Source organism: Ictalurus furcatus, chromosome 18 (assembly GCF_023375685.1).
Source record: "Ictalurus furcatus strain D&B chromosome 18, Billie_1.0, whole genome shotgun sequence".
In the NCBI taxonomy this organism is placed as follows: domain Eukaryota; kingdom Metazoa; phylum Chordata; class Actinopteri; order Siluriformes; family Ictaluridae; genus Ictalurus; species Ictalurus furcatus.
The window spans coordinates 15,055,938-15,344,295 of NC_071272.1; the positions used below are offsets into that span (position 1 = coordinate 15,055,938).

The 288,358-nt window shown below is 38.4% G+C and overlaps 16 protein-coding genes, 2 long non-coding RNA genes and 7 other non-coding genes across 40 annotated transcripts in view; 9 read left to right on the forward strand and 16 right to left on the reverse strand.

The window, feature by feature from the left end:
* LOC128621975 (uncharacterized) overlaps positions 1 to 2,811 on the reverse strand; it is a 7,213-nt gene extending 4,402 nt beyond the window's left edge. The window contains exons 1-2 of the mRNA XM_053648057.1: positions 1,796 to 2,811; positions 1,014 to 1,107 (exon numbers count right to left, since the gene is read on the reverse strand). Of these exons, the coding sequence (XP_053504032.1) occupies positions 1,014 to 1,107; positions 1,796 to 1,798 (97 nt within the window). The 5' untranslated portion in view covers positions 1,799 to 2,811. The remainder of the gene's footprint in view (positions 1 to 1,013; positions 1,108 to 1,795) is intronic.
* A 1,350-nt stretch (positions 2,812 to 4,161) lies between these two features.
* Positions 4,162 to 6,980, reverse strand: LOC128621976 (uncharacterized). Its single transcript, XR_008388342.1, has 5 exons — positions 6,874 to 6,980; positions 6,561 to 6,752; positions 6,007 to 6,142; positions 5,718 to 5,785; positions 4,162 to 5,025 (listed from the first exon to the last, which is right to left on the reverse strand). It is a non-coding gene; the product is annotated as an uncharacterized LOC128621976 (long non-coding RNA).
* A 21-nt stretch (positions 6,981 to 7,001) lies between these two features.
* st6gal1 (ST6 beta-galactosamide alpha-2,6-sialyltranferase 1) lies at positions 7,002 to 32,916 on the forward strand. Of its 7 annotated transcripts, none has more exons than XR_008388341.1 (10): positions 14,058 to 14,521; positions 23,443 to 23,649; positions 23,801 to 24,169; positions 25,601 to 25,865; positions 27,275 to 27,372; positions 27,456 to 27,557; positions 28,091 to 28,265; positions 28,757 to 28,993; positions 30,924 to 31,313; positions 31,473 to 32,916. XR_008388341.1 is itself a non-coding variant. In XM_053648052.1 (10 exons), exons 1-9 carry the CDS (start codon positions 14,510 to 14,512, stop codon positions 31,022 to 31,024), a joined length of 1,566 nt encoding a protein of 521 aa, XP_053504027.1. In that variant the 5' UTR covers positions 14,058 to 14,509; the 3' UTR covers positions 31,025 to 31,045; positions 31,196 to 32,916. The 7 variants fall into 7 exon arrangements, 6 of the variants coding, with proteins under 6 accessions (XP_053504029.1, XP_053504028.1, XP_053504027.1 ...); XM_053648052.1 differs by having other exon boundaries at positions 30,924 to 31,045; positions 31,196 to 32,916; XM_053648054.1 differs by lacking the exon at positions 14,058 to 14,521 and adding an exon at positions 7,002 to 7,063 and having other exon boundaries at positions 30,924 to 32,916.
* On the forward strand, positions 8,051 to 8,122 carry trnaa-cgc (transfer RNA alanine (anticodon CGC)). Its single transcript has one exon. It is a non-coding gene; the product is annotated as a tRNA-Ala (tRNA).
* Positions 8,591 to 8,663, reverse strand: trnav-uac (transfer RNA valine (anticodon UAC)). Its single transcript has one exon. It is a non-coding gene; the product is annotated as a tRNA-Val (tRNA).
* A 3,790-nt stretch (positions 32,917 to 36,706) lies between the features above and the next one.
* Positions 36,707 to 43,289, reverse strand: LOC128622701 (uncharacterized). Its single transcript, XM_053649402.1, has 15 exons — positions 43,281 to 43,289; positions 41,106 to 41,232; positions 39,994 to 40,043; positions 39,424 to 39,522; positions 39,273 to 39,320; positions 39,112 to 39,189; positions 38,937 to 38,990; positions 38,859 to 38,888; positions 38,694 to 38,743; positions 38,549 to 38,618; positions 38,375 to 38,461; positions 37,831 to 37,929; positions 37,625 to 37,705; positions 37,416 to 37,514; positions 36,707 to 37,302 (listed from the first exon to the last, which is right to left on the reverse strand). The coding sequence occupies exons 1-15, from the start codon at positions 43,287 to 43,289 to the stop codon at positions 37,168 to 37,170; spliced, it is 1,116 nt and encodes a 371-aa protein (XP_053505377.1). The 3' UTR covers positions 36,707 to 37,167.
* Positions 43,290 to 47,606: 4,317 nt separating this feature from the next.
* Positions 47,607 to 71,006, reverse strand: zgc:152891 (uncharacterized protein LOC767741 homolog). 3 transcript variants are annotated; one of them, XM_053649208.1, is made up of 15 exons: positions 70,855 to 71,006; positions 64,870 to 65,040; positions 64,540 to 64,753; positions 64,158 to 64,239; positions 63,950 to 64,039; positions 63,581 to 63,696; positions 63,270 to 63,442; positions 55,317 to 55,460; positions 54,317 to 54,520; positions 53,934 to 54,020; positions 53,539 to 53,708; positions 52,865 to 52,986; positions 52,062 to 52,162; positions 51,320 to 51,490; positions 47,607 to 49,608 (listed from the first exon to the last, which is right to left on the reverse strand). In XM_053649208.1, the coding sequence occupies exons 2-15, from the start codon at positions 65,014 to 65,016 to the stop codon at positions 49,429 to 49,431; spliced, it is 2,001 nt and encodes a 666-aa protein (XP_053505183.1). In that variant the 5' UTR covers positions 65,017 to 65,040; positions 70,855 to 71,006; the 3' UTR covers positions 47,607 to 49,428. The 3 variants fall into 3 exon arrangements, with proteins under 3 accessions (XP_053505183.1, XP_053505182.1, XP_053505184.1); XM_053649207.1 differs by lacking the exon at positions 70,855 to 71,006 and adding an exon at positions 69,884 to 70,707; XM_053649209.1 differs by lacking the exon at positions 70,855 to 71,006 and adding an exon at positions 66,285 to 66,340.
* trnae-cuc (transfer RNA glutamic acid (anticodon CUC)) lies at positions 70,052 to 70,123 on the reverse strand. The gene has a single exon. It is a non-coding gene; the product is annotated as a tRNA-Glu (tRNA).
* An 820-nt stretch (positions 71,007 to 71,826) lies between the features above and the next one.
* trnaw-cca (transfer RNA tryptophan (anticodon CCA)) lies at positions 71,827 to 71,898 on the forward strand. Its single transcript has one exon. It is a non-coding gene; the product is annotated as a tRNA-Trp (tRNA).
* Positions 71,899 to 72,703: 805 nt separating this feature from the next.
* trnae-cuc (transfer RNA glutamic acid (anticodon CUC)) lies at positions 72,704 to 72,775 on the reverse strand. The gene has a single exon. It is a non-coding gene; the product is annotated as a tRNA-Glu (tRNA).
* A 91-nt stretch (positions 72,776 to 72,866) lies between these two features.
* Positions 72,867 to 72,938, forward strand: trnaw-cca (transfer RNA tryptophan (anticodon CCA)). Its single transcript has one exon. It is a non-coding gene; the product is annotated as a tRNA-Trp (tRNA).
* An 83-nt stretch (positions 72,939 to 73,021) lies between these two features.
* Positions 73,022 to 82,891, reverse strand: tpst1l (tyrosylprotein sulfotransferase 1, like). Of its 2 annotated transcripts, none has more exons than XM_053648592.1 (5): positions 81,484 to 82,891; positions 77,575 to 77,632; positions 76,505 to 77,359; positions 75,345 to 75,543; positions 73,022 to 73,582 (listed from the first exon to the last, which is right to left on the reverse strand). In XM_053648592.1, the coding sequence occupies exons 3-5, from the start codon at positions 77,341 to 77,343 to the stop codon at positions 73,538 to 73,540; spliced, it is 1,083 nt and encodes a 360-aa protein (XP_053504567.1). In that variant the 5' UTR covers positions 77,344 to 77,359; positions 77,575 to 77,632; positions 81,484 to 82,891; the 3' UTR covers positions 73,022 to 73,537. The 2 variants fall into 2 exon arrangements, with proteins under 2 accessions (XP_053504567.1, XP_053504566.1); XM_053648591.1 differs by having other exon boundaries at positions 73,023 to 73,582; positions 77,551 to 77,632.
* A 126-nt stretch (positions 82,892 to 83,017) lies between these two features.
* Positions 83,018 to 95,023, reverse strand: crcp (calcitonin gene-related peptide-receptor component protein). Its single transcript, XM_053648593.1, has 6 exons — positions 94,964 to 95,023; positions 94,250 to 94,286; positions 93,995 to 94,093; positions 91,559 to 91,653; positions 86,653 to 86,710; positions 83,018 to 83,898 (listed from the first exon to the last, which is right to left on the reverse strand). Exons 1-6 carry the CDS (start codon positions 94,969 to 94,971, stop codon positions 83,755 to 83,757), a joined length of 441 nt encoding a protein of 146 aa, XP_053504568.1. The 5' UTR covers positions 94,972 to 95,023; the 3' UTR covers positions 83,018 to 83,754.
* Positions 95,024 to 95,437: 414 nt separating this feature from the next.
* Positions 95,438 to 108,986, forward strand: asl (argininosuccinate lyase). The gene is made up of 16 exons (XM_053648590.1): positions 95,438 to 95,709; positions 96,815 to 97,009; positions 98,121 to 98,204; positions 98,888 to 98,944; positions 99,578 to 99,675; positions 99,810 to 99,887; positions 100,539 to 100,616; positions 101,259 to 101,311; positions 101,564 to 101,626; positions 102,541 to 102,655; positions 102,990 to 103,074; positions 103,251 to 103,310; positions 103,412 to 103,495; positions 105,136 to 105,216; positions 105,297 to 105,403; positions 106,604 to 108,986. Exons 1-16 carry the CDS (start codon positions 95,695 to 95,697, stop codon positions 106,746 to 106,748), a joined length of 1,398 nt encoding a protein of 465 aa, XP_053504565.1. The 5' UTR covers positions 95,438 to 95,694; the 3' UTR covers positions 106,749 to 108,986.
* Positions 108,987 to 109,138: 152 nt separating this feature from the next.
* LOC128622555 (argininosuccinate lyase-like) lies at positions 109,139 to 119,374 on the forward strand. The gene is made up of 15 exons (XM_053649166.1): positions 109,139 to 109,401; positions 110,512 to 110,595; positions 111,279 to 111,335; positions 111,970 to 112,067; positions 112,206 to 112,283; positions 112,935 to 113,012; positions 113,655 to 113,707; positions 113,959 to 114,021; positions 114,936 to 115,050; positions 115,385 to 115,469; positions 115,646 to 115,705; positions 115,807 to 115,890; positions 117,531 to 117,611; positions 117,692 to 117,798; positions 118,999 to 119,374. Exons 1-15 carry the CDS (start codon positions 109,255 to 109,257, stop codon positions 119,141 to 119,143), a joined length of 1,335 nt encoding a protein of 444 aa, XP_053505141.1. The 5' UTR covers positions 109,139 to 109,254; the 3' UTR covers positions 119,144 to 119,374.
* Positions 119,375 to 119,934: 560 nt separating this feature from the next.
* ca4c (carbonic anhydrase IV c) lies at positions 119,935 to 124,564 on the reverse strand (the record flags this gene model as incomplete). The annotated part of the gene is made up of 7 exons (XM_053649404.1): positions 119,935 to 120,148; positions 121,976 to 122,139; positions 123,076 to 123,142; positions 123,255 to 123,347; positions 123,487 to 123,632; positions 123,896 to 124,060; positions 124,489 to 124,564. Coding segments are annotated over 7 exons (903 nt in total), but the record flags the coding sequence as incomplete, so codon positions are not given.
* An 8,543-nt stretch (positions 124,565 to 133,107) lies between these two features.
* tlcd1 (TLC domain containing 1) lies at positions 133,108 to 138,943 on the forward strand. The gene is made up of 4 exons (XM_053648325.1): positions 133,108 to 133,556; positions 134,940 to 135,022; positions 136,940 to 137,022; positions 137,664 to 138,943. Exons 1-4 carry the CDS (start codon positions 133,351 to 133,353, stop codon positions 138,045 to 138,047), a joined length of 756 nt encoding a protein of 251 aa, XP_053504300.1. The 5' UTR covers positions 133,108 to 133,350; the 3' UTR covers positions 138,048 to 138,943.
* Positions 138,944 to 139,877: 934 nt separating this feature from the next.
* On the reverse strand, positions 139,878 to 143,310 carry rpl23a (ribosomal protein L23a). The gene is made up of 5 exons (XM_053648326.1): positions 143,216 to 143,310; positions 141,967 to 142,147; positions 140,842 to 141,018; positions 140,589 to 140,658; positions 139,878 to 139,950 (listed from the first exon to the last, which is right to left on the reverse strand). Exons 1-5 carry the CDS (start codon positions 143,238 to 143,240, stop codon positions 139,936 to 139,938), a joined length of 468 nt encoding a protein of 155 aa, XP_053504301.1. The 5' UTR covers positions 143,241 to 143,310; the 3' UTR covers positions 139,878 to 139,935.
* LOC128622911 (small nucleolar RNA Z17) lies at positions 141,115 to 141,185 on the reverse strand. The gene has a single exon (XR_008388470.1). It is a non-coding gene; the product is annotated as a small nucleolar RNA Z17 (small nucleolar RNA).
* A 12-nt stretch (positions 143,311 to 143,322) lies between the features above and the next one.
* Positions 143,323 to 154,997, forward strand: rab34b (RAB34, member RAS oncogene family b). 2 transcript variants are annotated; one of them, XM_053648324.1, is made up of 11 exons: positions 143,323 to 143,588; positions 145,394 to 145,457; positions 146,271 to 146,356; positions 147,062 to 147,127; positions 147,348 to 147,449; positions 148,820 to 148,884; positions 148,981 to 149,032; positions 149,123 to 149,204; positions 149,318 to 149,408; positions 149,521 to 149,628; positions 153,644 to 154,997. In XM_053648324.1, exons 2-11 carry the CDS (start codon positions 145,404 to 145,406, stop codon positions 153,703 to 153,705), a joined length of 768 nt encoding a protein of 255 aa, XP_053504299.1. In that variant the 5' UTR covers positions 143,323 to 143,588; positions 145,394 to 145,403; the 3' UTR covers positions 153,706 to 154,997. The 2 variants fall into 2 exon arrangements, with proteins under 2 accessions (XP_053504299.1, XP_053504298.1); XM_053648323.1 differs by lacking the exon at positions 143,323 to 143,588 and having other exon boundaries at positions 144,969 to 145,457.
* A 1,314-nt stretch (positions 154,998 to 156,311) lies between these two features.
* Positions 156,312 to 177,487, reverse strand: supt6h (SPT6 homolog, histone chaperone and transcription elongation factor). 5 transcript variants are annotated; one of them, XM_053648319.1, is made up of 38 exons: positions 177,456 to 177,487; positions 176,604 to 176,638; positions 175,731 to 175,847; positions 175,294 to 175,458; positions 174,494 to 174,564; positions 173,599 to 173,776; positions 173,427 to 173,508; positions 173,005 to 173,260; positions 172,012 to 172,113; positions 171,814 to 171,927; positions 171,343 to 171,432; positions 171,028 to 171,170; positions 170,772 to 170,920; positions 170,571 to 170,684; positions 170,196 to 170,325; positions 169,920 to 170,070; positions 168,745 to 168,899; positions 168,373 to 168,568; positions 167,657 to 167,796; positions 167,377 to 167,494; positions 167,212 to 167,288; positions 166,913 to 167,048; positions 165,959 to 166,096; positions 164,260 to 164,427; positions 164,029 to 164,156; positions 163,723 to 163,930; positions 163,184 to 163,331; positions 162,900 to 163,042; positions 161,987 to 162,127; positions 161,574 to 161,769; positions 161,214 to 161,452; positions 160,966 to 161,079; positions 160,444 to 160,568; positions 160,233 to 160,345; positions 160,000 to 160,077; positions 158,604 to 158,785; positions 158,263 to 158,465; positions 156,312 to 157,935 (listed from the first exon to the last, which is right to left on the reverse strand). In XM_053648319.1, exons 3-38 carry the CDS (start codon positions 175,834 to 175,836, stop codon positions 157,746 to 157,748), a joined length of 5,187 nt encoding a protein of 1,728 aa, XP_053504294.1. In that variant the 5' UTR covers positions 175,837 to 175,847; positions 176,604 to 176,638; positions 177,456 to 177,487; the 3' UTR covers positions 156,312 to 157,745. The 5 variants fall into 5 exon arrangements, with proteins under 5 accessions (XP_053504294.1, XP_053504296.1, XP_053504293.1 ...); XM_053648321.1 differs by lacking the exon at positions 177,456 to 177,487 and having other exon boundaries at positions 175,294 to 175,455; positions 176,604 to 176,729; XM_053648318.1 differs by lacking the exon at positions 177,456 to 177,487 and having other exon boundaries at positions 176,604 to 176,729.
* Positions 177,488 to 179,663: 2,176 nt separating this feature from the next.
* On the forward strand, positions 179,664 to 186,139 carry sdf2 (stromal cell-derived factor 2). The gene is made up of 3 exons (XM_053649121.1): positions 179,664 to 180,165; positions 181,687 to 181,883; positions 182,782 to 186,139. Exons 1-3 carry the CDS (start codon positions 179,940 to 179,942, stop codon positions 183,076 to 183,078), a joined length of 720 nt encoding a protein of 239 aa, XP_053505096.1. The 5' UTR covers positions 179,664 to 179,939; the 3' UTR covers positions 183,079 to 186,139.
* A 407-nt stretch (positions 186,140 to 186,546) lies between these two features.
* On the reverse strand, positions 186,547 to 193,725 carry LOC128622533 (legumain). Of its 2 annotated transcripts, XM_053649123.1 has the most exons (6): positions 193,619 to 193,725; positions 192,377 to 192,467; positions 192,123 to 192,255; positions 190,290 to 190,460; positions 190,129 to 190,196; positions 186,547 to 187,317 (listed from the first exon to the last, which is right to left on the reverse strand). In XM_053649123.1, exons 3-6 carry the CDS (start codon positions 192,246 to 192,248, stop codon positions 187,248 to 187,250), a joined length of 435 nt encoding a protein of 144 aa, XP_053505098.1. In that variant the 5' UTR covers positions 192,249 to 192,255; positions 192,377 to 192,467; positions 193,619 to 193,725; the 3' UTR covers positions 186,547 to 187,247. The 2 variants fall into 2 exon arrangements, with proteins under 2 accessions (XP_053505098.1, XP_053505097.1); XM_053649122.1 differs by lacking the exon at positions 192,377 to 192,467 and having other exon boundaries at positions 193,619 to 193,685.
* Positions 193,726 to 195,213: 1,488 nt separating this feature from the next.
* On the reverse strand, positions 195,214 to 202,607 carry LOC128622569 (uncharacterized). Its single transcript, XR_008388421.1, has 2 exons — positions 202,517 to 202,607; positions 195,214 to 199,521 (listed from the first exon to the last, which is right to left on the reverse strand). It is a non-coding gene; the product is annotated as an uncharacterized LOC128622569 (long non-coding RNA).
* Positions 202,608 to 227,097: 24,490 nt separating this feature from the next.
* caln2 (calneuron 2) lies at positions 227,098 to 240,043 on the reverse strand. Its single transcript, XM_053649405.1, has 5 exons — positions 240,000 to 240,043; positions 238,078 to 238,199; positions 234,627 to 234,770; positions 227,630 to 227,742; positions 227,098 to 227,133 (listed from the first exon to the last, which is right to left on the reverse strand). The coding sequence occupies exons 1-5, from the start codon at positions 240,041 to 240,043 to the stop codon at positions 227,098 to 227,100; spliced, it is 459 nt and encodes a 152-aa protein (XP_053505380.1).
* Between the last annotated feature and the right edge of the window lie 48,315 nt (positions 240,044 to 288,358).

A 288,358-nucleotide genomic window follows, 5' to 3' on the forward strand; every position in this document is an offset into this window, starting at 1 on the left:
TTATAAAGTAAATTATAAAGTGAATCGGTTAACTGTGGAGATTTCTCTTTTACTGTTTGAATAAAATATTTTGACACATCCATCCATTTTCTGAACCGCTTATCCTACACAGTGTCGCGGGGAGCCTGGAGCCTCTACAAGATGTAATTCAAACATATTCTCTATGCTCGGACTCACCTCCAATTTATCCAAAGGTCCCAAAAAAAAAGCTTTAAAAAAAGCTTTATAAAATAAATGAAGCGCTAAAAAGCACACTGTGAGCTCTCCGGTTGTCAGGATAGTGAACAAATGGCCCCTCTGTCTTTTAAAAATTTTAATCACATGCTCTTTCACGTGACTAGGTTTCAACCAATGGCTATTTTGCCCCGTTATGTTTTGCCCCATGAGTGTTAGGATTGTTAGGACTTTGTTAGGACTTATTTAGAATGTGTTAGGAACAGTTTGCCAGTCCTGAAAACAGGGCAATAGGCTGAAGGAGCTTTAATCTAATCTAATCATCATTTTAGCAGGTTACCTAACCATCGCCTTAGCTTCCCTGTACCCTCTGCCAACTTAAAACATGCACAATTACACAGTTTTTACTTGTGAAAACCAATATTCTGTCGTTTTGAGTTTACATCCCCATAAGACTCACGAAGGGGATATTCCTGAGAAGAGATAACTCAAGTATTGTAGCGAACAGTATCAGCTAAATCTGTTCCTACGGTTTATTAAACCATGCACTGTACCATAAAACACAGTGTTTACACGTTTTAAAAGGGAAAAATAATGTTTTACTGATTTACTTTAAATATCCTTGCGTATGTGGAGCAATATTCAGATGAATTGCCATTGATAAATCGTCTGTCCAGAGCACATTATTCCAGAAGGCCTGGTCTTTGCCTGTATGCTCATTGGTAAACTATTGTCCTGAAAAGACTTTTCCTGGCATGTCTCCCATGCAAGTCAAATCTGTCCAATCTCTTTCTGATTGTAGAAGCATGAACTTTGACACCAACAGTTGGAAGACTTACTAGCAGATCCTGTGATGAAATTGTGGGGTTCTTGGAAAATACTTTTTGCATCAGATGGTCTGCTCTGGGAATGAATTTGCTGGGACGGCCAGTCCTGGACAAATTAGGAGTCGTTTGAAATCTGCGCCAGTTGTAGATGATTTTCCTTACAGTGGAATGATGTGTTTCAAAAAATTTTGAGATCTTTTAAAATCCCTTCCCAGTCTCATAGGCATCCACAAACTTTTTTCTGAAGACATTACAGAACTCTTTAGATCTTGCCATGATGACACCCCACACCTCAATAACAAAGGGAACACCAGACACTAGATATGAGGGGAGTATAAATAAGACAGGTTCCACCTGCACTCCCTAAACAGGTCCTCATCACTGGCACCCAATCTTCCAACACCTAATTCTAATTTTATGGATTTTTCAGGGTGTGATAAATGTAGGGGTGCACTTACTTTTTCCTTGTGACAGGGTTTTTTAAAAAATTATTTAAATTGTGAAAATTACTACAAAATGTCACCGTTGTGTCATTTGATAGTGTATCGCCTTTATTAATAGGCACTGTTTCAAATAGGATAAAATGTTTGCTTGTCCAAATATGTTTTAAAAATAAATAAATAAATAAATTCTATGGGGTGTGTAAATCAATGACATTTAATTTTCTGGCAGTTGTCAGTAAGCAGCAGATGATTCTCTTAATCATTACCAATTTCACATATTGCGCTGAATTGACATTTATATCCAAGAATGTTCTCATAGGTAAATGTTAATAATGGGAATGTGTAAACGACCATTTTAGTGTGTGTCTGTCAGGGGCGTTAACTGGACTGTTCATCATCCGGGTCTGAGCACAGATTCTTCCCAATAAATAAATAAAAAAATTAATAACTTTTAAAAACGTACAAATAGACTGTTTCCGGGGGGAGTGTGAAAACTGGACAAAAAGTTAGATAAAAAGATATTATATTATATTATATTAAAAGTTAGATAAAAATAATTTATCATAAAACTTGCTTATGGTGTTATCAAGCTTAGTTGTTCCTGGCTAGCAACACCAAACTAGCCTAGTCTCGTGTTAGATAGTCAAAAAGTTTTAGATTTTATCGGTCGTCCTACATACAGTGTGAGCTAGCGTTTGGTGGTATTAAAACCTGAAATAAGACACGAGTATTTCCAGGTATTTGCCTGTAAACCCTGTCTGACTGGTCTTACCTCCGTTCACTGGGGATACAAAATGACAGCACTACCGTCTTCTTCAACCGACATTCAGTTATGTAGTGACAAACAGCTCCACGTGGAGAATCATTATTTAACGCTAAATGTTCGTGTATAAAGCAGTCTCAGGGCGCCCCCTTGTGGTGTGAGAAGAATATGAACTGCTATTTCTACTGGCTTGCTCCAGTAGATTCTTCTCCATCAAAAAAAAGACTTCTTCTAACGTACTTCTAAATAGACTGTTTGAAAGCATTTTTTCTTGCATGTAATGGCTGCTTGATTAAAGATTGCCCAACACATTGTTGGAACACAGCTGACCAACATTACGGACATTTAAAAAAAGCGTTGCTTGTGGAGAGCGAGAAGTATTATCAAGGTCCACCATGGACTGTTTGTACATCTCTCATCAGGACAACGCTACAGAAGTCTGTGTTGTCGCCCAAAAAAATTAATGAACAGCTTCCCCCCCCTTCAGCTGTATTAATCCTGAAATCAGTTTCTAAGCATTAACTACCAGCCTCCACCTAAAAACTAAACATCAGCATTAAACACCATAATATACTGTACCATACATTATACCATTACACTATGATCTGCAATTATTACTGGAATAAAGTTGGTGTGACGTTGGACGTTCGATATTCGCGGAAATGCGGAAATTAAGGGACCGTCTCTAAAGTTACATACGACATTGTTAAACACGTTTCTAACTTCAATAGCATTTGAAGGGAATGACTTACAGTCGTATAACCAACTGTAAAGTGTTCATCTAGGTGTCAGGTATGAGAAACACCTTTTAGATTTTTGATATTTATCAAAGTAAGCTATTAAATCACATTTAAATTAGACATGAATTTCACTGCAGAATGGGCCCATACACAAAATATATCATTATTTAAAGCTCAATAGCATTTGAAGGGAATGACTTACAGTCATATAACCAACTGGCAAGTGTTCATCTAGGTGTCAGGTATGAGACACACCTTTTAGATTTTTAATACTTAACCCTACAATGCATGGACCAAAAAAAAATGCTTCTTGGATGAGTTTATAGTCAAATGGCAAGGGATATTTGGAAACGCACCAATAACTTCTTTTGCCATCCACATAAGACAAGATAAGGTAACGTTTTTTGTTGTTGTTGTTGCCCGTGGGAGATTGTTTCACCACAGCAGCCATACAAACAAACAAACAAAACACATACATCTAAATCCATTAATAATATTCAGTACACTATTTGCATAATCTACATTGAACAAACATTGAAGAGCCTGGGCCTCCCCATAAAGTACAGTTTGCTCTGACCCTTCCTCTGTGTAGCCTCAATTTACCCACTCCATTCTGGTTTGTTGTCTAGGTGCACTCCAGGGTTCTTACAAGACTGAAGTAAATCAACATTCTGCTCCACAAATTCATAAGAACTGTGTCAGAGTTTATTATAAGATAAACTCTTTGTTTTTGAGGAAATCCAACCTGCATGACAAACACTCCACAGCTGTACCAGTCCTGAGGTGTGGAATGGTTCATTTGTCCTCCATTCCATTTTATGTCCACCCAGTCACATTTACTGAGACAGTTTCTCCTCATCTTGAAGTACTCTCTAGGCAGTGTAAATAAAGAAAAGAATGAACATTCTTCATGTAAAAACCTATTTATTTGTTAAATCTTTGTTAAGTCTAAATGTAGAGAAAGGTGACAAATCAATTGCTTCTCTCCTACCATGAAGGGTTCATTTACCAGCTCATAGGGTATTTTCCCGATCACACCCCGACTCTTCTATCCTATATTGCCTTGTCGATTCTCTACTATGCCTACCCCAATAAAACCAATAAAACCCATTTTTGTGATTTAAACTACTTTAAGGTTCATCTTTTTAACCATATTTTTAACAAATGTTAGTACAAAATCCAAACAATAAATGTTGTTGTGAATCTTTTTTTATTTAAGAGACCCACTTTGTTAGTCAATTTAAACGAATGTTCTGCATTGTGCTCTCCGTTCTCTTTACAGGCCATATAAATATAACGATATTATTAGAAAGGCAACATTATCCATTTTCCTTTAGTACTTAAAACACAAAGTGTTTGGAAAAAAAAATGTGTTAAGCGAATCAAAATGATTGATAAGATAACATTAAGCATTAAAACATTATTACTATTACTACTAATTTCCTATATATGTAGTATATGGTAATTATTGTCTTTACATATCTCACTCACTTTACACTTAACAATTATTGTGAATTGCTTGCTACTTATAGTAAAAGTTAATAAGTAAAATTATTGTAAGGATTTTACAGCATTTAAAAAAAACAAACACCTTATGAGAAGACTAGCATACTTACACAATGTAAAAGACTCGAAGCCTGTCATTTTATTCTTACGAAAATAATTGTTAAAGATCCAGAGATCTGCAAGAGCTATGCCAAGTCTCTGGAACACCAACAGGAGGGATAGAACATAACTTTTTCAAAATATATTTCAAAATTTTTACATTTTCAAGATGATACTGGAGAGCACTGACAGTTTGGTCCAAAATCAAATTTTTTGTTTAATTTAGTAAAGATCCGGTGATAGATAAGGACACAAGGACACAGCATATCATTCACCATTCAATACCCTGTGACAAGAAAACACATCAAAAAGAAGTGGGCCTCTTCACACAGTCATGCTTTTTTTCTAATTTGTAACCCATCTTTGTAAGTACAGTATATAACAAGCTAAAAATATTACTGAAATCTAGTGGCTGCATGCATGGATTTTGCTTCTTCATCATGAAACACCTGGCTGGATGCTGCATGGAGATACTGTGAAAAATAAATAAAAAAAATAGATGAAACTAGAATGAAACTACAAAACAATGTTTTGTAGAAAAACTTTGAGGTTGGTTTGAAAAAGTCTGGCGTGAAAGTTAAAATTATGGATGGATGGATGGATGGATGGATGGATTAATGAATACATACATTCATTCATTCATTCATTCATTCATTCATACATACATTCAACTATTCCAGACTCTTGTGTGTGGTGTAGACACAGTGAAAATCATATCGCCTTGTACGGGTTAGTCCATCCATTCATCCATCTTCTATACCGCTTTATCCTTTTCAGGGTCACGGGGAAACCTGGAGCCTATCCCAGGGAGCATCGGGCACAAGGCAGGGTACACCCTGGACAGGGTGCCAATCCATCGCAGGGCACACTCACATACACACTCACACACCCATTCATACACTACAGACACTTTGGACATGCCAATCAGCCTACCACGCATGTCTTTGGACTGGGGGAGGAAACCGGAGTACCCGGAGGAAACCCCTGCAGCTACGGGTTAGTTTATATTTGAATATTGATGGTTGGTGTTTGAAGAGTCTTGGCTCATCTGAACATTTATTCAATGTGATTTTTCAAGCCAACCTAATTATGAAGATCCACTATAGAATAGAGTAATATAACAGTGTCTCATGTATATTAAAAAAGGACTACAAAATGTGTTCACCAAAAATATCCAATGATTCCCGTTGACATTCAGGAAACTTATCATTCCCTCTAGTCATCAAAGTCCACCTGAAATTTAAATTTTTTAATAAAATAAAACACTTATGACATTTCATTGTTATGTAACTGTCTTAAACTATTATGGATAAATTCACACACTTAAAATCTGTATGTTGTGTTTGTTTCTGTAAAGCTGCTTTGAGACAATGTCCATTGTTAAAAGTGCTATACACATAAAATTGAATTGAATTCAATTATTAAAGATAATTAAAGATAAATATAATCTTTACCTTTGAGAGACTGTTTCTCCGTACTTCATCTCGTTCTCCATGAAGTATAACACTTGCTGTGTAGTGATCTAGTATAAATAATCTTGTGTCCCTGGTCTCTGTTATTCACCACCACTTGAAAATAGCATTGGATTGTCTAAGAACAAAAGATAAAAAAGAAATTATAGTTACCGCATCCAGTGTTTCAGTAACATTTATTCAATATACTTAACAATGGCTTAACATTGTCATTTTGATGTAAGTTAATATATTCCTCTATGTTCAGAGATTATTTTTCAATTTTCATAAGAGCAATACATTTCCCAAAGGTATGAATAATTTTTTCTTTCCTCCCCCACCAGCCATTTATGTGGCTGGAGTGTTTTCAGCTCTGAATGATGCAGGATATAAGACCTTTTTTTTGTCATTTGACTGTGTGACGGCAATGACTATCTCACATGCTTTCTTAGACCACAGAGCTTGGATCTGCAATGGGATATTTGAATATAATATAAAAGGTGGTATGAATTAATGTGAACAAAAGCTTTATGACATGATTGAGAACTGTATAATACCTGGGCTGATGTGTCCTCTGAATGATCCTCAGATGTTTGCTTTGTCTTGTGTCTTTTGGTTGGGGCACTACTTCTGGTGGATCAAAATACTTTGAATGATGCTTTGCTGGTCTTTGAGTTTGTGATCTCTTCGCCCAGGGCTCTTCTTGTTGGTTTTGTGACTGTACGTCATTCCCTTCAAATGCTATTGAGCTTTAAATAATGTTATATTTTGTGTATAGGCCCATGCAGTAATAAAATACATGACAATATTTATATATGATTTAATAGCTTATTTGATAAATGTCAAAAATCTAAAAGGTGTATCTCATACCTGACACCTAGATGAACACTTTCCAGTTGGTCTTGTGACTCTAAGTCATTCCCTTCAAATGCTATTGAAGTTAGAAACGTGTTTAACAATGTCGTATGTAATTTTAGAGACGGCCCCTTAATTTACGCATATCCGCGAATATCGAACGTCCAACCAACTTTATTCCAGTCACTATTATCTGCAACGATTTGTAAGTACTTACACATTTCACACATCTTTGTCATACTACAGTTATTTATCTCAGACTGGTATTTGAACATTATTGTTATTTGCACATCTACATTTACTGTATGTACCTACTGTATTATATTTGTTTATCACATTATCTCAACCTATTGCACAATTCAGTTCCTCAATTCGTATTTATTGCGCTTAACCTAATTGCCATTTGCTTCACTGGTATGCATCATTCTGTTTACCTTTACCTGAACACTGTTATCTTAACTTATCACATCATAGCCTTATTGGTTTCATCTAATTTATTTACTATTTGCACACCTGGTTGGATGCTAACTGCATTTCATTGCCTCTGTACTTGTACCCTGACAATGAGTTGAGTACAAGTTGAACCCAACCTAAAAAAAATGTGAAAATTGGACAAAAAGTTGGATTTTTTTCCCGTAAAACTTGCCTCAGGTGGTATCACTGTTTGCAGGACTAGAAGACCGATCAAATTAAAATGTAAAACGTTTTGGTTATCTAACACGAGACTATGCTATAGTTTGGTGTCTCTAGTCAAAGAGAGGCACAACTAAGCTATCATTGTATGGGTTTCGCTGCTACAGTGCCATGCAAAGTACATTATCTTTCCTTATTCTCTGCTCATATCGTGTTCACTTAACTTATACATATTCACGAACTCATATAGACATTTACACGCCTTGTTTTCCTGCTCAGTATGAGAGAATGTTTCAGTTTTAACAGATTTACTGGTGAAAGGAGATTCAGTAAATAATATTTTGACTGTTTGTGAAAAGATCTGAAGGGTTAGGAAGCAAGTGGAAGCAAGAAAGCAAACTAATGGACTGAATCCAGTTAATTCGCAGTAACTGCTTACTGGTGTTTTGGGTCCATCCCTCGTCTTCTGCGTGTATAACGGCCGCGCTTAAAGTTAATTGTACGGCCTTAATACAGTCAGCTTTTAAAAGTCGTCTCAGTGAGACTGCGCTTGTCACGTGGGGATGTAGCTCAGTGGTAGAGCGCATGCTTCGCATGTATGAGGTCCCGGGTTCAATCCCCGGCATCTCCACATTTTTCTCTCTACAGGCTCTCATAAAACCTTCGGGAAATCCATGCTGTGGGAATCTTGGGGACACAAATTTGATGACAGAATAAGTTACACAAATTAAACTGGTTATTTGTATTCCAGCTAGCCAGTCCTTTTTTCATTTTCAGTGTCTTCGTCCTCGGCTAACTGGACTGGCTGCTCAGTGACACAATTTCTCTATACAATTGAACTATATATTTGCCTTTGAAGAATTTCTAATCCACTAGGTTTATTTGCAAAAGCCACAAACGAGTGAACTAAATGCTATAACGTGGTGTACGATGGAACTTACTAAGAATTTGTAGGCTGTGTTCAGTTCATTTTAACTGCAGATACAGAGATATTTACTGGAACAGCGGGTGCAAATAGAAATTCCGTATAGTACACTGTCGAACTGCATCGATAACCTTTCCCAAAATACTATTATATATTTTCAAATCAAAACGCATTTGGTTCCACTGGGGCTCGAACCCAGGACCTTCTGCGTGTAAAGCAGACGTGATAACCGCTACACTATGGAACCAGTTGTTAAGGAAGTCCAGACAGAGTGCTTAAATACGGTCAGGATTAGAACATAAACACCAGATAACGTGACCGTGTTTTTCTATGGATAGATCTTGACTGTCTGAATAGGCATACTATTCCCTGGGCCAATAAAATTAATCTGGATCAAAATGATTTGGTAATCCCAAGTTTTGCTATACAGGATCAGGTAAACCATATTACTTTTGTGTTGGTTTTTCGAAGCAACATTGGCTTGGATCACCATACAAACTTTCTGGCCCAGTTGTTCAGAAGTACTCTGATTGGATTTCGGCTATCGGATTGGATCTAATCTTGAAAATTGGTTGTTAAAAAGAAAAAAAGAATTCTGAAAACAGAATAGATCATGTAATCCAATCCTGGTTTTGAACTGGTTCAAACCTACAGTATATGTTGTTCAAAACTTTTTAGTAGGATTAGGATACACGTGATCAGGGACGTCGCTAGGCCTATTTTATATTCAGAATATTCATTACCCCCGCCACCTCTTACTTTGTTTTTTTTTTAAATTAATTATACAGAGCATTATCACGGTTACAGTTCCACTGCTCACTCACACACTTGTTGCAGACTCACACACAGGCAGCGAGCGCGTAGAATGACGCGGTCACGCGCCCCTACTGGTCTTAAAGGGAATTGCTCCCTCACAAGGGATCGCACCAAACCGTATCAATCTTTCGATTACGCATGGTGTCATGTATACTCGGACATACAAATAAGTCTGTAGCTCGACAACACAGTAGCTCGATTATAACTGCCCAGTAAACGTAGTTGATGTAATTAACAAATACAGTATGCAGTAGTGTAGTGTTGATTGCCTTTTCATTCACTCACTCTCTCTCTAAATCAGGGGTGTCAAACAGGGGCCACATACTGCTTATTTAGATGTCAAGTTGGCCGGGCCAGTAAAATCATAGCATAATTACTTATAAATAACAATAAGTCCATGTTTTCCCCTTTGTTTTCGTGCAAAGAAGTACAAGTACGTTAGGAAAATCTTCATATTTAATGAAATATCCTTTTACAAAACATATCATGAACAACCTCAGATTTCTTAACACAAACATGTGCAATTTGCTTCTGATTATCATTTACATGTGTGTATTACAACTGGTCACAGTGTTTGTAAAAAAAAAAAAAGCAAAAAACTTTAAGTCACATGTATTTGGAACTGAAAAATATAGTATTGCACTTTAAAATGTATGGCATTGCATGAACAGTAGGATTCCACCAAACCAAACTCTTTTGTAGTGAAGCTGTTGACTAACATTACACTGCACATTTTTAAACTACTACTACCGCAAGGATTCATTTTCACAGAACTGTGTTCTTTAAGTACATTCAGTGTCTGAAGCAGCATTTTAAAGGAGTTAGTCATGTCTAGACTACTTTGTTTTTGCTCCTGAAACTTGGCATCTTTTGGTCTGCACAAGTGCATCAATATCAGGCATCATGATCTGAGTAGCAGCCAATGTTCATTCGGGACACACGAGTTCCGCAGCCTTCATCATGCAGAATTTTAACGATCTCACCGTCGGAATACGGATTTGATGCTAATGCTATTTCATTAGCAATTAGGTAGCTGGCTTTTACAGCTGCTTCACTGACCTCTCGGCTCCGAGTCAAAATGGACTGTTGTTTCCTCAGACCCACCAGCAATTAATTTATCTTCTCAGTTTCCTTGCAAGCTGTCGTATTTTTCGCCATGATGAGTCTCATAGTGGCGCCGAATATCATATTCCTTGAGCACCGAAACTTGTTGCATACACACGAATCACACAGGTGCATTACTACCATCTGCTGTCTGAGTCCCAGAATGGTGCCGCGTCTTGTACTCTGTATTTGTATCAAGTATTTTGGCTGCATAGTTCAACCATTTTTGCTTTTGGATGGATGGGGACAAAGTGGACTTTAATTTCTTTATTTTGATATTAGATCAGTCTCTAACACAAATTATTAGAGCAAAAATAACCGTGTTTCTAATGATAATGGGTCTTTATTGGTCACATATACATTAGACCACAGTGAAATTCATTTCTTCGCATAACCTAGCATGCCAGGAAGCTGCGGTCAGAGCTGCTACAGCACCCCTGGAGCAGAAAGGGTTAAAGGCTTGAACCCCCACCCTTCCGATCAGTAACCCAGAGCCTTAACCACCACTGCCCCGCTGTTCCTATAGATTTTACACCCATTGCTATTCTAAAATAAAATAAATCTCTAGTGACATCCCTGCCTGTGATCCAAAAAAAATCAGGATTATCCTGATCACAGCAGATGGGTGGATTCAGCAAGGATTTCAGGAACAAAATGTAATAAAACTTTAAATCTGGTCAAATAATACAATGTTTCTATGATGTAGTATATATATTTATTTATATTTTGCACTTGATTTCTTTAACCATTACTGTGATAAAGTAGATAAAGTATACATCAGGCTACCTTTCAGTACAGTAAAGTAAAAAAAGAAAAGATTTTGTCCCCATAAATAATCCCCCAAAGAGCTGTCAATGTAATGTATGTGTGCACATATATATATATATATATATATATATATATATATATATATATATATATATATATATATATATATATAAACTGTCATTTGTCACTGTATATTAATTACAATGACACAATCATCAGAGATGAACCAGTAAAAAGTATGAGAATGTCAGAGGTTAGTCTGGGTCTTCAGTTGGCTCAGGTGCATCATAAACATCATCACAGAGAGGGACATTGTGCCTTGTAGCAATGTTGTGCAGGATAATACAGGCAAGGATTATACTGCACGCTCCCTGTGGTTGTACTCGCAAGCAGTTTAGGTATGCAAAGCGCCTCTACAGAACTCCATTAAAGTGCTCATTTGCACATCTTGTTTTGCAATGAGGTGTGTTGAAGTGTGCCTGCACAAGTGTGTTTGCTGCAAGAAAAGGGGTGATCAGCCATGGTAGGAGTGGATAGGTACTGTCTCCTAATATTATGCCATCTGGTCGGTTGGTTTGGAGCTCTCTGTATAGAGCACCTTACCTCAGGATGCGTGCATCATGGACAGACCCAGGCCACCTCACGACGCAGTTTGTGATGATGAGGCCAGCGTCACCCAGAAGCTGGATGTTGATGCTGTGCCTCCCCATTCGACTGATGTACTCCCACTCCCTCTCATGAGCTGTTTGTATATGCACATGAGTACAGTCAATAACCCCAATAGTATTGGGCATGTTTCCTAAAAGAAAAAAACTTGTGCTTGGTCTGGGCAATCTGGTCATCTTTTGGAAATGAAACAAACTGACTGACAAGGCTGGCCAATGCGATTGACACAGCTTTCACCGCATCACTCACAATTGATTTGTCCACTCCTATGTTGTCACCAACAATTTGGTAGAAAGTCCCAGATGCATAGAAGCGCAGAACCATGAAGACATGTTCTTCTACAGACAGAGCGTGACTCCTTCGGGTTCTGTGTTGAAGTTTTGGCCTGACAAGTTCTGCAATGTACTTAATATCAGCATTCCCAAAGCGAAACCAAGCATACAGTTCCTCAGTTGTGTATTGCGCTAGTGGTTTTGTACACTCAACGTACACTTTGACAAAATCCTCTCCTACCAAACTGGTGGTGGAAGTGATGGACAATACTTGTCAAGTCAGTGCCTCTCTGTAAGTTCTCTCAGAAATACTGAATAAGATGGCTGTGTGATTAGTCTTTTCAAACACACACCCAGTAAACATCAATTAGCAGATGTGCTTTGGCTTGTGTTCAGTTAACTCAATCATGCCAAAGGCCTATGAATTGTACATTCACTATACTAAAGAGGTGGAACTATGGACTCAAAAGGACCTAATTTTACCATTGCAGAAACGCACACACTGCTGGAAGGTGTTAGGTGCCATTATGACTCAATAGCAGGAAGTTTTAATTCTGCTAAGGGTGGAGGTTGGAAATTGACTAACAAAAAGAAAAAAGCCATTTGGGATGAAATCACCCAAAATGTGAATGCCATGGGGTGTGGCCAGAAGAGGACTACAGAGCAAGTGAAATTTAGATGGAAAAATCTAAAGACCAGGGCAACAAAGGACCACGCTGAAGCAAAAAACACCCAAACAGGCAACAAGCCCTTTAGGAGAGGTGATTTCACAGATGTGGTTCTTGACATTATTGGAGATGGAAACTCGCAAGCTCTGCATGGGATTCAAGGTGTTGTAGGGGATGGTGAGTCCATGATTGTAGTGGAAAGCGAGTCAGTTCCTTCTAATGCAAAAGAAGCATTTTTTTCTGCATCCCAGCCCTGTTATTGAGTTAGAATGTGGATCTTAACTGGCTGAGCCAGTAATCATTGCCACAGGAGCTCAGAAAAGAGGCCAGAAGTGTTCTTTGCCAAACAAAGGTGATGATGCCTATAAGTCACTTGTTAAACAAGAAGATGAGTCAGATGAGTACCCAGTTGTTCAGAAGTAATCTGAATTCGGCTATCGGATTGGATCTAATCTTGAAAATGGGTTGTTCAAAAGAAAAGGTTTTCTGTCGGCTATTCCACAAGACGTGTTACTTCCGCATTCTCTGAATACAACAGAAGTGTGGCAGTGACGCAATTCTCTTTATATTACGTCACTGACAATTGGCTATTCCTTGTGCCCAAGAAACTGATCTGTTATGTAGTACCACAGTTTATTTTTTTTATTTACTGTATAAACAATTTTTGCTATTCAGTTATATTTTTTGACACCACAGAAAATGTCTTATGTCATATTCCCCTCTCGCGATTCCATACACCGGTATTTTTTGTTTTAAACACTCAGAGTTTTATTATACGAGACGTAGGCTATTAGACACCCAGAGTTGCAAAACATGCAAACTTGCAAAACATGCAAAACATCTGCATCCCTCTTGGTTTCTGGCTGGTTTTCTTTTGAAAACCTTGTCGAAAACACATGTATAAAATTCCCCTCCTCCTTTACATCTGCCACAATCTCAAACAAAAAGTCCTTTGATTCCTTTTTATTTTTATTTGGTAGTTTGGCTACAAAACAAAATGTTTATTTTCCCATTTTTATTTTCATGGGTTACGACGTGGTCTGGAAATTACAGCAACTCAACATAACTCAACATACTTAACTCAACATACTTAACTCAACATACATACTTAGTAGTATGTATGGCCAACATAGTAGTATGTATGGTCAGAAAGCTTAACAGTTTTGACATTCATATTTTCATTCCAACGTAATGTGTATAACGGTTAATGAAACTGTCAACACGTTTGAGTTCGTGAGTCTCTTTTAAGGAACACACATGCGTGCACACACGCACGCACGCGCACACGCACGTACGCGCACATTCATAATAGTATAATTTCTTGGTTAGTTTGGTATTTGTATATAGGCTTATAATACTATTTGGCATCCAAGCTGATAGTCATCTAAAATGATAGTCTATATGTTTTACAGTTCCAGAATTTTGTACAGCATAAACCCCTAAAATCACTGCTTCCTGCAACCGCAAATGCAGAAAGGCAGACTTCACACCAGGATGCGCAGCGCGCTGGGAATAAATAAACATGGCGGATCTGTACCATGCAGCACAGTAAAGGGGTTTAACCGACGAGATAACAACATCAGAGAAGACAGAAAGCAAAATCATGATGTTTGTTTGCTTTTTTCTCCCGTGCGTGAGCATTCCGAGATGGAGCATGTTCTCTCCTTAGGCTATAAATGGATCTCTGTTCCAATATCACACCGTTTGGACTGCTCGATTCCGTTTTAAAACACTATTTATAAACAGGCTTATATTGGACGAAAATAGCTATTTAACAAAGAAAACGGCTTAAGAAGACTATGGGATTCAAGGTAAGAACGCATTTTGTTTTTCTTACGTGCATCAGCGCCCTAGACTAAATTAAACCGAGTCACGCGCTTCTGAGCGTTTCACTTCCTTTTAATAAATAATGAAATCCAGTGGTGCATATTTAGCGTTCCAATCAATAAATGCTGGCTTTCAGTGAAAACCGGACACGCACCTGACCACCTCAGTGGTGCCAATTCTGAAGATGGTTCACGGACAAATATTATAATCCCAGTAAAATGGTGTTAATACGCATGAAAGACTGAGCCGTTTATCTTCATGTGTCTGATTACCCTGCTGGGGAAAAACACAATAGAAACCATAAAATGAATTCTAATGGCTTCCACTACAAATACCGTTACAAACCATCAGTAACTATTAAAACCTTTGCCATTATTGGTCTTTAATGGTATGCACTAGACATAACATGACACCAATAGAAGGCAACAAATTACCAATATAGACCTACAGGGACCATTACAGTTTCCATTAAAAACCAATACGATTCCCATTATAACCATTAACACCATTATAGAAAAGTGCTATATAAATCTAAGGAATTATTATGATTACTACTACTACTACAAACCATTGGTAACCATTACTATTTTTGATCCTTAAGGGTATCCACTAGACATAACATGCCACCAATAGAAGGCAACAAATTACCAGTAGAGACCCACATGGACCATTGCAATTTCCATTAAAACCAATACAATTCCTATTATAACCATTAAAACCCTTACAAATTCTATGAGGTTTTCTAAACTGGCTGTCATTTATTTGGAATCACTTGCAAGGGTGTTCTTGTGAATGATTATCTGCTTAACCTTCATGTTATGTTCATTACTTAGTAATGGTTATTCTATTGAATATCAAATCATATATAATCTTCAAATCCTAGTTAAATCTCCATTATACTGTGTATGAACAATGCTTATGTGGATAGACTGTGAAAAATACTGTTACATGCTTAGGGATCCACCTACTAACCTTTGTGCAAGTGTGCACACAGCTGAATGTGCTATTATTAGTGGTGGTTTCACATGACATTTCAGTAAATTTTATTCCATCTTGTTACTCCCAAATGAGCTGAACATCTTATGAGTAATATCAATGTGCTTTTATAAAAATACTTTTCAGGTTTGTTTGAGAACTTGGCAAAGAACTCCTATAACTCAATGAAACAAATTCATTCATTATTTTACTTTCTTTTTTACTGGTGAGGGTTACAGCGGCAACAAGGCTGAGGAGGTCAGTCGAGACTTGTCTATCGCTGACTTCAGTTTCTAGGTCTTTTTGGAAGTTTCTGTCCCTAGCTTTGTTTCTCTAGCAAAACAGATGTACCAATTTGTCTATTTTAGGTTAAAAACTGATGCTGTTTTATGCCTGAACTGAAACCCAACACTCATCTGATGCTGACATCTTTACAGGAACCAAGCTTTAGTGTTTGTTCATGAACCATGTTATGGTACCCAACATTTACATAACCAGAATTTCAGGTCGGTGCATTCAGTTATTTTTTCTCCCAGTAGTCTTTCACCCTTAAGATGTCACATGGGTCATACTTGGCACAAGTGACTTGTGCTGTGTGTTTACTGGCATGAAGAACCCTACATGATTGCAATGCAAAACGGAGAATGTTGATAGCAAAAGAGCTGTGTTTCTAGTGACCACTTCACATACATTATTTCATGCAGGCTACATCCTGCAGATTTAGATGGGATAACGCACAGTGAGTTGCAAAATATTTTCATTTGATTACACCTGAATGTGGGACAGCAGTGGGTTGGACTATGTAACCATTTTGGAGGGTTGAAGCAAACAGAAGACAGAAAAGAGTCAGTATGTAAGTTTGCACCTATATGTACGCATGTATGAACATGTATGCTTACTGAACTTAGAAAATGAGGGCACAACTGAAAATGCTCATATTTTTTCTAGTTATTGTTCACGTACAATTATATTTACAATTACGTTAATTTTGCAGCTAGAATAACCAAAGAAATTATAACAAAAATCTGGCTTGTCTAACATGATCACAACATTATAATGAGAACAGTAAGATCAGAATTACATGCACAGGACAAAAAAAACCTCTTTAAAAACAGCTTCTTTTGAAAACAGGTCTGCATGCATACTTCCTTTTTTACTGGCAAACTGCAGCTGCAAATAATAGTTGAAAGCTTGTGCTGCTAGTTTATTGTGCATGTTATTGTTATTGCCATGCAGGATCATTTCACAAATGACATTTTTTATTGTGCATCATGACACATATGGCGCATATGTGTGTAGGTTGTTTTAGGGATATGCACAGGAAGGCTTAATGTTGTAAATGTTGTTTTTAACATTTAACATGAGGCATTGTTGTTTTTAACATATTAAGGAAATTAGTTTACTTCTCATCACAGTATAATCAACAGAAGTGAGACTCATGAAATCAATAACAATAACATCCAATATATACGGTATAATTTATGAAAGTATAACTTTTATAAGAGTTTTCTGAAGCAATAATTGTTTTTTTTATAGCATCAAAGCAAGGAAGATAAAGCAAAAGATAAAAGCAGAACTACACATCCACAAACCCAGATGGAGAGAGCTGATACAGTTTTAAACAGAAGTTCAGTGAATTATGCTTATTCCATCATCATGGAAACCCCAGCTAAACGTGTCTGGTTTAGTTTTGTTATGACCCAGTGCTGTTTACTTGCCAGTAACGACAAGGGATCATTTAGATTTGTGAAATTTATTAAGGACTTGATGCAAACAAAGGAGTGTGATGAAGTGGGGCGTAACACATGATGTGCATCATCTGGTTGAATGAATATATGAAGCACTGTTGCATTTTGGATGATTAATCTGCTCAAGACATATAATGCCATTCAGACATTTTTTTGGAAATAATTCCAGTGACAAAGTGCTGAGTATTTGGATATTCTCAGCTTTAATTTATTTAAGATATTGAGCCCAATTTTTGTGCAGGTGTAAGAGAGAAATTAAATGGTATAAGGCTAATGGGTGTAAATAAAAATTTTTTAGGGTTAAAGTGGGTGGAGTGGTGCAACGGAGGATGTATGATATATTAAAGTACTTTATCTAAAGCATTTGTTAAAGCAACCTTGTTGACTTCACACAATGGTTAAATTATTTTTTCACAATTTTTTATGACCCAAGTTTGTGGATATAAATATAATGATCACGTTTACAGTACTTGTAAATTGAAGGCACAATTGACATTTTTCAGTTTTCCTAATTGTTCAGTTTTTTCTACACGGACATTTACAGTTGTGTTCATTTGGCAAAAACAACAAAGTGTACCCAAAAACTCTCTTGTCTAGCACCGATCACAACATGCAGGATAATGTATACCTAAAATTACAGTGCCCTCCACTAATATTGGCACCCTTGTAAATATGAGCAAAGAACGCTGTGAAAAATTAATTTTTTGTTTTTTTATTTAGTCAAATTTATTTACTTTATTGTTTAACCTTTTGACCTTTTTGTTTAAAACTTTCACATTCAAAATTCACAAAAATACTCTGCTCTTATGGAACAGGCGGCAAATGATTTTTAAAGTCTCACATAAGAATGAACTTGGATTTTAAATTTTTGAAACGCATACTTTCAGTCATCCTGTCGTGTGTATGTCTGGCCTCCTTTTACATCGTCAGCATTTTCATCCAAGCTCATTTAAAATGAGAATTGTACGTCTCTTCCAACTTGAGAACTACAGTCACATAATTCTTTTTTACACAGAATCTGAGCCAGTGTCACAGGCCATTATTATTTCAGCTTCACTTGGACATTGAGTGTAGTTTGGCCTCCTCTGTTTTGCAGAAAGCCTGCATTTGACACATGGTTCAGGATCACAAAACATTTTCTGTGTGTGATGAACATACCTGAGCCATGCAAATTCTTGAATCCAAGAAGTCTTGAAATGCCTTTCTGCACTTTTACTTGGATATTCATTGATTGACACGGAAAGATGATCCTCTGTGTCTCTGTCGTTTTCTATCTCTCTCGTGCTGGCACAACTGGAGCCTGCTTTTTTTATTAGGTGTGTTGGTGCTCAACAGAGATGAGGATTGTTCTGATATTTTTCATTTTAACATGTCTTTCTGACATGGAAAGCTGATCCTCACTTTCCCCATGCGTTTTTTTTTGGCGTTCTGCATGAATTAGATTTTTTTTTTAAAAATTATTTATTTAAAAATATAAAAATTTTCATGCACAGCGTTTCATTTTATTATGTCAACACAACAAATTTGATAGGCTACTCCTCACAGAACACGCAATTAAAAAGACATTCCGTACACATTTTAAAGTCCTAATGTTTAAATTTATATTGTCGCCAGCGGCGACCTCAGCAAAAAAATATAATTCGCAAATAAATTTTTTTGGTTTAATTAATTTGCGACAGTTTTAGGCATAGTCTGGAACCCTGCAAAAGTTTAATTCCTTTGGTTTTAAATGAAAAAAATTGTAATCCTGATAGGATTCCCTTTTTTTATTATTTATTTATTTATTTTGACCTGTAATCTGATTACTTTGTCTTTTTGACGTAACTGCAATGGATTACTTGTAATGGTAACTATCTTTTTTTTTGTATCCTGATTACATCACTCTGTTACATGTATTCCATTACTCCTCAAGCCTGTTAACGATCCATCGATTATGGATCAATGTATCGATCAAATAACCAACGTGCCGATGTATCGATACAATGCGTAAACATCAATGCTTGTATAATTTTTAAGAAGGACCATAGCCAGAGTGGCGCGTACCCAGGTCCTTACCATGGAGATATAAACAAACCATGCCACATGCTGTGGCATGAGGTAGCTGCCAAAAAAGCATATTTCTTACTGAAATGCTTCATATTTGTTTAAAAGCAAACCAACATTTTTGTTCATGTTATAGTTGGACTTTTTGTACCAGAAAACAATACTCGGTATGTAATTTGTTATTTATCTTTATATTCTTGTTGAAACATATCAGTAATAACTAGAACGGGATAGTAAAAACTGAACTGAACTTATCCAAGTTCTTCCACCATGAAAAAATGGGCTGGTCTTGGGCATTAAACTCCTTATTCTACATTGTTTGTATATTTGGTATATGGTGAATGGTCTGCACTTACATAGCACTTTTTATCCAAAGTGCTTTATACTGTGTCTCATTCACCCATTCACACACACACACCCGCACACCAATGGTAGAAGAGCTGCCATGCAAGGTGTTAACTTGCCATCGGGAGCAATGTGGGGTTCAGTGTCTTGCCCAAGGACACTTTAGCACATGGAGTCATGTGGGCCGGGAATCAAACCGCCAACCCTACAATCAGTGGACAACCCGCTCTACCACCTGAACCACACCCGTCTTTATTTAGATGCAAATTTGGGGGGATTTTTTTCCTGGTAGTTTAGATAAGCATCTGAAAAGTGTGATTCTTTTTCCATGTGAGTCCTATGCTTTGTCCAATCAGCAGCGAGCATATGGTGTTCAATACAGGCCTACCCTTTCTGTTTTGATTTAAATGTTAATGTGTTTCTGATTTTGCTGTTGTGTTTTCACATTTATTGATGTGTTGCTGAATTTGCTGTCATGTTAATCTTTTGTTAATGTTTTTTGTCTACCCAGGCTTTTGTCACCATTTTCTCCCCTCCTTTGCCTGTTTACAGTACCTGTATCTATTTGCATTGACTGTATGCACACTCACCATCCACTTTATTAGAAACACCTGCACATTCATGCAACTATCTAATCAGCCAATCATGTGGCAGTAGTGTGGTGCAAAAAAAATCATGCTGATACAGGTCAAGAGCTTAAGTTAAAGTTCACATCAATCATCAGAATGAGGGGAAAATGTGATCTCAGTGATTTTGATTGTGGCAAGATTGTTGGTGCCAGACTGGGGCTGGTTAGATTTTATTATTATTTTTTTTTATATAATTGCTGATGTCCTGGGATTTTTGAGCACAACTGTAAGAAAAAGTTTGGATTTCTGCTGAGGCACACAGACGGTAGAGTCTTAATTTGGCACCAGTAGAATGAATCTCTGGACCAACCTGTCTTGTGTCAACAATCCATGCTGGTGGAGGTTGAGGCACACTTTGGGCCTGTTAATACCAATCAATCATCGCTTGAATGCCACAGTTTATTTGAGTATTGTTTCTGATCATGTGCATCCCTTCCTGGCCACAATTTACCATATTCTAATGGCTTCATGCAACATGTCACAAAGCAAAAGTCATATCAAACAGGTTTCATGAACATCACAATGAGTTGAGTCTTCTTCAGAGGTCTTCCCAGTGAATGAATCTGAATCAAACAGAGCACCTTTGGGATGTGGTAGAATGGGAGATTCAAAGCTGAAAGTTTGAAAAAAAAAAAAAATCTGCAAGTATTGCGTGGTGCAATCTAGTCAAACTGGAGCAGAAACTAAAAGGAATGTTTCCAACATTCTTGTGGAGTCCATGCCATGAAGGGGTTCACTGAAGTTAAATAAAAGTATGGCTTGATGGGGCTCAAGTACAAAACTGTCTTGCCAACAAAGTAGTAAGTGATGGGAAGTTTTGAACGAATCTTTAATATGACTCTGAAACAATGCGTTGTGTCAGAGATTGATTCGTTCGTTTTGTGTTGACCACGCATGCGCTGCAACATCCTCATAGGTTCTGTACAGGAAACAGAAATTATTAGTTCACCTCTCGAGTCTTTGGGTTCGAGTCGTTCATTCATCACGTCACAGCCCCACTGCATTCAGCCTATGAATGACTCGGAGGTGAGGTGAACTAACAGACTGCATAGCCTGAAGACCCAGCTAAGCAATTATTTAATCATTTCTGTTTCTCATAATTTGGCCTTGGCTGCATTAGCCTATAGTTTATTTTTTATTCCAAATGTCATCAACATTTGCATAAGTACTAGATGTGTTGGGGAATTTAACATGTAACATTTTAATTATATTCTGCTGAAATGAACGAAATTACTTGAAAAAAGATACGTTTATTTTGCTGAACGAGATTCAAAGATCCGAGTCAGTAAAATGATCCGGACTTCCCATCACTAGTGTGAACGGCTGAAAGACTTAAATACTGGCTCTCTTCTTCTCAGTGATGAGTGGGTGTCAGAAAGTTGTGCAGTGCCACCTTGTGCACCGGGGTATTTCTGTTTTTCAGTAAGCATCATCTACTGCCAGGGAGTGAATCTGCACTTTCATTCAGCGCGATGCTCGCATTTAACGCCTGGGTGTGAATACAAAAAAAACGTGTTGAAAAACGGACTGTTTAACACACTGCGAAAAATGTCCCGGTGTGAACAGGCCCTTACTGTGAACCATATACTCAAGTACTGTAACAAGAGTACATGTAGTTTGTTACTTTCCAACCCTAGTCATATCTTACAAAGAACAGGCCTAGAAAATTATGGAGGGCCATATGTTCTACATGTTATACCATAATCTTACAGCTCAGTGTTCTAAGTACTACTCGTCTAACTTTCTCTGACTCTCTTCAGAGTGTATGTCTGTGTCTAGCTGCCAAGATCCTGTAATGCAAATTCTCCCACTCTTTCCAGCTCCAAATGCTTCGAAGTTCATGTTAAATAAATATTTATAGACTTAACCTTGCTGTTCTCATGGCAACCGAGTGTTGCCATCTGTTGATCATTCTTTCTGATTCATGCATCATGATTAGAGTCTTAGTTTCACTGTAATGCTGTATTGTCGTTTTCTGCTCCTCACCCAACCACATGATTCAAGTCTTTGTCTGCATGCTTAAACGTGATACTCACACAATTTATACAAAAACATTCTCCTGTAGTAGAGGCAGTAACACTACCCTTTGCACTTGCACTTAGATTTCTTTTCTGCTGTCACATCTGTCTCCTGTTGGTTACTTATGGTTAGAGTTCCCCTCTGTGAATTCTTAACCATGTCATCTTATTTGCTGTAAAGTTATTAGGAAATGATTCTTTCTTAAAAAATAAATAAATGATTAGAGTGAATATAGCGTACCTTTTAAAACCCGTTTAGGAAAAAGTTTTTCAACTTCAGTCCAGGGAGCCCTCTTGCACTGAGTGGTTTGAAGTTTCCTTAAAACATGACTGAACAGCTTGATAATTACATAATCAGTTAGAGCAAATACAGTTTATTTACTTTCACAGGTAAGGCATGCATATTTTTTGGTACAAAATATATATCCTTGAGAGCACAACTCTCTGACCAATGGGATCAATTTATAAAGTTTAGTATCCCCCCCCCCCCCTCAGACTGAAGACACCTGCTCCAGGGTGTCAGTCTACATGAATGGTCAGAGCAGTTCAATTGGTTTAAGGCACAAACTGAATTATCTGAAAAGATATATCTGTGTTAAATCTGCACCTGATCTCATCTTACAAATAATCAAACATGTAAGTCAAGCATGTTCTAGCTTGTAGCACATTTCTCGCTGCTTGCAGCTTTGTGGAATGAGAATGCACTGAATGTCTTTTTAAACAGTGGCTCTAAAATGTCATTATAGGATGTACAGTTTGATATTCTCAGAATATTTTGAACAAAATTTGAATGAAGAAAACTGAAGTGACTGAGTCATAGATAATGCAAAATAATGTGCATTTTTGTCTGTATAAAAAAAGTAAAAAACAAACAGAGGTTATAAACAGAGGTTACAAACAGAGGTTTAATATTATAACAAAAGGCATTACAGGTTCATCATATCTTAAAAATGAATAAGTTAATGGACCTAATTTCACACTGGGCAAGTCACAACGGTGTCTTAAAATAAGTCTTTTTTTAATATCCACCTTTTTTTTCTTTTTCTTTTGATGGTTCACTCCCTCCTTCATGCTGTCCTAAAATGTAACACCCAAAACGTTTGTCCTAGATATAAATTCACTTGATGATTATCTGTGTCTTTCCTAGGTCCCAGGTGCTGCAATGGATCGAGTTAGCCTGCTTTGGCGGTTGAGGCGTCGAGCCCGTCGTGGAGTTTTTTGCATGGCCCTATTTTGCATGACCATGGCTGTACTGTATACACTGTGTGCTGAAAACAGTGTACCTGTCACTGATGCCATCTTTGGGGTGAGGGCAAGGACTAGGGCACAGCCAAGGGCGCACACTATTGTAAAGGTGTGTATTTACTCACCTTTTATCACCAGGGGAAGTATTTACTTCCCTTGTATGTTCCAAAGTACACACTCACAGTTTAAATTTAAGAGCCGCTACACAAAATAACAGCAAAACGCAACTTAAATAAGTTTTATTCATCCATTAATTACAGGTGCTTCGGGGAGCGGGTGGATCAAAACCGATGTATGTGGACCCTCAAAAGCTCCCGGGTGTTATTCCTGGAGATCCTCAAAAGCCTATCCCTGTCCTCTCATCCTTAAACTACTCAATGGAGGCAAGTCAAAAGGAGCAGCACCCTGTGAGCAAAGAAAGGGAACGACATGGGCTTCTTGCTTGGCTATTGGGCAGACCACTGAGTCGTGCACTTGAGACCGTTATAGGGGGCCGAAGAAAAGACACAGCCGGCCATAAAGTGGAAGATTTCTTTGTCGCCAAGGGGAAGGGTGGAATGATATGGAATGATGAGATGTCCAGTAGCATGCTGGACAAAAGGCTGAAGAAGGTGGTGCAGAACTATCAGGTGAGAGGTTAATGAGTTTTTGCTGGAATATCTCCAACTTTAGGCCAATATGAAGAACAATTTCATGAGAATTTTATCTGGCAAGAGAATTATTTGAAAGAAAACTCGCATGCATGATTCAGATGAGGGAATTGCCATAGATAATTTAAAAAGGAGTGCCAGAAGTTACTGGAAATCAGTTGCTGAACAGAATCAGCAGGCATTCAGTTTCGTTATTATACTGTATATATTGCATTGTAAGTACTTTAATCACTGACGTCAGAATGATTTGTCGTTTTTGTCAAGAACTATTTGACTAAGAATTACAGTGTCAGATGAGGTTCTACTCTGGTAAAATGGATTTTGAAGAAAAGAGCTTTTATCTTTGGTTTTGAATGGTGCCCCTATGTTAACACCATCATTAATTAATGATAATTCAAGTTGAATATTAACTGGTATCAAAAACCTTTTAAAAAATTTAACCTGGGTGCTTGATTGGTAATCATTTCCAGCAGACCACACACTTCTGGGAGGAATTATCACAATAATACCTGTATGATGATACCCATCTGTTAGACTGTGAGAGAATGTTTCACAAAATCCTCATGACTTCTCCAGTTAATCTGAGCATAGCACATGTGTGTATATTATGACTGGACATCACCCTTTAAAGGAAAAGCAATACTACTGAAAAAACTATTTTATTCAGTGAATTCAGAATTGCACTTAGAAAATCAGTCTGTCTGTTTACAAATAAATCGGACTAAGAAATGTTTGGTTAACATGCATAAATCTTGCATACAGTACATTGCAGACCACAGATACGCCTTCATGGCAAAGGTATTCCCTCATGGCAGTGGCCTCTTTTAGCAGGATAATGCACCCAAATTCCTCAGATCTCAATCCAAAAGAGCATCTTTGGGATGTGCTGGACAAAGTAGTATGATCCATGGAGGCCGAACCTCGCAATTTACAGGACTTAAAGGATCTGCTGCCAACGTCTTGGTATCAGATACCACAGTACACCTACAGAGGTCTTGTGGAGGCCATGCCTCGATGGGTCAGAGTTGATTTGGCAGCACAAGTGGTTTTAAAGTTATGGCTGATTGGTGTAATTATACATGTATAGATGGTGGGCAAAAGTTTGCAGACTTTTTATTAATAAAAAACATACACTTTAATGTGTACTGGTACAAAATAATGAAAATTATCATTATAACAATAATTTCCCTGAAACATGTATTATGATTAAGATTATCCTCAATAATCCATTCATCCATTCAACTGTTTAATCAAGAGATTACACAGTTGCATAACGTGTACCACTGACTTGATTTCACTCTTTGGATGAAGTGAATGTTACCTAAACACAAGACCTAAATTCATTTGAACCATTATCTTTGTGCCTGAGCTTTCACTTTATTTTTGTAATAATTGCCTTCTCTCTTTTAGGCAATGAATAAATATGGCGTGAATCTCTCCAGATCAGAAGGCGGAAAAAGACGGGTAAAACTGAGTGGCCCAGAGCTCTTGTGCCAACTCAAAGAGATGGTGAAAATCACCACATTAACACCAGAGATGGAGCCATTTACTAAATTTCCCTGGGCCTCCCAGCTGCCTGCACGACCCCTGACCTCTGCACTTGGTCCATTTAAAACATGCGCTGTTGTGTCGTCTGCAGGTTCTCTGCGGAACTCTGGACTAGGGAAAGAGATTGGTGTGTATGATTTTCATCTTAATTAAGAGAACAGTTTCCTTTAAAAAAATTATTTACACTTAAAATGAAACTTTCCACTTAACTCAAACATAATCGATCATGTTGAAATTCATGACATGTTCAAGACATGTTTGGTGTCTGAATTTTTTTTTACAGGAGCTATGTAGCTAATTAATTACTATTTCTGTTACATTTTTAAAAAATAAAAGAACAATATGTTATCCATTTATAGTCCACAAATCATGTCAGTTCCTGTTGTTATAAGCAGCTGTAAACAGTCGTTCTTTCACCAGCCTCTCTTAACCTAACATTATTATATATTTAAATGTTTAGACGATTTAAAGAATTGTTAAATATTTTTAGGGGACCAAGCACCGAAGGTTAGTAGACACTATTTGAATTATCTTCGTCTTCTTCATCTTCTTCTTATTATTATTTTGTACTGGTGTCTGTGGCAGTTGATAAAATGCTGTGTACAGTGGTAAAGGACGGTATAAGCTAGCTACACAGCAGTTTTGTTGTACATCACTCAAGCACTCTAGTGCCACCAATCGGGCAATTTGGACATACTCTTACAATAATAACTCCACAAAGCAACTTTGTAGAAACGTGATTCCACATTCATCTGATTCTTTAAGTCATGCCATATTCATGATGCCATGATGCTAATTTCTTCCATAATTATTATTATTTTTTTGCCTCTTCTACAAATTTTGTCCAATCATCATGAAGATTGGATTGTAGCATTGTAAGACAATCCGAAACAAAACTTGATTCTCTGACTTTTGATATGTGGGACGTTTCGTCCATAACGTGTAAATGAAGTCGCAGAACATGAAATGAGGGCATATCTTAGCAACACTTTTACATACTGACATCAAACTTGTCACGTATGTTTATCAACATCTATTTCTAACACACAAGCTTTGACTTTGGTTTGATTTTTTTACATTCAAATTTTGGACATCTCTTTGAGAACAAGTGATGGTACAAATGACTTTGGATCTTCCTCCATCAATAAGGGCTGGGGACAGATAGTGCTTGGTCTTGTTAATCGCTGCTTGCAGCTATGTTTTTTTTAATTATTATTATTATTTCCATAACCACAAATGTGTGTTGTCTGTCTAAATATTAAAGGAACTGTGTTGATGATTTAAAAAAAAATAAAACAAACAACAACAAAAAACTACAGCACAGTAACTCCAGAATTGGATGAAATCCAAAGTAGCATTTAATCATGCATAAAGTAAAAAAAATTGTGAAACAATTTCATTCAATTAGACGTCTTCCCACATCTTCAATATTAAGATATCAGCACATTATTTCATTTAGCTTAATTTGTGACAAACAGGACAATAAACATCACCACAGGTTTAATCCATCTTATTTAATGCTTTGTTTGTTTCCAGATGCCCATGATGCAGTAGTACGATTCAATGCTGCACCCACTGTGGGCTTTGAGAAAGATGTGGGCTCTAAAACTACAGTGCGCCTGATCAATTCACAGGTATTTTTAAAGTTTCAATCGGGGAAAAATATCCAATGATTGTGTAACATAGGACAAATCTAATGACAAGTATTCACTTTAAGGTGATGGCATCAGAAGATCACCACTTCCTGTCCAGTTCTTTATACAGCAGTGGAACATTAGTGGCCTGGGATCCTGCCCCTTTCTCCTCAGACCTAATTGAGGTAAGCATGTTCATTCCATCTCATCTGTCCGCCATTAATGGCCTGGCAGAGCATCACTGGGGGAGAAACCCAGCATCTGGTGATATCGGTCCAGTCATTGACTGCAATGTATTTGCAACCAGGAATTAAAGATTGCATTTCATATATGATTGTTAGTTTGCCTGAGCTTGTGCTTCCTGAGAAACAGCTATTTAAACTTAACTATTCCACAGTTTGGGGGAAAAAAAAGAGCAGTTCAGTGATTGATGGTAGGATCTCTGTTGGGTTAAGGGAAAAAATTGGAATTAATCAGTAATGTTTGTAATGTAAACATCACAGAAAATTCAGCGCTAGAAATTTATCTGAAATAACCCTAGATTTATTCTACAAGCCATGGATAACGACTATACAGAAATTACAACCATATAATTACAGCTGCTCACAGAGAGAACAGCAATTTCTAAGGTGAAAAAATGAATGCTGTTGTGACAACCTGTATGAATACTAGGAGGAGTAATGTAGGTGACTTAAGTTTCCTCTCTTTGTTTTTTAAGTGGTACAACAATACAGATTATCCAATATTTAAACAATATCAGCGGTACAGACGGCTGCACCCACAACAGCTGTTTTATATCCTACATCCCAGCATGGAATGGCAGCTATGGAAGCAGCTACAAGATAACATGGCTGAGCCTATTCAGAAGAACCCACCTTCCTCAGGCCTACTAGGTATGCAGTGTTCAGTGTTACACTTACAGTACTGACGACACGAGAGAAAAAAAAAAACTTGTTTACTGGTTATTCTTTAGGTACATTCCTTAAAATAACAAGTGTTAAAGCCCTTAATTACATACTTGTTTTAGACACAGAAAAATCATACATTTTTGTTACAAGTTTGAAAAGTATAGTCAAACCTACAGACTTTTACAGTATGCCAATACTACCATTATAACCTCCAGATTTATATTGTAAAATGTCGATCTGGGTATTAATTCACACAAGTCCCTACTTTTTTCTATAATTCAGAAAAATTAATTACATTAATGTAATGTTACTGAAGTACATTTAAATTAATTGAAAATTTATTACATTTATTACATTTAATACATGGGCATAAATGTTTGCTCATCCAAAACATTAACAAAACACAATACAGTACAATTATATTCACTTTTATACACTATCACCATTTCTGTAAAAACGTCCCCTTTTCCCCTCAGGGACAGTACTGATGATGTCACTATGCGACGTGGTCCATGTCTATGAGTTCTTGCCGTCACGGCGCAAAACCGAGCTCTGCCACTACTATCAGAACTTCAGAGACACAGCCTGCACCATGGGTGCCTACCACCCTCTGCTTTATGAGAAGAACCTGGTGAAGAGGATGAACCAGGGTTTTGACAAAGACATCTATAATCGTGGCAGGGTGACGCTGCCTGGATTTAACACCTATGACTGTACACAGATTTCCAACTCTTCAACTTCTTCAAAGGCATACATGAAAGACTTAAAGGTTTAAGTAATAAATTAAATGCATAAATAAAATGTAATTATTATTATTATTATTATTATTATTATTATTATCATAACTTAGCATTCAGAATGTGACTGTATTATTTATTGCATGACAATGTATGATTACTGCAGTTTATTTGGAAAAACAAAGATGGTGTGCAGGAAGCTGGCTCCCACCCCATAAGCTGTACATGTATTTATTTATAGGCTATTTGTTAATGAGTGCTTGAACACCTAAAGAACATTTATTTGCCATCATCAGTCGAGAGAAGGGGAATTTTGAGGGACACATATAACACATGGATAACATGTACTCTGCTTTTTAGCTGAATAGTTAGGACTGGCCAGATTATTAGTTAAATCTACCAATTACAGGAGATGCATTTTGTACCTATATTACAGACTGTAGCTCATTTGATGCTATGCATAATTTGTCAGCCCCAATCGCTCAATGAATAGAGATCACCAAAAGGACAGCACTGACCTGATGTTATTTTGGGTGGTTGGCCATTGTTTTTTTTAGCACAACATTGACACTGACAAATCATTCTGTCTGGTGTAGGTATGAGTGTGTAATTTATTTTATTTTATTTTTTACACCCTTTAAAGTGATCCTATAGTGATGCCTTTCACATGTCGTAAAGTAAGATATCATGAAATACACAAAATAGTAGCAAGACGGAACATATAAACTTATTTATTTATTACTCCAATTGGTGTCCACTTTGGTGCAGGTGTTCAAAGGGAATTATGTTGGTCAAAAAGGGAATAATTAAGCTTATACTCAAAGATTTCCACAAAATGGGTGAACAATTTGGTTTTCAATCAAATTGCCATTCAGTATATCATTTTTAATTATTTGATTGCAAACAATAATGATGAGAAAATGTACAGTACATTAATTCCATTTTCAGTCAGTCAGCCATGCAGTATTTCCTCTATATGGCCAAAGGTTTGTGGGCACCTGACCATCATACCCATACCCATGGTTCTCTCCCTGTATAGAATGTCTTTGTACACAGTAATAGTACAATTTCCCTTCACTGGAACTAAGGCGCCCAAACATGTTCCAGCATGACAGTGTATACAATGGTCCATGGAGACATTCCTTGTGAAGGTTGGAGAGTCCTGATCTCAATCTCACTGAACACCTTTGGGATTAACTGAAACCTGGATGTTCAAAAAACATATAAGTGTGATGGGCAGGTCTCCAAAAACAAACATTTGGCCATATGGTGTATTTATGCAGGTTAATACTGAAGTTCAATATTACAAATAAAATGTTGATGTTCTGTGTGATTTTCTGTTAAATAATTTTTCCCCACCATTATTGTTATTTTTCAAAAATCACACAAAGGTCATCATTATTGTTTGCCACCAAATAACTAATAGTAAGTACTTAACTGCCATTTGAATGAAAAAAGGGTGGTCTCTGACTTTTGTACAGTATGTAATTTGACTGCAAATAAGAATGTGCAAGTCATTACAAATTCAGAGAGCATTGATGTCCACTTTCGATAAGAGCCTGTTAATCTAAACAGAGCTACTTTTAAAAATCATTATTATTTCTTAATATGCATGCAGTCTTCTATGATGTCTCTTTAAAAGGCCCAAGTCAATGCAAGGTTTCAATGTATATATGCATTTGTTTATTGCACTGTGAGGCTTTATACCAACAGAAATACTGTTCAACCTCATTCTTTACAGAATGTTCCTGCATGTGTAGCTTAAATTGCACTGCACCCTAACTTTGATAAACTTGTTTCATTCTTTATGTCATTCTTGCAAAAAGATGTTTACTGACAGTGCATGAAAGTTTGGAGTTTGGTTTTGTTGCCACAAAAAAGACTTGTTCTCATTTGTGATTCACAGTAAGCCTGATTTCTGGGTATTGGCTTATTCATGAGATCACATTGAGCATCATCTGCATTCTCTTGAACCATCTCCAGATGTGCCGGAGGAGTCTAGCATGAAAACTACACTGCAAGATCAATGTAAAAGAGACCTATGCACATTTCATTCCCACTTAAGAAAATTACAACCATATATTTATGTGTATTAAGTATATTTTCTTATGTATTTTTAGAATTAGACCTGTTATTTTTCTCTCTGTACAATGCTAAGTTATTTAAATATCCTCTCAGCAGACACAGTAGACATTCAAATGCCAAAGCTGTTATGCATGTGACTCAGTTCCTATGGGCCCTTGGTTGTGATGTTGAGAAGAAAAAAAAAACCAGCATGTACACCAGAAGTAAAACTGTAAATGAGTTTTATAGATGTTTTGTTGTTTTTTCATGTCACTTTTTATTCCTTTTGTTAACTTACAATTGTGATTGTGTGAAGAAGTATCTAGACAAAATAAGCTGCATTGTACTTGTCCACTGATTACACAATCTTCTCTTTGTCCTCTGAACTCAGATGATCAAAAGAAAACAAGATTCTTTGAGAAGAAGTTAAAGAACAAACTATGACTACATTATATAAATATTCTATACATCTTGATTGTATTGCTAATTCTGCTTGCATTTTCAGATGCAGTACATGTAGTAGTGCATGACAGCAGTTTACATTTGTGTTTAAAAAATGGCAAAACTGACACAGTAGCGTATGAAGATATTCTTAACCACCTACTAAAAGCACACATTGATTCTGTGCACATTTTCATTTGATCTAAATCACAGTAATATAATCACTGTATAGACCAGTGTTAAAAAACACTGACACTTCCGTCTCTGCCACTAAGGCCATTTTAGGCATCCATCCATCTATTTTAATCTCACTGTCTCATCTAGACAAACTTGCCGTTAGTATCTGTTTCACAATCAGCTTGTGAAATGGTTTGTTTTTCACCTTCGTTGCGATAACCAAGAAAAGTACAATTAAACCTCTTAACATTCCAAGCTTTCTGTACTCTCGTAGTGCAATTATTTATTTATTTATTTATTTATTTATTTATTTATTTATTTATGGCCACAGTTGCCATTAAGCATGACAATTTGCCACGTGTCACTGTAGTACTACTGTGTATGTATGAATTAAATATAAAATATGTGTGCTTCAGTGTTTGCGGGCTTTGAAATGTTATCTTTAAGAAAGTCAACTGTATGCATGGACTTCAATGTTTATCATCTGAATTTTTTGGGGAGGGTTTTTTTTTTTTAACACAACATGAATTCCATCACTATTACCATATGGAATTTTCAAGCACTGAGCTCATCAGCCATTGAATTAAAAGGTTTAAACACTGACTTCCACAAACAAATTTAACATCATCATCCTAAAGGAGACATGGTGCAAAACTGACAGTCACTCAGTGTCCCCAAAGCTATAAGGAAATTCTAGTACACTTTCAAAAGCTGAGCACAGTGGGCCAAGGCTCAGGGGGTCTGATACAAATCACACCTGCACAGAGTAATAGACGCTTTTAAAACAGGAAAATAACACATTTGTCTAAAAATGAGAAAAAATAAATACTGTCTTCACAGGAGGATGTATTCTTTAGTACCATATACATCCCTGTTCCATACAGTCTCTGTACTGCTCTGAGGACATGTTTGTAGCGTTAGGGACAGAAAACATCAGGACAAAATGATAAAACACACCAGTTCTAAATTTAAATTGGTCATTTTACAACTATTCCATTTGGTTCTGAGTGTAGGTTTCTACCATCTAATCTGGATCAAACTCTGTTAACCCCAATCTATAAAACGAGATAATGTGTAGCATCATAAACTCAAGATTTTTTAAATCCCTTATTGAGCACAATGTCTTGACTAATAGTCAGATTGGATCTGACTGGAAATTACAAACTGTTATTAAATATGCACTTGTTTTATTGCCTATTAAAAAGGCTTTTGACTCCATTTGGCATCAAGGATTGTTTAACAGAATTTAGGCAAGTCAGTCCCTCCAGGATTTAGCTTTTTTGTAATCGCAGAAATTAACACAAAATGAAGCAAAATCCGCAATATTCGGAGGCGCTTGCTATTTTTCCGAATTACCGCAGATTTGTGCCAAGACGTATCATGTGACGTAATCACAACACACATTCAGCCAAAATCCTCTTTGATTCACGTGCGTCGATCATGAGTACAGCTAAAAGGTATCATTTACCAACAAACATCACTACAAAAGACAGTGCAAAATAATTACATGAAATTGCAATTTTGCCAATTCAAGTAGTTTTACACAAAAAAAGCAAAATACTTTTGGAAAATTTTGAAAAAAATAAACAATAAACAAACACATTTCATCTCTCGGAAGCATGGAGTGACACAGGGCTGCTGATAATTCCTTTATATATGTATATAAAAGAATTGGCAACCTTATTAGAGAGGTCTGCAGCTACTGGTCTCACTCTACAAGACTCAGAGATTAAACTCCTGCTGTATGTGCTCAGGCTCTACAGCAGAACCTGGCCCAGCTGGAAGAGTACTGTCACACCTTGGCCCTGACATTCAAACTCCAAAAAGACAAAAAAAAGATCCAGCTTGCAGGGAACAAAACAGATATTTAGGTTAGGTACATATGAAATTGAGGATTCCAAAAATTATAGTTACCTAGGACTAAAATAACTTCAACCTGACAGTGAGTAGACTGAGAGAAAAGCTTTCTGTCATAAAATGACAAACGTTTATGGAAATTCAAGTTAAAATTTAGCTCAGAATATTGGAATCTGTGATTGAACCAATAGCTCTGTATGGCAGTGAAGTGTGAGGTAGACTTAAAAATCACAAACTGGACAAATGGGACAAATATCCAGAGGAGAGACTGTGCCAGCATTGCAGTGTAAATAAAAAAAAGAGACAGAGCTACACTTCCTCACTGAATGCACAAAATATAACCACATCATAACAGAAATCTTCACCAAAATTAGCAAAATCATTTAATAGCCTCTCTGACCCTGAGAAAACCCAGGAGAGCTGCACCATGAGTGACCATGTCATCTAACGTTTAATCTTTTTTACCGTGTTTTTGAATATATGTATATTTGTATCTATTCATTATTTCTGGGTTTTTTTTGTTTGTTTGTTTTTTTTTACATGTTCTCAAAGACTTGTCATGCCAATAAAGCAACTTTTAAATTTGAGAGAGAGAGAGAGAGAGAGAGGAAGAGAGATAGAGAGAGAGAGAGAGAGAGAGAGAACAGCACCATGTAGCCAAGAAGTGTGAACTGTGATACCTAGTGTGAGAGTTCTTATGCAAATATACTGATTTGCATGTAGGTCAGCTGTGCCAGGTTTGCCAGGGAAAGTCTCTCTCACACACACACACACACACACACACACACACAGAGATCAGGAGCTGCATTAGTGATTTATAATTTGTTTAAACATTTCAAGCCTGTAATGCTCATCTGAGTTCATCCTTACTTTCCTCTGCATAGCAAGCACAGTAAACAGAAAAGCTGTACAAATAAACACTAAATTTATGGTTCTGTCTGTCTTTTGTGTCATTTGTTCTTTGATTAGACAGTGTGTGCTCAATCTATCAATTTTAAATTTCTCCTCCAAACACATTTTAGGAGAAAAATGATGATAGAGTAAATAATCCACTTCGTTCACTTTCATTACACACCCCGACTGAGTCCCTTAAGCTGCTGCTGTTGTATTACTAAAGCACAACTGAAACGGGCTAAAATACACTATGGCCAAAAGTATGTGGACACCTGACCATTACATCCATATGTGCCCAGGCCAAAACCATGGGCATTAACACAAAGTTTGCTGTTATAATAACTTCCACCATTGTGGGAAGGCTTTCAATGTTGCCAATAGTGCATTTTGTTCTAAGTGTGGGCCTCTCATTGACATGTGTCCCCTTTAGGCCCTAGCACTATGGCATGTATGCAGCTCTTTCTACATTGACTATTTACAGGCAATGATGCATTCCCTTAACGGAACGTTGGTCTTACCCAACAGTCTGTATCACCCATATAGCATCCTACCTCAACAAGCTCTGAATGCTTTCTTGCTTATGGAAAACCAAAATTTGCCTAAAATTTGCATACTCTGTGCTAGACTGGTTTCCACCACCCAGGAATCAAACATCTGGACACTGTATATAAAGCAGCCATAAACTTAACATCCCACTGGCAAGGACAGACCATTTCAATAGCTTTCGAATCCCCTAATTCCTAAGATCCATTAACAAATAAATATCATAGTCTGTGTTGAATTTATAATAGCGATATCTGTATATTACAGCAATCAGTATCAGTGAAAAAATGTCAGCCTTATTATATAAAGGTGGCAGTTTTAATTTAAAAAAACAAATTCTACACTAGGGTTAGGATAATAATGTAGGGACTAAAATATAAAATTATATTATCTTAGTCCGCTGCTCTCCTATGAGAGCCTTAAAAAAAAAAACGTGCGGCTGAAGGTTAGATGCGTGTTTTAAAATTATGACTTAAATATCTGACTCCAATACATTTAATTAAAGGTCTGACTCCAATTTATTATAACGGTTAACTTAAATTGTTACTATCATGTAGTTCCACTGCAGTGGCTTAGTAGGTGACTTTGTAGTCAACATATTTGCATTAAAGGAATTAGACATCATTTTAGTATTAACAATATTTTACCCCTTCACATATTGAAGCCTTGGATTTCTAATAATCTGACAATTCTATGATTGTAAGATATTGACCCATAGAGTAGATACAAGTAAAAAGCAGATGTCACCTTTACTCATTTATTTACATATCATCAGTAACTACTTCATCCTGCTCAGGGTCAAGGAGGATCCAGAGTCTATACCAGGATTAATGGGAAAGAGGCAAGAATATATCTTACATCACAGGATACATTTCCATCACAGGAGACCACACACACAGACACCGAATCACAGACTCACAGACCCCACAGACACCCTGGGGAAAGATAGCATAGGCGATCCACCAACCAGTAGATCTATGTGTGATGGGAGAAAACCCAGAGGAATCCTGCACAGATACAGGGAGAAAATGAAGTTCTACATAAACAATATCCTGAGGATCGAATCAAGAATCTTGGAGCTGTGAGGTAAACTGGTCTAAATGAACCATACATATACACAATACATGGTAAATCCACTTGGAGGAAGGAGTAGGGATTATGATTCCCAATTAATTTATTTTTTATTTCTACAAGGGCCAAATTAAAGTGCATGAAGCTACTTTCTGCAGACTTTTTAATCTCAATATGTTTATTAGGAAATAGTGATGGACATTAAGTATTGACTTGCTTTCTATTTTAAAGCCACTCTAGTGTTTCACTAGATGACTAATGACTGAAAGACAATATGCATGCATTTTTGGAAAAAGCACTGTTTTGGAAAACACTTCAAAAATATTACTTCTTAAAACATGACCTTGAGAGTTCAGAGTGATGGCCTAATATAAATGATGTACTACAGAGGTGTAGTGTGTAAAATGGTGCTGTCACCACGTTACAGACTTTTCTACGGTTTGGGGCCATCAACAAATTTTTCAGGGCTATAAATATCTTAATTTTTTTATTTGTCATTTTTCACATTTTATTTACCTATTCAAAGTTTCAGAAGTTCTTTAAAAAAAGGATTTGTATATATGTGAGAAATTCATTTTGTGTTGCTTTTTAAACGATTATTATATAAATTGATGATTAAAAATAACCACAATTAGTCAGAAATAGGAGCAGATGAAAACTTTTATCAATTAAGCAAACTATATAAACAAAAATATATATATACACAATATATAACAACTATTTACAAACTATTTTATTTACAGCAGTCATCTATACAAGATCCTTAGGCTACTAAAAGGAATAGAGTGATGGTATAGGGATAGAGCGCTGAGGGATAGAGTGCTGAGGGATAGAGTGCCGAGGGATGATACACTGGTCTTCAGTCCTGGGTTCTCTGTGCAGACCTGTTAATGAAGAAGAGATTTTTTTTTTAAATATTGAGTTAATCAAAAAGAACAAAATTAATTTATACTTACTGGTGGAGAGCTTGAGCAATGAAGGGAAAAGCAGTGATGGAAAAGAACAAATATGAAGTGCAACAGAGGAAGAAAAGATTAATTCTAGAGGTCTAATTATAGCAAGAAAGTGTTTGATCAGGTAGAGGGTAGACAGAAGGACATTGCTCAGAGCTTCTCCAATGTGTCCATCATCAGTGGGACATGCTGCCAGAGGAGCTGCGAAACGGCTAATGCTGCTGGGTCGCTGTAGAGCTCCAGGGGCTGAGAAAACAATACTTCACAATGCACTGTCAGCTGATCCTATTGACAAATTACACACACAGACACACACAGAAATCCAACAGTGTCACTGAGTTAGAGGTACAATACTGAGAAATTGTGTATCATGGTATCTGAAGATATTGAACACTTACAATAAGCATTGTGAAGTACAGCTCTGCCGCAGGCTCCCACACGTCCGGATTCCACATGCTGATAAACGCATACAGGCTCTCCAAGAATCCTCCCTCACACTTTAGGAATATCATGGTTAAAAATATGGGAAAACAAAATGGCATAAAATAGACCATGTTCTGAAACTACATTCAAGTATCGCCTTTAAATCTCCTGATAAGACACTTACTGCCTCAGGAGCTGAGTCGTTCATGACGTAGCCGAAGAGAAGCAGCTCATAAAACACGTCCACGAAGTTGTAATGGTGGAGCTGCACAGAGGAGAAAAGTTACAAAAAGAAATTTGCTATACATATTGTAGTCTTGTTTTCTATATAATCAAAATTTATCATCATTAAAAAAATCTGTCATTTTACACAGGCATCTGCAAGCTTACCTGGGCCTCAAAGAGCTCCGTCACAATTGATTCCTGATTAGATGGACTTTTCAGGAATTGAATCAGTGACGCATAGGCCAGCTGCCCACCAACCACATCCTGTTACAACAGACAAAAAATCTCTGTAACTCACTTTGGCTATGGTATTCAATGTGGCTACTCATTTTAAACCCTAAAAAGAAGCAGTATGTAAGCCTAAGTATGTCCAGTAGTCCACTAAAGATACACAGATCATGTACTACATGGGACAAAATTTCCAAGTATTGTATATCCCAGTGCCATCTTCATCACATACATTTTATTTTCAAATGTGTCCTTAATTCTTAGCAGGCTGTGATTATTATAAAACGGAATAATAGCTATTAACGCTAGTTATTCCAATAGTTACTGTATGTACATTGTAATTGTGTTTTAAAATGTATGCTAATGCAGTTTTCTTCACTGCCTAGTTGCCTGTTGTTGTTTTTATATTTAACCACTAAAACATTAGCTGAAAGTAAATTGGGCGCAAAAATAAAACAGTCTATCATCATTCTGAGGTCACCTGCTTGTTAGCTGCTGCCAGACGCATCACGATCTTCTTTCCCACCACAAACAGGAAGTTCAGGTTTTGGATGCTGGCGAGCAGAGTCTGAACATAAGACAGCACACAATATAAGTTCAAGCAGAGTGTAATTTACCTGCACAATAACAGCAGCTAAACAACGGTTTTACTCACAGAGAACGCCTCACGGAGAGCACACAGCTTCAGGCCGATATCAGTAACCCCTCTCTCTAAAAGATGGGAGCTAAAAACAAGAGGTGTAAAAACTTAGTGTGCCTTAAACATACATTACACCATTAAACAGTGAAGAGGCTCATACCTAATAAAGGGCACCTCCAACTCCAAAAAGTTAGGGCTCTCCTCTTTCTCCTGCAAGCCATATTAGCAATGAGTCATTAAATCTCCCACAGTACATTTTACAGCCTCACATTCAGAGGCATAGCAGCATATGTAGATACACATCAGGTCTGAAACACAGAAGTACCTCAGAGTCCGATTCACTCTCTGCATCACTCTAGGGAGAATTATCATCATGATCCTGAACCCAAGTGGAGGTGTTCACCTGACCATCTGCTCCCACAAACAGGTATGTGCAGGTCACCTTTTTCAAGGGTTGCTGTTAATTAAAAAAAAGACAAAAACAAATATCGACACTGCAGACAAATAAATGTACAACTTGACAAAATTCCATAAGTTACTATCTCCATATACATATCGTGACAGCGTAATAAATTTACCACATAGTCCTCAAGTGGCAAGGTGACAGTCTCCATGCGGTGACAGGAAATGAATTCTGTAACCCTCCCAGATACACACTTAAGAGAACAATTTAAAGTGAACACAATTAGCCACTGCAATTAACAAAAGTATTGTGACGCTACAACTAATAATCCCTTACCTGTATGCCAGTGAAACAATCCTCGGTGTTGACATGATAAGAGAATCCCTGCAAATAACAATTACAAAAACTCAAGATCTATTTCACAAAAATCTTCATATAATAATCAGTAATGTCAATTCTCTTAATCAGAGTAATAAACACTGATTACCTCCTGATCCAAGTAGCAGGTTTGGGTGGTTTTAAACCAGCAGAACCAATGCTCTGGACCCCTTATCATGTCGAGGAAGTATCTCCTAATGTCCACTGACTAGAAATAGAAAAAACAAAACCAAACATTAGAGCTTGTAACGAAGAGGGTGTGTGTGTGTATTTCAGCTGCCGGACTGTAAAATACCTCAGACTGGGAGATGAAATCTGAAGAGAAGAACTGAATATTATGCCAGGCGCTGCTCAGCTCAGCTCACCAGCACTGAGAGGCTGTGAAAAGTAGAGCATGTAGATCATAAGTGCTTCTTATCGCAGTAGTTTCATACTAACACATCTAACATTCGGTCGCTTTCCTTACAGTAAAAACAACTTCGATGATCGACTTTAGTAAATAAATGAAATGTTTGGTTACCAGAACGACAACTGAAGGTTTATTGTGGGTTCGGTGGGCAGCAGCTGGAGGTTTCGCGCAACGACCTTAACACGTGCACACACACACACATACACTTAGACAGAAGCAGTCTACAGGTATCAAATGGAGTTAAAATATAACTTTATAACTAACACGTACCTGGAGGACAGAGGGAGTATCTTCAGTGTCTCCCAGCACATTCTCGGGCTCTGCAATAAATTAGTTTTATGTGACATTCATTTGTATATTTAAAACTAATTTGACCAAGTTTATTAATTAGTAAAATTACGATCAATACTGTATTGTGTTGAACTATTAAAATGGGTAGCTATGTTTTCCAGTGCACAAGCATTCAGCTAACTATTAAATTCTACAATTCATATCCAAGCATTCATATGAAAGGAAAATATTTTACCAGCTACTCATTTTAATGTTTAACCATGCGCAATATCATATTTATCTTAATCTTAGCTGCCAAGCTAAGTAGCCAAGTTTGTTAGCAGTGTAGCTAATGTTAGACCAGAGTTTCCCCCAAACACACAGATGATACTCTGGTGTTAGCAAGTAGAGTTTTTTCTAATTAAAAACAAATTTTATTTACTAATGTTAAATGAAAACACGTCTGAACGAGAAAGAGAGAAAGAGGAAGAAATAGAGAAAGAAAGAGAGAGAGAGAGAGAGAGAGAGAGAGACTGTACAGGTGACATGATTAAACTCTCTAAAACTTCTTGTCCATCACCCAAATCTATATAAATATTATACTGTGGAATTATTAAAACCAAGCTAACTACCTTTATACTCACTATGAAATTGTGCAAATGAAATAATTAGCTAAGTTCTCCAGGGAGATAACATACAACTGTAACAGAGTTCGTTAGCGCGCTAGCTGGCTAATCACTAGGCTAATCATGATTTAGTGTAAAACCAGTAGCCAGGGTTGTTAAAATGACCTTATAATAGGATAAATATTATACTGTGGAAATAAACTAAATTATTAAACCAAGCTAATCAACTCGGTGAAGGACTTTAGAGTGTAAATGAAAGCAGTAGCCAGATCCGCTAGCACGGTAACTAGCATTAGGCTAATTCACAGCAACAGACGATGTGGTGTGTAAGCGAGACATGAGACTGTAACACATTCACATTTATTCATTTAGCAGACACTTTTATCCAAAGCGACTTACAAATGAGAACACAGTGACTTGAACATGATTTGTTATTGTAAAAGCAGTGAGGCGGTAAAGTCACATGAAGCATGAAGCTTCTCCTACCTTGAGGAGGCTGAGTGTGTTCAGGAGGAACGCTTCCTCTCCGTAAGCGGCGGTAAACGCAGTAACCCGCACCAGCAGAGAGCACGAGCAGCCCCGCAGCACAGGCGATCTCCCGCAGAGTCCAGTTCTACATATCCGGGACAAATCTTCCGAAATCCATCGCGGTCTTAGTCCCAACTTTCTTCGTTCACTTCGTGTAGAGTGATAAAGATTGAAGTCCTCGTTCACTTCGTGTAGAGTTGATAAAGATGACGTTGATCCGTAGCGACGCAGAAACTCGATGCTGTGTTTTGGTTTAAAATAATTCGCCAGAACGCATTTATCACCATGGAAACATTTTAAACACACACAATTTTAAGACAAACATCAAACACGCAGATGACGTAAAGGCTTGCGACCCCACGTGGGATTCACCTGAGATGTGGATTTTTTTTTATAGAAACCTGTGGAATATTTAATAATAATAATGAAAGCTACCAGATAATAATAATAATAATAATAATAATAATAATAATAATAATAATAATAATTATTATTATTATTATAAAAATGTCATTAGCCCTCATTTAAACTATAGTTCCTCTTAAACCCATTATACACCAGAATGCAGTCCAACCTGCTGTCATATTAATCAGACATTACACTGGACACTGAGCACACAGAGCAGCTATTTAAAATAAAATAAGTGTATTTATTATGATTATGATTATGATTATTACTGTGGTATGGTCATAGTTTCTAACTTCTAACTAAACACTACAAACTACAATATCCATGCTATATTATTTCAGTGCATGCCCACAATCTAAACAGCACACAGGCAATATTTCAGTCTGTAGCCACCGCAGCACTGCACACTGTGCTATCAGTTATAATCCAAACTTTGTGAAAGTCTAAACTGCCACAAAGCATAAAAATGAAAATCTCAGTCGATTAACAAACTTTATGTGATCATATACAGTGGTAATGCATTCTTGGAATATTTAGTTATTTACTAATCCAGTGCCCCCATTAAAAAAACAAAACAAAACAAAAAAAAAAAAAACAGAAATGAAAGCTCCATGCTTTTTTATGTAAAACTGGCTTTACACTCATGAAAATGTTGCATGAAATGCAATACGTGACTCTAAGTAAACCAACAATCCGAACCATTTGCTAGCACTTATTTATGGGAGGCAGAATTCAGTGCCCGTATGTGCATCAAATCAAACTAGTGATCTAGATTGGACGTAAAAGCTGAAATTAGATGCATGCTTTTAACTATGTCTTTTGACTTGGATAAGCTGCAGTGTAACGCACAAGCCCAGTCCTATCATTAGTTGTGGGCTCTTCCCAAAAAAGGTCCTGATTTAATATGTTCATATAGTTTATAATGATCCATCCATCCATCTTCAACCGCTTACTCCTTTTCAGGGTCACAGGGAACCTGGAGCCTATCCCAGGGAGCATCGGGCACAAGGCGGGGTACACCCTGGACAGGGTGCCAATCCCCTGTTAGATATGTCCTCTTAATTATTACCAGGAGTAAAAGGTAGCAGACTACATGTGCTCTCATTACAATACTTGAGTAGGCCTACATAATAACTCTAACTGTACTTTTTAAAATATGCTTTTAACATACAGCGGCCTCCTGAGATGAAAAGGACACAAACCACACACACACACACACACTTCAATTTTATTTGTGTAGCACTTTTAACAATTGTCACAAAGCAGCTTTACAGAAATATATAAATTCAGGTTATACATTTTAAATTTATAAATGAATCCCTAATGAGCAAGCCAGAGGTGACGATGGCAAGGAAAAACTCCCTGAGACGATATGAGGAAGAAACCTTGAGAAGAACCAGACTCAAAAGGGAGCCAGGGATGGTTTGTTCAGCGATGGTTTTTGATGTCCCACTGCCACTCCCATGCTATAACTGTGTGAATGTCACTTTAGGTGGTATTATACACATATTGCTGAGACTCAGATAAATTGTTCCATTGATAGTTCTGCCTTTTTGGGGAACAAGTTTATCCTAACACAATTTGGGGTGAAATCTGCTGAAAGGCAGGCTGTAAGTTCTTACGATGTTTCATAAAAACACAAACATGCATAATTTAACCATGCAGCCATTATATCCTTTTACTTTCCCTCTCTCCACTTATTGTATTTTATGACTGACAATTAACCTGAGCCATGCTGTCTAGAATGATCAAACCTTCTGGTAATTTCCAAACCAAACTAATGTTATGCCTCTTTTGTTACAGTAGCACACCTTACACCAGTACAGTAGTTTACACCAGTAATTACACCAGTACAGTAGCTTGTACTGATATTATAACTAGAAAAGCAAGGAGTGAATTACTATTAACTTTATGAACTTAGCTTTTGAAAAATTAAAATAACATTAGATTGATCAGAAATATAGCCGAGACATCATTAATGCTGTAAATGACTATTATAGCTAGATTTTTAATGGAATAGCTACATAGGCATGGCCCATTTTCAGCGACCAGCAATTCCTGTGTTCCAGTGGCACATTGTGTTAGCTAATCTTACATTATCATGTTAAAAGGTTAATTCACCATTAGAAACCCCTTGTGCAATTATGTTAGCATAACTGAAAATCGTTGTCCTTCTTTGGGCTACTTGAGTACCTGGAGCATCAGCATTTGTGGGGTTGAGTACAGTCTCAAAATGGCCAGAAAGAAAGAGCTTTCTTCAGAAATTCATCAATCTGTTGTTGCTTTGAGAACTGAAGGCTGTTCCATGTGAGAAACTGACAAGAAATTAAATATATCTTACAAAGGTGTGTACTAATCCCTTCACAGAACATGACATGAATTATTGTAACTGATTCCAAAGAGTAATCTTTTAGTTAGTGCTTGAAGTGTAACAGCTCAGTGTTCAAATTACTTTTAATCTATAAACGGCTTCATAATAAGCTTTCATTAAAAAGTGATGTTTCTACGTCAGAGGCTTTTATATAAATTATCCCCTTTCGCCCCGACACTAGCGTTCATTCTGCCGGCGGAATGGAAAACGACTTATCGGACATTTTCAATTAGTATAAACAAATGAATTATTGTATCACCGCAGTTCTGGTACAAGATTAGTCAGGTCACTTTTGGCTTTCTGTGTGTACAGTTTTATGTCTGTGTGCTTAACTCCTGGTGAGCAGGGGGATGGGAAAGGGGCGGAGTTTAAGCTCCCTGCTGGGCAAACAATTCACTCCTCTCCACGAAAACATGAGACAGAGATAAATCGGTGAGCACGACTAAAGCTTTTTTGATAGTAAAACACCGTATACAATTGCCACAATAAAATTATAACATTTAAACCAAAGATCAGACTTGTAGAAACGTATACTACCTTATAATACCTACATAGACGAAAATCCAGTTCGCTCGCGGTTTTATAAATCATGCACATTTCCATCGGTATAAAGTCCATCAGCTTTATTGAAGAAAACAAATGCAAAGTTCCATATTTAGTCACAAATGTCCTCTTCAAAATGCATTAAGTGTTTTGGTATCCGACCCCTCTGGAATTTAGTAATTAGCCATAAACTGAACTGAGACACTATTAAAAAAAAAAAAAAGCTAATCTGTTTTGGCTATGCTGAACAACCCGCCTCCTAAATTATAATCGGGCAGTCTAACTTGATTGACACCCACTTGGACCAATTGCAGATACTTCTATCTTTCAAACAAGCCCAAACTCGACATGATTGACCACTCAGAGGCTGAGAAAATCAAAGGCGTAATCAGCACAACCAGACCTTTTACGCGTGCGTTTTGAGTTGTGTGTCAGCGGGTACAGGCCAATCAGCACAGCGCTACAGGACCGTGCAGAGAAACTATTAGGACATGGAAGCTCCGCTCTAGCGGTCTTCCTGCAAAACTTTATACAGCCGGTTTTTGCATGTTTGGTAGTTTTTTCTGATCGCTAGTTTTCTACTGGTTTTCGCTCAGCGTGCGATTTATCGGCGTCTTATAACGGCGGCGTGCTCCCGAAAAAGCCTGAATGCGTCACAGCTTCTGGAGCAGTTATGTCCGAGTGGCCCTTTTTTTTTTTTTTTGGAGAAAGATTATGTGGATTGAGTTGAGGAGCTCTATCTACCCCCCCCCCCCAAAGAAGTCAGAGGAGAGGGGCTCTGGCACTATTTTTAATAAACATTATATTTTATAAGTATGTTTCAGACTTTTTTTGTGTGTGAAATTACACATTGTGTAACAGAGTTCATGCTACTGCCATTTGTTTTCATTTTGTGCCATTTGGAGAGGTTATTTTGTGCCTTTAAAAAAATGTTTGCTATTTCTAGAAGTCTGCAATATTTGAAGGCTTTGTGCCATGTAGATAGGTTTTATGTCATTTAGAGACGTTTGGTGCCATTTGGAGAGGTGTTTTTTTTTTTTTTGTACCTGTGTTTGGATAAACTTACACACAATTTTAGCGGTTAGAGATAACTTCCTCATATTTTGGTGTTCATGGACAAGTACTTGGGGCATCTTTGAGACCAGGAATGGGGTTGATATCAACATTTGGTGTGAAGATATAACATTTGTGTTAAAAGTAAATATATATATATATATATATATATATATATATATATATATATATATATTAAAAAAATTCTGAATATATTGCCCCAGGTAGGCTAGGTCAAAGAAGAAGAATACTTGAAATGACTGCTAATTCTTAAAGGTCTTAAGTGTCTACTTTCATATGAGCCATTAACCACTACTGTGGTGTGTGAGATCACAAAACAACTCAATGCTGAACATAGGTACCCCCAAAACAGACAAAAATGACATTTTTTGGCTACCGGTAAAAGAGGTTAAATATTAATTCTGTTTGCTCAGAAGTTTCTATCAATGTGCAAGTCTAGGCATTTCCTATTTACTTGTCAGAGATTTTTATTTAAAAATTGCATTAATCTTTTATATTAGCTTGTCAGAGGTCGCATTCAAATGTACTAAAACTTTAGCTAGAAAACTATTTCTAGTAAACATTCAAATCAGATAAATCATGCACTCTTAATACACCATACTTTCTTGTATAAGATAACTACTGAGTATTTAGAGATAAAGTAATAAGAGGGTTTATTATACAGAACGCAAATGCATTATTTATTATATTTATTTGTATTTATTTATTATACAGTACAAAATGGGAGAGACACAATGTATTTTATGGCAGGGTAAGGTGTTGTATGTTAATTCAGTTCCTGAGATTAAGGGGCCGTTTACACGACAACGTTTTCAACTATAAACGGAAAACTTTTTATGCGGTTGGCTGTTCGTTTACATGACACCAGCGTTTTGGGGCCTGAAAACGCAAACTTTTGAAAACAGGTTTCAAAGTGCAAGTTTTTGAAAACGATGCCGTTATCTTCTCCGTGTAAAAGTACAAAAATGAGAATTTGTGAAAATGATGACGTCATACGCACACGTATTATGTTTCCAGTTTATAGGCATGCGTGCGAGTACTTCAAAACAACACACGAGACATTCAAAACTACAATGGCAGAGTACAGGACTGTGTTTGTGCATCTCCAGCAAAGTGTAGATTTACTGCATCACTACTATGAACAGCAGAGAAGCATTTGTTACATACCCCAAATTATTAACCCACATCTACGCCGATGAAGGGTATTAAAATCTTACAATTATCATTGTAATTGTCTGTTTTGGAGTTAATCTGTATACTTTTATAGCTAATAAAATATAGAAAGCAGACTGAATGCCAGTATCTCACTATTTGATCTGTGTTTGCTAATTTTGTTCCATTTTGGTACAATGATGGACAATTTTTTAGTACTTAAAGATGCACTATTTGGATTTTTTTCAGTATTTAAAAATGAACAAACTTTGGTAACAGAATTCTGACCTGGAGCACAAGAAAAGCTAAAAGATTGGGCTGAAGACAGAAAAATCCATTTCCACAATGAAAAAACGTTATGCACATTTCAATTATAAAATTATATTACATTAGAAAGAATTTTTTTTTTGGTGAAACTGTTGTTTGCAATTGTTTGACATCCATGAGAACCTAGTATTTTTGTAAATTGTTTTAACAAAACATCAAAAGTTTAAACAATAAAGACAATTTTTCACAGCCTTCTTTGCTCATATTTACCAAGGGTGCCAATATTACTGGAGGACACTGTGTGTATGTGTGTGTGAACAATCACACATTGCAAAATATCAAACCATATACTGTAAATGTTATTTTGTAAACTTGTATGATATGACTTATGTCAACACATTGCTCACCATGAAATATGGATTAAATTGATTTCAAACAAGCCCTGAGGAATATTTTAAACTTAATTTAGATGACAAGATTAATTCCATGTGGTCTCTCTGACCCACATCCCTGATCATTTTAATCTGAATAGTCCAGCATCATCTTTCTGACACAATTTATAAATCTAGTGCAATAATAATCATATAATTTCATATCTTAGATATATTTAAAAACTGATCTGGTGTCACATTGCAGGTACCGACTCAAGTTTAATGTTTTATTAAAAGTAACAAACAACACAGAGACTAATCCAAAGGCAGAGCCAAGGTTCAGGCAAGGGTCAGTGATGAACAAACACTATGAACCAGGGCAGGCAAAAACAAAGAAGAAAACCTGAAACTAAGCACATATGCTCCACAGTCTGTGCATGGAGTAAGAGTCCTTTTATACTGTGAGTGTAGCTGTGATGGTAATTAAGTCCAGGGGTGTGTGATCAGTAATCAGGTGAATGTGACTGTGAGAGAGGCTGGGTCCGAATATCCATACTGCCCTGCTACACAGTAGATGAAAAGCAGTGACAAAGCTGTGACAAAGCTGTGACAGTATGCGATTTCGGACACAGCCAGTCTGTGGTTGTTGGGTGGTGTTGTCCTTGGCGGCCATGTTTGTAAGCTGTGCTGTATTCTGGGAATTGTAGTTGGGCGCTGATTCCAGTGTAGACATGACATCCAGATATTATCATTAAATTTCAGGATATTTTTTAGATTTCTCCAGCCTAGAATTTAGATCTCATAGGTCATAAGGCATGCGTAATTTCAAAAGAGGTGGTGGAGTAGATTTCAATGAATAATTTGATGATAACCTCTCGACTTCTTTTTTGATGATACCTTGTGTCTTACAGTGACATCCACAAAACACTGAGCACATCTACCTGTTATGTGTTCTCTTGTGTGTTATATTGAAACAATAAATATATGCTACAAATATATATAATGTTATTTTGTTTTGTTTTTTCACTACCAATCAATGTAGATACATACACTGATCAGCCATAACATTAAAACCACCTGCCTAATATTGTGTAGGTCCCTCTTGTGCCACCAAAACAGCCCTGACCCTTCAAGGCATGGACTTCACAGGACCTCTGAAGGTGTGCTGTGATATCTGTTATATCTATATGTTAGCAGCAGAACCTTTAAGTTGCGGTGGGGCCTCTATGGTTCGGACTTGTTTGTCCAGAACATCCCACAGATGCTCGATCGGATTGAGATCTGGGGAATTTGGATGCCAACATCTTGAACTATTTGTCATGTCCCTCAAACCATTCCTGAACATTTTTTGCAGTGTAGCAGGGCTCATTATCCTGGTGAAAGAGGCCACTGCCATTAGGGAATACCGTTGCCATGAAAGGGGTGTACTTCATCTGCAACAATGTTTAGGTAGGTGGTATGGGTCAAAGTAACATCCACATGAATGCCAGGACCCAAGATTTCCCAGAAGAACATTGCCCAGACCATCACACTGCCTCCGCCAGCTTGCCTTCTTCCCATAGTACATCCTGGTGCCATCTTTTCCCCAGGAAAGCGACACACATGTCCCCTATTGCCGGTTCACCGATTGTCCTTCCTTCAACCACTTTTGGTATGTACTAATCACTGCATACCGGGAACACCCCACAAGACCTGCCGTTTTGGAGATGTTCTGACCCAGTCGTCTAACCATTGAAAGTCGCTCAGATCCTTATGCTTGCCCATTTCTCCTGCTTCCAACACATCAACTTTGAGAACTGACTGCTCATTTACTGCCTAATAAATCCCACCCCTTGACAGCTGCCACTGTAATGAGATAATCGGTGTCATTCACTTCACCTGTGGTTTTAATGTTATGGCTGTTTGGTGTATCTATGTGAATTGAAACAGAATTAACAAGACTCATGCAGCTGTGGAAAAACTTTAATTAGTTTTCAAACTATATACTAAACCTTCAAAAGATCTATTGTAAGAAATTTAAAACAGCAGCATAATCTAATTATGCTGTTTGTGTGATTCAATTTGTTTAGGTACTGAATGATGGTGATTGAATCTTTTAGATAGCCACATTGTTTTCAATATTATCTGGGCAGAGGTAGGGGTAAGCTAGCTCCAGTTTGCTGTTCCTCTTGAGGATGTCATGAGCGATGGCCCTCAGGTCTTGCTGTACCATTTCGACAAGCTTGTGAGGGGCACCGCTGCTGAAGTACCACTCACGGTACTGGCACAAGGGCACCTACAGTACAACCACAAACATTACATACAATCATGTAGTACTTCAATTCATGGATACAGGATCAAGGGTTAGTTCATTAGCTTAACTTGCCACTCTCTAGTGCAGTGGTCACCAACCCTGTTCCTGGAGATCTACCTTCCTGAAGACTTTAGCTCCAACCATAACCATGCCCACTCGATCATCTAATCACTTCCTAACGAAATTCTTGATGAACTAAAACAGGTGTATTAGATTTCGGTTGCAGATCTCAAGGATGAGGGTTGGTGACCACTGCTCTAGTGGTCAGTACAGCAGCATCTCACACACCCTGAGCTAGCCATACAAACAACAGAGTGATAACCAATTTATGAAGATAAGCCTGATTGCCATGATGCAAAGAAAATGACTGCTACTAAAATCGGCCTACCAAACCACTAAGGAACAAAATAACGGCATTGGTATGACGAATGAATGCAACCACGAGTTAGAACTCTACAACAAGAGACACAACCACAGAAGTAGCCATAGCCCCATGAGGACCAAAGCCTCAGACTGGTCAAGAAGCCCCTAAGTGAGCAGAAGCCCCTGGATGAGCAGAAATGTACACAAAATTTTGAATACTGGAAGAAGAAGGGACTGAAAAGATTAATTAGCGTTTAATAAATTAGATGTTAATTAGATGCTAATTTGTTAATATCTAAAAATTAGATGTTAATTTGTTAATTAGAGCTATACCACAGCTGTTAAATTCTCAAATCTAACTGATCGGAAGCCGTTCATTAATTTTCTATAACAGCAGCTCTCCCAACAGTGCTGATATTAAAGCGCTCTTAATCTTCTAATACATTATTGGTTCTGTAGCAACAGCTCATTCAGCACTTTGTAATAGTCAGTAAGTTTTCTGCCATAGGAAAGTTTCCAGGACAAAGGAGTATGCGCATTCTGGTTTCACAATAGTTGCATTATTTTTGTCTTATTAACTTCAACAGAGTGTGGGAACAACTGTTTACAACTGCTACAGCATAAGTAATAACAGGATTTAGCTTAACTTGCAGATGTTAAATAACATTAATTTAACTATAAACGATTAAAAGCTTTGATGTATAGTTCATTAATAAATAAAAATTTGTAATGGTTGACAAATTGCTGTGGTATAAGATGAAAGCAGCTACAAAAAACAGCTGCTTATGTCTCTGTATCACCTTTATCCATTAGCTTAACAGTGCAAATCAGGATTTGCGATGATGACATGTTTTCCAGCTAGACACAGTCAATTAGGCAGGCCTTGATGCTCTCCGGGCCGCACAGAGAAACCTTTGTGTTACTACAAAGGTTATGTAGTCGTATGTGTCCCAGACTACCACCATAGGTGCTTTGAGTGATAAGACCACAATGTGTCTCCAAGACACACTGGACCCTGTTCACATCTGTACTTGCTTGTACACGCTGTCCACTTGCAATTGGATCACCCAGGATGCATGTTAATGCATGAACAAGTGTGAACGAGGCCTGTGATATTTCATAGGAGGTGCTTATGTTTGCTGAGTGATACAATACTTTTTCTTTGTTTTGAAAGAGCATTTTAGTTCCAGGACTGACAACAGGAATTTCATTTAAAAACAGACATTTATTTCTGACCAAGCTGGGACTTTGGCAAAACAGGGACTTTTATCTGGACTAGGTTTTTTATTGTTGTTAGTCTTGTTTTGATGTTAGTGATGACTATACTCACATAGTCAAGAGCAGGCTTTGACAGCAGGGACAGCACAATGAGCACACTGCAAGTGCTGTTAACATCAGGGAGGAACGACAAAAGATCTTCTTCTGTCACTGAGCCTTTCACCTGAGGAGGGGGCCGTGACATGGAAGCCGGGGAGTTCGGCAGCCATAAATTGAAGTCTACCTGGAATTAAATTGAACAGGTTTGCAATGAAAGTTAGACTGTTGGTATTAAGTAGACTATGACAGAATAGTGTATAAGTATATTACTATCCCCCCCGCTTTTTTTTCCCCCAACTGCCTCCGAATTTATTTAAGAACTGGACAGACTAACTAGTGCAATTTTCTGGTTTCCTCTTCATAGACAGAATTCTATGGATGAGAGTGTCAACATTCGGATGGAAATGTATCATGTAAGGATGATACAGCAAAACCTTATATATTTGGGAGTGAATCATCTGTGTGTCACCAAGCGAAAAGTCTAACCTCAGGGAACGGTGCACACCGTGGTAAACAAACTAAGTGTGAAACAAGGTTCAGCTCATTAGCTGTTTGCTAGGTTGTTAGTTTAAGTGTTTTTCCAAAATGACAATCCTCAGCATGGTTTGCCCTGTTTTTAACAATTACCAACTACGATGTAGCCATGTTGTGATTAACTTGCATGACAAGCTAAAGCATGATACACACTGTCAAATCTATATTTCATATTTCAAAAGAATAGTTGGTATATAATCATTGATCAGGAGTAAACTCACCTGAGAAAAGTTGACAGCTGAATGTAGTGCTGAACATGTGAAGATCACCATGGTGATGTACTTGCTCAGTTCTGCTGTGGTCTGAAATGACTGTGGAAAACCTGATGGAAATAATGAGAAAGTTATACTGACAGAATATACCCAAATACCCATAAATACGGTGACAATTAATTGATTAGGGTTGCATCACATCACAAGGTCTCATCAATCAATGGCATGTCTGTCCAGTTGTGTAATTTGAATTTTGACCAGACAATATGTGATTCATCTATCTACTCTGTTTTTTCCTTCACAGGCATTTTGGGGAAAAATGGATGATAGAGTAAATAATCCACGCATTTGTGTCTGGTTCACCCGCCGATGTATTTCACGTGCACCTTCACAGTCACTGCCGATGATTTGTTACAGATGTGTTAGTAAAGCGGGCTGGAGATCAGATGCTGATCAAATCTAGGAGGTGTTTCGCTCTGTGTAATCATCTGGCATGACTGTCTCTGAATGAATCTGCATGAATCTACAGTCTGGGCTAGAAAGAAATCAGATTCTGTGCATGTTTCTTATGATTAATGGGGCTGTTGCACGTGGTTCTATAAAAAATCCAAAATAATTCACTTTAAAACATTTGTTAGCAGCAATAATAATAATAATAATAATAATAATAATAATAATAATAATAATCTGAAAGTGGTGCCAAAACAGTACATTGATGTCTTTTTATCACTGAAAGGCATTTATACAAGTCATTCCTGATAATTATTTGCTCAGACTGTCGCAAATGACTGTTGTCAAATTGAGAGTTTCACCTGTATGTGTAAGACCAAGAAATCCCTCAATGTGAATCTCTTGGATCCAGCTCTGGAGTTCTGAGTCGAACTGGACCTCCTGGTCATCATGGTAATACAATTCCACCCAGCCTGCCACAAACCTACAACCAACATTTATCAACAACATGCTGTCAAACATTGATTAATCCTAACATGCACCACATGCAAGACTTTAAAAAATGCACATGCTCCTAATATAGAGAGTGATCAAAATTCAGTAAAAGATACATGTTGACATTATAACACTTTAAACCCAGAGAACCAAAAATCTATCTTGTGACTTACAGGGCCCATGACATCAAAATTGGTGTTTCAGAGCTTTTTGTCTATATCCCTTAGTGTACTGGACACCAATATGGCAGTATATGTAAAAAGAAAATACCAGAAAGAGTTTTGGAGATATACTCTGTTAAATTTTGTAGTGTGTCACTTCTGGGAAAATTATGATTTTTTTTGATGATAATTATGATGATTTTCATAATTTCCTGTAACAGTACACTCTGTCTTACATATAATATAACTGTATAATCATTATCTAATCATCTTTTTTGTTCAATGTTGACAATTAAATGAACTATTAACTATGACCTATGACAATGAGTAAAATGAACTATGAAATGTGACCCAGAGTAACAGTATGTCTTTCAAAGCACCTCTGAAGTACGTTCCACACCCTCAGAGCATCCTGTGCATAGTAACAGTTGGGCAGCTTGTCCAGTCCTCGTTCTTTCAGGTCATCTGGGACACACAGTGAAGTGTAGCGTAGTCGGTCAGTGCCTCGAGCAAGCATAAGAGGCAATGCCTTAATGCCACAGCCTATAGCCTGGTGGGAAGAGGGTAAACAGAATAACTTCTTTCTGGTAAATGAATGATCACAAATTTGGCATCCAAACACGTAATCTTTTTTTTTTTTGTACTTTTTTTTTTTTTTTTACAAAATAAAATCAGAATTAGCAGTGTCAGAATAGTTGTGTTTGACTGCCATCATGCAAAATCAGTAACACAGCTCACACACATTTAAATTGTAATCGAAGATAATGATACCAACCTTATCAAAAACACCATTAGGACCTAGAAGAGAAGCTCGAGCCTGGATATTGATCTGAAGAGAATTCTTTAAATGGGGCATCAGAAGCTGTAAAAATCAATTCGTGTCTTTTTAGTCAACATCAAATTATTTGCAAAAAAGAGATCATCTTCAAGATAACTCTTCATGAGCATATTTAATTAAATAGAACTAAATAATAAATCACTTTTGCCTACAAAGCATTCAAATGTTGTCTTTATCAGGCTTTTCCTCATAATACCAGAGCACTATCCACTTTTTAGATGCCCTGAACTTAATAAAATCCCAAACATCAGTTATAGTAGCTTTAAGGTGTATGTTTTGTAGTGTAATGGGCCTTCGTTTCCGTATTTATTCCTATATACCTGATGCAGAGGGTGTATCTCTGGCAGTTTCCGAAGCGTGGCGATGCAGCACACCTCTCCTATCAAGTGAGTGCAAAGGAAGTGGGAGAGGAGCTGGTGAACCTGGAAATCTGCGTTACGGACCCATATCTTTGCTAACAGCCAGTCAGGTGCGGAGTCAGATGGCAGGAAGACAGGATTTTGAGGACCAGCGGTTTTCTGAAGCTAGTATCAAATATTCAGAAAGCTGCATTATTCCTGTGCATCAAATTAATGATTCTTAGAAAATGTATCTGCCCTACATAAAACAGATCAAAAACAGATCAAGGCACATGATGACAGGCACTTTTCTTTAGTAGTAATGTGTCAGTAATACCTACAGTGCCCTCCACTAATATTGGCACCCTTGGTAAAAATGAGCAAAGAAGGCTGTGAAAATTGCCTTTCTTGTTTAACCTTTTGATCTTTTGTTAAAAAAAAAATCACAAAAAAACTCTCATGCTCTCATGGATCTCAAGCAATTGTGAACAAAACACAGGTTTATCCAAAAAATCTTTGTTAAATATAGGTGTGCAACAATTATTGGCACCCCTATGAATTCACATGAGAAAAAATATATGAAGTATATTCCCATTGATATTTTACTTTTTTTTTTAACACATGAGTGACTAGGAACAGGAAATTGTTCAACCATGACTTCCTGTTTCACAGGGGTATAAATATGAGGTAACACATAGGCCAAATTCCATTAGTCATTCATAACAATGGGTAAGACCAAGGTATATACATCTGTGATGTGCGGCAAAAGGGTGTTGAGCTTCACAAAATGGGAAGTGGCTATAAGAAAATAGCACAAGCATTGAAAATGCCCATTTCCACCATCAGTGCAATAATTAAGAAGTTCCAGTCAACTGGAAAGTTTATGAATCAACCTGGACTTGGACATGTGTCTATACTACAGGTTGATTCATAACATTTCCAGTATGTATATAGACTCAAGGGCTAGTAACATTAAACACACCTGGATAGCAATAGGTTTCAGCTCTCCATGTTGGTTGTAATGCAGGAGGCACAGTGGAGCAGCCAGGTATGTTTGCCTGCCATTGATAACATTAGCAGGTAGCTGATCAAGTACCTCATAGTCCAGGAGAAATATAGTTCCTCTCTATGGTGCATAAAAAAATACATTTATTCAAAGTAACATGCATTATGTAAGAAATAAAACATGGTAATGAATGCTGTTGTAGTGATATCACCAAAGTGTTTAATTCCTCTTTTCCCAGCATAATTTGCCATTGATTATATGGCACATAAAAAAATTAAATAAATTTTTAGCTACATGTGATGTGGAACAGTCATAAACAAATTAGTTCCTCTTATTAATAAGACAAACAATACAATTTGTAATTAATGAGCGATACAAAGGGCTGTCTTCTTACAGAAAGCTTCACAATATCAACAATTATGCATCTTTCTTAATTAAATGCTTTTTTCAATCTATGCATTATTTGTGTATGTGTGTGTGTGTGTGTGTGTGTGTCCAAGGAAAGCTGTGATTTGCCTTGCAGCCAGTAATAATGGTATCATGCTCGACTGGTTCCACAGTGTAGTGGTTATCATAAAATCGTTAAGTATAAACTTTTTTTTTTGCTAGGGAGTAATTCTTGTTGATGTGATAGCAACATCACACTAGCAATAGCAGAGATAACATAGCAAAAGATATAACTAATGTTATAATACAACTAAAGAAATTGCTAAACTAGCTAATTTACATATATATTCACAACGCTATTGACGTTAGGTAAAGATACCTCGACTGAACTAATTTTAGTATCTAACATGGCTTGGTAGATAAACAAAGTTAGGCTGTGTTCACATGCAATATTTTTTCTGATGAAAACCGCTGCTCAAAGTGTTTTTTCATATTTAAAAAAATGGTGTTCCAAAATGCAGATGAGAGCATCCAAAAAGAAACTCAGGGTGTTTTTCAAAACACTGAATACTCCATAGGATATTTCTGTAAAACAGGTGCTGACCGTTTAAAAAAAGATGTTCTGTGTGAACACAGCCACATCAAACACTTGTGGGTTGTGCGGCATTTCACACAACTGTTAGTAGTAATAACATACACTTTCGGTCAAAATGTCAGATTGATTTATGACTCCTCTGTAATTTATGAGGCCCCCATGTATCCCTGGCTGACAGTTCTGTAGGTCCTGTAAATTTATGACCTCTGGTAATCCTATTGATCTGAACGTGTGACCTCCTATCTCAAGTCTAGTTTTTTTCCCCCACTGGAGTCAAGCTGTAAAGCATTTTTTAGAATATTTTTGTCTGCATCAACTCTTATTTCGCTTGCTGTGAGTGAAGTACAGTGTGAGATATCCTTCCCTTTGGCCCATGCTCAGGTCATTAAAAAGACAGTGCCCTCTGCTGGTAGAAGTTATGTAGGTTGAGCTAGTTGCTAAGTGTCTTCTGCTCTGGGTTCAGGGTCGTGGATATGGCCATCTCTTTATAATGGATTAACTGGCTCATTAGACAAAGCTCTTGTACAGCAGAGACAGATCTTGTGGTTTGCATCAGGTCTTGCTATTTGCATGATTCTGTTGGCCTTATTGCATTTTGTCTCTCTAATCTTGTCAGGGTTTTTTATTTGCAGGATTTTACATTCTTCCAGAGAGACCTACCCCACCCTCACATCCTGAATGGAGAACAGTGAATAAAAAGAGAAAGTATCACATTGCAGGCAGAGGGGAAATAATTTACCGTATATAAAATTTTGGATGACGCGATACGTTTGAACACCCTGATGTACAAACATTGAGGAAGACAACAGTATAATAGAAATTTCAGAAGTTTGTCGAGTAGTAACCCCCGATCACCCAATTGTACAGCTGCTGTTGGCAAATCCAGATTTCGATTTACTGCTAACTAGGCTTCCAGCAGATGGGTTGTGGGTCACGAGGTACAGTTTGAGGAAATTACCAAATCAATACAACTTAGTGATTAAGCACATAATAAGTCATTTAGGGGCTATAGGAGAATAAACTGGGAATAAGGAACCACTGATAGAAGTAGTGGTGAGGAAACATAGAGAAGATGAAAAATACATATGGCAGTGCTGCAAAAAGTGGCATGACAGGACAGCTGGAGAGTTGCAATGGCCTAAGGAGGGAACTTTTAATGAACAATTATGCCAGAAAATGAAAGAGGTTAGCCTGCTAGAGTGAAAAAGAGGAAGAAAAAGCCCCCCAAAAAAGCTGAAATAGCTGATTGGTTTAAACAAGAAGGAAGAGAGTATAGGGAGAAGAAAGAACAGGAAGAGAAACACCAGGCAACTGAGGGAGAATGCAGAAATGAGGGGCACAGTAAGAAATAAAAGGAAAGTGAAGAAGGGAGTGAGAAATTAGAAATAGATAGAGAGAAAGGGACAGCGCCACCATAACGGATGCAGCAGGGACCCAGCCTCCCACCACCCTACAACATATAGCACACTCCACAATGTTCCCCAGGCACAGTAGGAATATATCCAAGTGTGACTAGTTGTGAGGAGTAGAGAGATGAAGGATGGATGCATGGGGTGTTAGATGGGGTGTACAATTAAATACACGTAAGAAGGGTGTACAAGCAAATACACGTAAGAAGAGTGTACAAGCAAATACATGTAAGAAGAGTGGAGACCAACTGAAAATCCATACCTACACAGATCACTGGATGAGCACTTTATACACATATCCATAACAGCAATAGACCCCATGATAGCAACTTGTGTTGTTATACACGCTAGGGCAGGGAGTAAGACAGAGGGAAGCCAGATGGCAATGGTAGAGGCAGAAAAAGATCAAGATGAGGAAGTGTTGTTGGAAAAAGTGCCAGATACATTGTGGACAAAACACCCAACAGATGTAGTATTAGTCAAATCAGGCAGGGCTAGAAAAAATAAAAGTTAAGAGTAACGTCCGCTTACCCCGCCAAAAGCAATATCCATTGTCATTACAGGCTAGAGAAGGCATAAGACCAAGCATACAAGGTTTACTTATGGCAGGGGTATTAATTCCTACCAGGAGCCCTTGCAACACTCCAATTTTTCCTGTAAAGAAACCAACTCTGATGACTGGAGATTGGTGCATGACCTAAGAGCAATAAACCAAGTAATGATACCTGAAACTCCTGTTGTACCGGACCCACAAAATGGTACACGGTAATCGATTTGTATTCTGCATTTTTTAGTGTACCACTCCATCCAGATTCATAGCATCTATTTGCCTTTACTTATGCAGGGCAGCAATATATGTACACAAGAGTCCCGCAGGGATATTGCAAGAGTCCTTCAATATTCAATCAGCTCGTGGCCTTGTAGCCCTGGACTGCCACAGAACCCTGTTACAGTACGTGGACTATCTACTACACTGCAGTCCCACCAAGGAACAATGCCAGCAAGATTTGATAAAAGTGCTGACAATGCTCGGTGAAAATGGTCACAAAGTAAGCAGAGAAAAGCTTCAATTTTATCGATAACAGGTAGAGTACTTAGGACGTGTCTTAGAAGGAACAAGCCAAAAAAAAATTCTCCAAAACATGTAGAGGCAATTATGAGAGCACCTCGACCACAAACAGTGCTCAAATGCTGCCATTTCTAGGAATGGCGCAGTTTAGCAGGCCATGGGTGTGTGATTTTGCATTAGTAGTACAACCACTACGAGATCTGTTAAAAGCAGTGGATCAGACGCAGGTAAATGCTCCCCTCATATGGACCCCTGAAGTCTTAGCAGCTTTTGAATCAATTAAAGTCACACTGGGGTCTGTACTTGCTCTGGCAAGTCCATACTACGGTAAACCTTCTCATCAGTACATGTCCGAGGCAGATTTGCATCAGCAGTATTGACACAGGGAGCGGGTAAACAGCCTATAGCATATTATAGCACAGCATTAGATAACGTTGAGAAGGGGATGCCACCATGTGGTAGACCCTGGTGGCAGCTGCATTTGCATATAAAAAAGGATCCATAATCACTATGAGAGATCCGGCCACATTGTATACAACGCATGCTTTACATGCACTATAGACCAGTCAATCGTTTGTCAACACTAATTCACGACAAACAGGGTATGATGTTATTTTGTCGGCTCCAGCGTTAACAATAGAAAGATGCAACACAGTCAATCCCACCGATAAAATGGTTACTCCGCTAGACACCACATGAATGTGTGGAGGAATCAAGAATATTTCTGAAAGCTAGTGCAGACTTAGAAAATCGACCATTGCTGGATGCCCAACGTATATTCTTTGTAGATGGGTCGTGTTTTCGAGCAGATGTGGGGAATAAAGCTGAATATGTTGTAGCAGAGGACAGGAATGATCTGATTTCATTTAACATAGTGATAGAGGTCTCCCTTCCCCAACCCTGCTTGGCCCTGAAATTAGAGCAGAAATTAGAGCCCTGACCGCTGCATGTAAACTAGGAAATGGTAAAAACTGTACAATTTACACAGATTCTGCATATGCCTATGGAGTATGCCACATGTTTGGGCCAATATGGGCACAAAGGGGATTTCAGAGGGCAGATGGCTCTACAATTACACATGGGGCGGCCATCTCAGATCTCTTACATGCTATGACATTACCAGCCAAACAAGCCACAGTAAAATATCAAGCTCATAAAACTGATGGTTCTTTTGTCACTAGGGGAAATACAGCAGCAGACGAAGGGACAAAGAAGGCTGCACTGGGATCCACGCAAATGATGGCCCTATTGAATTCAGGAGAGGAATCTCCTCAAGAAGAGAACCTGGACTATGTTGTGAGCTTGCAGTATGCTGCACCGAGGCTGAGATAGCTAACTGGATAGCCAGAGGAGCTAAAAAAGAATGAGGGACGGGGTTATGGTGGAGTATAGATGGGGTGTGTGTAGCCCCACTTAGTCTCCTCCCATTGCTCATAAAGGATGCACATGGACTATATCATACTGCCAGAGTAGAAATCTTAAAGAAAATTAGACAAGACTGGTGGTCCCCATATCTGGCTAGCTCAGTAGAGCATGCGTTAAAGCAGTGCAATGTCTGCACATGATACAACATCCGTAAAACCTTTACTGCCCCCTTATGTCATATTCCAGAGCCCAGAGGTCCTTTTAGACCTGCTGCTATAAACGCCCACTGCCACCAGTCAAGCACAGACTCAGACAGCGGCAGTGAGCTAGGAGAACCACAGGCAGGACCGTCTCAAGCCACGCGTACGAAAGTCAGGAAAAGGGAAGAATGCTGAGCATGACAGAAAACACCCAGTCACAGTTATACTTCTGAGAACACACCATTTATGACTCCAGATGAAGAGTCCTCTCTGTAACCGGCGCATGTGACTGAGACACCACACAGTTAGGCAGAAGAACCACCGGCAGCAGAATATACCTTTATTGTTCCACCATTAAACAAACCACTCAACAAGAACTTCAGAGATAGTGTATTACAAGTGGTCAATGACCCTGTAGTGGAGGGCCAGGGCCAACACCTCCTACCTTACAGCACTATAAACAAAGGACACCTATTGGATCTCGATCTTGCTCCAGTTATTGACCACAGATGAATAAATGAATGAATGAATGAATGAATGAATAAATAAATAAATAAATGTGTGTATATATATATATATATATATATATATATATATATATATATACACACACACACACATATATATACATACAGTATCTCACAAAAGTGAGTACACCCCTCACATTTTTGTAAATATTTAATTATATCTTTTCATGTGACAAGACTGAAGAAATGACACTTTGCTACAATGTAAAGTAGTGAGTATACAGCTTGTATAACAGTGTAAATTTGCTGTGCCCTCAAAATAACTCAACACACAGCTCATTAATGTCTAAACCGCTGGCAACAAAAGTGAGTACACCCCTAAGAGAAAATGTCCAAATTGGGCCCAAAGTGTCAATATTTTGTGTGGCCACCATTATTTTCCAGCACTGCCTTAACCCTCTTGGGCATGGAGTTCACCAGAGCTTCACAGGTTGCCACTGGAGTCCTCTTCCTCTCCTCCATGATGACATCACGGAGCTGGTGGATGTTAGAGACCTTGTGCTTCTCCACCTTCCGTTTGAGGATGCCCCACAGATGCTCAATAGGGTTTAGGTCTGGAGACATGCTTGGCCAATCCATCACCTTCACCCTCAGCTTCTTTAGCAAGGCAGTGGTCGTCATGGAGGTGTGTTTGGGGTCGTTATCATGCTGGAATACTGCCCTGCGGCTCAGTCTCCGAAGGGAGGGGATCATGCTCTGCTTCAGTATGTCACAGTACATGTTGGCATTCATGGTTCCCTCAATGAACTGTAGCTCCCCAGTGCCAGCAGCACTCATGCAGCCCCAGACCATGACACTCCCACCACCATGCTTGACTGTAGGCAAGACACAATTGTCTTTGTACTCCTCACCTGGTTGCTGCCACACACGCTTGACACCATCTGAACCAAATAAGTTTACCTTGGTCTCATCAGACCACAGGACATGGTTCCAGTAATCCATGTCCTTAATCTGCCTGCCTTCAGCAAACTGTTTGCGGGCTTTCTTGTGCATCATCTTTAGAAGAGGCTTCCTTCTGGGACGACAGCCATGCAGACCAATTTGATGCAGTGTGCGGCGTATGGTCTGAGCACTGACAGGCTGACCCCCCCACCCCTTCAGCCTCTACAGCAATGCTGGCAGCACTCATACGTCTATTTCCCAAAGACAACCTCTGGATATGATGCTGAGGACGTGCAACTTCTGTGGTCGACCATGACCAATTGGCAATCTTCTTACTGCCTAGGCCATCTTTATGTAGCGCAACAATTCTTTTTTTCAGATCCTCAGAGAGTTCTTTGCCTCGAGGTGCCATATTGAACTTCCAGTGACCAGTATGAGGGAGTGTGAGAGCAATGACACCAAATTTAACACACCTGCTCCCCATTCACACCTGAAACCTTGTAACACTAACAAGTCACATGACACCGGGGAGGGAAAATGGCCAATTGGACCCAATTTGGACATTTTCACTTAAGGGTGTACTCACGTTTGTTGCCAGCGGTTTAGACATCAATGGCTATGTGTTGAGTTATTTTGAGGGGACAGCAAATTTACACTGTTATACAAGCTGTACACTCACTACTTTACAATGTAGCAAAGTGTCATTTCTTCAGTGTTGTCACAAAGATATAATCAAATATTTACAAAAATGTGAGGGGTGTACTCACTTTTGTGAGATACTATATATATGGTATATATACTATATATATAATTTGGTTGAAACATTATTTAAAGGTGATTCCTATTTAAATCTCAAACATGTTGCTTGGTGAAATGAATAGATTTTTGAGTATAAGTACAATAAGTATCACCAGCTTCTTTCCTTCACAAATATGGTAAGGATAAGAAAATAACTTAAAAAAAATTAAAATTTCCTATGAATAATTTCTAACCCCCCCAACCACACTCCCAGAACCCAGACAGCACATAAGCTCTGTGAAAACCTAGGGGAAAACTTGGTATCATGGTTGACCCTGTGCTCTGACCCCAACTTCTTAACAAACTGGGATGTGCAAAGAAAATAATTTCACTTTACTGTAATACACAGTATATGTGATAAATAAAAGCAGTTTTTTTAACTGCCCTGATTTTGGCAGTTATCAGATTGTCCAACTTCGTCATGTAAACAGCATACTATGATCGCATTTAGGCTGTTATCAGACTATACACACTCTCAACTAATTATTTACCAGTAAAGTGACCCATATTTTAAGAAGAAAAATACAAAAACATTTACATTATGTTTGTCTTTGGTAGGTTGTAAAGCAATGATATTTTGAAAGACACTTGATTAAATACTGACTTTTGTAGACCAAGCGTTTCCCAATTTTCAGTTATCATATTATTTTGTACATGTGCATGTACTCATTAATGTCTCTTATACACATACACAAACCTCTAACTCCTGCTCTAGAGAAGACCGCTCTGGCAGGAAATCCTTGAGCATCTCAGATGTGACAGCTAGATTAGGTGGGAGGCAGTGGATCTGTCTGATGATTAGAGGATTACATCCATTCAGACACTGATAACCAAAAAATGTATCTTCTTTCCAATGAGCCTGAACATACTCTAAAAAAAAAACAAGGGAAAAAAAAGAAAGGCAAACAAATAAGCCCACTGTTGACATTACATTAGAGATATTATTGAATGACATATAGTGCCACATTATTTGCATTATTTATCAGGTTAAAAAAATCTCTGACATACTGGCAACTGTGTTATCTTTTCCATTGTGGATGAATAGCATCTCCAGTTCCTTCATGCTATTCCATGGTTCAGCTCTATCAGTAAAACCCCTAAGGTAGTGCACATTGACACCTTGGCTGAGAGACAGAGATATAAAAAGTAGGTTTATTGATTTCCACATAGCACTACAACCCTTTTGTTGGAAAAGAAAATTGGAAATGATACGTGATATGTGATCCCAATCAGATTATCATTAATAAATTCCTATCCCAGATTACAACAAAAAATTCTTGTCACTATATTTCAAGTTTATTGGAAACATGCTGAATAATCTGTTCATATAACCCTTATCTGAAAAACATGATACATTTGATGTGGGTGATGGTATACCTTTGTCGGGTGAAACCCAAGTTGGGACCCAGGGCCTGATCACTGGACATGTCAATGCAACGAAGGCCACCTTCAACAAAAGTCCTCCATCTACAAGAAAAATAAATTTGCTGCCTTCTTTCAAAGTGACACCAGTGATTTGAGGAGTATGATTGATTGAAGCTCATAAGTTTAAATGTGAGAGATAATTACTGGACTAATGTAATACCTGATATGTTTTTGCTTATTCTGGAGTTCCCTGGCCCTGTGCTCTCGAAGTATCTGCAGTGACTCGCATTTCAGCAGGCACACTAATGATAAAAGAAGCACAAATAAAAATGTTGTTGTTGAGTTCATGTTTACCCACTACTTCCTGTTTTTAATATCACGTCCACATTATACACCATGGATTTCATTTAGCTTGCAAAATACACTTCCTTCATCAATGCAATGCACATTTAAGGGATAGTCGTTGTTCGTTTTTCTCCTCAGATCTAGAATCCAAAGTCTTTTCTTGGTGAGCTCAGCACAATGAACCTGAGTGCATGACATCATTTAAAAATTGTACCAAGAGCTCAGGCATGGAAGGAGCAACACGGTCCACAGCTTGCCTCTATTGCTGCGGAGCTCCACATCACCATCTGCAGTTTTGATCCACCTGTTGCAGGGGAAGCACTCTACTTCTGTAGCATCAGAGCTCCGTTTCAGCTGCACGTCTAGACAGTGCCAGTCGAGATTGGGGAAGCCGGACCGAGCTTCAAGCCGCAAACGCACCAGAACCACGGTGCCTATTTCCTCATCAGGCTTGACCAGAACAGTGCAATTCTATCTCAAAAAAAAAGAAGTGCAATACCACATGCTCAGATGACTACTGATCTTGAATTAGTCAAATGGAAGGTTTAAAAAAATACAATTTTAAACAAACAAAATGAAGACCTTACCGAGCCAGGAAGGAGACACTGTGCGTCTGTAAAAGGCCTAACTGGTGGACACTCACATTGAGAACCGATCAGAGAGACCCACAGAATGTTGTATGATCCCGAGAGAGGGGCTAATGATGTTCGGATTGTCACATAAATGCCCTCCATTTGCCTGACTTCACATGGAGTGTACTGATCACATAAATTGTAAAAGTAAAAAAAAACATTTTTAAGTATGTACATATTATCATTCAAAGTGAATCCTCACATAACTTTAACTATGTACTGTATCTGACCTTTTGGGACCAATGAAGATAATAATAATAATAATAATAATAATAATAATAATAATAATAATAAAAGTTTGACATTTTTCAGACAGATTCCAGCTAAACAATTCCTGGTGCCACCATTTACATATAGCACCAACAAGCTACAACTACATTTGAATTGCAAATAATGCAAGCATCATTTCATCAAAATCAGATGTAAAATGCAAATGTAAATAAAAGGCAAAGGTAGTAAATGTATCACTAAAAAAATACTTTAAAAGTTTAAAAGTTAGTTTTATATTGGACATTTGCTGCACATTTCTCAAGACATAAACAAAAAGGACAAAATGTGTGTTTTCTTACTCTGGAGTGGACAGAGAACCAATACAACTAAATATATATTTTTATTTGCTCCAGTTAAAGCCCGCGGAAGCCAATATTTGGGAAACGCAGGTCAGTGATGCAGTCAGTAAGGGACCGTGTAAAAAGTGCATGACCTGGGCAATTTTATAAGATTCTACCAAGATTATAGTCATCTACTTTGCAGGTTATCTAACATATTGTAGTTAATTACAAATCCTCATTTTCATAACTGTACATTAAAATCACCTACCAGTCTAAGTTACCAGTTTGATCATTGCTAGCCCTCCTCTGACCTGAAGTAACTGAGCTAGCTAATCGATTTCAATCTGCTAAATGTTAACACGCTGAACACTGACAGCTGTATCCTCCTTCTGCACATTAGCTAAACATCTGTATACTGTAATTTACATACTGCATGGTATATGCGTGTATTACTTGCACAGATATAAGCGTAAGGATTGTTATGCCAAAGTGCAAACAAATCTCTCTAATCTGATTAACTGGTAGTGTAATGTAGCATAGGAATATTGCATGGTTATATTTGGTAATACAGAGAGTAGCGTATATTCTGTTAGTGATATGCATGGAGATACAGAGAGGAAGCTGTGGGAGCACAGACGTTGTTGAAGGCTGTTGGATGTTGTTTAATAAAAGGAACTAAACAGAGCCATGCCTGTATCACCTCATTTATATGTGCCGTCCTAACATTACAGGTAACCTATTGGAACCTTATTAACTCACACATCATCTCAAAAAAATGTATTCAGCAAACAAACCTGATGGTAAACCTTAAAAACTTACTTCAAATATGATGTTTTCTTGTTCTACGTTATCCTGCAACCATATTCTCTTGTCCTTGGCTCGTCCTTGATTTGAAAACTGCACACGTTGCTTGTGAACATAAAAAAAAAACCCTCTTCTTTTGACAAGAGGTGAAATGATGTGTCAATCAGCATCAGCAACTGCCAGTAATGAATAAAATTTTGGGGACACCTGAACACCCCTCTGGCTCCGCCACTGGATACATTATGGAGTGGGATGTAAGACGCACTACAAGTGCAATATTACACAAAAGTCTTACAGAAGTTCTGTATATAACATATCTATATCTATCTATCTATCCATATATATATATATATATATATATATATATATATATATATATATATATATATATATATATATATATATATATATATAGATAGATAGATAGATAGATAGACAGATATAAATTTTTACTTTTTTAGGTTTAATATTATTTAATATGAAATATATACATTTTTGTTGTTTTTTTAAACAGATAAATAAAAATTCAATAATGTTTTGACTGTATGAGTTACACATGTACAACCAAATTAAATAAGATATTGCTCATTATTGCTACTAACTACAGCAAACAAATTTTTAAAAACTCAGTTTTTCATTTTTTAAGAAAAATAATAAAAAGTGTAGCTTCTGTTGCATGTAGTAGAAATGTGGTGACCTGTAAAAATGGGATTTTTGTGTAGTCTAAGGGTTTGGAATTAAGGAAAAAGGAAAAATTGCAACACAACAATGTTTTTATAATTCTAAATCATATACTAACTTCTAATATGGGAATGTCTTACTGCAAATGTTCTTGCATCTTTAGGCTCTTTAGGTTATGGTTAAATACTATCAAACTTTAGTAATAAAAACATAATCATTTTTTATTTATTTATTAATATAATAGCACGTTTGCCTCAGTCCTTCAGGGTTGACGGTTCGATTCCTGCCCTGTGTGTGCAGAGTTTGCATATTCTCCCCGTGTTTCGCGGGTTTCCTCCAGTTTCCTCCCCAAGTCCAAAGACATGCATTGTAGGCTGATTAGCATGTCCAAAAGTGTCATTGTGCCCTGCGATGGACTGGCACCCCGTCCAGGATGTCCCCCACTTTTTAACATCAATTTCCTGTAGTTGGTAGCAATAATAGACTGCATCATAAAGCATTTGGTTTTACATGTGTAACTCCTACAGTTAAAATGTTATTGAATTTTGATTGATCTTTTTTTTATCATATTTTTATATTAAATATAACAAATTTAAATAATATATCCATCCATCCATCCATCCATCCTCAACCGCTTATCCGTAATCGGGTCGCGGGGGCAGCAGCTCCAGCAGGGGACCCCAAACTTCCCTCTCCCGAGCCACATTAACCAGCTCTGACTGGTGATCCCGAGGCGTTTCCAGGCCAGTGTGGAGATATAATCTCTCCGCCTTGTCCTGGGTCTTCCCCGAGGTCTCCTCCCAGCTGGACATGCCTGGAACACCTTCCTAGGGAGGCGCCCAGGGAGCATCCTTACCAGGTGCCCAAACCACCTCAACTGGCTCCTTTCAACGCAAAGGAGCAGCGGCTCTACTCTGAGTTCCTCTTGGATAACCAAGCTTCTCACCCTATCTCTAAGGGAGAGGCCAGATACCCTCCTGAGAAAACCCATTTCGGCCGCTTGTACTCACGATCTAGTTCTTTTGGTCACTACCCAGCCTTCATGACCATAGGTGAGGGTAGGAACGAAGATTGCCCGGTAGATCGAGAGCTTTGCCTTCCCGCTCAGCTCTCTTAACGTCACAACGGTGCGGTAAAGCGATTGCAATACCGCTCCCACTGCTCCGATTCTCTGGCCAATCTCCCGCTCCAATGTCCCCTCACTCGTGAACAAGACCCTGAGGTACTTGAACTCCTTCACTTGGGTTAAGTACTCATTCTCTACCCGGAATAGGCACTCCATCAGTTTTCTGCTGAGAACCATGGCCTCAGATTTAGAGGTGCTAATCCTCATCCGCCGATTCACACTCAGCTGCGAACCAATCCAGTGAGTACTAGAGGTCATGGAACGATGATGCCATCAGGACCACATCATCTGCAAAAAGCAGCGATGAGATCATCAGGTCACCAAACCGCAACCCCTCCCCACCATGACTACGCCTCGAAATCCTGTCCATGAATATCACAAACAGGATTGGTGACAAAGCGCAGCCCTGGCGGAGACCAACCCCCACCTGGAACGAGTCTGACTTTTTGCAGAGCATCCAGACACAGCTCTCGCTTTGGGCGTACAGCGATTGGATAGCCCTAAGAAGTTAACCCCTCACCCCATACTCCCTCAGCACCTCCCACAGTAAACCCCTCGGACCCGGTCAAACACCTTCTCCAAATCCACAAAACACATGTAGACCGGATGGGCATACTCCCAGGCCCCCTCCAAGATCCTTGCGAGAGTAAAGAGCTGGTCCATTGTTCCACGACCAGGACAGAATCCGCATTGTTCCTCTTCAATCCGAGGTTCGACTATTGTCCGAACCCTCCGTTCCAGCACCCTGGAGTAGACTTTACCAGGGAGGCTGAGAAGTGTGATACCCCTATAATTGGCGCACACTCTCTGGTCCCCCTTTTTGAACAGGGGAAACACCACCCCGGTCTGCCACTCCTTGGGCACTATCCCCGACTTCCACGCAATGTTAAAGAGGCGTGTCATCCAAGACATCCCCTCCACACCCAGAGCTTTAAGCATTTCTGGATGGATCTCATCAATCCCCGGGGCTTTGCCACTGTGTAGTTGTTTGACTACCTCAGTGACTTCCACCAGGGAGGTAAATAATATATATAGTTCTTTATATATATATATATATATATATATATATATATATATATATATATATATATATATATATATATATATATATATATATATATATATATATAGCGAGAGAGAGAGAGACAGAGAGACAGAGAGAGTAGTCTTACATACTACAATACGTTAGATAACCTGCGAAGTAGACGACTATAACTGACTCCATTACTACAAAGCTCTGATGATCTGCGTTTCCCAAAGACTGGCTTCCGCGGGCTTTAACTGGAAAATCATATATATATATATATATAATATGTGTGTGTGTGTGTGTGTGTGTGTGTTCAGTTGTAGTTGGTTCTCTGTCCACTCCAGAGTAAGAAAATACACATTTTGTCCGTTTTGTGTATAATTTCTTGAGAAATGGAAGCGCGAATCTCGGAAATGCAGCGAATGAAATGTCCAATATAAAACCTTAATACTTAAATATATATATATATATATATATATATATATATATATATATATATATATATATATATATATATATATTGCGGTCAAAACCTTACTGAAAAAGCTTTGTTGCTTGCACGTATCATGCTGTTCTTTGGTTGTTGCTGTTGTTTTTGTTTTTTTCAGGAGTAATATCATACTATCAATATTAGCCCTATTTTATAGTAATTTTTAACACACATAATGTATATCATTATCCTTTCAGTTTTAGCATCTTGTGGTACATTACTTTAAAAAAGTTATGTTTGTATTATTTAATTTACACATGTGATAAAAGACAAAAAGTTTGTTAGCCTACCTTGTCTGTGTGCACAGGGAAACAGTGCCGATATTCAGTGCGTTGTGTGATGTTCAGTTACGCAGAATGCGTGGGTTGTTATACTTCCTTATGGAAATTGTTACAGCGTCCCACCAGGAATATTCAAAAACGTAACTGATATCCAGCACGAAGATGGAAAAATGTTTGTTCCCTGACCGGGAATCGAACCCGGGCCGCGGCGGTGAGAGCGCCGAATCCTAACCACTAGACCACCAGGGAAGATATGTGAGAGCGCTAACAGTTTGTATATGTAGGTGATGTCACGGGATGAACGAATGACGAACTCGAATCTAATCTTTTCTGTTAACGGGGAACAGATGTGACAAATGTGAGGTGACAAAAGAAAGAACGACTCTGATCATGAGGTGAGGTGAACTAACAGACTGCATAGCCTGAAGACCCAGTTAAGCAATTAATTATTCAGTTCTCTTTCTTATAATTTGGCTTTGGTTCCATTAGCCTATAGTTTATTTTTTAGTCCAAATGTGATCAATGTTTGCGTAAGTACTAGATGTGTTGGGGAATTTAACGTAATATTTTAATTATATTCTGCTGAACTGAACGAAATGACGCGAAAAAGATCCATTCATTTTGCTGACCGAGATTCAAAGATCCGAGTCAGTAAAATCATCCGGACATCCCATCACTAGCACACACTCTGAATATACCCTATGCATAATAGACCCTTTTCACAATTATGTCAGAAAGCTTCCGCTTTAATTTTAGTGTAAGTGTATAGTACGTCATTTGAGACACAACTTTAGTATTTACTCTCCGAAGCGTGTTTTCGTAACAGAAGTAGCGTAATGATTAAATGTCCGCACGCAGATCAACTAATCAAATAATGAGATTCGTTGACACAGATTTTCATAATCGGTTATTATTGAATTAATCGATTAGTTGTTGCAACTCTAGTTTAAAACAAAATAATAATAATGAAACACACTAACTTTTTGCTGCAATTGAGCAAAATCCCAGTGTAGCTCCTATTTCAGCGTCACCATCAGGGTGTCATTCACTATATGTTCCATGGTGACCGGGAGCCGGACTGCAGATCTTTGGCTGTGGCCCCTTTGTTTCCTGGGTGACGTGTCCGGCTTGGTGCTGCTCGCTTCCGTGCGCCGAAGCAGCCTCAAGCCGGACACCTCAACCAAGATAAGAACTACACTGGGATTTTGCTCGACTGCAACAAAAAGTGAGCGTTTCATTATTATTTATTTATTTATTTACTTTTTCAACCCGCTAAGATTCTAAACTAAGCAAAGGTAATACATTACTGACTTTTATCTAACAATACACAATCTATAGCTAACATCAGTAATATGGAGACATGATTGCAATAAGAGTTTGCGGTCTGTATTACAGTAAATTAATCAAGAATAAGGACTTAAAGACTTTCTATTTGCAGGTAGGCTACTGCTCAACGAAGAACCTGTATCCTTTATCAAGTTTGGAATGTGTCCTAAGTGAAAATTACAAGTTGCTGAACATCATCTAGACTAATTTCTGGCAGTAAACGCCATAGTTCCACTATGCTGGCGGAAGTAACCATACACTGCTTTGAGTCAGAACGGAAGTTGCGTGAGGTCATGTGAAAAGGGTCTATAGACTCAAATTCTTACCAGCGTGTTGTGTTTGTTTTGTTTATGCACAAATGCAGATATATGTGTATTCTTTGTATAACGTTTAGTTCAATCTACCTGCCCTATCTGCTTTGGCAATAATGTGATATATAACATATATAATAAAGCACTGCCGAAGTCTTTGTGTGTGTGTGTGTATTACGCCTGAATTACGCGATTTCTGTTTCTGATAGTTATAACGGATCGTGATACTGCTAACAATACATGACGCAAATTAAACAAAAAGCAATTGTTTTTATTATCACATTGATATAGGGACGTGAAAGCGAAACTGGGGAAGACCTCGTGGCGCAACGGTAGCGCGTCTGACTCCAGATCAGAAGGTTGCGTGTTCAAATCACGTCGTGGTCAAATTATTTATATTTTACTGTTTATTCTGTCCACAAAAGCAGTGACTGTATATAATTGCTTAGCTGGGTCTTCAGGCTATGTAATCTGTTAGTTCACCTCACTTCTCTTGTCACATTTATCATGTCTGTTCCCCAGAAACAGAAATTATTACTTCACTTCTCGACTCTTCGAATTCGAGTCGTTCGTTCCACACGTCACAGCCCCATAGGCTGAATGTAGTGGGGCTGTGATATGATGAGTGATCGACTCGAACCCAAAGACTTACGAGGTGAACTAATCATTTCTGCTTCTTGTACAGAACCTATGGGGATGTTGCAGCGCATGTGCAGTCAAAAATGAACAAATAATTCTCTGAACAACTTGTTGTTCCTGACCCATATTAAAGATTCTTTCATTTTGAACGAATCGTTCATGAGCTGTACCAGCTTTGGACAACTCTACCGATTGAGTTATTTTATTCAAAATATTGAATCACTAGATGGCACTGTAATTTCAAGAAAAATATTTTTTAAAAAGAAAAAAAAATTAGCCAGCATTCGATCTGCAAATCTGCTACTGCAAGATATCTCCTGCCAAATGGGATCATCTTGCAGAAACTTTCAAAGGTTAGTTGGCATGGCAGACCTTTTTGTCTGACTGAGAGAGAAAGTGTGTGTGTGTGTGTTCAGTCATAAGTGTCACATCACCAAAGCACTTGCACTGTGTAATGCTTTGGTGATGTGACACTTATGACTGAACACACACACACACAATTAGATTTTAATTAGTTATAATATATCGAATAAGAGAAAAGAAAAACTGCTACTTCCCTGACCGGGAATCGAACCCGGGCCGCGGCGGTGAGAGCGCCGAATCCTAACCACTAGACCACCAGGGAAGATGCAAGGAAAACTGTAATTAGGCGCTTATATGGCATTGAATCACTGAGGGAGCCGTTAAATACGAATCTGCTGTAGACAAGCTCTAACGACCTCGTGGCGCAACGGTAGCGCGTCTGACTCCAGATCAGAAGGTTGCGTGTTCAAATCACGTCGGGGTCAACTCTTTTTGATAATAAATATTTCGATTTCACTCTCAGCTCAGAATGTTGCTGTGGACGTCACAGACGATAAACATGGTTAAAGCTAGTGATTAAAGTCTTGAGGATTACAGCATAAGTATTGGTAGAAAAATAAAACGGTTAAATCAAATTAATAAAATGAAAAAGCAAGCACTCTTCTATTAAGTTCTTTTAATTTAATTTTCTTGATCATTGACATGTTATGAATATAACTAAAGAAGTTCTGCATTTGTGTCACCATGAACAAAATAATTGGTGTAAATATAATTTCAATTTATTTATTTTGTCCTAAGGATATACAAACTGTTGCACTCAAATGTATGTTAGCATGAAGTGTGTGTGGTGCTGGGGAGACTGACAATGTTGGTGAAAGTCAGTGAAAGCAGCTCACAGGTTATTTTTAAAATAAATATTTATTTTCTTTGACAGACACTTTAACAAATGAACAGTGATGCTCAGCAGTCAAAAAAGTCCAACCTAATGCTATGTTCAAGTGTCCTGCAAATTTCATCAACATTTAAACCTTGAAGGTGGAATTCATCAGTTTGTGAAACATGAATCAAGATGCTCCATCATGGATTAACTAGGATGATAAACATCTGTCTTTTCTTTAGGTCCTCTATGCTGTGGAAATGAGAAAAGAGGGTTTGATTATGCACTGAGAATCATATCACACAGCACTACTGAGACCACTATTACTTTTGGTTACTACTACATAACCTGAATACAACTGGTGAGATCAAAATAGGCAAGTTTGTTTCACAATCAAACATTTATTTTCATATGTGGCTTGTATGTTCAACATGTATATACATTTTTGTTTTAGAAAACTCTTCTGATTATCCCCTTTCAGAAGTATACAGAATACTTTCACACTTGGCTTTTTTTCCCAGAAAAAGTGCTGACCAGAGCGCCTTCTGTCCTCAACTGACATATACCCATAACAACGCTCTTACCAGTCCTAGACACTAGATACCTAGATAACAAATTAGCCACTCTGGATATCTAGGTTATATTTACCATTTTCACCAATTATACAGGTAGATGTTGTCCTGCTATGGCATTACTGTCTGCCACACCTCCTTGGGTGCCCATAGGATTACTGCTCTTCCTTCAGCCTTCCCAGCATAATGCAACCAAAATCATATAGGCCTCCCCAGTGACTGAGGCTGGAACGAGCCTCACTGGCACCGTTAATGCATGCTCAGTGCCACTGGTTCCATATGGTTTCTCCATTACCCGTAATACCACTCAGGCATGTTTGCCTAACACAACCAGAACCATACAGACCTTCCCAGTGACTAAAGCTGTGACAAGCCCCATTGTCACCATTAATGCATGCTAAGTGCCACTGGTTCCATATGGCATAGGTCAGCTGCAGGATTATCAGCCGGGTAGCACCGCTCAACAACGTTTCAGCCCTTTATACCCGGGAATGTCTCCTGGTGGTAGGGCAGTGACAGGGATCCCCTTCAACTAGACCTCGGGTTAGGCTTTACTACCCCAACACTACTTCTTGCTCCTCACCCAGAACCAAAAGTTGTTCTTATCTGCCTCTTCAGTCAGGTCTTTCAGGACCTTCTGCTGCATTGCTCCAATTACTCCCATACTACTTTCACACTTGTTTGCCTTTACTGTGGCTTTGGAGGCAGAAAGCTCAGAGAAGAGTAGCAGTGATTGTTACCAAGTTGTTATTTTAGTTATATTGAAACATTGGAACACTAGCAGGGACTCACTAAGCGTTCAAATGAGAACGTTCATTTTCCCCCAGTGACTCTGAGCTTGTTAAAGAGCTACACATTGGCAGAAGACTACCTTACCTAAGGCAACTGGCTTCTTGCTTGATTTTCTCCTCACAAACTCAACAACCAAATGGTTAATCACCTAGCCTACTGAAACACTCATAATGGATGTGCAATGTAGTAATGTATGCATTTTATTTTGCATGCGTTGGATTGTGGGGCATTTCATATAGCAGGATTGGGAAGGGGGCCCTCTTCGTCATCCTAATGACATTGATCTCACTTGTTTTTCTCCCCCTTTTCAGAGGAATGGTACATTACAAATCAGAAATGCGCCCACACCATAGTGAAAAGTTTCCAAAGCAAAGACTAAGAAAAAAAAGGGAAAAATCGTCTCCCATTTCCAATGCCTGAACCTGGACTAGTTTCAGATCTTTACATGCAGTATGAGAGATATAGTTAGGCTGCAAAATTTTACTGAGACCTCACAACCACTTTGCGATACTCTTTGTGGCCACTTGCCATAGAATTAGACAAAATGTGTGCTGGCTGTTAAAAAAAAAATAATAAAAAAAAAATAAAAAAAAATAAATAAAAATTGAAAGCACCCTTTGTCCCTTGTTTTAAATAGTAATTCTTCTTACCTGATGCGTGCTGTGCGGGGGTAAGAGCCTAGGCTTGCCGTAGTCCGGAGGGTTAGCCTGAGGGTCGTAACCCAGACGCTTCAGCATGGGAGCTATGCTATCCATGTCCTTCACTACATCATCAGGAATGTGTCCCACCCACTTAGACAGGGCTTTTGTGTTCACCGGGTTAAATACTTGGTCAGTTGACCGTTCCAATCTGTAGCAGAAAAGTGGAGATATTTACACATCACAAATTCCAGACCCAGATCATAGTGATCATGATTTACAGCTGAGAGCTGTCTAGAGATGTATTTTCAGCAAAACTGTGAACGTGTTTTTTAATTTTTTTCCTGAATACAAGGAAATGTATTGAAATTATTATTGGTGAAAATCAGATCTATGCTACAGATATCATGGATTAAAAAATAGTTTAAAAACACAAGTTTTTTTTCTTTAAAACAACAAAACTGAAAAAGTTTGCATTGTTTTGCAAGTTCATTAAAATTCTGTTCAATATAATAGTGTTTCTGTAAATGATTGTCTTAAAAAAAGGTAGCTTACTGAGCGGTTGAATAATTTTGCATGTTTGTTCTATTTCCATGTGCACATGTAAACTAATACTTTATGTGTTTAAGGTATACCAGAAGCCAGGTACATTCTGGACTAAAATCATACACACCAGATTGCAAACCCATGATTAAAGGCTGTGTCCTATTAAGCATAATCAAAAGTATTAATTTCTGAGGAATAATCATAAGTCCCCCTGTGGTGGAAATCATAACCCGCATAATCAAAGTTATTATATTTAGGGGTCCAAGCACCAAACTCTAGTGTCTTCTTTCAGAGGAAAGTTCAAGAACAGAAATGGCTCCAAAAAATATTTGCTGAAAAATCTAAATAATGTTCATGAAATAAATCCATGCTGAGGGGGTCTGTGGAATATATTTACGGTTAAAGGGGTACCTGTGAGAACCACTGCTCTAGTGAGTCTTTAACATGCCTCCTCTAACAGAATGGTTCACACGGATCATAGCTTGCCGTTTTACTGACCTGGCACGTGCGTGTTAGAGCCAGCAAAACTGATTCTGTGTTATTGGTGTTACCACAGAGCAGGGAATATAAATAAAATACTCTATAGAATTGTAACTTTTGCGTTAAAATCAGAGGACATCACTCACTTAGACAGAGACACTCCTCCAGCTTTCCCAATCAGCTGCTCGTGGTGCAGTACGGCCTGGTCCCAGGGCAGCTCCAGGAACTGAAGCAGTTTTCGCATCACTTCCTCTGGATTTAACACCAGCTGTTCGTAGTGCACAGCCAGACAGGTCCCCTCTGCCGCAGCCTGGCATTGTTCATACATGACCTCCACTGCTCGGTTCCATTTCACCAGACAGTCCCGGTAACTCGTCAGGTCAAATCCTGTGATGGTCACCTTACGCGATATCATGGAATGAACCGTGGCCCGGCCATCACGCAGCATCAGCACAAATTTGGCACGTGGAAAGAGTTTGGAGAGGTACCCGAGAGACTTCAGAGCAAAAGGGTCCTTGTTACAGAGGCGTGGGGCCGGTTCACCATGACCCACAATGATCTCCAGGAGGAAGGACCGGACAGCGGAGTCCAGGACCTCGTCTGTGACACCAGCCTCGATCAAGCGACTCCTTTCACGAGATGAGCGGCTCCAGCTAGCCTGCATGGCTAACAAACGGGGGATGACGCGTGTCTCTTCTCCACAGCGCACCTCAGGGTGCGCATCCAGCATGGCCCGCATTAGAGTAGTACCACTACGAGGGACACCACCAATAAAAATCAAAGGAGTGTCTTCACTGTATTCTATAGGCATAGGCAGAGCGTAACTGAGATTCTTGCCCAGACGCTGGCTAGCTGCCCATGCAGCCCAAGCACTGGTCCTAGATTGGGAGTTTGGGCATTCCATGGCACTAAGGCTGAGATAGAACACTGTGATAGTGCTGAAGACCACGCAGGCCAGCAAGACGTGGCGAGTCTGTTTCCTCATGGTGTAAATCTAGAAACTGAAATAGGTTTGTGTGAGGTGTGGAGAAAGAAGAAAAAAAAACGTCATATAGAGTAAAGTAGCATGTGGCAAAGTATAATAAGCATCAATGAAATGAAGATGAATAAGAGACAAAAAATTCAAGGATACAAATGGGATAAAGAGAAGAACGTAGGGTAGCGGTAAAGCAGAGGGGGAGGGAAACGCAACCTGGAGATGAAAGCCTCTTATAACCTTGCTTAAGGGTTGACTGCTGAATCAAGCCTCTGGTTGTTGATTTGCTCCACTGTCTCTGGAAAATGGGAACAAAGAAGGAAAACAGTTAGAAAAATAGGCAAAATGTAAAGTTTTGGAATTATTTATGATCCGTTAACGTGACTTGACTGCAACTACAAATGAACAACATTCCATCCTCTGATTAACACTGATGTCCAGGGCAAATTAACACAAAACCAGGACCGATTAAACCAGGTGAGATACAGATTTTGGGTTGTTTAACAAAACTACTGAAGCGACGATCATTTTGAAGCACACTTATTTTTTTTATAACTATCATATTTACCATTCACAATAACACACCTACTGTATCTTCTTTAGATCTATTCTGTGTATATTACTATACCCTGAGAAAAAAAATTCTTAGATGAAAGATGCCAAATTCCTTTTTACCATTTGCAAATTTAAACAAAAACACTCATGTCACTCATCTCGTTGTCTCTATGTTCAATAAAGCGACCATGCATTAAAGAAAGGTTTCGTTTCCAGACTTTGTACGCTTTTGTAAACCTTATTTATATCAGTTTATTTATCAGCTGAGCTGTATGCAGCCATTGAATATGCTGAAATTTGTTTGCGAGCACATACTGTATACAAATATACCTGGAAAGGGTGAATTTGCATTGAATATTGATATATCTATAGTATTTGCATATAAATTTGCCTATAGGTGTCAAAAATGAATATATATTTTACTTTCTGGACTTGCCAAGTGACAGACGAAAACAAATATTTCACAAATTAGCTGGGTCAATTCAAGCCTGGTTTCATGCATATGATTTACGCATTATTTGTGTGTGGTCAACTTTTTAAAGTTACACTTTTGGTTTCTTAAATGGATGTAACTTACACACACTTCCTGGAAAGCATGGAAATTTATAGACTAGATTTTCCTTTATAAATAAAGATATATATAGAATGCGCTGAATCTTGTTTGTAAACGAGACCTGGTGAAGTGACTAGCATAACTGAATATTTTAGATGATTTTCAGCTTTGGGGTATATAGAATATATTGATGAAGCATAATCAATATGTATAACTAACATTTAGAATCAATACTTAGAGGCATAATCTAAAAGAATAATCTAATGATCAATGTGAGTTAACAAGCATAATCAATATGTATAATCAGTATTTATAAGCAGAATCTAAAAATGTAAAATACATACTAATCAAACTATATTCTAATTGTGCACTGAGTTAAAAGGATCCTGTGTTTTTCTGTAAATCAGCATTTAGACATCGTGGAGAATCCTGTGTTTATCTGCACAATGACTGTTTTTCTAAGTGAACAACCTTGAGGCCCGATACCAAGTGTCGAGTTAGGACAAGGCCGCAGGAAAGGAGGACAGATATCAAGGAAAGGAGTTTTGGTCAGAGGGGGAAAAAAGGAAAACTCTGAGTGTATCTTTTTTTTTTTTTTTTAAACAACAAACTGGACCTACACCACAATTATAAAACAGCTATGAGCAGAAGTAATTAATAGTTGCAAAGGGGCTGAATTGTTTTTTTTTTTAAAAAAAAACAAAACAAGAAAAACGGTAAAACCATGCCTAAGATGAGCTCATTAGCTCAGAAAGTTATAAAAAGGCCTGTGTGTGTTTGCATAATCCAGACTGCCTGCAGAGGTCTCACTTTATTTGTCTTGAATAAAGTTTCATTTCTTTTGAAATCCATAAATCCTGGTGTCTGGAAGTTTTTTGACGCTGGTTGGAGAGAATTTGCCACAACAGGTTCAATGGTCCTATTCTACCTAGTATTTGCTGGTAGGTTTGATTCATTTCAATTTAATTATCGAATGTTTCCTTCCACCTCAATAAAACATGCCGGTAGGGCGTGTTGGGTATATTACTCAACAAAATAAATTCACTACAGATTACTAATTTCTACTTTAAAATTGTAATCTGATTACTGCATGTAAAAAGTAATCAGATTACTAATTACTTTACTTTCACGTTACTTTCAAAACCTATCAAACCTACAAAAATACACTACAAAGTGAAACTCGTGGTTATTTCAGTCATTTAGGCATGCGTCACTGTATGACATGATCCGAAAAGGTTGGATTTATCATAAAATTTGCCTCGGGTGTTGTCACAGTTTGCAGGACTACCAGACCAATAAAATATAAAACTTTTCTAACTAGGCTAGTTTGGTTGTCACTAGTCAAGATGAGGCACTGCTAAGCTATCATTGTATGTGTTTAGCTGCTACAGTGCCCTGCAAAGTACATTATCTTTCCTTATTCTCTGCTCATATCATGTTCACATAAACTGGAACTCACATAGACATTTACACACCTTGTTTTCCTGCTCAGCATCAGACAATGTTAGCGTTTCCATATCAACCCATTTACTGGTTAAATAAAAATCAGCGTATATCCATTTTTCCTCACACTGACTGTGTGATCTAGCGTTTGGCAGAATTGAAACCCATCAGCCAATGAGACACGAGTATTTCCACATATTTTCCTGTAAACACTGTCTGATTGGTCCCGCCTCCATTCACTGAAGGTATAAAATCACAACACCGCCGTCTTCTTTTACTGATGTTCAGTTACGTAGTGACAAACCACTCCAAGTAGAGAATTATTTGGGGCTAAAGGAAAACTCTGCCCAGGCCAGGTAACGCCCCTGGAAACAGCACAAAACGTGATTTATTTTAAAATGCATTCTACTTAATATTGTTTTTCTTAACAATAAATTTGTAATGCAAGTAACGTAATTTTACTGACATCAGTAACTGTAATCAAATTACATAAATTTGAAATGTAATGCGTCATACCCAACTCTGCCGCTAGGTGGGGTTGTTATGCTAAATTGCCCCTAGGTGTGAACAAGTGTGTGAATGTGTGTTTGCATGGTGCCCAATGATGGACTGGTACCCCAACCAAAGATGTGTTCCCAGGATAGGTTATGATTCCACCGCAACCCAGACCAGGACAGGTTAATGAACATGTTTATTTAGTCAGAATTTATTTATTTAACTTGACTGACAAATGTTTTTAAGATCTTAATGGGGACCAAATGTCCCAACAAGGATAGGAATATTGAGTAGCATTGACCGTGTGGGAATTTTTGGCTGTTTTTTTTTTATTCATTGTTCGATTATTTAAATGAAAAAAGTAAGTGTGTGTGTGTGAGAGAGAGAGTGAGACAGAGAGAGAGATTAAGGGGGCGTTAGGGGGTTAATTATTGGCAGATGTGAGACATTCTGAGGAAAAATACCATGTGTGTAAGCCACTTATTTCATAAACTAACAGTGCGAACCATCTATACATTATTGCACATACATTAATTTATGGTCGGCAGAGTTCATGGCGAACAGCGCATCCCTTTAACGCAGAACACATTGTGTAATCTGACAACTTATTCCACTTAACCTTGGTCACGCGCTGCAAGAAAACCGCAAACTGGAGTACAGAGCATTGAAACCGCCATAAAGTTCACTACATTCACACAGTTCGTATTAAAATAACCAAGAAAAGAGGCCTGGGTGCTAAACCATTCTGCATACAAATTATCCTTTAACTATACGTGTTAGTGCCAATGTCATTTAAAAAAAGAAAGAAAAAAAAGAAAAGAAACCTCAACATACCTACATACTGCACACAAGCTACTGGTGCAAAGCTAAAATATTAGCTTAGCTGTGTGAGCTTCAAACAGTGTCCGAGGAAGCCTAGCCTAAGCTAAAGCTTCCATGGCAACTAACCTTCATGACAATGATATGGTGAGGTTTAACCACAGCGATATGTGCAGGAGAAAAACAGAAAAAAAACCCCTGCTAACCTACAACGTCAGGACTCGTAGAGAAAACAGCCAGCGCTGGTTGTTTAATAAAAACATCAGTAATTCATTTCGTCTTACCACAGAAAAACGGCTCCATTCTCTCCTCTTTCATATCCATGCTGTATATTTTTGTTTTTTTGAGAGAGACGACTGTAATCCAAAGTGCTCGTGTGGACATGAGGACAGTACCTCACAGCAAAATGAAAAAAATAACCAATCATGCTTTATTAAAAAGAACACTAACATTAATATTAACAACAACAAAAAACCCAACCCACTAACGCATTAAAACACACTTGAAGAGTTGATACCGGAGCTCTGAGGAGTCCAACACAGTATGAGCAGATTTGCCTTTCCTTCCTACTCTTACTCTCTCATACACACCCACTCTTTCTCACACTCTTTTTCTCCCACACTCACTCTCTTTCTCATTCCGTCTCACTCTCACACTCACTCTTTCTCTCCCTCACACCCGCTCACGCTCTCTCTCATTTGATATAAAATAAGATATAAACGCACACTCCTTGGTATCAGAAAAACAAAGACGGTCAAATATACAGTACAACAGAGTTGCAGTCATGTACCGGTGCATACATTGATAAATTTACATAAATTATCCCTTACACAAGATGCAAGTATACCATATTTACTTACTGCATTTGCATTTATTATATTTCATTATTCCTAAACTTTCACACAGTGCAGTAAAACTCCAACAATCTGTATTGGAATACTCCCCAATTTTACTAAACCTGTGGTTTTTGTTTAAGCTTATTTTTACTTTATGATGCCTTTAAAAAAAAGTGAGAAGGAGGGAAAAAAGAGCAATAAGGAACATATTACCAGACAGGCCTAATTTAACTGCTTTCAAATCAAATAAGCTATAATCACTATAATAGTAGATGATAGTTAATAATGACCTTCATTACACCATTAAAATATTACAATTATGGATCCACTATTGGATTACGTCATTTGCAAGGCACATGTCTTGTTTGTGATAGCTTAATATTTAATGCTTGAGCTAGGGATTAGGACTCTCCGAATCACAGCCGCGCTAGGAAAAAAACTCTCAATTCTCATGTGTTCAAACGTAAATCTAAAGGTCAATCTTGTAAAACTAGGAAGAAACTGTTGAAAGGGTGTTTAAAAGAATATACAAGCAGGTAGTGAAACATCAAGTTTAGCAGTTAAAGCAAGATTAGTTCTACAGGCTTGCACAAAAATAGCTTCCTGTGTGAAAGGCTGTTTATAGAAAGATGAGTCAAGCACTACAAAAAAAAACAAAAAAAATATCATGAACTCAAGCCAAGCAGTAAAGTCTTTCTGCTTACAACAGCTACTAAACATAATGAATAAAACTACAAAGGTTTAGATACTTTGCATATACACACACATCAACATAATGCAAGAAATGCAACATGATGCAAGGAGAGGAAGTACACCTTTGTAGCTCTAACTGAGAACATCCTCTTTTTTTTTTTTTTGCCCCGGCCTGTTTTAACCAGAGTGCTGCTGAAAATGTTTTGACAAAACCACAGTAGAAAAAAACACTCATAACCAACAAATATATGCCTCAGAAACACTTCTAATGAAAGGAAGCATAGAAACATTTCTCAGCATGTAACGATCCAACTTTAATTAATCACAATGCATAAAACTACTAGCTTTCATTAATGTAATGAAACTCAAAATGCTTCAGTAATACACACTTTACACAATTTTCCTCATTGAATCATGTTTGGTGTGCAAAGTTCCTTCTTTCATTTTGCACTGGATCTAAGAAAGGGAAGCGAACATCCAACACTTTGCATAGCTTGTGCAAACTGCATACTTGTCTCAAACCATGCCCATTTGTTGGATAATCTCATATACACTGACTTATGTGGTTTAACAATGAAGTACATTGTTTAACTAAGAAGTACAAAAATGGAATTTTCCCCTTTTCAGTTCATCATGATAATAATATCAAAGTTCTGTATCTTGGTCAATGCTGATCTGATGCCAACGTGTTCCTAGTAAACATGCAAACATGTTGCAAGCTTCAGTTGCAAAATGTTACGCAAAGACTGAATGTAAAATGTTGCAGGCTTGAAGGCAATATGCATTAACAAGTTCACATGGAAGATCTGTGTTGTTTCATTTACAATAGGTTCATGTACAAATGTTATTATTAAGTCAAACGATGACTTTGGCAGTTTTCAGAACTTCTCCTTATTTGTTTACTCCAGTGCAAAACTACAGAAGCAAAACTTCAGACACCTGATAACTAATATTGTGTGCATGTCATTTTGGCTAAACAGTTGTTTTAAGCATCCAGATGATGATGATTCCTGGATTTATTTTTAATCATTGATCTGTGCTTGCGTCCATTTCAGCACCTTCTGCAGCACCGCCTTCTTGCTGAGGATCTGCAGGAAGGATGTCTGTGACAGTCTGAATAAGCTCATCTATTTGTTCTTCTGTCAGCCGTTCTTCACTCTCTTCTACTATCTGAGCAGAAAAAACACATTTACCTCAAAACAGAATATCCCAGAAAACTAATTCCAAAGTATCTGCCAAATGTTCCCCCAGAAAACAAGTTGCATTACAGGTAAAGACACACTAGATACTGCCTGAATAAAAAGTATTTACCTGTCGATTTTATGTAAGTCATGTAAGGCATAAAACACGTCTGTTATAGGAAAATAATAAACGAGGGGGTGGTGTGATGCGGCCCGTTGCAAAAGCAGAGTTACTTATACAACCCCAAAGTTAATTACTTTCCAATAACAGCAAGTCTTGAAGTTACGTTTACTGCTGTCTGTGAAACATGTTAGTTCCAGTTATCACTTATAGTACCCTACACTATTATTGCCACCCTTAGTAAATATGAGCAAAGAAGGCTGTGAAAAATTGTCCATTGTTTAATCTTTTGATCTTTAAAAAATTCACAAAATACTAGTTTCTCATGGATGTCAAACAATTGCAAACAAAGCTTAGGTTTATCCAAAAACAAATCTTTGTTCAATATAGGTGTGCAACAATTATTGGCACCCCTATGAATTCATGTGAGAAAAATATATTTGAAGTATATTCCCATTGATATTTAATTTTTTTTAGTACACCTGGGTGAATAGGAACAGGAAATTGTTCAACCATGACTTCCTGTTTCACAGGGGTATAAATATGAAGTAACACATAAGCCAAATTCCCTTAGTCATTCATAACAATGGGAAAGACAAAGTAATATAGCTGTGATGAGCGGCAATAGGTTGTTGAGCTTGACAAAATGGGAAGTGGCTATAAGAAAATAGCACAAGCATTGAAAATCCCATTTCCACAATCTGGGCAATAATTAAAAGTTCCAGTCAACTGGAAATGTTATGAATCAACCTGGAAGAGGTGGTGTGTCTATATCGTCACAATGCACTGTGAAGAGGATAGTTCGAGTGGCCAAAAAATCTCCAAGGATCACAGTTGGAGAACTGCAGAAGTTAGTTGCGTCTTGGGGTCAGAAAGTCTCCAAGACTACAATCCAAAGTCACCTAAATCAGTTGAAAGTTTCCAAAGTTGTTTGGAAGGGTTTCAAGAAAAAAGCCTCTATTCTCTTTCAAAAACAAACTCAAGCGTCTTCAGTTTGCCAGACACTACTGGAACTTCAAATTGGATCGGGTTCTATGGTCAGATGAAACCAAAATAGAGCTTTTTGGCAATAAACATCAGAGGTGGTTTTGGCGCACACAGAGATGTAGCCATATGGAAAAGTGCCCATGGTTAAATATGGTGGTGGCTCTTTTTCTACCAGAGGACCTGGACATTTTGTTAGGATACATGGCATCATGGACTATCAAATATCAACAGATATTCAATGAAAACCTGACTGCCTCTGCCAGAAAGCTTAAAATGGGCTGTGGTTGGATCTTCCAGTAGGACAATGATCCAAAACATACATCAAAATCAACATAAAAATGGTTTACTGACAACAAAATCAAAATCCTGCCATGGACATACCAGTCCCCTGCCTTGAAAGCCATAGAAAACCTGTGAGGTGAACTGAAGAGGAGAGTCCACCAGCGTGGACCTCGAAATTTGAAGGATCTAGAGAGATTCTGTATGGAGGAGTGGTCTCAGATCCCTTGCCATGTATACTCCAACCTCATCAAGCATTATAGGAGATGACTCCGAGCTGTTATCATGGCAAAGGGAGGTAGCACAAAGTATTGACTAAAAGGGTGACAAATTGTTGCACACATATATTTAACAAAGTTTTTTTTAAATATATAAACCTGTGTTAGCAATTGTTTGATATCCATGAGAGCATAGTATTTTTGTGAATTTTTTAAAAGATCAAAAGGCTAAACAATAAAGACAATTTTTCACAGCCTTCTTTGCTCATATTTACCAAAAGTGCCAATATTAGTGGAGGGCACTGTATGTTATAAACCAGGGGTGTCCAATCTTATACAGAAAGGGCTGTGTAGGTGCAGGTTTTCATTCCAACCAAGCAGAAGCCACACCTGAGTCTATTGAAAGCCAAGATCAACTGATTAAACAGGTGGAATTAGGTGTGGCTCCTGCTTGATTGGAATGAAAACCTGCACCTACACAGCCCTTTTGAGGATAAGATTGGACACTGAAGACTCTCCAGTGTCAGAAAACTCAGTTAAATCTTGCAGCTTTACCACTGACCAAGTGCTGCTGACACCAGAGACTCTGTCCAAATACATGTTTTTTAAACTGTTCAAACATAGAAGTCCCTATAAAAGTTGAAGTTCCTACTATAACTATAGAAACAAGAAAATGTCTAATTAATTAATAAAAACCTGTTATTTGCCTTCCAGCTCAAACTATTGTCAAAGTTGCTGTTGTACAAAATTAATCAGCACCTTCTGACCAATCAAAATCAAGCATTTGACAGAGCTGTGGTAAAAATCAACGGACCAACCATTCTGCCACGTGATTCCCTTTCAAGCTGAACAACCTAATCTACAGAGTAACTCCTAAGATGACATGTTCATGTAGCAGTTGGTTTTCATGTTTCTAGTCACGTTATAAAAAATAACCAGACAATTTTGTTAGTCTGTTGCAAAAATCATCACTTCGTTGTACACGTTGCAGCATGTGCTAGAAGGCAAAAAAATTAAAATAACCTGTTTTATAGTCTAGAAAATACAACACATGAAACATGACTTCCTGTCTTTATGAGAGACAGGCTGAGTCAGAAAAGGCACAAATTACAAGGCAGAGAATAAATCAAAGCCTGACCAGTTGGATCTCAACAGCAGTCTGTGGTCTGTGGTTCAGCAGCTGCAGTTTCTCTGCTCTGCAAAGAAAGAGAGAAAATGTGGGACAAGGCAGTGCAGCTTGTGTTTGGGGCAAAAAAAATATCTGAATCTCAGGTCAAAAACAAAAAGAAGCTGCACGGTCATGTGTCGTACAGTTAGTTAGTTGTTTCATTTTTAACGCCATGCCACATAAATACACGAGCAGATGCACACAAAGGACTAAATAGACCTTAGATAAATAAACAATAGACAATAGATAAAATTAAGTAGAAGACATTTTAAATACCAAAAAAGGATTCATGTGTTACACAGTACAACAGCAGTATTGCCAACATTTACTAAACAGAAAACGCTAGAAGGAAAAACCCAAACAGAATTTTTCCACAAAAACCTTGCTTGTGTGTGTATGTGGATGAGATGTGTCTTTTCTATGGGCCCTCAAGCCCGAGGTTAGTCATTTCTCAATTCAAGATTTGCCAGATAAAGTCATATAAAATCAGTTAAGGTCAGAATGAAGTAAAAGTAACTGCTACACAAATGTACACATTTTACATCCCACATCTCTTTCGAGCAAATTTTACTCATACCATTTGACTGCAGAAAAAGCAAGCGGAAAAGTGGAGTCTTCAGGTGTCCTGAGACAATTTTCCACTGCATGGTATGGCTCGACTCAACTCAGCTCGTTTTACTTTCTGAGCTTGCTTTTCCACTGCGGTTTAGTGCCGCCTCAACGTAGGCGCCATCTTCCACTCGCCTTCATGCAGGAATAATGTTGTATTATGGAAGCCCGGTACAAATACACTGTCAGGCGGTATTCCAAACACCTTTCCTGTTCACTGAATATAAACACTATTAAGGATGTAAATTAATGGCGTTCTAGAATCTATGTAATGCTCGATGTGACTAAGTTAGATTCAGCCGCGACAGGAGTGACTTCGATAAACGCCTGTTTGGAAATCTGTAACAAGCGAGATGTAAAAATCTAAGACAGAAACCTTTGTTGTAATTTTATCTGTAATGAGAAACAATTTTCAATTAATAGTATATTACCATATGCAAAGTATGTTTTAAATGACACATTTATTCAGACACAATACAGAACCACTCGTTAAGGAGAATTCCTATTCCCTCAGTGCGTGGCTCACATTTAGTATCGGCTTGGCTCGCTTGGAACCTCGACTGAGGTGGTACTAAAAAAGTACCAGGTATCAGGTACTATCCACAGTGGAAAGCCCCCAAAAAGGGAGCAGAGTCCAGTTGTACCGTGCAGTGGAAAAGTGCCACTGTATCACCGTAGCAAGGGGTCAAAAATGCTACAACTAAACCTAAACTAAACCATAAATGTTAGCACATCTGTAAAAGCAATGAAACTTAAAACATATAGTTATTAAATATAGCAAAACAAATATAGAGATTTCAAAATATCATAGTATAAATAGTTATATTAAATATATACAGTGCTGTGAAAAAGTATTTGATTCCTTCTGTTTTTGTGTACATCTCATACTAAATTGTCTCAGAAATTAAAACAAAATCTAAGATAAAACAAAAGCAACCTGAGTAAACATAAAATACAGTTTTTAAATGACAATTTTTTTTTATTGAAGCAAAAAAGTTATCCAATACCAACTGGGCCTGTGTGTACATGTATTTGCCCCCATAGTAACTAATTCCCCAAATCAATGAAACTGCACTCATAATGGAGTTCAGCTGGACTAGATGCAACCAGGACAAATTACTGCCAGCCCTGTTCAATCAAATCAACACTTAAATAGAACTTTTTCAACAGCATGAAGTTGGTTAAAAAGGTCTTAGGCAATAATACATTATGCTAAAACTGAAAGAAATTCCAGAAATGATAATGAAGAAGGGGATTGAAATACATCAGTCTGGGAAGGGTTACAAAGCTACTTCAAAGGGTCTGGGACTCCAAAGGACCACAGTGAGAGCCATTATCTCAAAATGGAAAAACTCAGCACAGCAGCGAACCTTCCCAGAAGTGGCTGGCCTTCCAAAATTCCTCCAAGAGCACAACAACTACTCATCCAGGAAGTCACAAAAGAGCCAAGGACAACATCAAAGGACCTACAGGCCTTTCTTGCATCAATAAAGGTCACTGTTCACGACTCCACTATCAGAAAAACACTGGGCAAAAATGGCATCCATGGAAGAGTGGCGAGGCGAAAACCACCCAGAGGAACATTAAGGCTTGTCTGAATTTTGCCTAAACTCACCTTGATGATCCTCAAACCTTATGGGAGAATGTTCTGTGGACTGATGAGTCAAAAGTGGAATTGTTTGGAAGACAGGGGTCCTGTTACAGCTGGTGTAAACCAAACACAGAATTCCACAAAAAGAACATCAAGTCAAGCATGGTGGTAGAAGTGTGATGGTATGGGGATGCTTTGCTGCTTCAGGGCCTGAACAACTTGCAATAATTGAGGGAAACATGAATTCTACTCTCTAACAGAAAATCCTAAAGGAGAATGTCTGGTCTTCAGTCTGTAAGTTGAAACTCAAGCGCCACTGGATTATGCACCAAGACAATAATCCAAAGCATAGGAGTAAGTCCTAGTCCTAGAAGTAAGTGAAAGACTGATCTCCAGTTTTTAGAAGCATTTAGTTGCAGTTATTGCTGCAAAAGGTTGCACAACCAGATTTTAAGTTTAAGGGGGCAATTAGTTTTTCACATGGGTGACAGGTGTTGGATAACTTTTTTTTGCTTCAGTAAAAAAAAAACAAACAAACAAAAAAAACCAACTTATGTTTACTCAGGTTGCCTTTACACGAAAACAGAAGAAATCAAGATACAAATACTTTTTCACAGCACTGTACCTTTTTTGTATAATTCTTGTAAAAACTAGTATACCTTATGATTGTGTATACCTTATTCCTCACATGTATATCTTAGTATACCTCACATACTGAAGGACAACACTATGAGAAATTTCTACTTATATAAAAGAATTGCATTCATAGAAAATAAAAGAATACAGTTACATACAGCAATATAAGAAACATCCCAATGTCTACTACCATGAAGCTGTGCATTTTTGTATTTTAAAATCCCTTTTGCCTTTGAAGCCTATAATAATACTAATTAATACTCATGTGACACACACAGAGCATGAGCTGGAACATGTATTGTGCACCACTAGATCACATGACACCTGTGCTATAACAGGAAGTGCAAATTACACAGGTCATCAGCAGAGGGCAAACAAACCCCTCAGCAATTAGTGAAGACATGCAGATACAGTGCATCCGGAAAGTATTCACAGCGCTTCACTTTTTCCACATTTTGTTATGTTACAGCCTTATTCCAGTATGGATTAAATTAATTATTTTCCTCAAAATTCTACAAACAATACCCCATAATGACAATGTGAAAGAAGTTTGTTTAAAATCTTTGCAAATTTATTTAAAAAAAAAAAAAAAAAAAAAAAAGCACATGTACATAAGTATTCACAGTCTTTGAAATGACACTCAAAATTGAGCTCAGGTGCATCCTGTTTTCACTGATCAGCCTTGAGATGTTTCTACAACTTGATTGGAGTCCACCTGTGGTAAATTCAGTTGATTGGACATGATTTGGAAAGGCACACACCTGTCTATATAAGGTCCCACAATTAACAATGCATGTCAGAACACAAACCAAGCTATGAAGTCCAAGGAATTGTCTGTAGACCTCCAAGACAGGATTGTATCAAGGCACATATCTGGGGAAGGGTATAGAAACATTTCTGCAGCATTGAAGGTCCCAATGAGCACAGTGGGCTCCATCATCCGTAAATGGAAGAAGTTTGGAACCACCAGGACTCTTCCTAGAGCTGGCCGCCAGGCCAAACTGAGCGATTGGGGGAGAAGGGCCTTAGTCAGGGAGGTGACCAAAAACCCGATGGTCACTCTGACAGAGCTCCAGCCACTCCTCAGTAAAAGGCACATGACCGCCCACCTGGAGTTTGCCAAAAGGCACCTGAAGGACTCTCAGACCATGATGAAACAAAGATTGAATTCTTTGGCCTGAATGGCAAGCGTCATGTCTGGAGGAAACCAGGCACCACTCATCACCTGGCCAATACATCCCTACAGTGAAGCATGGTGGTGGAAGCATCATGCTGTGGGGATGTGTTTCAGCAGCAGGAACTGGGAGACTAGTCAGGATCGAGGGAAAGATGAATGCAGCAATGTACAGAGACATCCTTTATGAAAACCTACTCCAGAGCGCTCTGGATCTCAGACTGGGGTGAAGGTTTATCTTCCAACAGGGCGACGACAATAAGCATAAAGCCAAAATAACGAAGGAGTGGCTACAGGACAACTCTGTGAATGTTCTTGAGTGGCCCAATCAGAGCCCAGACTTGAACCCAATTGAACATCTCTGGAGAGATCTGAAAATGGCTGTGCACTGACGCTCCCCATCCAACCTGATGGAGCTTGAGAGGTCCTGCAAAGAAGAATGGGAGAAACTGCCCCAAAATAGGTGTGCCAAGCTTGTAGCATCATACTCAAAAAGACTTGAGGCTGTAATTGGTGCCAAAGGTGCTTCAAAAAAGTATTGAGCAAAGGCTGTGAATACTTATGTACATGTGATTTTGTTTGCTTTTTATTTTTAATAAATTTGCAAAGATTTCAAACAAACTTCTTTCATGATGTCATTATGGGGTATTGTTTGTAGAATTTTGAGGAAAATAATTAATTTAATCCATACTAGAATAAGGCTGTAACATAAGGAAATGTGGAAAAAGTGAAGTGCTGTGAATACTTTCCAGATGCACTGTGGAGCAGTTTCGAAACTACAAATTCCAATTCAAAACCAAGCAGCCCGCAAAATATCGTGAGGCGATATGACATGAGGTGTAAACAACATGAGCCGCTGTACTCACTTGGTGAGTTTGTGTGGAAGCATCGCACTAAGGAAGTCTTTCATTATCTCAGGACTCTGCTGAGCACATGGTGTCTTGGAGAGATACTTAAGTGTCTGTTTTGAAATAGACAAATGCAAAGCAAAATCAAAATTAACAAAGAAGCTGAACAAGTTTCTTTTATATTAAGTATATACATACTCCATTACAGGCATTGTCATTTTGGTTTGCTCAGTTCAAAACACTGAAGATAAATAATATTAGAGGAAAAACAATAAATCAGAAACCTCTCATTACTATCCATTTCCACTGACAGCATTTTATGAGTTGCTCTTAGGAAGAATGACTTGCAAATGAGCTTTATAGTCACCATTAAACCTTAAATCAAGTACACAGCAAGAAAAACACTAAAATCAAGGGATTTTAAAAAAATAGGATTAGCCCCAATTTAAGTGTTCAGTGAAGAAGCATTTCTTGAGTGTTTGTTTGTGACTTTGACCGTGGAATGGTTGTTGGTGCCAGACAGGCTGGTTTGAGTATTTCTGAAACTGCTGATCACCTGGATTTTCCCGTGCAACAGTCTCTATGGCGCGAATGGTGTGAAAAACAAAAAAAACTGAGTGAGTGACAGTTCTGTGGGTGGAAACATCTTGTTGATGAGAGAGGTCAGAGGATGGCCAGCCTGGTTTGGGCTGACTGGAAGACTATAGTAACTCAACTCACCACTCTTTACAGCCAGAGTGAACAGAAAAGCATCTCAGAACACACAAAATGTCCAACCTTGAGGCGGCTGGACTACAACAGCAGATCACACTGGGTTTCACTTCTGTCAGTCAAGCACAGGAATCTGAGGCTACAGTGAGCACAGGCTCATCCAAACTCAACAGTTAAGGATTAGATAATGCTGTCTTTTCTGTTGAATCTTGATTTCTGCTGCAACATGTAGATGGTAGGGCCACAACCTGGCACCTACAACATGACTCCATGGATGCAACCTGTCTTGTGTCAACAATTCAGGCTGGTGGTGTAATGTTGTGGGGAATGTTTTCTTGGCACACACTGGGCTGCTTAATACCAATCAAACACTCAGTATGTTTACATGGACAGCAATATTCCGATATTAACCTGATTAAGACAATACTCTGATTAAGAAACTACCATGTAAACAGTCATTTCTGATTACCTTAATCCAGCTAAAGTCATACTCGAAGGAAACACAAATTAAGACATTTTGGTTGTATTATCGATGTGCATTACAGATATGTATATGCCTTTATCACACTATTAATGGCATGTCTGAGTTTTTGCCACATTTTGTGACAGGACAGGTGCACACAAGGCAGTGCTCAACCGTTGGCAAACAAGAGAGCATGACTGCGTCTGAAACTATGTACTTACCTACTATATAGTAGGTGAAATACATGTATACATGGTAAGTACGCAGTTTCGGATGCAGCCCATGGCTTCAAGCAGTCGTCTATTTGCACGTATAGCATGACAAATAATTAACAACACTTGAGGCTTTCGTAAAATTAAAAAAGAAAAACCCAAAACTGTATACGGTACCATTACGAAGACGGACTGTATGTTGATACGTGAAATTCTGGAGGGAACATCGGACGGTGTGGCGTGGGGACATAATGACGTGTGCCATTAATCGATCTATGTTCTATAACACGTAAAATAGGAGCACGAAAGGAATATTCTAAAAGCAACTCATGTAAACACCTTAATCAGAATACTGTCTTATTCAGAATAAGGTCAATAATTAGATTACTCCCATCCATGTAAACGTAGTCAGCGTTTGTATGTCACAGCTTATCTGATGCTGACCACGTGCAACTCATCTTATGGATACTTCCAGAATGATACTGCACCATGTCACAAGCACAATTTGCCTCAAACTGGTTTCATGAACATTACAATGAATTCATTGTACTTCAGCAGCCTTCCCAGTCACCGCATCTGAATCCAATAGAACACCTTTGGGATGTGGTAGAACATGGATGTGCAGCTGACAAATCTTCAGAAATTACACGATGCGATCAGGTCAACATGGAGCACAACCTCAAATTAATATTTCAAATATCTTGTGGAATCTGTGCCATGAAGCAATAAGGCTGCGCTGAGTATTGCTATGGTGTTCCAAATAAAGTGACTGGTTAGTATATGCCTCGAAGCTCATCCAGTTTTAAAGTGATGTCACATAGACTTGCATGAGGACAATAACCAGGATCATAATTTCTAAATTCAAACCACACCTTTTTTTTTTTTAAGTAATCAGGTATTTCACAATGGTATTATATAATGTAAGGATGTCAAAAAAGCAAAAATAAAAACACAAAGGTTTATCAACCTTAACTGGGTAAGTTGGAAACACTGAACTATTCATTAAACTGCTGAGGTATAAATGGGAATAATGAAAAAAGGGAATTTACCAGTAGTTACATAACTAACCTCATACATTATAGTGTTAAGGTTCTGCTGCCCAGTGCTGTGCTTGTTTTTAACACTCTCTTTCCTCTTCTCTTTCAACTCTGTCAGCAGCTGATATACCTAGTATGATCAAAACACACAAAATCACAAACACACAGTTGGCCGACATGCCCAAATAACATTCTTTCATGTATGTTTAAAGACAATCACATATATTTAGTGTCACATTTGACAGAATATAGTTGTGCAAATATGGTTCAATGAATCTTTACTGACCTCATAATTGCTGAGCATCGCAGCATTAGCATCCCTCCTGCAATGCAGCCATGACAGATTATTACATTTATTCTGCAAAGGAATTACTACTTATGAAGCAAGAACAGCTCAAGTCACTCCTCTGCATGAATTTAGTCCAAATATAAAGTTTTTTTAATCTGAAAGTTGGGCAATATAAATTTCACCAACATTTCCACAGTTATAAACAGCTGAATGTTGTATCAGATGAGCTATATTAAATGTACTGCAGACTAAAAGCATGTATCTGCTACAAACCTGAACTTTAACTAAAAGAGGTCTGACAGCTAAACACTTGGATATGTAAGATTTCAAGGCAACATGAGGTAACTAAATAGGCCAAATAATGGGTGCCCACTATCGAGGTCCAGTGTCAACATGTGAGACAGAGGAAGACCTTACAGGATAGCTGCTAAATACACAAACATTACAAAATTCACTGAGCAAAAACAGCTAAAAACTTAGTTAGACAAAGCTGTGGTTCAGGGCAAAGCTGCCATTCGGAAACATTTGGTGTTTTCTTAGATATTGTTACCTAGCATGTGTAGCTAAATTATGAAATGATCTTTTCCACTACTTTAACATATTGCCAACACACCAGTGTACTCAACCAGCTAAATAACATTAACAAAAAAGCAATAACAAACGTCTTAGTTTAAATCGTTAATTTATAGTTATACAAAAATCGTTTCTCACACTTCCATCCTTGCAATCTTCACAGGTCCACTACTGTAAAGTAGTCTGGCGGAAACATTACTTTAAAGCTGTACGTTCCTACAGCAAATAGTGTAATCAGCACCAATGTTGGTGAACTTTACTTTTTTTAAATGGTTCATTTGAAAATATTTTTATTTCAAGACAAAATTCACAATGTTACTTATTTTCGTTAATAATAAAAACATGTATTAATAAAATTCAAAAAGAAGTCCCAATAAACCAGTAGATCTCTGGTACACTGAATGTTGCACTGAATGAAATATGTAATAATTTTTCATATATAATCGTGTCACATTTTAGTGATTTTATTAAGGGAAATGCATTGCTAGAGAAATTTTGGAGTCGACTCCAATTCTGATTCCACGTTTTGGAGTCGATTCCACAAAAATAAATAATTGTACAGGAAAAGAGACACACAGTGCGGCAGCAACAACAGTACTACTACCTCTCTGGCAAACGTGTTGCTTTTCTTCGCGTGTGTGATGGTTTTGCTTCCGTGAGACTGTTTGTGCTCTCGCGAGATTATTGAGAGATTTGCCTCTAATTTCTGCATATCCTAGTGGAAGGAATATTTTAGCAAGCTGTATTTGTTATGTTGTAGCTAACTGTAACAGAACCACACTTTAACCAGGTGACCTGCAGAGACTGAAGGCTTGAACGCTGCGTCAGCCTCCTCAATTCAGAAGAAGAACGAGACTGAAGAAGTAACCATGGCGGCTTCCGAGGTAAAGCTTTCTCGTCTTGGGGCGAATTTAAAGGAGTATTGGTAGTTGTAGTAAATTACATGAGTAATGTATCTAACATGGAGAGTTCTGTCACCCAACACATTTTTCTATATCTGTTAGCTGACATGATTATTGACAGGTTTCTTGCTACTTGTATCTTTTTTTTTTAATTAATGTGTTTTGCTAATGTATGAGGGACTGTAAAATTAAAAAATGATTCATATTTACTTATACCACATGGCTGTTGAATTCTGGTTTCTGATTTGTAAAAAGGCGTTGATTAATTTTCTATAACAGCACCTCACACAGGCTGTAATTCAAATAATGGTTTATATTAATATCTTTATATTAATGCTCTCATTTTAATAAGTCATTGTCTCTATAGTAGCTAGTCATTGTCTGGGACTTGACTTGGACATGGTTTATATTAATGTGCTCTTTCTAAGTTATTGTTTCTATAGTAACATCTCATTGACATGGACTTGTGTCATTGATCTGATGAAGATGTTCATTTAACAGTAACATTACATTTTGCATAATGGGAAAGTCTTAAGGATTTTTCACTTTCTGTTTTTCCAACATGCCAAGCTGTGTTCTTTTGTCTTATTAACTTTGAGAGAGAGAGAGAGAGAGAGAGAGAGAAAGAGAAAGAAAGAAAAAAAACATAGTTACAGATTAAGACTTTAATCAGATTGCGGTGGTACAAAGTGGAGAAACCACCTTGGGATGTGCTGTTAGAAAAAAAATAATCAGCTTTGGCATGGGAACAGTGATTTTGCTTTGTGTTGGGCTACATTACACCACCTCTTTGTGGATTATTTTCCTATAACAGCATGCCCAGTTGTGTTTTATTTCTTACTTATGACCAGTTGTATTGATTTAATGGTTTGGGTGCATTATAGAATTATGAATTTTGTTTTATTTGGCAATAGTAGTATCATGACATACTTTACATTTATGGTTATGGGTGCAAAAGACTTTAGTATTTAGCTTCAAGTGTAGGTAGTAGTTGACTTTATGATACATTTCTTGGAAGTTGTAAATATTAGCCACACTAATCCTTTAATTTGTCATTTATTCCTGTAATTTGTTTCCTGCCGTGCAGGGAAACAAGTTGTGGGGCGGTAGATTTGTAGGGAGCACTGATCCCATCATGGAGAAGTTCAACGCATCAATCTCATATGATCAACGCATGTGGGATGCAGACATCAGGGGCAGTAAAGCCTACGTAAAGGCATTGCACAAAGCCAAGCTGGTCACTCAGGAGGAATTGGTGCATATTCAGGGCGGCCTTGATCAGGTTAGCTGGCTTGAATGTTTGCTTCCTTCTGTGAATCCTTTTCAATATTTGTGGCCTAACAAGAATGGTGAGTTTTTTTGTGTGGGACTGATTCAGCGTTCGGGGAAATGAAAACTGTTTTACTGAAAGAGTAGCCTGTAATTGTGATGTTTAAAAACACTAACAATTCTCCTGTTCCTGATACATTTGTACCGGCACTGCACACACTACCCTGTCAGTGTCACTGTAATTTCCAGCAGATGGGCTACAGTCTGTAATTGTATACCCACAATGTCATACACCAGCAATCGTCAACTGGCGAACCGTGTCTGGATGCGGACCCAAGAAAGAATTTCGTAGCACCTTGAAAATATATAGTAGCAGAAAAATTATATCTTAAACATACCTGTAGTTTCATGATTCTAGTTTTTTTAAACATTAACCAGGATGGTTTTTGTCACAGATCCTCTGTTATAGCTTATCCAGTCACATGCATTTAGTAAATTATTTAGCTGAAGCAGCTCATCAGGCCAGAGACTAGCTACAGGGCTAGAGACATTAGGTCAGAAAGAGTTTTCACAAACTTTACTTTCATAGACTTTACTTACCATCTCTGGTCTGATTATCAAACTGATGACAGATTTTAAAAAAAGAAAAGTCGACTGTGAAAATAGAATGTTTAAAGACTGTTTGGGGCGAAGAGGTGTGTGTTTATTCTCCTCACGTCAAATTAAAAACAGATGTGTTTCATCTGTTCAGAGTCTGTGGCACAAGTCAAAAGTGGTAATGGAAAGTACCATTATAAAACATTACATAGACAGAAATTCCTCATTAAGCATAATAGTTAAGCGTAACATGTAACGGATGTTGCCATTCAGTCATATTTTTGCTTATTTGGACCATCATAGACATGTTTTGTGATACTCTGGTATGGTGGGTGGACATGATAAACTCACAGCTGTATGTTCATTTGTACACAACAACAGTAGCCCAGAGTCACATGACACCATTGATGGAGGTCATTGTGTACAAACTAAGCCAAAAAAGTACCTGTACTTATTCATTGTTGTGTTGCTTCACAAAACCTGTTTCCCACAGTGTGGAACTGTCTACCTCTGTTGTGCTAAATCAGGTTTTGGGTGAATGGTCCAGTGGTACATTCCAGATCAAGCCAGGAGATGAGGATATTCACACAGCCAATGAGCGTAGACTAAAGGTGAGCTTCACTGTATTGTCAAACCACAGTTTGCCTTGATTAATTTGGCAGATTTTTTTATCCAAAGCAGAGTCTTGGGCAGAATTTGATACAAGCATAGTTGAGGGTTTTCACCAGAGCAGGAGATCTGAACTCGCAGCCTTCCTTTCATCAGAACTTTAATCATGGAGCTCCAATTGGTGCTGAAATAATATACTTGCTTATGTGGTTTTATGACACTGCATGATACACTTGTGTATAAAATGGACAAAATGAGATGCCTAGATAGTTCAAGTGCAAGTTCATTATTTATTTATTTTTAAAAAAAATACATCATTGCATGACACACAAGTGCATGAAGTGGGATGTATGGTACATTTAGTAGAGACACCTAGCAAAACTAGTAGTCTAAAATGTTATTTTATATAACTATCAGGGAATTTAATGCAATATATACAATAAAAATAAACATACATGTCATATTAGTGTAAGAACAAGCAAAATATCAAGAAAAAATCACTGATTGCTGATGTCTTCCTGTGTGATTCAATTGTTGTACAAATTGCCTACTGTTCTGTGAGAAGTAGTCACAGTTCAATTAGATGAACCCCAAACTACATGCTTCAGGCAGAATATGGAACTGCACAGTGGTGTCATGAATCAGTGGTGCTTTGAATTATTACCGGTGTGTGTCTGTTTTATAGGAACTGATCGGAGAGGCAGCTGGAAAGCTTCATACTGGCAGGAGCAGGAATGATCAAGTGGGTCTCAGTTTGTACACGATCTAGGCGTTTTACAAATATGTAGACCAAAGCAATGTTGAATACTTGAATCTGATTGGTCGGAAAGTGTTGATTTTTCTTTAACAGCGTCGAGATTTCTTTAAGAGTAGCTCTGACAGTAGTGCTGGCTGTAATTCAAATCACAGGTTTATATTAATGTTCTCATTATATGTTATTATATATCTGAAGTAACGGCTCATACACATGGTGGACATGCTACATAATCAAAGGCTAATAATAAACTAATTAGAAACATGCAGTTATTCAGTAAATAAAAACGTATAATAGTTGATAGGATGAAGCTTTCTGTAAGGAGATGTTTATTTAACATTTATTGATCCCGTCTCAGGACAAAATGTAACAGTCAGTAAGTTTCTACCATGGGAGACATTTTGTGACATGCTGTTTTTGGAAAATAATCAAGTTCAGGGTCATAACACTAACAGTAGTTTTGTAATCAGACCTCATCACACCACCCCGTTGTTGATCATTTTCCTCTAACAGCACACCCCATCATGTTTTATTACATACTTATTAATTACCATTTGTGTACATTTAGTAATTTTATTTAGTAAAGTTATTTCTTCTTATTATTGTATGTTGCTTGAATAGGTTGTGACAGATATGAGGCTGTGGTTGCGGGATGCTATCACCACTCTGAAGGGAAACACCATCCAACTTATAACTACCATGGTGGAAAGGGCAGCCATGTAAGAACATAAAAATAATGTGAATTCATATAAGATCTTCATATATATATATATATATATATATATATATATATAATATGTACATACACACGTGGTCATCTCGTCATCATTCCATGATTTTCTCTGCTCTGTAGAGAAATCAACATCCTTTTTCCTGGATACACTCACATGCAGAGAGCGCAGCCAATCAGATGGAGCCACTGGATTCTCAGGTACACTTTCACACAGCGAATATGCACAATGTACATGATGAAGATGACTTAGTATTTGCATTTAGTTAGTTTTTTTTTTGAGGCTAGTGACAGAAAAACTTTCACCATGACTGATACCAAAGCACTTTTCATTTGTATTTGACAAAACAACAAATAGCAATAAATACATACACTAATCAGCCATAAAATTAAAACCACTGACAGGGGACATGAATAGCATTGATTCTCATTACAGTGGCACCTGTCGGGGGGTGGGATACATTTTTCAGCAAGTGAACAGTCAGTTCTCGAAGTTTATGTGTTGGAAGCAGGGAAATTTGTGGAATATTTGAGCTGTGTTCATGCAGGATCAGAAATAAAACATCACACAAATTTTGCAGTAAGGCACAAATCCAGCAGAGTGTTGCAGGTGTCCGGATTAGTCTAAAAGCAGATTATGGCACGAGCACATTTCTGGAGGCTGTTTCTCACATTTTGCATCTTCCAGATTTTCATAGTATCTGGTAGAGTGAGTAGACTCAGAGTAGACTCGTTGGCAATGGAGGCAGCACTGCTGACGCTGTTTGAGTCAAGTTCTACTTTAAATAATAATCCAAATAAGCCAAATAATCAATATGTGCATGAAGCATATTCATGGTGCTGTTGTTTCAGTCACGCAGTGGCACTGAGCAGAGACGTGGAGCAGCTGGAGGAAATCAGGAAGCGGGTCAACGTTCTGCCTTTAGGAAGGTCTGTCCTAATTCTGACCGTGCATACTTTCAAGTCTATACGATGCACTGTACTTGCATATTCATCACTTCACTTGAAGCTTCAATATCTTCACATATGGGGCAGTGGTGGCTCAGTGGTTAAAGGCTCTGGGTTATTGATCAAAATGTCAGGAGTTCAAGCCCCAGCGCTGCCAAGCTACCACTGTTGGGCCCTTGGGCCCTTAACCCTCAATTGCTCAGTTGTATAAATGAGAGAAATGTAATTTGCTCTCGATAAGGGCATCTGCCAAATGCCATAAATGTAATGTAATGTAATATATTTATTAGCAAGCCCACCATGCAAGTAAAAGCTCCAGAGTTCTGCCTCGTACAATGTTTTGGCTGCCTGAAAAGTGAACGTGACCTTGTTAAATGTAGTAGCTAATGTAATGTACTAAAGTATGGTAAGCTATTTAATACATAACATTAATACAGCCTAAGGGAAATGCCAAAAGTAAACATATAAGCAGACAATGTAAGCATATAATCATTGTTCTCTTCTTCAAAGCGTCAAAGGCACAGGATGTTTGCACTTTGGCAAAAAATAGTCTACACAATATGGTTATCTATTGATTTCAGTCTGAATGAATTATGTCTAATTATTGTAAATGTTGTTTTATAGTGGAGCCATTGCTGGGAACCCCTTCAACATTGATAGGGAACTTCTTCGGAAAGGTTTGGGCTTTTTTGGGGTTTTTTAAAAATGTTTTTTTTTTTTTTTGGGGGGGGGGGGGGGTGTTAGTGGTGTATTATGTAGATTAAACTCAAATGATTTATTCAACAACCATTACATTAATTTCTGTGTTTGTCATATGTATTGTACATAATCAAAGTGAGTTCTTAGGTAGTTCAAATTCATGTTCTGTTCTTTATATTCTCTGCTGCATATTCTGTTCATTTTTCTCCATGGTTTTAAATTCTCTGCAGAACTCAACTTTGACGGGATCAGCATCAACAGTATGGATGCAACCGGACAGAGAGATTTCGTCGGTATGTTTCTTGCTTAAAGTCTCTTAGGAATGCAAATTCAGCATTAGCTCCACACAATGATGGCTGGTCACGATATTTAATAAGAGGGCTAAAAATAATTCTACCACCTACCAGTAGATTGGTGTTGCCTTTATTGGTGAAACTATTATAGTTGAGCCTTATCACGCGTTCACAGAGGAACATTAAATTGAAAGATCGATAAGGAACATTCTTTTTTTTTTCAGTTAGAAAGCACTATAAACAGGTATGTTGTGTTCAAACCACACAAAACATATGATTTTGTTGTCTGTCGCTGTGTGTAATTTGTATATTGATTGGGACATTTTTAAAGCAAGTAATCTGGAACCTTGTTCATGTTGATTGTACCCATTATAGTCTTTCACATGCACCTTCTCGCTGACTGTTGATGAAGTATTATGGAGTCAGAAAAGCAGGCTTAAATAAATCAGCCCTGTTGCACACAATTTTCAATCACCAGCAAAAAACACTTGGATACCCCTAGCTTAGGGATACTATCCATTTAGACCAGTCGGCCCTGGCTCCTCCAACTTTACATTGAAAGTGGAAAGTTAGATTCAGACATTAACCCTTGTGCGTCAATTAAAAAAAGTTACACATAGGTCCACAGAGGACATAAAGGTCCATAAAGACACACAAGGGCTAAAAACGTAACTAATAATAATAATAATCATCATAATTCCATAGATTTATATAGAGCTTTTTTAGGCACTCAAAGCGCTTTACATTGTATTGGAGGAAATCTCCAACCACCACCAATCTGTAGCATTGTGACACACCAGCTATTGGTGGAGAGGAGAGTGATGTAGACAAATCAGGGATGGAGATTATCTTTATTGAGATATATTCAGTTTGTGTGATTTAAAAAAAAAATTAAAAAATTATTTTTATGGCAGCTGAGTTCCTCTTCTGGGGATCAATGTGTCTCATGCACCTCAGTAAGATGGCAGAGGATCTGATCCTGTACAGCACCAAAGAATTCTCCTTTATCAAGTCATCCGATTTATACAGGTGAGTATATCGGCTTACAAAAACATTAATCGATGTATATTCATTCTTCATTCATTACATAAAGTGATGTTTATTTAAAAATACCACAGTGTACTTTATAATGTACACTAATAAAATAGCAATATGTTGTAGTCCTTGTTTTCCCTCGTTTGTAAATTTCTGATTCTCATTCCCCAGAGATGTTTCTCTCTCTTAATTACAGTAACAGAATTTGTATCTATTTTGTTAAATTGTGAACTTTAACATGCTTTTGTCTGCTGCACACATTCTGTTAGTAGTGTGTGTAGAAGTGCCATGTTAGTTAGATCTCTGCTTGTGTGTTTGGCGTGAGCAGCACAGGAAGCAGTCTGATGCCGCAGAAGAAGAATGCTGACAGTCTGGAGCTCATCCGCAGCAAAGCAGGACGAGTGTTCGGCAGAGTAAGGCCTAGCAATGAAGAGATTCACTGAAGAGAAATCAGTCCCTAATGACTTAATAATTGACAGTTAATTTTTTTTTACTCTCAAGCAGTTTATACAGCTAAGAGTTGTATACATTATGTTAACATTTTTGTTACATACATTTTTACCATTATTAATCTGTAACTATTGGTTAGTGTGCAGGTTTTATGATGGTACTCAAAGGCCTCCCCAGCACATACAACAAAGATCTACAGGTAAACTGACATTTAGTTTTATAGAGAGAACAGCTTAATATTGTGTACTAGCGTTTGAAGTTCTCTTAGGCACTACTCACCCGTGCGTGTGTGTTTTGTAGGAGGATAAAGAGGCCATGTTTGACACCTATGATTCATTGCATGCTGTACTGCAGGTGGCTACAGGTGTCATGTCTACACTGGAGGTGAGAGTTCTTACAACTACTTGAGTTTATTTCCAGTTCAACCACATTGGGCACTGAAAAATGGCACCAAGTGTATATACATCAGCTGCTATCTTCTTATATCAGAACCTAATAACAGCCAAGCTTGCCTGTTTGTTACACACCTACTAGAGACAACCTGTAAGATTAGAGCACCTTGTTACCTGCTAATGTATATGCAGGGTTAGCAGAAGCATTTCATCTGCTGACTTTGAAACGCTCTTGGACAATTACTCTGAGACAAGCTAACAAAAAAGTGGGGTTGCCCAAAAGTGGCATGTAACTAATCAGTGAATACCAGTCATTCATTCATTAAGGTGTACAATCAAATTGGTTTTGCTGAGGAGGCTGTACTGGGCAGAGACTTCTCTGTTCTCTTCCTCAGAAGGTTCAGGAACCCTATAGCTGATCATGGGAATGAACTATTTCTTAGCACGTCTGCCTCGCACCTCCAGGTTTGGGTGTTCGTGTCCCGCCTTCCCCGTGTGTGTGTAGAGTTTGCATGTTCTGCCTGTGCTTCGGGGGTTCCTCGGGGTACTCCGCTTTCCTCCCCAGTCAAAAGACATGCGTTGTAGGCTGATTGGCATTTCCAAATTGTCCGCTGTGTGTGTGTGTGTGTGTGTGTGCGCGCGCATGATTGTGTCCTGTTATGGGCTGGCACTCTTTCCAGGGTGTCCCCACGCTCGTGCCCCGAGTCCCCTGGGATAGGCTTCTGGTGACCCTGTGTAGGATAAGCGGTACAGAAAATCAATGGATATGGATAAAAAGATACTTAAAGTACCCCTGAAACCAAAATTGGTCTTTCAGAGTGTGTAGTATCCTCTCCCTTAGTGTTCTGGACATCAGTATGTCACTTTGTCACCAATACTGTACATCACAGTTTGTCACTTTTGAGACAATGCTTACATTTTTTTAATGATTCATTCTGGATTAGTTTTCATCCAGTTAAATGCTATCTAGAACATATATGTCCCACCCCCAGGCACGTGTCTCACTCTATAGTAGCAGCCCATTAGCAGCAAATATGGTCATCAGCATTCACTGGTTGAGTTAAAAAACATTTGGAGTTTATTCATTTGGAAGAGGGTGGAATTTGGGGCTGCTCAGTGTCAGTGTTTTGCTACCTCAGAGTGATCAAGACCATTTCTGTCTTTATACACTGTCTAGGCTTCTTCATCAGTAAGAGTATGTAGTATTATTTTATTTACCATTCAGATGCATCAGATCCTTTCCGGTAATAACCTAGTAGCTCTCTGTCACCATCAGTGGCACTGACCTACAAACAAAACTCAAATATGTATGGCATAAGTCCAACAACACATGGCATCTCATTGTCTAGGGTATGATCCTCATTAAAGTTGACAGGCCTGGGAGAAGGTGGCAGTGAGTAATTCTCCACAATTGAAACAAGGCTGTTATTAAAGTCTTTATTGTTCATATTTGGCCAGTTCACAAAGCTCAATTCAAGTTTGTTTCGATACAGTGGGGGTTGTGGTGTATTACGAATGCTATTGGCTGCTAGGTAAATTAGTCAAGCACGCACTGTCACTTTTAACAGGTTTCAATGGAAATACTTTGATTTGCTCTGAAAGTGCTTAATAACATTTTGGAATCTAATGCAGGTCAATCAGAAAGCTATGGAGGCAGCACTCAGTCCGGACATGCTGGCCACTGATCTGGCCTATTACCTTGTCAGGAAAGGAGTGAGTAATTTATCTTCTCACAGTTGCGCATTTGTAATATCGAGCTATTAATTAAATAATCATCCATGTGTTTGTTGTAGATGCCTTTTAGGGAAGCTCATAGCTGCTCCGGAAAAGCTGTCTATCAAGCTGAGTCTAAAGGTGTCCCACTAAACAAGCTTACTGTGGAAGACCTCCATACTGCCAGGTCAGTGCACACACACTCACACACACACACACACACAACACACACACACACACACACACACAGGTGGACTTTTACATTCCATACATGCATGCTCACATTATTTAGTTACAATATCCCTCCTGTTGTATTCTCTTTATGTCACTAGCTTTTCACAGTAATTAGCGTACAATTAGTAGCTGATAGAAACTAGCAAACAATAGAGTGCTTTCAAAGAATGTTTTCACAAGTATATTGTTTTTTTTCTTATGAACAAGTAGCATAACAAAATGACCTCTCATCCACTGCACACCCTCTCTTTCTCTCAACTACTTGTATGCTTAAGAGATCCTTAAGAAGTTTGGCTATTTGGTATTCTACTTAGCTTCATCAGGGTAGTCAAGTAGAAGGTAGAAGTAGAAGGCTACAAACTGACTAATGCTACTTTTCTTGGGAAATAAAGACATAATAGTCCAAATTACAGACTCCTATTTTTTGTTTGTAGTCTAAAAGTATTAGCAAAGAATTTTTGTGCTAAATGCAGATAATAAACCAGTCTCAAAGAACCGCTTTAATAACCCATGCCCACCTCTGTACAGATTTATTTTATGAAAATAATAACAGGGAAATGGACTGTTGCTGAAGATGAATAAATTAATTTAAATTGAGTTATGATTTCCATCACTGCAATGAAATATAAAATACAAATCAGACTCCCTGGCTATTCTTCACAGATCCCCAGATCCCACTTTGAGAACCATGGGTCTGAAAGACTCTGTAGATGTTTAAAGCCAGCATGCTGTCAGCAATCGATTTTAATATTAAAAATATAACAAACTGACAAAGTCATCATCTGTCAGCACCATCTCAATATTCCTCTGATTCCTGGTTTTCTTTTAGTAATGCTATTGTTATTAAGAAATGCTTACAACTCTTTGTAGTAAGATAATGTGTACATATTTTTGTCATTATGGTCCCTGGTCACTAGGTTAGCTGTAGGAACCCAAAGTTGTTTATTTTCATATAACAGCACATGTGCTTTATTCCTCTTATACCACAGCAGTTTGCCAACACTAACAGTTTTTTATTTAGCAGAGAACAACATTGCATACTTTTTTTTTATCCATTAATGGACATGGAATCATGGGCAGTGGAATGGGGGAGGATGCACAATTGTGTATTAGAAAAGCAGACACTGACACTCTCCCCTCTTCTTTTATCTAGTCCTCTGTTTGACAGTGACGTGTCCTCAGTGTGGGACTACACAAGCAGTGTGGAGCAGTACAGCGCCCCGGGTGGCACAGCACGGAGTAGTGTCACGGCACAGATAGAACACATGAGAGCCTGGCTGAAGGTGCACAGTGTATAACTGTAATGGTAACCCTCACAAAGTTAGAACCACAAACATTAGCACATTTTCTAAACCATGTTGTTTTCAAGCTTTATCACATCCAACAGATTCATTGTCAAAATACTTTCTGTTTAAAATTTACTGTAGGGAAACATACAGTACAACATACCTGGGAGAGTGACTGCTATTATTATTATTATTATTATTATTATTATTATTATTATCAGCAATAATAGATGAACAAGGAAATAAACAAACTCTAAAATTTAGTATTTTGAGTAGTTTTTGAGTTTGAATGTTGAGGACTTTTAGTTTTGTTTTTTTAAATAAACATTAACATATATCATGTATCACATAATTGGCATTAAAAATAATCAACATAGATTTTTTTCAAGAGCCTCATCAAACTGAAAGACATACTCTACCGAAGATATAATGTCACAGCACACGACATGTATATGACTTAAAATTCCAGCAGCCCAATATAAAACTCCTTCCCACATCCCTACTGTTGTTAACACATGACTTTGCATCTCCTTTCTTTATACATTCATCTTAAATCAGAACATTTTGTTTATTTCTAGCTATAATTCTGGTGGTTTGGGGGAATTTTGGGCTTTCTTTAATGTGGAATTTTGGTACAAGTTTTTAATCATAGTGGGGTACAAAAATATTCTGTTGTCTTGCACAGCATTGTTTTGCATATTGCCAACAAATGAATAAACAGTTTTTTTTTTTTTTAAATGTGCTCAAGAGTACTAGAGTATTTACTGTATTCTCTGAAAATGTGTGTGTTTATCCTGAAATTATAAAGACAATACAAATACATTATGTGAATATACCCTCTATGAGCTCAAATATACAGAGGAGAAACAGACACAGAATTACTGGTTCTGATGATGTACAGGAACATGCCATGGATTTGTACACTATGCGCCCATTTAGCTTCTGCACTGGGCGGAAGTTGTCAATCATGGGCTTTCCCTTCTTGAACCACATCTGCTTTGTTACGTTCACCAACTGTGGAACACAGACAAACAAAAATGGTGGTGAGGACTGGAGGTATCCTTGTGGTGGTGAGGTATTTTCCTATGCTAATGATGCTTTCTGGTAAAACACTTGTCATATGCCTAATCATATATGAAATTTGCCATTCAATATCCATGAGAGCATGCTCAAAACTACGATCCCCAAGGGTTATAAATGGCTGTGGTCCATTTTGAAGTGATGACTTCATGAGTAAGCTGTCCTGCCTCCTAAGGCTACACCCTACACCATGAGAAAATATAGGCACAATAATGTAATTTTAGGGCTGTTCAGTGGGTAGCATGGCCGCATCAAAGCTCCAGGGTCCCTGGTTCAATTCTGAGCATGGGTTGCTGTCTGTGTGGAGCTTCACATGTTGTCAATGTCTGTGTGGGTTTCATCAGACATCTCTGGTTTTCACACATGCCGGAGTTGCTTATGCTAAATTGTTCATGTGTGCATGGTCCACTGTGATGGACTAATGTCACATCTAGCTTGTATTCCTGCCTTACGCTATCCCAGCGTTACTGGGATAAGCCACCACTATCTTGACCAGGATAAAGTGGTCACTGAAGGTGAATGAACATAACAGAATTTTTCCATGGTGGAGATGTTTTCTTATCTCTGACACATACTTAAATAAGAACAAATCTCTCAGTTTAATAATGAATGAATGGACTAAGCAGCAAAAACTTCACTATGCTGTTGCTGGTCACATTTAGTATGCCACTTGCCACAAGGTGCACTTGCCTTAACTTTGTAAATTTACAAATAGCATAAATGACAAATGGGCGGCTGTGGCTCAGGTGGTAGAGTGGGTTGTCCACTAATTGTAGGGTTGGCAGTTCGATTTCTGACCCACATGACTCCGCATGCCGAAGTGTCCTTGGGCAAGGCACTGAACCCCAAGTTGCTCCTGATGGCAAGCTAACGCCTTGCATGGCAACTCTGCTACCATTGGTGTGTGTGAATGGGTGAATGCGAAACAGTGTAAAGTGCTTTGTAGAACCGCTAAGGTTACAAAAAGTGCTATATAAGTGCAGACATTTACCATTACCATTTACAAATGCACAAGATACAAGGTACACCTACAGTACATCAAAGAGCTTATTTGCTGCAGTGCTTTCTTCTGTTCTATTCACTGTAGTTGTAATGTGCTATTACAAAATGACTATAAGTAATGTTTTCTACTTGAACTGACCAGCATTTAAAGATAAGCTTGTTTGTTGTCACGGCCATTTTGTAATTCACTGCAATTTTGTTTTATTTGGCAATAGTAGTATCATGACATACTTTACATTTATGGTTATGGGTGCAAAAGACTTTAGTATTTAGCTTCAAGTGTAGGTAGTAGTTGACTTTATGATACATTTCTTGGAAGTTGTAAATATTAGCCACACTAATCCTTTAATTTGTCATTTATTCCTGTAATTTGTTTCCTGCCGTGCAGGGAAACAAGTTGTGGGGCGGTAGATTTGTAGGGAGCACTGATCCCATCATGGAGAAGTTCAACGCATCAATCTCATATGATCAACGCATGTGGGATGCAGACATCAGGGGCAGTAAAGCCTACGTAAAGGCATTGCACAAAGCCAAGCTGGTCACTCAGGAGGAATTGGTGCATATTCAGGGCGGCCTTGATCAGGTTAGCTGGCTTGAATGTTTGCTTCCTTCTGTGAATCCTTTTCAATATTTGTGGCCTAACAAGAATGGTGAGTTTTTTTGTGTGGGACTGATTCAGCGTTCGGGGAAATGAAAACTGTTTTACTGAAAGAGTAGCCTGTAATTGTGATGTTTAAAAACACTAACAATTCTCCTGTTCCTGATACATTTGTACCGGCACTGCACACACTACCCTGTCAGTGTCACTGTAATTTCCAGCAGATGGGCTACAGTCTGTAATTGTATACCCACAATGTCATACACCAGCAATCGTCAACTGGCGAACCGTGTCTGGATGCGGACCCAAGAAAGAATTTCGTAGCACCTTGAAAATATATAGTAGCAGAAAAATTATATCTTAAACATACCTGTAGTTTCATGATTCTAGTTTTTTTAAACATTAACCAGGATGGTTTTTGTCACAGATCCTCTGTTATAGCTTATCCAGTCACATGCATTTAGTAAATTATTTAGCTGAAGCAGCTCATCAGGCCAGAGACTAGCTACAGGGCTAGAGACATTAGGTCAGAAAGAGTTTTCACAAACTTTACTTTCATAGACTTTACTTACCATCTCTGGTCTGATTATCAAACTGATGACAGATTTTAAAAAAAGAAAAGTCGACTGTGAAAATAGAATGTTTAAAGACTGTTTGGGGCGAAGAGGTGTGTGTTTATTCTCCTCACGTCAAATTAAAACAGATGTGTTTCATCTGTTCAGAGTCTGTGGCACAAGTCAAAAGTGGTAATGGAAAGTACCATTATAAAACATTACATAGACAGAAATTCCTCATTAAGCATAATAGTTAAGCGTAACATGTAACGGATGTTGCCATTCAGTCATATTTTTGCTTATTTGGACCATCATAGACATGTTTTGTGATACTCTGGTATGGTGGGTGGACATGATAAACTCACAGCTGTATGTTCATTTGTACACAACAACAGTAGCCCAGAGTCACATGACACCATTGATGGAGGTCATTGTGTACAAACTAAGCCAAAAAAGTACCTGTACTTATTCATTGTTGTGTTGCTTCACAAAACCTGTTTCCCACAGTGTGGAACTGTCTACCTCTGTTGTGCTAAATCAGGTTTTGGGTGAATGGTCCAGTGGTACATTCCAGATCAAGCCAGGAGATGAGGATATTCACACAGCCAATGAGCGTAGACTAAAGGTGAGCTTCACTGTATTGTCAAACCACAGTTTGCCTTGATTAATTTGGCAGATTTTTTTATCCAAAGCAGAGTCTTGGGCAGAATTTGATACAAGCATAGTTGAGGGTTTTCACCAGAGCAGGAGATCTGAACTCGCAGCCTTCCTTTCATCAGAACTTTAATCATGGAGCTCCAATTGGTGCTGAAATAATATACTTGCTTATGTGGTTTTATGACACTGCATGATACACTTGTGTATAAAATGGACAAAATGAGATGCCTAGATAGTTCAAGTGCAAGTTCATTATTTATTTATTTTTAAAAAAAATACATCATTGCATGACACACAAGTACATGAAGTGGGATGTATGGTACATTTAGTAGAGACACCTAGCAAAACTAGTAGTCTAAAATGTTATTTTATATAACTATCAGGGAATTTAATGCAATATATACAATAAAAATAAACATACATGTCATATTAGTGTAAGAACAAGCAAAATATCAAGAAAAAATCACTGATTGCTGATGTCTTCCTGTGTGATTCAATTGTTGTACAAATTGCCTACTGTTCTGTGAGAAGTAGTCACAGTTCAATTAGATGAACCCCAAACTACATGCTTCAGGCAGGATATGGAACTGCACAGTGGTGTCATGAATCAGTGGTGCTTTGAATTATTACCGGTGTGTGTCTGTTTTATAGGAACTGATCGGAGAGGCAGCTGGAAAGCTTCATACTGGCAGGAGCAGGAATGATCAAGTGGGTCTCAGTTTGTACACGATCTAGGCGTTTTACAAATATGTAGACCAAAGCAATGTTGAATACTTGAATCTGATTGGTCGGAAAGTGTTGATTTTTCTTTAACAGCGTCGAGATTTCTTTAAGAGTAGCTCTGACAGTAGTGCTGGCTGTAATTCAAATCACAGGTTTATATTAATGTTCTCATTATATGTTATTATATATCTGAAGTAACGGCTCATACACATGGTGGACATGCTACATAATCAAAGGCTAATAATAAACTAATTAGAAACATGCAGTTATTCAGTAAATAAAAACGTATAATAGTTGATAGGATGAAGCTTTCTGTAAGGAGATGTTTATTTAACATTTATTGATCCCGTCTCAGGACAAAATGTAACAGTCAGTAAGTTTCTACCATGGGAGACATTTTGTGACATGCTGTGTTTTGGAAAATAATCAAGTTCAGGGTCATAACACTAACAGTAGTTTTGTAATCAGACCTCATCACACCACCCCGTTGTTGATCATTTTCCTCTAACAGCACACCCCATCATGTTTTATTACATACTTATTAATTACCATTTGTGTACATTTAGTAATTTTATTTAGTAAAGTTATTTCTTCTTATTATTGTATGTTGCTTGAATAGGTTGTGACAGATATGAGGCTGTGGTTGCGGGATGCTATCACCACTCTGAAGGGAAACACCATCCAACTTATAACTACCATGGTGGAAAGGGCAGCCATGTAAGAACATAAAAATAATGTGAATTCATATAAGATCTTCATATATATATATATATATATATATATATATATATATATAATATGTACATACACACGTGGTCATCTCGTCATCATTCCATGATTTTCTCTGCTCTGTAGAGAAATCAACATCCTTTTTCCTGGATACACTCACATGCAGAGAGCGCAGCCAATCAGATGGAGCCACTGGATTCTCAGGTACACTTTCACACAGCGAATATGCACAATGTACATGATGAAGATGACTTAGTATTTGCATTTAGTTAGTTTTTTTTTTGAGGCTAGTGACAGAAAAACTTTCACCATGACTGATACCAAAGCACTTTTCATTTGTATTTGACAAAACAACAAATAGCAATAAATACATACACTAATCAGCCATAAAATTAAAACCACTGACAGGGGACATGAATAGCATTGATTCTCATTACAGTGGCACCTGTCGGGGGGTGGGATACATTTTTCAGCAAGTGAACAGTCAGTTCTCGAAGTTTATGTGTTGGAAGCAGGGAAATTTGTGGAATATTTGAGCTGTGTTCATGCAGGATCAGAAATAAAACATCACACAAATTTTGCAGTAAGGCACAAATCCAGCAGAGTGTTGCAGGTGTCCGGATTAGTCTAAAAGCAGATTATGGCACGAGCACATTTCTGGAGGCTGTTTCTCACATTTTGCATCTTCCAGATTTTCATAGTATCTGGTAGAGTGAGTAGACTCAGAGTAGACTCGTTGGCAATGGAGGCAGCACTGCTGACGCTGTTTGAGTCAAGTTCTACTTTAAATAATAATCCAAATAAGCCAAATAATCAATATGTGCATGAAGCATATTCATGGTGCTGTTGTTTCAGTCACGCAGTGGCACTGAGCAGAGACGTGGAGCAGCTGGAGGAAATCAGGAAGCGGGTCAACGTTCTGCCTTTAGGAAGGTCTGTCCTAATTCTGACCGTGCATACTTTCAAGTCTATACGATGCACTGTACTTGCATATTCATCACTTCACTTGAAGCTTCAATATCTTCACATATGGGGCAGTGGTGGCTCAGTGGTTAAAGGCTCTGGGTTATTGATCAAAATGTCAGGAGTTCAAGCCCCAGCGCTGCCAAGCTACCACTGTTGGGCCCTTGGGCCCTTAACCCTCAATTGCTCAGTTGTATAAATGAGAGAAATGTAATTTGCTCTCGATAAGGGCATCTGCCAAATGCCATAAATGTAATGTAATGTAATATATTTATTAGCAAGCCCACCATGCAAGTAAAAGCTCCAGAGTTCTGCCTCGTACAATGTTTTGGCTGCCTGAAAAGTGAACGTGACCTTGTTAAATGTAGTAGCTAATGTAATGTACTAAAGTATGGTAAGCTATTTAATACATAACATTAATACAGCCTAAGGGAAATGCCAAAAGTAAACATATAAGCAGACAATGTAAGCATATAATCATTGTTCTCTTCTTCAAAGCGTCAAAGGCACAGGATGTTTGCACTTTGGCAAAAAATAGTCTACACAATATGGTTATCTATTGATTTCAGTCTGAATGAATTATGTCTAATTATTGTAAATGTTGTTTTATAGTGGAGCCATTGCTGGGAACCCCTTCAACATTGATAGGGAACTTCTTCGGAAAGGTTTGGGCTTTTTTGGGGTTTTTTAAAAATGTTTTTTTTTTTTTTTGGGGGGGGGGGGGGGGTTAGTGGTGTATTATGTAGATTAAACTCAAATGATTTATTCAACAACCATTACATTAATTTCTGTGTTTGTCATATGTATTGTACATAATCAAAGTGAGTTCTTAGGTAGTTCAAATTCATGTTCTGTTCTTTATATTCTCTGCTGCATATTCTGTTCATTTTTCTCCATGGTTTTAAATTCTCTGCAGAACTCAACTTTGACGGGATCAGCATCAACAGTATGGATGCAACCGGACAGAGAGATTTCGTCGGTATGTTTCTTGCTTAAAGTCTCTTAGGAATGCAAATTCAGCATTAGCTCCACACAATGATGGCTGGTCACGATATTTAATAAGAGGGCTAAAAATAATTCTACCACCTACCAGTAGATTGGTGTTGCCTTTATTGGTGAAACTATTATAGTTGAGCCTTATCACGCGTTCACAGAGGAACATTAAATTGAAAGATCGATAAGGAACATTCTTTTTTTTTTCAGTTAGAAAGCACTATAAACAGGTATGTTGTGTTCAAACCACACAAAACATATGATTTTGTTGTCTGTCGCTGTGTGTAATTTGTATATTGATTGGGACATTTTTAAAGCAAGTAATCTGGAACCTTGTTCATGTTGATTGTACCCATTATAGTCTTTCACATGCACCTTCTCGCTGACTGTTGATGAAGTATTATGGAGTCAGAAAAGCAGGCTTAAATAAATCAGCCCTGTTGCACACAATTTTCAATCACCAGCAAAAAACACTTGGATACCCCTAGCTTAGGGATACTATCCATTTAGACCAGTCGGCCCTGGCTCCTCCAACTTTACATTGAAAGTGGAAAGTTAGATTCAGACATTAACCCTTGTGCGTCAATTAAAAAAAGTTACACATAGGTCCACAGAGGACATAAAGGTCCATAAAGACACACAAGGGCTAAAAACGTAACTAATAATAATAATAATCATCATAATTCCATAGATTTATATAGAGCTTTTTTAGGCACTCAAAGCGCTTTACATTGTATTGGAGGAAATCTCCAACCACCACCAATCTGTAGCATTGTGACACACCAGCTATTGGTGGAGAGGAGAGTGATGTAGACAAATCAGGGATGGAGATTATCTTTATTGAGATATATTCAGTTTGTGTGATTTAAAAAAAAAATTAAAAAATTATTTTTATGGCAGCTGAGTTCCTCTTCTGGGGATCAATGTGTCTCATGCACCTCAGTAAGATGGCAGAGGATCTGATCCTGTACAGCACCAAAGAATTCTCCTTTATCAAGTCATCCGATTTATACAGGTGAGTATATCGGCTTACAAAAACATTAATCGATGTATATTCATTCTTCATTCATTACATAAAGTGATGTTTATTTAAAAATACCACAGTGTACTTTATAATGTACACTAATAAAATAGCAATATGTTGTAGTCCTTGTTTTCCCTCGTTTGTAAATTTCTGATTCTCATTCCCCAGAGATGTTTCTCTCTCTTAATTACAGTAACAGAATTTGTATCTATTTTGTTAAATTGTGAACTTTAACATGCTTTTGTCTGCTGCACACATTCTGTTAGTAGTGTGTGTAGAAGTGCCATGTTAGTTAGATCTCTGCTTGTGTGTTTGGCGTGAGCAGCACAGGAAGCAGTCTGATGCCGCAGAAGAAGAATGCTGACAGTCTGGAGCTCATCCGCAGCAAAGCAGGACGAGTGTTCGGCAGAGTAAGGCCTAGCAATGAAGAGATTCACTGAAGAGAAATCAGTCCCTAATGACTTAATAATTGACAGTTAATTTTTTTTTACTCTCAAGCAGTTTATACAGCTAAGAGTTGTATACATTATGTTAACATTTTTGTTACATACATTTTTACCATTATTAATCTGTAACTATTGGTTAGTGTGCAGGTTTTATGATGGTACTCAAAGGCCTCCCCAGCACATACAACAAAGATCTACAGGTAAACTGACATTTAGTTTTATAGAGAGAACAGCTTAATATTGTGTACTAGCGTTTGAAGTTCTCTTAGGCACTACTCACCCGTGCGTGTGTGTTTTGTAGGAGGATAAAGAGGCCATGTTTGACACCTATGATTCATTGCATGCTGTACTGCAGGTGGCTACAGGTGTCATGTCTACACTGGAGGTGAGAGTTCTTACAACTACTTGAGTTTATTTCCAGTTCAACCACATTGGGCACTGAAAAATGGCACCAAGTGTATATACATCAGCTGCTATCTTCTTATATCAGAACCTAATAACAGCCAAGCTTGCCTGTTTGTTACACACCTACTAGAGACAACCTGTAAGATTAGAGCACCTTGTTACCTGCTAATGTATATGCAGGGTTAGCAGAAGCATTTCATCTGCTGACTTTGAAACGCTCTTGGACAATTACTCTGAGACAAGCTAACAAAAAAGTGGGGTTGCCCAAAAGTGGCATGTAACTAATCAGTGAATACCAGTCATTCATTCATTAAGGTGTACAATCAAATTGGTTTTGCTGAGGAGGCTGTACTGGGCAGAGACTTCTCTGTTCTCTTCCTCAGAAGGTTCAGGAACCCTATAGCTGATCATGGGAATGAACTATTTCTTAGCACGTCTGCCTCGCACCTCCAGGTTTGGGTGTTCGTGTCCCGCCTTCCCCGTGTGTGTGTAGAGTTTGCATGTTCTGCCTGTGCTTCGGGGGTTCCTCGGGGTACTCCGCTTTCCTCCCCAGTCAAAAGACATGCGTTGTAGGCTGATTGGCATTTCCAAATTGTCCGCTGTGTGTGTGTGTGTGTGTGTGTGCGCGCGCATGATTGTGTCCTGTTATGGGCTGGCACTCTTTCCAGGGTGTCCCCACGCTCGTGCCCCGAGTCCCCTGGGATAGGCTTCTGGTGACCCTGTGTAGGATAAGCGGTACAGAAAATCAATGGATATGGATAAAAAGATACTTAAAGTACCCCTGAAACCAAAATTGGTCTTTCAGAGTGTGTAGTATCCTCTCCCTTAGTGTTCTGGACATCAGTATGTCACTTTGTCACCAATACTGTACATCACAGTTTGTCACTTTTGAGACAATGCTTACATTTTTTTAATGATTCATTCTGGATTAGTTTTCATCCAGTTAAATGCTATCTAGAACATATATGTCCCACCCCCAGGCACGTGTCTCACTCTATAGTAGCAGCCCATTAGCAGCAAATATGGTCATCAGCATTCACTGGTTGAGTTAAAAAACATTTGGAGTTTATTCATTTGGAAGAGGGTGGAATTTGGGGCTGCTCAGTGTCAGTGTTTTGCTACCTCAGAGTGATCAAGACCATTTCTGTCTTTATACACTGTCTAGGCTTCTTCATCAGTAAGAGTATGTAGTATTATTTTATTTACCATTCAGATGCATCAGATCCTTTCCGGTAATAACCTAGTAGCTCTCTGTCACCATCAGTGGCACTGACCTACAAACAAAACTCAAATATGTATGGCATAAGTCCAACAACACATGGCATCTCATTGTCTAGGGTATGATCCTCATTAAAGTTGACAGGCCTGGGAGAAGGTGGCAGTGAGTAATTCTCCACAATTGAAACAAGGCTGTTATTAAAGTCTTTATTGTTCATATTTGGCCAGTTCACAAAGCTCAATTCAAGTTTGTTTCGATACAGTGGGGGTTGTGGTGTATTACGAATGCTATTGGCTGCTAGGTAAATTAGTCAAGCACGCACTGTCACTTTTAACAGGTTTCAATGGAAATACTTTGATTTGCTCTGAAAGTGCTTAATAACATTTTGGAATCTAATGCAGGTCAATCAGAAAGCTATGGAGGCAGCACTCAGTCCGGACATGCTGGCCACTGATCTGGCCTATTACCTTGTCAGGAAAGGAGTGAGTAATTTATCTTCTCACAGTTGCGCATTTGTAATATCGAGCTATTAATTAAATAATCATCCATGTGTTTGTTGTAGATGCCTTTTAGGGAAGCTCATAGCTGCTCCGGAAAAGCTGTCTATCAAGCTGAGTCTAAAGGTGTCCCACTAAACAAGCTTACTGTGGAAGACCTCCATACTGCCAGGTCAGTGCACACACACTCACACACACACACACACACAACACACACACACACACACACACACAGGTGGACTTTTACATTCCATACATGCATGCTCACATTATTTAGTTACAATATCCCTCCTGTTGTATTCTCTTTATGTCACTAGCTTTTCACAGTAATTAGCGTACAATTAGTAGCTGATAGAAACTAGCAAACAATAGAGTGCTTTCAAAGAATGTTTTCACAAGTATATTGTTTTTTTTCTTATGAACAAGTAGCATAACAAAATGACCTCTCATCCACTGCACACCCTCTCTTTCTCTCAACTACTTGTATGCTTAAGAGATCCTTAAGAAGTTTGGCTATTTGGTATTCTACTTAGCTTCATCAGGGTAGTCAAGTAGAAGGTAGAAGTAGAAGGCTACAAACTGACTAATGCTACTTTTCTTGGGAAATAAAGACATAATAGTCCAAATTACAGACTCCTATTTTTTGTTTGTAGTCTAAAAGTATTAGCAAAGAATTTTTGTGCTAAATGCAGATAATAAACCAGTCTCAAAGAACCGCTTTAATAACCCATGCCCACCTCTGTACAGATTTATTTTATGAAAATAATAACAGGGAAATGGACTGTTGCTGAAGATGAATAAATTAATTTAAATTGAGTTATGATTTCCATCACTGCAATGAAATATAAAATACAAATCAGACTCCCTGGCTATTCTTCACAGATCCCCAGATCCCACTTTGAGAACCATGGGTCTGAAAGACTCTGTAGATGTTTAAAGCCAGCATGCTGTCAGCAATCGATTTTAATATTAAAAATATAACAAACTGACAAAGTCATCATCTGTCAGCACCATCTCAATATTCCTCTGATTCCTGGTTTTCTTTTAGTAATGCTATTGTTATTAAGAAATGCTTACAACTCTTTGTAGTAAGATAATGTGTACATATTTTTGTCATTATGGTCCCTGGTCACTAGGTTAGCTGTAGGAACCCAAAGTTGTTTATTTTCATATAACAGCACATGTGCTTTATTCCTCTTATACCACAGCAGTTTGCCAACACTAACAGTTTTTTATTTAGCAGAGAACAACATTGCATACTTTTTTTTTATCCATTAATGGACATGGAATCATGGGCAGTGGAATGGGGGAGGATGCACAATTGTGTATTAGAAAAGCAGACACTGACACTCTCCCCTCTTCTTTTATCTAGTCCTCTGTTTGACAGTGACGTGTCCTCAGTGTGGGACTACACAAGCAGTGTGGAGCAGTACAGCGCCCCGGGTGGCACAGCACGGAGTAGTGTCACGGCACAGATAGAACACATGAGAGCCTGGCTGAAGGTGCACAGTGTATAACTGTAATGGTAACCCTCACAAAGTTAGAACCACAAACATTAGCACATTTTCTAAACCATGTTGTTTTCAAGCTTTATCACATCCAACAGATTCATTGTCAAAATACTTTCTGTTTAAAATTTACTGTAGGGAAACATACAGTACAACATACCTGGGAGAGTGACTGCTATTATTATTATTATTATTATTATTATTATTATTATTATTATCAGCAATAATAGATGAACAAGGAAATAAACAAACTCTAAAATTTAGTATTTTGAGTAGTTTTTGAGTTTGAATGTTGAGGACTTTTAGTTTTGTTTTTTTAAATAAACATTAACATATATCATGTATCACATAATTGGCATTAAAAATAATCAACATAGATTTTTTTCAAGAGCCTCATCAAACTGAAAGACATACTCTACCGAAGATATAATGTCACAGCACACGACATGTATATGACTTAAAATTCCAGCAGCCCAATATAAAACTCCTTCCCACATCCCTACTGTTGTTAACACATGACTTTGCATCTCCTTTCTTTATACATTCATCTTAAATCAGAACATTTTGTTTATTTCTAGCTATAATTCTGGTGGTTTGGGGGAATTTTGGGCTTTCTTTAATGTGGAATTTTGGTACAAGTTTTTAATCATAGTGGGGTACAAAAATATTCTGTTGTCTTGCACAGCATTGTTTTGCATATTGCCAACAAATGAATAAACAGTTTTTTTTTTTTTTAAATGTGCTCAAGAGTACTAGAGTATTTACTGTATTCTCTGAAAATGTGTGTGTTTATCCTGAAATTATAAAGACAATACAAATACATTATGTGAATATACCCTCTATGAGCTCAAATATACAGAGGAGAAACAGACACAGAATTACTGGTTCTGATGATGTACAGGAACATGCCATGGATTTGTACACTATGCGCCCATTTAGCTTCTGCACTGGGCGGAAGTTGTCAATCATGGGCTTTCCCTTCTTGAACCACATCTGCTTTGTTACGTTCACCAACTGTGGAACACAGACAAACAAAAATGGTGGTGAGGACTGGAGGTATCCTTGTGGTGGTGAGGTATTTTCCTATGCTAATGATGCTTTCTGGTAAAACACTTGTCATATGCCTAATCATATATGAAATTTGCCATTCAATATCCATGAGAGCATGCTCAAAACTACGATCCCCAAGGGTTATAAATGGCTGTGGTCCATTTTGAAGTGATGACTTCATGAGTAAGCTGTCCTGCCTCCTAAGGCTACACCCTACACCATGAGAAAATATAGGCACAATAATGTAATTTTAGGGCTGTTCAGTGGGTAGCATGGCCGCATCAAAGCTCCAGGGAACCTGGTTCAATTCTGAGCATGGGTTGCTGTCTGTGTGGAGCTTCACATGTTGTCAATGTCTGTGTGGGTTTCATCAGACATCTCTGGTTTTCACACATGCCGGAGTTGCTTATGCTAAATTGTTCATGTGTGCATGGTCCACTGTGATGGACTAATGTCACATCTAGCTTGTATTCCTGCCTTACGCTATCCCAGCGTTACTGGGATAAGCCACCACTATCTTGACCAGGATAAAGTGGTCACTGAAGGTGAATGAACATAACAGAATTTTTCCATGGTGGAGATGTTTTCTTATCTCTGACACATACTTAAATAAGAACAAATCTCTCAGTTTAATAATGAATGAATGGACTAAGCAGCAAAAACTTCACTATGCTGTTGCTGGTCACATTTAGTATGCCACTTGCCACAAGGTGCACTTGCCTTAACTTTGTAAATTTACAAATAGCATAAATGACAAATGGGCGGCTGTGGCTCAGGTGGTAGAGTGGGTTGTCCACTAATTGTAGGGTTGGCAGTTCGATTTCTGACCCACATGACTCCGCATGCCGAAGTGTCCTTGGGCAAGGCACTGAACCCCAAGTTGCTCCTGATGGCAAGCTAACGCCTTGCATGGCAACTCTGCTACCATTGGTGTGTGTGAATGGGTGAATACGAAACAGTGTAAAGTGCTTTGTAGAACCGCTAAGGTTACAAAAAGTGCTATATAAGTGCAGACATTTACCATTACCATTTACAAATGCACAAGATACAAGGTACACCTACAGTACATCAAAGAGCTTATTTGCTGCAGTGCTTTCTTCTGTTCTATTCACTGTAGTTGTAATGTGCTATTACAAAATGACTATAAGTAATGTTTTCTACTTGAACTGACCAGCATTTAAAGATAAGCTTGTTTGTTGTCACGGCCATTTTGTAATTCACTGCAAAGTATCTCAGGAGCAAAGTGTCCATTGGTTGTTCTTTCAGAAAAGACCATTTTGAAGGGCCCACTAAAGGAAATGTTCTATATCATATCATTTTGGAAAGAACCTATAAATAGTTGCTGTGGATGGTCCCCATTCGAAGTGCCCTGGTTAGAGTTCATCACTTTAGAATGAACTGCAATTAATGTCACTCACCTCATACAGTAGGTTGCCAGATTTAATTGACTTTTTTCTAAGGGGGTGCTGGGTTGCATTGTATTCATCTCCAAAGCCAATCAAGAATTAAATCCCACCCATTTCACTCCCAAGAATCCTGGAGATATATTGCCAGATTAGATTGTCCAACATGATATTTCCAGTGATTTCTAGTGATATTGGGTTATTCAAAACCACCCAATTTGGCATCACCTCCCATAGTGGGATCTACTGATTCACTTGCCTTCCACATATAGAAGCAACACAGGATTTTAATTGAATCAAAATGAACAGTGGCAGTAGTTTAGAGGACCCATGTACAGTCTGTGCCTACTCAGACTGGTCATGAGTTAAAGATAGAAAAGTTCTCTACCTGTTGTTGGCTGATGGTAAAAGACTCCTGGAAGATGGTCCAGAGGATGGCCTCATTGCAGCCTGGCGTGGTCAGCGAACCTGAGTAACGGTAGTAACTGGAAAGCTTCTCCAACGAAGGCAAGATATCAGTCATCCGGAATTCTGGGACAATACTGGTGTTCCCTTTGTAAGTAGGATAATCGCATAGCACACAATTTGTGAGATATGGTTTCTTTCCCTTACCTCACAGTTTACTAACATTATTGCCAATTTTCACACTATTGTCTAAGCAAGAGGTTCTCAACCTTTTGCAACCAAAGCCCTCCAACCTCCCCTATCATGTGGCATGCCCCCACCCCCACCATATTGGTGGAGACCAGGTATAACAATTATCTATTCTATATAAAATCTATCTATCTATCTATCTATCTATCTATAATCTTTTTTTGATAGATAGATTTTTTTGCTTTTGTGTTTTTGTACTTTAATTACTTATCATAACTTTTATGACTTAAAACTATTTAACGGACAGGTATGGAACATGAATGATCAAAAATGTTTCTGAACATTAGGCTATAACTACTTTGAACAAGAGAACTAGGTTGTAATACCGTGGACTATTTTACATGTAAAACATGTTACGTTCCAATCGTCTTGCGTTCTAAAAACATTCACATAAGAATGATGTAACTGATCTAAGTCTTCCTCTATTGCACGACAGGAAGAAAGTTGAGGGCTAACCAGACAGAAATGTCCTAGACATGTCCAATTTGAAGAAAAGATGTGGCAGTCGGATTCACGTGTCTCAGAGGAAGTGTTTGCTCCACCCTCTCTGGCTTGATAATTGCTGTGTGATAGGGGAGATGATGAGGCTGGCTTCATGTATCAGAGGCTGGCTTCATGTATCAGAGGCAGCATGTGTTAGCCTTTACCAACTAGCCTTTGGTAGTTGTCATGTGATAGGGGAGAGATAGTAGGTGGATGGGAATTAACAAATGACCAAGTCATGATAAAATGGGAGTAGAAATCTAAGGAAAATGGGGTAAAAATCCCAAAATGGGGCAAAGAATCCTGGAAGTCCAGACAAGTTAACTTCTGATACTGTCTACAGGAGCTCACCATCATATGGAATTCTTCCCAAAGCCTGAATCACTTGATTGAATTTCTGGTTTTCTTCTGTGGACACCTAAGGCAAAGAACAAGGACATCATGCCATCATTAATAGAATAGATAAGCATGGCAGAATACTGTGCTACACTGAGACACTCCATCAATCAGAAATGCCCAAAGTTTGTTACCTGATAGAAGAAGGCAAGACCTGCTACCCCTTCTATATCATTCATGGCTTCCTTCAGGGTTGTGTACTGCTCTTTTATATGAACAATATGGAGCTTTAGGATAGAAGAAACACAAATATATATACATATATATATATATATATATATATATGGCAATCATGGTTTAACAAAGAGCAAAGCATTTATGTTTCTGCTTTGAAACTAAATTTGTGATTGTGATTTGTGATCTCACTTCCATGGGATACTGTTCCCCATCTACAGTGTGTTCTGAGCCTGGCCCATCATCCACTCCCCAGTGTAGATGCAGCTGAATGGCCTTGTAGGTGGCAGGCAGATCCCCACCTCGGATCAGCAAAGATGGAGGTAGTGCAAACACAGCTAAGGAAGTGCAAAATGTTACAAACAAGAAGGCAAATGCTGCACACGATTTAAGTATTTTGTTGCTCATCACTTTTATATTTCTTATGATGCTTATAATTATGACGAGTTCTTATAATGAGAACCTAATTAAGTATAAGGAAATATACAAACATAGACAAACATACTACTGAGATTGTTAGAACTGAACTGAATGTGACTCAGCTGACACAGATTTGCCTGAAATAAATGAAAAAATAGAACCAATGAAACTGCGGATTCACCAGTATTTCCAAGGTTCTGCACAGTGATGTTCAGAGTTTGTGTGTAACCTTCGAAGATGATCGGGGTTAGACAGGGGTCATGCCTCGCCTTGTGTGTCACAATGTTAATGGGTGACTGGTTCTGGCCTCCACAAACTGGAAAGTCTTTGTCCCACTGACTGGGCTCTGAAACATCATCAAAATAATGCATAATCAGCAAAGTGGCACAATTGAATTATGGCCAAAAACTCCTTAATTCATTCATCTTTAGTAAGTGCCTTATCCTGGTCAGGGTTGTGGGAGATCAGTTGTCTATCCCAGGACTGAGGACATACAGGAATACATCCTGGGTGGGATGTCCATCCACTGCAGGGCACCATGCTCTCATCCATTCGCACACACTTTTAAACCTAGGGGCAATTTACAGTAGCCAATCCACAGAACAGCATGTTTGTGGGAGTTGGGAGGGCATTGGAGAACCTGGAGGAAAACTATGCAAATACTGGGAGAATGTACAAAACTTCTCAGATTGTAACCCAACCTCAGGATTGAACCAGGGACCCACCATGCCACCCTAGCCAATAAATAAATGGTTGAAAGTTGACTTAGCTTACCTCTGCACTGGTCCTCACATGAGTACTGGCTCTGATAGCACCACTGAACTGGAACAGAGGAAACAATTAGTTGAAATTGGGTTCAACAGTTCATTGGATAATTAAGGAATATCAGCTTCCATAAAAGGTTCTATTTGGAACTCTCTGTTATGGAAACACTCTGTTGAAGGTTTCCCCAGAAGGACAACTGGTATAGTATTTTTTCCTTTGGACACCAGTCCATTAACAAAAGATTCCAGTCGTATAGCATATGGCACCTTTCCTAATTTACACCAACAAGAATTAAATGGTACTATGGGGGAGATAGTAGTACCGTTTGTTGCTGATTATGCACAGTATGCAGACATAGAGCTACTATTAAAAAAAAATTCACAGTGAGGTCATTTCTGAAGTGTTTATGCCATACTTCCTGTAAAGGCAACACCCTCAACTGGTAGAATTCTGAAGGATTCCTGATTTTAGGATTCAAAAAGAAGAGCCATTCTGCAAGCACTTTAACGTTTTTAATAGTGTCCTATTCTTGCATGGTTGCTAACACAGTTTATTCATGGACTTTAGCATTGTTGCATATCATTTACTATTGCTATTATATGTATGTATACCAATGTTTAATAGGTAAATGCCATTTTTGCCATTCAGAGTAATAACAATGGCAAAATATTAGGAGAAAAATGTCTGTTACTTGGTCCCTTTAATAATGACTGCAAGCATTAGATTTTCGAGTATTCTTTGGACTGCATTGTGAGAACACTTCAGATGTGTTATCATTTGAATACTGAGGAAATGCAACGGTGCATGCAGATGGCTGTGATTAAGTAGTTGTGCCCCATAATGATTTTGTACTCTCTCAGATCATACCTTAGGTATAATATATGGCAAAACATACAGTTTGGTGACTTTCAGCCGAAAATTGAAATGCCGCACAAACATTAGATATGTAAGGAATAAAACACTTTGGGCATGCTGTTATAGAAAAATAGTGAACAATGGAGGATGGGTGTGATGCAGCCTGATGCGAAGTGAAGTTACTGTTACCAGCCTGGAGTTGTTTTTTTTCTTATCACAGCATGGCTTATAGTGTTTGTTTGTTTTTAATAAATTAAAAAATGTTATACTTTTTTATCAGTTTATAGTTACATTTACTGTGTTCCTGCCTCACACCTGGTGTTCCTGGGATAGGCTCCAGATTCACAGTGACCCTAACCAGGATGAAGCGGTTCCTGAACATGAGTGAGTGAGTTACATTTAATGTTGTGTAACATCTAGGAAACAGGTTAATTCCTTTTATCACTTATGTCACAGGTTCCGAACCATTCTCCTGGAGTACCCTGTGTTCAGCACATTTTAGTGTTTTCCCTGTTCTAAGACACCAACCTTCACCCAGGATGAGCTGTTAATTATCTAATTGTTGGTAGCACAGAAAGCACTAAAATGTGCAAGACAAGGGGTTTGCCAGGACCAGGGTGACTGTGACTTACATAATAGCAGCTATAGAGTCATCACCTCAACAGCCTTTTTTTCTTCTCACTTGAAGTTAATAAGACAAGCTTCTCATGTTACTATGACACTGCAATGTGCAAAGTCCTCTGTCCTGAAGATTGTCCTGTGTCAGACAACTTCAGACTGTTACAAAGTGCTTACACAAATGTTAAGTTAATGTCTCCTCATGGAAAATTTCATCATAACAGTCATATTTATTTCTTTGTTAAACATGTTTTATTCTGTTTATTATTAGGTTTAGATTATGTAGACTAGAGCATCTGTCAAGTCTCTTTGAATAAGTTTTTACTATAGAAGCGATCATGTATTAGAATGAGTGTGTTAATATGCATAATTTGGCCAAAAGTATGTGGACATCTGATCATCACACCCATATGTGCTTGTTGAACATCTCATTGCAAAGTTTTTCCAGCCTTGGCTGTTATAATAACCTCCACTCTTCTGGGAAGACTTTCTACTAGATTTTGGAATGTGGCTGTGGGAATTTCTGCCCATTTCAGCCAAAAGTGCATTAGTGAGGTTGGGCGTTGACGTTGGACGAGAAAGCTTCGTGCACAGTTGGCATTCCAATTCATCCTGAAGGTGTTCAGTGGGGTTGAGGTCAGAGCTCTGTGCAGACCACTTGAGTTCTTCCATACCAACCCTGGCAAACCAAGTCTTCAGGGAGCTCGCTTTGTGCACTGGGGCATCATCATGCTGGAACAAGTTTGGGCCTCTTAATTCCATTGAAGGGAAATCTTAAAGCTACAGCATACAAATACATTCTAGACAATTGTGTGTTTTCAATTTTGTGGTAACAGTTTAGGGAAGAACCACGTATGGGTGTGATGGTCAGGTTCACAAACTTTTGCCAATACCACGTAAGCCTGAAAATTGTCTTGCAGACGGCATTATTTTCAGAAAATTAATCACCTTCTGACCAATCAGATTCAAGAAATCCACTGGTATTCAGTGATTAGTTGTGTTGGGTTTATATTATGACCACACTCCAATTACTGTGAAAACCATAAACAGTCAAGTCACAATAATTGTACCCCGAGTTCCACTGTCTCCCGTTTTTACCAGTTTTTGTTTTTGAATATGCAGCAGAAAACCCCCACTTCTTTGTCCATGCTGTGACTTCCTGCCAAGGGTTGCGATTAATAATCTCAGTGGTGGTGCATTAACTGAACTTTAACTGAATGTGCTCTAATAAACATCAAAAACAGACAATGAAAGGCTTTGTGGAAAAGAAGTAAGTAAAGCTTCATTTAAAAGGTCAGTGGGAAAAATACTAATATGTAGGCTATATTTAAGCAAGACAATACCACAAGGAAATGTACAGATTAAATACTGTATGTACAGTTCAGAAAAGCAGACCCTTATACAATAGCACTGCTATTTGATTTGATGTGAAAGCAAATCAAATCAAATAGAATGTAAATAATAGACAGAAACAGGTTATTAAGGGGGCCTGGAGAAATCCAGAGGTGATCATTAAGTCTCACAATAAACCTGTTTCTGGGAGTTTTCACACAGATATTGATTACTTTAATACGCAATGTGTGTCCTGACGTCATTATGCTTTCTTACAGTTTCATATACTGAAAGCACTTAAAAAAAAATCGCTGCAATATTTTATTTAACATTATTGCACACTGTTAGATTATACAAAGGATTTTAGAAAACAAAAGCAATGAATGGCACAAAAACATCAAAGTTGAAATGCATCATTTATGATGGACTTGTCGGTGTGCATACATGAGTTTATCATATTTCCCACCTGAGATGTGCAAAAAAAAACTGCACATCTGGAACCATCCATTAACATTTTATTTCAGAAATCAATTCAAGAAAATAATCATTTAATTTACCACAAAATATTGGTACTGTAATTCGCAAGTGCCTTAGTAGAAAAAAGATATATTTTTCTGAATTAATCCTATAAATACACCTCACTACATTGTATATGGATATGCAGGAGAAACCTATGCATTAAATGGACAGCAAAACCCAAACAGCAGCAGCACTAAGTTACAGTATTCTTTTTTGTTTGTTTAACAGTCACACTACTTACACAATATGTATTATCATGACACAATTGCTTTTAAAAAAGTTGTCTAATCATGTGGAAGTCTTACCAGAGTGGAAACATGGAGCAAGCAGAAGACATAACACAAGGAGCGTGGACCACATGACTGCAATAGCAATAAACTCAGTCTGGCATTCGGGGCAGAAGAGCACCTGTAAGGATGGCATAGGAGGGAGGGAGGGAGCGAGTGTGGAGAGAGAGAGAGAGAGACTGAGAGAGAGAGAGAGAGAGAGAGAGAGACAGAGAGACAGAGACAGAGAGTTTGGGTTTGTATGTGTATGTGTGTGAGAAAAAGTGAGTGAGAGAATTTTTGTCCCAGTGTCCACTCAAGAGGCAGGCACTACAGTGTGTCTAGCTGATGAAGACTGATTATGGTACTGAATATGGTAATGAAGTCCAATCTAGAACCTTGGATGATTTCAATGTAATATAATATATTTTATTCAACAATAGATTGAATGGTTTCTGGATGTAGATTAAGAGATCTAATGAGAAAGTCAGAGGTGACATTTACATTTACATTTATTCATTTAGCAAACGCTTTTTCCAAAGTGACTTACAAGTGAGAAGTGACAGTAGCAAGGAACATCTCAGCATGGTCAACAGCATGGTCAACAGCATGAGGAAGACACCAGACTCAAAAGGGAAACTGTCCTCTTCTAGGTAAGATCAGACAGCAAGATCATTACTCTTCTACAAATGTGTACGATATAGTCAAACATCTCCTTGCTCAATGTATCAGCTCTGTTTGGATTAAATGATTCGACAGCTTTTTAAGGACATTTTTGTCATAACGATGCATTGACTGAGTAAGCAGTGTGACTTAAGCAAAAAACAACAGAATACTGTGACTTGTTAAATAGCGCTGATGAGAACTTCTTGATGCTGTTTGGGGTTTGTCGTCTATTTATTGCATGGGGTTTTCCTGCATGTCCATACACAAAATAGTGATGTATATTTCAGGGATTTATGAAGAGAAATTCTTGAGAAATTGTATCAGATCCTCATACAAAATGTGATATAAGACAAAGAGAACATGAGGAAATGCAAAACACTGGTTTTTAACTGATCGTTTCATTTACTGAAGAAACAAGGTTATGCTATGCCTATATCACCTAAGTAATAAAATGTAGTCCCCCCCACCACCCAAACTTGTTGGAAATAACTGGTTGTCTCACTTTTAGCAGCAACAACTGCAACACAAATGACAGATTTATATCAATGCACTTGTTCTCATTATGGTTTCTGTAGTAACAAAGGACACCGAGGCAAATGCTCCACAAAAACAGATTAATTGTGTGTAATCATTGATATAGTGAGGGTTTAATGTGATCTGATGTTTATTTAGCATTTATGCAACAGTCAGAGATAAACCTGTAACCTGTTTTTTTTTGTTGTTGTTGTTGTTTTTTTTTTTTTTCTTCTGCTACAGGAAAGTTTTCAGGATGGATGACTGAGGATGGAGGATTCTTACCCTTAAAATTGACAAGCTGCATTTATTTTGCCTTTTTAACTTAAAGTGAAATTAAAAAGAGAGACGACTGAGGGAACGACAACTGATTTAATGTAAGTGATAATAGGAACTAAATTCTTTCATGGCTGTTCCACAACCATCCATCCATCAATTTTCTACATTGCTTGTCCTGGTGAAGGTCGCGGTGGCAGTATACTAAGTAGGCCAGATCAGACCTCCCTATCTCCAGATACAGATTCCAGCTCCTCCTGTGGGATTCCCAGGCGTTCCCAGGCCAGCCGGGAGATATAATCCCTCCAGCGTGTCCTGGGTTGGCTTCGGGGTCTTCGCCCATGGTAGAGCTGCACAGGCAGCCTCCTGGGTGGCATCCTTACCAGATGCCTGAAGCACCTCCACTGGTTCCTCTCGATCTGGAGAAGTAGCGACTCTACTTCGAGGCTTTCCCAGATTACTGAACTCCTCACCCTATCCCTAAGGGTGAGTCCAGCAACCCTGTAGAGAGACCTCATTTCCGCCGCTTGCACCTGCGATCTTGTCCTTTTTGTCATTACCCAACGTTCATGACCATAGTTGAGGATAGAGAGGTAAATTGACGTGTAAATCGCGAGCCTTGTCCGAGGACTCCGCTCCCACTTCACCACCATGGACGGATACAGCATCCGCAATACCGCAGATGCTCGTGCTCCCCTTTTCCATCCCTCATGAACAAAACCCTGAGGTACTTATACCAATGCTTATACTAAACTAATTATATTTAATGAATAAACATTGTTACCATTGGCATCAGGATGTGCTATTATTGGATAAAGATCAACAGCATGTCCCATCAAGTCTTACTCCTTAAAAATATGTAACATTATATAGTAGTACAAAACACATATTTAAGTATATTATGGTCCTCTTGTATTTTCCTTGCCAGTTTTGCTATCTGGCTTTGCGCAACTCTGCTTTTTCTCTTGTTGTCTGGGAATGCCGCCCTCTGGTGGGATTTTTCAGGTGCTGGGACTGCTGTTGGTTCCCCAGCCATCAGAAGAAGCACAGAATCTGGCTAGAGAAGGGTATTTTTGATGTACAAATAAAATCAGTGATTTTACCTTTGCTGAAAAGATTGTCCGTTCACATGCCTGGTTTCCAGGTCACAGAGGCATGGTGTATCTGGTGAGCATTGCAATGCCAAATCATTTAGAAATAGAGTTAGCCAAGGAAATTGTTATTAACATAAGTTAATAACATAAGTAAATCACTAAAGTTATTCATTAAAGTTCTACAGTAAGACCTTGAGTCATGACTGATATGTTAGAAGACCTGGAATGAATGAGATGAAAGCTTGGGCTAAACCATGCAAACTGCCTCACTGGTTTTAATGTGGTTAACAAGAATGCTGGAAAGTAAATAAAAACAATTCCTACTATAATACAATCATTCTTGCCTACAATTAAGCCCATTTCAATTCATTTCCACTGCTTTAATAACTTTGAATTAACCCCACTGTTAAGGTCACAATACATTATTACAAGGCTTTTATAGCCAGCTTATTTTCTCAACATTTTGCTCCATGGGCTCACATTGTATTAAGTAGCTAATGCCATGAAAATTATTATATCGGAACTGTTTTTGTACCAATACATTTGCAAAACTTGACATTGTCATATTGTCATTATGCTGATGCATTTTATGTAAGGAAAAAACATGATGGGGCATGCTGTTATTGGTAAATAATCTATAATCTATAATGGCGGTGTGCTAGTACCCCAAAATTGATTACATACAGTATAGAACAGCACATTGTGAAGAGTTTTATTCTTCTTGTACTAGAGCAATTTGTTAAACCTTTTTTTTTTTTTTTTTTTTTTTTTTTTTTAAATCATTTATTAAAGAATGAGGTCATATTTTTACCAATTTATGGTTATGGTTACTGTTGTGGAATGCATGTGAAACAAGTTTATTCCTGTTAGCAATTATCAATAACAATTACAAATAATAGTTCCCTCAGCAGCCTTTCCTTTATTTTCTTTCTCTTGGTGTGAATAAGACAAAGAAAATGAAGCTTGTCTTGTCTCAGTGAAGCTGCAAAGCTCTCTTCAACACTTTTCCATGGTGGAAATCATGAAGCTTTATTCTACTGTTACAGACCTGTACATTTGCTGCTACTGTACTTGTAAATATTTTGTTTCATTTCTTGTCACTATTATACACTTTACCTGGCTGCTACTGCAATATCTGCTATGTCCACATATGGTATAAACTAATCTGCTGAATATGGTCATAGTACAGTATGTTATGTTTATATTCACAGCATTTTAAAAAATTATATTGTTATTCTTTTTTGCACTACCGCGTACATCGGGCACTTCTACACTAGAACTATGTACTGGTTGGCGATATACTGTCACTTACTGTGCCCATTGTCCTGTTTTAGTAGTTACTGTACTGTCTTGTGTTGTTTGCACACGTTTGCACGTGCACCTTATGTAGACTGTATAGGTCTTTATTGAGCTCTGTGTTGTCTCATGTGGTTAATGTGTTGTTTAATGTAACCCCATGGTCCTGGAGGAACGTTGTACCAGCTGTATATGGTTGAAATGACAGTAAAAGCCACTTGACTTGACTTGGAGACTCCTTCCAAAAATGCTAAGTAAACATCTCACAGAAAGCTTCTATAACAATTACACATGGTTTTTAATATGCTTATGCGGAGCTTCCACCATAACAGCCCCTGGTAAATTGTTACTATAAAAGAAATAATGTATTCGAAGCAGTGCATAAACTGCCTATAAACCTGTTATTTGTCTTGCAGCCAGTACTACAGTCAGAGCTGCTGTTAAAGAAAATTAATCAAAACGTTGAGCTATATGACTTGAGAATACTGTGGTCGTCATTATGCATGTATACTCTAAAAAATTGTTGAAATAACTCCTATGTCATACTTATGAGTATGGTTAGCCATCTAATTTTCTACTTAGTAGTTCTGTCTTAATATTTACAGTGGCACTTGATTTGTAAGGTGACGTGTATACAATATCATGTTAGCACTGAAGTGTCAGTAAGCTACACTGAGGGTAGGGGCAGAACCAATTCTGACTTACCCCTAACATGTAAACAAGGAAGAAAAAGTTAGCACCCGAACCGGAATTTTTGTGAGAGCCGAAAACAAAGGATCTGCACTCAGCCGTAATAAGTTAAGACAACAAATTAAGCCGTTGAATATATGGAATGAATCAGCAAGTCATGGCAATGCAAGAATAAACATGACTGGGAGAACCAGCTGTATGGTCTAATTTATTTCAAGTTGAATGGTCCATTCAAATAGATCAGCAATATGATTTCTGATTTATTGTATTCTATCTGTTGCTCTCTCTCTCTCTCTCTCTCCTCGCTCTCTCTCACACTCTATAGGAGTCAGACAAGTTCAGCTGTATTACTGGATCACGTGTGCAGGATCTGAGGAGAAAGAAAAGGGAGAGAGGTATGACCAACATTTCCTGTAGCAGCAATCTTGCTAGCTCATTCTTCCTCAGCCAATAACTGCTCAGCAAGCAGAGATTGAGACATACACACGCCCATTGTTAAGCCACAGCGTGTGAGTGAGAGAGAAGAAGTGAGGAAGAAGAAAAGAGTTGCAGAACAATTCCAGACTCTTCCAATTTGATCAGGAAATGAAAGAGAAAAACTGCACTTATTATCAAAACAGATAATCACCATATGTAGGAGAATAGGAGACACAAAAAAAGGGGAAGCAGCCAAAAGTAAGGGAAAGTCAGCAGAGTGTGGGTGTGTGAGAGAGAGAGGCAGGTAAGTAATAGAGTAGGAGTGGAGGATGGATGGCTGGTTGAACGAGGTGCAGCGTCGGCCCGTCCTCTATATATTCTGCAGTTCACTGGCCTTCAGGCTGCTCCAAACACTGCTGAAGTTTCTGCCCAGACCCCACATTGTTAGTCGTGATCCATGGAAGAGTTATAAATGGAAGAATCTCTCTGTGTCACTCGTCCACTCGCTCCTGACCGGCACCTGGGCCATTTTCTGGTGAGTGATTTCTGCTAAATACAATATTCTGCCTGTGTGAGAAATGACAAGCTGCAACACCTTAGACATGCACAGATTTCTCATAACTTCTCACACAACATCAACCCTCAATTTATGTAATGTCCTTTTGGACAAAAGTCATACTGAATTAAACTACAATCAAGGGTCTAACATGGTAAATGCAAAATACAATGTATCCAAAGTATACAATGTGTGAATGTATAATTACTGGTGTGTGTTGTGTACACAGTTGAAAATTCCATAAAATACAGGAACTAGAAAAACGTGTCAGACAGGCAGTGGGTGGGAATGTTTCATAAGAATGAGTGAGAAACAGGAGCAGTTGAGTGTTTTCCCAGGTAGCACAGCAACTGTTTAAACACGACACTGTCCAAAATGGGGATATTTGCATGCACCATTTGAAGCACCTTTTTAAAATATTGGATTGAACTCAAACTTTAACAGAAGGTAAAAGTCTGAAATTAGTAATAATAAAAAAAAAAAAAAACATGCATCCTAAATGAGATGTACAAGCTTAAGCTCAACTTCAGTAACCATAACAAAGTACTTTGGTGCTTTAAGTTATTCAAATAAAAACTGCCAAATTCTTTTTGTTGTGAGAACTGTAAACCAACTGTGAACTAATGTTTTATAGCACAAGCTTTGGCAATACAAATGTGAAACTATTTGTCATGCCAAAGTCAAGCAGCTTGAAGAGACTTGACTTTGTCAAGTCAACAGACAGTGATTTTGTCAGGCTTATAGAACAGTCTCTCCTGGATTTTGTGATCGCAGAAGTGAACGCAAAATCAAGCAAACTCTGCGATATTCGGAGGATTCAAAATGACCAGATTTTCCGCAGATTTGGGCCAAGACTCATCATGTGACATCATCACAACACACAAGCAGTCAAAACCCTCTTCAATTCACATGCGTCCAACATGAGTACAGCTAAAAGGTCTCATTTACCAACAAAGATCACTGCGAAAGATTTCGTGCACTTGCAATTTCGCCAGTTCAAGTCATTTTCCGCAAAAAGCACAAAAAAACTTTGCAAATTGCATCTCAAATTTTGAAAAAAGACACAGCAAAATCAAGTATTTTTGGCCAGAACAATCACAAAAAAAAACTCAGTGAAATCCTGTACAGACTGATAGAATATCTTCATATGCTGTAGCGTTACAATTTCCCTTCAATAGAACTAAGGAGCCCAAACATCTTCCAGCATGACAATGCCCCTGTGCAAAAAGCATGATAAAAAATCCCAACACAGTATTTTTGAAAGATGTTCAAAAGGAGAGCAATGTGTTTCGTTACTCACTGAAGAGCCTTTGTATCATTTCTCATCAGTGATTGTTTGTGTCTTCTTGTTGATGTGCTCAGTGTTTTTCAGTATCCAGTGATGGTATATGAGTTATACTCGTCCTTCACTCCTGTTTCATATCTGCTTATCGTCGTCTCAACAGGTCAGTCATCATGTTTTTCTCTAATACGTTGTACACTATGTTACACATACAATTCCAAACCATGCACAGACTACACGAAAACATAATGTCTCCAGTACCTAGTGGCAAAAGCATTAAATAAAACCCTGCTGGCTATCACACAATGCTGTGTGTTTTTCATGTAACTACAAAACCATTTCTCACAATACGACTTCTCAAAGTCCAAAGCGTGGACTGTAGTGCTAGACAATTGTCACAGATTTTGAATAAGTATTTGTCTTTCTTCCTGTCCTAAACTTGAGAAGGTTTTGTCCTTCAAAAAAACATCACATCTTGAAAATCCAGTTTGGTGGGATGAATTTTGCTGATACAAGACTATGATAAATGTGTTTTATTTTAGCTTCCTTCGAGGTAACCTGTTTAATTAAACTCCATCCTGTCTGGGTGAGCTAAACAGTGTCTTATTAAATTCACTCAGGTGTGCTTTAGAATTTAACAAACCAAACCTGTGTTTGTCCAATCCATGTCAGACAAGATAGCTCATGAAAATATCTACAATGTTTTGGCATTTACCTTTTTTTTGCATTGGGAAGTGGGATTAAACATGGGATTATGAGTTAGATGTGCAACAATACACAGGTATTATAAAGAATACTTGTTAACTGAAAAAATTGGCCATAAATAAAATAGGAATGGGTGTTTACAAAAGAGCTGAAACCATTAAATGATCAGGTTAATAACTATGGAAAACAGATTATAAACCCATTGTTCAAAACTAAATAGGATTACCTGTGGTTAGTTTGACAGGAGGCCTCTCTTTGGCAGTTACACCAAACATTCATTCATCTTCAGTAGCCGTTTTATTTCGATCATGGGGAATCCGGAGCCTTTCCCAGGAACCCTTGGAGCTAGGCGGGAAGACACCCTGGATGGGATGCCAGTCCATCACAGGGTACCTTGCATACACATGTTTTTGGGAGGTGGAAGGAAACCTGGAGGAACATCATGCAGTCAAACTCCATACAGACAGTTCACCAAGTTCAGGATCAAACAGGAAACCCTGGAGCTGTGAGACTACCTGCTGCACCACATTATTGTCTTACCGCAAGCAATGCAAGGCAATTACTTAACCTGCTGAGTCTCCTGAGGTCATTTTACAGTTCAGAGAGAGAAAATATCTAACAGACGTCAGTCCTTACTATTGCTCTATTCCATTTTCCAATTCCCAAGTACAAGTAATAAAAGAACTGTAAGTCACTGATCATTTTCCCTTGCTTAATGTGAACCTATACCTATAACCAATTTGATGTACCCCGGGGTGTCCCAAAAGTGTCCTCTATATGATTGCCATTTCTTCGTAAACAGACACAGAGTCATCTCTCCCAACTTTGGCTCCCAGTTTGGCAACAGTTTTGTGTGTGATGTGCTTGCAATGTTTCCTGTTAAAGTCCATTGAAACCTTGCGATAACTTCCCGATCGAGCCATGACAATGATTTCAGTGTTCTTCTTTTGTCAAAGGCGTTTATAAAGGCGATCTGAAAAATAGAGATAATATAAAAGACATTTTGGTAAAGTGTTAATTTCCCCTATGTATGGAGACTTTTGGGACACACTGTATTTGGATGATAATGCTTGAGGTTTGAACTGGAAACCTCTCTCACATAATAATATCAAAAGATAATTCATTAAACTAAGATAAAAAGTCAGACCTTATCTGAAAGTTGTCGCTACCAGTTATTATCCAGTCCCATCCAGCGTGTATTCCCACCTCATGCCCAGTGTTGCGGGGATAGCTCCATTATCTACTGCAACCCTGACCAGAATAAAAGTTATTGATGAAGGAATGTATAAAATGATCATCAACCCAACCTATAATTGCAGTCTGAAAATTCTTACCTTTGTACTCAAAACTCTGAACTTTTTTCTTTTTTTGTCAGGGTATTTCATCCAGGATGCTGTAGACATCATCGTTAGTGGGTATGCACGAGAGTCATGGGAGTTTCTGCTTCATCATGGGGTGGTAAACCAATTGCTTCGGATACAATATAATCTTCCTGTTCAAAAGTGTGGACACAACTATATTGAATACATTTTTCATTGTCTTAAAGACATTTTGATGAAGACATGCCCTACATGACCAAAAGTATGTGCACACCTGACCATCACACCCATATGTGCTTTTTGAACATCCTATTCCAGATGTAGTCCCCTTTGCCTTTATAATAACCTCCACTCTTCCACTGGATTTTTGAGCATGGCTGTGGGGATTTGCTCATTCAGCCACAAGAGCATTAGTCAGGTCAGGCAGTGATGTCAAGTGAGAAGAGCATTTGTGCAGTCAACGTTCCAGTTTATCCCAAAGGTGTTCAATAGGCTTGAGTTCAGGACTCTGTACAGGCCTCTCGAGTTCTTCCACTTCAACCTTGGCAAACCATGTCTTCATGGACCTCACTTTGGCCATTGTCATGCTGGAGCATGTTTGGGCCCCTTTTGTTCCAGTGAAGGAAAATTGTAATACTACAGTATACAAAGACATCCTATACAATTGAGTGATTCATACTTTGTGGCAATAGTTTGAGAAAGAACCACATCTGTGTGTGATGGTCCACATACTTTGGTCATATAGTGTACTTTACATTTCTCTAAATCTTTGCATTGCAGGTGATATGGACTTTCCTGTACGCTGTTCTCACGAGTCACTATGTGGCTGGCGCTGTGGTGGCTCTGTTTGTCGAAGTGAACAGTGTATTTCTGCATTCACGGCTCATGTTCAAAATGGCAGAAGTGGCCAAAGACTCGCACCTCTACACCATTAACAAATTTCTCAATGTCTCAACGTACATCAGCTTTCGTCTGGGGGCGCAGTTCTACCTGACGTGGTATATACTGGTTAACTACTCTTGGTTGGATCATGCTGGGTATTTCCTGGCATCTATGATGCTCATGAACATCATGATCCTTGTTTATTTCTACCGTCTACTGCGAGCAGATTTCTTCTCAAAGCGCAGCCAATCAAACGGCATCCGCAAATTCGCCCAGGACTAAAATGCCAGAGGGGAATATTCAGAATACTGAACATCAGTCTTAAGTCACAAAGAGAACCTCTGCATTTCACACTGGACTCTAGTTTAAGGTTTTCAGTTCACATTGCTGACTGATATACAACACTCAACTGCAAACTGTAGCACCTTTTCCCTTGCAGACAAATCACTAACGGCACATGTGAATTTGACACTTTTTACACATTGTTTATTTAAATGTGGACTTTTCACATGTAGAGGATGTGTTTTTATTTTTATCATCTTAATCCTGAGTTTGATCTTGAACTGTTTGGTGACTGTTTGGAGTTGTTCTCCACATGCTCGTATGCACAAAGTGCTGGTATGTGTATTGGCTATGCTAAATTGCTGCTAGGTGTTACATGTATGCATGGTGCCCTGCTGCGGATAAGCATCCCACCCAGGGTGAAGTCCCTGACTACATGAAAACACATGAAATGTGATTTGTCTTTAAGGGATAAACACTGTTTTATCAATGTAGGTCCATTAGCTGCAACTGAAAAATCCAGGAAAAGTGTTCTGCAAATTCTGCAATCCCTCATAAAAATATTGATCCATTTTGGGTGGAAAAAAGAAAGTGTGAAATTAATTTGATCTCTAATCAGCTTTGTCAAGCATCTAAAAATATTTGAAGCCAAGCTATTCAAAATTCATTCATTTTGAATCACATATTTAAAGTGTTTTAAATCTCATCTTCATAACAGCAGATATCCAGTCTGAGACCTAAGAGATAAGAACAGTTCTGACACTGAGCAGAGAACACATTTTAACTATCTGCTGCCCTCCAGTGCAGCAATTAGTGTGACGACACCACACCAGTGAACCCTCAAAAAAATAAACACTACGTTCATGTGCAAGATATAGATATATAAAAACCTACAAACATCTTCAATTAAATGTAATGTAATGCAATGTGGCCATTAGAGTTAAGGTGCATTGACTATTGAACAATTAAACATTTTATTCTTATTTTGTAGGGTATTATTGTTCATTTTAAAAGTACTTGTGTATAAAGGAGGATGCTTTAATGACAAATTCTAAATAAATAAATAAATAAAAATCATTATTGCTCTTTCCTAACCTGCACAAACATCACACTTGAAGCACTAACTTCCATTTTATAACCATATAGATATGTGCTGCTAATTAATTTGATATATTTGAAATAATTATCTTTATCATTATGATTTTTTTCCTAGCTTTTACAGTAACATCTCCCTTTAGTGTAGCCACATGTACTTTTCTAGTTTGCTCAAAATCAGTGTGTTAAAGAACATTTGGTCTTGCATCACTTTCTGGATGTTTATTTCAATCAGTTACCTACCCAAACACTTCATGCCCAAGGAACCCAGAGACAAGAAACATTCACTATGGCAATGCAGTGCATGTTGAAAATTGTGAGTCTTTTTTTTTTAGTGTTACATTACACTGATCACTGCTGTTGGTTTTGTCACTGTTCAAAAATGTCCTGTGAATTCTTAAACACGATAAACAATACCACCTTTATGTAACAACCACCATGTGCAGTGTTATGCTATTTGTATAACTTTAAATGAAACTAAGACTAACCCTAATATAAAATGCATAAAGTCAAAAACTGATCATAAGTTGTAAATTTAGCCCAATCTTTACTTTTGGGGGGAAAGCACTAACCTCAGATGTGTGATTAAAGGGATAAACTGTGCTCTCAAAATATATCCATGTAAATAGGCACTGTGCCTTTGCATGCAATTTTTATAAAATATCACTCCAGATCCTCCAATGTAAGAACATTTTAAAACACACGTTCAATTAACACACACCAGGAGTCAATAAATACATAAAACACTGTTTTTACAAGCATTTATTCTTCTGTACACATCACCAAGAGCAGTTTAGATGATGCCAATCTGTAAGAAGAAAAAATAATTACACATGAACATTGATGAAATTGCAGTGTACAGGAAAATGTGAACAGTCTGGAGCATCAGTGGTTCCTTTGAATGCATCAAAATTCATTCAGTCAGACACGATGACATCATGTGCTCAAGTCATTAAAACTCCTAGCATAACGTGGCTTGTCTCCTGTTCTGCTCAGAGCTCAAACACGATACAGTGAGCACCAGCGCAAGACTCAAATTCTTCCACTGAAATACGTCTACGGGTAAAGGGTAAATCCCTCCAGGAATTACCTTAACCTTGCATTTCCCAGGGACCAGGAATTATGACACAATTAGGCAATATAAATAAGAAAAGTATGAGTGCAAGCATTAGGTCTGTGTGAATGGTGAGAATTTAATAGGTTTATCAAAAATCAACCAATTAATAGATATGCATATTTCCAATATAATATTATAGTTATTATTACACATTTCTTATTTACCATTTAAGCACCTCTTTCATGCACTACATACGCCATTAAGATGACAACACAGAGTGAATACTTATTCATCTGTGTACTATTAGTAACTCATTTTATGGAAATTCTTTCTTTTAGATTAATTCAGGTTATTTAGTATCCCATGTCTTAACAGCTTGGACCACTTACTTTGTTGGCAACATCCAGTGCATCGTAATCTGGTGCCAGACGAACGTATGCCTTCTTTTCACCGTCGGGCCTAAACAACACAAATACCTTTAGAATATTTTACCCATCACAAATCGCCACAAATCCATAAACACAAGACTTCCTGTGGTTCAGTGGTTCCTTTGAGAACATCACAAATCAGAGTTATTCATTGGTTTACATCATTACACAGAAGGAGGCCGAAAAGTAGAAACCAAAATGGCTGAAGCTGCACCTGATGAGCGTGTTGACTTTGGCCACGTCGATGTCGTACAGTTTCTTGACGGCGTGCTTGATCTGGTGCTTGTTGGCTTTGACGTCAACAATGAAGACCAGAGTGTTGTTGTCCTCGATCTTCTTCATGGCTGACTCGGTGGTCAGGGGGAACTTAATGATGGCATAGTGGTCCAACCTGAACGTGTATGAGGACATCAGAAACGAGACTGTTATAGACATGCTGCCAACAATTAAACCAGCAAACACCACACTATGTAATAAAAGATATGAGGATGCATCAGTATTCAAAAAGCTGTAATCATAAGATGTCATGCTTTGATCGCAATTCCCATCATTTGCATCCAAAATATGCAGAAAAGTCTCTGCGACCCTAAACACACAATAGGGGCCACAGGGAGAAACCAATCTGAGGGTTTTCCCCCCTGCGCCTAGTGCTATTAAAAAAAAACCCAAAACTTCTCATTCTGAGTTTCTAACAATTTTGAACCATTTTATTTGGAAAATCTGTACACGCTAACGAGCCAAAAACAAAAAAAATTAAGTACATATTTTAAATAGACGTGAAATGTATCTCACTGTAGTTATACTGTATGACAATTGTTAAAGCAAAAATTTTTTTTTTTACATAAAAAAAACCACCACTAAGCAACACTACTTAGAAAAAAAATCGAGCTGCGTAATTATACAACAGCAAACTGGTATTTTATCTTGTTTAACTCCATATATTTTAAACAATTCTTTTAATTTAATAAACACTTTTTTAAACTTGTTTCCATGTGCTAAAAAAAAAACCTAAAAGTTGTCAGTATGACGCATTATTAAGTTATAAAGTTTAAAGTTATGATTGTGTAATAATCTGGCAAAGTGAACCATAATAAGTTAAATTCTGCTGCAACTTATTTATGAACCTGATTATCTGACTTGCTTTGTGTAGATTTAAATTAAGGTGCGTTAACTAGAGTTTTCGCTGAGTAAGTCATGCTTTTCCAGAATGACTGGACAGGAGGTACTCCAGGACCAGGGTGGTGAACCCATAGACCCTCAGATGGATTTATTTGGACTTTTCCACCCCAGATCAAGCAACATGCATCGACTTTGCCCCCTTTTCGGTCAATAAACTCACTTGTTCCTGCGTGGTGCACTCTTCCTGGGGTACTTGGGCTGCCTCCTCAGACGCAGAGTCTTGGGTCTTCGGAAAGTAGGGCTGGTCCTGACCTTCTTCTTCCTGTGGCTGTGCACTCCCTTCAGCACAGCCTTCTTGGCCTTCAGAGCCTTCGACTTGGCCTCGGTCTTGACTGGGACAACTGTGGAAATAAGTACGGAAAGCCAAAAGATTGAACACAAAGGCACAGTATTATACGGCAGAGACAAATCCATACAAAAATATATATTAGGTGAACACATGGCCAGATCTGAGGAGTGACCGTCCAAACGAACAAAATATCTAACGTTGTTCCCAAACTTTTTTTGAATTAGCACTGTTCCAGGACAAATGATGGATATTCTGTTGTAAGATGTCCAAAGTCAAACCGTTAGGAGCTGTAACGTGTTACGAGAAAATATCCATGATTTCACCCCCAATCACGATCTGAATTTAAACACTGATCTGGACAAGGTGTCGTATGAACCAAAGAAGCACAGACCTGATAAAGTATTTAGAAAAATAATGTATAATTTTGTTCTCTATAATATAATCACTACAGCTCAGTGTCTTTACAGTCTTGGTGTTTTACAACCGCCATCATTATTCCCTAACGTTTACTGACATGTCACTTGTACAAGTCTGGAAGAACTCTTTCCTATAAAGCTAACGAGCACACAGCTTTGAGGACTTCAGCTCCTACAATGAGACAAAATGATTCAAATATTTAACGGAGAAATCCACCAAAACGATCGTGCTTGGTAACACTTTTGAACGTTTGTGTGTTGTGAACGCAACATTAGCCTTGACTCTCATTCACGTGCGATTACCTCAGAGTAGTAACCGGCTAACCAAAGTAATCGCAAGTGTTTAAGTATCTACTTGAATGTTAAATTCAAACAAAGAGCATGAAAGTGAACATACATTTCAGTACATTTTCATAATCACGGTCTACCATGATGACACTATCTACCAAGAGAAAGACGTGACTAGAGCTAGCCATTTAGAAGCTAACTTTGAGCCAGCTAAGCTAATGTGTGCCTCTGCACAGTGGACGTTTTACCCGTACGACATTTCATGAGATTATAAACAGCATTACGGCTGTGTAAATGACCCCAAACGGCCATATGTACAAACATAACGGCTTCAATAACCATCCCGACAAATATCGAGATCAAAGTCTTTGGAATAATACTTGTTTTTAAGGAATAATTAATAAGAAATCGCGCACCTTCCTTCTTCGCCTTCGGGGCCATGTTGAGAAAGGAAGAACAGAGGGGTTTCCTGGTCTATTTTGCAGGGGTTCGGCAGTGCCCACTTATCGCGAGAAGATAGCGGTGCTTTATGGGTAATGTGTTTTAATTCTGTAGTACTAATTCTCGCCAGCAGAAGGCAGGGTTTGATGGTGAAAGCTGAGCGCATTTGGTCTGAAACTGGTTAATGTTGCCGTTCAAGTTAGTTAAAATTAGTTTCTATAATATAATATTTTAAGTAATATCTTGACTTGTATGATTCACTGCAAGAGGAGAGAGAATAACGGACTCTTGTGGAGTGTTAGAAATTCATAAAACTCGAAAGAGGCTTATTATACTGCATATTTTCAGGTATGTATCATTTGTGCCTGTTTATTTGGTTTATTTTTAATAATCAGAATTGTTGAATGTAGAATTTGGTTATGTCTTTTGTGAATTTTGCCTGTGTCCCACCTTCTTATTAGGCTAGTAAAGGAAAAATAGTAAAGATTTAATAATTTTTCTGTAAATTCATGAATATATAAGTATTTAGTTCCTTAGTTTTGTATATGGTGAGGTTAATGCTGTTTTAAATATAATGTGTTCATACTATAGGCCAGGAGTTACAGTAAAAAAAAAAAAAAAAACCCTCTCAAAACCCCTAAGGAAATATAAATTTTTCTAACTGTTGAAAAAATAATAATAGGCATATTGTTTAAACGTGTACAGTAAGATTTTGGGTGTGCAATAATATTTTGAGCTAGAGAGTTGGCCTATTTTTCATTTCTGAACTTTTCATCCAAAGAAAGCCCTTTTTTAGTAAAAATAATGAGAATAATAATTCATTAACATTTTACATTATTTATACATTGTTTATAGTACAATAACTTTGATAATGTTATGATGTCCACCACTGTAACAAAATTGCAGATCCCCTGGCTCTACTTCACAGTGAAGTATCACAGATCCTCAGAACCATGGCTTAGTCAAAGCATATAGAAAAACAACAACAACAACAACAACAACAATAATGATAATAATACTAGGGGGCATGGTGGCTAAGTGGTCAGCACATTTGTCTCACACCTCCATTCATTGTAGGCTGATTGGACTTTCCAAATTGTCCATAGTGGGTGAATGATTGTGCCCTGTGATAGGTTGGAACCCTGTCCAGGGCATCCCCTGCCTTGTGCCCCGAGTTCCCTGGGATAGGCTCCAGGCTCCAGGCTCCCCCACAATCCTGTGTAGGATAAGCGTTATGGAAGATGGATGGAATGGATACTACTACTACTACTACTAGTACTACTACTACTACTACTACTACTACTACTACTAATAATAATAATTCTTAAGAGTAGTCTGTTAAGCTGTAACATGAAATGAAGAGACCTGAAAAAAGCATTACACAATAATGTGGAATAAGTAAATAATTTGCACTTTATTTATTTTATATAATATATAATAAACTCCAGAATTGTTGGAACATTTCATGTAGATTAGAAAAAAACATATTTCACATAAATAATGCATGCATTGAGTGAGGTCTTAAGCTTAAACATATGCATGTACAGTATAATTTTTTACTGAGCACTGAGTCTCTTCCTGTAATCAGGGACAATTTTCTGTAAGGAGATCTTTTCAGCACTTATGGAAGGAGTCTCCAGTGTCAGCACTTTTTAAGAATTAAAACTGTAACTTTAAATCTTCAGGATAGATCACTTTGTGCTTTCTGGTGTCTCAGTTATATGACAAGCTGCATTTTATGTTTTATTAACGTCAATAGAGAAAAAAAAAGAGGCTGATGATGGAATGGCTGTTATGATGTAAGAGATGATAGGAACTAACTTGTTTTTTGGACCTTCCATGTACCTATTAATGGATTAAAAAGTACAATGTGTCATTTTTTACTAAATACAGTATTGGCATTGGCAATGCTGCAGTGTAAGAGGAATAAAACACTTTGGGATGTGACTAATGGTGAAAAGGCAGCACTGGAGTTTCTGGAGAGTGGGAGTCATTTAAAAATTTTAATCATTATGTGCATTATGTTATTATGTAATCCTTATGTTGTTGTTGTTGTTGTTATTATTATTTTATTTTATTTTATTTTTAAACAAATCTCTTGAAGGCTAATTCTACCCTGATGTTTTACATGCATTTTGTTTGTGTGTCCCAAGCAGCCCAGGTATGAATTCTTTACCACCTATACGAGAAGACAGGATCATCCGTGAGCTCCCACTGGTAATCTTCACTCTGTCTAACATTCCTTATGTGCACTCATTTGTGGAATATTATTACTGTACAAGCTTTGACGCTAAATATGCCACCTTGTTTTTTTGGCCCCTTATCATTTGCCCTTGATTAAGAAAGGAATTAAACACGGTGACATGCTGTTCTAGGAAATTAATCCACAGTAGGGCGGTGTGACATGGCCTGACACAAAGTGGAGCTACTGTTTATTTATTTATTTACACATTCTGAAGTGTTTTACTCTCTTTATACCACAACAGTTTGCCATTTGCCAGCCATTACATTTTTTAATTTATTAATGAACGACACATTATAATTTTTAACCATTTATAGTTACATTTAATGTAGAACATCTATGGAATCACATCCACAAAGTGGAAAACTTAATGCCTGACACTGGCGACTCCTTCCATAAACGTTTTTTTTTTTACAGAAACCTTCACCATATCAATGTTTAGACATTTATCTTTGTTAAAAAAAACAACACATTTTTAAAAAAAAAACATGTTTACTATTAGACTTAGATTTCACAGTGCTGTTTTATCAAATTAATTTAGAAAGAAAATGACATTTAATACAATACTATATTACACAATACTGCGCAACTAGGCTGTCATTGGTTTGCTAACAAACAAACAAACAAACAAATAAATAAATAACAGAAATTAATATTTAAAGGTTTAAGCTGAATTTAATACCCAATGATAATCAAATACCTACATTCCCTTTAAGAAAAACTTCACTTTATTCTATTTAATTTATACAGGATAACCCTTTTCTGTTTCTAATTGGTCTGTTGTTTAGTATTTTAACAGAGATGCTGCAGTGCACACCAAAGCCGACTTCCACGTTACTGTTCAAAATGCAAGTCAGAGGTCAGACTCACTGAGGTAAGTCCCATTACAAACTCTCTTTCTGATCAAAATAGGGCTTTTCATTGGAAATACAGTGCCCTCCACTAATATTGGCACCCTTGGCAAATATGAGCAAAGAAGGCTGTGAAAATTTGTCTTTATTGTTTAATTTTTTGATCTTTTGTTCAAAAAATAAAACACATGGTGGAAATGGGCATTTTCAATGCTTGTGCTATATTTTTATATACACTTCCCATTTTGTGAAGCGCAACAACCTTTTGCCGCACATCACAGCTATATTCCTTTGTCCATTGTTATGAATGACTAAGGGAATTTGGGAATTTGTGTTACCTCATATTTATACCCCTGTGAAACAGGAAGTCATGGTTGAACAATTTCCTGTTCCTAGTCACCCAAGTGTACTAAAAAATGTAAAATATCAATGTGAATATACTTCAAATATATTTTTCTCATATGAATTCATGGGGTGTCAGTAATTGTTGCACACCTATATTTAACTGAGATTTTCTTTTATAAACCTGTGTTGTATTTGCAATTGTTTGATATCCATGAGAGCAGAGTATTTTTGTGAATTCTTTGAACAAAAGGTCAAAAGGTTAAACAATAAAGACAAGTTTTCACAGCCTTTTTTACTCATATTTACCAAGGGTGCCAATATTAGTGGAGGGCAGTGTACAGTAGTCACGTAAAGTTTGAAAAATGCTGTGATTTTGTCAATAGATTCACCGTAGCCAAAGTCATAGTTGTGGGTGATGTCGCTGTGGGGAAAACAAGTTTGATCAGCAGGTAAGCAGTGCAAAATATTCTTTAATTCTGTATAATTCATAGAAATATAAAGGAGAGTAAAATACATGAGAAGGTGATTTAAATTGTTAAATAAAAAAAATTCTTTGTATAGTATGTACTCTATAAGGTAAGCCTGCTAGATATATTTTGCAGACGTTAAGCTGGGAGGACTTGTGAAAAGTGTAATGAGATTAACGTTTGAACGCCTTTTTGCTCTAAGGTTTTGCAGGGACACTTATGAGAAAGGCTACAAAGCCACCATTGGAGTGGACTTTGAGATGGAGAGGTTTGAAATCCTGGGAGTGCCTTTTAGTCTGCAGCTGTGAGTCATGAGTCACTGTGGAGAGAAATAGATACACAGAAATATATCAATATACAAAGCACACACATAAAACAACAGGGCTACTATTGTGTATTGAATGGTAACGTGTGTCTCGGAAAATCCATCAGATATTGTTGTAGATGAATTGCCTTGGCTACCTTCCTACAAAAATTCTGTTGTGTTAGGAGCCAGTTGAACAAATGCAGCAGTTAATACTGTCAGTTTATCTAAAGATGTCTAAAACCATGCTAGCTAAGGGTGTGCCTTAATCTGCCTCCTAGCTCCCTAGGCCGTGAATCAGTATATCGTGTACACGAGTTCGGGCACTGGTAAGAACCCTGGCTCATTACACATTGAAACACTGATGACTCAATTTCCAACAAGATTAATCCATACTCGCTTTGTAAAACGTCACCACTGGCATTTATCACCAACAGGCAGGACCGATATCTTTCTGACATTAATGTCATATAAATTTGTTAGCTTAATCACATGCGTTTCTGTCATGGTACTTCAAGCAGGTTCATAGGCTAGCTAGAGGATTTTTTAAAATCTTTGAAACTTAAAAGTCATTAGGCTCAAACTAACCATATATATATATAGAACGTCAAATAAAGTAAAAAAAAAACCTCTAACGTAAGTAATCATCTGAGAGCTGCAACAACAATAACAGGCTACTTAGATTTGTATATTAAGTTGGCTGAGAGTTCGGCTGCCATTTTCTTTTGAGGCTGAGAGGCTTCAGAAAACATGACGTCATTTCCAGTAAGGGAACATAGTGAGCATCGATGCGCCCTGGTTTTTGTGGTGCACTGTGGGATTTTTTAGTGAGCGAACGGAAGGATTTTGCGATTGAGAGACAGCCCTTAAAATGGCCAACTTCCTGATCAGTGCCCTGACTACTGAACTAGGGAGCTGATTGAGACGCACCCTAAGTGTGATTTCCTTACACAGTGCGTGTCACGCTTTGATCAAGTTCTCGTATAGCTATGTGCTGTAGCGAAACAGACTAAGCCTAAACGTTAGAGAAACCTGATGATATATATCTGCAGAATATTTATGTTCACATACATTTCAACAATTTGACAGGTTGATAAATTGTTCTGGGTTGCGGAGTGTAAACATAATTCTTTAGACTGTTAGAAATAATAAAATATGGAATAAATGAAATTGTAATGAAGACAATTTCCTATTTAGTTCTGCTATTACTCCTGGCACACCATGTGTATTAATGATATTATAAAACAAAACAATCATTTGAATCAAAAAACAAAAGATGCAATACTATGTGATAAAATAATTTAAGAAATACATATTTTCAGTAATTCATGATGGTAAATGGTTTGTTTAATGATGTGTGGTCTGTGTAGGTGGGATACTGCAGGTCAGGAGAGGTTTAAATGTGTTGCTTCCACCTACTATAGAGGAGCACAAGGTAATAACAGATATAATGCTTGGTCTATTATGCACAATTAGTTTTAGAACTAAAACATAGGTCAAATCTTTGTTTTTGTTTTTTTATGATCTTCAGCCATCATAGTGGTGTTTGACTTAAGCAACTACTATTCCCTTGACCATGCAAGGTAACATCAAACAATATCACACATTTTCCTACTAACTACATAGATGTAAGTATGTTTTTGTCTGTTGGATGTCACATGTTTTTACTTCAGGCAGTGGCTTGAAGATGCCATGATAGACAATGATCCTTCCAGTGTGTTGCTCTTCCTCGTAGGGACGAAGAAAGACCTGAGTGTGAGTTAATGATCTGATAATTCCTAAGAAATCATTCCAACATCCATGAACAATGCAGTGATAGTCTCTCTCTCTCTCTCTCTCTCTCTCCCTCTCCCTCTCTCTCTCTCCAGCCTCCAGATGTGTTGGCTCAAATGGAGCAAGAGGCCATCAGGTTATCAGAGGAGATAAGAGCCGAGTACTGGGCCGTGTCTGCTTTGTCAGGTAGGGCATGTCATTGCAAGACAATTTCTTGTGCTTGAAGTTCAAACGTCTGCTTCAGGCTATGATTTTTCCATTTCACAGAGATACTTTTTGGGTTTTTTTTTCTGTATAGGCGAGAGTGTGAGGGATTTCTTTCTCCGGGTTGCATCACTGACCTTTGAGGCACGTGTATTAGCTGAACTGGAGAGGAACAATAATAAACAAGTGGACGGTATTGTTAGTAAGTGTCCTTCTGTTAATCAAGCTTGCAGTCTGTAAGATGGATTCAGTCTCTGGCCAGAAATTTAAAGCCCCAACCACACTATACAGTTGAAGCCAAAAGCTGACATACACTTAAGCTAAAGACATTCAGTCTCAATTTAATCAGACTCCACTCATTTTATGTTGCCATACATTTCCTGTGTTAAGTCAATTAGGGTAACTATTTTATTTCCATAAGAGTTAAATTAAAAAAATAATAACTAAGAGACACATTTATTTCATACACTTTGTTAATATGCTAGTAAACACTTGAGGTAGCCTTCCACAAGCTTCTCACAATATTTTGCTGGAATTTTTGCCCATTCTTCCTGACAGAACTCAGTCTAGTTTGTGGTCCTTCTTGCTCAGACAAACTTTTTTCAGTTCAGTCCATATATTTTCTATGGGATTCAGGACACGGTTTGTGTTGGCCACTCCAATACTTTCACTTTGTTTTTACCACTTTAAGCCATGTTGTTAAGCCAACTTTGAAGGTACATGTAGGATCATTGTCCTGCTGGAAGACCCTGTTGCTGATGTCTTCTTGTTTTGCTTCAGTATTTCTAGATAATCCTCCTTCCTCATAATCTGTTTTCTGAAGTGCACCAGTCCCTTTTTCAGCTAAACCTTTCCACAACATGATGCCGCCATCCCCATGCTTCACAGTTGTGATCTTTTATTCTTCAGATTAAAAGCCTCACCCTTTTTCTTCCAAACATAGTGCTGATCATTATGGCCAAACAGTTACATTTTTGTTCCATTTGACCAAGAAAACAATTTCAATTAAATTACTATGAGTAGATTAATCTACTGATGTATTTAGTTGCACTTCCTGTTTGCCTAAATTGAGGATGCTGGTCATCACCAATACATTGATACATTAATACATTCCTTCATCCATCCATCTTCACTAAGCATTTTATCCTTGTCAGGGTTTGAGGTTGATTCACAGCCTATTCCAGGAATGTGAAATGCGATACACATACATATTCGCACATTGATTCATGCCTTTATAGTAGCCAGTCTACTAGCAGGTTTTTGGGAGGTGGGAAGAAAATGGAGAACCTGTGAAACTCCACACAGACAGTAACCTGAGCTCAGGAGCTGTATGGCAGTAATGCTACTCACTGTGCTGCCATTCCCCATCCTATGACTAAGTATTTGAGCTTGAGCAATGTAAAAAAAACAAAAAACAACAAAAAATAAAAAATAATAATAATTGTTATTAATTACTAAAAACTGTTGCTAGATTGTGTTGTTTTATAGTATCATTTTATGTCTGTGTTTGGAAACATTATTATGCAATGCAATGCAATACTTACACATGTGATCACATTTTAGATCATCATGTTTTCCAATTGTGATTGTGTGAATAATGAAATAACGTCAAATATAAAATGTAAACACATGCACTACGTTGGGAAAATAAGTAAAAAAAAAAAAGGGAAGTGTCTACACGTAAAATTTATATTTATAATAATTCACATATTAATTATTAGGTGACAATTTATGGTTGTTCTCCCTGCTGACTGGAAAGACAAATTTGCATAAAACCTCTAATATCATTTTACGCACTTTGATATAAGCCCTTCATAACTTAAATAAAAAATGTATACAGAATTTATACAGTGCTTATGTATGTGTTCTAAGGTCTCTCTCTCTCTCTCTCTCTCTCTTTCTCTCTCTCTCTCTCTCTCTCTCTCTCTCTCTCTCTCTATATATATATATATATATACATACAGTGAGGGGAAAAAAGTATTTGATCCCCTGCTGATTTTGTACGTTTGCCCACTGACAAAGAAATGATCAGTCTATAATTTTAATGGTAGATTTATTTGAACAGTGAGAGACAGAATAACAACAAGAAAATCCAGAAAAACGCATGTCAAAAATGTTATAAATTGATTTGCATTTTAATGAGGGAAATTAGTATTTGACCCCCTCTCAATCAGAAAGATTTCTGGCTCCCAGGTGTCTTTTATACAGGTAACGAGCTGAGATTAGGAGCACAGTCTTAAAGGGAGTGCTCCTAATCTCAGCTTGTTACCTGTATAAAAGACACCTGTCCACAGAAGCAGTCAATCAATCAGATTCCAAACTCTCTACCATGGCCGAGACCAAAGAGCTCTCCAAGGAAGTCAGGGACAAGATTGTAGACCTACACAAGTCTGGAATGGGCTTGGACCATTGCCAAGCAGCTTGGTGAGAAGGTGACAACAGTTGGTGCGATTATTCGCAAATGGAAGAAACACAAAAGAACTGTCAATCTCCCTCGGCCTGGGGCTCCAGGCAAGATCTCACCTCGTGGAGTTGTAACGATCATGAGAACAGTGAGGAATCAGCCCAGAACTACACGGGAGGATCTTGTCAATGATCTCAAGGCAGCTGGGACCATAGTCACCAAGAAAACAATTGGTAACACACTACGCCGTGAACGACTGAAATCCTGCAGCGCCCGCAAGGTCCGCTGCTCAAGAAAGCACGTATACATGCCCGTCTGAAGTTTGCCAATGAACATCTGAATGATTCTGAGGACAACTGGGTGAAAGTGTTGTGGTCAGATGAGACCAAAATGGAGCTCTTTGACATCAACTCAACTCGCCGTGTTTGTAGGAGGAGGAATGCTGCCTATGACCCCAAGAACACCATCCCCACCGTCAAACATGGAGGTGGAAACATTATGCTTTGGGGGTGTTTTTCTGCTAAGGGGACAGGACAACTTCACCGCATCAAAGGGACGATGGACGGGGCCATGTACCGTCAAATCTTGGGTGAGAACCTCCTTCCCTCAGCCAGGGCATTGAAAATGGGTCGTGGATGGGTATTCCAGCATGACGATGACCCAAAACACACGGCCAAGGCAACAAAGGAGTGGCTCAAGAAGAAGCACATTAAGGTCCTGGAGTGGCCTAGCCAGTCTCCAGACCTTAATCCCATAGAAAATCTGTGGAGGGAGCTGAAGGTTCGAGTTGCCAAACATCAGCCTCGAAACCTTAATGACTTGGAGAAGATCTGCAAAGAGGAGTGGGACAAAATCCCTCCTGAGATGTGTGCAAACCTGGTGGCCAACTACAAGAAACATCTGACCTCTGTGATTGCCAACAAAGGTTTTGCCATCAAGTACTAAGTCATGTTTTGCAGAGGGGTCAAATACTTATTTCCCTCATTAAAATGCAAATCAATTTATAACATTTTTGACATGCGGTTTTCTGGATTTTCTTGTTGTTATTCTGTCTCTCACTGTTCAAATAAATCTACCATTAAAATTATAGACTGATCATTTCTTTGTCAGTGGGCAAACGTACAAAATCAGCAGGGGATCAAATACTTTTTTCCCTCACTGTATGTGTGTGTATGTGTGTATATATATGTATATATGTGTATGTGTATGTGTGTATATATATATATATATATATATATATATATATATATATATATATATATATATATATATATATATATTTTATATATTTTATATATATATTATATAGAAAGAGAGAGAGAGAGAAAGGGCAGTATATATATTGCCCTTATATATATATATATATATATATATATATATATATATATATATATATATATATATATATATATATATATAAGGGCAATATATATATTGCCCTTTCTCTCTCTCTCTCTCTCTCTATATATATATATATTATTTATTTATTTATATATATATATATATATATATATATATATATATATATATATATATATATATATATATATATATATATATATATATATATATATATATATATATGAGAGAGAGAGAGAGAGAGAGAAAGGGCAATAGAACCACCTAAATTCATTTCAAAAATCATAGTCAGATGCAAATAAAAAGTAATACGTATGAGGAGCCAGGACTGGTCACACATTCTGTAGGAATGGGTGAGTGCGCTATTAAAATAACAAAATACTTTGCAAATCTAATCTGGGAATCTCTATTGTTTTTAAAACTCTGTGGTTTTTATTAACTTGCTTCATTTCAGAAATCACGGATCACGATGATGACAAAACATTAAAGAAGAAGCATGCAAACTGCTGTAGCTAAGAGAACTGAGAAGCAGGACCCGTGTGTGTGCATGAACATCTCAGGACAGAGACAGAATCACAGATCAACACAGCGTGACTACAGACTGCGGCATCGGACACAATCTCCAGCGCTACTGAAGCGCGTGACCTTGTTGAGCTGCTAATCCTGAAGCTGCAGACTATGAGCAGAGGATTGGGCGTTTTTTTCCCCCCACAATAAAGGACTCTTGGCGAGAAAATCTCCTGAAATATTTTGCTGAGTTTTGCCACACTGCTGTGCAGGGACTTAGAAATTTGAAGTTGCTTTATTTAATATAAAGCAGTTTTGTCATTTGAGTACATTTTAACTAAAGAAAAGCTGTTTTGCAAAGTGAAAAATGTCCCTCAGTCTGAATCAATATTATAATATATAGAAAGTATACTACATTATATGCATGTCACTTGTCACTAGTTTTTCAACGTCTAGGTTTTTAAAATTCTGTTTGTTTTATATGAGATTTGAAATGTCCTTCTCTACAACAGCTTTATTTCCTATCAGGATGAGCAGCTACATTTATGTACACTGGTTTAATTATTGCAAATTTAAAAACAAAACCTAAATAGCAATAATCATAGTACAGTGAATGCAGAGTTGTGTATGCACAGACTGCATTAGATGTTATATCATCCTCCTTAAAGGCTCTTTGAGGATTTTGCACTGGCAGATTTTAAGTGAAGTCTTTGTTTTCTTTACTGCATCATGTGTTTCTTTGTCTAATATGAGACACACGCTAGTACCCGTGACCAGAAACTGCGGATCACTGGATTCCCAGCATGAACATAATGGAGGGATTATTTCGCAGGGCATGGAATTACAGAAAGCACAGTGACAAGGATTTTCATTCAGGTGTCTAACAAATAGTATAAGAGTTTGATTGTAATTGTGACATTAAGGTGATATGCATTAATGCATGGTCATAGAAGCAATCATATTATGCAACATTAAAATGTTATGCCAATCATTTTGTAGGCTAAAAATAATGCTATATATTCTGGGCTGGTCTTGTTTTGGTTACATCTTCTGTTTCTTTGCATCGTTGCTATAAAAATACCATGCCATACCTTGGTGAATGATTAAAACAAGACATTACAATTAGAAATGCGGTCACATCAGTCAAGTGTAGTAGTAAAAATGTCAAAACTCAGCAGTAATATGTTTATTTCACTGTTTATGTCCACATGTGACCACTGCATCATCTTAAAATGAGCAAAATTGGAGAAGGTTTATGTTTTGCCCACTTTGGCACATCCTTGTCTTTTGATCATGTACCTAAAAAGCTTGTTTCACGTTATAAAATAAATCATGTCATTATGATTATATATATATATATATCTCCAGAGTAGTCCACTGTCACTGGCATCAATGCCACAGCCATCCATGGCCAGGATGGCAGTCTCTCCCCCCTGTCCATCACAGTGGTACTAGCCATTCGTGGGCGACTGTAGATAAAAGTACAAAAAGATGTGGTTGGTTGGCTTCACATGCCTCACAGGAAGAACATGATAGCCTTGACTCTTCCCAATTGGTCAGTTCCTTCAGGAGTTTGTGAATTTTGCGAATTTTGCAAATTTACGCAAAATCAAGCAAACTCCACAATTCGGAGGAGTTTGCAATTTTTCTAAATTACCCACAGATTTTGGCCTCATGTGATGTCATCACAACGTGCATTGAGCCAAAGTCCTTTTCAATTCATGTGCATCGAACATGAATACAGCTAAAAGGTCTCATTTACCAACAAACATCAATAAAATTTTGTGCAAATGCAATTTTGCTGATTCAACTAGTTTTCCACAAAAGAAGCACAAAAAAACTCAAGTTGCATTGCAAATTTTGAAGAAAAAAAAAAACCACAGCAAAATCAAGTATTTTTGGATGCAACGATCACAAAAAAAAACACGAGATCCTGTACAGACTATGTGGTAGCTGTTCTATGATAGGGAAGAGCTGGCTAATGGGTAGGAATTGGCAGGTGACCAATCAAGGGAGATACAGGAGAAAACACCTTATAAACCAGTGTAACTAGTGTGGAATTAGATAAAATCAACAATGCCAGTTTCTATACTACATGTATTCACGACATTTTACACGCACATTCGAATACATATTTAGCTTATTACACGGGAATCACAAAACATTGATATTTGTTGGATTTATGGTAGATTTTATACTGAAAAATGCCATATAAAACCATTTCTATAACAGTATGTGCTATTTTATTGACGTAATAACAGTAACGTAAATGATATTCAAACAAAATTATTTTTCTTTGAAGTTTGTGTGTGTGTGTGTTCACAAGGAAACAAATTCTAACATCATCCAAAAACTAAGTTTTTGGTTGTATATAGTATGCAAATGTACACATATTTAATTAGATGAAACCCAAATAAATAAGCTTTTTTGGAAACATTTTCCAAGACAAAAATACTTTTAAGAATCATCAGTAATCGGCTAGCGAAGACTGACTGTAATATCTATTGTTTTTAAAAAAAAAAAAAAAAAGATGCAAACGTCTGGCCCTTTTGGTGACACACAACATTCACCGTGTCATACGATCCCTATAATGAAACCAGCAAGACAGCTCTGTGTTTTTGCTTTTAGGAATTTTATCAAAGAAACGAAATGAACATGATCTTAGCAGTGAATTATACTGAACAGTATTCACATTCATTTGCAGTCACTTGCCAACAAGGTCACACTATTCCTACATGACCCAACCCCTGTACAGAGCACACTGCGGGGAAAAAAAACCCAAAACAGTCCTTTTGGCAGAATTCAATAACAGGAACAAAGGAATGACTACACTACTAGGCAGATTCAGGGAAAATAATAAAGACAACTATATATATAAATTTAAAAAATAATAATAATAAAAAAAAAGGCTTTGGGAATTGATAAAACTAAAATGGACAGGACTAGGTTTAACATGAAGATTTAAAAACGGTCACAGTATATAAGGAAACTGTCACATCAGGACACAATAGTTGAAATTAATGCAGATTTCTCTGTTCTGTGTTGGGTCAGAGACGCTGATGAAGAAAATGCGCCTGTGGAACTAATTAAAATCTGGCTTTGATAAAAAATAATTGTCACAGAATATGCTTGTGAACAAAAATTTATATCTGAGCTGAAGCACAGCAAGTCGACCACATTTATGTGACAAAACGAATAAATTCAAATAACGAACTCATAAAATTGGGGGGGAGCAAGATTTCATTCATGGCCCCAAAACATTTCTTTAGAAAGTATTACAATAAACTTTGAACCACATACTCATAAGTATCAAAGTACCGCAGAAGCTGTAAATCAGTAAAGCTTCTGATAACGACATATTCCAACATTGGCCTTTATATGCATTATGCATCAAAACTCGCAGATTTGCAGTAAAGAGAAAACTGGTATCAAGACTCCTTTTCCAGGCTTGTCTCTTCTTAATGCGATCTTTGATAGCATCGAATATTAACACTGTTAAGTGCATCTTGTAACAAACACCTCGCCCTATTACACAGGTGTGCGACTCATTTCCAACATCCCTGTTAAAGTGTCGCAACATGTGTATCACAGCATTCGGGCTGATACCGCAGGTCAGTTTGATTTATTAGGATGCATTATAGAAAACGTGAACAGCTGTCCATTTAGTGAAGCAATCCTGAATTAGCCAGCTCTCAACTCAACACACTCAGCAATGCCACAGAGCCCATCCACCATGTGTTTTTATTCAGAGTCTTAACTTTTAGCTCTTGTTAAAACCTCAACAAAATTAGGAATAGAGGGCGCACACCTGTGCTCCTTTCTAAAAGAAAGAAGAAGAAAAAAAAAAAGAGCAACTTCATCACAGGTCCATTTCCTGAATCAGTTTGTCATTTCTGTAGTTTGTCTCACTAGCTCTGAATGACTGCTTTTCAAAATGAAACACTTCGAGCAGTGAAAGACTGAGCAATTATTAAGAAAGCACATGATGAGAAACAGATGACAGATGAAATGAATGTGGAGGCTTGTTTTTGCTATGAGAATGTTAACGTCTATCGGTCCATCTCATCCAGCAGTGGTGTGGCATCTCCGGTGATGGACATCGGTGTGCTCTCGATCATGGGGCTCGGCGAGGGACGTGGCGTCATGCGAGTTGCCTTCTTACGTCTCTCAGCCTCCTTCTCCTGCAGCCACTGTTCAGCCATTTTACCCCAATCCACAGCAGTGTGAGAGGTTGTTCTGCTAAACGGTAAGGGGAGAAAATGCCCAAGACATCAGTAAGCAATTTTCCAAACTTATCGTAAATCTGGGATCAGTTAACTTAGATTAGCTTCTTAGAGCTACTAAGTGCTGTCATTTTGAATTTAAGTGTGCGTCATTAACAAATGTGCTTACTAGTTCAACCGAGAATCAAACGAAATTCCTGGTTGCATTTCATAATCTTTTTTTAAATGAGTAGTTTACTATTAATTCCTCTGAAATCTCCATCTCATAACCTACAGAGAAACAACTCCTGCTTTCTCAAGCAGTGTTATGTGATGCAACTGTGGCTGAACAGTATTCACTCACTTTGGCTGTGGTGTCCGAACCCTGGATGACGAGGAGGAGGACGACGGTGTGGATGAAGGGTGTTGGTGGTGGCTGTGGGAGGACTGCGGTGTGCTGCTTGGATACTGTGGTGTGCTCATGGCTTGCTGTTGGCCTGGGGTAGTGTACGAGTAGCTGGGTGTCATCAGGGGTGTTGCCATAGGCTGCTGCGGTGTTGCAAACACCTGCACGTCCACAAAAGAGGAAAAAAAACACAGCTTAGTATATTAAATTTTATCAAATGAAACTGACTCTAATGTGCATAAGATCATATGCTCAGTTGTGATTAGGTAAATATTTTTTACAGAGTATGATAAGCATACGTGATAAGCGCTGCTGCTGCCTCCTCCTCCTGCACTGCTACCTCCGCTGTAACCGTACTGGCTCGAGGCCCACTGTGCTGGAGTAGTATTAGGATTCTGGCCCTGCCCGGTTACTGCCGCTATAGCATTAAACATCTGTGACGTCACATTCCTGGGCAGAGCGTTGACAGCCCGCGTTAGATCTAGAAATAGAAATAAAGAAAGACCGAGGGAAAAATAATCAGGTTAACAGTAGAGATAGATAGATATTTGGTTTTACAGATATTTTCCACGATATTTAAGGATTTTTCCATTATCAGATATCGGTTTTGTAATATCTAAGCCACCTATAAATGCGCCATCTTATGGGCATTTTGAGAATTGTGCACAGGACTGTCGATGCAGCACTGACTCTGAGGGAGAAACGGGTTAACATCGGTGTGCACAGGTCAAGTATACTTGCTTTGCTTTAATAAATAAACTTTATTTAACATAACAGCCAATAATGCACAAATTAGATGCGTTACATAAATGCCTGACATGTAGTTTAAGCAGCTTGGCATTAAGAAAGAGAGAAACTCACAGAGTCACGTAATCTATTTACCTCAAACATTCAATTTATATTACAAAAACAACCAAACCAAAAAAAAAAAAAAACAACAACAAAAAAACCCCACACTTTAGTAACAGTGCACTTTATTTTTTGCACTGTTCAGACCCCTGTATTGGTGTATATGTAAGTTTTTTTTGTTTGTTTTGTATGCAAGGAGGAAGTGAAATTGGCAATGGTTATAAATAAAATGCTTTGTTCAGTTTAGTGGTGTTGTTAACACTGTGTCAAAACCAGAAATAAAACAATAAATAAATATCAGTTATTGGGCACAATAATGCAAATAATCGGTATCAGTAATAAAAAATCAATATCGGTCGATCTCCAGTTAAAAGGTCTTGATGGAAAACTATATGAAAGAAGATTACAAGAATAATCAGTAATTTTCCACTGTCTACCTGCACTGTGACAGAATGAATCATTTTAAATGTAAACTGGACAGGGCTTGGATAAAGGCCGACGGTGGCTTAATTGAAACCACATTCCCACATAGACAGGCTTTTCAACTCTGAGTAACCTAGCATCTGAAAATTAACCTAGCAAACACAGATTACTATGATAACTGACAGATTACCATTACTATAATTGGGCAAATTTGCACATATATGATTGAATAATTCCAATTTGCTTGTCTCATTTCGTTTCTGATTAAGTGGCAGGTAGAATAAATGGCCATGCAGACAGTGATTGGATCGGCCTGAGCAGCAAATTCAGTTGGTGTTCGAGTACTGTAATATTTCTGCCTTTTTATTTCCTGGGATTTAAAAATGTATAGTCCTGACAGGAGTCTTAAAGTGCAGCACTGACCTGCAAAGTTAATGTTGGCTGGAGTTGCATTCACAGATGCTGGTGTTCGCATTCTGCTGCTACTGCTGGGCGTTACTCCTTCAGACAGACAGAGAAACAGACACAGGTGAATATATGGTAGAAAATGCATATTTGTGTACTGAATAATAACCACCTCAGAAATTCCACCTGTTGATGAAGTCTGAAACTGCCAATCAGTTCAGAGTAAAAGACAAGCAAGAACTGTCACTGACCTGGCACGGGCTCCTGGTAGTGGTCTTTAAACCAGCGGAAGAGTCCATTCACTGTGGGGAATATTTGGGAGCGATACCTGAACCCATCTGGAGTGATGGTCACATACTCTATCCTGTAAGATAAAGCAGCCATATGTTTCTCATATGCTTGGAAATTAGATTTACTTCAACTTGTAAAAGTGAAGAGCAAGTTTAATTTAAGCTTGCTTACCTTGGCTTCCCTCTAGGCTGGTATCCTAGGAGGAACTTTCCAGGTAGGTCTCTGCAGGCCGAAACAAAGTAGGGGATGAAAGTGGGCTTCTCTTTCTTTGCCTTGATGAGGATCTCCTCCATTTTCTGCATAATAGGATAAATGTGTGTCAAAAACTTTATCAGACAGTCGAACAGAGAACAGACTACAGATGTGTTTTAATTTCTTTGACAGGCCAAGCTTGCGTGTACGACTCTGACTAGTGTCTGTAATTTTAACTTAACATTATGTGAAACGTACTAGTAGTATACTTGTACCACTGCATTGTATAAAATGAAGTATGTTTAGATCAATTCTATTAGAGCTTCTGAACATTAATGCATTGCTATAGTTGGGTTCCTACCACCCAATGCCACTGTAAACAGTAATACATTGTTTTTATTAAAAGTATGACTATTTCTGTACGGATTTAAATGATGTTTATTCATGCATTTTTTGTGTTATGCTTAATAATTTGTCACTTGTGAGCACTCGATATCACACCTTCCTATCTCCACCACTGCAGTCTTGGAAGTACTTGTGGCCGAGAAGATCCCGAGCAAAAGCAGCCATGGGCTGCACATAACGGGCTGTGATTTCATCAAGATCTTCAAACTCCTGCATGCAGAGAATGACTAATCAGTACAAAAATAGCTTAATTTGAACACTTTATCCGCCAAAATATAAAGGATGTAATGAAAGAGTAATTGAACTGCACTACACAGAGCAGCAATCTACTTGTGCGTGTTCACCTCATTATTAATCCACAGCGTGTGTCCCAAGCTGAAGGCGTTCTCTTTTCCCTCCTCCCGTATGTCCACGTGCTGGTAGATCCCATCTGCTACCTTCCACGTGACAGTCAGGTGGTTCTCCCCTTTACTGCTCGGCCTGATCACCACATCACCCTGATCCATTGTCTCCATCATCTTCTCCGCCTGCTTGAAGTTAATGTTGTGGAACGACGGGTGGGCAATGACACGCTTGATATAAGCTATGAAAAAGAAGGACACAAACACAAGCGCATTTTTATGAGATATTTATAATTGACAATCTGAATAACCACCTTGCTTTTTTGCAGCATCACAAAAATATTGTTAAATGAGGGGTCTTACTGGTCCTTTGTTGTTTCTTCTTCTGTTCTTCGTCATGTTTGACATCCTCGGTTTCAGCATCAAAGTCATAGTAGGTGTCCTTGGGAAGCTTCCACTCGTTGTTCTTGTCACTGAGGTCAGATGTCCTACATGTAAGGTCCACGTTGAACTTCTCAATGTCAATCTTCATGATACGACAGTGAACAGTCATGCCAACCTAAAGACAGAGAACTAAGAGTTACTCGAATGCAGAAAAGGATGAACATGTACTCACTTAATACTGAAATGTGCCACCACCACCTCAAGCAGCTCAACTGTCCTACTGACTGAATCATATTGACACATTTGACTGCTGTTAATACATGTATTAGTTGCGGTTACTATATATGAAAGAAAAATAATCCAAATTATGCTCTGTTGTATGATGACCTCACCTTCACCCTCTCCTCTGGGTGCTTAACCACCTTGTCTGAGAGGAACTTGGTGGGGATGAAACCCATGACACCATTATCTAGACGAGTTCTCACACCAATAGCCTGTCCAGGACAGGAGCCGCTGTCAAAGTGATTCCAGACCTGAGCGGGAAAAAGAAAAAAAAAAAAATTTTCTTCGTGTTCGTCACTTTGTGAGATCATTAATTACTACTCTTGAGAAGTGGTTCTCAAACCAGCCCTCAGGGCCCTGCAGATGGTCCATGTTCTTGCTTTCTAGATCAACTCGTACAACATAGAGATCCTCACGAGTTCTCCCTGCCTTGAGGACTGCTTTGAGAACCAGTGTGCTTGGGAAATCTAAGAGGCAGAATTACTCATAGCAGTGATAGAAACTCACGGTTTGGAATGTTTAAAGGCCCTTCAAGATACCTCACAGTAAGTCATTACACTAAATGGTCACGACTATATATAATGTCATGTTTTGGACAGCAATGTACTTTTTTTTTAAATAATCCATTATATATTATAGAAATTAGCCATGACTAGGTTTGTTACTACTCCCTCTGGCTGGAGAAATGTATGTGAGGCAGAGAAGTATATGCAAGGAACTGTATATGGGGTACATTTCTCCAAAACTTTTCCTCAAATCACTCTGCTCTTAGAGAAGGAAACTAAAATCATACAAATTATAGTAAAAATAAAAATATTACTAGAATTCTTCCTTTAAGGGAAAGGATGGTTGAAATGAAGAGCATCAGATTATACCTGTAATTGCTCCTTAATTGTCAAAAACATCTTAAAATTACATTACCTATATGGATAATTGAAGTAGTTGGGCAAAGGCAAAACTGGAAGGGGGAAAAAAAAAAAAAAAAAAAAAAAAAAAAAAAGGATAGAAGAGAATGTGCCTCACCTCGCTGAGCTCAGGAAAGTTGTCCTGCTGGCAAAAGGGACACTGCCATAGTCCAGTCTCATCATTACGAATAGCCTGGTCATAACTTTCCCCTTGAGGACGTCTGTGAGCGATGCCAGTAACGACGCTGGTGATTAGCTTACCTGTGTACACATTACAAGGGAATTAGGACTTAAATAATTAATAAATAAGGATTTCTTCAAAATTATGCAAATCTTCAAATATGTTTTTTTATTCTAATCAATTCAAGACTATCAAGTCCATCACTTGTATATAGTGCCTACCGATATAGAAGGTTTCAGGGGTCTCCTTAGTGAGCAGGTTAAAGACCTCCTCTGTGTTGGGGGGTCTGTATGGGGCTCGCAGGTCTTTATACCTACAGCTGAGTTCAGCACGGATGTCATACAGTGTGATTCCCTTATTACCGTAGCCCTGGTGACAAACAGGTATGAAAATAAAAAACAACTCATCACTGATTACACATTTGACAAGATACACTAAATCAGAATTTTTAATTAATACATGAGCTTATTTATGCAAATGTAGCCGAATTGACATGAGCTGCAATGGACGCAATAAACACAACAGACAGAAGAGAGAGGAAAAAAAAGAGCAAAAATAATAATAAAAACGCAATGATGGAACGTATTTCCTTCCAGGTCAGGGTTTTGAAAGACATTTAATCCCTACACCCCAAAATCCTATCAACCCCCTTGTGCGTACAATTGCATTGGATTCATTCTTTTTTTCCCTCCTCTGGTTATCCGATTATTTTGTGTATGCAAACACACTTAATGAGCTGTATGTTCTGTTGCTGACTCACCTGTCTCTCCAACTCCTCAGCAAATGCATCCAGGTCCAGGTCCTTTAGCCTCTCTGGGTTCTCCAGGATCTCCTCCAAAGCTCCTGCAGGATTTGCATCTTCTGCTGACTCATCATACTCCAGGGCGTCCACCGCCATTTTACGAGCCCACTCGTAAGTCTCAGGATGAACACGAGAGCCATCTAGAACCTCAATGTAGGAGTCGGTGCTATGGGGTGAAATAAAAACAAATCTGTCTATTTTTCAGATCGTTGCAGATAAAACCAGAGGAATAAGTCAGGTATAAGTAAGTTAAAATGATGTCACCTGTCTCCGAGGGAAGCAGTGTCGATTTTGATAAATCCAGCACAGTTGATAAACACTTTGGGTCCCATATGGCACATTGTTACCAACTGTGTCCGGTTTTCCAAACGAGTGTTGTTTTGTTTAAGAATCTGATGGGGAGGGGGACGAAGAAGAGTCAACTTATCATCTAACCACCATTTGAAGGACAGAGAATCCATATCCTTAATACTAGATACTAGAGAGAAAGCTTACCTTGAGCAGATGTGAGCCTTTCCTCGGTCCTAAGCCACAGACATACTGAACCAGACTCTGCATGTAAGGATGAGCAATGGCCCTGTTCACATCAACTCCAACTTCGTTCACACGGTTAATAAACTCGCAGTAAAGTGCACTGAGCAGCTCCTCCTTCACAACATGCTCCTGGAAATTATAGCAATGACATAAGATATGAGAACATTATAAATCAATTGTAGTACATCAATTACCTACCCTTTATCATGCCTATCACATGAAATTCACTGACACTGAACTTTAAAAATAGTACATGGATAAAGTTGCAGTGCATGAATTTTTTTTGACTGAATCATATTTCCTTTTTTCTTGCCAATAAAGTAAGGCATTAATTTGTTGTCTAATTTGGTGATAGTTTTGTGAATGACACAGGGATGCCTGGTGTCATAGTATGCCTGGTGAAATTGTTCCACAACCAGAAAATGAAAGGAAAAAAAAAACTCCAGTTTAAAAGTTTAAACTTCATGGTAGTACAATTCACCTCATTGCTGTACCTATAAGCAAGTGGTGCTCATTTTCAATCCCACCGCCCGCTGGGGATATAATATATATAGATAATATTTAGCTATATTTAGAAACAAAAGTAATTGTGTTTGTTAATGAGAGCAGTGTAATGGGGTTAAAACATGCAATAGTACATAAAAGTAAGAAGTGTCATACATTTACAAAATAAAGTAATGTTACTGTGTTCAAATGAGTGAATGTGTGTTACTGCAGAACATTCAACCTCTCACCAGTTAACACTTGGTTTGTGATTTTGTTTTTCTATATTTTTTTTTTAAAGCATTTTAATATAGTGATTTAACTTCTGCTTTAAAGCTTGTGGACAAACAGGTTTTTTTTGTTTTCAAAACATAAGGTTAATATTTAAAATAAATAAATAAATAAATAAATAAATAAATAAATAAATAAAACCCTTTGTATAGCATAGCCCACATAGATACATTTAATACCTTTTTCATAGCCTTCAATTTGCACAATGTTTGAAGGACAACACTGGGCAGAATGTGAATTAAGTAAAAAAAAAATTCTCGAAAAAATACAGACAAAAACCCTTGGCATTTTAATCCAACTCATCGATTAATCGAACAAGTAATCAACAAATTAATCAATTATCAAAATAATCGTTCTTTGTAGCCCTACTACACACAAACTACTTCTACAAACTAGAGCTAGCCCGTATAGATATCTAAATCAGGACAAACAAGAAAATTTACCTTGCAAAAGAAGTACATTAATTTGAATGGAAAACCCAAGAAAAAAAAAATTCACAAATTTCTTAAACTTAATCTAGATGTCTAATCCTTTAAAATCATGCAAGCCAACTGTAGTGGCTCCAAAAAAGAATTATCATTAGAGGTTCATGTCTGCATCATAATTTTTAAAAAATTTTTTAAAGCAGAACACTCTGACTACTAATCTGCCAAATTCTCTCTGAGGTTTCCTCAAATTTCACTTTGCAAAGAAATGTTTTAAAAAAAAAAAAAAAAAAAAAAAAAAAAAAATAGAAAATCTTTTTCGTCCTCTGACTCACTGCGAACATTACATTTTAATACATTACAGATTATCGGTTTATAACATGCAAACATCAGTCCATAATATATATTATATTAAAACTGCGTGGAAGAAATAATTATGTACTGCTCAGCAGCAAGTGTACCTGTAGCGGATGCAGTTTAAGGCACAGGATGTCCTCGTCGCTGCTGCACACCTGAGCAAACTCCACCAGCGGGTCCTGAATCTTGCGAGCCACGGACACAGCCTGGCGAAGAAGTGGAGGGTAGTCCCTAAAGTCCGCCTGCACACGAGAAATAGCATGTGAGCAATGGATTTTCTGATCCCAAAAGGGATGCTTGAAATTCACTTATGATGGATGCCTACGGGTAAGAACTTATTATGCATTATAAACATTTCACGTGCATACCATAAAACCACTTGGAAAAAAAAAAGCATACATAACTGGGTGGATTTTAGTTTGCTCAAAAAGCTGTTACTCATGATTGACTGCATGCATTCACACGCAAATTAAATCGCACGCTGAAGACGGAATGAAGACGTGCACAATTTGAATGTGTTCAGGTTCTCACGGACAGCAAGTCCGACTAGTGTATTTCATCATTGTGCTAATCATTAGGTGGACTTCTAATTATGTTTTCTGGGTTAATTAGAAAACATAGCTGCAATCAGCTGATCCATTTTGAGAAGGCATTTAACATTGAGGTACCGTCTCTAGCGTTCTACTTAACTTACAAGAACTGGCTACTGGAAGCTCTTTTTGTGAAGGGTGCTTAGACCCCACAGATTGCTGCTTGTGACTATATTTATTGTGTTGGTCCTGTCCTGGATAACACTACATAAAAGCAGCGTTGTCTTATCCTAAGCCTTTGTGAGGGTGTTGTGGTTCTGAATTACAATTTCCATTATGTAGTTGTATATATTAAATGTTTATTCACAGAATGCAAAAAATGCCTTTAGATGTCAATTATAAGGGTTTTGCTCTTTCTTTAGTGCAATTTGGAAAGGTGATGGAATTTTGCCTGTTGTTATCACTCATATGCCACAGATGCGGCGTATAGTAAAGACTACGTTGAAAAAAGTATTCCTTTTGAGTCACCTCAGACTTTCTGCTGTTCATATACAGTGTGGCTAACTCGTTGTCCACCAGCTCGACTCCCACAGTGGGCAGAGACGAGTCTTGCTCCAACTCACTGACTGTGCGCTTGATGTCCTCCATCAGCATATGAGCATCGCTGCAAAAGATGAGAGAGAGGAGAATCATACACCAGTAATAATCACTGGTAGCAGCAATGCCACCCATGCTGAGTAACGCACAATTAACTGAAAAACATAAGTACAGGGAAGTAATTATTAGTATTAATCTACTAAGGCTTCAGACAAAACAAGAAGAAATACCGATTTTCACCAGCAACAGCCACCACATGTGGTTTCTTACTGAGAAGGAACTTCTTTAGATTTTCAATGTCTTGAAGCTGTTGAGATGCAATATTGTTGAATTATTTTAAGAATATTAAGTCTGCCAACAATAAAGGCTGTAGTCATCATTTACGAGCGTTTTACCTTCTTCTCCCGTTCCTCCTCCCTCCATGCATTCCTCCTTTTTAAGAAGTAAGGAAGCCTGAGGAAGTCAACAACCTCCCCTTCGCCGTTGATCAGAGCACAGAATACAGGTGTATCTCTGTGGAAACACACACCCACATGCAAAATAGTCAAATATACTGAAAATTATAGTATGACCATAAACATGACAGCCAAGATTTTAATGACAAACCACACAAAGCCTGCAAGTTGTTTTTTTTTTAAAAAAAAACAAAACCTAATAAATAGGAGTGGTCAGTACCTGCCGGACGCAAAGGCCACTCCCAAAACACGGATGCCTTTGCCTTGAGTGTCATCCATTAGGTCGTCATCCTCCTCCACCTGCTGGTCTGGTCTATACGGAGCCACTTTCAGACAGTTATACAGTTTCCTGCAGCATGACTGCATCACAGAGCAGAAACGTCACCACAATCGAAAACACTTCAAAATGTAAAAAAATTAGTCATGTACTGCAGACCAATTATCACTGCAAAAGAAACTTTGACACCAGTAACAGAGCTACCAGTGGTTTCAGTTGTATGAACTTTGTTAAGTACCTAAGTCTGCACTTAATGCTAGTCCAGGGTATGGCTAGAAGTATTTTTCATTGCTAACTGGTTACTCATAAATTGCATCATGACTTTTTCAAAAGTACTTATCATTTTTGGTTGTACGATAATGAAGGAATTTAAATTATGTAACAGTGAAAAGGTGCAGTGATGATTTGAGATCTCAGCCAGTATGACTTGTTTAATCAAACAGTCAACTAAAGAAAAGCACAAAACGAATCCAGGAAATTCTTCCATGCTGGATTTACGGATACTGGAAACACACCACACACTGCTTGAGCCACGTTCACTACCGTTACTATGACTGTTCGGTCAGTGGAAAACAAAGAAGAATCCAATGTTCCAATAACGCTTGTGTGGGATGTCCTAAAAACCATCTTAAATCACATTTAAAGCATTTTAAACTGACCTTGATGATATTTTCCTTGGCCTCAGCAACAAGTTTATTCTTCAGCTCCTTGGCCATCTGAGGATAAAGGAAGTGCTGGAGAGAACGTTCGATGGCCAGTGTTCTCTGTTTATTCCACTCTTGCACCTGGTGACTGAACTCATCTCTGTAGTAGAACTGCTTTATCTCATCAAAGTAGGTCTGGTCACCCCCATAGCTGCAACGGTATGACCAAAAAAAAAGAAAAAGAAAAAAAATTACATGTATTGAACCACTTTCCTGGATTATAGCACAGCATTAGAATAATTTTGAAGGATCAAGCAAGTCTTAAAAATTGTCTAGGGGTGTGTAGGATTTAGACACAGAACAGATGGCTCTGTATAAAAATTTTACCCTTTAACTCCAACCAAGTCAATGCTGATGTCTATAGTGAGGAGTCCTTCGTCTTCTGCCAAGCACATCTTCAGGAACTGATCTCCACTTAGCTCTTTCACAGCCTTGTTCTTTAAGTATTTGAAGGAATATGCATAGTGTGCCTCATCTACATCCTGGAACACAGGAGAACGACTGCTTAAATCTCTAATCAACAAAAGCAACAATATGTCAAACGCATCTTATTTAAAAACGTTAGTAAGCAATATTTAAAGCAAAAAACACATCTTTGATGAATATGCATTATAACGATAATATTAACACACAAAAAATCTCTCAAAGACACCACCCCATATGGCCAGTAAATGAAACGATTAATACTTGTGCTGTGCATGTACACACACCACTGTGAACTGATGAGAAGAAGAAGAAGCCTTTATTAGTCACACATACATTACAGCACAGTTCAATTATTTTCTTCACATATCCCAGTTTGTTAGGAAGTTGGGGTCAGAGTACAGGGTTAGCCATGGTACGGTGCCCCTGGAGCTGGGAGGGTTAAGGGCCTTGCCCAAGGGCCCAACAGTTTCAGCTTGGTGGTGCCTTCTGAGCCGACCTTCTGATCAGTAACACAGAGCCTTAACTGTTGAATCACCACTGCCTGTGACATCACTAAGCACATGGTCTTTTTCTAGATCTCTCCAAAACATTATTACTTGTGCAGATTGTGTTATAAAACTGGACAAACGCAGCACAGATAAACCAGATGGTTTATGAGTGATCTGACAAAATGTTGTATGAGAATACAGGTCATAATGCTTTGTTTCTCAAACACAGTAAATGGAAACCACATTTACTATGCATCAGTATAATGTTAATAAACAGGTTAAAATTCTTTAGTTACCATTTAATGATCGTGCCCTTCTTTGTTGACAAAAACTATATGACTGTCAGTGTAACAGTGTAAGCTTACTGTGAAATCATCTAACTGAATTAACATTAATAAGGAAACTAGCGAGACTGAAAAAAATGGATGTTTGAATGATGCCCATTTCCCTGATGTCATGTATGGCATACATTTTTAAATTAAGAAATAAATAATCCCAAATATTGAAAAAAATTATACACCACAATGTATCTATGCTTTTATTAACAGAAAGAAGCTCATTGACCTGATGCCATCTAAAGGCCCTTACCTTCTTGCCCTTCTTAGTGGGCTTGATGTTGATCTTGGCCCTTTCCTGGAAGGTCTGTCTCAGGACATGTCTGACCAGAGGTTCACGGGCAATCTGCATGGCCACCATGTAGCGTGTGCCCTCTAGAACGGTTTCTGGTGTGTTAAACTGGCTGTGAACATCAATATAAATATGCATTACATTGCTACAGGTCCATTGTAAGCAACCTTGTATCAGTATAAAGAAAAAAGCATTCATTTTGTCAAGTCAAGGTATTCGAGTCCTCTTATGTGTTACCTGCATACATAGTCCTTGGCCAGCTCCAATGGCTCTGCAGGGAACTGCTCAGTCTCGTGTCGTTGGTAACTGTCACGCAAGTTTTCACCAAACTGCTCAGGAGTGAGACCAAACTTCTTAGCCAGTCCATCTGTAACGTGAGATTATTTTCATCTTCAGCAGGCCCTTGCCTCTAAAGACATTCTTATACTACGTAATACCATTTCGACGTAAAACAGTTTGTCTTTAAAATATTAAAGTACCCATAAAAATTCATTTGAATTTTTCTGAGCTTTCTGCATATCTCTTGGCGTTACGGACCCCAATATGTTAGCATATCTCAAATAAAAAACAAACAAACAAAAACAAAAAACCTTTCATCTAACAATCACACACCAAGTCCTGCAGCCTGGCAGATGCTGTACATGTCTCTACGAGAGGCTTGCTTCAGATCCGGCCCCTTCTGCTCCTCTTCCTCTTCCTCCTCCTCTTCCACCTCAGCTTCCTCACCTGATATAAACCAAAGGACAGTGTCACAATAACATCCGGTCATATATTCTACTGAGTAACTCATATTCCACTATAACATGGCTGTACCATCTTCCTCTGACACTTCCTTGATCTTCTTCAGTTTTTTCTTGGTGACTTTGGACGCATTCTGCATCCTGGGAATGTCTCGCCCATAATAGAGCAAGAAGTGGTTGTACACGTCGCTCAGCTCTTCTATAGACTGGACATCTTTTAGTCTGCCATTAAAAAAAAGAAGTTTAGAGCATTATAATGTATTAATATTATATAAAAAATAAAATTCACACAATACTCCCTTTACTCCATATGCAGTTGTTCGACTTACCTTTCCATGTCAGCTGTGTCCAGTGGGCGAATGGCATCAGCCAGCGGCTTATCAGGGTCAGCAGAGATCTGTTCAAACTGAAATGACTGCATTCTCTGGAAAAGTCGGGTTAGGTTCTGCTTACGTGTCCTAAGCTGGGTCCACTGAGGAAAAACACACAGAGGTCAAACTAATTATATATATATATATATATATATATATATATATATATATATATATATATATATATATATATATATATATATATATATATATATATGAACAACACAAACAAACACAATATAAGGGGTGTAAGATACAACATAGTGAGTTTACCTTCTCATCCCATTGCCACACCTTCCACAGATCATTAATGTTGAGCTCTGGCTCCACATACTCCTTCCTGTAGAAAGCGATAAAGGGAACCTGCACGATGAAAGAGAGGAACAGGAATCAATTCAATGCTCATTTTAGAGCCAACTTTTACCGGTCCCATTACAGTTACCAGTGGATCAAAATGATAAACACTACATATAGATCTAAAAATAAATGGAAATAATAAAATATTAGATAACTCTGCATTTAAAATGCTTGTTAATGCTGGGCTAGGTGATTTTGTTTATATCTTTCAGATCTCATGCTACTCTTGAGCCAGCATGGTGCAAATCTTGGATATACAGTGATATCCTTTGTAACAAGTTATTAGTGCGATAAAAATGGTATAGTACTCTGTTTTGTTTTGTTTTTTACATTTCATTTTAAAATACAGATTTATTTTGGTAAACTGCTGTTCTATAAAAAAGGTACCTCGAAGTGTTGGTTCCTCATAAAGTTGAGTGCCTCCTTGATCTTTGCAATGGTACTGGGGCCTCTCCTGCTAAAGTTAGTGGTGGTTCCCCGGTCCAGGTAGTCTGTGCTCTCCTAGAATGTAGGCCAACAGTTATCCTTACCACTGAGGGTTATGGAATTTAAATACATTCAGAAACATAAGAAGCTTTACAATACCTGCATGGATATAGTGGGTGTAGAGAAAGCATTTCTATAGATCCATTCAGCCTCTTCCTCTAGTTCATCATCCTCAGCAGGCTTCACAGGTATAGTGCGCAACTGGAGACCACAATCGCAGACAATAATTTTCCAATGACTTTAGGCACATAATTCAACATCATCAAAATGTGCCAAAAGCGACTCGTTTCCATCAATCTGACAAATAAACACAATGTTGGTGATCCAAAATAGTTGGGATTGACGTGTTCATCATTAATTTCTTTTACACTGCAATTTTTTGTTTGATTTCCCTGCCTTTTCATAAGCTATACATAAAAGGGAAAGATGTTCACAAGCGTCTTTATGAAAGCATGAATCAAGTCTCACATCTGAGCTGCTAGTCTGAGTCAAGTATCAGGGATGCTCCGATCAATCAGCCGCCAATCGGTATCGGCCGATAATCACGTTCTACGACTCGATCGGTAGTCTCTAAATTTAGCCGATCGCACGTTGATGACATAAAAACATGTGAGGACATAAAACACTTGATGTCGTAAAATGTACCATTTGAAAGAACGAAAAATTTACCATTTGCCAAGTATTTTTAAAGGCCTATTAAAATGTCGGTTGTAAAATGAATATTTGTTGTGTTTATTTATTTGATTCTCAATTAAAACAACAATCTACAACAACAATCAAACATACAACATAACCAAGGCAACATCTGTGGCATTAATTTACCTGAAAAAAAGAAGTCAACAGTGACGGTCAGCAGAAAGCTTACACATCATTTGTATAAAGCTTGAACCATCGAGATTGGCCGATCATGACAACAAGAAATCGGTAATCGGCATTGGCTGCAAAAATCCTGATCGGAGCATCCCTTCAAAAGCATCTATTCAAAAGTCTTTAATTGTGAGTTTTAAAATGGTGTTGTCTGTAATATACTGTAATAGTCAATTTTCTGATGCCGGGTGGGAGTGCAGGTTTAATGTGACTGCACAAACCAACCTGGAACCTCTCAGGCATATCCGTGGAACGTATTTCATTGTCTTGATCAGTCATATGACTGCTTTCCAGCTCACTGGGCTCGTAGATCTCGAAGATGCTGCGGCGGCCCACTCTCCTCTTTGTCTGCTTCTTTGGTCGATCCCATGCTTCATCATCCTGATCCTCCTCTTCCTCCTCAGCATGATCGTATGCCTCGGGGTCAAACTCGGCAAAGTCAAAGTCACCACCAAAAATTTCTTGGGCCTCTTGTAAAGCACTACAATGTTTAAAAAGTAAAATAAATAAATAAATAAAAGGGTGGGGTTGTCACTTAACAGAAAAACATTTATACCAAATATATGGAGAAGAAAAAAAACCCTGACACATTTCCATCTAAAAACAACATACATTTCACTGATGTACAGGGTATCATGGTTACTTACGCATCAGTATAGCCAGTAAATTTCTTTCCCTTCTTTTTGGTGATGGGCTGTCCATCATCATCCACAATGAAATCATCTATGTCTGTACAGATCAAAACAACACATGTAAATAACAGCATAAATGGCATAATGGTATTCAATCTTGAATGCCACACGCTGCTTGAAACGCTACCCGATTCCTCTCCCTCTTCTTCCTCTTCATCATCCCCTGGGTGCAGTGCTTCTCCACCTTCTCCACCTTCTTCACCTTCCCCATCACCATCCCTGGTAAAGATCTCATCTGCAATCTGGTCTTTCTCATCGTCTTCACCATCGTCGTCCATTGTTCTCACACGTGAGTACTTCTTTTTCTGTGCCAGTAAAAATGATTTCAGTTTCACGGCTATGGTGTAAACAGTATTACTAACAAAGCGCAGGAGTGGGGTGGGGGTTGATTGGACAGCACGGAACAGTCTTAGTGAGTGTGCTTATTAATAGATAGTACAAGAAAATTTGCATATAATGAGTGCAATTTTTTAAAAATGCACACTATTACTAACTAATCTTATTATTGGCATGAAAACCAATTGAAACAACTCACTCAATACCATCCTGAGTAAATCAGTATTAGGGCAAAGTGGCTGGGACTGTTTGGTTTAGCATTGATAGCTCAGTAGTTAAGATGCTGGACTACTAACTGGAAGGTCGTGAGCTCAAATCCCAGCACTTGAACAAGGAATTTAACCCTCAACTGCTCAGTAACTGTAAATCGCTCTTGATGAGGGTGTCTGCCAAATGGCATAAATGTATTTTATGTAAAATTGTGACAAAGGTCATATAGGATTAGTCACATTGCCACGTATCAAAAGTGCACATAATACAAAAGTGGCCAAAGCAGGAATCGAAAACGTCCGTTTTTTTTTTGCTGCTGACACTGTAATGAAGAAATATCATAACTAAGCAAATAAAAACTGCATTCTAGGCACTTTTCACAATGCCTATACTGTTTATGTACAAGGTTTACAAACAACCTAATCATCTATAGCCAGCAGGAGCAATTTCAGGAAATAAGGCTTCTGCAGACTCACCCTCTTCATTTTAACCCCCAGGTTCTCTTCAATAAGGTCCAGATCATCATCATCCAGAAGATCATCATAATCTGGAAGAGAAGGACAAAACTTACACCACTGAGCTCATTTAAAACAAACAACCACCCCCGCCCCCCAACTAACACACGCACACACAGATATGGTGTATTAAAAGCCTTCAAGACTTCTAAGCTATGAGTCTTATCCTACGTTTCCACTTGTTCTGGTAATGATGATGATGAATCAACAATTTCTCAATAATTAGTCCCTCCGTGATTTAGCGATTTTGTGATCGCTGGAATGAACACAAAATCAAGGAAACGATGCAATATTCGCAGGAGCTCGCAATTTTTCTAAATTATTGCAGATTTTCTGCAGAGTTGGGCCAGGACACGTCATGTGACATTATCACAACACGCATTCAGCTAAAGCCCCCTTCAACTCACGTGGCATTGATCATGAGTACAGCTAAAAGGTCTCACTTGCCAACAAACAATTTCATGCAGTTGCAATTTCGTCAATTCAAGTAATGCTCTGCCAAAAATAAAAACACAAAAAACTCTGCTAATTGCACTGCAAATTTTGGGTGAAAAAAAACAAAACACAGCAAAATCAAGCATCTTTGTATGCAACAATAAAAAAAAAGCCACGAAATCCTGTATGGACAGACTAATATGCAAGTTAGTTATAGTTTGGAAAAGGGACCAAAAAAAAACCACATACAAAAAAAACACAACCCAAAATATAAGCTATTGTATTATCTTTTCTGAAATGCAACAAAAGCATAAGTGAACACTAACCGCGCTTCCGGCGACGATGTCGGACCTCCTCTCCAGAGTCGCTGTCGCCTCCTCCGCTTCTATTCTCCTCCTCCTCCTCCTCTTCCTCCTCCACGTTGTCATCATCAATAAGTCCTCTCAGGTTCCCATGTTCATCTTGATCCTCTGTGTTCTCCTCTTCGTCTTCTTAAAAAAAGCAAAAAACACAGCAAAACAGGGACCCATATCTGATTAAACTTATACATAGTGATGCAGGTGAAACAATCACACATTTCATTTGAATAACACCGCACAAGCTTATATAACTTGGCTAATAATAATAATGCACTAATAAGAGGTACATGTAATAAAGTGCTCACTGAATGTAAAGCACAATACTGATGTCAGCCTGTACATTTAGATGTAATCTGCCTGGTATCAGTGTGCTGGTTGAATTATCCTGCCTAAGACTTCTTTACCGTCATCGTCGTCTTCCATAAACCTCTGCGTCTTCTTGGGCTTCAGATCCTTCTCCTCGAACTCCTCCTCAGACTCCTCCGCCTCGCTCTCGATGAAGTCTGACATGTCTGCAAGGACTATTGAAAGATTTTGCACACAAAACCTTTACATCACTGGATTTTAAAAACAGCAGCTCTATGCAACTAAAGCAAACTCCTCGTGACAGGCTGGATAAGGTAATGTGATTTGCATAAACCAGCTGCACGAAATACTAAATCTCTCTCAGAACACGAAATAAAAACAGCAAATTAAAAACAGTAATCCTCTGTCCTAAATGATATGAAGCTTCTGCATACAGAAATCACGGCAACAAATCTAAAGCTGAGAAAATACCAGCAGCAGTTACTAAAGAGTACATTTTCTAAAAAAGCACTTGGTGTATTTTATATTACCAACAGCACATCAGAGAATAAATTTGACTGGGGTAAACCCCTTTTGGCGCAGACACTTAACTAATAGCACTAATATTTTTACAGCCACTTTAACCGCATTGACGTTGGCTGGCTACATAGCTAACCGGTATACTGATATAAAAAACACACACACACACACACACACACACACACACACACACACACACACACACACACAATTAACATCCACTCAGTTACGAAAACAACTATTTCTCGCCCAAAGTACAGATTTCCCAGCGCAGTCCGAAAACGTAGAGGAAATGTTAGCATGTGCAAGCAAGAAAACAAGGCCTTCAGGGGCACAGCTAACGCAACTAGCTAGACGACGCAGCTAAACAAGGATAAAATTAACATTTATATCTAGACTAAATTGTTCCTAGGATTTGGCGTCTTTTAGATATAATTTGTTAACATACTTACGTTCCCCTGCGGTGTGGATCACTTAAAATCGTGAAAAAAAATATATTAAGGATAAAAAGGAAGAGAACGTTTCGGGCAGCTAACAACAAAAATGGTCGACGGAAAGCTGCGTGATTTTGCTTCCGCTCTGGAATATGTAACATCCGGTGTAAAAGGGACAACTGTGTAAATAGGACGTTAGTTTGATTGATGTTCGCGGAAGGGCCACACGAATGAAGCTCAAATGAACACCGATTAAATACGAGCTGAAAACGAAATGGACTAAATAGTGTGATATAGATATTTTCCTCTGCGATATGAAAAAGTGCCCCATTGGGTTAAGCCAGACATGTCAACGGCGCCGCCATCTTGGATAGGGCAACTGGTTAAAATTTTGAATTTAATAGTCTTTAAATTAAAGATTAGATTATTGGATTTTCATGTTATCTAGGCACTCTGTCACAATCTGCTTAGACTTAAAGGTAAATTACTGTGTGGTGGCTTTATAATGGATTTAATGGTGGCATAGTGGTTAGCATGCCTGACTCACACCGCTGGGGTTGGGGCTCAATTCCCACTTCTGCCCAGTGTGCATGGAGCTTGCATGTTCTCCCCGTGCTTTGGGGGTTTCCTCTGAAACGATGGCACCCCTTCCAGGATGTCCCTGGAGATAGGCTCCAGGCTCCCTGCGACCCTGTGTAGGATAAGCGGTACAGAAAACGGGGGAAGGAATTAAGAATGCTACCAATTTACATTTGATACATGGCCTGCAACTGTAATTTATTATGTCGCTGGAAAAGGTCACGTGTACTGAATACTGAAATGTACTGAATACTGAAGCATACTTATGTTCCCCTGCGGTGTGGGTCGGTGAAAAAAATATATTAAGGGTAAAAAGGAAGAGAACATTTCGGCCAGCTAACAACAAAAATGGCAGACGGAAAGCTGCGTGATTTTACTTCAACTCTGGAAAATGTAACATCCGGTGTAAAAGGTACAACTGTGTAAATAGGACGTTAGTTTGATTGATGTTCGTGGTAGGGCCACACGAATGAAGCTCAAATGAACAGCGATTAAATATAAACTGAAAATGAAATGGACTAAATAGTGTGATACAAATATTTTCCTCTGCGATATGAAAAAGTGCCCCATTGGGTTAAGCCACACATTTCAGTGTATAAAATACTAAGTATGGAATACTGAAGTGTATGTAATACGAAGTACGGAATACTGTAATGTATAAACTACTAAGTACTGAATACTGAAGTGTATAAAATACTAAGTACGGAATACTAAAGTGTACTGAATACTGAAGTATATAAAATACTAAGTATGGAATACTGAAGTGTATGTAATACTAATTACAGAATACTGAAGTGTATAAAATACTAAGTACGGAATATTGAAGTGTACATAATACTAAGTATGGAATACTGAAATTTATAAAATATTGAGTACGGAATACTGAAGTGTATAAGCTACTAAGTACGGAATACTGAAGTGTATAAACTACTCAGTACGGAATACTGAAGTGTATAAAATACTAAGTACTGAATACTGAACTGTATGTAATACGAGGTACAGAATACTGAAGTGTATGTAATACTAATTACGAAATACTGAAGTGTATAAAATACTAAGTACGGAATATTGAAGTGTATATAATACTAAGTGTGGAATACTGAAGTTTATTAAATACTAAGTATGGAATACTGAAGTGTAAATAATACTGAATACAGAAGTGTATTGAATACTGAGGATGAATTTGAATAGTGGCTGCACCACCACGCTGACCCAATAACATGTTAAACAACTACGCTCTAAATCTTTGTTTTTGCTATACACTGAAGACATTTGGGATTGAGATCAAAATATGAATATGAGATGACAGATCGGAATTTCAGCGCTCATTTCCTGATATTTACTGCGATGGGTTGGCACCCCGTCCAGGGTGTCCCCTGCCTCATGCCCCGAGTTCTCTTTTGATAGGCTCCAGGCTCCCTGCAACTCTGTGTAGGATAACTGGTACAAAATATGGATGGATGGATTTCCTGATATTTACATCTAGACATGTTAAATAACTTAGAACATGGCACATTTGAACAAAAGTATTGGAAGTGATAGTCTTAAATTAAATAACACTTAATATTTAGTCGCATATCCTTTGCTTGAAATAACTGCATAAACTTGGTGACCCACTGACATCACTAAACTGTTGCATTCTTCTTTTGTGTTGCTTTTCCAGGCCTTCACTGCAGCCTCTTTCTGTTGTTGTTTGTTTTGAGGGGTTTCTCCCTTCAGTCTCCTCTTCAGGAGGTGAAATGCTTCTCAACTGGGTTAAGGTCTGATGATTGACATGGCCAGTCTAATACCTTACACTTTTATTCCCTGATGGAGTCCTTTGTTGTGTTGGCAGTGCTTTTTGGGTCGTTGTCTTGCTGCTTGATGACGTTCCTCCCAGTTAGATTGGATGAATTTCTCTGCAGATTGGCAGACAGAATGTTTCTGTAGACTTCTGAATTCATTCTGCTGCTACCAACATGAGTTACATCATCAAGAAAGATTAGTCATCCTGTTTCAGATGCAGCCATGCAAGCCCAAGCCATGCCACTACCTCCACCGGATGGCCCACGTCCACCCGAACGAAAGCCGAGCCAAAAGAACAAAGCAAAGGAAAGCCAGTTTTGTAAAAGTATGAAACACTTACAGATAACCTATCCACTTCATTAACAGTGCATGTCTGCAGCGGGAAAGCGTTCCTTAATCACAAATAATAACTAAACCAACACTGGGTTGTTTTCTGCATTCAGGTCCCATGTGCTCATTATTACTGGCCTTGCCATTATAAATTAAGGTGGTCATGATGTAAAACTGGGGTGAGCAAGTGGTGCTTTTCCAGAATATATATGAGATTGCTAGACTTTTGTCGTGATTTCGTGGTGTTTACAATTTATTTGTCAAAATGAAAAAATAAGCTTCATATAAAACTACACACATGCAATAGGTGTTCTCAGCATATTGAGTTGACACTCAGAGACAGATGAGAAAATAAAAATGAACTGACTTAGTAAGGTGTCGGGCCACCTAAACCAAACATCTGCCATATTTAATACTCAGTCGAGCTGATCTTCAGAGGGGGTCTATGGAGTTTACATGAAGTTTAGGAATTACATTGGCCAAAGATAGTTTTATACACTGTTTGTGGTTGATTTGAAACAGCAGGACACTGACCTACAGGAAGTAGAGGCGATGGTGGAAGGCAGGTCCAGCTGCACGCCTGTACTGTACAGTACACCGCTCCAGACCACAGGAAGGCGCGCCATCTAACAACACGCGCTTCTTCGTTATTGTTCTGGGATGACGTTGCTCTCATTCTGTCTTTCAGACTCGTCTGTGGAGCTTACAGCAATGGGAAAACACATTGTTGCCTTGGTGCTTTTCTGCCTCTCGACTTTCTTGTCGTGTGTGTGTAGCTTCTCCTTTGGCTCGGAAATCAGTTTTGTCACGTGCGGCTCGGTGGTGAAGCTGTTGAACGTTCAGCACAATGTCAGACTGCATTCTCACGACGTGCGCTACGGCTCCGGTGAGTGAACAGGGTTCAGAGCTACGCGACAATATGCACACGACTGTATTTAATTCAGCAACGTCTGATACTGTGTACATTGATTTGGGACACAGCCTAAGCGCTAACAAGGTGTTTTGATTGGTTGTTGGTGGTTTTAATACGATTCTGAGTTTTCATTGGTCAGAAAGTGTTGATTGGTTTTCTATCACAGCAGCGCTGACGGTAGTTCCGGCTGCAAGGCAAATCACAGCTTTATATCAATTTATATCTCATATATAATAACAGCTCATTCACAGGGTGGACGATGTACGTCATGTAAGGCTAATAACAAATGAATAAAAAAAGTTTTAAAAACGTGTAATTGTTGATTATGGTGAATGAAAGGGTCTCAGGGAGTAAGGTGGTAAAGGGGTTAGAATGTTTGCTACGCACCTCCAGGGATGGGGTTCGAATCCCACCTCCGCCCTGTGCTTGTGGGGCTTGCCTGTTCTCCCGTGCTTCGGGGGTTTCCTCCGGGTACTCTGCTTTCCTCCCCCAGTCAAAAAACATGCGTTATAAGCTGATTGGCATTTCCAAATTGTCAGTGTGTGTGAGAGAGAGAGATTGTGCCCTGCTATGGGATGGCACCCCATCCAGGATGTCCCCCACCCTGTGCCCCAGGTCCCCATGGATAGGCTCCAGGCTCCCCTGTGACCCTGTGTAGGATAAGCAGTATGGAATATGGTTTAATGGATGGATGGAAGGAATCTCGAGTGTCACCTTTTATAACGTATGTTTTCCGATGCAGGAAATTCTTTAGTACAAGGGGGAGTTTGTGCTTTCTGTTTGACAAGCTAGCTATTATTATTAACTATAAGAGAGAGAGGAAAAAAGAGGCTGGTGAGGGAATGACTGTTTATAGCTGTTTATAACATAGGTGATAATAGGAATCTTGTCTCACAAGTCATTCATTACTAAATGACAAATGGTAATCATTGGCTAATTGCTGTGGTATTTGGTAAACACCTCAGGACATGCTGTTATAGGAAAATGATCAACGACTGGGTGGTGTGATGAGGCCTGACATGAAGCAGATTATATTTGTTCCCGAGTGTTGTATTCCTATTATACCTCAGCAATTTTCCAACGAAAGCCATTTTTATTGATTAAAGAAGACACATCAAATGTTTTATCATTAATTTAAATTTGGGGTTTGTTTTGCAGTCAGAACTACTATCAGAGCTGCTGTTATATGAAATCAATCAACACAGTCAGATTTGAGAATTAAACAGCGCTCTAGTATAAGACGTAGTGAATGACGTGATCTACGGTTTGCTTTATTACAACATTAATATATCCCTTTCTATAACTGAATTAAGAATGCATGAACTTTTGAAAGCCACTTAAAAGGTTTGGCTGGATTCTGATATACTTCTTAGAAATTGTATTGTATTTTAATATATAAATGTTATAGAAATTAATCGTGTTTTTTTTTGTGTGTGTCTCTGTGTGTGTCTCTGTGTGTGTCTCTGTGTGTGTCTCTGTGTGTGTGTGTGTCAGGTAGTGGCCAGCAGTCTGTGACTGGAGTGACCACAGTGGAAGACAGCAACAGTTACTGGAGCGTGCGTGGCACCAGTGGGGCGGGTTGTCATCGAGGGACTCCAGTCAGATGTGGCCAGAACATCAGACTCACACACGTGAACACAGGCCGAAATCTGCACAGCCACTACTTTGCATCTCCGCTGTCGTCCAACCAGGTTTATAAGCATTAAATTGAATAAAATTGAATATAAAAACATTATATTCAGTTTGTTGGTAATGTATAAAATTGATATTGATGGATTTATTAATTAATGCACTTATTCTAATACATTATTGTTTCTATAGTAACAAATAACATTGCTTGTATAGTGGATGCTTCACATAAAAACGTTATAAACAATGTAATCGTTGATATGGTGAATTTTTCGGTGTGAAAACTTTTATTTGGCATTTTGTCAAGGAGTTTGTAGCAGCAGCATCTCATGACCATAAGGTTTCGGTGGTACAGGACGACATTAATAAAGACATAACCTCAAACAAAACTAGGTCTGGAGCCTGTCATGCAGGAGTAACCCTGTAATAACCTGGGGTTGGGGGTTCGAATCCCACCCCTGCCCTGTGTGTGCATAGCCTGCATGTTTTCCCCATGTTTTGGGGTTACTTCCGGGTACTCTGGTTTCCTCCCCCAGTCCAAAAACATTTGCTGTAGGCTTGTTTGGCATTTCCAAATTGTCCGTAGTGTGTGAATGGGTGCGTTAATGTTAATGTGTGTGCCATTGTGCATTATGATGGGTTGGCACCTCATCCAGGGTGTCCCCTGCCTTGTGCCCTCGCGGCTCCCCCACGACTCTGTGTAGGATAAACTGTACGGAAGTTGGATGGATAGGAAGTATATTATAGAATTGTATTCAAGTGTAATTGTTATTATATTTTGTCATATGGCCCACACCTCATTCCACCACTGCTTTGTCCTGTTTGACAAAATATTATGTAGCCTAATAATGCTGTCTAAAGGAACTGAAGATTTGGGAAGGTATTTATGGAAAAAAAAGGTTGGCTGAAAGTAAATAGTTTGCTAACCCGTTACTTCAACCCGTTTCTTCGATCATTTAGGAAGTCAGTGCCTTTGGAGAGGATGGTGAAGGTGACCATCTGGATGAGTGGACTGTACTATGTGGGGGTTCTGTATGGCAGCGGGATGAGTCGGTGCGCTTCCAGCACAGTGCCACAGAAGCACTGCTGTCGGTGACGGGCGAACAGTACGGCAGGCCCATTCAAGGCCAGAGAGAAGTGCACGCGATGACCAGCAGCAGCCAGCACAGCTACTGGAAAGCCATGGAGGGCGTTTTCATGAAGCCCAGTGAAACGGGACCCAAAGACTTCAGCAGTTCGACACACACCGAGTTGTGACTGCTTTCACTCCAGCAAACAGTTTGTCTCACAGAACAGTGCGTTCTTCATGTTCTGTCTTCATTTGTGTTCCAAAAATCTCATGCAAAAGGATCTTTCATCCACATTTCAAATGTGACAAATCACATTATTTTGACTGAAGAGCACAGAGACCTCATACTAAACCTTTTTTTTTTCCATGAATACAATTTAATTCATCCTTAATTAATATTTCTAGTTGGAAATCTAGAGGGGTCTATCAACAGCAGTAATTAATGGTAGCACAATGAGTAGCACCTTGGACACGGGAACGTATTTGGCATGTATACAGTTGAGTGCAAAAGTTCACATACCCTTATGACAAAACGAAGAAGACAGATGTAAATGTGTGGCGGTCTGGGAAAAGCCTTTACGTATCACTGCCAAAAATCCCCCTAAAAAAAACCTAAATTCTGCCAAAATGAGTTTTTCTGCCGAAGGCGTGGTTTGTACTTGAGTTGTGACCTGCTTTGGTGGTCGTGAATGGCGTTGTTCACACATCTGGATGATTTAAAAGCGACATCCACTAGATGATTCCTCAGAGCCAAAACATTCCTGTCTATCAGGGGCCTCAATTATCAACAATTTATCAACCGTTTCTATGCCTTAAATGGGATTTACCAAGTGCATGAGGATGTGCGTATATTTCGTCAAACCCCTGACCATACGTATGCAAGAACCCCTAGTGTTATAAAAGTGTAATAGCTGGTAAACTGACTGTGCTGAGCTTCATCACATACTTTATGTATGTTTATGTTTCATACACATACTTACACATTTCTCCTATCAGTATAGCTGAGAGAGGCCATGTGCATATATATATATATATTCCCATATAAAAAAACTTTTTTTTTTTTTTTAAACATGTAGACTACTGGTCAAAAGTTTATTCCTTATTTTGATTTTTTCCCCCACATTTTAGAATAAAAACTCTGGAATAACGCAACTGGAACTATGGGAATTATGTTGTCATAAAAAACCCCAAAATAATTGAATATTTTAACACTTGTTATCAGGTTGATATTCTCTTCCTGAGTCACCCAACCGGGCGCTAATGGCTATGCAAACATCAGGTATCACCGCTTATGGCGGATCATAAAGGCGATAGATACTTTTTTAAGATACTTTTAGCATCTTCAAAGTAGACACCCTTTTTGCCAAGAATTTCCAGAAATGTATTCTTGGCATTTTCTCAACCAGTTTCTTGAGGAATCTCCCTGAGATGCTTTTTAAACAGTATTAAATAAGTTCCCACACATGCTGCACACTTATTGGCTGCTTTTCGGAATATTTCATAAGTCATCCATTTAAAAAAATATTTTTTTGTAAATAAAATGTTAGTTTTCGAATGAAAGAAATTATGTTTGCACACCGATTTCAAACATTTAATCATACACCTTCAGATCAAAAGATTTTTAAGATCATGAGAAACATTTCAGTCAAGGTTCTCCAAACGTTTGACTGGTAGTGTATATCTGGATGCTTTTTTCGAGGCAGTGCATTTTTACAGCACACTAGAATTATCGATATATCTTCCCTTCATGCTTTTACCTCTCACACAAGAAACACTACAGAATAGCTGCCTTATATTAACATTGCAGTATTATTCATATTATTGTGAACATTGTGCAGTGGTTAAAGTTTATTCCAGTATTCTTCAAGCTGTCTAGATAATGATATTTATGCTTTTATTCATTGGGCTACCAGTTTGTCCAATACAAATCAGTATTATAATGAATTGACAAAAGTGAAACACTTGAGATCAATAGCCAGTTAATCATATTGAGATAAACAAGAAAACAACTGACATCTGATGGATTGAACATGATTCATCATTGCATTTTAATTAGGAGTTATTTTATTAGATAAGTAATAGATAATACAAAGTTTGTTTTGTAATTTCTCTATATTACAGACAGAAAGAGCAATACAAGAAGTATTTCCCCATACAGTTCTTAAATGAATGAAAAATGAATCCCAATCCTCTTAGCTAGAAATTGTACTATTCGTTCTGTTTATTTTCTATTTGGCTTAAAATTGCACAAATTGTATACCTGACAACCAAAAGTTTCTCCTGAAAGGTGTGTGAAAAGCGACAGTGATAGAAATGTAGTTAGCATTGTGTTTAATTCATTAGTCTCTTCTTAGTATTGTGTGAATTGCACTTTAAATCAAACGGACTAGATACGGCACATGTGAAAGTACCCTAACCACATTAAATCTGTTTCAAATATGCACATTGTTACTACATTACTACAACAACAAGCTCTTATTTTTAAAGCAAATACACTAAAGGTACTACAGTAATTATTAGTGTACTGTAGTCCGAGTTGAGAAAGACTTTGAAGACTTTGAAGAAAGCATTGCTGCAGTCTTCCCATAGTAAAGGTTTGCCATAATAAAACGTTGCTTTATCAACCTGGACCAAGTTGCTCGTGATTAATTTGGATCCATATGTTAATTTATTTCCCTATATTTTCTTTTTTTTTTCTTCTTTCAAATAACGTGTTACGTAAATGTCCACTTGACTGAGGAAAGCCATATTTATAATCTGTTATTAAATGGCTTCCTGTTCTAAGCTGTTACTCCAAGATGAAGCCATGGGAGAATGTGTATATATTAATATGTTAATGTTAATATATTAGTGTATATACAGTCAGCTGCAATATTATTCCCTTGTTCCCTTCACTCAGGTAAAAGAGTAAACTCCAAAAGAATTTCTAAGAGTGCCAATAATTGTCACATGTGGTTTAAAAAATATTTTTATTTCTTAGAACAAATTTGCTTCAGTTACAGCTCAGATTTGTCTAATGTTACCAGTGTGAAATTGTGCTAATTAACCAAAAAAAGGAAAACAAATACATTTTTAAATATATATTTTTAAACCCACCTTTACGAAGAGTAAAGGCCGATAATTCTAGAGCTGACTGTATTAGAATACTATAGTACTAAATTTTGTAATATGTATTGGCTGGATTTACACATGGTGCAAATAAAACACGCTGATTTTAAGGGACAGTTTTGAAATAAAGTGCTCTTTGAATTAAAACGGTCTTGAATTAAAAATTATTTGTGGAAAACATTACTTGACTTGCGTTTAAAATCACATGCCTGAAGGAGAATCTAATTTCTCAGCATGTGCTGCAGCAATGTGACATCCTACTTGAATCACAAAGTCAAGAAATGAAAGCTGAAATTCTGATCAATCGTCACATATTCACCTTTTCATCTCAAACCCAAATGTCTTCAATGTATAGAGAAAACTATAGAATTGGCCTTGCTGTTCCAATACTTTCAGAGGGGAGTATGTTGAATGCACCCATTCAAACAACTACAAAGTTACAAGGTCAGTTGCTTTAGGAGGCATCGTATTTAATTAAAATAAAATTTAAAGTGTAAAATGATGCATCAAGAAGTAGACAGAAGACACATAAGAGGAATAGCAATAAATTAAAGTGAAACAAGGCTTTCTTTATTATGATTTGTTTTTGAGGATTTCTACACATTGACCATTTAAAACTTTCACACTTCTCCAGTCTTTCCTCTGGATCAGATCCACTATTACTTTAAATGCAGCCATATACTATGTAATGTTCCAAACTGTTAAATTCAAGATATTGTGAAACAAGAAAACCAACACATGACAGTGAGTCATTAAAAAAAAAGAAAAAAAAAAAAGGTGTGGTTGCTTGACCTCAGTAAATACAAATGCAGTTAAAAATGCAAATGTCTAATTGAAGACTACAGAATATCTCAGGATTAAGTTTTTTTTAAACTAGCTTTTGTCTTCCTTTAGCCAGGCCTGCACTTTGAAGCGTAAGGTTAAGTATCATTAGGATTAGCATGTAGCAAATGGCTGCATGATTAGCTGAGGGTCTCAATTGCTGTTCTCTAGATTGAGCGGCACGGATCATGCGCACTTTCAAGCAAAAGCAGCGGTAAGTAAAATAATCATGACAGCCCACTCGGTTTACGTGTAGTGATGAAAATATCTATACTAATGTAGTTATTAATACTGAAATAGCAGTCTGGAAAACATATTTCTCCTTAGAGAAGCTTCTACTCTAATTCATTCTTGGCATGGCTGTCTTCTGTGTTCTTCTTCTTTTTGCTTTCAATTTCAATAATTTTTTCCTGTTCTTTTTTTCCTGTTACTGTTCCATCTCCTTTTCCATCTCGGTTTTCATGGCAGCACCCACTTCATCAATTGCATTCTTAATCCTGACAAAAAAGGAAAGAAAGGGAAAAGAAAGCACTGTAAGGTAGTTATTAAGAGACATAATATGAAAGTTTAAAAGTGTAATGAATGTTACACACTTTATTGTATACCCCTACCTTTAACCTACTTTCCTTTATATATGACCACAATTACTGACTGTAGACTATCTGTTGCTATGTGCAATTTGTCTGTTGCTATGCACCGTCATGCCCTGTTTGACTATTCTCAGCACAGCAATGACAGTGACATGGTAGAGTGTGTGTGTGGTGCTGTTATAGGTGCATCAGATACAGCAGTGTTGCAGGGAGATGAACTGAAAATGAACCAGACAAAAGGAAACCCACGCTCTTTTGGGTGACACCAGATAGTGGAATTATAAATCATTTGAATTGAGATATGCAAATTAGGTACAATGCATCAAAGTGACAAATCCCAACAACTAGCTCACATGATTCCTCAGACCAATCCTATGGTATACGATGGTGGTTGGACATTTCTTCAGGTACCCCCTTACAGCTTTAGTTCCTAGCTGTAATTCATTCCCATTTACTGTTTGATGCACAAAAAAAGTGTACTGAGACTTGGAAGGAAGTAGCTGAGATCCCTAGTGTCTCTGGTGGGTGTACATAGCTAATTTGATTGTTTTGCTTTGCTAATCTGCTAAAAGTGCTAAAGTTCATGGCCACAACCAACAACAGTATCAGTTACTAGACAACCACAAATGACACAGACAAATAGTCTGCACTAGTATTAGTAGTTACAAGATATAATAAGGTATAGTCTCCAAGGTAGGTGTGTAATAAAGTTCAGATGTTCAGCAGCATGTGACAACATGTGACGTGATTAAAACGTTGACAAACACACAATGCCATGTCAGTGTCACTAAAGTGCTGAAAATGTCCCACCACTCAAATAATATCTAGTTAGTGTGAGTTCTATGGCTTCCTGTTCCAAGCTGCTACTCCAACATGAAGCTATGGAAGAATTTATATATATATTAATATGTTTACATATTTTTATGGAGGTTCCATTGCTGAATGGGATAGAGGGGCCTAGAAGAAACTGTGTAAAATTTATGTGTGAAGATGAGTCAAATGAAAACTTTAATAATGTACATAATCTCCATCTTAACCCTCTTACCCCGTATGGCCGAAAAACCGGCTTGCCCATCTTTGATCTATTCCCGTAAGAATGATATACGGTATTATTAGTATTTTTATTAACCATGGTCGTCTATGCCAAATACCCGTAAGGCCGGTGTACCGGCATTACCCTGCTATGATTCCTTACTTATTTAATTATTATTTTTTAACCCGGAAGGTTGATGACGTCATGACGTCACGACGTGATTACGTTATTATGCCGGCATTACGATGAAGAGCCAAGCGTGAATATTGGTGTAATAGTAGAAGTGAACTAAAAATGCCAAAGCGAAAAGCTAATCATGTTCCAGCTAAAGTTACACCTACAGTGAACACAGGTACATCTAAAACAGTGAAAAAAAGAGAAAACATACACAGTTACACAGGCGAGAGCGAGGATTCTAGATAGTGACAGCAGTGAAAGTTCAGGCGATGTTGAAACCGAAACCGAAACTGATAGAGATGCAAACTCTCCTGATTCAGACCCTGATCCGTCTTCATCTTCTGCATCAACCAGTGCGACTGACACTGCAGGGGTCTGGAGTCATAACGGGACCATTTCTGTGCATTCATGAAAACACTACCTGCTGGTCTGATTATCACCAGAAACTTGACTTTTGGCGCTAAAATGCATTTATTTATTTACTTATTATTTACTTGAATTTATTCAAAGGCATTGACCACTCTGATGCTCGTATGGTACTTCTAAATGAGTATAAGGATTTTAGCGAGCATTTTTCGTCATTTCTCTAGTTAAGAATTGTGCTCTAAGTGGAGTAAAAACACTGAACTGCTTCATTTTCAAAGTAATATTACACAAATACATTATTATAAGTTGTTTCAAGGCCTAAAAATGTTAAAATTTAAATGTTGATTTTGGGGCCAATTTTGGCCTGGGAACTCAGGGTTGGCATGCTGTTTCTATGGGGAATATAGGGTTGTGGGACAGAATACTGTGGGAACTAAGGGGTAAGAGGGTTAATCATGGACATAATCTCCATATTAATCTTGGACATAATCTCCATCTTAATCATAGATATAATCTCCATCTTAATCTTGGATATAATCTCCATCTTAATCATGAACATAATCTCCATTTTAATCATGGACATAATCTCCATCTTAATCTTGGACATAATCTCCATCTTAATCTTGGACATAATCTCCATCTTAATCATGAACATGATCTCCATCTTAATCTTGGACATAATCTCCATCTTAATCTTGGACACAATCTCCATCTTAATCATGGACATAATCTCCATCTTAATCTTGGACATAATCTCCATCTTAATCTTGGACATAATCTCCATCTTAATCTTGGACACAATCTCCATCTTAATCATAGACATAATCTCAATCTTAATCTTGGACATAATCTCCATCTTAATCTTGGACACAATCTCCATCTTAATCATAGACATAATCTCCATCTTAATCTTGAACACAATCTCCATCTTCATCATGGACATAATGTCCATCCTAATCTTGGATGTAATCTCCATTTCATTCAGTGTAAGTGTTCCAGAGTCAATGTTGCATTTTTAAGATTTTAATTTGATTCATCATCATATCTGCCAAAATGGGCAATGAGTGTAAATAAATGGTAGATATATATCTAAAATAAACTGTACACATAGTATGTACACACACATAGCTGGAGTACATTACCGTTCCACTGTAACGTTCTTCTCCAGCAGGTTAGCGAAGAGGTACAGATGATCCATAGCAGACTGATACTGAAAATTCAACAAATGCAGTGTGAAAACAGGCAGAACAATATAGTGACATTATGCACGTCTACACTTACAGCAAGAATGTGAGATTTCTACCTTTGTCTCATGCCAGTTAAAACACTTTTCTTTGTAGTACTCGGCAACTTCCTTATATTCCGGTCTTGCGTAGGACTTGCTTCTTCCGTGCAAAACCTGGTCAGCATCTTCAGCGGAATCTGTGCACTTTGTCACTATCTGTTTCATCGATTTTATGACCAGCTCTTTTCCCTGATGAAAGAAATATCCCAAAAGAATATTAAATGTTTTTCCTTTACACAAATAGGAAGGACCAGAACCGCCAAGCAATGACTACCACCCTACCACCCACTACCATAATGATGATGATGATTATTATTATTAGGGGACAAGCCCAGAATAGGCGATGGTTCCTCTTATTTTCGTTAATTTTCCTATTAGTCTTCTTCTTCTTCCACCATGGAAGTCTATGGCAGCCCATAGAACTGTATGGTAAAAAGTGAAATTTGTGAAAGAGGACACTCTGAACTGTTACCAAAGCCAGTTTGAAGTCTCTATCTCAAAAGCTCTAGCGCCACCTACAGGTCAGATTTCCACTCATGTTTATGCTAATAACTTTTTATATAAGGGCTAGAAACAAAATTCTTTTTTCCCTTGGTTCATGCTGAGTCGATTGCATACTATGGTTTCAATTTCCACCTGACTAGATTTTCCGCCATTTTGAATTTTCTGAAAAATGTACTTTTTTGAACTCCTCCTAGACCGTTTGTCCGATTTTCACCAAAATCGAATCACATCAGCTTCAGATCATGCTGACAAAAAGTGGAATGGAATTCAAGTTGAATAGTCCAACCGTATATGTATATGTCATAGTCATCATGACTTGAGGGTTACTGCCGTTTTGGAAGAGCACCACCTAGTGGTCACAAGATATGAAAAAAGCACTTTTTTGCTTATAACTTCAGAACAGTTTGTCATAACATCATGACAATTCTAAAACAATACTTGCTTATCTCCTCACTTTGCCTCTGTCAGGATTGGCCCTGGAATTGCTGAATGCAGCTATATTTATTATTATTATGCCTATAGTAACAACTTACAAAGAGACTTGTGTGGTGGCTGCTCCACATAAACAGATTAAAAATGTGTAATTGTTTATATGGTGAAGTTTTCTATGAGGAGATGCTTGTTTAACTTTTTTAGGGAGGAGTCTCCCGTGTCAACCCTAACAATCATAGGCAAAACTGTTCCTTCAGGTTTTCAGATAGGAAAATCTTCAGGACGGAGGGCTTTGCAGTTTCTCAGTAACTTCAAAAGAGAGAAAAAAAGAGAGACTGACTGGTGAGCTACTGTTGTTATAGCTGTTGTAAGTGATAATAGGAACTAAACTGTTTCACAGATATTTCACATTTACATGACTGTAAATGGATAAGAAGCATGGTAAATACATTTTAATAAAGAAAAATTATTAGCATTGGCAAACTTATTTGGTATAAGAAGAATAAAACTCTTCAGGTAAGAATTTATAGCAAAATAAATGATCTCTGGAGTGGTAAAAGTAACAAATCATTTAAAGCCTTCACTTCATTTAGAAGTTACTCTAAGCTGTGAAGTTCAGTATATTACAATATTAAGAATTTATGTTAACTTTAGCTTGTTAGCCAGTCAAATTAGCTGTACTATCTAGCTAGCTAAACACACTACTATTGCAGGAATATAATAGCTAGAAAACTTTAGATTGCATGTTCTTAGCTAAACAAGTCCTGCTATGTTCATGCTAGATAACTAGCTAGTTACAGGACAGTTACATCAGATTCTGTTAACAGAGGGGTACAGCAAAGGCATATTTTCTGTTACTGTGCTCTAGGATGGATTTGTGTAATTTATGTAATCACTCAAACAATCACAGGTTACCTGCAGAAGCTCAAACTTTTGCTTCTCAAATCGTTCTTTTTCCTCAGGGGTTTTTGCAGACTGGATCTTCTTCTGTAAAATCGCAATCGCGACATCTTTGTTTGCCACAAAGTCTCGAGCGTCCATAACTTGTCTGAGAAATATATCAGAGGAGAAGAAAAAGTGTGTTTTATATTTGTCACTCTTTGCCTTCTCTTTATGCAGCCACACATTATTACAGAGTTTAACACAGCTTGAATTCAGACTAGAATTACATTAGTCGATGTTTTTCCTTCCACCAGTATGCTCTCGGACGTGTTTTGTTGATGCACAGCCGACACAGTAGTCACATGGCCATGCTGCGATCTGCGACGACATAATGCAAGCACAGTACTGTTAGACTACAATATAATGTAATACATGCTATGTTAAATATTGTGGCCAGAACATTTCAAGCTGCTGTATATCCTTTAGTTATACTGTCACTCACGACAGGTTTTCAACTCACGACCGAGAAACCAGGGTGACCATTGCAAGACATCTTGTGTTCCTGCAACAATTTGTGTTAATTAATTTGGATGTATGTTTAGTGTCATTACGTATTTGAAAGAAAGATTCACCTACATCCAGGTTTTTACCTCCTGTCAGAGGCAAGTTTTTAGCTCAAAAATCCTGGTACTTTTTTTTTTCAGGGTGCAATCAAATTAATTCTTTTTATTAGAGTACTAAGCAAAATTTCCCCCTTGGGGAAATTAAAATAAAGTACTCACTATACTCTAAAAACTGTTTTAATGTCTAATTTATGCTATTATTTTTCACCTGAAGGGTGGAGCTTAGATTTTCTGCCTGACCACGTGACCAGAGTGAGATAGCGTTCTTTCATTATGTTGTTGTCTCTGAACAAACCCCAGGGAGTTGATCTCTGGTGTTTCTCTCTCAAAAAATGGCACTATTACAAAAAATAAATAACTAAAAATATACAAAGCAAAAAAAAAAAAATGGTTACCTCAGATATATGACGTCAGATAGATGATATCAGACAGCACTTTAATAAACGTTACACTGCATATTAAAATATATCAAATTTACACGTCTATCTTCTAGGCTATAGCTAATAATTTTAAGGAAGTACGAGTTGTGCAGGCTCGAGGGAAGAAAACAATATGATAAACATATCACATGACCGTACACGTAGCTGTCACTTCCGTGTTTACTATCCACACACTTTGGATAAAACTGTAGCGTAACTTGTCTTTATGTTTTCATTCAACCACTTCAGGTACACACAACGCCATATTTGTGAAAAATAAAGCGGTGCTGTTGAATATTAGTCAAAACAGTAAAATGTCATCCATACAGATTAAAACCGCTCGCGCTTGGCTTGAATTCTTCTTCGCTTGTTAGTGGCTTTATTTAAAACATTTGGACAAAATAATACAATTTTGCCGTAAATATAAATGTGACCTTAAATAAAATATGACACACCTAGTTATAATGTTCCGCAACCTTTAACTTACCCCGCTTTCAGTATCCTCAGAAATCCAAACTGTGCGGCTTGTTCTTATGTAGAAAATGAAACGGAAAGTGAGCGCGTGTGTGCTTTCATCCAATCAGAGAGCAGCACAGCGTTATCTCCCCCGTCTCTCCTTCCCACTTTCCCCAAAATAAAAACTTATCAATTTAAAACGGATAGTTTCGGTTCTAAAATCTGTTCTAAATAATAATAATAATAATAATAATAATAATAATAATAATAATAAAATCTTCAATATAAGCACAGCTGTGACCGCACCGCACCACAGTAACTGCATTCTGTATGTGTGTGTGTGTGTGTGTGTGTATATATATATATATAAATTATTTATTGAATACTGGATTTCAGACATTTTTTTTCTTACAGTGATATTATTAGTATTTTATTAACCATATTGCTTTACAAAACATGTCATCAATACTATATCAAAGAGACATTTCCACCCCTCCACCATTCAGATATATCTTAAGGTATTAAAAGTTGAAAACTTTTAGTACATATTTACAGCTATTAATAAAGGTAAAGGAAACTACACTCACTCAACAGTTTATTAGGAATACCTGTAGGCCTACGCCCTGACCTACACATTCATGCAATTATCTAATCAGCCAATCATGTGACAGCAGTGCAATGCATAAAATCATGCAGCTACGGCCATGAAGCTTCAGATAATGTTCACATCAACCATCAGAATGGGGGATAAAATGTGATCTCAGTGACTTTGACTGTGACATGATTGTTGGTGCCAGATGGGCTGGTTTGAGTATTTCTACAACTGCTGATCTCATGAGATTTTCACAAACAGCAGTCGCTAGAGTTTACTCAGAATGGTGCAATAAAGAAAAAACATCCAGTGAGCGGTAGTTCTGGGGATGTAAATGCTTTGTTGATGAGAGAGGTCAACAGAGAATGGCCAGATTGGTCTGAGCTGTCAGAAAGGGTACAGTAACTCAGATAACCACTCGGTACAATTGTAGTGAGCAGAAAAGCATCTCAGAATGCACAACACAACAAACCTTGAGGCGGATGGGCTACAACAGCAGAAGACCACGTTGGGTTCCATTCCTGTCAGCCAAGAACAGAAAGCTGAGGCTGCAGTGGGCACAGGTTGACCAAAACTAGACAGTTGAAGACTGGAAAATGTAGCCTGTTCCGATGAATCAGGATTTCTGCAGAGGCAGATGGTAGGGTCAGAATTTGGTACCAATACCATAAGTCCATGGACCCAACCTGCCTTGTGTACAGAGTCCAGTCCTGTTTTCAATCTTTCTGTAATCTGGGACCCTTTTAACTGCAAAATAAATTCAAAGGACCACCTAGGTACATTTTTATTTCAGATTTATTTCAACATGATTTAAATGTATACAATAATATTTTGTCTACTTATTAGAGCTATATAGTTTTTATTCCTGACCTTTCCACTCAAAGAACATGTTAGGTTAATGTTAAAGTTATATGAACTCAGTAATGAATGAATGAATACATAAATAAATAAAGATATAGTAGATACATAGATAGAAAATCAAAGAAGGAAGAAAAAAGTGAATACAAGAGAAAGGAAGGAAGAAGAGTCTGCACTGTAGTTGATACAAGGTGTTTATTTTCACATTCACTGTATAGGTCATTTATTCAATATACAAATGATACGTTCATATTTTCTTAGAAGTTTTGTTTTTATTATTTAAAAATCATATTGCTATAATTTTTTTTTACTGTCAATCCATAGTCTGCATGCAAAGTGTATACCATTATACAGATCCTCAATCCCTCTTACACTTCTTAAAAATAAAATACATCATATACACAAGAATAAATAATAAAAATTTCTTCTGAACATTTTCACTTGGCATGCTAAAAGAGAGGATTCTGGATTGAGAGCAAACTATATTCAAGAGCCCACTGTCCCCTTAACCAGATAAAAAATCCTGAATGTATAATAAAAACCTATGGAACAAAAACAAATAATTTATAAGCAAAATAAAAACTGTAATAAACTGTAGTAAAGGAAATTATTTCAAAAACCTATACAGTAAAAAACAACAACAACAACAAAAAAAAAAGACAACGCACCGAAAGTAGTCTTTTTACTGAGTGTTTGTAATTGAAGACAGTGACGGAAGTAGATTTGACAGTAATGAGTAGATTAAACTGAATGACTGGGGAATAAACAAACTATTGCACTTGGAGTTTTGGCACATTCAGTCTACTACATGGCTTCAACATGACTAATACATGACAGAAGCACAGACCTTATCATATTTTTTTTCTATGGACAGAATATTGCATATATTTTGCAATTATATTTTTAACTGGAAATTATAGCATTGAAACATATTTGATTGTTTTTCATGAATTATTTTAAATATAGGTCATTTTAAGTAGATTACATGATCAATATTTGCTTTCTCCTTAAAAACAAACAAACAAACAAACAAACAAAAAAAACCCCAACAGATTGCAAAGCTCACTAGGTGGAGCCACTGTCCGATTATTCATTTAACAGCGGTGTGCATCACAAAACCTCTGCACATTAACAATCCATCCTAGGAAAGATCTGCCAATTCTAAATAATACAATGATAATAATTTGTTTTGATGTGACATAATGTGATTCAGAATTGTGCAGAAACAGTTGGATAGCCTTGTTTCCTCCATAGGAACTGACATGCACAGAGGCCACACCTTCTTCATTGGGACTGGAACGTTTGTACCTAATATTTTCATGGTAATAAGAAAGAGATGCACGTGTGCTATTGTAATTTCCTGTATTCATTCGCCATTGCCTCCTGACTCTTGCTGGACTTCTCACTGTTTGGCATCAGTGCAGCCTTGTCTTGAATATTCAGTAAATCTTTACACCCCTAAACATTTCTCTGATCTCTAATGTACAATTATTATTTCAAGCTTATACCACAGCACCGATGAATTCTCCAATCTCATTAGTCAGAAGGTGTTAATTAATGAATTTTCTCTAACAGCAGCTCTGACAGTAGTGTCAGCTGCAAGGCAAATCACAGGTTTGTATTAATGTACTCCTTTCTAATGTTATTGGTTCTTTAGTAACAACATACACAGGAACTTGCATGTCAGACGGTCCACATAGACAGATGAGGAGACGTTTATTTAACATTTTTGGAAGGAGTCTCCAGTGTCAGCACTTTGTAACAGTCAGAGGTAAAGCTGTAACTTTAAGTTTTCCAACAGGAGGGAGGGCCTTGCGCTTTCTCACTAACATGACAAGTTGCATTTGTTTTATTAACTTAAAGAAAGAGAAAAAAAGAGAGGCTTGTGAGGGGAGGAATAACAGGGATTCACTTCTTTTGTAACATATATTGTAAAATATAAATGGATAAACAGTACGGTGTGTTGTTCTTTAATAAATAAAAATTGTTATAGTTGGCAAACTGCTGTAGTATAAGAGGAATACGACACTTCAGAACATGCTGTTATTGGAAAATAATTAGCTTCAGGGTGGTAACACCAATCAATATAATCAACCTCATTATTGTTTATTTTCGTATAACACCATGCCCTAGTGTGTTTTATTACTTACATACGGTAAATCACCCATAATGGCCCATTTCATTCAATTATCTCATCAAGTCTTTTCTTAAATGAGAGATGACAGGAAGACAGCTGATTGCTTCCAAGAACAAAACCCCAGCAATCCCAGTGCTTTACACATATGTGTAGAAACAGTTTCTGACATGCATGGACTAGACATTCAGGGATGCATCCAACAGACAATTCTGCTATACAGCATAATATACATAGACATGCATGCAGTGCTATATGAGAAAACATGACTTTGCTACACTATTACACATAAACAGAGTGAACAGGCAAAGGGAATACACATTTAAATATATTCAAAAATAGTTATAGCATTTTCACTACAGAGAAAAGGGTTACATACAGTAATAGGAGATAAAAAGACAAGGTTAAGAGACAGACCAGTTTATTACAGGTGCACGTAAATGCTGCATTCACAGAGCCTGAGTCTGAACAGAATGAGTAATCAAAAATGGACCAAAAAAGTCCAAAAACTTGTCGTAGACACTTCTGCAGAAGTACTGGTAATCAGACAAAATGTTTATCAGACCTTTAGAAGACCTTATACTCAGTTTAGATCAGATAGAATGACCCCTGACATGTCTTTACAATCATTTCTAGCAATTACTAACATATCTATTAATTTTTTTATTATAGCTACACATAGTTTTCTATTTACAGGTACTGGCAATTACCCTGTGTTTAATTATGTACCATATTTTCCAGACAATAAATGCTGGATGTTTTGTATTAAAGGTGGGCTCAGGGATTTATGAATCCATTCATCCATCCATCCATCCATCCATCCATTTTCTGTACTGCTTATCCTACACAGGGTTGAAGGGGAGCCTGGAGCTTATCTCAGGGAGCTCACGGCACAGGGCGGGCTACACTCTGGACGGGGTGCCGACCCATCGCAGGGCACAATCGCACACACATTCACACACTACGGACAATTTGGAAATGCAAGACATGTATTTGGACTGGGGGGAAGAAACCAGGGTACCTGGGGGAAACCCCCAATACATGGGGAGAACATGCAAACGCTATGCACACAGGTGTGGAAGCAAGATTTGAACCCCAAACTGCGGAGGTGTGAGACAAAAGGGCTAACCACTAAGCCACCGTGCCCCATGGATTTATAAATTCTCCTCATATTCAATTAAATATCTGCTCAGAGGAGAAACTCTTGGTCTCTGTGATGCGCCAGGCTCTGTAAATGAGAGAAAATTTAAATGAAACCACCAACATCCAACCAATCAGGATAAGGAAGCATTTCTGCCTGTCTGCCAAATATGTTGCCTGTATGACCTAAATCTGCATGATTGTAAAGATACAATCAAGTAAATATTGTCTGACAGAAGGTTTCCTGTTGAACTGTTGGTGATCTTGGTGACTTAAAGCAAGTAACGTCTGAACTGCATAGAAAAAGATTCAAATAACACATCTGCTGTTTGTTAACTTGACCACCTATATACTGTAGCTAGGTATCAGAAATAAAACGAATATATATTTGAATCCCACACTTTGCTCATAGATGAACCTTCTAACTCCAGACCAACTTATTGTCTGGAAAATATGGTATCAGCCTTCAGTCACTGTGTTTGCTACAGCTTGTGTGACTCCATTTTTAATCAATAGCAAAAGCTAATGCTGTTTTTCGGACTGAAGCAAGTTTACATGCACATGCTCAAATACAGACAATGAACTGAACTTGATGGGAGATACTGGTGAGTGGTGTCCTCCTCATGACTCCTGTTTCAGATGGAGTCTGGAGTTGATGAGAGAGAAAAAACATACACAAATACAAGAGGGGGCCAAAATCTTATTGCATTAAAGGGGCACCGAAGAGGAGCCCTTGTGTCTTCCTGTCAGAGAGATAAAGGGAGGGTAAACAACTGTTATTAGAGTTTTATCATGTCAGTTTGTGACTTCAATTACATCCATGTGTTGGCTCTAGTTCTTCTGAGAAAGTAGTACTTCATTAGATGCTTTAAAGCTGGATGCATAGAAGTCTTTAGAGTGCATTAAATCCAGAGAGTAGTGGGCTGGTGTCTTCCGCACAGTGGGACACTTGCTCACTGCTAACCCAGTTACAATGCGATCAACATCAATGACTTATTTAGAGGTTCATTGATACAGTATGTCTTGTTTGGCTAGATAAGTGGAGCAGAGGTAATATCACTCAGGGGTCACAGTGGACGGAGCTAGTCCATGCCCTTACGTAACATCTGGTTGGCCGCAATGAGCATGACACTGATGATGAAGGCCATTGCGAAAGCACAGATGAGGCTCTTGCGAACGCACGTTTGCCGATTCTTCCCTTTCGAATGCACTAAAGGAGTCACACAGAAGAGAAACAAATGTTCGGCTGGAATCTGATAGTGAAAACAGACAGTCAGACTTTGTGAAAAGACCACATATTAACATTTTAAGTTTGCTTTGTGACTAGTGGTTGCAGCACTCCTGTTTATTATCCAAGTGGACTAAACCAATCACATTCCTTCCTTGCCTCTCAGGTTAGCTCTGATTGGCTGCTGATTAGCCAGAGAACAAAAAAGCAATTTAAAAGCAACAGAATTATCAACTGTAGGTGCAAATACTTTAAATAGATAATGTTTATGTGCAAACATTGTCAGATGATGTTAATAGAAATCATGTTAAATATCAGCTATGTAATGTTTCAGATTTGACCTACATTTATAGTAGGAATGTTACCGAATATGAATACATTATTCAGAATGCATAATGTGCTCTAAACAGATACAGATATGAATAGAAGCACAATTTTTTTTTCGAGAAACCTTGCTAAAAAGGATCACAGGGAACCATTCTTCTTTAGGCCACACCCACTTCAGGTTTAAATATGAATGCTAATACAGATACAGACAATGTCATTGGATTACAACTCTAATTTATAGCTAAGCTCGCTTGCTGCTGTGACCATTTTTTCATTCAGTATTAAAAGCACATGTTAATCCCCTTCAAAACGTCTGTTCTGAAAGAACTTACCATGAATTCTGTTTGGACTGACCCCACAAATGACTGCCATGGGTGTGTTCCCCTTCGAATTGCCCTGCATAATATTCCTCAGTTCAGACCACAGCCTAGCATTCTAGATTAAGCTTTTTATCAACTGGTAACAGTTACTTAATTTTACTTAGTGTCTCTCACCTGTAGGCAAGCTAAAAGAGCTCTGCTGCTCTCTTATCTGTGAGGTTGAAAAAAGTAGAAGAGTAGCCCATGTGAGTCTCTCCAGAGCTCTGAGAGTGGGGCTGGAAGTATATCTACAAATCCGCTCCTAATTTACCTCTCTGATTAAGGATTTTCTTTCATTCCCACCCGATTAATTTTTTTCTCTTCTTCTCCAATATGGATCAGTGTAAAGGAAAACCTTATGCGTCCTTGTGAGGAAATAGATCACGTTATGATTCTTTCCCTTCATCTGCTTGTCGGATCTCTTGTCTCCTGCTACATTTGGCCTAGTTTACGAATTATTCATCTACTGTAATGTTCAGAGTGAAACCAAAGGCCATTTTCCATCTGGCACATTGCAAATCTGAATGGCAGATGAAAGGGAGAGGGAGGAACAAATGGTGCCAGATGAGTATGTGAAACAAGAAATTATATGCTGTACCACACCTCCTTCCATTGCTCCATGGTCCAGTTCTGATGCTCACATGCCCATTGTAGGTGTGTTTGGCGATGGACAGGAGTCAGCATGGTCACTCTGACTGGTCTGCAGCTACATAGCCTCATACTCAGCAAGCAGTGATGCACTGTGTGCTCTGACCCCTTTCTGTCAGACCCAGCATGAACTTTTTCTGCAATTTGTGCTACAGAAGCTCTTCTGTGGGATTGGACCAGACGGGCTAGCCTTCGCTCCCCATATGCATCAAAGAGCCTTCGGTGCCCACGACCCTGTCGGTTCACCGGTTATCCTTCCTTGGAACCCCACATTACCTGCCATATTTCGAGATACTCTGACACAGTCGTCTAGCCAACACAGTTTGGCCCTTACCAAAGTCGCTCATATCTTATGCTTGCCCATTTTTCCTGCCATCAACTTTGAAAACTAACTGTTCACTTGCTGCCTAATATATCCCACCCCTTGACAGGTGCCACTGTAACGAGATAATCAATGTTATTCACGTCACCTGTCAGTGGTTTTAATGTTATGGCTAATTAGTGTACTGTATATGTTCTCACTTATGCTAACACATTTCTATAAGATGTTAACCTATAATAAGTCTGTTGCATAGCTCTCAACAAGAAGTTAAAGTCTGGTAGTGTAGCATCATGTAAGCACTAAACATAATGGCTGTTTGAGTCTATAGGAAAAGTTAAATGTAATCTTTAGCTGCTCTGAGGACAGTTGGGAACCAGTAATCACTGCAAAATTATTAGCCTTGGAATGAACAGAAGAACAAATGCTCTTAAAGTAGCGAGCTAGTTACAACCACTTTATTTTGTGCTGAAGTAGGCTTGCTGAAATATTCAGTGTTACCGGTGTTACATGGTGTTCGGCCACACACCGATTACATCACTTGCCCACTGCAGCACTGCCCAAACTGTTGTTTTGCTATTTTGTAGTAACTGAATAATTTAGTTCAGTTAGAGAACGGACACTACAATTAAAAACTGAACGCATCTGCTCAATTCAGCATGTGCCAAATGAGTCACAGCACAGTTCAGCAGGAGTCAGATTTCACAGCGTTTGCTGATTTTCACTTTTTTAATTTAAACTTTGTGTAATTTGTTTGTTATATCAAAGCATGGTGTAGCCATGCTGAGCCTCCAAGCCGTCTTATTAGTTTTGTTAATAAAAGTTCTATGTTTAATATAAGCGAATTTATATTCGTTTCTTATTTATTTGGTTCCACAATGTTTGCTGATTTTCACTGTTTTATTTACACTTTGTGTAATTTATTTGTTATTTTATATTACAGCGTGGTGTATGCCGTGCTTATTCGTTTTGTTAATAAAGCCATCTTAATCATTTTGTTAATAAAAGTTCTATGTTTATTATAAGCGTGTTTGTCATTGTACTGTTTTGTTGTTGTGAATAATAAAGAACCCACTATTCAAGTAATTGCCGCCCCTGAACTGCTGCTAATTTGAAAGGGAAATGCTCACGGCCGAACAGGCATTCAGAAGTTTTACCAGTATTACCAGTATTACCAGTGCTGTCACACGTCAATTAACCGGTGGGAAAATTTCCTCACTGTCACTTCCCTATGCTGAAGCCATAGGCAAGAAACATGATTCACAATCAGCCAGCGATTCTGTGAAACCACTGAAATAACCATCCTGCAGTCTTTACCACTCACCTCCCTCAAATTCAGTATGGCAGTTTCCTGAGTTGTCCTTCAGGCTCTCCTCCTCATTCACAATGATGTTTTCAATGTCCTTCATTGTCAGATGGTCTTGAAAGGCATGGAACAGGACTTGTTTCAGCTCCTCCAGAGACATCTGCTGCATGTCAAACTGCAGGGAGAGAGCACAGGCGAACGACATTACATCTCTCAGTAGAGAGGCTGCATGATAATGGCTAAAAAGATAATCATGACTATTTTGCTCAACATTGAAATCATGATGATTTCTCACAATTTATCCCCAAATGCCATTTTATTATTTCAAATCAACAGAAAATGGCATTTCTATCACTATGACCTTTCCATACCACTTATCCTACACAGGGTTGCGGGGGAGCCTGGAGCCTATCCCAGGGAACTCGGGGCACAAGGCGGGGGACACCCTTGACAGGGTGCCAACCCATCAAAGGGCACAATCGCACACACATTCACACAATACGGACAATTTGGAAATGCCAATCAGCCTACAATGCATGCCATTGGACTGGGAGGAGAAAGCTGGCGTACCAGGAGGAAAACTCCAAAGCATGGGGAGAACATGCAAGCTCCATGCACACAGGGCGGAGACAGGATTCAAATCTCTAAGCTTGGAGGTGCAAGGTAAATGTATTAACCACTAAGCCACCATGCCCCCAATATTGTTGCCAATTACACTTAATTAATTGAAGAAGTGGGTGGCACAGTGGGCATCACGGTCACCTCAAATCTTTAAGGTTGCTGATTCGATCCTGACCTCGTGTTACGGTCAGTGTCCCAAAAACGTACCGATAGGCAACTCTAAATTTGCCCCTAGATATGAATGTGTGTGAATGGTGGCTTTGATGGCCTCCTATTCAGAGTGAATTCCTGCCTTCTGCCCAGTGTTCCCAGGACTGCTTATTGCTCCACTGTGACCTTGACTAGGTTGAAGCACGTACTGAAGATGAATGAATGTATGAATAATTGAAGATATGATTAATTGTACAGCCTTACAAGAATGTAAAACAACATGCTGGTACAGACCACGTGAATCAGATCGTCACTGATTTGCAGTAGGTACCTACGCTTTATTCTAACAGGCTTAATTCTATCAAGCCATAATTCATTCTGAAAAGTCTGAAATAAAAAAGCTACCATGAACTGAAGTATCCTGATTACGTAAAATAATGAACAAGGACGAGGCAGAGAATGGTGCAATGCAATGTGGAGTCTATTGTACTTCAATACTGGGACACCTCAATAAGAGGTCTTGCATATAAATGAAAAGCTTATAAGAAAGGGACAAACTGAAGAACCTGAAGGTTTCTTTCCCCACATTTTTTCCCAACTAATTAATGATGCCAGTCGACCAATCGGCAAGAAAGGTACACAACATTCTATAACCAGCCAATTTAGTACACTACACCTATGGGAACATATGCTCCTGGAGGTCTGTCATCACATTCACTGCTCTGTCCTCACTCTCTCAAAGTCCATCACAAGCCAGCTTTCTCAGAAGAATAAACATTGCAGGTGTTTAAGTATAGAATATAGAGATACAAATTGTATTAGAGACAGATACATGGTCAATATGTAAAACGTGAAAAAAAAAATGCATTTGTGTCTCATAAAGGTTGATGAGAAGAGGAGTAATGGTGGAACAATTAGAAAAGGGTTTTGCAGTTTTAGTTTATTACCAGAGAAAAACAGCCCAGAACATTTAAGCGCTTACTCAAAGATCTCACAAAATCTTTGAGCCAGCCATGCAGTGATTTTCGGATGTTCTGTCCCCAGGCAACTGAGTACAGAGTCAAAAAGAGTGTGTTTTCTATGGTCTTTATTATCCACTAGCTTTCACTAATGCATTTTCTAATCCCTAAGTCTCATGGACTGAATCCTTAAACATGAAAGCACAGAGAAGCTAGATGTTCTCAGAGCAGCTCTTAGAATCTGTGCAGTAATTATAAAATATTACAAACAAAGTAATATAGATCTGCTGAATATATATATATAAATAAAACTATAAAATTCTTGGGAAATAAATACTTTTTATTATGTCTATGTCTATATAAATATATAATATATAATATAAATAAATCTAGACACGTTTTCTTTTAGCTCTGCACACATGCATACATCTAATTCATTAACTCGACCTGAACATTCACTTCAGCCCAATGCATTATGGGTAGAATCTAGTCCATATACCCACAAAGCATACTGTATAGTCTGCATATCTTAGCCTTACACCTAGTCCTGCCCTTATCCCATCATTTCATAAATTCAATCATGTACTAAATTTACATCTAATCGTATCCAGTATTGCAATAAACCCAAACATATTGTAAACCCATCCTACATTTTTTGGCCTTCACAATACAAAATATATAAGAAATTAAACATAAAGCAGTATGGGAGGAAAATATATAGGAAAATAATCAGTGACAAGGTAGACTTATTTATTAAGAAAATACTTTTTAAATCCATTTATACAGAAGTTACATTTTATGTTATGAAACTTAGTTTCTGTTAACACTTCCATTATAGCAGCTATAAACAGTCATTCCCCCATCAGCCTCTCTTTCTTTCATGTTATTCATCTTCGATCCTGAGCTTGGTTTACTGTCTGTCTGTCTGTCTGTACTGTCCACGAGCTGTCTGTGTGGAGTTTAATATTCTCCCTGTGTCTGTGTTGATTTCCTCTAGGTTTTATAAATTGCCCCTAGGTGTGAATGAGTCTGTGAATGTATGGCACCATATGTCAGACCAGCATCCAATCCAGGATGTATTCCCACCTCGCGGCTCATATTTCCAGGTCTCGTCTAGGTGGCATAGTGGTTAGCACGTTTGCCTCGCACCTCCGTGTCTGCCCTGTGTTTGCATGTTCTCCCTGTGCTTTGGCCGTTTCCTCTGGGTACTCCGGTTTCCTCCCCCTGTCCAAACACATGCATTATAGGCTGATTTGCATTTACAAAATTGTCCATAGTGTGTGACTGTGTGTGCGGTTGTGTCCTGAATTCCTTGGGATTGGCTCCAGGCTCCCCAGCAACCCTGTGTAGGATAAGCGGTATGGAAAATGGATGGATGGATGGATGGATAACCTGCTCATAACCAACTCCTGCGTCTACTAACCAGTAACCAAACTTAACACTAATGTCTGCCTTAGCTAATAATTATTCAATCTGTACATCTTACCCTGAAACCAATTTAACCAGACCATATTAAGACTTGAAATCTAGAGCAGTATATACAACAAGCTCATGTAGAGTGATGAACCTAGAAGCACCTGCAGCTTTTGCCTCTCCCTCTCACAGACAGACTCAGTGCTCTACCGCAGGACTGGCCTCATGGGATACAGCTAAGGCCTGACTTCATTTTCATGTAGATTTACAGAAAACTGAATTAGGATACTTTGCATTATGGCAAAGTATAGTTGTAGATTTGTTTAAATGCACACAGTTTTGAGAGAGCTAGTCAGCAATAAAGTGACAGATGAGTTGTCTGCTAAAAGAAAATGAAAGGGTGAAAAGACTCCCTACCTTATAAGTGATCTCAGTGAAATGTAACCTACATTTACTCCTGAATCCTGGAAGCAATAGCATACACCACCCAACTGCTCACAGCTTGCTTAATAATAACCCACATTCTGATACCTTAATTAAGGTCATTTTTATGAATTTTAAAGTATCAGACAAAGCACTGAGATTGGCTCTGTTTCACGTTTCTCTGTATACATGTAAGGAATGAAACAGAATGGTGCACGCTGTTATAGGAACATAATCAAAAGCAGGGTGGTGTGATGCATCCTGACACGAAGGGGTGTTTATAAATAAAATGGAATGGTCTCAGAATAAAGGCAAATGTAAGTTATTTCCCACTCGTTCTGGAAGCGAGTTAGGAAACAGCTAGGGGATTCATGTACCTGCTGTTTAGTGTTAGTTGCATGCGAGATCCCTTGAGTTCTCTGTCACAAGAAGGCATGCTGAGCTTCTTGGGACTCATAAACTATTGTTGTCAATTTATCCCTGACTGCTCACACCATGACAAGGTCCTCAGACAATGCTCTCAAAGACTCTCCTCAAAATATTGAGTGGACCAAGGAAATGATGCATTCCTTTTGCTACCTGAAACAGTCACCAAGCTCAGCCATGGCACTGGGACTTCCGGACTATTCGTCCACTTTTCACCTCTATGTATCTGAGGATGGGAGTACTGCAGCATGGGTCGTGGTCCAGGAACATGGTGGTAGCTATCGTCCTGTAGCATATCTCTCAAAAACTCTAGAACCTGCAGATCAAGGTATGCCCGCCTGTTTGTGGTCCATCTCTGCATCCACGCTCATGGTCAATGTTGCTGAAAAGGTAGTGCCATCCCATCCACTCACACTGCTCGCATCACATCAGGTCTTATCTACCCTGAATAACATTCAGACTCAACCCATGACTGCACAGCGCAGATCAGGTTATGAAGCCATCCTTTGTCCCACTCATAACCTGACCATCAAATCTGTGACAACGGCTAATAGCCCTGCTGTCCTGCTTCACAGACTTCTGAGTGCCTGCTCAGAGGAGCCTGCACCCGAGGCCTGGCTGGAGCATGACTGCTTAACCTCCATACATCACTCTGTCCTGATCTATCACAGCACCCTCTGGAAGGAGGGGAGGAAGTATATGTTGATGGGTCATGTTCTAAACCCAACAACTCCACATTTATCTGTGGCTACTCTGTTTGTTCATTACCAAATATTGTTCACTCCATCCCTTTTCATTCTGCTCAGGCTGCAGAATCCGTTGCTCTCACTCGTGCTTGTCAGAAGGTTTTTCCTCCTTGCCTACCTTGTCTGCAGACTCGAATGCTGCCTTATGTAGCATAAACGGCAAGTTTTTTCCTAGTAACATGTATGGTTCTACCACAGCCAAAGGTCCCTTTAACTCCCTAGCTTCCACCAACACCATTCTTTGGGTCTGTGGTAAACATGCTTACACCATGATACCTGGACACTGGAATTGGACAGGATGTTACTATCCTGCCTTTGTGTGCCCTCTGTTTCAGTTCATGTTTCCTCCCCATGGGAACAATCTTATCCCTTCCATCCTGGGGCCAGTTCATCATGATTAGACTTAGATGAAACTCACCTCAGCATTTCCAGGGATACACCCTCGCTGACCTGTGGACGACCCCAGGCGCAATAGTAGGATGGTCTCTGTTTTTGGGAGGAGGTACCACTGCTGCTTTGAATAATATTAATGGGCTTACTTACATGTTGCTCTCCTTGGCCAATGACACAGAGAAAATACACTAATTAATGATAAACTAGAAGCCCTTTGCCTAGTTGTCACGTAGAATAGACTGGTCCTAGAACTACCGAGCATGGAGATGTTTGTAAGATGCTCAACACCTCGTGCTGTTTCTATATCAAGAACAACAAGAAAAACAACTAGGTTACAAAAACCAACTAAGTTACAAAGACCATCCTCTAGAAAGAAAAAAAAAACACACTCCTGTTTCTATATAACTCACAAAATGTTAATGATATTATTACACACATGAGGGAAGCCAAAAATGGTGTGTGCATATGTATTCACCCCCTTTGCCATGAGGCCCCTAAATAAGATCTGGAGCAACCAATTACCTTCAGAAGTCATATAATTAGTTCAATAAAGTCCACCTGTGTGCAATCTAAGTGTCACCATGTCTCTGTATATATACACCTGTTCTGAAAGGCCCCAGAGTCTGCAACACCACTGAGCAAGGGGGCACGACCAAGCAAGTGGCACCATGAAGACCAAGGAGTTCTCCAAACAAGTCAGGGACAAATTTGTGGAGAAGTACAGATCAGGGTTGGGTTATAAAAAAATTGAAGGAATGATGGATGGTGCTAAATACAGGGAAATTCTTGAGGGAAACCTGTTTCAGTCTTCCAGAGATTTGAGACTGGATCAGAGGTTCACCTTCCAGCAGGACAAAGACCCTAAGTATACTGCTAAAGCAACCCTCGAGTGGTTTAAAGGGAGACATTTAAATGTCTTGGAATGCCCTAGTCAAAGCCTAGACCTCAATCCAATTGAGAATCTGTGGTATGACTTTACACCAGCGGAAAGAGCTGGAGAAGTTTTGCCTTGAAGAATGGGCACAAATCCTAGTGACTAGCTGTGCCAAGCTTATAGAGATGTACCCCAAAAGACTTGCAGCTATAATTGCTGCAAAAGTTGGCTCTACAAAGTATTGACTGTGAATATGTATAATATTTGATTATATCTGTGAATATTTATAAAATATTTGATTATATCTTTTCATGTGACAACACTAAAGAAATGACACTTTGCTACAATATAAAGTAGTGAGTGTACAGCTTGTATAACAATGTAGATTTGCTGTCCCCTCAAAATAACTCAACACACAGCCATTAATGTCTAAACCGCTGGCAACAAAAGTGAGTACAACCCTAAGTGAAAATGTCCAAATTGGGCCAAAAGTGTCAATATTTTGTGTGGCCACCATTATTTTCCATCACTGCCTTAACCCTCTTGGGCATGGAGTTCACCAGAGCTTCACAGGTTGCCACTGGAGTCCTCTTCCACTCCTGCATGACGACATCACGGAGCTGGTGGATGTTAGAGACCTTGTGCTCCTCCACCTTCCATTTGAGCCAGCCCCACAGATGCTCAATAGGGTTTAGGTCTGGAGACATGCTTGGCCAGTCCTTTAGCAAGGCAGTGGTCATCTTGGGGGTGTGTTTGGGGTCATTATCATGCTGGAATACTGCCCTGTGGCCCAGTCTCCGAAGGGAGGGGATCATGCTCTGCTTCAGTATGTCACAGTACATGTTGGCATTCATGGTTCCCTCAATGAACTGTAGCTCCCCAGTGCCAGCAGCACTCATGCAGCCCCAGACCATGACACTCCCACCACCATGCTTGACTGTAAGCAAGACACACTTGTCTTTGTACTCCTCACCTGGTTGCTGCCACACACGCTTGACACCATCTGAACCAAAAAAGTTTATCTTGGTCTCATCAGACCACAGGACATGGTTCCAGTAATCCATGTCCTTAGTCTGCTTGTCTTCAGCAAACTGTTTGCGGGCTATCTTGTGCATCATCTTTAGAAGAGGCTTCCTTCTGGGACGACAGCCATGCAGACCAATTTGATGCAGTGTGCGGCGTATGGTCTGAGCACTGACAGGCTGACCCCCCACCCCTTCAACCTCTGCAGCAATGCTGGCAGCACTCATACGTCTATTTCCCAAAGACAACCTCTGGATATGATGCTGAACACGTGCACTCAACTTCTTTGGTCGACCATGGATAGGCCTGTTCTGAGTGGAACCTGTCCTGTTAAACCACTGTATGGTCTTGGCCACCGTGCTGCAGCTCAGTGTCAGGGTCTTGGCAATCTTCTTATAGCCTAGGCCATCTTTATGTAGAGCAACAATTCTTTTTTCAGATCCTCAGAGAGTTCTTTGCCATGAGGTGCCATGTTGAACTTCCAGTGACTAGTATGAGGGAGTGTGAGAGCGATGACACCAAATTTAACACACCTGCTCCCCATTCACACCTGAGACCTTGTAACACTAACAAGTCACATGACACCGGGGAGGGAAAATGGCTATTTGGGCCCAATTTGGACATTTTCACTTAGGGGTGTACTCACTTTTGTTGCCAGTGGTTTAGACATCAATGGCTGTGTGTTGACTTATTTTGAGGGGACAGCAAATTTACACTGTTACACAAGCTGTACACTCACTACTTCACATTGTAGCAAAGTGCCATTTCTTCAGTGTTGTCACATTAAAATACATAATCAAATATTTACAAAAATGTGAGGGGTGCACTCACTTTTGTGAGATACTGTATATGACTGTGAGTGTGTTATGCACGCTCAAGTATTCTGTTTTTTTGTCTTATTTCTTGTTTGTTTAACAATAATAAATATTCTGCATTTTCAAAGTGGTAGGCTATTGGCTGTTGGGTAAATCAAATAATACAAGCCCCCCAAAATAATTTTTTATTCCAGGTTGTAAGGCAACAAACAGGAAAAATGCCAAGAGGGGTGAATATTTTCGCAAGGCACTGTATATACTCTGCCTATATCAGCATAAAACTAAGAAGCTTTCACTGAACTCTGTGTCTGTGTGACTTCTTCCAGAGCTCGATACTGAGAAGCAAACAGCAGCATGGGTCCAAGAATTAAATTCTGAGGCCGGTATCAGTTACAGATTATTTTTGTCATGAAATGGAGGGGAGTGCAGTTAAGAGCTTTATTGAAGAGAGACAGGTAGACATATGCAAAACGTGAATCAATAGCGTAGTCAAAAATAGGCAGTGGGTTAGGCGATCTGCAAACGGGCACAAACGAGGCTAAACTAGCATCAAAGAATGAGGATGAGAACAGGATCAAAGTTATGGCACAGAAACGAGGAACAAAGGCTCGGTATGTGGAAAACACTCATGTAATACTTCGCACTGAACATTGACACACAAGGGGTTTAAATAACAAACTTAATCAGGGGTGAAACACAAAACAGCTGAGTACAATGATGCCATGTAAGGGAAACAACCAAAGATAATACAGGGGCAGAGACAGGACATAAACCATATGTCACTGAAAAACCTGGAAGCGCGTGCTTATGCTTCGAGCTTTGGAGCGTGCTGCGTGCTCCCGTGCTAGTGCGAGGAGAAATCGTGACAATTCAGCGCATCCTGTAGTGTTTTATTCCTCTTATCCTAAAGCAAATTTCTCCCCAGTAATTAAAATTGATTAATTAAACAATGACAGATAATACTGTTCATCATTTTATAGTTACATTTAATGTTGTGGACTGTCCATGAAACAAGTTAACTCCTATTATCACTTACAGTCTAGCAGCTGTAAATAGTCCTTCCTTTAGTTTCTCTTGAAGTTAATAATACAGAAAAAAAATTTATACTAAGCTTTACACTAAGAAACTACAAACTGCAATGGAAAAACAAAAGTTACAGCTTTACCTCTAATTACGCATGCCCGAAGAGGCCATTCATTATTATTTTTTTCCTTCTTGTTTTCTCGTGATCCCGATTTAATTTTCTCATAATCTCAACATAACAAAAGATGAGAAAACAGCTATTTTGTTATGTCGAGATCACAAGAAAATTAAGTCGTGATCATGAGAAAAGAAAGAAAAAAATAATGATGCATGGCCTCTTAGAGCTTCAGTATCTAATTGTTACAAAGCACTGATGATAAATAAATTCCTCTACAGGGAAAACTTCACCATGATCAGACATTTTAATTTGTTAAAGAACAGCAGGTATTTTAAGCCATTTATTATTAGACTTAGATTATGTGGAATGACTGGCATTCATGTCCCTGTGAATTAGCCATTATATAAAACGGATAACGTATTAGAACAAGTGCATTCATATAAAACTTGTGATTTGCCTTGCAGCCAGAACTGCTGTCATAGAAATTTAAACACCTTCCAATGGACCGATCAGAGTCAAGAAATAAACATGTTTTGGTTATAAAAAGCAATAAAGTACATAAATTAGAAAAGTCCACGCAGTGCTTTTGTTTAGGATTAGTGTGGATATTTAATAGAATTTGTGTTGCTTTGAAAACACAGGAGCCAAAACAGAGCTGAACTGGTTTAAATTAAATTAGACCCAGTCCTCCTCGATCGCATTCTCAAACTCCGGATTCTTTTCTCATACTTGTTTTCACAGTTATTTTATAGACTACCAGCTTCCCACACCAAATTTAATAACATACCGTGAAATCAATAGTTTGAGTATAGGAGGCTGTCTGTAATGTATTCTGTATGTCCATGCAGCACATGCAGCTAAGAAACCTCTCATTATTCACATTTCTTTACATATTTGGTCACTGCTTACTACAAATCAATGATTCAGCATAAACTGCTCAGCAATGGGTGGATTTACACTTCAATTATCTGCCTGATAGCATGGCAAGGGTGGAAGGGAAAGGAAGAAAATGAAAATACCTCAAGAAATTGATTGTAGAGGAGAGAAATGGTACAAGATAAAGCGACAATGAGAGACACCAAGGAATCAATAGAAAGGTAGCACCAAAATAGCTTAGGGAATGAGTGGTGGCCTTTATATTGTCTTTTTTGTCTTCTATTTTAAAATTAAATTTAAGTTGGACATTATTTGTTCAGCTTCCTGGGACAATCCTTCACATGGTGATTTTTTTTTTTTAAATGGATGATTTATCAGTTTTTTACAAAATAATATCTGCATAGATACCACAAACTGAGACATGACACCTAGAGAAAGTCAGACAACAAGAAAAACAACTAGGTTACAAAGACCAACTAAGTTACAAAGATCATCCTCTAGAAAGAAAAAAAACCACACACACACTCCAGATGTTTTAAAGTTATCCTTTGAGATTATCCAAATTATCATTGGAGCATTCACCCAAGAGAGGGTTCTACCACAGGGAGCCTTGGCCTTTCAATGTGGCCTTTGACTGGACTCCATATTGCCAGAAATGATTGATCATTGCCTATGAGCACAGGAAGCATTCTCTCATGAGGGAGCACAGCAAAAATCTCTGAGTAACAGAGCAGGCAGTGTCCTTCATTCACTTATTAAGAATGCATTTCCTGGCCAGAAGTGGTAGTGTTAAAGTGATTGTATTTGTGTTTTTAATGGGAGACCCAACAGAAAAGTGCCTGGATCATTTTTAACTTTTAACTTGATGATAATTTCCTGAGTGGTAAAAAATTCCAAAATTTGCATTTGTGCCTGAACTCCCAAAAGTAATGAAAGTAGGTCCCTAAGTCTGTATGGCATTTCACAGATAAAGGTGGGATTGATTTTGTTCATTATGTCCAGGATCATGTGTAGTCTGTATAATATCTTATAGTGAGACTCCCTTAATCAGTTACATATAAAAGTAGACCTCACACATGCAACAGCCTCCTGCCAATCACCCTCTATATATTCATTGCAGAGATCCTTCTCCCACTTGTAAGCTGCACTATTCAGTGGATTTTGGGCCTGAGAATTTAAGAGAGAGTAAAAATTAAATATGAAGTGAGCAGCGTCTCCCGTATTGACCAAAAACCTCTCTACATTGCTAAACAGAGTGACATCCGTTGGGGGTCTCTGATTTGAATGAATGTAATGTCAAATTAGCAGATAACCACATGGTGAAACTTTGCCATTTTCTACCATATACTGTATATACAGGTTGAAAAACTACAGGCTTTCCTGAGCTGAAATATGTTTCCCTATATCTCAACCACATTTTAAAGAAATAGTTACCCCCAAAAGTGAAAAGGGTAAAAGATTTGATTCATTCTGCGGAACAGGAACACCATGGACTTTTTGACACCTGGTTGCAAACCAAATTCTTTGTTTATGTTTATATACACACGGCAGCCATCTTGCATAGTTAAAATCAAATACAATCCAGCCTTTACCTAGCAAGGTTTTAGACATCTTTAGACAGTCTGATTGCTTTTACCACCAGTCTATACTGAAGCCATGTTTCACGCATTTGAAAATCTGTTAAAATTTAGGGGTGGCTCAGAGAAGAACATAAGTTAAATGTTATTACTTTATTAAATAGATAGAAGAATTATTCTTAAGTTCTGAAGAATGGCAGAGCACCATCAGTGAAATAATGGATTACAGAACTGAGAGAATTTGTTTTTCAAAGATAATCATTGGGAATTTGACTATATTTAGAACTCTTTATTTGTTTCTTATTCTTAAAATCTGTGTTCATTCCAACTGTTACACCCTCGCCGGCAGATGGCACTGGGGCACGCCTCTGAGTGCGCGCGTGCACGTGACTGAACTGTTGCGGATGGACACGCGCCTTGGCTTTTGGCTTTGGTCCTCCTTCTGTTTAGACATTGGCTGATATGCGAGGGTGTGTCTTGATTTAATCTAGGTGTCTATGTTTCAGTTTGATCGTGTTTGTTATTTAAACCCCTCGTGTGGCTGCGCACTTCGCGCAGTATTTAGGTTGAATGAGTATTTGAATGGTGAATACGTTACGTGTGCTAAGCGGTTTTGGTTTCATATCCTGTTTCTGTTCCTTGCCTCGTATCCAGTTTCGTGTTTAAAGCTAGACCATCTGTTCCTGTCTAGACCGTGTTACCTGTGTGTATCCTGCTAAGTAAAACTAAAGACTTTGATCTGCACCTGCTTCTGCTTCACTCCCATGTCATTACAGAATACTGCGCCTACCATGCGGAAACAGCATTTCAGCATGAGCGCCGCCGAAGCTGCCGAGTTTGAGGCGTGTAGTCGCTCGTTCTGGGAACAGAACAAACAGCTGAACGACGAACTTGCTCAGCTCCACCGCCTTCTAAAGCCGCTGCAGCAAGCCGTGCCATGTGCCACGTCTCAACCCGCGCAAGTTTCCCCGCCCCCGCTGCCGGAGAACTACACAGCGCTACGCTGGCAGCCGAGCTACCCGAACTCCTGGGGCTTCCCACTGCAGGGGAATTACACCACGCCATGCAGCCAGCAGAGCTACCCAAACTCCTGGGGCTTCCCACTGCAGGGGAATTATACCACGCCATGCAGCCAGCCGAGCTACCCGAACTCCTGGGGCTTCCCGCGGCTGGAGAAGTACCAAGCGGTGCTAAGAAAGCTGCAGAAGGAGTACGACACTTGGCAGTGGAAGCAGTGGGAGGATGAAATAGATCAGATACTCCGCAATGTGGAGGAAGCGCTTCGCCCCCGTCCCGTAGTGCCGAACTGCGCCTCACCTTCCGACCCGGAGGGTAACAGCGCTCCACCTTCCTGCCCTGCTGAGAACCCAGTCACCCTGCCCAGTCCGGAACCGAAGGCTGGTCTAGAACTTTTTTTGGCTGGTAACCGCAACCTGAGAACCAGGTTCAGACCTGCGGGGAGTTCTCATCTGCTGAAGAAGCTGTTCCACTGCCCTGTTCTGTTGAGGAGGCCGTCCTGCTGTCCAGCCCAGCCGAGGAGGCCGTCCTGCTGTCCAGCCCAGCCGAGGAGGCCGTCCCGCTGTCCAGCCGGGGAGGCCGTCCTGCTGCCCTGTCCAGCCGGGGAGGCCGTCCCGCTGTCCAGCCCCGCTGGGGGAGTCGCCCAGCATTCCAGCCCCGCTGGGGGAGTCGTCCAGTGTTCCAGCCCCGCTGGGGGAATCACCCAGCTTTCCAGTCCCACCGAGGACGGCGCCCTGACTTTCACCACCGCTGGGGGTGGTGCTCCGTCTGTCTGTTGCCTGGCGAAGGCTGCCTCATTTTCCGATGCAGTGAGAGACAGCTCACACAGGGGCCGTTGGAGGAGGGTGCTTGCTGGTGCTCCGGGAGGAGCACCTTTGGAGGGGTGTTCTGTTATGCCATCACCGGCAGATGGCACTGTGGCGCGGCTTCTGAGTGCATGCGTGCACGTGACTGAACTGTTGTGGATGGACATGCGCCTTGGCTTTTGGCTTTGGTCCTCCTCCTGTTTAGACATTGGCTGATATGCGAGGGTGTGTTTGATTTAATCCAGGTGTCTATGTTTCAGTTTGATCGTGTTTGTTATTTAAACCCCTCGTGTGGCTGCGCACTTTGCGCAGTATTTAGGTTGAATGAGTATTTGATTGGTGAGTACGTTACGTGTGTTAAGCGGTCTTGTTTTCATGTCCTGTTTCTGTTCCTTGCCTTGTATCCAGTTTCGTGTTTAAAGCTAGACCATCTGTTCCTGTCTAGACCGTGTTACTTGTGTGTATCCTGCTAAGTAAAACTGAAGACTTTGATCTGCACCTGCTTCTGCTCCAGTCCCATGTTGTTACACTAACAGTCTAATCATTTTCTTTTTAGCTATAGGTGGGGTTTAGGAAGTAGAAAGGACTCAGAAGGGTAAGTGAGTTTAGTTTGTGGTTAAATACCTATGTATCCTCCATTTCTTTTGTAAATCTTTATTATCACTGTTTACAATGTCCTGCAAACTGTAGTATGCCATCATGCCCGCTGTTTAGTCAAGTGGCAAGTACTGACATAATGAAAGATCTATGGTGCAGTTCGAAGGTCCATCTCAATAAAAATTGTTCAAAGCTCTCCTTGAAAGAAACATGCACAATGACCTCTAAACCAGCCTGCCATCCATAAGACAACCTTCCCTGGATGTAACAAGTCATGACAGATCTGAGCATGAAGAGAGATGGAGCATGAAGTGAAGTGTCAGAGGCAGATGTCTTTGGCTGACCTGCAGAGCAGGGACGATTGCGAGAAGCGGCAGTGTCGAAGGTGTCCAGACACATTTATTATGTGTGAAAGAGGAACTCGACTCACTGTCTATCCCATTCATTCCTGTCTGTACTACTCATAACTCACAGCCAAGTCCATGCATGGCCATGGAGAGATATAATGAAAATAATCGACGCTGAGCAATAAATAGGCCAATAAACATCTTTACACCTTTACCCTGATTAAAAATTCCACAGGCTATGAATATGCATGATTATGCAAATTGTAAACACCCACATGTTTTCCAGCCATCCCAATCCTTTTCTCCACTACCCTGGTTAAGCTGTTACCATTTGCCAATCATTGAACTGTACAGTACTGTAGGTAACATTAGCACCATAGCTAGCTGGCTAGTTAACTGCTAGTAAACGCGTTTGTCACAAGATTTTTTTCATTAGTAACTTTTTACAGGTTAGCTACGTACAGTAGTTTAGCATGCAAGTTCAGGTGTGTAGTTCTGATTACCACAGCGTGTAATATTTGCATGTAGATTCAATGCTGTGGAGCCGTTTTTGTGAGATCACAAACAGAACTCTTATCTAATACTTGCAAGAATCAGTTTCTACAGATATACATAAATATTTAGCTTCAAATGTTAAAAATCTGAAATTCTTTGTTCATTCTTTCTCATATTATTACAATGAGACACAATCCTGAACTACACTGGGCATAATTCCTAAATGTTGTACTAATAAATAATTAAATTAAAATGTTCTTTTAATTTAACAGTGCTTATGCAGTTCCTGGTCAGTAAATTTAGAAAGTGGCTAATGAGGGATTGACTGTTTAGAGCTGTTATACAGATGTTATGGTATTGGATGTTCTGCAGACATTGTGTTCCACAACATTACATGTAACTATAAATGGATAGTAATGCAATGTTTTTTAAAAAAAATAATTTAAAAATATTGGTAGCACTGACAAATTACTGTGGTACAGTATAAGAAGAACAAAACACTTCTTGATGTGCAGGGTAGTGTGATGCAGCCCAGAGATACTGTACCCTCCCTGTTGTTGATTATTTTCCTATAACAGCACACCTCGTCACGTTTTATTCCTTACGTAACTATTATTGGTAACACTTTACAATAACAGTACATGAATAATCATGCACTAATACCTGAATTAAAACTTACTTAAATATGAACTAATGATGAGTTAAGGCATGTACTAATCAAAATCTAATGAAGAGCTAACCGTAAGTACGACATGAGTCTTATGAATTCATGTGTGAATAATAACCACCTTAAGTACATGATTGTTATATTGAATATATTAATTAAACTAAATCAAACATGCTCTTTAAGAAAGAATATGAATTAAGCATGCATAATTTCAAATTGTTTATATAATTAGCCATATGCAGCTACGTACACAAACCTCTGGATTACTTTCATAATTTACTTTCTTAATACTTTCCTTATTATTAATGCGTCTTTCCACATTCCATAAGGATGATCAATGTAAATCAGGAAAGTAATCCAGTGCCATCCAATGATGTTTGTGTACACAGCAGCTTAATTAACCCTACGTGTTAATTAATACATTAAGTAACCAACATGTATTCACATGTACTTAAGGTGGTCATTATTCTCACATGAGTTCATAAGACTCGTATCGTAGTTATGTTTAGCTCTTCATTAGTACATGATAAGTACATGCCTTAACTAATCATTAGTTCATATTTAAGTCAGTATTAATTCAGTCAGTATTAATTCAGGTATTAGTGCATGATTATTCATGTACTGTTATTGTATATTAGTTATTATCTAGGGCGCAGTTTTCTTGGTGACATTGTTAAGCACCCTTTGAAAATTACTACGACTTCTCTCCAAGGCTAAATGACTCATTTGGTTACATATATAACTGCAATAGACTGCCCATGAGAAGTTAGCTATTTAAAATTCTAGTTCTTCATTTCAAGGGTACGTGTTAACACCTGATAGGTGATAGCACACCAAACCTCATGGTCCTGCTCTTTGATAAGACTATAGACAGCATTTAAGATATTTTTCATTCAGTTCCCATTCAGTCCATGGATATAACTGAATTACGATAAACTAATCTCACCTCATAGATACCGTCTGGAGATGATTTAGAGCAACGAATTCCAGCACAATTCTCTTCTTAATCTCATCATCCAATCAATACTGCATTATTCCATGAAGATATCAGAGGCCGCCAGATAAAAATTCTTATCAGCACAGACCCAGTGACTCAACGGTTCATTACCATGTAATATTGCACCTGTATGTTTTGGCAATAACTTAATCTTTGACCTTGAATTAAATAGACACTCTCTCTCTCTCACTCTCTCTCTCTCTCTCTCTCTCCACACACACACATTTTTTAGGAATCAATTTCCAAGGCAGTAGAAGCCTGAAATTCAGTCCCTAGAGCTTCTACTGTCATTTGGAGAAGTGTGAGTTGGACAGATGGTGTTTCACAGTGCATGGTGGGGCTGGAAGCAGGGCTATTACAGCATAGAGTGTGGGGTTTATCAGCCCACCAACAACATTGCATAATTCCCATTTTCATTCATGTTTATGCTCATCATCATTACCCACTCTTGCTCCCATTCATTACGATCTGACTCCTGGCTTCTGCTAACTGCTAAGTGCTTGACACCCAACACTCTCAGACATAGCTAATATGTCATCAACCAGCCGGTAACACTAACACATTAACACGTACATGTATACAGATGTACTGCAATGCTGATGTTTCCATTATCAAACTTTATTACTGAAATGCACACTTTTTTTGGTCATTTGAATTACCAAGCTTCTGTGTGTTTATGACAGTCCTCTATAAAAAGCATTCATGTTCAGTGTGCCCACTGCCAATTCGTTTTCATTAAGGCTAGAATAACTGTATATTCATGATGCGTTATATAAGGAATAAAACATGGCAGGGCAGCCTGTTATAAGAAAAATTATCAACAATGGAAGCCCATTTCACACCAGGTCATGGAACATTATTTTTGCATTCTGCTGCTTGAAAATACAATATATGGACAAAAGTATGTGGACACCTGGCCATAACAACCATATGTGCCTGTTGAACATCCCACTCCAGATTTATTTTAGTTATACCCTGTAATAATTACACAAATATTGTAGCATTTCTATATAAGAATCATACAAATACCAGCTGGACTGAAAAAAAAACAACAATAGAACCATCACAGAAATTCTAATGTTTTCCACTACAAATACCATTACAAACCATCAGTTAACCATTAAAACCATTACTGTTATTGGTCCTTAATGATATCCTCTAGACATAACATGCCAATAATAGAAGGCAACAAATTACTAGTAGAGATCCACAGGGGACCATTACAGTTTCCATTAAAACCAATATAATTCCCATTATAACCATTAAAACCATTACAAATTCTATGAGGGTTTCTATAGTTTTTCTTTTGTTCAGCAGGGTTGTTTAAACTTTGACTAACATATGAGCATATCGAACACATATGATTTGGTGTAAAAAAGGCTGAAGACGACTTCAAAATAAATAAATAAATAGCAAATGCTAATGAAATATGTTCAGGAAAATTGGAATTATTGCTGGAAAATATTCCATAAGTCAAGTTTATTTGCATAGAACTTTATGAAAATTGGTGAAAACCACCCGCCTCTCAGGCAAACTCCAAGACTGAGAACTTATGAATCAGTCAGAAATGTAATAAAAATACATTAATTAAGTGATTTCCTCATTGCTTTGGAAAAGTGCAGTGAATCCCACAATAATGTTTGTATAGCAGTCATAGTTTCAAACAGTCCATTCCGTTAAATTATACGTCATCACTCAACTCAAAAAGGTCAGCTATGTATAAACACAACTGGATTCTGTCACACTGTGATTCATCACATTTCAGTCGAAGGGTTTTATATTAATGAAGGATGTGAAAATAAAACACGTTCAGCTGACTCACTCAGACCCGTCTTTCTTTTGATCTTGTGCAAGATATATGAGGAGAATGCAATTAGCAAAGTAGCTTTGGAAGCCGTGGAACCCAACACTGCATGCAGATCCCAATATTGTAAATAACACACATTGCTGAGAGTATTCCACATTTCCTAACACTTCTACAGTATTACTGGAGTTAGAACAGCATCGAAGCAGCACTATCCATTAGGTACAGAGGAACAAACGAAAAAACCAACTCCAGATTAAGACTGGAGAGCAACATGTCAGTTTTAATCTTGCATACGATTTTTTTTTATTATTTCAAAAAGGGTTGAAAATGTTTCATTTGCTAGTTTGTGCTAATTAGTACGTTTTTGCTTGCGGTTTTTTGGGATGTATTGATTGACACTGTCTGCTCACAGCCTCACAATAATATCAGTAGTTTAGTGTATTTCACCTTATAGGTAACATTAGCATACTTGTTTGCTTGATTCAGCTAGGTATTGAGTTTCCTGTGTTTTCTTTTTGTTGTTTGTTTGTTTTGCTATGGTCCTTATGGTAAATTGCACTTATTTTCTGCTAGCTGTGAGAGAGAGCAACTCACCTCTACTCCAAGAAAACCGTATCCACCGCCACCTACGGTATCAAGTATTGGAGCTCATATACAGTACTGTGCAAAGGTTATAGGCACATGCAAAGAAATGCTATAGAGCAAAGATAGCTTTAAAATGATGTAATTAAATGTTTCAACATTTAAAAAAAAATACCGTAAAGAGCAGTAAACACTAGTAAATGAAACAAAGTCAAAATTTGGTGTGACAAAAAAATAAAAATAAAAATAGTAGTCTCCGGTACAATTAGTGCAGTTTTATAAGGAAATGAGCTGTAAGTTTTTCTGAGCATCTTGCAGAAACAGACACAGTTCTTCTGGAGACTTTGACTGTCACACTTGCTTCTTACTTTTACAGCAAAACACAAGAGGAATGCCAAGATATCTTCCTCAGCATGTGTAACAGACATCGGTTTTACTGTGTCAAAACCTTTGACCACAATTCAAAAGGCTGAGCTTCAGCTAGCTAGTTATATTGATTGTCAGACAGCAGTTAGTTCAGGTGATCACTTGGGTGAATTGTTAAGATTGGCTTTTGAAATGGACTTGAGCATCCATCATACAAAACTTGTTGGTATTACTAATAATAGTTACATACTGTATGGTTCTAATGTTACATGCTTCCCCTTGAGTGCTCTGTCCTTTTCTCCTTTTATCTCCCAAATCATATTCTGAGATGAGTGAATAGTGCCTGGTAATTTACAAAAATTGCACGCTCCTCTGAATATCACTGAGTTTCCTTGATTTTACGTTAATTTCAGAAAGTCACGAAATCCTGGAGGGACTGCTTAATGAATGTCTGATAACAGTTTGATAGAAGCGATAGCAACTGAATACTGTGTGAGTAGCCATAAAAGTGTTGCTGTTAGCTAATTCACAATCTAACAGCTTTACAGCATAGCGGATTCTAAATAGGAAGTGGTGCAGAAAAGCTTGTGTAGTGGCCCATGTGCTCTAAAAAAAATGCAATGGTATCTGTAGCGCTTTTATTCCTTTCTGGCTTTCTCGTAAATGAGCTTGTAAATTGTAAAACTTCTCTTTTTGAAACAGACCCACTAATGAGTGTTTAGTCTTTTATGTTCCACTGGTGCTGCAAAGTTCTCAGGATCAAACATATCTTTAAAGCACACACATTTAAACAGTAGACCTGACTGAGCATATCAATAAGTTCATGGGCTTTTATACATAATGCACACATGAGCTTTTACCCCTTCGTTTTCGCTCCTCACTCTGTCTCTTTCTCTCTCTCTTACTCTCTATGTGTATATTACAACTGAGACAAGACAAAAGTGTTTTTACGGCAGGTGAGCTACTCCAGCAGTTATGAAATAGTTCACTACTAGCTTGGTGCCAACATAACATCTTGTAACAACTCGTACATGTGGTGGAGCAGCTTTGGTTTATGTGAAGTTCAAGCAGAGAAGAAATTATTCACTATGATAAATCACACTGACAACCCACATTCATCTACCTGCTAGTCTGTGACTATGTACAATTTTCATGTAAACTTGGAAATAAACAAAAAGTTTGAGAATTTTCAAATATTTAAAACAAAGAAAGTGAATGGTCCATATTATAATATTTATTATTCAAGATTCTGCAAAATTTCTAGGTCCCTGTTTAAATGTAAGGCAAATTAGTGATACGGACCGTGTTGGCTGCTTTGTACAAAAGGTCAGATTTTCCTTATGCCTAATCTCTTCTACTGAAGCATGTGTTCAGATGACACTCTGAAGGATTTGATCTAAAATGGATCATAAGGTTTTGCGCAAACTTGTGGACTCCATGCCAGCTCGAGTGCACATTGTCATAAAAGCAAAAAAGGGACATACCAAATACTAGGAAACTCTGAAATTCATATAAATATTTCAAAGATTCTACTCACCAAGCACAAGACGTCCATGGAAGTTGTTTATAGTCGGCCTGTTATGGCCATTATTTAGCCCAAAAATAGTCATTGAAAGTTGTCCTTCGTTTAGTCCGTCTGACTTGGTCCAAATTTATCCCAAGTTGGACATGTTTTTTGGACCACATATAGCCCTAATACAGCCATGAAAATAGGATCACATTGCAGCAAGTGGAGCATTATATCGTGAAGAAAACGTGTGATGTTTTGTCTACTCTACACCCACATCAATCTTTCTGATCATTTTTGGAGCATAATCACTGCTGTTCAAAAACTTCAATATATTCATATATAAATAAATATAAATATGTTTAAAATATGCCATACTAATATTTTTATATAATTGATTATTTATTTATTAGTTTAGTATGAAATTCCCTCTTTTAGTTTCCACAGACTGAAGTTCCTTGTGGATCTATGGTGGAGTGGTGTGCAAGTCTGCTTACACCATCTGGCTTTTACTACTCAAGACGTGCTCAGAGAAAATTCTGAAGTCTTTTATATTGTACATACAATAACATGTGGCAGGAAGGTCATGCCACGCCGCATTGATGCAGTAATTTGTGCAAAAGGAGCCCTGACGAAGTATTGCGTGCATAAATGAACATACTTTTCAGAAGGTTGACATTTCTGTATTATAAATTCTTTATTCTAATATTTTGAGATATTGGATTTTTGATTTCCATGAGCTATAAGCCGTAATCATCAAGATTAAAACAAAAAAAGGCTTGAAATATTTCATTTTATGTATAATGATTCTAGAATGTATGAAAGTTCCACTTTTTGAATTAAATTACAGGAAAATAATTAACTTTTCCATGATATTCAAATGTTTTGAGATGCACCTGTATAATTTACTGATCCTGAGGGAAACTGTTTAAAGGTTATACCGTATTTATCAATGAGACTCAAATACACAGGCTTGAGAATTTGGCTTTAATCTATTTTGCACTGGTTAAATTGTGTATGCCACTTTGTCTAGGGATGGTCTCTCAATGTCAAAGAGTGTTTCTGTTTTCAAAGCATAACAGAAGACAGTTGTAATGTAATTAATTTGATAGGAACCTCATAAGAATTCAGCAATTGCATCAGAAAAGTCTGAATCAGGTACACCACATGTCTGACCTTGTCTGACTTTGTCTGAGTGCTGTGCCTGAGCGAAGAGGAAAAGACACACACACACACAGACACACACACACACACAGGTGGTTTTCACACCGGGCACGTTTGCTGTGGTCCGAAGTGCGAGTGCGACAGTCTGAGTGCGACAGTCTCACTTAGTTCTATCAAACCCCAGGGTATTTGCGTTCATCTTTACGCCATCACAAACGTGCATAGATAACACAACACAACTCACCATATACATATACATACATATATATATATATATATATATATATATATATATATATATATATATATATATATATATATATATATATAGTTTTGTTTAACTGCTCCTGTATGTTTTCTTCTCCCCATATCTGAATAAGGCTCCTCAGCTCTTCTGTGTCCCACAACGTTCCTCTGCCACTCATGGTAAACTATGGAAGCTGTGGAAACGCACACGTTATCGGCTGTCATCAGCTAAAACACATATGCAGGTTACTTTACTTCCTGAACATGTGTGGACCCAAGTACGAGTTGTGTTTACATTCACGGGGTTTGAGGCACAGTTGTAATGCAACCAAACAGACCACCTCCTACTGGTAGACTTGGGTTCAATACGGTGGTGCGCTTCCCAGTCCTCAAGACAGCTTTCAAATGAACAATTGTTCATGCAAACCGTGCTCTGTTTTGGTCTAAACTATCAGTGTAAAAGCCCACTTAAATGTACATTAATAACTCCTGGTAATAATCCAAGCGAAAGTTTTAGTTGCAAAACAAACACAGTTTTGCTCATTATTTGCAGTCATTTTTGTGCATTTGTGTACTTTATCACAAATATGTTCTGAAGATTTTGAGATTTTTTTACTCAAAATGGAAAAAGTGCTATATAGATGAGGCTGATGATTATTTATGACAAATGATGATGATGATGATGATGATGATTATTTAATAATAATTTTCTTAATACATCCATTAATAGCCTATGTCATCTGAAAATGAAACTTATCCAATGAAAAAGGGATGAACCTTGCTCGTAACGAGTGAGTTTTGGATGATATTTCCTCCATCATAACCGCAATATTGCTTGTCGCCGTGATGTTATTAAACCCGTATGGATACTTCAGCTGTAATAAGAGGGATTGTTTCTGTGAGTTGAGGCTGCTGGGTGATTGGTATGCAGCTCAGCAGGTGTGAAGATATTACCTGAATTATACTTCCATTCGTGAGTCATTGTGTCCCACTGGGTGTGTGCTGAGGTGAGCATTTAAATCACCCCAGAGACATGCAGTGTCTGTGACCTTGCTGTTACACAAACACACCCGTGTCGAGGTATTCAAATGGCTGCATGTGAAAACAGGCGATTTTACTATTTTCTATTCAGCCATTATTGATTTTGCACTAAAGCATGTAGTATGCTCATGAATAGTGGTTAGATTAGTTTCAAGCAAAAATCCCAGAGCTGCCCTGACATCCAAATCCAGATTCACATTAAATCAATGAACTGTGCAACATTCAGTTAATATGCATTCCGTAACACCATTGGAATTCCCTTAGAGGAGCTCTTGGAAAGAAAACAATGGCTATATGTCTATCTAGATAGAGCTATGCTTTGTAGTCATGCACTATGTCCTTAGTTTGAAGCTTGGATTTGAGGGAAGAATTATTTTGGCTGCTCATCATGGGACGCTGGATGCAGGTAGGGGGGCGAGTGAGCTATAATCCGTGGAAAACAGGCTTTATGTGAGAGCAGTCTACACTGCGTGCCTAGAATGTAAAAATGTTTTCAAATAAAAGACATTACACTCACAGGGCTGTATTCATAGTTGATTTATGCATATGTAGTGAAGAGTAAACACTGAAACTACACACATAGGTATTCAGACCTTAGACGTACCTGTGTAGTTAGGTGCTACTTGGACAACTGCGCTGAAGTTACTCTCACAGAGAGGAATTGGCCATAAGCAGGGGCGTGTTCTCAATTATGCACTTAAAAGCAAGTGCTTTGTGTTTAAAGGCAGTGGTCTATACACTACTGGAAATCTCCATCATGGACAATTCACCTCAAGAAAAATCTGACAGCCAGATAATTTTAATAATCTGAATAGGCCAAACAGAATATCTACTTAAGTGCCTCTGTAAGCTATCTCTGAATATGAAAAACTTTCCCAGAGTAAATCTATCATGCACTGAACTTAAGTCATCAACTCTGACCACAGCCCACAGTGAACATCTGAAGACATGATCAACAATACTATAAATGAAAAATCCATTTGGAGCAAACAGTGACACCTTTTACAATGGGACTAACAGGCACAAAGGCCATACCTCCTTTACAATGACTAATAGGCACATAGGTCATGTCTATTTTACTAGGACTGACAGAGACTACACAAAGACTAACGAGTACAGAGGTCATGGCTCCTTCTCTACAACTAACATGCACAGAAGCCATGACTCCTTCACTGGCACTGACAGGCACAGAGGGACATGCCTCCTTCACAGGGACCAACAGCAACAGAGGCCATACCTGCTTCACTGGGACTAACAGACACATAGGGCATGACTCCTTTACTGGCACTGACAGTCACAAAGCACACACCTCTTCACTGGGACGAATGGACACAGAGGCCGTGCCACCTTCAGTGGGCCCTACAGGCACAGATGCCACGCTTCCTTCACTGGCAGTGACAGACAAAGTGGCCATTCCTCCTTCACTTAGACTAACAGGCACAGAGGCCACGCCTGCTTCACAGGGACTAACAGGCATATAGGCCAGCCTCCTTCACTCGGACTAACAGGCACAGAGGTTATGCCTACTCCACAGGGACTAACAGACACATAGGCCACACCTCCTCCACAGAGACTAACAGACACATAGGCCACACATCCTCCATAGGGACTAAGAGACACATAGGCCACACCTCCTCCACAGGGATTAACAGGCACAGAGGCCATGCATCCTTTAATGGGACTAGCATGCACAGAGGCCACACCTCCTTCACAAGTACTGACTGGGCACTTTACAAATTTGCATTCTCTGTTGATTTAATCATCTGTTGATTTAATGTTGATTCTCTATTGCAGTAATAAATAAAAATATATATGTCACCTCTCTGCTGACAATAAAATACCAGTAAACCAAAGAGAGCATTGTTTCCAAACAAAACCATTACAACACATATTATTACATCATACTCAAAGTAGCAATAATAACTTGCAAGGAGGACTTGAAGGTAGCATAACAACACAACATTTCTTCATTGGGACTGACAGGTATAGACTCCACAAAAGTTAAAATAAAGCAAGAATACTAGTGAAAGAAAAAGAAAAGGAAATTTTCCACACCTGCCAGAAGATGCTGTCAATAGTGCTGCCGAGAAAGCCTTCTCTGGTGTCAGACGAGAGGAGCTTAGGTCCAAGTATCGTCACAAACTCGTCAAAATCCACCTGTCCATCACCTGCAGCAAGAAAAACGTTTGAAAACTGTGACTTCTTTCCCACAAATGATGCAACCTATAAACTTCAACATTCATAATGTAATAATAATTGCTCAAGTTAGACAGTTATTTGCCCTTGCTAACACAGTGCACATCTAACTGCTGTAAAATACCACATAACCTAAAGGCAAATTTCATTTTATTACTATTAATACCACATATCCCACATGAACTCATTATACCTGGTGGTTCTAGCCCAGCCAACTTCTAGTCCTCTGTGCCTAGTGCTATGGGAGGAAGAGTCACCCAGCATGAAATTACCTTCTAGAACAAAGGACTTTATGAAATCCCAACCTGACATCTACACTAGAAGGTCTACACTCCTCAAAATCTCAGTGTAACCTCTAGTGTTTCCCTTGCCATAACATGACTGTAGAGGCATCATCAATATTTAAAGAAACATTGGATATTTATATATTATTTGGTGCTTTCATATTTGTAGTGTTTTAGGGTCTATTTAAATTGAACCCTGGTTTGTTTTCCTCCTTGGGGCACAAATCATGCTCAAGTGCAAACCAAAACAAGCGAGGCAAAAGGTGTTATTGGTCTGCTTCCATATATATATATATATATATAACAAAACTATAAATATATATATATATATATATATATATATATATATATATATATATATATATATATATATATATACATATTACTGTGCAACAGTATTAGGCATATGCAAAGAAATGCTGTACAGCAAAGATGCCTTCAAACATAACGAAATTAAATGTTTCTACAGTAAACAGAAATACATGAAACAAAGTCGATATTTGGTGTGCCGTGCATTTGCTTTAAAAAAAAATTATTAGTAATCTCAGGTTCAGTTTGCGCAGTTTTACAAGGAAATTATCTGGTATGTTTATTGAGCATCTTTCACACTTACTTCTTATTTTTACAGCGAAATCCAGAAGCCTTCATTACGTTTTTTGTCTGAAAACTGGACTATTACATAATATGCTGCTTTCTTTATTGATATACAAACAGTTTTCTGTAACATTTAATTTTGTGCTGGAAAACTAATGGTTGGCAATCTAACATGTTTTTTGTACTGACTCGATAATGTAGAAGTCATAAAATAAAAATGCGTAACAAAGTTTGTGCAAAAAAAAATACAGTGCCAAATACCTTTGCACAGTACTGTATGCATGTGTGTGTGTGTGTGTATATATATATATATATATATATATATATATATATATATATATATATATATATACACACATATATTTATACACACACACACACACAAACACACTAATACTGGCAATATTGATAAATATGAGCAAAGAAGGCTGAGAAAAATTGTCTTTATTGTTTAACCTTTTCATCTTTTGTTAAAAAAAAATTAACAAAAATACTCTGCTCTCATGGATATCAAAGAACAAATGTTTATAAAAAAAAGTTATATAGGTGTGCAACAATTATTGGCACCCCTATGAATTCATACGAAGAAGTATATGAATATATTTGAAGTATATTCCCATTGATATTTTAATTTTTTTTAGTACACCTGGGTAACTAGGAACAGGAAATTGTTCAACCATGACTTCCTGTTTCACAGGGGTATAAAGATGAGGTAACACGTAGGACAAATTCCCTTAGTCATTCATAACAATGGGTAAGACCAAGGAACACAGCTGTGATGTGCAGCAAAAGCTTGTTGAGGTTCACAAAATGGGAAGAAAATTGGGTTAATTTCCACTTGAAAGGGTATGCTGTGGCTGCCGTTCCTATCTCCCAGTTTTATTGTTTTTATTGCTTTCAAATGATTAGCGTGTTACCTCAAGTGGTTGTGGGGTTATGGAGTCTTTGAAGTCCTTAATGTGACTCAACCTACTGATTTGCGGAATCACATCTGTGTTTTTGGACTTCCGTTTTTAACTCTGAGCTTTACCTGCTGGAATCTACCCTTTCCATGGCTTTAAGGTACACTGCTTACCTTAATAGGAACTACTATTTGGCAAATGACTGCTATGAACTTTGCCGAAATGTTGGATTACTGCGACCTAAGTGCTATGTGCATCGCTCTTCAAGGCTCTCTTTTACACACTCTTCATCTGATGCCATCACTGTCCCTTCATATCAATACAAATCTCATAGACTGCTGTGCACTGGTGTTAATTTTAACAACTCTGTGCGCTTAAATGCACAGAGTTTTCTCCGTTATCCACTGAGTCCCCGCATCAGTGAAGTCGGCGCTTTTTAATGCACGCTCTATAAACAACAAGGCTGTAATTTTATCAGATATTATCACAGAAGGAAAACTTGACCTTGTGTGCATAACTGCATAAACAGTCTGATGGACTTTTGTTTAATGAACTTACTCCTACTGGTTACCCTTTGCTCAATCTGCCGTGACCCTCTATCAGAGGGGGTGGCATCATTGCACTGCACAATCAACTATACAACAAAAGTCACGTGGCTATTCCGAAGTTTGATTTGTTTGAACATCATTCTGAGTTCCCCCGCACCCCTCACTAAGTACTGCCATCAGAATTTGCAGATCTTCTGTCTATGTTGAGCCTCAAGCTTGAGATAATTCTTATCCTGGGGGACTTTAACATCCATGTGGACATAAAAGACTGTAATGACTAATGATTTTCTGTCTTTACTGGAGTGCTTTGATTTGAAACAGCTTGTTGACTATGCTACACATAATAAAGGTCACACGTTAGACGTTGTGATTGCAAATGGATCACTTGTGTCTCAGCTGTCCACTGCTGATTTAGGGCTGTCTGAACATTATCTTTTTTATTATGGAACTCCCTCACACTAGCATCTCCTCTTGTGTTAATTATCTATTAATAATCCACTACAATTAATTATCGCAAATGGAAATCCATTGATCTCTATGATTTTACTGACTTCGTTGACTCTTCTTTAAGTTGTTTTTCTCCATTTGACCCTCTGGAGGTCAAAGTCTCCATGCTCAATACTGTTCTCTTGTCTGGCTTGGATTCATTTGCTCCTCTCAAAACAAGGTCTGTCTCTTTTGCTTGCTCTGCTCCCTGGTATAATGATGAGCTGCACACTAGGAAGGCAGCTTGTCACAAAATGGAGCGAAGGTGGCGTCTATCTGGCCTGAACGTATATCACCAGGCTTAGAAAGACCATTTGCATGAATATAAGGCTGAAATTGTATCCGTTAGGTCCCGTTATTTCTCTCAGATCATTGTCAATAATCAAATAAATCCCAGAAAACTGTTTCATACCAAACTGCTCAGCTGTAACAGTTCCCCTACTGTGCTTGCTTCAGCCCACCTTCGTAACAGATTTCTTGATTTCTTCAGCACCAAGATTGTCTCTACTGCTTCCTCTATTAATATTTGTTATTTCTCTGGCACTTTTCTCTCATATTTCTCCCCACTTGATGTGGTTTCAGTTGGAAATGAGGAATCACAAATGAAAGCTGCCACTTCCATAGTTGATCCTATTCCAATCTATTTGTTCAAGTCATGTTTTGCTTCAATGTGTCCTGTTATCCTGAGTATAATAAATGACTCTCTGTGTACTGGTGTAGTGCCAGCAGCATTTAAAACTGCTGCTGTAACCCCTGTACCTAAAAAGATAAATTTAGACTTGGACAATCTTAACAACTTTCGTCCCATTTCTAATCTTCCCTTCCTTGCAAAATTCTGGAACGTACTGTGGCCTCTCAACTATACACTCACCTCACTGTAAACAATCTTTTTGAGCCCTTTCAATCTGGTTTTCGCAAACTCCATAGTACCGAAACGGCATTAGTTAAAGTCACAAATGACTTGTTAATGGCTGTCTTTCAATTCTGATTCTTCTTGATCTTAGTGCTGCTTTTGACACTGTAGATCATTCTCTCCTATTCACTCGTCTTGAAACACTATTTGGTGTTACCAATACGGCTTTAAACTGGTTCAAGTCCAATTTCTTGGATCGTCAGCAGTTTGTTTCCTTGGATGGATGTTTGCAATTGTTTGATATCCATGAGAGCAGAGTATTTTTTTTTTGTGAAAATTTTAAACAAAAGTTCAAAAGGTTAAACAATAAAAACAGCCTTCTTTCCTCATATTTACCAAGGGTGCCAATATTAGAGGGCACTGTACCTATTGTCTCTCATTTTACAAAAATCAATCTGAGTGTGAAGTTCATCTTGTGTCGTAGTGATGTAAAACCCCACTATGTTTAAACAAATCTGTATTGTGCCTATGCAATACAATCAGCAGGTTACAGCGACATGCACTCAATGCCTGTCAGATTCTATCTGTCATTACAGGACAGATCTCGCCAAAAGCAGAAGTGAGATCCAGAAAGGTAGAATTCTATATTTATTTATACCACAGTGCTGTTGAATTCTCAATGCTGTTTGGTCATAAGGTGTTATTTTATTTTCCATAACAGCAGCTCTCACAGTTCCAGCTGCAAAGCAAATTGCAGGTTTATAATAATGCACTCATTCTAATACACTTTCGTATTCGATTTGTAAGTCTAATAAAAATTGTAAATAAAAGGTTTTGATATTTAACAAAGAAAAATATATAATCGTTGATAATGTAAAGCATAAAGTTTAACATTTTTGAAAGAAGTCTCCAGTGTCAGCAATGTAAGTCAGAAGTAAAGTGTTTCCTTTACATTTTCTGACACGGAAAAGGGATTCGAAACCCCAACCTCGGAGGTGCGAAGCAAATATGCTTTCCACTAAGCCACTGAAGAAAAAAGCTAAAAATTTAAGTGAAGAATTGAGGCTGGTGAGGAAATGACTGTTTATATCTTCTATAGTGTAAGTGATAACAGAAACAGGACATTGCACAACATTAAATGGAACTGTAAATACAACCCCAATTCTAAAAAAGTTGTGACAGTATGGAAAATGCTAATAAAAAAAAAGAGGAGTGATTTGTAAATGTACTTTGACTTTAAAACTACTTAAACAAAAAACGTATAAAGACAAGGTATTTGATGTTTTACCTAATCAACTGAATAGTTTTTTGAAGATAAATGTTTATTTTGAAATTGATGCATGCAACACATTCCAAAAAAGTTGGGACAGGTGCAATTTAGGACTAACAGCGATGTGACCAGTTGAAATAAGAAGGAGATGTGAAAAAGGTGAGGCAATCGTCTAATCATAGTATATACAGTAAGGAGTCTCCAAAAAAAGCCTAGTCCTTCAAGAGCAATGATGGGTTGAGGCTCGCCAATCTACCAACAGAAGTGTCAGCTAATAATCCAGCACATTGAGAACAACATTTCCCAAAGAAAAATCGGTAGGATTTTGGGCATTTCACCTTCTACAGTGCACAATATATTAAAAGATTCAAGGAATCCGGTCAAATCTCGACGCATCATGGGCAAGGCCGAAAACCTCTTCTGAATGTGTGTGATCTCCGATCCCTCAGACGTCACTGTCTTAAAAACTGTCATGAGTCTGTAATGGATATCCTGACATGGGCTCGGGAATACTTTGGTAAACCTTCGTCAGTCAACACCTTTCACCGTTGCATCCACAGATGAAAGTTAAGGCTTTACTATGCAGAGCAGAAGCCATACATCAACACTGTCCAGAAGCGCCGCCGACTTCTCTGGGCTCGGTCTCATCTGACATGGACAGTAACACAGTGGAATCATGTTTTGTGGTCAGACAAGTCGACATTTCAAATAGTTTTTTGGACAAAACAGATGTCGTGTTCTCCAGGCCACAGAGGAAAATCACCATTCAAGCTGTTATCAGCGTCAGGTCCAAAAGCCAGAGTCTGTCATGGTATGGGGGTGTGTTAGTGCACATGGCATGGGTAACTTGCACATCTGTGAGGGCACCTTTAATGCAGAAAGATACGTACACATTTTGGAGCAACATATGCTGCCGTCCAGACGTCATCTTTTTTTTTACAGGGACGTCCCTGCATTTTCCAGCAGGACAACGCTAAACCACATTCTGCCCGGATTAGAAGCGCATGGTTGCGTAAGCAGAGAGTGCAGGTGCTAGCATGGCTTGCCTGTTTTCCTGACCTTTCTCCGATTGAGAATGTGTGGTGCATTATGAAGTGCAAAATAAGGCAACGAAGGTCCTTGTTCAGTTGCGCAGCTCAAGAAATGCATAATGGATGAATGGGGGAAAATTTCTCCTACTAAACTTAACCAACTGGTGTCGTCAGTGCCAAAAGGTTTAGTAAGTGTTATTAAAAGAAAAGGTGATGTTACACAGTGGTAAATAGTCGACTGTCCCAACTTTTTTAGAGTCTGTTGCAGTCATCAGATTTTAAATCAGTGTATATTTTCAAAAATAAATTACCTTCACAAATTAAAACATCAAATATGTGTTTTTCATGTGTTTTTAATATAATACAGGGTGAATTGAATTTTCAAATGACTCTTTTTGTTTGTTTTTTTTTTGCATTTTCCATACTGTCCCAACTTTTTCAGAATTGGGGTTGCAGATAAAAAGTACGCTGTGTCGTTCTTTAATAAATAAATAAAAATTTGTGCTGGCACATTGCTGTGGTATAAGAGGAATAAAACACTTAGGAACATGCTGATTTCGGAAAACAATCAACTTCAGGATGGTAACGGTAACTGCACTTTCCATCACACCATTCCACCCTTGATTATTTTCCTGTTTTATTCCTTAAATATCTAAAGAATTCTCCAGACTTCCAAGCTACACTGACTTTATTGCATAGCACAAACGAGGGGTATGGCTCCATATGCAGATCTCTTATCACAGAAATAAGGCTGGTCACAATATTAGGGCTGATAAAGGATACTATGAGATACAGAGGAAAGAAGACAGACGGAGATTTCAGAGAATCAAAGGCTGAGAGATAGACAGTCTGAAAGGGGATTAAGTAGAGCAGAAGAGAGAAACTCACCATCCATGTCCAGGCGTTGCATAATGATAGCTAGCTCCACCTCGCTAGGCATATAACCTAGTGAGCGCATGGCCACGCCCAGCTCCTGTTTTGAGATGAAACCATTCCCATCCCTGTCCAGCACCTGGAATGCCTCCCGAATCTCTGCGCACATGGAGAAACATAAACAACATTTTCTCCAGAACTAATAGAATTAGTGTAGATTTGGTCGTACATACACACAAATAAGTGACAAACAGATTTGCTGTAATGGCTTGCATGTAGATTTACTTTAACTTCACCATTTAACATCACAGTAAACAGGTTTTTTTTTAAAATTTCATTTACCTCATTATGCTATTACTTAGCATAATTGGGTATAACTTATATATGTTATACAGTATAAACATCTGACAACATCAGCTGCATTGTGAAGTAGCTACCTAGCTAGTTTACTTAAAAGTTGATTGTCAGACTAATTTTTTAAATTCTGTAATTAGAACCAGTAGCATTGTATGCTATCTAATGTTAGGTAAACAATTGTATTGTGTAATTAAGACTGCTAAGTTTGCTAGCAGGATAGCTAATGTAAGGCAAACCATCTTGTGTAATTAGAACGAGTCGTAATTTTCACTAACTCATCTAAGATAACCTATTTTACTTTGTAATTAAAACCAGTAGCTAAATTCACTAGCTCATGCTAGGCAAAATTGTATTGTATAATTAACATCAGTAGCTAAGTTCAGTAGCAAGCAAGTTAATGTAAGGTAAACGATTGCATTGTGTAAATAAACCTAGAGCTGTGTAGCTAATGCTATCTAAACTATTGTATTGTGTAATCATGTTGTCAAATGGTGTCCTATGTGCCCCAGAATTCTGTTAACACACATTAAGTAAACTTTTCAAGAGGTTTTATGTAGTCAGGACTCATTTTCCCAAGGCTCTATTAACTTTATTACCTTTTAAAATACACTAGCTTATATACACTGTACTATACACTGGATTAAATTAGATACATGATACATGTCATCAGAGTTAGATTCAAAAACATACTATGTTAGTTTTCACCTAAGGAAGCTATGACCTTTTGTGTTACCATGACTCCAAACATTTGTTTAGTTCCTTCAAGTCTAGGCCAATTATATTGAGCACTATACGGCAGTGCTGGGGAACAGAGTTCCCACTATAACACATGTCATATTAAAGTGAATACAGAGCTGGAAACATGTTTTTCATGTTCCCATTATGTGCTATATAAAGCTGGGGAACATAGGATCCTTTGTCATGAGTTCATTATGTGCCACATAAATTTGGGGAACATCGGACCCTGGAAGCAAAGATACGCTAACAGTCAAATTTGCTAGCAAGCTAGCTATTGTGAGGTAAAATGTCCTACTCTGTTATTAGAACCAGGAAATGAGTAGGCTTGTTTGATAAACAGTTTTAGTGATGCTCAAATTTAACATGTTTCACTATTTCTGGGACTCTGCAAAGTCAGAATGTTTGTAACTGATTAACTGACATCCAGCAAATAAATACCAACTATAGCCATTGTTGTAAGTGTTTGTGCTGCTTGTTCACGGCTCCCTTTTGGAGCAGATTCTCTACACGGCAAAGGGGCAAACACAATAACAACGAGAACACCATCCATCTTTCCACTCAGCTCCCATACCTCTCCTCATTACCTTTTTTTTTTTTTAAAGCACATTTAAAAAACCCCCAGTGACGTGATTGGAGTGGAGTGGCAGTGCTATGTGCTTTGTGCTGTGATTATAAGAGCCCTTCCTGCTCTTGGCAAAGCCTACGGGAATCTCAGAATCTCATCATTAACGTGGCCTATGAGGCGATCTCATCTCTCCTTCAACTCCTCCAGCTTTCCACATGCCTCTCTAATCAGGTGATAAAATCATGCTCTTCAAAACAAAGATTTGCATGAAGTGCAGCTTTGTCTCTGTGTACTGAAGACTGGCTTTTGCTCAAATATGTACTTTTAAATATTGTTGTTTACTCTTTCCACCAGTTCATGTGATCTCATCACATTAAATGGTTGTGGATACAGATCAGGTAAAGTGAGATATATGGGGTCAGAAAACTGCAGATAAGCACAATATATACACACCAGGCTACAGGAGCCTTGCACATCTTTTGCTGGTCTTTGAAAATTAAACAACACCTCCCCCCTGCCCATAATGCCATTATGAATTATACTGTCATTTATTATTTAAATAAGGTTGTTATAGGGCGATAAGATTTTATGGACGTCTCATCATAAACCACAATTAAGATTGGTCACGGTGTTATGATTATTTTATTTTCCCCATTATCCATATGGAGTTAGCATTAGACAGACAGGCAGACAGACAGACAGAATAGCAGTCTTGATGGCACTGCACTATCCATCAATTGCAGAAAAACCCCAAAATACACAACTGTCAGCATGATGTGCTCAGTATAAATCTCAAAACTATAAATTGTATCCGATCGCCTGTAATGATAATTACGATAATTGACTTATTGTACAATATGTGAACGTGACCTTAGTCATTTTCGCTGACCTCGAGATTGCCCATTGTGTTTACATGCGTGTTTGTTTAAATAAGAATAAATGTCACCAACATTTTAGCCATACGCGCTGCTTCCGTCCTCTTGTCTGTTCTAGGGCTTTCAAATTAAAATTCGAACTTCGAATATCCATCAAATTGAAGATAAAAATGCACATTCGAATGCAAAAATGGTGTGCACTTGAATTTAAGATGTAGCAAGCACTAGCACCGATTTGAATTAAAACATACCATTGAAAAAATTATGCAAGATATTAACAATGCACTAACAATGTTTTTTTGGAGAAGAAAAATCTAGAAAGAATAGTTCTAGTGATTAAAATAATCCAGCCATAGTCAATAATGTCGAGGGTTGAGCCGCTTAAGCTGCGTGAGCTGAACAGTGAATGAACCGCTGTAAACTAAAGCGCTTTACTAGCGGGTTAATTAACTCACCCAGACGCATCCTATATACATATGAGATTAATCAGACATATACACAAAGGAAAGGAAAATAATATTCTGAAGATAAAATGAAATATTCAGAACATGCACTGAAGGAAGTATTCAGCCAAAATGTAGTCATGTAAAGCAACTGAATCCAAATGCAAAGACATGTTTGGCTAACATAGCTAACAAGCAAGGCAAAACTATAGCAAGCAGCTTAGTCCAGCAGATTACATTCAGCAGGGTAGTATATGGAGAAATGAACTATCTGTCTGTGAGACTATATTTGATATAATAGTATCAAAAAGTATAAGGCGAAAGAAGGCATTCAGAAAGATTAAATGTTCTGCAGCCCAGCAAAATAAAACCCAGCAATTTAATTTAATCTGTTGCTATATAATGGGTTAATGTATAGAATACTAAAAGCTAGAGCTGGCTATGACACACACACACACACACACACACACACACACACACACACTCACCATCAAGCTCTTCGGTGGAGATGTGGGATAACTGTTCCTCACTGATCTCAGAGAGTGAGTGGGTCAGGAAGTTGTCTGTGTACAGCAGCCCTGCTCTCACATGGTGAAAAGGCATCTTCACCCTGAAACACAAACACACACACACATACAAAACATTATGAAACAGACAATCTATACAAACCTCACACACACATACACACAAAGTAGTGGCATACCACACAGCAAAACATTGCAACATTTAAAACCTACCAAAGAAGTAATAAGAATGGTATGAAAATTGAGGCTGGGGCTTGTACTGTATCATTCTTGTATCGTCCTGAACACTAATAGTTTCATTGCTAAGATATTGATATTAGGTGTTATGCTTCTGTCGTAAATCACAACCAGTCATCACTGCCTCCAACCAAAACACTACAACGCTCTTGGTTGCTAGAAATCCTTATACAATCCTCAGAAATGAAGGCTAAAGAAAAAAACACACACACAGAGAGAGAGAGAGAGAGAGAGAGAGAGAGAGACAGTGTTAGAGTAGTCGCATGTGTGAATACACTTGCTGTCAGATTTTTTTTTTTTACAAATCACTGCTTTCTGCTCAGGCTCTTTTAAAACTACACCACTACAAGTGTACATGTATCAGTTTCCCCCGGGACCAGGAACTCAGAACAAAAGTGGAAGCTACTTATTGCTCAATTAATCTTCCTAATCTCTTTAACTGGAGGCCACAGGTCTCTAGTTGGCCACAGACCAGTCAAATGATTAAGAGCTCACCCTTGAGCCCAAAACATACACACATTCTGAGTTAGAACAAGAAGTTTATACATACACAAAATCCTTACAGACTGAGCAGATCTGGAGAACGTTCCTTACATATTGTTTGGGCAATGACAAATGACAATTCAAATAAAAACCTTGTAAAATTCTTCATGATTTATATATTACTACGCATATTGGGCTTTAAGTAGTTATTTTAGATGTCCAACCATCCATCCATCTTCTACCGCTTATCCTCTTCAGGGACACGGGGAAACCTGTAGCCTATCCCAGGGAGCATTAGGCACAAGGCGGGGTACACCCTGGACGGGGGGGCCAATCCATCGCAAGGCACACTCACACACGCATTCACACACCCATTCATACACTACGGACACTTTGGACATGCCAACCAGCCAACCATGCATGTCTTTGGACTGGGGGAGGAAACCGGAGTACTTGGAGGAAACCCCCGCAGCACGGGGAGAACATGCAAACTCCGCACACACAGGGCCACGGTGGGAATCAAACCTCCAACCCTGGAGGTATGAGGCGAACGTGCTGACAACTAAGCCACCGTGCGCCACATTTTAGATGTCATTCCAATAAACATATTGCATTCCAAAGTTTTGAATATAAAATTTTGTCTAGGTCCTCAGTTTTTAGTTTTCTCTAAGTGTGTATATACAGCCTGGTCCATAAGTATTTGGACAGTCACACAATTTTCAGAATTTTGCCTCTGTACACCACCACAATGGATTTGAAATGAAGCAATTGAGATGTGTTTGAAGTGTAGACTTTCAGCTTTAATTCAATACTGCATTAACAGTTTAGGAATTACAGCCAATTTTTACATAGTTCCTCCATTTTCACAGGCTCAAAAGTAATTGGACAAACATAACATAATTATAAATATAAGGATTATTTTTAATACTTGGATGCAAATCCTTTGCAGTCAATGACTGCCTGAAGTCTGGAACCCATGAACATCACCAAATGCTGAATTTCCTCCCTTGAGATGCTTTGCCAGGCCTTTACTGCAGCCACCTTCAGTTGCTAATTGTTTGTGGTTCTTTCTGCCTTCCGTTTTGTCTTCAGTAAGTGAAAGCATACTCAATTGGGCTGAGCTCAGGTGACTGACTGGGCTATTTAAGAACATTCCATTTCTTTACCGTAAGCAGCCCTTGGGTCGCTTTTGCAGCATGTTTTGGGTCATTATCCACCTGTACTGGGAAACGCTGTCCTATCAGTTTTGCAGCATTTGACTGAATCTGAATTATTATTATTATTTTAGATGTTTTCTAGCAAAGACTAATCTGGCATTTCTGTTCTTGAGTGTTACCAGTGGTTTGCATCTTGAGGTAAACCCTCTGTATTTACATTCATGAAGGCATCTCTTGATTGTTGATGTTTACTTTAAAGGTGAAACTCCACTTCAATCACATCTTGATTGCTTCATTTCAAATCCATTATGGTGATGTACAGAGGAAAAATTACTTTACTTATTACTTATGATCCTGAGAGTATGTGTTTGCTTTTTTTGTCTTATCCACAAGATCTCTGTCGTTGTGAGTTTTTGAACCAGAATTCATTCATGCGTGATTCTCTAGAGACTCCGGTGCAGTGTGTCTTTCATACTCATCTTACACCACAGCACAAATCCACAGCAGTGCTTAATACAGCCATCTGCCTGGCTGGTGGTTGGACATTTCGCAGAAGATTAAGCTACTGCCAAGTTAATATAAAATCATGTGTGAAACATATATTGTTAACACACACACACACACACACACACACACACACACACACACACATACCTCTTACAGTATCTGGCACACGGGCCAAAAATAATATAAATAAATAATCAACAAAGCACTTTCATAGTGACCACAGTGGGGAAGCTTTTCATTGAGCTGCTCTAAACTCCTGCTTCAAATGTCAATATTTCTGACAGGGGGATTTAGGTCTTTGTAGCAGAGTGAGGGATAAACTTTGGGATTCCTCCTCTGGATCCTTTCTGTCTTCCCTGAAAGAGTTTCTCTGACACGTATATGTTAGTTCCTGAGAGAAATACTAATGCTGCACTGGTATTCAGTTACAGTCTATATCTCTAAAACAGAAGTGGGACCACATGAAGTTTTTTTTTCAATGTAAAGAAAAATGTAGATTTTTGATCTCAGTGACTTTGTGATCTCAGTGACTTTGTCCATGGCATGGTTGGTGGTGGCAGAACGGCTAGTTTGAGTATTTCAGACACTGCTGATCTCCTGGGATTTTCATCCACAACACAGTCTACAGTTTACAAAGAATTGTGTTTAAAACATCAAAATAATTGTGTGAAAAACACAAAATTTAAAAAAAAAACAAAAAAACCCCAACAACCGACTTTGCTATATCTGCAGTGTCATTACATAATTATCCTCTGCTTATCTATCTTTCTATCTATCTACCCATCCACCCATCTATTTCTGTAATCTACAACCCCAATTCTGTTGGACCAGTACGGAAAATGCTAATAAAAACAAAGAGGAGTGATTTGTAAATGTACTTTGACTTGTATTTAAACAAAAAACGTATAAAGACAAGGTATTTGATGTTTTACCTAATCAGCTGCATAGTTTTTTGAAGATAAAAGTTTATTTTGAAATTGATGCATGCAACACGTTCCAATAAAAGTTGGGACACGGGCAATTTATGACTAATAGCGATGTGACGAGTTGAAATAAGAAGGAGATGTGAAACAGGTGAGGCAATCGTCTAATCATTGTATATAAGGAGCCTCCAGAAAAGGCCTAGTCCTTCAAAAGCAAGGATGGGGGCGAGGCTCGCCAATCTACCAACAGATGCATCAGTGAATAATCCAACACTTTGAGAACAACATTCCCCAAAGACAAATCAATAGGATTTTGGGCATTTCACCTTCTACAGTGCACAATATAATTATAAGATTCAAGGAATCCGGTCAAATCTTGGCGCGTAAAGGGCAAGGCCGAAAACCACTTCTGAATTCGTGTGATCTCCGATCCCTCAGACGTCACTGTCTTAAAAACCGTCATGAGTCTGTAATGGATATCCTGACATGGGCTCGGGAATACTTTGGTAGACCTTTGTAAGTCAACACCTTTCGCCGCTGCATCCACAGATGAAAGTTAAGGCTTTACTTTGCAAAGCAGAAGCCATACATCAACACTGTCCAGAAGCGCCGCCGAGTTCTCTGCGCTCGGTCTCATCTGAGATGAACAGTAGCACAGTGGAATCGTGTTTTGTGGTCCGATGAGTCAACATTTCAAATATTTTTTGGACAAAACAGACGTCGTGCTCTCTGGGCCAAAGAGGAAAATGATCATCCAAGCTGTTATCAGCGTCAGGTCCAAAAGCCAGCATCTGTCATGGTATGGGGGTGTGTCAGCACCCCATAGACAGTGTGCATGGGTAACTTGCACATCTGTGAGGACACCGTTAATGCAGAAAGATACGTACAGATTTTTGAGCAACATGTGCTGCCATCCAGAGCAGGACAACGCTAAACCATATTCTGCCCAGATTACAAGTGCCTGGTTGTGTAAGCAGAAAGTGCAGGTGCTAGCATGGCCTGCCTGCAGTCCTGACCTGTCTCCGAGTGAGAATATGTGGTGCATTATGAAGCGCAAAATAAGGCAACGAAGGCTCCATACAGTTGCGCAGCTGAAGAAATGCATAATGGATGAATGGGAAAAAATTCCGCTTGCTAAACTTAACCATCTGGTGTCTTCAGCGTCCAAAAAAGCTTAATAAGTGTTATTAAAACAAAAAGTGATGTTACACAGTGGTAAGCAGTTGACTGTCCCAACTTTTTTGGAGTCTGTTATAGTCATCAGATTTGAAATGAGTGTATATTTTCAAAAAGAAATTAAATTCACAAAGTAAAACATCAAATAATGTCTTAGAAATGTGGTTTCAATATAGTACAGGGTGAATAGAATTTTCAAATGACTGTTTGTTTTTTATGTATTTTCCATACTGTCCCAACTTTTTCGGAATTGGGGTGGTATCTGTATTGTTAACAAGCATTTTTGATTAAATGATTGTTTCATTAAAACAAAAGGATATGTACACATTGATGCAGTAATTCCTACAAAAGGAGCCCCGACCATGTATTGAGTGCATAAATGAACATACAGTAGCTCACAAAAGTGAGTACACCCCTCACATTTTTGTAAATATTTGATTATATCTTTTAATGTGACAACACTGAAGAAATGACACTTTGCTACAATGTAAAGTAGTGAGTGTACAGCTTGTATAACAGTGTAAATTTGCTGTCCCCTCAAAATAACCCAACACACAGCCATTAATGTCTAAACCGCTGGCAACAAAAGTGAGTACAACCCTAAGTGAAAATGTCCAAATTGGGCCAAAAGTGTCAATATTTTGTGTGGCCACCATTATTTTCCAGCACTGCCTTAACCCTCTTGGGCATGGAGTTCACCAGTGCTTCACAGGTTACCACTGGAGTCCTCTTCCACTCCTCCATGACGACATCATGGAGCTGGTGGATGTTAGAGACCTTGAGCTCCTCTACCTTCCGTTTGAGGATGCCCCACAGATGCTCAATAGGGTTTAGGTCTGGAGAAATGATTGGCCAGTCCATCACCTTCACCCTCAGTCTTGGAGGTGTGTCTGGGGTCGTTATCATGCTGGAATACTGCCCTGTGGCCCAGTCTCCGAAGGGAGGGGATCATGCTCTGCTTCAGTATGTCACAGTACACGTTGGCATTCATGGTTCCCTCAATGAACTGTAGCTCCCCAGTGCCAGCAGCACTCATGCAGCCCCAGACCATGACACTCCCACCACCATGCTTGACTGTAGGCAAGACACACTTGTCTTTGTACTCCTCAGCTGGTTGCCGCCACACACGCTTGACACCATCTGAACCAAATAAGTTTATCTTGGTCTCATCAGACCACAGGACATGGTTCCAGTAATACATGTCCTTAGTCTGCTTGTCTTCAGCAAACTGTTTGTGGGCTTTCTTGTGCATCATCTTTAGAAGAGGCTTCCTTCTGGGATGACAGCCATGCAGACCAATTTGATGCAGTGTGCGGCGTATGGTCTGAGCACTGACAGGCTGACCCCCCACCCCTTCAACCTCTGCAGCAATGCTGGCAGCACTCATACGTCTATTTCCCAAAGACAACCTCTGGATATGACGCTGAGCATGGGCACTCAACTTCTTTGGTCGACCATGGCGAGGCCTGTTCTGAGTGGAACCGGTCCTGTTAAACCGCTGTATGGTCTTGGCCACCGTGCTGCAGCTCAGTGTCAGGGTCTTGGCAATCTTCTTATAGCCTAGGCCATCTTTATGTAGAGCAACAATTCTTTTTTTCAGATCCTCAGAGAGATCTTTGCCATGAGGTGCCATGTTGAACTTCCAGTGACCAGTATGAGGGAGTGTGAGAGCGATGACACCAAATTTAACACACCTGCTCCCCATGCACACCTGAGACCTTGTAACACTAACAAGTCACATGACACCGGGGAGAGAAAATGGCTATTTGGGCCCAATTTGGACATTTTCACTTAGGGGTGTACTCACTTTTGTTGCCAGCGGTTTAGACATTAATGGCTGTGTGTTGGGTTATTTTGAGGGGACAGCAAATTTACACTGTTACACAAGCTGTAAACTCACTACTTTACATTGTAGCAAAGTGTCATTTCTTCAGTGTTGTCACATGAAAAGATATAATCAAATATTTACAAAAATGTGAGGGGTGTACTCACTTTTGTGAGATACTGTACTTTTCAGAAGGTTGACATTACTGTATTATAAATTCTTTATTCTAATATTTTGAGATATTGGATTTTTGATTTCCATGATGAGCCATAATCATCAAGATTAAAACAAAAAAAGGCTTGAAATATTTCACTTTATGTGTAATGAATCTAGAATATATGAAAGTTCCACTTTTTGAATTAAATTATGGGAAAAAAATGAACTTTTCCATGATATTCAGATTTTTTGAGACACAGCTGTACAAATAAAATCTGTGAAGCAAAGAAATTTGTCTATATCAAATCAATCACTACGTATAGCGGTAGACAGTAACTAAGGCATATCAATATCTGGCATGACTACCCTTTGCATTTAAAACCGCATCAGTCCTGCCCTGTCATACAGTTTTTCCAAACAACTTGGAGAACCTCCCACAGTTCTTCTGGAGACTTTTTCTCATTTCTTTAAGTTTCTGCAGATAATTACAGACCTCAATGATGATTTTCTCTGAAAAGTTGTCTATTACTTAATGTCTTCCTTTCTTTAATGACATACACAATTCCATGTACCATTTATTTTATCCATCCATCCATCCATCCATAAACTATTATTATTAATACTACAGTTAAACTAAAAATTACACATTAATCCTTTAGTGTGAAAATGCCATCAAAGTACATCCACCACTGTGGGATTCATCTCAGATTTTCATCTCAGATCCTGGAACCATCGGAAATCTCATACAAGCTTTAGAAGAATTTTGACACACCTCCTTTCCATCTGGTGGGGATTCTTACCAGAGTATACAAGTAGAAAGGCACTGCTGATTTCACAGCCTGAATCCATGACTATTTTTGTGCTTCAAGAACCATGACTTTCCTCCTGCCTAAGGTTATGCAAAAGTGCCATCTGAACTCAAAATGGGGCAGTCTGGATAATTTCATGGTATGATAATTTGACAAGCCAGTTTCATGATTTCTAGTATATCACCTTGACAGTTTCAAAGAGGATAGTGTAAAGGTGCCATAGAACAAAGAGTAAGTATTGTGCCCCTGCAGTTCAATATGCAGTGTAGAATTTCTTTTTCTTACAAATGTAGACCACTGTCTTTCAGAAACTTAAAGCACATTGCATGTGGTGCACCTGGGAATATTGCAACATCATTATCCAGTCTGTACAGAATTTCACTGAGTTTTTTTTAGTGATTGTTGTGACTAAAAATGCTTGATTTTGCTGCGGCTTTTAAAAAAAATTGCAGAGTTTTGTATTTTTTGTGGAAAACTACTTTTTTGATAGAGAGAGAGGGAGGGAGAGAAGAGAGGGTTGTGAGGAAATGACTTTATAGCTGTTAAAACTAACATTAAATAACATTAAAAGTAACTACAATGGGATAAAAAGTATATGCCCTTCTTTAAAAAAAAATGACAAGCTGGCAAATTGCTGTAGTATAAGAGGAATTAAACACTTGTGTTTTTATAGGAAAATAATTAATCTTGAGATCTTAATAGCAACTCTACATAATATTTGATCATTTTCCTTCGCGTTTTATTCCTTACATAGATAATAAAACTGGGTGAAGTGCTAAATCGTCTGTGCCATTTTTCAAAGACATGATGGATTCAGGTTAAGCTTGAAGTGACTCTCAGTGAACCAGAACTACTGAGACTTTCAAATGTCAACAGAGGTATTAGAAGTGAACTGGTGCAGATATGAAGCTTATATTCTTGTGAGTTGTAGGTGCCAGTGCCTGTCTTTGGGTCTGCATCAGTAACAAAGCCATTGGTGGCATTTGGGTCACAGACACTGCACCTACCGGCCACAGCTGCTGGCATGTCATTAAAACTAGCTCTGCAAAGGCATGCATGGGCTTGTCCTGATAATGATCCTCGAAAAAGTGGCTAGTGCCTTCAACAAGGTTAACTGCAATCCTCATGCTGACAAGTACATTGGATTCCAATTTAGTCAGGGCAAAAGCTGACATTGACAAGCTTATAAAGAGATCAGCGATGAATATTAAATAAGAAAGTTCATGAGGACAAAAGCCTACTCATGAAGAGAAATGATAATAATGAAAATGTAATGAAAACATTGGCATCACTGGTATGAAGGGAAAATGGATGAGAGAGAATGTGTGTGTGTGTGTGTGTGTGTGTGTGTGTGTGTGTGTGAGAGAGAGAGAGAGAGAGAGAGAGAGAGAGAGAGAGACAGACAGACCGTCAAAGGAATACTCTAAGATACTCTCTGATTTGTCACAGATTTGCTGTAGGGTTGTCAGAAATGTCAGTGGAATTCTAGGGACACATAGACGACCCCTCACCATAACGCTCTTAGCATCTACTAATGTGTGTATCTATAACCTTGGCTTTCTTCAGTCAGCCAAACTTATAATAATAATAATACAGCAATGCACATCAAACCCACCTACACAGTACATGCACCTAAATATAGATCTTCATTTGCATTGGACTGAAATGAAAGAGCAATAAAAGGCTATTAGGCAGGAAATCTAGAGCCTCAAGCCCTGTATTCTTCCTACAAGTGTGCACTGCCAGCCATCAAGGGCATATGGGTTTAAAAACCAAGCATTTGTATCACTGTTATTGCTCACTCAAATGGTCGTGAAAAATTTGCAGAGTTGCAATGACACAAGAGCACCATTTGGGACCACTGAGAATAAGTACTAATGAACCACTTCCTCCAAGATTTTGTAGTCGCAGAAATTAAGCAAAAATCAAGCAAACACTGCAATATTCTGAGGAGCTCTCAATTTTTCAAAATTACTGCAGATTTTCTACAGATTTGGGCCAAGACACGTCATGTGATGTCATCACAACGCACATTCAGCCAAAGCCCTTTTTGATTTTGTGCGGTTGCAATTTCGCCAATTCAAGTAGTTTTCTGCAAAAAAGCACAAAAAACTCAGAAAGTTGCATCAAAACTTTTGAAAAAAGCCGCAGCAAAATCAAGCATTTTTGGCCGCAACAATCACAAAAAAACTCAGTGAAATCCTGTATGAACTGATTAACGTGATCACATAAGCATCAAATAAGTTGTCGTCTCATTAGGCTTGGCCAAAGAAAAAGCTAACATTGATGTATCAAAGTAAAGCTCCACCCTGAAGCATTACTGACTATTGAAATATTTGTGATCTGCTTAGTAATTGTGTTGCTAATTTGTTGGTTGGTGCTGTAGTTTCTTTTCTCCCATGAGAAGTCAGGAGTTGTGTACTGCGTTGACATCACAGGGGAACATTGTTGGTTACAATGCCATTTAATAAGAGAAAAAAAAGAATCAGTGATATCCAACATAAGGAATAATGATTAGGTTTTGCTGTTAGGCCTGAAAAACAAAAGAGCTGTTTTTTTACTCATCATTTTCCAATGACATCCATTCAGTCAGTTTCTGTACTGCTTATCCTATACAGGGTCATTCAGGGCACAAGGCGGGGGACACTCTGGATGGGGTGCCAACCCACTGCAGGACACAATCGCACACACATTCACACATTACGGACAATTTAGAGATGCCAGTCAACCTACAACGCATGACTTTCAACTGGGGAGGAAACCAGATTACCCCCCGAAGCACGGGGAGAACATGCAAACTCTGTGCACACTGGACAGAGGCAAACGTGCTAAGCACTAAGCCACCATGCACCCCAGTGACATTTAATGTCATATTTATAAGAAATCCAATGTATAAGTAGTGGAAACAACAAACATTGGACATCTGGACAAACTTCATCTGGACAAACATCTGGATAAAGTTCCAGAATGCAATGCAGCTATACGACACAGCTATGGTGAGTTACAGAAAAGACTTAGCTATGGTAGTCGGGATGATGAGATGCTAATCTGTTTGAGCAGGGTGTACAGATGCGGAGGTGAGAAAACTGGACAGATTTAAGGACTAAAGTGGTGCTGCATCTCTCTCTTCACGTAGAGATTAAGCATGTTTTAATTTCTACTGGCGACACTATCAGCAGGTAGCTGAACGGCATTGCGGGTACCCTACAATGATAAGGTAGGAACACTTGTTTTACTTTTAATTTTGTGGTTTGTTCTTCGAAAATGCTATGCCCTTCCTTATTGTTTTTCATTCATCTTTAGTAACTGCCTTATCCTGATCAAGATTGTGGTGAATCAGGAGTCTATTCTGGGAACACTAGACATGACGCGGGATTACACCCTGTATGGGATGCCAGCACATTGCAAGGCACCATGCAAAAACACACTTGCACACCCACCCACACAAATGGGCAAGACAGTACCCTATCCAGCTCCTGGCATGTTTTTGGGAGGAGGGAGGAAACCGAAGAACCCAGAGGAAACCCAAGCTCAGGATCGAACCAGGCACCCTTGAGCCATGAGGCAGCAATGCACTGCACCATGATCTCTAATTTTCTTTCACTCAACTTATTTATCTTCAAAGCTCATTTAATTTTCTCTCTTGTGATATTGTTTTATTTATATGGAGCACTTTGAGCTGCCTTTTATGAATAAAAAGTGCAAATATAAATAAAGTGTAGACAGTTGAAGCCCTGCCAAAGACTAAAGGTTGCACTTACAACTGGCAGACTATTGCTGCAGGGGCTGTTGCTCTGAGCTGCCATAATTTAAAACTTAAATGGGCATGCCTAGCCAAGAGGGATGGGAATGCCGGGAATAAAAAGTCCAACCTGTACAAGACAAATGTTTATTTCATATAAACAACCTTTACAATATGCACTAAATCTGCAGGTCAATACGTTTACGTTAAACCTTTATGTATAACATAAATAATCCAAATGGAAAGGCTACATTTTAGGAGTGTTTTAGAGTGGACTGTAATATCAGGACAGTGTTTATAGTGTAATGTATTGTAATACTAAACTGTAACACATAAAAACTAGACACTGCGTTTGTTTCAGAAGTCAGATCTCCTTTCAGTGCATATACTCTGCTTCCAAACAATGCAGAAGAGCTTGTTTTGGAACAGATTTGTTGCGCCACTATACATTAGCGTACAGTAATATCTCCTCCTAAATCAAATAGACAGGCTAAGTGTCAGAACTGTGAACATACTTTTCATTTAATAGCCAGTTATGTCAGCTTGCATCACTAAACACTACAAAGTAAACACAAACATATATATATATATATATATATATATATATATATATATATATATATATATATATAAAACAATTTAAAAGACACCTTTGGGACGTCATACACAAGTCATCATGCATAAACATGTACATTAAAGGGCCAAATTATGGCAGACCATAACTGACCAATAACAGTGTGTGAACTTTCTATTATAAGGTTCTATCTGCCATTCATTTTTCACCCACATAGAATCTTATCATTCAAAGGTCACAAATGTTGTTTTATGGACCAGTTTAACTTTGACCCAGTAATGGATCTCTGTGGATGACACTGGTTAGTCAGTGCTCACTGGGGAACGACAAGTCATGAATGTAAAATATTTCATTCTGCTCAGATTCAGTCAAATGCTGCAAAGCCATTAGGACAGTGCTTCACAGTACAGATGGATAATGACTCAAAACGTACCACAAAAGCAACCCAAGAGCATATTAAGGCAAATAAATTAAATTTTCTTTAATCTCAGTCCAACTGAGCATGTTTTTTATTTACTGAAGACAGAACTGAAGGTGGAAAAACCCACAAACAAGCAGAAACCGAAGGCGACTGCAGTAAAGGCCGCGCAAAGCATCTCGATGGAGGAAACTCAGCATTTGGTGATGTCCATGGGTTCCAGAATTAAGGCAGTCATTGACTGCAAAGGATTTGCATCCAAGTATTAAAAACAATCCTAATATTTATAATTATGTTCGTTTGTCTAAATACTTTTGACCCTGAGAAAATGGTGAGACTATGTAAAATAAATGGCTATAATTCCTAAACACTTAATGCAATACGCTGAAAGTCTACATTTAAAATCACATCTTGATTACTTCATTTCAAATCCACTGTTGTGGTACAGAGGCAAAATTACGTAAATTGTGTCACTGTCCACATACTTATGGACCTGACAGTATTATACACTATGTGCTAAATAAATGCTTTTAGAAGAAGGATGAAAATAGCAGCAAGTCGCATTCACTGCGCACTTGCACGCACGCACGCACACACACACGCACGCACACACACACACACGTACGCACACACACACGCACGAATCAGATCTTACAAAGTTCGTAAAAATTCTACTTCTAGAGATTCCGGTGTAAAATTTTTGTGGTACATTTAGTGGATTTTCATTTGGTGGCCTACAGACAACCTTCACCCCTTGACCTTATACCTGACTTTTTACACCACTAAGTTGAGATCATGAGGATTCAAAATTCTAGTGTAAGGGGAAAACATCCCATCAAAGCATCTAAACAAAAATATATGAGAACAGCAAAAAACAAAACAACAACAACAAAAAAATAACAACCACAACAACAAAAAACAAAAACCTCAGCATTCATACTTCACTCCCTTATGAAAAGGCTGATGGAAGGTGGGTTACTCCAGCAAGCCGGTTTTAGGGTTAAACTCAGCCCAGAGCACATGCGCTCCACGGCCACCTGCAGAGCCCAAATCTCCCGGCGCTGAGGACTCCTGATCCGCCTGCGCTCCTTTTCTCACTTCACTGAAGCCGGACGCGGTGACCACAAGCCCCAACTTGTTTTCGGACACCAGACATGGATATCCTACCAGTTTACTTTCTTTTTCATTCAGTGAGCAGTCAGCATGTCCACCTTCACTCCGCCACGATCCAATCCATACAGAGAGGACGCCTTCAGGATCATACTACAGGATTACTGGTCACCATGACGCACAGAAACACAGTAAGCGTATTGTAGTATAAAACGGATAAAAACTGAGAAGATGTCTAGCTTACTTGAAGTCCTCAGGCTTGATCAGTGAAAAGGGAGAGAAATTCATTCAGTGGGCAGTCAGCATGTCCACCTTCACTCCGCCACACAGCAATATCTGGGACAATGTGGGAGAAATGCCTCGCCCATGGCATTTCAGTTTTACAAATGGCACAAAGCACAAGATTTACAACAGGTGCACAAACATTCCGAGCCGAATGTTACAGCGAGCACTTCAACCCGGCTACCAGTGTGAAGTGAACTACATCTCCTACCTGAAGGCTGTGAAGGCTGAGTCCTGTTGCGGATGAGTTCTCAGGATGCCCAGGATGCGGGGGAAATGTCCGCTAGCCGTGGTCTCATATCATCCTAGAAAACTCAGGGGGGAATGAGAAAACATTTCACAAATCCATGCAGGTTTCATAGATCCTTCTTGGCGCTGATGGTGTGTGCAGACTCCACAGCGGGGAGTTCAGTGATGGGGAATGATGCTCCGTCAGTCTCCATGGCATCAAGATGTATAAAGAGGTGCTGTTGTGTTGAAAAGCGCTCACTCTTTACCACCTTTACCACCACCGCTCTCCAGCAGGTGCACTGTCCCCTGCCAGTACCTTCCCATAAACATTCACAATTACCTTCTAAACGGTTGCCAGGTTTACATGTGAATGTCGTCAAACGCCAGGAAAACGCGAAGTGTCATGTCGCTTGGCGTGTGTTTGTGTGGTTGAGCGCGCGCGCGTCTATGTGTGTGTGTGTGCGTGTGTGTGTGTGTGTGTGTGCTCGCGCGCGCACCTTCATTCGTCGCCGCAGTGGCTTCCCGTTTCCCCCATTTTCTACCAAAGTGGTGGAGGGTGGAACAGTGCGAAATAGCTCCTCCAGCAGTTTACCAGTGCAATATTGTATGTTTGTAGCTAGGCCACAAGTTACTGCTTCATCACTGACCTAGATCCTAGTTTCTAAATCCTTAATTTCTATTAAATAATATTTTTGTTTACAATGCAATTTGCCTCAACAGGTATGCAAGTATGGGTCAAGTCAAGACAAAGACAGCGTCCACCAAATGAAAGACAACACATAGACCAGGACACTGAGAGAATGAGAGAGAGAGAGAGAGAGAGAGAGAGAGAGAGACAGACAGAGAGAGAGAGAGAGAGAGAGAGAGAGAGAGAATTTAGTGAAATCTACTAAACCAATTCATCTATTTATTTAGATATTGCAAATTATACATGTCTCAAAAGTATCCATACATAAGGGAAATTAACACTTCTTAGAAAAATGTCTTCCAGAATTTTTCATACATACATTAGTTTATGTTATATATTGTGTTTCAGATACCCTTTAAGAATGTCTTTGACAAAATAAGAACGCATTGAAATAATTCTCATGGCTGGATCGGGTTGCGATGGACACATCACACACAACACTTTTGCCAAACTTATTAACAAATTCAAAAAGACTGCAAGTGTTGCAGACAAATAGAGATGTGGACGTGCTAATACAACTAATTAGTTACTAAGTAACTAATACCGTGGCAGCAAATTTCACCCCTAAATGCCTGATGTGTATCATAAGACCATGTATACAGTACACTATATGCACACTCCAGTTTCAGTCTTGTGAGAGCTAAGCATAATGGGCAATGGGGCAAAACTATAGTGTCCTCACTCCTGATTGCATCTTTGAATAAAAGCTTTTCTAGTAGACCATATTCTGCACCCACATTATGAAGCTGTCACTGTTTGACTATTGAATTTGGCAAATATGTAAGACGTAAAAAAAAATAAATAAATAAATAAATAAAAATTCTTCCAAAACTACCAAGATCCAGACTTTTGTGTCATCATAGCTAGTTGTGGAAATGCAACTTTCAATAATTTACGTGAAAAACTCAAAGCAGCTGCATAAAAGGACAATCTAACACTCTCAGTAGAATGTCCATTCATGTGGCTGCTTTGAGCCGCACAAATGGACATTTATTCTGCTCAAAGTACCCCATGATGGTACCACACCATTTACAAAGAAAAAGCACAATTTGGTAGCTTTATTTTGGAAATTGTAGAAAAAAAGTTGAATCTAGAGCCCTTAAGGGTTCTTTGGTTTATTTGGTTTATCTTTCCATAGGAGCCCTTAATTGTTTTCTGTGGAATACTACTATAGAGGGTTTCCTGTCCAAAAAGCTAAGAACCCTATTTAAAGAACCCTTGAGGAAAAAATGTAAGCAATATGGGAAGTAGGTTATGCTGTTCACGTTTATGAATAAAACATGTATCCACTAAATTAACATCATCAATGGATTCATTATTTTTACCAAGCAGTTCTTACAAAAAAAAAAAAAAAACAACCCTGCAAATGTTAAATGGATTCATAATGGTAATGATAAAAGGTACAAATGATAGTTTGTCTAATTCAAGAATAGCATTTTCAGGGTAGTCATTTATTCATTCATTAATTTTCAGTGAGTGCCTTAGCCTGGTCCAGAGCCATCATGGGAACATTCTGTGCAAGGCTGGAATATACCCTGGATGGGACACCAGTCCACTGATAGACAATATACACAAACGCATTCATACACTCTGGAAGGCAGAGAAAACCAACGCAGACATGCAGAGAACATTAGAAACTCACAGAGCTCTGGATAGCAAACCAGGGACCAAGAAGAACATTGCCTCCATGCATGCTCTACATGTTGCTTACTGTTTTGGCGTAGCACAGTTTAAGTGATTTCTCTGTGTTAACAAACTTGACGAGAGGGACTGATAATTGACTAATGAGTGGAATTAGCTGTGCGGACGCTGTACAGGAGATCAATACAGGTTTAAAATGAAGGTGAACTAATATGGAGACATTTACTGATATACTCTTCTCCTCCTTGACATCCATTACACCTCACTTTGTGCCCTGGGTGCCTGAGATCCAGCGGTGTGAGACATCATCATGAGAAGTACAAATGTTACTGATTTGTAGTGACTTTGATTGATACATTCTTTATTTCACAGATCTAATTGAAATTCTAAAGATAAGTGGGCAGCTGAAGCTACTACTCATTATTAATTAGGATTGCACCAACATGTATAAATGTATCTTTTGGCTATCATGTATATAATGTAATGCTGAAAAAACTGAGCATTGTACATTTTTGATTACTTAATTATTAAATTTATGAAAATGGCTGAATCATGTGTGGTGCCATTCTGTTTGTGGACAAAATTAACTGTAACTGACTGGTTATACTATATATTAGCAACAAGCCTATCAATACTGATGCTATTCTACTTGGTCCTTCAGCAAATTTCTATTTGTGGTCCTCCTAAATGAACTATATACAGTACAGTCAGCTAGAATTACTGGCACCCTTCAAGAGACGGGCAAAACTTTAGCATAAAATAAACACTACACCAAATGTTTTACATTTTCCATTCAAACAAATTTTAAATACCATTCCTCTAACAAAGTATTCTTTTAAGAATCTTTTAAGAACTATTTTCTATCAAAGACGTGTTGCCAAAAGTATTGCAACTCATAGTGAATATTTAAAATACAAAACAAATACAACAAGAAAATATTTTTTAAATATTTTTCTCAGTTTTCAGGAACATTTATTTTGTCTTTGACCAAATACAAAGTTATATCCATATTTTAAAAAGGAAACTGACAATATAAGGCGGTAGGAACATATTGATCTAACAAAATTACATCTTCTCAACGTCATAAAGTCGGTATTTTGTAAGGTCCAGTAAACAGTAAAAAGGACGTCCCTTTTAATGTCTTCAGAATGTTCCAAAAGTATGTTAATGCTGTTATAGAGACATTTAGAACACAGGCTCTAATATGTACACAGTTTAATGTCCTTTCAGAGTAATGGTATTGTGATTTACAACATGTATATGACATATCATTCATAAAATAACCAGATGATGGTATCCAAGTATCCAAGTTATTTGGACATCCCGTGTTAGCTGTGTGAGTATGATTTTTAGAACTGTTTAGTTTTGAAGTGAACTATTAAACACACTTCTATTAAAAACTTCCACAACAAATGGTTTGAAAGGGGTATGAGAACAAAGTTTTGCTGAGAGCAAGCCATAAAATGAAGCACGTATAGTCTGGTATTGACCAATACTGCTAGCTATCACACCTAACTTGGCTGAATGTTATGGAGCTACTGCTCTCCATATCAATACTAAATTTGTGTGATGATACACACTGTAAAACCGGATAAGTTCATTTAACTAAAAAAAATTGAGGAAATTAATTACCTCAAAATTTTTAAGTTAATAAATCAATTTTGTTAAGCCAAATACACTTAAATAGAGTTAAGTGAGTTAAATTTTTGTTATATTTAAGTGTATTTGGCTTAAAGAAAATGATTTATCAACTTAAAAATTTTGAGGTAATTAGTTTCCTCAAATTTTTTGAGTTAAATGAACGAACCGGTATTACAGTGCATGCATCCATTTTTAAATACACTAATGTCATATTTCTGATCTATAGAAACAAATCTATAATAGTTAAAAATGTATATATTTGTACCACGTGCCTTGTTTTCTGACTGCTTCCTATGAAAATGTTGAGATTTTTGTTTTACCTTGACCTTGAGACACTTGGCTGTGCCACTCTGAGGGAAATTGCAAACATCCTCTGAAATCTCCACCTGATTGTGATCTTGAGAACAGGGCAGGAAGAAAAAAACACTGAGAAAGATAATTAACTCTATGGGTCAAAGAAGTCACATGACACTGCACACACCAGCACTGTCTATTGGCCCTAGATTGTCTTGTAGGAGAAATGATAGCAAGAAAACGTTCTAATAGAGCGGGGCATACTGCAAGACTGTAATTAAAAATGTCATGTGACAATACCACAAGTGAGGTTATTAAGTTATGACAATCATGTGCTTCTTCCACAGCTCAGGACTCACCTGATTTTGTACACTTTTCTTGCCACAAGCTTCAGAATCTTGTGGGCTACAATCTGACTGGCTCTCCACATTTACTGCTGTACTTCCATACAGCATTCAACATACAGCATAACAAATGTACTACAGACAAACATAACTTTCCATATCATTATCATCATAAACTGATTAAAACTGTTATTAATAATACTGTTATGTAGGCCCATGTTAAGCTCAGATTGTGTTCTATTCAAGGTCTGAGATGGTGAGAAGCCTGATGGGCATGGGATCAGTGGGTGTTTAAGAGGGAGGATCCAATGTGTTTTAATTAAGAAGATAATGAGATAAATAAAGGAACCCAATCACTTTGAAAATTACCTTTAGATTGTAATCATTGTCTTAGTGTGATATATTGACTTCCTCTGGATTAGGATTAAAGAGCCCAATCAACAACGAGGGAAAACAGGACCAATTGTCCTTGCTTTGATAATATGAGCAATTTATCTTAGCCCATAATATTCTAGCACTGTTAACGGCCTGCTAATAGTAGGGTCTGATTTATGTGTTATGTAACATTACACTGAGATATAAATAGAGTCCCATGTGTTTGAGGAACACAAGATCAGGCAGGCTCAAATCCCACTCACAAGATGTTTAGATGTTAGGTTTTGGACTGAGGCCCAGATATATCTACATTTCCATGTAACCTACTCCTAAATCTTCACAAGCACTGAGTCAAACGTGAATTATATAGTTATGTACTATTATTACCTTTGTATGAAATTAAATTGCTCATTATTTATCATTTTTGCTTAGCAAGTTAGAAGTGAAATTTATTTATAAAGTGCATACCAGACAAAGGTTGCTCATAAATTGTGATGTCATAATGTCAATCATGTCAAATAATAATAATATTAACAATAATAATATTAATAATAATAACAATAATAATAATAATAATAATAGTAGTAATAATAATAATAATAATAATAATAATAATTATTATTATTATTATTATTATTTGACATGATTGACATTATGACATCACAATTTATGAGCAACCTTTGTCTGGTATGCACTTTCTAAATAAATTTCACTTCTAACTTAATAATAATAATAATAATAATAATAATAATAATAATAATAATAATAATAATAATAATTATTATTATTATTATTATTAGTAGTAGTAGTAGTAGTAGTAGTAATACTACTAATACAGCCATAACCCCCCCCCCCCCCCATATGTTGGTATATCAGACACATTACATTAATTATATCAATGTTTTGCAAAAACAGGGGTAGGTAAGATGAGATTTTTTAAAATACAAATTATAAATGCATGACCTTTTATGTATGGAATGTGGTTAATGATCCAAACGTAGTGAAAAGGAGAAATGTTGCATCCGTAGAGTCCCTGTTTGCACTCACGCAAAGTACATTGTCCTTAACCATTACAGGACAAAAAGCATGCATAGTAATCTCTCCCTCTTGCTCCCTCTCTTTTTTATTCTCTTTTTTTTTCTCTACACATGATACTCCTGAGATACCAATGATCCTGACCCCTTCTGTTCTCCGGACCTGCCTGATCCATCCTGATGCCCTACTTCTGCTTGGAGTTCTCATCAATTGGAAGTCACATGTTGCTGCTGAGGATGGCCCCACATGGCGCAGCCTAAAGATGATACTACTTAAAAACCATACAGATGGCTTTGGACCTCGATTCATAGGAACAGTTATGCTATGATGGCTAGGACTACAATTGCTATGATAGCTTTAGGACTGTAATTGACACAAACAGTTTTGCACTCAAGTCTCCATCAGTGAACAGTGGATAAGTTCGATCAAAACAGACTTCATGTAAAAACTGTAATGAATTTTCCTGGTTACACAACTGCACTATTTGACCATGTAGTATTAGCACATTTATAGAAGAAAATTATTTATAATCATACTATCCAGTGTCACCCAGATGAAGATGGATTTCCTGCTGAATCTGGTTCCTCTCAAGGTTTCTTCCTCATAACGTCTCAGGGATTTTTTATAGCTATAAACTAGGGTGTTCTGGGGGGTTGCTAGGCTGTTACTATGTGGTCGCTAGGGTGTTCTGGGTGGTTGCTAGGCAGTTGCTAGGGTGTTCTTGGTGGTTGTTAGGTAGATACTAGGGTATTTTAGGTGATTACTAGGGTGTTTTAGGTGGTTGCTAGGGTACTCTGGGTGGTTGCCAGGTGGTTGCTAGGGTGTTCTGGGTGACTGACAGGAGGCCCATGGAAACACAGAGAAGCACAGCCACTTGCACTGATGCCATTGCCTAAACAATTATTATTAGGGCCTGAGCACCAATGGTGTGAGGCCCTATTGGATCTGCTCCGTTTATTATTAGGGCCTGAGCATAAAAGGTGCAAAACATATTGTTTTTGTGCATTTATTATTATTAATTTATTTGACAATTTCACTCATTTGTGATGCTTCAAAATGAATGAAATTCAGCATACGCATCATACCCGTTAAAAATTAAAACATGATGTAGTAAATAGGCTTGGCCGTGGTTTGGCAGCTCCATAGCGCCCCCGAATGGTGGAATGGAATTTGATTAATTTTCTTAGAGGAGCACAAGATTTGGTATGGTCCTTGAACTCATCATGTATGACAAGGTTCACTTGGTTCACTTGGTTGTATCTGACTCCACCCAAAAGGAAGTCAGCAATGCTAGCTGGAATGTAGGGTTTTCAAACATTCCCACTGTGATTTGAGAGGCTTACAATGGATCAAAACACATGAAACTTTGCATTTCTAGTTCTGTTAGGACAACTTTTCACTTGATATTGCAGTTTTGCATAGTTGTACCTCCTGAGCTCCATAATGCCACCTAGGTTTTGAATGCAAATTTGAGACCCTTGTAGTGCATGAAAAGTTAGGGAAATTTTGCGTACTCATCCGATTTTTGCCCAAATTTTATAATTCTTTGGGGATTTCTTTTAGGTTTTGGCCAGTTGACTCCATAGTGCCCCCTCACATTTCTGAATGTGTTTATTATTGTGGTTGCCACAAAGTATGTCTGATATTTACACATCATGTCAGACATATTTCCCATTGGCTTATACTCCGAACAACAGGTAGTTGGCCATTTTGAAAGATTTGTGTTTCTTCATATAATTTTAACAAACTCTTTCGTACTCTTTCTAGAAACATAATCAGATTCACTTGAAATTTAATTATTATTAACTCCAGATATATGTGATTATAAATTGCGAAGGAATATTGGACATCTTAAACAAGGATATAAAAGTGGGCAATAGATTTGCTTGACGCACAAAACTAAATCAGATTCAGAAATTTTAATGGTAAGGAGACAGTGATTTTACCGTGATGAAATTTGGCATGAGCATGAATATCATCATTGTACAAGTTGTTAACATTTGTTTGAGTGACTCCGCACAACAGAAAGTTGGCCAATTTTGGAATTCATTTCCATATTTTTCAGAAATTATTTCATACTCCTCCTAGAGAGTTCAGCAGATTTCCTTTAAATTTGGTTGGAAAAAAACTTAGATATATGTGATTATAAATTGGGAAGGAATAATGGATATCTCAAATGAGGACATAATGGCTGCAAATTGATTTACATGAGATGCCACGCCAAACCAGGAAGTGGACATAACTTGAAGATGTTTGGTTTGATCAGCCTCAACTTGTGCATGGCTACTAATGGGTTACTCCTGATTACAGTAATGTGACAATTATGAGTCATTGTTATAGCGCCACCTAAACTGAAACTGTTATATTGCACTTTAAAAATTTTTTATGGGTTTAACATATGGATTTATGTTGATTTACTAGAGAGTTTGTCTGATTTGCTTGAAAATTAGTCACATAAACCTAGAAACTTAAGGTGGATGATATATTTGAATAGGGTTCAGTGATGTGTGATTAAGGTGTTGTCATTGTCATAAATGATGCCATGCTAAATAGGAAGTGTGAATAATTCTGTGCTGGTTTGGGCTTCAAACATCAAGTAGTTACTCAATGGCAAGATTACATCCATTTGATTACATCTATTTGACTTTTGTGCTTTTAGTTTTAGCGCCACCTATACGGAAAAGTAGGTGCACTGCACTTTGATATATTAGTATGAGGTTTGTTTGATTTACCTGAAATTTGTCTACATAAATGTGTAGATACAATATGTGTGATGTGTGTCAAATTTTCCTGCATGTATGCTCAATATGGTGTTAATTTTGCAAGGTTCAGTGGGCTTCAAACAGAAATGGCATACACATGAAGCCAAATAGAGTTGAAAAGGGAGGTAACGTAAATGCTTAAAGAGAAAGGGCACAAAGATATAGTTTGTAAAACCACTTGTGGTGAGATAGCCTATATTTGTAAAGGTGTGGTTGAGGGTAGTAGGCACATTTCTATTGTGTTTTAGGATGTAATTGCAAACTGGAACTGTGTAAAACTTTCTGCTGTTTTTTAAGGAAGAGTCTTAGATTAACTTGTTTACTGAATAGGCCTTGTTGATGCTAAATTGCGAAGCTTTTGAATTTTCGCTGCACGGCATGGATGTGGCAGTCTCACTAATTTCGATGTTTCGCCATAAAACAGGAAGTTGTTATAACTCAATCATACAATGTCCAATAGGCTCCAAACTTCACATGTTTGATAAAAGTCCTGGCTTGAAGACATCTACATGCCAATATTCAGTTATAGCCATAGCGCCACCCACTGGCAAAAGGAAATGACATGTTTTACATCGTGATACACTCCTAACAACATATAAGTGCTAAAAAGTGGTAAAGAAAATGGAATGGAGTTCCCCTGACAGAGCAGCCCCAACATGCACCTGGGTGCGAGGGCTCATTCATCGCTGCTTGCAGCTTTAACTATTATTATTTATATCATCTACATTTTCCAGGTTAATTGCTCTATTAAGAAACAAACATGCAAAAAAAACGATTACACCTGTTTTTATCTTATAAAAATAGAGCAGCTCTGTATCCAGCCATTAAATGGAAACAGAGCCATATGAATAAATATAGTGAGGAATTTAAAGGAGTCTCTGAAGGTGACCACAAATGAATAATGCAACACATTGTAAATATAACATGGACACGGGACTGTCATGGAGGAAGCTGGCCATCCTCACTCCTCTAATGTGCAGCTCTTATTTCTTGCTTCTGCTACTGTGAGTTGGACATACACCAGATTCATCAGGGCTAATTTTAAAGCTGATTTCCTTTGCTGTGAGACTGCACAGATTGCGATGTCCAAACTATTAAAAAAAAAGTGTTATTTAGCTGCAACAAATGAATAATCCAAGATTGCAATTTCTTTTATGGGCTTTAACTGAGATGTAGAGGATTTAGCAGAAATATAATACCCCTTTTAGTAAACAGTTTTTTAAAAATACATAAAATGAAAAACAACATGAATTGCAACTTTGAAATAATTCAAATATAGATAAGGATTTTAAGAATTCAGTCAATGTGATTAAAGAGCACACTGATGGATAAGCAGTCGAATTTCACACACACTATCACTGTAATCTTTCGTTTGAATGCAAATGTCAGCTTGGATGTGTCGTTTTTGCAGTCTGGGACTTCAAAAACCTTTACACTGACATTAATAATGTTCTGAAAATGTATAAAACAGATTTCACAGCATGCTGTACTTGAACTTGATGAAAGACACCTTTTCTCCCTCTGTGTGTAATGCTCACTAACACTGATTTATGTATGAGAATGACTGGAATTTAGCTGAAACCTTGGGCAGATTGTGTGCAAAGTCACACTATATTAAAAGAGTGTAACCCTTCACTGTCAGCCTGCTCTCATCCTGAGCTGTGAACCAAATATGAATGTCTGGGTTTCCTCGTCACTAATCCACTCACGCTCTCGCCAAACCCCATCTGTTTATTTACTTCCACTCCCACCGTTTTAGACGGATCTGTTCGGATTCAAAGCAGAGGAAAATCTTGAGCTGCTGCTTTGCCCTTGAGGAAGGAAATTTAGTTATTAGGCATTAAAACATGTGCATGACACATAAGGGATTTGCTATGAATAAAGAGTGAAGCAAAGAAATCTGTCCTCCTCTAGAAAGTTTAATATATCAAACAAAGTAGCCAAAAGCATTTTTTAATTGAAAGCTGGCCAGTTTGTCTTATATATGCAAACTTTCCTGAGGAGAAAGAGATAAATTAAAAATTAACATGGGGGGGGGGGGGGATCAGATTCATTCCTAATTTTGTCATTTCTTTTTGTAGTAACTCTTACAGGAGTCACTCGTGACCATCGATTTTGAGGGCAGGACGACATTAAGAACATAGCCTCATACAAGATTAAGTAGAGAAATTATTACACTTGATGGTAGCTATAGTGACTATCTATTAAATTTTTAGAGTAACCCCATAATAGACTGCATACAGCCATCCAGCTTACAGTCTAGCAGCTTATTTTGGTTCTAGGTTTTAGACATACTTTGTTCAACTTTGTTCTATAAAGCAGGTGTGTTTCCCAAAGAGGTAATATCATTAACCAGGGTTGCGAGGTTTCAGTAAAATTTCAGCTCAAGTACATTGAAAAAAACATATAAAAATACATGAAACTAAGCCTAAAAATTTGGACCTTGGAAAATGGAGGGATCTTTTCTTCCTTTTCTCTGAATTCTCTGAAAAAAAAGTCACCCTAGTGTGTGCGGTTACTTGCAAGTTACTTGAAAGTTTGTGAGTGCTTCAGAATCTTCTATATATCTGCATAAATATGACCTAAAAAAGTCCTAAAAGGAGACAATAAGATCCCAATTAAACAAATAAGACAAAAATATTATACTTGGTCATTTATTCATTAAGGAAATTGATCCAATATTACATATAAGTAACTGGCAAATGTATGTGAACATCTAGGATTAGCAGTTAATTTGAAGGTTAAATTATAGTCAGGTGTTTTCACTGAGTAGGTTGACAATCAGGTCTGAGTACACACCCTGTTTTGTTTAAAGAACAGGGAGCTATCAAAGTCTGATCTTCACAACACATGTTTGTGGAAGTGTATCACGGCACGAACAAAGGAGGTTTCTGAGGACCTCAGAAAAAGAGTTGTTGATGCTCATCAGGCTATAAAAGGTTACAAAGCCATCTCTAAAGAGTTGGGACTCTGCCAATCCACAGTCAGACAGACTGTGTACAAGTGGAGGAAATTCAAGACCATTGTTACCCTCCCCAGGAGTGGCTGACCAACAAAGTTCACTCCAAGAGCAAGACGTTTAATAGTCCGCAAGGTCACAAAAGAACCTAGAGTAACTTCTAAGCAACTAAAGACTGCTCTCACGTAGGCTGATGTTAATGTTCATGATTCCACCATCAGGAGAACAGTGAACAACAATGGTGTGCATGGCAAGGTTGCAAAGAGAAAGCCAGTGCTCTCCATAAAGAACATTGGAGCTCATCTGCAGTTTTCTAAAGATCATGTGGACAAGCCAGAAGGCTAATGGAAAAATGTTTTGTGGACTTTTTGGTTTAAATGAGAAGTGTTATGTTTGGAGAAAGGAAAACACTGCATTCCAGCATAAGAACCTTATCCCATCTGTGAAACATGGTGGTGGTAGCATCGTGGTTTGGGCCTGTTTTGCTGCATCTGGGCCAGGATGGCTTGCCATCATTGATGGAACAATGCATTCTGAATTATACCAGCAAATTCTAAAGGAAAATGTCAGGACATCTGGCCATGAACTGAATCTCAAGAGAAAGTGGGGCCTGCAGCAAGACAACAACCCTAAGCACGCAAGTTGTTCTACCAAAGAATGCTTAAAGAAGAAGAAAGTTAATGTTTTGGAATGGCCAAATCAAAGTCCTGACCTTAATCCAGTAGAAATGTTGTGGAAGGACCTGAAGCAAGCAGTTCATGTAAAGAAACCCACCAATTATCTTAGAGTTGAAGCTGTTCTGTATTGAGAATGGACTAAAATTCCTCTAATAGATATGGTTCTGTAAATAATAGGCACACTTTCTGCACTTACATTTTGTCTTTGCAAATATTTTTTTCACATTTAATTCTAATTATTTGCTACAACACAAGATCTTGGTGGGTGACAGTAATGAGAGTAATTTAAAACTAGCCCAGTTTGTCATAACCCAGGCAACCCTGTCTTATCCACTGCTCCTACTCCCATGAAAATGTTTAGAGAATGAGCACAGGTCAGCATGATTCCTCCCCTGATAGGCCTCTTTTAAAGTACATTCACACATACAGCGATTTTAGCGATGCAAGTTGCCACTCGCTGTACTATAAAGTCACCAGTAGGTGTTCCTACTACTGGTTGCCATAGTAACATTTATCAGTGGGTGGTGCAACTACCATTCCATTTTTGACATCAAACCAGTTTTCTTGCCACTAAAATGAAACATTCTGGAGGAAGAGCATTTGTAAATAAAATTCACCAGTGTATATATACATCATATATATATATATATATATATATATATATACACACACACACACACATATGAGATATGATGCAGAAGCAGTGTTTGCTCTTTGCCATTGCAGCAATCTATCTTTGGTGAAAGTGCAAGCGCCAGACTGTCTGGATCCATGAAACAATCCAGACTTGCACGCAGCATGCCGGATCACGGATCATGTGCGCTCTACTGTCTTCATTCCCATTGCTAGTTGCTGCACCAAGTTGCTCCAAATGTCCATAAAGTTAAACTTTCCTCAACTTTGTCTATGCTGGACACGCCCATATCTATTCGTTTGTTGCAGTTCCCATTTTTGACCACTAGGTTCAGCAATAACTGAACGTCAATGGATCTAAATGAGACTGTAACTTACTGCACCACAATTGCACAACATCTAGATAGGTGAGCAAATTTATGGAAAATCAGCAAATTAATGGAACATCAAATAGCAACATTTTTTAAAGTTGTTATTCACTCAAAAGAGGTAATTAATATTTCCAAAGAATTTAAAATGTATGGATTTGCAAATGAGGACTTAACAAACATTGACATGTGTTGTTGCCCCTATGGACAAGCTGCCACTGTTCTTTTATACCCAACCCCTTTTAAGGAGTCGGTCAAAACATTAAATGCAAAGACCAGTAAATGTGAGGGCTAGTTTGAGTAATTTCACAGGAGTCCTGCAAGAATACAAGGGAAGCCAGTGAACTATATAAATGATAACTATACACTGTAAATCCAGTTTGACACAGGTCATAGAGTGGCATGTATAAAATGAAACCCCATTTCAGTCAAAAATATTGCACAAAAAGTGCAAAAAGGCAATCACATTACTCAGAGTGACCTTGAAAAAACATACTCAAGGCTTTATGCATATAGATTATAGAATAACAGCAAAACATGATCATTCATCAAGACTGAAGGCAAGGTGAAGGTTATAGCAGATATTTCAGATTAAGTAAGTTAAGTTTTGATAAGGAATTGAAATGCTTCATCCGGAAAAAAAACAAAACAAAAACTTTAATAATGTAGCATTTTAATCAACAACCATACCATGGAAAAAGTGTTTATAGACAGCAGTAATAGAATTGTTACTGTGAAAATAGAACACACTTACTGTGATAACTTTCAACTGAGAAAGTTATTGAATAATTTATAACATATTACAACTTAACATTTGTTCATTATGGTCACCAGTCACAAAAAAAAACCCAAGCCACATATTTGTAAAAGTTTAACAATACCAATCAAGTTATGACAGCAGATTCACTCTATAGTATATAAGGCTTTGTTTGCATTCCATCCCCTGAGTTTGGGTAAAAAGTAGCACATCCGCGTTGTAAGATAATTCCATTATCACAAAAATAAGACACGTAGAGGCAGTGAAAATTCTTCAAGCTGTATCTAAATATAATGAGGTGATACATTAAAGCCAGAATATTATGTAACATCCTGAAAGTTTACGTCAGCAGAGTCTGTATTACACTTTTAATTAAAAAAAATTTAATATGCAATATCTGTCTTTCAGCTTGAATCATTACATTATATAGGCATACATTATATAATGTATGTCTATTCATGGAGCATATAACCTTGTACTTTAAGAAATAATCTTTCCCATGGAGAGCTTTTAAAAATGCTTGTTGTAATTTTACCTGAAGAATGAAAAATGCTACAAAATCTATGTTATTATACATGTATTATTATTATTATTATTATTATTATTATTATTATTATTATTATTATTTAAAAAACATGTTGAGTATGGATAAACATGAATAATTGACAATTTCCTTTAAATATCAGAGAAGTATGACATTTATTGATCAAAACTTTGACAAGTGGAAGCAAAATCTCTGTTTTCCCTCTTTGTGGTGCCTTGCCAAAAGTTTTCCTCTGTTGAAATTTGATGAAAATTGAAAGACAAATTAAATTAGAGCTGAAACTGTTTCCAAAGCTGATTAAGGGATAACGGATATTGACTGCTGTGTCAAGAGACTATTGTGAAATATGTGGTGCAGCAAATAACCACTAAGTGAGTAATCAATATCAGCGTCACACAGAAGAAAGACCTCGAACACAATTTACTGGCCACCTCAGTCTTATTCATATTGTTATTATGTCACCAATACTGGCAGAAAATTTTGCTAATTTTAAGCAAAGAAAGAAAGAAGAAGCAAACTAAGACAATAAGACAATCTCAAGTATAAAATGGGTGAAAATGACAAGAAATTTAAATGATCTTATATTAGCTATATAATAATCAGATACCGTTGCCATTATTCAAGATATTTTCACTTGCTAAGATAAGATCAGTTTTTGACATCTCACGTAGGTTAAAATACGAGCATTTGGGACTTGGTGTGTCATTATTCTTTCAAAAGCTTGTCCAGACGTTTTGAGATTATTGATTGATTTTTCCAGTCCCTTCACCTTATACAGAAATTACATCATATCACACTGCCAAATAAGAATAATGTAGCATGGCAAAACCATCTACTTGTCTGCAGTATCTCCGTATCAAATTATGTAGACTATAGAATAAATTAGGTAATCAATCATACACGGCTTGATCAACTGTTTCATGGTTTTTGTGCCATGCACATTGCAACCTCAATGCTGCTCGATGATGAGTAAATTTAATTATGGAATACACTTTTAACACACATTTGAATGTCTTTTACAATTGCCATGTTCCTCTGTGCTGTCATACTTGCTGATATGGCAACGGGTTCTGAGTAAGAGCTCATAGAGAGTAAGCTTTTAAACCCTAACTGAGAAATGAGACACCAAGTGCACCATTTTGGAAACTGTTCACCAGTAAGTATCACCTACTGTGTGATCCATAAAGAGAGCACTGACTGGATATTAAAAGCCCAATCACCATTTAACTTCTGGATATTGAAAAGAAATGTTCCTGCAACAATCCTGAATACAATTCAGGAAACGCACAGAAAATGTTCATAGCTGCCCTGGTTGGAAAATGAGATGAGCTGCTTACTGACTCCCAAGAGATGAACAATCCAGTTATTTGCTTCCTTCCTGCAATACCCCTGACTCAGCCTGTGAAGTATGTACCATTTTTCTGATGTATTGAATCAGATGTGTTAATTGAGGGAAAACATTCAGTGTGACCCTCCATGATTGCAACTGGTGAACTTTCACCAACAACGACCTTCCCACCATTAGATTCACAAACAACGTCATAGGAGGAGTAAATGGAGGGATTGTCAGAGTGTGATGCCTGCAGACTGTCAATGACCAAGGTTCACAAAGATACCATAAAATGAGGTCAACCCTAGCCCAGTGGCTGTTCTCTGATTTCTTCTTCAACCAGTGGAACTGATGGCGGTTATCAGCCATGGAGGAGCCTTTAGAATAATGATCACCCACCAAGGCCCACTGATAAATCTGTGTTGACAAGGGAAAAGGAGAGATTGCTGCTTGTGTGCAGGCAAAGAGGAGTCAAAATATGTCTCCAAGCAAAGCAATGTTTCACTCTGTCTGCTTCTGTCCACCAACTCACCTCCCAATGAGACACTCCACTGGTTTTCAGGCTAATTTCAGACTCAGAAAAAAGTACAGAGAGATAAATGCAAAGAATAGTCTGGAAAAGAAGAAGAAAAAAACCCACAATGAAAGCACAGCAGGGGAGAAAAGGCTAGTGGTAAATAAATCATGTAAACCAAGTATAAACAAAATATATTACATGAACGTAAGAATTTTCTTGAAAATACAAAGATGTGTACCTCATACCATTGAAAACTCAATGTATAGATAAAGAACACTTGGGAGTGTTCTGTTATAAGAAAATAATCAACAATAGGGAAGAAGAGCTACTGTTACCACCAAAGCTGAATATTTTCCTACCACAGCACATCCTGAAATATTTGTTCCTCTTATATACCAGCAATTTTCCAATGATGACATTTTTTGTTTCATTAATTAATGAACTTATATTTATAGTAACATTACACCTGCCTGCTATGTTACTGAGCAACTGGAAATTCCTCTGTCCTAAAGACTCTCCTGTGACAGAAAACTATATGACCACTACAAAGTTCTGACACTGGAGACTCCTTCCCAAACAGTTTAATAAATGTTTAGTCAGCAATTATACATTTTATTTCAACACCTCTTGACCAATCAGAATCAAGAAATCCATAGTGCTGTGGTAAAGGCTACATTAATGTATGTACAGTTATGTGAAATAAATAAGTACACCCCATGGAAATTGTTGGCTTTTTTGACATATTTGGACAAGCAAACATTTGATCCTCTTTGAAACGGTGTCTATTAATAAAGTTGATACACACTATCAAATGACACTTAAAATTGACATTTTGTAGTAATTTTCACAATTTAAATTGACAAAAAACAGATTAGTAACATTGAAAAAGTAAGTACACCCCTAGATTTATCACACCTTCAAATCCATGAATCCGTTATCCTCATAGTTCAAGAAACTAATCAAGCAAACTTCCAAGCAAACTTTAAGAAGAAATGTTTTTTTGGGACAATCGTTTCAATTTCATTTTTGGCCAACTGTTTTATAGTATTGACTCAAATAAGTTCTTACAAAACTGCATTTGAGACCACGTCTATATCTTTGGCAGATGTGTCTGTGTGACTGTGTCATTATTAAATTGAACTGGTTTACTGTCATTTGGCCCTGTGCGAAAAGAAATTGAATCTGATATTCCACTGTCTGGCTCTGTGTAATAAAACGGACCGACGCACGAAGTCACAGAAAGCCTCCCGCAGGCTGTTATATCTCACACATAAAGCTTTTTTTTTGTTAGCCCACCAGAGAGAGCAGACAATATTTAGAGCATCACGCAGCAGGGTGTGTAGTACACTCTGAGGTATTTACATGCATATAGTTAAGAAGGACTCATAACTAAACCTCACAAACCTCAACCATGCCTATGCATGAGCAAACAAGAGAAAGTTACAAACAAGGCAGAATCTAATACCATGTCACAACACCTCTCTATTTTGGAGGATGTCTACTTGGGTCACCTGTTATGAATCATTGATGTGGAATGCCTGGCTTTATTGAAAAGGTCGGCTCCTCCATCTCAATGGCAGCTTCACAATACAATACACACTCACAGCCTTGATTAATATCAAGGTAAACAGGTATGGGACAGCAGATGTGAAGAGCAAGAGAGATGCTATTTCAGGGTAAAGTCATCTGAAGGTCAGCTACTTGATTCACTTTCAGTCCATCTGAGCAGTCAGTGCACAAAGATTAAAAGAATCAAATGTACACTTTTTTATTATTATTTTTTTAATTATGCCAAATGTAATTGTTTGGAGATACACAATGTGAATAACAAAGATTTGAAGTCTGTCTCACCCCCCCCAAAAAAAAAAAAAACCTGGAAAAGCCTATGCCCAAATATACAAAAATGTCCAGCAACTAGTTACACTACTTAATCGCATTCTTCAATAATCAACTTTGTAAAATAATAGAAATAATGTATCCATCCATCCATTTTCTCTACTGCTTATCCTACACAGGGTCATGGGGGAGCCTGGAGTCTATCCCAGGGGCATGAGATGGGGGGACCACCCTGGACAGGTAATTCACGGTGTGTGTGTGTGATCCCCTAGGCAGGATCGCACACACACTACGGACAATTAGGAAATGCCAGTCAGCCTACAACACATGTCTCTGGACTGGGGAGGAAACCGGAGTACCTGGATAAAAACCCAGAAGCACGGGGAGAAAATGCAAACACAGCGGAGACACTGTGTGTTTCGGTGCAAAAGCAAAACCTCTTTGTTTAGCCTTCTGAAAATGGACAAAATCAGTGGTTACTGTTTATTTATGACTCTGTTCCTCAACAGTAAAATCGAACATTTGCTTGTGCATGGTACATTTTACAGAGGACAGCTTCCTGAACCTAAGAGAGTACACGGCAGGCTACACACAAAGGCTACTCCTGAAAAGTAGGGCTACACTGCAGGTCTTGATGCCCAATTCCAATTTGTTGACTATATCCGATTTTTTTGACGACCTGCTTACATCTTCTTTTAAAAGTGATCCATATCCGATATCTGCATTTACACTATACACTTCATAAAACAACCCAAGGTAGATGCCACCGGAAAAGCTTAGGCTGAAAAGGAGGTAAAAATTTTACAATTTGCAAAATACGGGCATTTTGCAAATTGCTAAATTTTGCAATTTCCAATAAGTGCAGACGGAAATATAATACAAGCTTTTACTTTCCGCACCATATTTAAAGGTAAGCAAAACACCGGCCTCTTAAGGTGGCGAAAAAAGAAGAGCACCCTTATTGCACCTTGGGCGAATGTAGCATTGGTCACTGCTACATCAGATCAGAGGGGTGTGTGGATGCGGCAAAAAGGGCTCAAGGTTGGTGGAATCAAGTTGTCGAAACCTGGGGACAGGAACAGTGGGTCAGCAACTTTCGTATGAGACAAGAAACTATTTATATGTTGTGTTTTCGTGGCTGGTGTCCACCAGAGTTAACGTCATTTGCCACTGTCGCTTTTTCAATGACGTACGACTCGCACTGACAGGGAAATATCTGATCTGTCCTCTTATATGGCAGATGCAAATGCACATATCCGATTCATATCAGATTTATTTCCACATATGAATGAGGCCTGAAACTGATCTGAGAATATTGGAATCCATGTGCTTTTTTCCTGCTTACACGTTCATGGTTCATATCCGAGGCTAAGGGGTGTTACTTTTCTGACACACGCAAGGCTTTTGGCCAGTCACAACACAACGGGTCAGCTGGCCAATCATAGCACTTTGGGCTTTAAGGAAGGAGGGGCTTTGGTGAAATCTGAGCATTTTAGGCAGCCTGGGAATAGAGAGGTACTTCAATAATGTACAGTATTTGAAAAATATACTATATATAATGCATTTTTGGAACATTAAAGTATGCTATGTTCAAAGTATGTTAACATATTCACTTACAATCAATATACAACATAATTAATGTTTAAAAACATTTAAAAATTATGATCTGACCCCTTTAAAAAACAAATCAGAGCCATAGCAAAGAAATCCCTTAAACATCCCTGTGAGTACAATTGGTTTGATAATAAGCAGGTTGGAAGCTTTTGGAACCACAACTAATCATTTCCAGACAGGTGCGCCATGCAAGATTTTACAACACACTCTCAGACTAATGATGACATGAAAGCAGCACAAGCAACAACAACACAAAAAACAATAAGCAACAAACCATACTGCAATCATCTCCATTCCAACATCCATCCATCCATCCATCCATTTTCTATACCTCTTATCCTACAGGGTCATGGGGAACCTGCAGCCTATCCCAGGAAGCATGGGGCACAAGGCGGGGTACACCCTGGACAGGAAGCCAATCCATCCCAGGGCACACTCACATACATTTACACACTACATACATTTACACACTACAGACACTTTGGACATGCCAGTCAGCCTACCATGCATGTCTTTGGACTGGGGAAGGATACCCCTGCAGCACGGGGAAAACATGCAAACTCAGCACACACAGGAACATGACGGGAATCGAACTCCCAACTCTGGAGGTGTGAGGCAAACATGCTAACCATTAAGCCACCGTGCGCCTATCTCCATTCCAACACCTATCAAAAAAGCACAGAGATGTGCATCTAAAAGCATTTAGTCAAATCAGAACTCTTTTGAAATAATACAAGCTGGTCAGACAAAACAAGACTCTTATAAATAATTCAAGACTAATTATAAATAATTCAGCTCGTCATGTTTGGACAAAGAAGGCTTGCACATATGATCCCAAGAACAGCAAACCCATAGTGAAGTATGAAGGTGGGAGTATTATGGGAGCATAGGGCTGCTTCCTTGCAAACAATACTGGGGCATTACTCATCATCACAAAAAAAACGAATGGAGCAACGTATTGGCACGTATTAGGAAAATTTCAGCCGAGAAACTGAATCTGTGGAGAAGATGGAGGTTGTATGGTCGCAAACATACAGCCAAAATAAATCAAGAATGCCTTTCATGGCCTAGCCAATCTCCTGACTTTCTCCTCATCCCATTTCAAGTTTATAGAGGATTTTGAAGTTGCAAGTCCATCAGGGGGACTCTGGCAATGGGCCAAAATTGAAACACATTGCTGTAGAAAGTGAATTATTTCTCACCGTAGAATTCTCAAAGCTGTAACTGACAACAACAGCTTTGCAACAAAGTACTGATGTTGTTAGGTTGTGGTGTTTAGTTAAAATTTGTAATGCGTGTAAATTTGAAGTGGATATATGCACTGGACGTACTAACCAAAACAAAACAAAACAAACGTGTCTGAATACTTATTTCCCCTCATTATATGTCATCTGTGTCTGATAGTGTATGAATTATAGACTCTGTGGGTGAGGGAGTGAGTGTGTGAGTGGGTGGGTGAGGGAGTAAGTGGGTGGGTGAGGAAGTGAGTAAGTGAGTGAGTGAGTGGGTGGGTGAGTGAGCGAGTGGGTGGGTGGGTGACTGAGTGGGTGAGTGAGGGAGTGAGTGAGTGTTTGAGTGGGTGGGTGAGGGAGTAAGTGGGTGGGTGCGCGAGTGAGCGTTTGAGTGGGTGGGTGAGTGTGTGAGTGTGTGGGTGAGTGAATGACTGGGTGGGTGAGTGAGTGAGTGTGTGGGTGGGTGATTGAGTGTGTGTGTGGGTGATTGAGTGTGTGCGTGGGTGGGTGAGTGAGTGAGTGGGTTGGTGAGGGAGTGTTTGACTGGGTGAGTGAGTGAGTGGGTGGGTGAGTGGGTGGGTAAGTGGGTGGGTGAGTGAGTGAGTGAGTGGATGGATGAGGGAGTCAGTGAGTGTTTGACTGGGTGAGTGGGTGGGTGAGTGGGTGGGTGTGTGAGTGAGTGAGTGGATGGATGAGGGAGTCAGTGAGTGTTTGACTGGGTGAGTGAATGAGTGAGTGAGTGTTTGAGTGGGTGAGTGAGTGTGTGAGTGGGTGGTTGAGTGAGTGAGTGATTGAGTGAGTGAGTGGGTGGGTGAGTGAGTGGATGATTGAGTGTGTGCTTGGGTAGTTGAGTGAGTGAGTGGGTGGGTGAGTGAGTGAGTGGGTGGGTGAGGGAGTGTTTGAGTGGGTGGGTGAGGGAGTGTGTGAGTGAGTGGGTGAGTGGGTGAGTGTGTGGATGAGTGAGTGGGTGGGTGAGTGAGTGAGTGTTTGAGTGGGTGGGTGAGTGAGTGAGTGAGTGGGTGTGTGAGTGGGTGAGTGAGTGAGTGGGTGAGTGAGTGGGTGAGTGTGTGTGTGGGTGGGTGAATGAGTGAGTGAGTGGGTGGATGAGGGAGTCAGTGAGTGTTTGACTGGGTGAGTGAGTGAGTGAGCGGGTGGGTGAGTGGGTGTGTGAGTGGGTGGGTGAGTGAGTGAGTGAGTGGATGGATGAGGGAGTCAGTGAGTGTTTGACTGGGTGAGTGAATGAGTGAGTGAGTGTTTGAGTAGGTGAGTGAGTGTGTGAGTGGGTGGTTGAGTGAGTGAGTGGGTGGGTGAGTGAGTGGATGATTGAGTGTGTGCTTGGGTAGTTGAGTGAGTGAGTGGGTGGGTGAGTGAGTGAGTGGGTTGGTGAGGGAGTGAGTGAGTGGGTGAGTGGGTGAGTGTGTGGATGAGTGAGTGGGTGGGTGAGTGAGTGAGTGTTTGAGTGGGTGGGTGAGTGAGTGAGTGATTGAGTGAGTGGGTGAGTGGGTGTGTGAGTGGGTGGGTGAGTGGGTGTGTGAGTGGGTGGGTGAGTGTGTGGGTGAGTGTGTGTGTGGGTGGGTGAATGAGTGAGTGAGCGGGTGGATGAGGGAGTCAGTGAGTGTTTGACTGGGTGAGTGAGTGAGTGAGTGGGTGTGTGAGTGGGTGGGTGAGTGAGTGAGTGGGTGGGTGAGTGTGTGGGTGTATGAGTGAGTGGGTGGGTGAATGAGTCTGTGAGTGGGTGGGTGAGTGAGTGAGTGGGTGGATGAGGGAGTCAGTGAGTGTTTCACTGGGTGAGTGAGTGGGTGGGTGAGTGAGTGAGTGTTTGAGTGGGTGGGTGAGTGAGTGAGTGAGTGGGTGTGTGAGTGGGTGAGTGAGTGAGTGGGTGAGTGAGTGGGTGAGTGTGTGTGTGGGTGGGTGAATGAGTGAGTGAGTGGGTGGATGAGGGAGTCAGTGAGTGTTTGACTGGGTGAGTGAGTGAGTGAGCGGGTGGGTGAGTGGGTGTGTGAGTGGGTGGGTGAGTGAGTGAGTGAGTGGATGGATGAGGGAGTCAGTGAGTGTTTGACTGGGTGAGTGAATGAGTGAGTGAGTGTTTGAGTAGGTGAGTGAGTGTGTGAGTGGGTGGTTGAGTGAGTGAGTGGGTGGGTGAGTGAGTGGATGATTGAGTGTGTGCTTGGGTAGTTGAGTGAGTGAGTGGGTGGGTGAGTGTGTGAGTGGGTTGGTGAGGGAGTGAGTGAGTGGGTGAGTGGGTGAGTGTGTGGATGAGTGAGTGGGTGGGTGAGTGAGTGAGTGTTTGAGTGGGTGGGTGAGTGAGTGAGTGATTGAGTGAGTGGGTGAGTGGGTGTGTGAGTGGGTGGGTGAGTGGGTGTGTGAGTGGGTGGGTGAGTGTGTGTGTGGGTGGGTGAATGAGTGAGTGAGCGGGTGGATGAGGGAGTCAGTGAGTGTTTGACTGGGTGAGTGAGTGAGTGAGTGGGTGTGTGAGTGGGTGTATGAGTGAGTGAGTGGGTGGGTGAGTGTGTGGGTGTATGAGTGAGTGGGTGGGTGAATGAGTCTGTGAGTGGGTGGGTGAGTGAGTGAGTGGGTGGATGAGGGAGTCAGTGAGTGTTTCACTGGGTGAGTGAGTGGGTGAGTGAGTGTTTGAGTGTTTGAGTGGGTGGGTTAGTGAGGGAGTGTGTGTGTGTGTGCACTCTTAAGGTTAAGAATTAGCCTCTAGTAATCCCAGAACATGTTAAAATGCCAGGTGCAGTTTTACAACAAGAAAGCGTTATTAATAACTGACTTATTTTAGGATGCGTGTGCATGTTGCTGGGGGACTGGGTTGAATGCCTATGCATGTGAGCGCTCAAGATTAAAGATGGTGATGACTAAAAGGTGGTGTTATTTTCACTTTTTTGCAAGGAAAAAGATTTCAGACAATAGTATGAACAATGTTCATACTATTAAGGTTTTACAACACGCCTCCTCAGCACTAGCATCATTCTTCACTTTAAGGATCTACTGCATCCCTGAGTAGGTTTACTTAAGATGAATAAATGAATAAACTTCTAATATCTACTCTTCGTGCCTTCACATCCCTCAATTTCTCTGCTCTATGCTTGGACCTCATTAATATAATAGTTCCATCTTATATGAATAATATGATATCTAGGAATTGAACTTACTGTATATTGCTTGTTGTAAAACTCTGTGAAACATTTCTGGTTACTGTTCTTATATGCAGCACACTATAGTTTTCTGATGACCAAGCACCATATTAACATAATCCTTACTGTGCAACATGTATATTTTCAGTTATTGGTAAATAATCAATGGTCTGGTTAAGTAAAGTCTACTGAAAGGCACAGACTTCCCTGCTATTGTAAATTTGAAACCCTGAATCTATTATAATTGTTGGCAGTTTAACATCTTCCTAAAATCTGGTTATCTGTCATAAACTGTGCATGCAGCAGTCTGACTCAGTGCGCTATTTTTAACTCCAGTCTTTAGAGACAGTCTTTAGAGAATAAAGGTGCACAGTGTCGTTTGTGTTCCAGGAAAATCCCTAAAGTGCCAGAATTCATTCCTTTGGGAATAATTGCAATACACAGCTGCTCAATTCCCTCTCACTCCAATTATTAGATTAAGATCTCACAGCCATCAGCTCTATATGTGTGAATTTAGCAGTGGGGGAAAAACACACTGTTAGTTTATATAAATCAGGCTGGAAGAAATATTAACTACATGTAAAGTAAATGTCAAATTTAAAGCTATGATCAGTGGCAACAGTTAAGCCAGGTGCTTCACCCAGTCGTTTTATCTAATCATCTTTTCTTTTATGCTGTTTAGAGGTAGAACATAGAGGAGATGGATGCAAGCGAACAGTAACACTTACATCCACAGGACAGCTGGGGAAAAGGTGGAATAAGAAAATGAGCTTATTTATATAACCATAATAGTATTCAATGGAATAAAAAAAAAGAAGAAGAATACCTAGCACATAAATATTCCTAGAGGAGTATGTAGGGATTGTGTCAGCTTGTAAAGTGTAAATGACCAAGTAACAGGGAAGAAGAAACAGGGAATAATTAAATGGAGTAATGAGGTAAGGTCAGAAAATGAGAAATGGGAAAATAGGGAAGGGTGATCAGGGAGTATAATCGGGGAGCAAAGACATGATAGAATTAATACCTCTGTGTGTGTGTGTGTGTGTGTGTGTGTTTGTGTGTGTGTGTGTGTGTGTGTGTGTGTGTGAGAGAGAGAGAGAGAGAGAGAGAGAGAGAGAGAGAGTGAGAGGTGTTTGATTCATTATAGCATTAGTTGTGCTGTGAAATCAAGGGCCTGCTTTATATGAATGGGGCACTTAACTTTTACATGACAACTAAGCAGATGATCAGCTACTCCAGTCTGCCTCTGTGAACGTTCCCATCGATTCACTTCACTGAAATACTTCACTTCTAAAAGCCAACATTTCTCACACAAAACTGTGACTGCATGGAAAAACAATATTCCAAATCAGAATCACTATTATTAAGACTGTAAATTCACATGCTGATATAAATTTGGTGCTGATATACTGGGACAGAATATACAGTACAAATTCTACACTGTTTTCCTCGCATCGTGGTTCCCATGGCAACGAGTGGCATGGGATGTCATGTTTGTTTTGGTGCACGTTTTTGGTCCTGTCTCTGCAAGTGCCTTGTCGTTGGTTCGTTTCACTGATTGTGTGCTCTTGATAATAATAAGGAAGGTAACATAAAAGTCAGCAGTCCCTCGAAAAGAGCTGCAGGGCGACATGAAAGCAGCAGGAACAACAATTACACAGAAAACTGCACCGAAATCATACCCATTCCTACACCTCAAACAAAACTCCTCTAAAAAGTAGCACAGAGATGTCCATCAAAAAGCATTTAGATTCAATGAATCAGAACTCCTTCGAAATAATACACTCCGGTCAGACAAAACAAACATAGAACTCTGGAAATAATTTAGCTCGTCATGTGCGTATGATCCCAGGAACACCATAACCACAGTGAAGTACGGAGTTGGGAGGATCATGATATACAGCTCCTTCTCTGCAAACAGTACTGGGGCATTACTCATCATTAAAGGAAACATGAATGGAGTTATGTGCAGATTAAAGCAGAATTGAATCTCATTGCCCCAGAAAGTGAATCTGTGGAGAAGATGAACCTCAAAATGACCCCAAACATACAGCCAAAATAATTCAAGAAAGCCTTGTATGAATACATATGTATTTTTGTTTGTATTTCTAAGAACAAAGTCAAAAGACAGCTAACACTTTACAATAACAATATATGAATAATCATGCACTATCCATCCATCCATCCATTTTCTATACTGCTTATCCTACTGGATCGTGGGGAACCTGAAGCCTATCCCAGGGAGCATTGGGCACAAGGCAGGCTACACCCTAGACAGGATAATAATCATGCACTAATACCTGAATTAATACTTATACTTATTAATGAACTAAACTAAATCAAACATGCTCATTCTCCATCAATTTCTCTTCAAATCCCAGCACATACTAGTACTACAGTGGGATTTGAAGAGAAATGGATGGAGAATGACGCAAAAGTGGTTGAGATAAAAATTATTGGTGTTTATTATTAGTGCATCTTTGTACGTTCTATAAGGAGGATCAATGCAAATTGTGAAAGTAATCCAGCGCCATCCAATGATGTTTGTGTATGCGGCTGCATAGGGCAAATTATATAAACAATTTGAAACTATGCACATTCAATTCATATTCTTTCTTGTAGTACAAATTTGATGTAGTTTATCCCTACATGTTAATTAATACATTAACTAACAAACATGTATTAACCTACACAAGGTGGGCGTTATTCATGTATGCATTCAAAAGACTTACGTTGTAGTTAAGGTTAGCTCTTCATTAGTTCGTGATTTCAATCATTATTAGTTCATATTAAAGTAAGTATTCGTTCAGGTATCAGTGCATGATTATTCATGCACTGTTATTAATAAGTGTTACCAAAAGACATTATATGTGTAAATTTCCATACGCTGTGTGTATCTACCTGTCTGTCCTCCTGTCTGTCTTTTATAAACCAATCACGTAAAAAGCAATTTGTTTGGCTAGTTGTTATATACCTAACAAAGATAAAGTTAGCTTGCAGGTCAGGTATGCCAGCTACAATAGCTAGCTAGCACAACAAACTATATTTATTGGGATGTCATAATATATTTTTTTTGCCTGAGATGTTTTTAGTTCTAATAAATTTCACTTAATGTTTCAAATTATCATGACCTTTTGGTAATAGTTTATCTAGTAGTTGCTCTATACAGAATGGTGTAGCAAGTGTGGTGTGCACAAGCAAACAAGTTGATTCTGATAAAGGAGCACAATGAAAAAGTCATATATAATAAATTATTAGTAGTCTCAGGTACAATTAGTGCAGTTTTATAGAGAAATTAGCAGTAAGTTTTATTGAGCATCTTGCAGAACCAGCCACACACACACACACACACACACACACACACACACACACACACACATGCCCAGAAGCCATGTTCACTAATTGCAATGAGAGGAACTTGTTGGAAAACAAAAGCACTGAGCTTCTTCGAGGCTTTTAGGAACCTCTGGGTCTCCAGACTCCAGACTTAATCAGACTGCTGCTGCCTGCTGCCCACATGGGATTCCTGGAAATAGGCCACAGGTATAAGTACCACCTCAGAGTGCAGCTCTAACCACAGATGCCCTGCAGTGAGGAATGGGGTGTCTGTGGATATATCACTGTGTGTCTGTGTGGAGGGAGGGAATAATAAAACAAGATGCCCTTTTGTTTGGCCCCTGCAAGACAGCAGTGTGAGAGTGTGCATGTCCACACACACACACACACACACACACACACACAGGAAAGAAAGCGCCACTCTCTGCCCAATCAGACAGCCAGGCTGCCCTCTGATGGATTTCCACCATATGGACACTGAGAACAGACATGAAAAGCAGCCAACACCAAGATGTTATGCTAAACAATGAGGATATAGAAGGATTGGGCATAAAATCAAAAACATATGGGCACAGGGGACACTCATAAACTACATAATACAATTTTGTTTTCTGTGAACAGTTTTCTGTGAACAGCAGGAGCTAGGTCAGACACAATGTCATTTTACCTTATTAGATCTTTATGTAAATGAAAAACATCTTCATAAAGTTAATCTGGTGTTGAATGTAAATATGCAATATGGAAATACTTTGTAATTATTTGCACTGTTTTGAAGAATAGATGAAAATAATTGTATAAAATAAAAATAAAATTGCACACAATAATTCAAAATTTCCACTGAAACTATTTGAGAAACTACTAACCTTTCCTCTAAGAATGGTCATTTAAATTTGGTTAAATAGTATGATTTTCTCTTAAAATGCATAGAAAGGAGGAAGGGGAAGGCCCAAAGAAAATTCACAATTTCAGAATTTTTACATTTTAATTTACTATCAGACAGCAGATATAGAGCACAAACCTAAGAATATAAATCAGCTTGAAATGTTTTGCCAGGAGGATTGTTGAAGATCTGTCTAGACGTGTCTCCAACCTTGTTAGACATTACAGAAAGAAAATCATCAATTGTGTGGTGCCAACAGTTTTGAAAGTAAATAAATCTGGTCCAGTAAACATCCAGTGTGTTCGCAGCATAGGCTCTAATGTTCCAAGTACAGCCTCCAGTGTTCCCAGCATAGGCTCCAGTGTCCCCAGGATAGGCTCTATTGTTTCTAGGATAGGCTCCAGTGTTCCCACAATAGGCTCCAGAGTCCCCAGGATAGGCTCTATTGTTTCTAGGATAGCCTCCAGTGTTTCTCGGATAGGCTCCAGTGTTCCCACAATAGGCTCCAGAGTCCCCAGGATAGGCTCTATTGTTTCTAGGATAGCCTCCAGTGTTTCTCGGATAGGCTCCAGTGTTCCCACAATAGGCTCCCGTGTTTTTAGGATAGGCTCTAGTGTTCCAGGAATAGGTTTCAGTGTTCCTTGTATAGGCTCCAGTGTTCCAAAGATATTCTCCAGTGTTTCTAAGAAAGGTTCCAGTGTTTCTACGATAGACTTTAGTGTTTCTAGGATAGGTTTTAGTGTTTCCAGGAGAGGTTCCAGTGTTCCTAGAATAGGTTCAAGATCCACCAGACCAGAATAAAGTGATTACTGAAGATGAATGTGTGTTGACTGTCACACATGCAAAAAGAAGACAAATGAAGAAGAAAACAGAGGACCAGTGCAGGAGTGAAAGTTAGGTGTTCAAGTAAAGTTAAAATGCTACTAGTTATGGTGTTAATATCAGACTAATAAAGGTGAAAAAGATGCTCAGCTAAGACAGAGCACTGAAAACACATCCAGGCTGATGTGCAAGTTGAAAACAAAGAGCAAAAGTCCCAAGTCCCAAGAGTTTCTGAGTGAATTAAAAGCTTTTTACACATTCAACCAATGCAACACAGGCATTTAAACATGCGCATAGTCAAACAAAAATGACCCAGGAACTCACTGATGCAATTGCTGAGTTAAAATCAGGTGAACTTAATCAGTCCTAATAACCTGGGCAAGAGTAACATTCAAAAGAGAACTTTACCAGTCTGGCAATGACCCAGGGTCTTTATTGCAGTACTGTCACTAATTAAAGCCCACTAAAGCCTCAATTGTCTTAGCATCACTCAGTAATTGTGCCACATATTAGCAAGCTGACTGACTCAGCTGCTGTGGGAAACTCATCTGATGATTTTTCATTCAGAACAATCCCCTTTGATACTGTAGAGTAATGTGTGTTTTGCAGGCATTTGAATCATATCGTAATCAAATGCTGCTAGAGAGATTAATGGGCCTGCTGGGTGGGTAATTGCTTCAGCAAATCATACCATTTGAGGGGCTTCATATCAGTTACTAATCACCTCCATCTGCTCCAGCATGACAGCACAGAAATCTCTTGAACAATACAAAAAAGACATAGGAGGCACCTTGGTGGTAAAAGTCAAATATTATATAGTGACTTTGTCCAGTTGATGGAAAACCATTTATTGTTATTGTTGTTGTTGTTGTTTTTCTACATAAATGGTTCCCAAAATGTGATCTGGTCTGCATTAATCCAAGAATAATTAATAAAGGAATAATAAGTAATGAATAAAACTTGACCGGACATGCTGAAAATAATCAATGACGGTTGACTATTACTACCAAGAAATGGATTATTTTCCAAAAGCAGAAAGTCATGAGGTATATTCTTCCTCTTACACCACAGCAATTTGACAGTGATTACCTTTTTAAAATAAACAAACAACACATCATAATTCTTATCCATGTATAGTTACAATTAATGTTGTGGAAAATCTGCAAAACAAGTTAGTTCCTGTTATCACTTATGTTATTACAGCTATAAACATTCATTCCTTTACCAGCAAAACATCAGTGAACATCTGCCTCGAAGATGTTCCCATGGAAAACTTACTGATTGTTACATGCACTGATGCTAGAGAATCCTTCCATAAATAATTAATAAAGGTCTGCTTACAGCTTCAGCTATTTACAGCCACGGAAGGCATTTTTGTTTTTTACAGTAAGGGAGCAAACTGCTGCAGTGATAATTTATTTATACTTGAACCAATCTGCCTAGGAAAATTAATTCCACTGAAAGGATTTAATAATAAGGAACATGGTTTATAAAGTTTTTCTATATAAATCTATATAAAGTACTACTGGAAAATCCTTTATTTTCTGCAACCTCTGGCAAAGAGTTTCTCCAGCTGCTGAGCAGTTCTGATACAAATCCTTGTGACAAATGACTGTATTTATGCAGATATTTGTGTCTGAGAATGTTTCGATCGATGCTGTGCACACCCAGAAATATGCATGGGGTGGACACTTTACAGCTGATTCACCATTTGCAATGCCATAATACTCTTGCTATATTGCACAGGGAATCACACTGCATCTTATTTTAAAGTATGTGCAATTTTGATTAAATATAATCTATTTTTGTGTGTAATAAAGTGTTTTTAATGACAAAACAAAATCACCCTTACAACCCTGGTTAGATGCTATGCTATTAGTTATAGTGTGTTATGAGACTTTGGGGGGACCAAAACACTCAGATATCAGATATCAAATAGGAGACATTTGTTCACCAACTCTGGGGACTTTGTATCAGTACAGTAATTAAATTTTTCGACTTGCCTATACTAAGATTGATCACTGCTACTGTACATTTTAACCATATTGTAACATTATCAAATAGATTGCGGGCTAGCTAACTGCTAGTAAACTAGCTTGCTTGAATGAACTTTGCCATATTCTTAGCTAGATGACACAGTGGCTTGGTAGCATGTTTGCTTCACCCCTCTGGGCTTGGGGCTTTGAATCCTGTCTCCACCCTGTATGCATGTTCTCCCCAGGGGTTGGGGTTGGCACCCTGTCCAGAGTGTCTTGTGCCCCAAGTTCCCTGAGATAGGCTTCAGGCTCCCCTGCTACCCTGAGTAGGATAAGCGGTATGGAAAATGGATGGATATTCTTAGCAATTTATTTAACACTTCTCAACCCTGTCAAAATATACCATGGATCCCATTCTGGGTGTGTCCCTACCACATGCCCAGTTTTCCACCATGCCCTGACAACAATGAAGAGGTTACTGAAGATCCATCTACTCATCTTATGCACCATTTGTCCTACACAGGGTCATGGGGAGCCTGAAGCCTATCCCAGGGGACTCGGTTTGTAGGTTTTAAACTGTAGAAGTGACTCTATAGTGTATTTCTCAGTATACAGCTACTAAGAAAATCTCGGATCTGAATGGTAAAAATGTGACTTTTGCACAGTGTTAACAAATTTGATCCAAATCTATATGATCAGCCAACAAAGAATGTTTAACCACTTATAAATCTAGTAGATCAGGTAAACCGAAACTGTTGTAACTGAGATGAAGTAACAAACATCATGATTGTTTTTAGTCTCTTAAAAGAAAAATGTAGCCATCACTGGTATACCCTTAGTTTAGACACTGACAAGCAAACTGATGGCTCCACTAACCACCTTCCTCTTCTCATAAGTACAGATATTGGAAGACAGAGCATCTGTTCCTCCATCCCTTGCTAAGATCCAGAGGTGAGTCTTCTCTCTGACAGCTGGCTTGAGCATGATGAATGTCTTCCTGCTGCTGGAGGCTGGTGTCTATCGCCAGCAGGGAAGACCTCTTGCCCCAGGATTACATTCTTATACAGCATCTTCACAGAGAACAAAATACAACCAACTGAAACTGATTTAGTGATCTGTATGGTGAGTTACACTACCATGAAATTCTTCTTCTTTTTAGTCTGAGAGACACAATTTAGATCTGTATACCGCTTTCAAAAGAAGAAGGCTAAACAGGAACAGAGCTACATTTGATGAGTCCCTGCAGTTCCTTCCCAACTGTCTTTATACAGTTCTCGTAATGTAATTGAAAAAGTTTCTGTAATACACAAACTAATCATATCTAAGTCCCTGCTGATGGGATTAATCCATCTTCAGAGCCAGATTTCAGATTCACTAAGATGATGAGCTGAGATATCAGTCAACCATAAATGCCTGGTTGGGGGTGGTGCCGGGGGTACACTTACATCATGGGCCATGTGCAGCTAATTGTTTACTTGGAATTGTGGATGTGTGCAGGCACAACAGGTAAAATGACTCAATTCTTTTTCTTTTTACCCAATTTTCTCCAAATCTAGTAATTTGCCAATTCCCACCCACTAAATAGCTCTTACCTATAACATGACAATCCCAACCAAGGGGTGTAAAGGTTAGCATGTGCTTCATCCAAGAAACATGAAATGAACTACTTCAAGTACTGCATACGTAAGTGCTGCAAGCTACTCTCTTCCACATACATGAGCACACAGAAGCCTGTGATTGACTAGTGTTGCTCTGATTGACAGAGTATAGAGTAAAACCATCCCTCCCAACCTTACAGTTATACTCTCTTGGACTATGGCATCATTGAGATTCAAACTCAACAATTTGAACCCTTTTCTTGCGCCACTCGAGAGAGTTCTGCCTTTTAGTAGGAGACAATGAAAGCCAAATAATTCTTCATCTTGTTTGCAGTATACAAGTGCTGTGAAAAAGTATTAGATTTCTTCTGTTTTTGTGTGCATCTCATACTAAATAGTTATAGATCTTCAAATGAAATACAAAATAAAACAAAGGCAACCTCAGTAAACACGCAATACAGTTTATTATTATTATTTTTTTTAATTGAAGCCAAGTTTCCAACACCTACAGTATCACCTATGTGAAAAAGTAATTGCCCCCTTAAACTTATAATCTGGTTGTGCCATCTTTCACAGCACTGTGGTGGAATTGTGGGCCACTCTTCTTTGTAGAATTGCTTTAGTTCAGGCACACAGGAGGGTTTTCAAGCATGAACTGCCAGTTTAAGGTCCTGCCACAGCATCTCAATTGATTCAAGTCAGGACTTTGACTAGGCCACTCCAAAACATTAATTTAGTTTTTTTTTGTCATTCAGAGGTGGACTTACTCCTATGTTTTGGATCATCTTGTTGCATAATCCAGTTGCACTTGAGTTACGGACTGAAGACCAAACATTCTCCTTTATACATTGTCACACAAGCCCACTTGGTATTGTATAACATTTTTGCTTCAATAAATAACATTATTGTTTAAAAAATTCTTTTTCACAGCACTGTAGTTCTTAGTTCTATATTATATCTAACAGTGGCTTGGCAGTACAATGAGTAGCATTGCTGTCTCACAGCGTGGCGTTTCGAATGTTATCTCTGTGTTCATGTGGTTTCCTTCAGGTTCTTTGATTTCCTCCCACTGTCCAAAAAATTGCAGGCATGTGGATTGGTGACATGTGACTTGCACAAAGTGTGCCTGGGATACGCTTGGAATAATTGCGACCCTGATTAGGATAAAGTGACTACTCAAGATGAATCAATGAATTATAACTGGTGATTAACACGTTTGTCTCGCACCTCCAGGGTTGTGTGCGGAGTCCACATATTCTCCACGTGCTTAGGGGGTTTTCCTCTGGGTACCACCCCCCCTCCCGTCCAAAGACATGCGTTGTAGGCAGATTGGCATTTCTAAATTGTCTGTTTTGTGTGAATGTGTGCGATTGTGCCCTGAAATGGGTTGGCACCCCGTCCAGGGTGTCCCCCGCCTTGTACACCAATTTGCCTGGGATAGGCTCCTGTGTAGGATAAGCAGTATCGATAATGGATGGATGGATGGATGGAATTTTAAAGGTAATCAATGGTTATTCTGATTTTGTAGATATCTGGGAGGTCTGGGTAATCTATTTTTATAATATCCCATAATTAATTTCAGTGAATGAACAGTGCAGTAGCCAATAATGAGTAACCTAACTAGCTTATTGTTTGGTTATTATTTATGACCATGGCTTCCATGCCAGTATTTGCTAATAGAGCAGTGATTTCTAAAACTAAGACAGCATTACCAAGATAGTTCAGTAGTGCAGTAGCACTGGCCTTAATAGGGTTACTACAGTATCTTACTGACGGTTTATGAAATATTAAGAGTGTGGCATATGCACGTGCAAAAATTTAATTTGTAAAGGTAATGTGTATAGGACTCAAATATAATGCTCACACAGGGGTCCATTATGACAAAGTTCCACCCCTGAGCCTGGTACAGCTTGTCTGAAGAAAAAAATTCAAGCATTTTCATATTAGACTATTTAATCTCTAAGCACATTTCCAAATTTACATGAAATCCATACAGAAAACAGGTGAATAAAAATGCAAAGTGACAGAGAAATGATATCCAGGTCTGACCTGGAGCATAAAAGGAGGAAACTTCATGCCATGAAGCAAACAGTAATTTAGCTTTTTACGCTGACTTACTGGATTCAAATGCAAATTTTATAGTGCGTTTATGCCCCAAGTCTCAGACTACTCAGAGCCAAAGATTAATGAGTCATTCAGGCTCACAAAAACAAAGATGGAAAACATGAATAATTCCTAAATAAAATCCCAGAGGACAGGAAACTGATGAAAGATTGAGGAGACCCAAACTGAACCTGTCTAGAGATGAGTGACCCAGACCTGCCTCGTCTGATTTCATCAAATGTAGAGCAACTCACCATAGACTCTCATATGTCTTCATGTGACAGACATTTCACATAATAAGGGTCACCGTAAAATACATAATGGGTTTTATAGCAAAGTGGAACTTTAGGATGTGATACGTAGCCAAAAATTGAACTCTTTTGTGATTTAAATTGGACATTAACCTCCATAAAATGTATTAAAATCTACTCTAACATCAGTGTCAAGAACATTTTCTAAGACAAATGAATCACAAATATTTAAGCGTATAAATTCAAATGGATTTAAGATTCATGAATCATTTAGTCAGGTTGAAAGAGATACAAAAAGCATAAATTATTCAGCTCCAAATTTGTGCAGGGAGAAAATTAAGGAGACTCAAAGTGAAACAGTTTGGACCGGAGTTACCCAGACAGGACTGGCTTTAAGACAAATGTTTTCTACGTTCAAAAACATTTATCAGCTCTCAACTAAGAGCTAAGAATATTTACCACTGGCTGGTTGTTATAATGATATATTTCTATGAAAAGGGACCAAAACTGCAATTGGTCAAGCCAAAAATATTTCTTATTTATTTTTTTCTATTATCCAAATGGGGCTACAGTTCGACACATAGACAGACTGATGTCCATGTGTATCTCACAAGCACGGAGAAATAAGAAAACCTTTTTAAATTTGAGAGTGAGGCAGTCACCCAAGGGTACCATCATAAACCTGACGTTGACACTGATGGAACAGGATTTGTCCTGATCTGCCATAACATTGATAAAAAAAAAAAAATTGTAAAAATAAACCTGTGATGGCTTCTGGTTAGAAAAACAGATGTCTCTGACTATTTTTGTGTGTGTGTGTGTGGGGGGGGGGGGGGGCATTCGGTGCCTGTTACTAAGTACACCAGTGGTTTCTTTCTTTTTCAGGACATTCCACATTGTTATATTAATCCTTTGAAAGTCCTCATTCACAACTTTAAATTATGTTGAAATACTAATGCCCTCTTTTGAGTGACAAATAATTTTTTTTTATCTTGCTATTTTGCGGATATAAACTAATGTTGCACTGATTTGGTCACCTTTCTAGTTGATGTGCAATCATCAGGTAATGTGCTCACTGTCCCTTTTAGCTCCATAGACTTATTATTGGATCTAGTGGTCAAAATGAGAATGAGCTCTAATATAGGACTGTTAGGGAAGGAACCATGCTGCCCCATGCTCATGCTCTATGAACATTTTCAGTGAAGTAGGAGTTACTGGGGACTTTTTTTATATTCTGTGGCTGCTAAGATCTATCCATCCATCCA

Coding starts and splice junctions, on each gene's coding strand:
- st6gal1 (XM_053648051.1), top strand. Junction 23,650..23,800: donor GGGCGCACACTATTGTAAAG/GTGTGTATTTAC, acceptor CATTAATTACAG/GTGCTTCGGGGAGCGGGTGG. Junction 24,170..25,600: donor AGGTGGTGCAGAACTATCAG/GTGAGAGGTTAA, acceptor TCTCTCTTTTAG/GCAATGAATAAATATGGCGT.
- LOC128622701 (XM_053649402.1), bottom strand. Junction 39,523..39,993: donor ATACTCCCTCTGTCCTCCAG/GTACGTGTTAGT, acceptor TTCTATTTCTAG/TCAGTGGACATTAGGAGATA. Junction 37,303..37,415: donor TGTACTTCACAATGCTTATT/GTAAGTGTTCAA, acceptor ATTTGTCAATAG/GATCAGCTGACAGTGCATTG.
- zgc:152891 (XM_053649208.1), bottom strand. CDS start 65,016: ATGGAGGGCATTTATGTGACAATCCGAACATCATTAGCCCCTCTCTCG. Junction 64,240..64,539: donor GGAGCTCCGCAGCAATAGAG/GCAAGCTGTGGA, acceptor TTTTATCATTAG/TGTGCCTGCTGAAATGCGAG. Junction 52,987..53,538: donor GTGTGGAACGTACTTCAGAG/GTGCTTTGAAAG, acceptor TGTTGGTTGTAG/GTTTGTGGCAGGCTGGGTGG.
- tpst1l (XM_053648592.1), bottom strand. CDS start 77,343: ATGAGGAAACAGACTCGCCACGTCTTGCTGGCCTGCGTGGTCTTCAGC. Junction 75,544..76,504: donor GGAGGAGTGTCTCTGTCTAA/GTGAGTGATGTC, acceptor TTTCTGCTACAG/ATTGGAACGGTCAACTGACC. Junction 73,583..75,344: donor CCCCGCACAGCACGCATCAG/GTAAGAAGAATT, acceptor TCATTTCCACAG/CATAGAGGACCTAAAGAAAA.
- crcp (XM_053648593.1), bottom strand. Junction 94,094..94,249: donor CGATGCTCAGCAATTATGAG/GTCAGTAAAGAT, acceptor TGATCATACTAG/GTATATCAGCTGCTGACAGA. Junction 91,654..93,994: donor TTAACACTATAATGTATGAG/GTTAGTTATGTA, acceptor ATTTCAAAACAG/ACACTTAAGTATCTCTCCAA.
- asl (XM_053648590.1), top strand. Junction 99,888..100,538: donor TGGAGCCACTGGATTCTCAG/GTACACTTTCAC, acceptor CTGTTGTTTCAG/TCACGCAGTGGCACTGAGCA. Junction 103,311..103,411: donor CATACAACAAAGATCTACAG/GTAAACTGACAT, acceptor TGTGTTTTGTAG/GAGGATAAAGAGGCCATGTT.
- LOC128622555 (XM_053649166.1), top strand. CDS start 109,255: ATGGAGAAGTTCAACGCATCAATCTCATATGATCAACGCATGTGGGAT. Junction 111,336..111,969: donor GCAGGAGCAGGAATGATCAA/GTGGGTCTCAGT, acceptor TTGCTTGAATAG/GTTGTGACAGATATGAGGCT. Junction 115,470..115,645: donor CAGGACGAGTGTTCGGCAGA/GTAAGGCCTAGC, acceptor ACTATTGGTTAG/TGTGCAGGTTTTATGATGGT.
- tlcd1 (XM_053648325.1), top strand. CDS start 133,351: ATGGATGGCTGGTTGAACGAGGTGCAGCGTCGGCCCGTCCTCTATATA. Junction 133,557..134,939: donor GGCACCTGGGCCATTTTCTG/GTGAGTGATTTC, acceptor TGATGTGCTCAG/TGTTTTTCAGTATCCAGTGA. Junction 135,023..136,939: donor GCTTATCGTCGTCTCAACAG/GTCAGTCATCAT, acceptor TTTTTTTGTCAG/GGTATTTCATCCAGGATGCT.
- rpl23a (XM_053648326.1), bottom strand. CDS start 143,240: ATGGCCCCGAAGGCGAAGAAGGAAG. Junction 142,148..143,215: donor CCCGAAGGCGAAGAAGGAAG/GTGCGCGATTTC, acceptor TTATTTCCACAG/TTGTCCCAGTCAAGACCGAG. Junction 141,019..141,966: donor AGTGCACCACGCAGGAACAA/GTGAGTTTATTG, acceptor ATACACGTTCAG/GTTGGACCACTATGCCATCA.
- rab34b (XM_053648324.1), top strand. CDS start 145,404: ATGAATTCTTTACCACCTATACGAGAAGACAGGATCATCCGTGAGCTC. Junction 149,409..149,520: donor GGCCGTGTCTGCTTTGTCAG/GTAGGGCATGTC, acceptor TTTTCTGTATAG/GCGAGAGTGTGAGGGATTTC. Junction 149,629..153,643: donor ACAAGTGGACGGTATTGTTA/GTAAGTGTCCTT, acceptor GCTTCATTTCAG/AAATCACGGATCACGATGAT.
- supt6h (XM_053648319.1), bottom strand. CDS start 175,836: ATGTCAGACTTCATCGAGAGCGAGGCGGAGGAGTCTGAGGAGGAGTTC. Junction 175,459..175,730: donor TATGGAAGACGACGATGACG/GTAAAGAAGTCT, acceptor GCTTTTTTTAAG/AAGACGAAGAGGAGAACACA. Junction 170,071..170,195: donor GCCAAGGACTATGTATGCAG/GTAACACATAAG, acceptor TGATGTTCACAG/CCAGTTTAACACACCAGAAA.
- sdf2 (XM_053649121.1), top strand. CDS start 179,940: ATGACGTTGCTCTCATTCTGTCTTTCAGACTCGTCTGTGGAGCTTACA. Junction 180,166..181,686: donor CGACGTGCGCTACGGCTCCG/GTGAGTGAACAG, acceptor TGTGTGTGTCAG/GTAGTGGCCAGCAGTCTGTG. Junction 181,884..182,781: donor CTCCGCTGTCGTCCAACCAG/GTTTATAAGCAT, acceptor TCGATCATTTAG/GAAGTCAGTGCCTTTGGAGA.
- LOC128622533 (XM_053649123.1), bottom strand. CDS start 192,248: ATGGACGCTCGAGACTTTGTGGCAAACAAAGATGTCGCGATTGCGATT. Junction 190,197..190,289: donor TTAACTGGCATGAGACAAAG/GTAGAAATCTCA, acceptor TTGAATTTTCAG/TATCAGTCTGCTATGGATCA. Junction 187,318..190,128: donor AAGAACGTTACAGTGGAACG/GTAATGTACTCC, acceptor CTTTTTTGTCAG/GATTAAGAATGCAATTGATG.
- caln2 (XM_053649405.1), bottom strand. CDS start 240,043: ATGACCCAAAACATGCTGCAAAAGCGACCCAAGGGCTGCTTACG. Junction 238,200..239,999: donor CGACCCAAGGGCTGCTTACG/GTAAAGAAATGG, acceptor TTTGTGTTTCAG/GGTGAAGATGCCTTTTCACC. Junction 227,743..234,626: donor GCAACGCCTGGACATGGATG/GTGAGTTTCTCT, acceptor TTCTTGCTGCAG/GTGATGGACAGGTGGATTTT.